A 288,358-nucleotide genomic window follows, 5' to 3' on the forward strand; every position below is an offset into this window, starting at 1 on the left:
CAGCTCTGTCTCAAAATATATATATTTTTTGTGTAAAAAAAAATTATTTTCAATCATTTGTAAAGACATCAGACTATCAATATAGGTCATGAACTGGAAGTCTGATGGAACTCAGGTTTCTGTGCTTAAGTCCTAAGGCCAGTATGCAAAACCCATGAAAAAGGAAAACTTAAGTAGTGAAATATTCCAGCTTGATTTACAGCCTTACCCAGATTACTTCTCAACTAGATACAACATGTGATCTACCATAACTGGGAAGATGGGTAATTAACTGCCACATATTATGTATTTGCAAGGGATACCATGGATACATTTGCAAAGTATTATCATTTCGTTTTATTTATTAGCTGGCTTTAATTGTAATCCTGAAGGAAGCTGAATTACCATCCAACTGCAACGCAGCCTGACAGTGGAGTAAGTTATAGCTGCCACCTTCATGGGACTGTAGGCAACACAGCAAAATAAAGCGATCAGTTTCCTTCTTCAAATCTTCCAGACATGATTAGATGAGAGACTAGTCAGAGATGGAAAGGTCTTTAGACACAGAGCTGCTGTTTTTTAATTCTGTCAGCTAGGTTTGACAGCTAAATACAATCTTCTGTGATGGAATCATAATGATTAATTAGGTAAAGTAGGTGCACCCAGGCTCATGCAGTTATGACTTATGTTATCCTCTCTGACTATAACCTCCATCAGCTCTGCTCAATTAACTGAGGTTAAGCATTATAGATTATTGAGGAATTGGGTGATGGTAAATCAGAATGACTTTCCCATTTTAAAAATAAAGAATGGTCAGGTGTTTCAAAGACAAGATTCAAAGCCAAGCATTTACAGCACCATTCTTTACCATAGATATTGGGTGGAAAAATCATTAAAGGTGGGGTTTATCATATCTGAATTTAGCCATCAAAATGTTAGGTTTCGAGACCAAGCTGGTCTTTATGGAGTGACATATAGTGACCAGAAAGAGGCAGCCATTTCAGAGGGTGAGTCATCCTGTGCTAACCATCCAAGGTAGATGGAACAAATCACAAACCAGAGGAACCTCTCTTTCCTTGTTAAACAAAGTAGGAATCTTAATGACTAGATGCCATGTTCATTTTTATGTGATTAAAGTGGAGTGATATAAATATTTATTCAGAAGCCTGAAATTGCTCATGGAAGATGTAGCAAATGATCCTCAGAGGCTCTGATGCCTCATTCTTCTTGAAGAGATTAACCTAGTAATAACCGTCTTTCAAAATGTTGCATGTATGGACTGGTTGTGGAGAAATTCAGAACCTGGAGAGTTCATGGGGTTGTACACCTAAAAATATGGCTATGTAAGCTATGTCTCTGCTAGTAATTTGAACATATGCAGGGAGGCACCCAAGCACATCTATGCTGTTAATTTGTTAAAATGATCCCTGGTTTGTTTTCAGATCATGTCAGGCTAGCACTTTTGTAACCAGGTGCTGAGCATCCTGCAGAACCTAGCATAGTCCAGGGACCATTTCCAACAGCAGCTTGTGTGTGGTAGTCCTGCTGTGAAGGCTAAGAGAGTTTAATAGTATGGAAAGATGTTGCTCCATGCCAGATGACCTTAATGTCAGAGAATGAGCATGTTTAATTCATGAATCCATTTAAGACTTAATCTTAGACTGTATCTATGCTTTCTTCTGCAACCTTTTCTGTATTGTAAACAGACCAGAAGCAAGGTACCCCTAAAACTATGAAGCCACACCAGTGTTGATACAATATGTCCCTCAGTAGGGTGAGTGAAATGACATTATAACCAAGACTAAATGGTTTTCAATTGACTTCTGCCTGAAAAAGACCGATAAGCATCCCTCAAGGTTTCTCGGAATAGTAATTTCTATGGTCTCTTATGTATGGAATGACTACTTCATCCTCCTCTATGCGGTGTGCAGTATTGGAACAGTCACAGATGTTTCCCCTTGTTATTTATTGTCTCATAGCTGCCATCTGTTCAGTGCAGCCTCCTGTTGTCTCTCCACCAATACTTAGCTCATAAAGTCTTTGGACAAGTAAACCTTTTTGTCTCTAGGATGCTTGACCTAAAATCTCTGTGGCAATACAGGTAAAAATAATAACAGTAATTACAATAGTATAAATGCAGACTTCAGCAACTGGAGGCAGCAAACAGAAAATTCACCTTAAATGCATGTATGTGCTTATATTCCTCTGAAATAATCTTTCCAAAATAGAAATATAGCCACATACTATCTAACTATATACAGTAAAGTAGTACTCTTGATGGGGAATTTTTGACAAGTCAAAAAGTTTCACTGGATTTTCTTGAAAGGAGGGGGAAGTGGAGAACAAACTACCAGATTTTAATGAACTGAAATTCTGCATAAAACCATAACCTTTTCAAATTTAACAAACCAAAACAAATCAACTGCCCCCAAGACTATCCAAAATACAATTAGTTTAAACCCTGCAAAATAGTCAAAGAAAAGTGAAAAAAAATGAACATTTACTAAAGAACTTACATATTTTTCTAATTATATCACTTCAACACAGACACAGATGACACTGACTACTGGTATATTTTCATGGAAATCACAATCTTTATTTTTTGGCAAAATGTATGCATGTTTTAATTGTAAATTTTATAAATAAAGGCATTAGTAAAAGAAGTCTGGGGGAAAAGAGTCAATGAGACTATACGCTACCATGCGAGCTTTAAAAAGGTATATTTAAAAGACCTGTCCAACTGATCGGTCAAATGATTCACTTGGATGTTCAAGGACTGTGAAAAGTGGTGACCGACCTGATGCAATTCTCTAGTAAGTCGAGGACTGAATGCTACATCACAGATGTTATTACAGAGTGGGACAGAGCTGCACCACCCTGGGGAGGGCTCTGGGAAGCATCAGACAGACAGTGCCTTTGTGGGCTCCTTAGTGGGGTGCAGGAGTGTGGCCAATGCATTGCATGTTTGTAGGACACTGCACCTCTGCGAGCCAGTCCTGGTGAGTAATGAGCAGAGGACACAGAGCAGAAGCCTTGAGCCTCTGGATGGCAGGTGCGTGACTCGTGCTACGCTTGCCAACTCTTCCTGCTAAATGGAAAGGACACCATGAGGATGGGGCTCCGCAGGGTCAAAATCGAGAGCCTCCAAGCCTTCCCTTTGGGCCTGGTTCACACACACACATTCGCATACAGACAAGCGTGCACAGGCTGAGCACAGTCTAACCCTAAACTACATGTGACTGCAAAGCTGATGGTCAAATCCTAACATCCTTATACAGTCAAAATATCAACTGAAATCAATGTTATTCATTCCTAGGATGGTGAAATGATCCATGCATGTAGAGAAGAGGCAGTAAGTGCATCTCTTGTCCCAGACGTGGTGGAAAATGCTTCTGCCTTGGATGCTGGCTTAAGTCTTAGTGTCTGAAGACCAGCAGGGACCATAGGGAAAAAACCACAGTATTTTCTCTACTCAGATTTGCAGAGAAGGGATGAGAGGGTATGCTAAATGACTTTATCTATAATACAGAGGAGCCACAGGGCAAATATGAATTGGACCTTCAAGGAGCTACTTCTGCATGAGGACTGAAGGGAAGGAACTCCAGGACCTGGTCTGGAAGATGCTGTGTCAATGCTGCTTTTTTGAACTGTTACAGGTTACTGTGGTCAGCTCCTGATGGGTGGCTCATGGGGAATTACCATCAGGTTGTACTTTCCTTTTTCTTCTTCAGCGATCCTTTCAGCTTTCGCCACAGACTATCCTTCCTCTTCATCTTCTTCTCTACCATGGGCAGTGAGGACTCTTTCCTTCGGATTTCCCTCACTAGTCCATGAAAGACATCATCAATGTAGAAGCGGAGAGCAGCTGAAGTCTCAAAAAAAGCGCAGGAGTATTCCCTGGCTAAGCTCAGCCCTTCTTCAGTTGAGACCTAGAAGGATAAGAAAAGTCTATAAATATTGCCTAATGCATGAGTCAACATAAGAACATTACAGTATATGTAGTCTGAATTTTTGGATATTGCAAATCACCAACCTTTAATTTTACAGGAAAGTATTCTAATAGTACACCACAGATTCAAGAGTGAAAGGATCAGACTGAATCCATGAAATGTTTGAAGAGAATATACTGGCAATATTCATATGCTCAGGTATATTATTTCCCTCATTCTCTTGCATCAATTTTTCCATGAATTTCCTCTCTTTAATGCAGTAATTCTGTACAGTTTGATAGTGCTTGTACCTTTATTCCACAGACTGGAACAGATGGTCAAAAAGACTTACATGGAATTAAGGTCCTAGAAAATCCCTGTTCAGCATTAACCTAATCCTGGAGGAAACTTGACTCTTTAAGCACACTAGCTTTCGTACCTTAAGATTTTTTCAGTCACATTAATTTCTGAGCACGCCTTTAAGTGTTTTGGTCTTGGCAGGCTGGTAATCCTATCACTTAGCTCATGCCTGAGCTGTACAAAGATCCAAATATATTTGTTTTTCAGCTCATGTTCCCTAAGTGGTTTCATGTGCTTACTATTCTCAGAGAACATAGAGGAAATGTGACTTTGTATTTTGAGGAACTGTAAGGGGAGGAATCACCATGAATTGTGTGATTGGGAATGAGGGAACTCTATAAATTTCCCTGAATTTTGAAACAGAGATCTTATTCCTAAAATTTCCATATTGGCTACCTCTTGGCATTTGACTTGCCAGGCTGCTAAATTGAAGGGTGCACAGCATGCTGATTAATGTGTGGTTTAGATAGAGTATATATGCTTATCATAAGGAGTACCACTGCCTACCACTTAAGGTATACTTTGCACTTTGGGAGCTCATCCAGTAACATGCAGAGAGTCTGCAGCAAAACAAGGAACAAACCCTATGAGCTTTTAAATGTTAAGCCAGCTTTCCAGTCAGTAGACTATCTTTCCTTTTCAGTATTTGAACATAAAACTGAACAAATGAACTGTATGAATGAAATGTATGATGTATATTCAAATTCTAGGTCAGAAATACCAGGTTTTGTTTTTATTTGTATTTGGATATCATGATTTATTCAAGCAAATTTCCAACTATCTGGATAATAAGGCAAAAAACTTCTTTGAGACAGCCGTGAGAAAGGCGACATAATCGGCTATGAAAAGTCTCAATTGCTACTGTCTACCACAAGACGGATGTTGGGGTTTCTTTCTTATTTCTATCTTCATGAACACACAGATGCAATTTATACTTATTAGGGAAATAAACCCTGATGTTTCAAGATACAGACAAACTCTCTCCCACTCTCTCATGAGGAAAATGCTCTTTATTATAAAGTTATGACATCACCTTGCATTTTTTGTTCCTATCTGTAAAGCTGGACACAGTGTGAAACAGGATGTTGGGTGAAACAGAAAAGGAGAAGAGGAGAAGCAGGAGCAGATCTCTCCTCTCTGGTGACCAACGCCAGGACCTGAGGGAATGGCAGGGAGATGTGCCAGGGGAGGGTTAGGCTGGGTATTAGGAAAAGGTTCTTCCCCCCGAGGGTGGTGGAGCCCTGGAACAGGCTCCCCAGGGAGGCATCACGGCGCCAGCCTGGCGATATTCCAGAAGCACTTGGACAAGGCCCTCAGGGACACGGTGTGAATTTGGGGTGTCCTGTGCAGGAACAGGAGTTGGACTTGATGATCCTTGTGGGTCCCTTCCAGCTCACGATACTCTATGATCCTATGATTCTATGTTCAGCTCATTCCAACCTGGAGGTAAATCTGCCCTGAGCACGTACCCATGTAACACAGATCACAGAATTCTTCCCCACTACCTTTGCATTGAGTCACGAACTTTGTAACATTAGTAAAATCATTGCCCTATGTTACACGTAAAATCTTAATTTAATTAAGAATATTGTAAGGGTAAGCAGGGAGGTTGTATGCCAACCTGAATAATACTCACTGACACAATGAAAGATTGTTAGCACTTTCCAACTGCTATAATTGCCAACCTTTAGCAAAAGGAGATGGGTAGCAATATGGTCCTTGTTTTTCTCTGGGCAGCTGTGTAAGCAAAATGTGTGATTGAATATGTCTATTGGGCACCATTGAGAAATTGATTGTCTGGATATAAGACTATTTTGGTCTATTTTGGACTTCATAATCATTTTTTTCCTTCCTATGCATTGCTTAAGCTGTAGGAGGATTTTTTATTTTATTTTGTTAAAGAGACAGAGGTTCTGAGCAAATGATTACACAGAGCTGCAGTTTCAGTGAAGTTTTTATATATTCACTACCTAAAAGGAAAAAAAAAATGTACATAATCTGAAACATCCTTATTTAAAGAATGGTAAGGCTGTAAATATAATTATGATACAAGCACAGCAATACTCAAATATAAAAAATTGCCCTTTCTTTTGCTCTGTGGTTTTCTAGTCTTTGCCTAATTCCTCCTTCATTCAGCTCTTGTGCTTTTTTTTTTTTTTAATTTTATTTTCTAGGATCAAAACTATGTTTTCCCCCACCTGCAAGGAAGAACAACTGCAGGGAAGACATGCTATGCTCTGTAATGAAACAAGACTGCTAAAAGCTGTAAGAATTGGAGAATACTCAGGAGAAATAAATTGTGCAGAAAACTTCCTCACAGTCTTTATGTGGCTGGAGGCTTGTATCTTTGCCAAATTTGGCTGGATTTCTATAAAAAGCAGCAAAAGTTTGGTTTTGGACGCCAATCTCCTACCAAATTATAGAGACTACATTAAAGTTATTAATGGCAATAGTTCATTTCAAAGCGTGGTATTTTTCTTAAATCTTGCCCTTAAGAACTGATTAACTGCTTTGGTGAAATTTTGTGAACTAGTTCAGCATGAGGAGGACACCTAGCACAAACAATTTCAGGACGTTTAGTTGAGGTTTTTCAGCATCAAGGCTGAAAACAAATTTCTCTGAAATCTAATGCTGCATAATTACCACTACTGCTTCTAGCACCAATGAAAATATAGATAGAGTAATTTAATTAATCTGATAGCTGAAAAAAAACTGTAAATACGGAGATACGTCTAGAGGAAAAATAGACATTTTTCTTTTGGTTCATAATTCAGTCAAGAAGCTAGACACCTATGGAATGAGAAACAAGAGATAAAGCCCTTGATGAGATCACTGACACCCACATAATTCCAGGGATTTACCTTGTTCCCATTTTATTGCCAGAAGAGAAACTATGTCATAGAAATCCGTCCCAGATCTGCACAGCTCAGGGACTTGTTGACAAATTGCAGCTTCCGCGGGTCTGTATCAGCGGAAGATATGATCTGTTAGCATGACACAGACAGGTCAGGGAGCGAGGTCATTCTATTTAATATATATCTGGGAAGCAGAGCTTTATATCTCAACTTTAGAGTAACCCTCCATGATTGAATCTGGCATTGTTTCCCAGAGTATAATTTGGGTTATATTGATTCCAATTTAGCTCGTTCCTTTGCTGGTAAACCTTAAGAAGCGAATGAAGGAGGAAAACCGATGTAGTGAAGATAATGAAAAATGAAAATTTAAAAGCTGGCAGAACCTTCCTGAGATCGATCCAAACTTTAAAAACTGTGGTTGTCTGGACAGGGTTTGGATCAGGACTTACAGAAGCAGCGCATGAAGCTCACAGTATAACCTAAAAACAAGACGCCCCAGAAGGACGGGTCCAAAAATAGGCAAAGCCCCAGGAAAAGAGGTTTTCATGCCTTCCTTGCAAAGTGCATGGTTCTGAGTGCCCATGTGGGGACAAGTGAATTGAGAGGGAAGATATACCAGTTACAACAGCATGTGGATTGTGAGTAGCACATGGGACCGTAGATGAATTTGGGAGCTTTTTGTCTGTGGATAGTTCAGGGCAGCTGGAATTCAACACATCTTAATACAGACAGGAAGTACTTACTAGCTACAAACCACATTTTATAGCATTAAGATTCTGTTTGTGGCTTTTGCAAACCTCCCTTGGAAAATTACAAGTGAGATTAAATGTAACGCTGACAGCCTGTGAAAGCCATGATGGATGAGCTGCCATGTTTAAGACAGCTATTTCCCCACTAAGGTCAGCTCCTGCACAACCGAAAGGAGAGCACAAAGCCACCCAGGCTGGATGGTGGGTGGGGAGGCACTGGCAATCATTGCACCCCATAAGCAGAACACAGAAATAGCTGGATCTGAGAAGGAAAGTGCAAAGAAACTGAACAGATCAATAATCTACCTCTGCCCTTGGACTGTCATTAGCTGGCAAATTTCCATCAAGACGAGATTATTATGTGTTCAGCTTTGTCTCTCCTTTGGCCAAGGCAGCAACAAAAACATCCCAAAGTAGATTTTATTGACAGAGATCGTATTGGGAGAGTCAACAGCATCATCTTGGGAGAGCCAGTGGTGGCCTTCCTGCAGGAAAGCAATGCATTTCCTCTTGTGCATCTCATCCCTGCAACAACATGGTCTACTTGGATGGCTTTTGCAGTTTCCCCCCTGTAATTTGGATGTCCAGGTTACTATGTAGAAGTCTGGAGGCTGCAGGTGGAGTCCTAAGGGTTGCAAGGACTCCACTAAATTTTTATTACAGACTTCCACCCTGGCAGTCTTCATTAACTCTGAAATGGGAAATAGAGTGATAATTATAGATACAAAAACTTCGTTCTGTGATTATTTTCTTTTTTTTTTTTTTGCTGAAGACATGAGGTCTTTATCACTAATCAGAGACAGAAGGGGGCACATGTTGCTCAACAGAGTGCTCATCTAAATCCCACTGAGTCTAATAGAAGGAATTCCAGTGGGTTTTGATCAAGCTCTGTATTTTTTTTGACAGACAATAATTTATGTGAGCTGTAAACAAATGATAACTGCTTAAGGACATAGTGGGAGGGATGCAGCATCTTAAGCAGCCTTGTATGTACCACAGCAAATAATAAAAGCAGTAGGGAAAAGCCACGAGTATTCTGAATGATGTCTAGGAAAGATCCACATCTCTTCCCTTAATTTCTGGTGGATTTTTTCTCTTTCATGACGGGCCCCATTGCAGAAAACAAGCAACCAAATGCCAGGTTGTGTATTAGCACCTGGATATCAGTTTAGAGACAGGTAGGCAATCCAGAAGAATCCACACAAATGTTCACGTCGCTTCCCATCACAGTCCATTCCTTCAGCACATCAGAACAAGCATCATAAACTTTTGGTGTAGGTGCAAACCTGTAATATTCCACATAAAAAATGCTGGAGAGATCAAAGGTATTGATGATTTCCTAGGTCTCCAATATGCAAATTTGCCAAGAGAAAAAGAGAAAAATAATCTCATGGGTCTAGAAAGTAAATGCCGTCTTGGACAACAAAAAGCAAAAAATGGGTCTCGCCTATCTGACACAAATGATAATTTTATTAATCCCAGCACTGACCACTGAGTTTGTGCTGAAGGCACTCCCGCACAACACCTGAGAGATTTCTCAGTAATGGTAAACAACCAGGACTGACCAATTTTCACTAGTGCCAGTTCATCACTCTATGTCTAAGGTACCAGGAAGAAATTAGGTGGTCCCCAGCCACCCGGCACTGACACACATGAGGAACCTACCCAATAATCTGGACAGGGACAAGATCTATATTTTGATAGATGGGAATGGGTCCAGTGAAGGCTGAGCTGAGCATTCCTACATTTCCACTTGTCTTTCCTAGACTCAAACGTTTTCACTGTAAGCATTTAATCCCTGCTTTGAGAAACATGCAACCCAATCCACTAACCCAAAAGCAGATCTATTATACCTATGTCATTTTTGACAGTTATTCGTTTTTTCCTTGGACAAGTGCTGTATCAACAGGCATAGTGGCAGAGACTTTCTATGGGCAGGTGTAAGGATCTTTCCAAGTGTGAAATGCTATTGTTCAGGTCAAAGCTCAAATACTTGGATATTACAGCAGTGGCTGGGGTTGAAAACCTGAGCAGAACCAGATAAAACAGAAAAATCAATCTTTCTGTCTTTTTAAGACAAGCAGTACTGTTATTTGTTCACATAATATTGGTCAGGGACTACTTTTTAAAAAGAAGAAAAAAAGCATTCAAAGCTCTTTCACCCTTCTTCTCATTCTTCATATATTTACATTTATACTCTGCCTATCATATTCTTGCCACTAAGCAATGACATCCCTGAAAAGAGGGGAAAAAACAAGATCAAGTGGAAATCAATTCAGGCTCAGAAAATTGTTGAACGCTAGGGTCTGTGATTAACCAGTGTTTCCTTTCTGTGGCCAGACATTCAATATAACTATGTTTCAGGTCTAAACAAATCCACAGTAAATGCAAAGTAAATTTAAAAAAAAGAGAACAAAAACAAAAAAAAAACCCAACCAAAGAAACAAAACACAAACCAGAACAAAACAGAAACCAAAACCGTGGTGTTAAAATCCCATTTTCATCTCCCTCAACGTAAACACTCTGCCTTGTTTCAGAATTTTAAATGAATTTTGAAGTGAAACATTGTTTAAAAATATAATGTTGAAATTTTTCTTCTGCAAAGATAAATATTTTAACCTTTATGTATGATCACTTTTGCAAATGTATGCACTGCAGTTACCAATTTGGTTTGCCCAAGATTCCACTAGAATTCATAGCTAGATTCTGTTGACACAAACCAGCATTTTTTATTCAACCAAACATGTGTGCCTTATTTTTTTCCTCAGTTCATGGGGAAGCAGGGACCTCTATTCAGCAGCCTGAGCAGTAAATGAGTAACATGCTGCAGGAACGCGAGAGGAGAATTTCATGTCAACACCATTACTCTTAAATCCATTTGGAAGTCTTCAGAAATAATTAGTTGGACAAACCTCACTCTGACTTCATGGCAGGCAATTCTGCAGGCTCAGCTTTGCTGGATTTTTAGATTACAAAGCTAGATGAGATAAAAGCTCCCATACATTAATTGCTATTGTGAGGGTATTGCAATTAGTTCTTTTCCTCTTTCTCCCTCCCCAGAATTATGTGAAAGCTAGTGTCTTATAAGAGTCCTCCATGTTTTCTTCCTGCCTTGCCACTCTGTGTTACTTTTTACTGGTTTCACGCTGAAGAATTATTGATGACCAGAATGGGGTCTAGCATGAATGGCCATGGAGTAGACAGGATTAGCAGACTCAGCCAAGGACAAGGTGTGGTCTTGCTGTGTGAATTTATGCCCCGACAGACTGAATGCCATGGGAACAGCACATGGCACAGTGCTACACATCTCACGTCCTCAGCTGTTCCGACCTCTGAAGGCACTTGCATTACAGAGGCATGGATATTCTTTCCCTTCCCTTGTAACCTGGACTTTGCATTTGGACAGGAAGGAAAACTAATTTTTAGCAATGCAGAATGTAACAGGATTGTCTGGATCTTCTGTGATGAGCTTTGTGTCTTATATTTTAGGGGATGGAGAATGCAGAGTATGGGATTGTAAAACAAATTTCCTCATTTTTTAAAGGAAAAATATATAATAATATTGAGAAAAATTAAATTTCTAGACAAAACTGAAGAGATTAATCTGTCCCAAATTATGCATTTCTCACCAGTTAGTCACTAAGGTCGGCATGAAACACAGCTTAAGCTCTCTGTTCTGAGTCAGGAAGAATCATACCCTCATTTGATCCAAGGGAACTGCAAATTTTTGGGGGCTGGGCAAGTAATCTTATGAAGCATCACGGAACACTTGTTCTTATGCTCTCCACTATTGACCACTGTTAGATGACAGTGACATTTTCTCCAACCTGCTATGGTCATTGCTACAGTCTTGTATGAAAACTCGAAGCTATTACTCGAAGCTATTACTAGCTATTTCATTAAATACCCATCTCACACTTTTTCATATATAAGAGCAAGCGAAGGATTTTACACCTGGGACACGGTAACCCTGGCTGTACAGACAGGCTGGGGAACGAGGGGCTGGAGAGCAGCTCTGCAGAGGGACCTGGGGCTTCTGGTTGACGGCAAGTTGAACATGAGCCAACAGCGTGCCCTGGCAGCCAAGAGGGCCCACCGTGCTCTGGGGGGCATCGAGCCCTGCATCGCAGCCGGGCGAGGGAGGGGATTGTCCCACTCTGCCCCACGCTGGGGCGGCCTCACCCCGAGTGCTGCGGGCAGTGTTGGGCGCCGCAGGACATTGAGGGTATAAAGCTAGTGGAGAGTGTCCAGAGGAGGGCCATGAAGCTGGTGAAGGGTTTAGAGCGGAAACCATACAAGGAGCAGCTAAAGTATGAGGAACAGGGGAGGCTGAGGGCAGCCCTCATGGCGCTCTGCAGCTCCCTCCCGAGGGGAGGAGGAGGGGCAGGCACTGATCTCTTCTGTCTAACAGCCAACAACAGGACCCGAGGGAATGGCAGGGAGATGTTCCAGGGGAGGTTTAGGCTGGGCATTAAGAGAAGGTTCTTCCCCCAGAGGGTGGTGGAGCCCTGGAACAGGATCCCCAGGGAGGCAGTCATGGTGCCAAGCCTGGCGATACTCAAGAAGTATTTGGACAAGGCCGTCAGAGACCTGGTGTGAATTTGGAATTTTCCTGTGCAGGGACAGGAGTTGGACTCAATGATTCTTGCAGGTCCCTCCAGCTCAGGACATTCTATGATTCTATGATTCTGTGTTATGAAAAAATTCTAGATCCAATGCTAATTCTCACTTGAATAATCTCTGGAGTTTTTTAGCATCTATTGTGATGAAGATTATTACCCAGCACTGATTTCTCTGTAGTCTTTCTCTCCCTTTTTTGATTTCTTTTTTCCCATACTTCGGATCCACTATGTCCTTGTAACACAGGATCTATTACTCCAGGTAATTTCATTCCTGCTTTAGGCAAATGTTCCAAGTAAAAAGAACCATTGTTCATGCAGTTTCCTAGTTGCACAGCAAGTAAAATACACAAGGCTCCTAGGTCTATTGTTTCCAACTTGTGATAATATTACTTCATTATTTCACAGATGTAATGTTAAATAATTAAATCAACATCTCATTTCACGTCAAAATCACTATGTAATCAGGGTGCTGTCTGCAGGTTATTCTCTGAAGTTATTTTTCTCTGTTACAGACTGTACTCTTTTGGCTTTATCTTGTCAAAAGCAAGACTGATGAGTGGGTTAAAGCTTCTTTATACCAGGAAATGTTTCTAGAGAGATGGCCTCAGGATCTGACTGAATTGGATACTCAAAGCCACATGATCTTGCATCACTCTGCAATAGCTCTGGGTCTAATCTGAAGAGAATGTGGAAGACTTAAATCCTTAGCATCAGTCTTCAAGATGAACAAGTGCAGGTCAATTGCTCAAAGCATTTTTCAGAGATCTGACAATTTTCTAAATTGTCCGTCATCTTTAAAGGTACTTTGATTGCAATACTCAGCTGAGGACGTAGATGGCCATAAGATGGTTGAAAAAAGCAGACATTTCTACATCAGTTCAACTTGGAACATCCGCAGGAGGAGATGAGGTTTTTGTAGGGAAAAAAACAAGGAATTGCAGTTTAAGTTCACAAGAAAGGAAAATCTTTTCAATTTTTTGTAAACAACAACAAAAAAATCAATGATCATCTGCTAACAACAGATGGTTATTAAAAATTTACATGTAAAAGAAGCTGCAAATGTACCTTTCAGACTTTTTTCTTTTTTAGGCAAATAAAAAGTTAGTAGCATTGAACTCTTGTTTTAACATTGCAAGTGATTTCTATTTCTTTGGGAGCACAAGTTAACTATCAGACTGGTACAGCCAGCCCTCATATCTTTTATCTATCTATAGACTGGTGTAGGCTGTTTTCATTCATGTATTGGACATTAAAATTCCACTAGTCACTTGAATTCAGTTCTTCATTAGGTCTCAGGCACTAAGCAGACTCAGTAAATCCACTTAATACCTGGTAACCTATGGAAACCTCTCCATTGCTATGTTACTTTGAGGATGGGAGTAACAGTCTCTAACAGCAATATTTTGTCCTGAAAACACTCCAGTGACATAAGGAGATAAGAAAACAGAGTAAGAGTCAGTGAGGAAGACAGACCAGGATGCTGCTTTCAGTGTGCTATTTTCCACAGTTGTCTGCTGAAGATCGGGAAATGTAATTCAAGAAATTTGAAGGAAATCAGAAAGAAGTCTGGAGAGCTAAATAGAAAACAAAGAAGAGGCAGAAACAGCTGTAGATTTTTGTGTATGTGTTTGCACATATAAATACAAACAAGAACAGTAAATAAAGTAAAAAACCCCCACATAACCAAACAAAATTATTGGTGATCCACAGAACTGAAGTAATCTTTTGAGCCAAAGTATCCAAAGATTGTGCTCAGTTAAATGTGTCAGTTTTAGACATATGAACAGACTACTGGAATTGAACTCCAAAAGTTTCCTTTATGCTTAAGCTAAATATGAGTTTCCAACTCTGGAAAAAAGGTCACAAAAAATATCTGTTCCAAATTCAATAAATATTATTGTGTCTCCTGACACCGCATATTGCTTCACGCTACATGGAGTGCAATGCACTTAGATTCTGGTGTACAGTTTTCATATCTGAACATAGTCCCAGACACAGCTTGCAGGCAGGCAGAGAGCACCACGCTAAGTTCCTGGCAGTGAAAAGAAAATTGCAACAAATCTCTCCCTTCTCCGTTCATCTCCATGCAATTGTCATCTGCTGGGATTCAGGGATTCTGTCCAGGCTGCTGAAGTGGGTATTCAACAGAAGGGAAGCAGAGAATGAATTTGTAATAGATATATAGAGATTTTGACTGCAATAGAATATTTTTTTTTCAGAAGTATTTTGCTAAAGTAAGCAATTATTGAAATGTATGAGGTATCAAATTGCCTTATGCACAATTTACAGAACAATGTTTTACCTTTCCATCTATTATTTGGGTTTCTTTTCAAAGAAAAAGTTACTCAATGCAATGAGAGGGGGATGTTATATCAGAAAATGGGGTTCGTGTGCTGTTGTTTTTGTTTTTTGTTTTTTTACTGGAACATGTAATTAATTTTAAGGGTTTAGTAATTTTGAAGTTTATTGGGAAGGTTTGTCAAACAATCTCATTATGGGAAATACTTGCACGGTACCTTTATTAAACTAATGACATTGATCTTCCTCATGTCAATATTAGTTCAGGGTAAATATTATACTTATGCAGAATATGAATTGACTGAAAAAATTCATGTGAGCTTTAATAGAGTCTTGCTTTTCAGCTCCTTTCTAATGTGCTGAAAGAAGAGCTCATGGATGAGCAAAGGGTCTTTTCTTGGTCATGGGAATATTGTAAGAGAGAGGCCTATGACATAGGAACCTTAAAACGGAAATGACAGCTGCATAAGGAGCATCTACTCAGCTCCATCATGTGATGTGATCCGCCAGCGTGGACAACACATAATGAAATATTGAGTCGGGAGAACTGCATAAGAAGGGGATAACAATGAGAAACGAATGTGCTGAGGGAGAAATATTAAAAATCTGAAATGGCCAGTGGGTAGGAAGAGCTGTAAGAATACGTTTAGCTAATTAGACATAACAAGCTCTCTTATTGCCCACTAAGCTCGCTAAATTACCTCACTTTTCCTACAGGCTAAGGACATGCAATCTTATAGTTTCCGTGGTAACTTGTTCGTACATCTGCAGCTAGCTTGTCCTGTTGGCAAGATCCCCGCTCGGCAGGCAGTTTCTTTGAATAACCCTTTGTATTTGCTGCCTGTTGGCTTTGATTTTTACTCAAAAGACAGAGCACCTTAAAGTAAGCAGAGTAACAGCTAGCAGCTGGAATATCAATTTTGTTGAATATAGCCCCAAACTATCTTGCATATATCCCCAAAAAATCTTAGATACTTTACTAACAGAAACATAAGCAATAATGATGCTCAAGGATTAGTCAGGAGGGATTTTTCTAGAATCTTAATTTTTTACTGAAGCGAAACAGGTTGTCTGGGATGCTAGTTCTTTTTTATTGCCACAATGGAAAGGATATAGAGGAGAAGAAAGAAGCAGAAGAGTGAAGGTGGAAGGATGGTGGAGGGGAGGAAGACAGATTATATTACTATTATGCTAGCTCGGGGGTAAAACGATAAAACAGACTCTTAACAAACAGAATGGTGGAAACTCCTTGCTAGGAGCATCTGTTTAACCTCCTCTATCCATGATGTATCCATCAAATTATGCAGATATTCTTTTGATGTGTAAAAGATGCTGTATTAATACACCCTGGGAGCCCAAATTGTGATTACAGCGGATAAACTCATATTCTTATCCAGAGTTATAGACTTTCCAGTCCACCACTGATAAAGCTGTAGCTCAGTTTACCTAGCGGCATGTGTGAATTGTATCTACGCACATAGACACGCACACACAACAAATGCTGCTGGGATTAGATTGAGCCTCTCCAATATACCTGGCAGAAAAGGTTGGCCTTACAGCAAAACTTGGATGTGGATGCTGACAAAACACTGCTCTAAAGAGTCCCTTCGGTACTGGGAGGCATTCAGCATCAGCTCCTCTGCAGATTAGAGCTGTTTTCTGACATTTATTTCTCATGTTTCAGTCAGCTAAATAGTTCAAACCTGCAGCTTGGCCAGACTCTGGAAGCAGCACTGAAAAGGTGAAAAGACAGCATGTGTAGTGCGGATGCCACAAGCCAGGCTGACCTCTTGCCTCTTCTCAAGGTTTTCCAGAAATTCTTAGAGGAAAAATGGTCAGCGGTGGGAACCAATGCTTCTCCATCCTCCCAGACAGAAAAGATTGATGATGAAAGACAGGAAACAGATAACACATAGGTTATGATAAATACATAAATAATATGTATTATTTATGGGAAATAAATAATACCTTAAAATATAGAAAGTACTAAGGGCTGGAGGGAAGAAAGATACAGTTTTTCAGGAGTAACCTAAGCTGGCAAATGAAAGAATAACAGTGTTTTATCACTGATAATCAGGGTGGCTGGTAGGTAAATCTGGAACTGGTGCAGATCACCATGCAGGCCTGGATGAGCAACACCATGGTTCAGACCATGGAGTGGAATGTAACTTCTTTATCCAGTTATGCAGATATAGCAATGACAAAGGCAGACAATAACTCATTTGATTTCTCTCAGAAAGCTTGCTCACAATTGCCTGATGGCTGGGTTTTTTTCGTTAAAAACATAAATAGGCCTAGGTTTGGGGGAATAAAATTGCTGGTACTAAAAGCAACAGCTGGTGAAAAACAGTAAGTGCTTGAAGCCTTAACAGTTACTGCCAGTAGCAATTCAGGACATGTTATCACCCCATTATTTTTTTTACCCTTTGAAATAAAATGAGTGTTATTAAATGGTTTAGAAAACAACAACTGCCTGTGGTAAAGTTTTGTTGTACTTGACGGAAGGAATATTGATAAGAAGATAGGTATGATATCTTTGAGAAAAAAGATGTGGAAAAAAAACTGTAGATCCCATTTCAGAAATAAGAGGCAGTTGCTGAGGCCGGCACAAATGATCCAAGCAGGAATTAATGTATGCTGCTAAAAGATGTACCAAAATCAGAGAATCATAGCCTGATTTAGGATGGAAGATATCTCTGTAATTCATCTAGTCCAAACTACTGTTCATAGTGAGTCCACCCAGAGCAGATAACTCATGTCATAGTCAAGTTTTGAATGCCTCCAAGGAAGGACATCTCACAGCCTCTCTAGGAACTTGTTCCACTGTTTAATCACTCTCACAGTGAAGAAAACTTCATAATTAATTAGATTTTCTTGTGTTGCAAAACTTTTCAAATTTATTCTCATCCTTTCACTATGCAACTCCAAGAAAAATCTGGCTTTGTCTTCATTTCAATGGTTATTAGGTGGCTGAAGACAGCAAGAGGGTTCCCCTTTGGTTTGTTAGGCTGAACAAAACCAGAAGGTCAGATTTCTCAGCCTCTCTTGTTACTTTTTGTGCTCTACCCACAAGACGATCTTGGGGATTTCTGCTGAACTCACTTCAGTATGTCAAGATATTTCTTGTCCTGGAGGGCCCAAACCAGACACAATACTCCAGATATATTCCCACAAGTGCTGAATAAAGGTCCAAGGATCACTTCCTTTGACCTGCTGGCTACTATTTTACTAATAAAACCAAGGTTGCATCTGGCCACCTTCACTGTAAGGGCCCATTGTTTTTTCATGGTCAACTCATCCACCAGGACTTCCATGTCCTCTTCTGCAAAGCTATTTTCTCTGCAGTGGTGCCCGGCTGGTACTGCTGCATGATGTTGTCCATCCCAGGTGCATTGCTTTTGCTCAACCTCATGCAGTTTCTGTCAGACCATTTCTCCAGTCTGTATGTACACCCCACCTGCCAGTGTATCAAGCATACCACTCAATTAGGTACCATTCATGAAGGTACGTTTTGTCCTAGCATTCAGCTGTTAGTAAAGATATTCAAAATACCGTCTCACAGTTGACCTCTGAGGAATGCTACTAGCAATTCGCTGTAAGATGGACTTTGTACTGCTCATCACAACCCTTTGAGCTTGGTGGTCCACCTAATTCCATCCACCTCGTAGTCTATCCATCCAAACTATGTCTCACTTGTTTGGCTACAAGGACACTGTTAAAGACTGCATTGAAAGTTTTGTTAGAGGCAAGGTAAACTTAATCTGTTTTTCTCATACACAGAGTGAGTCACCTGAAGACAATCACAGGAGTCAGTCAGTTTGTCAGGCATGATTTGCCCTTGGCAAACCCATGCTAACTATTCCCAGGCACTTACTTAACTTTCATGTGTCTGGATGTGGCTTTTTAGGACAATTTGCTTCACAAACGAATCAACCGTACTTTTCCAAGACAACAAGATTGAAAAAAATGTACAGACTTAATTATTTAGCTTTAAACTACTTAGCTTGGGTATTGATATTTAAAAATACAGACATCAGGACAGCCTGTACAGTCCTACCCAGGAACCCGAATGTACACCTATCACCTATCACTTCAGCCTCATTGAAGCTTCTTCCAAGATTGCTCAAAGAATGTACATGCAGATTAACTGCTCAGTTGAGATAAACATAACAAGAGACAACAGAAACATAACACCCTGTCTAATGTAAGTAAAGACAGATGGAAGTTTTTGATAATTAAGGATTTTGGGTCATAATTTGAATTTTTCTACCTGATGGATTTCTGCCTCGCCTCTTTTAATTTTTGTTTTGGTTTTTTTCTAACCCTTTTTCATGTTTTAAAATCTTGATTAGATACTTCTGACCTTTTTTCTTTTTCTTTCTAGCATTTTATTGAATAAAACAGAAGCATACCACATATTATCAAGGAGAGCAGAATACAGCCTCACAGCCTGAGACAAAAAGAGAGTAGAAGTACTCAATTCTCATGCCATATGGGCAAGAAGGTTCAGCAAATACAGCAAAATTACTCAAGTAAATGGGAAAATTCCTATTACACCTTGGTTCAGGCTCTAAAGAAAACAGTCTAGTAACAAGGAGTCATCCATCTCTGAACAGGTGGTGTACTTGAGTATACAAAAAAAAAAGTGGGGGGAGGAAGGGAATGGTGAAGGACGGGAACAGCTTAGATGAAAGATGGCTTAAAATGATCCAAAAGAATATATATTTTTAATCCAGAATGACTGCATATTTTCATATACAGCTCTGGACACTGAGGCCTACCCTTGAAAAAGTGGTTTGTTGTTGCTTTCCTATGTAGATTTGACATTTACGGCAATGGTTACTTTTCTTTGATGTCCCTAGTGAAAGATGAACTATTTTGATCTATATCAACTATTCAATACTGTTTTCATTTTGGAACATATGCCAAACTTTGCACTCCATAATCTGATGGTGGAGCACACTGCAGACCGCAGAACAGCTGTACCTGTGGGAAGAGTAAATAGCTTAAATGAAAATTACACTGAAGCTTGTCCACAGTAGGATTTAAGAGTTTTCCATTTCTTTGGTCTTCCAGGGATTAAGTGTTTGATGTTGACTGACTTTCTTTTCCTCTACTAGTGTTCTGAGCATTTGTAAGTCATGTAGTCCTGTGAAATCAATAGGGTTACTCATAGAAAATACAAATGTTTAACTTTGCCCATCAGATGTAATAGTTCTTTTGTCTTGATCCCCCTCAGTCTTCCCCAAGCTGAACAAACCCAAGCCTTTCAGCCTTTACTTATAAAGGAGATGCTCCTGTCCCCTGATAATCTTCATAGCTCTCTGCTGGACTCTCTTCAGTAGTTCCCTCCCTTTTTTGAACTGGGAGACCCAGAAATGGACACAGTACTCCAGATATGTTCTCATTAGGGCAGAGCAGAGGCAAAGGACCTGCTGGCCACACTCCTCTTAATGCACCCCAGGACACCATTGGCCTTCTTGGCCACAAGGGCACGGTGCTGGCTCAGGGTCACCTCGCTGCCCACCAGCACTCCCAGGGCCTTCTCTGCAGAGATGCTTTCCAGCAGATCAGCCCCCAGTTGGTGCCTGGGGTTGTTCCTGCCCAGGTGCAGGACCTTGCACTTGCTCTTGTTGAATTTCATTTAGATCCCATTGGCCCAGCTCTCCAGCCTGCCCAGGTCTCACTGGATGGCAGCACAGCCTCTGGCGTATCAGCCACTCCTCCCAGCTTGGTATTGTCAGCAAATTTACTGAGGTTACACTGGGTTCCTTCATCCAGGTCACTGATGAATATGTTGAACAGGACTGGACCCAGCACAGACCCCTGGGGAACACCACTAGTGACAGGCCTCCAGCCAGACTCGGCCCTGTTGATCACAACCCTGCCAGCTCTGTTGTTAAGCCAGTTCTCAGTCCACCCCACTGTCTACTCATCCAACCCACACTTCCTTAGCTTGTCTATGAGGATGTTATGGGACACAGTGTCAAATGCCTTACTGAATTCAAGGTAAAATACATCCACTGCTCTCCCTTCATCTACTCAGCCAGTCACATCATAATCAAAGACTATCAGGTCGGTCAAACATAATTTACTCTTGATGAATCCATGTTGACTACTTCTGATGACCTTCTTGTCCTCTATATGCCTGGACATGACCTCCAGGATGAACTGTTCCATCACCTCTCCAGGGATGGAGGTGAGGCTGACTGGCCACTGGTTTCCCATGTCCTCCTTCTTGCCCTTTTTGAAGATCAGAGTGACATTTACTTTCCTCCAGTCCTTGGGCACCTCTCCTGTCCTCCATGACCTTTCAAAGACGATGGAGAGTGGCTCAGCAAGAAGGTCCACCAGCTCCTTCTGCAGTCTTGGGTGCATCCCATTGAGGCCCATGGATTTGTGAGGATCCAGTTTGCCTAGGTGATCTCTGACCCAATCCTTCTCAACCAAGGGGCAGTCTTCCTTTCTCCAGATTGTCTCTCTCCTCTGGGGGCTGGGGTGCCTGAGGGCCAGCTTTAGCAGTAAAGACTGAAGCAAAGAAGATATTCAGTAACTCTGCTTTCTCTGCATCCTGTGTCACCAGGGCACCCACCTCATTCAGCAGTGGGCCCACTGTATCCCCAGTCTTTCTTTTACTGCTGATGTATTTGAAGAAGCCCTTCTTGTTATCCTTGACATCCCTTGCCAGATTTAGTTCCAAGTGGGCCTTGGCCTTCCTTGTTGCATCTCTGCATACCCTGACAATGTTCCTATGTTCCTCCCAAGTGGTCAGTCCCCTTTTCCACATGCTGTGAACCTCCCTCTTCTATCTGAGTTTTTATTGAAGCGCTTTGCTCATCCGTGCATGTGTCCTGGCTCCTTTGCTTGACTTCTTCCTCACAGGGATGCACCAATCTTGAGCTCAGAGGAAGTGGTACCTGAATATTGACCAGCTCTTTTGGATCCCCCTACCTTCTAGAGCCTTAATCCATGGGATTCCCCCAAGCAGGTCTTTGAAGAGGCCAAAGTTAGCTCTCGTGAGGTCCAAGGTTGTAACCCAATATGTTGCCCTGCTTCTACCACACAGTATCCTGAACTCCACCATCTCATGGTCACTGCATCCAAGGCTACCCCCAACCCTCACAACCTCAGCTAGACTTTCCTTGTTCATTAGGATAAGGTCAAGCAGCACATCTCACCTCATTGGCTCCACCACCACCTTTGTAAAAAATTTATAGTCAATGCTCTCCAGTAACCTCTTGGATTGTGTGCGCCTTGCAATGTTGCTTTTCCAGCAAGTATCAGGGTGGTTGAAGTCCCCCATGAGAACCAGGGCTTGCAATTGTGAGGTTACTTGCAGCTGTCTGTAGGAGGCCTTGTTGATGAGTAAAGAATAAAAAATAATAATTGAAAGGAAGCCTTTTGAAGGTAATCCTGTTGTTTGTTGAACTTAAATTCTTTTTTTTTTTTTTTTGACTTACTAGGGCAGATGCTCATGGGTATATGAAAAGCTGTATTTAGTACTCTATATTAATACTCATTGATACAGTCCAGAAAGCACTGGAGATGCAGTATTTTATCTGTCAAACCAAGTGATATAACTGAAAAAAAAAAACAACGCAGACAAATTTTAGCTATAAAATCTGGTTTTTAAGTCTGAACTGGAAGCTGCAAACTTCAAGTTAAAGTCGATTAGGGGCAATTGCTCTGAGTTTAACTTGATGGAATCAGTTATTCACACACTTTAGAGAAATAGGTACCCTAGCACCTGTGGAAGATGCTCAGAAGAATGACATAGACCTTTAAGGTCTCCTTGTCATTATTTCAATCTTTCAATGTTCTGGCAATGACACTATATACCCCATTCAAAAACAGAGGAGAAGAGATGTTTGTGGCCCATTTCATTCCCACTCAATGGCTGTCCTGAAACCTCTGTACTGTCCTGAGGTGACCAGTAGATATCACCTAACTTCGAGGCAGAACATGTTCCTTGTTAATTAATACCCATTAGCTGTTATCCCATCATTGTTCTTTATTTTAAATGGTTCTTCCTCATAATTCTTTATGTCCCTTCACTTCTTATCAAAGAATATACACAGTACTTTTATCACCTCTCTAATTCTGTTTACCTAGGCTGAAGAAATTAAGCTGTCTCTAATTTCCACTGGTAGGACCAGCCTCATGTGCTCTGTCTGCACCTCTTCCAATGAGAATTTGCCATCATCATTCACAAGCAACAACAGCAAATCTTAGCTGAGATTTCTATTGTATCTTCTGTATAACTGTCAATGCTTCCATGCCACTGATAAACACACCACTCCAAATACCTCTCGAAGTGACATTTATTTTATGCACAATTGCACGAGGTTTGTGGTTTATAACCACCCTGTAAGTGGCTGATATATCCAAGACTTTCTCTCCTGCCTTCCAGCTGATGTGTTATAGCAAACAGTCTGTCTACTAGTCCTTAAGGGCATGGCCTTGCACTCTTTACAATTACATTTAATTCCACTTCTATCACTCCTCTGGGTCACACAGCTTTTACTCAGAATAATCCTGTCTCTTCTAGATAGAAAATGCCTCCAATCTGTGTTATCAGCAAATTGTGTCAGTACACTCCTGCATTTTTATGTCTAGGTCATTAATGAAAATGTTAAAGATCAGCAAATTGAAGGGTAATACCTAATATTCTTAGGAGTAGATCCTGTTCCAACTGGTGGAGTCAGAACCAAACCCTGCCTTTCTAAAATGTGACTTAAATTTAAGACTCTGTGTAGTTGTATATGTGTGCAATCCAGCTGTCATAATTTTTTTGCCAGTAAATCACCCATCTCCGTTGGCCCATCTCAACTAACCCATCTGTTATGGTTATACAGAAAATAGTGGAGAAAAGGCTGATTTATGAAATGCTGGATGACTGTCCCTATTTTTATTAATGTGTGATTATGACTTTCAAGCTACACTGGGTGAAAATAGTCTAGTGGCATCATTTTCCATGTAGAAATAGCGAGTTGACGGACGCTAAACACTCCATGGCAAGAAGCCATGAAGCTGCACTACTCCAGACACCCCACTCTGTGAACAGCCCATAGTGTGGCTCCTAACACAAAGTGGGGCCCTGGTTCATGACCCACACTGGTCGGTGGTGCAATTTTAATTCCAATTATCCAACGCCTTGAGGGTTCTATATGAGTTAACTGCACAGGCTTGATTCTAAGTGCCATTTATTTTGGAGACAGGGATAGAGCAGATGGGGATTTGTGCAGGCCAAACTGTTGGAAGCCAGTGATAAGGAGGGGAAAAAAAAAGGGAAAAGAAAAAAAGAAAAGCTGTGAAAGACAACCCTTTCGTTTGTGTGCTTTGCATTGCCACCTGCCAACCTCAGGCCTTCTGATCTCCTCTCAGTGAACCGTAGAGGCAGCAGTTGGAAAGATCAGATATACGCTCAGGGCAATCTGTCAGAAACTACTTTGTCACATTCCCCAACACTAACACCCGCAGAAATAAAATCTCTGTTTTTAAAACTGTAACTGCCCCATATATGGAAGAAGTACTCTTTTAACACAGAAAAAAGCACTGAACACGCTCCTGCCCTGACATTTTTTTTTTTTTAACAATGCTAAAATATTAGCAGGTTTTTTTATCTCCCTTAAGCATCTGTACCTTGTTTGTTTGCCTCTGGCAGCACAGTTGTAATGTCATTCTCAAGAGAGTACACCGAATATCATTATACAACAAATGAAATAGAAAATAGCAAAAAAAACAGATAAATCCAACAATTATTGAAGTAATTTACAGATATTATTTGTCTAAGTTTTGTGACAATATCAGCCCTATTTGGGCCACTACTTGGCTACACTTTGGTTTTGCTAAGAGATGAGACAGATAAGTGATGTATATTTTTTAAACTAAGTGCTGAAGTTTAAAATAAAAAAGGTATATTTAAGCATGCATAGACTGTCCCTGAAGGGACAAGAATTTGTGAGTAAATTTTTAACTTTTTTATTCTACATTACTTTGATATACCACATAGATTATTCTGTATAGCATATCTCCTTTCAAGCTCAAAATACTCTGCAGATATCCAAATAAGTATTATATCAACCTGTTATATGGTGTAGTCTTATAATACCTGTCAAATCCAGTGATAGGTATCCAAACTATATTTGGATAATGAGGACTAGATAGAAGGAAATAAAATATTTTTCACATATACTCTCATCCTTAAAATAATAATAAGCTGTATTAAATGGTATATTCCAGCTTCAGTTGTAACCACCACACAAAAATATAGTATAATGTCACACTTGTTTACCTGTAGAGTTAAGAACAGACTCCCCATTTCTTTATTTAGCCCATGGGGTGAATATCCTGTCTACCCTACTATGTACTAAAGGGCTGTTGGAGTATTTTCTTTTCATTTGAACATCATTTCATACACATCACACATGGGAATAAGCTTGGAATCTCATCTGAGTCTGTACAATGAAACCACCACGTAGTGGCAGAATTTGGCAGAGTTGGGTAGTTTTTGCTGGAAAGAAGCTAGGTATTATAATGAGGTCAGGACTAAATTGCACTGGCAGGGCTCTATGTTGTGATGTTTTCACAGCATTTCTCCAAACTGCTCTTGAGTACAGAAGTTTTGGTGAGTTTCAGTACTTCCATGAGGCCTAATTATACTCACATCTTTCGAAAGACAAGTTTAGAAATGATTTATTAGTTATCCAGGCACTCTTCCATGGTGCTCAGAGATTCATAAATGTACTGACTGACCGATCTACCTAATATAGTCTCAGGAATAAAATTTCTTTCATTTTGTGCTAGAAAGTAGCATGTTGTTAAAATAATTATCAAGTCTAGCCATCCTTCAGAACACCATGGCCTCTAAATAATGTAGTTTCACTCAAATTTATGCAAGGTGAATTCAGTGCTGCAAGCAATTCCTGCTCATTACTGAAGTAAGATTTAACATACATTTTGAGCATGTTATCTTCCTTTTACTTTCATCTCTATGTCTTGCTGATACTTTCAGAATTGTCTATCTATTTTGAGTATCTACATTGTTTGGCTTATGGTTGGAGAACGGCTGACTGGTCCTTATTTTCAAAGGTAGGGTTCTACAGTCTTTTGCAAATCAGAGATGCTTTCTAAATATTCCCTGAAAAAATATGCCAAAATCTACTGTACATTGATTTTTTTGTCTCATTTACTCATCAGTGACTTAACTTTACTCTCACTATAATTGTATTACTGACCTGTAATATTTAGAGCGAGGCCAATAAGAAGTTCTTTTGAAAATCAAGCCACATATCACAAATACATCATCATCAGAGCCACTTTAAAATCAATGACAGTCATCAGTCACCCAAAGAAAACCTAATCAACCAAACAAAGGTCAAAAAGACACTCACTTGTATCTGGCCAGATCCATGTGGTGTCATGCATGTTGCTAAAAAAAAAGTAAAATTAAAATGATAGAGGCAATTAGGCAGCAGTATTAAGCCTTTTATCAGAAAAGACTTAATCTGCACAACATTTTCTTTTCACTTCGTGCAGTCTTCGTGATGCATTCTGCAGAAGAGTGCTTTCACTTGCATATTTCCTCTCCCCCCCCCCCATCTTTTCAGATATTTAGATGCATGGAGCACAAGGAAAGAAAGAAAAGTAGAGTATTTTAGAGGTAATATAGACCATCTCTGGATCTGGTATGTTCTCTTAACATAGAATCATGTAGCCCTCCGTTTCGCATTGTAAGTAATTGTGGTTATCAGATAAAGCAGCCATCAGAAGGTGTTTTATGAACCATTGTGCTTATATAAAGCAAGCTGCTGCTTTGTCACTGAAAGAAAGATACAATCATCCATTTTATATAAGTAGTTTCTTCATAGTCTGTAGATATGCTTTCTAAGACTTGCAGATATCTCCCTCAAAGCAAAGCCTCTGTCCCACAAAGGCAAATATGGCGAATTTTCACCTCTGGGACTGTGCTTGCAGCAGTACCAATAATGATACCAATAAGTACTTCTTTCCACTACACACCTTGCACAGTTTTGGACTCATTAGCCAATTAGGTATTATGGATGCATCTATTCAAAGATTAAAAAAATAGAGGTGTGAATAGACATATAATCTGGTTCAGTGTTTTTGTCATTACCACAGTTTCAAATTCACAAAATATGTAGACATAATAACCTATAATATTTTTATACTTTAAGATACAATTAGCTAATCGGACGTCCTCCAGAGCAACACAGGCTATAGAGTTTCATTTGTCTCAGTACCTTGTGTTAAAAATCATCTGCAAAGGAAAGTATCCAACCTTGGCAGGAAGGAGACAAGAGAAGGGGAAGCTTCTGTCATGGCATGCTGCAGTGGTCAAGCACAGCTAAAATGCTGAGCCTCCTTTCAAATATGAATGGGCTTTAATTGTAATTGAATTTAGCTCCCAGCCATTGCTGCCTATTTCAATGCTGGCTACAGTAAACATTAGCATGGATTATGTCCCCATCTCTATTCCTTCTGGGGTATTTAAACTCTGCAATCAAGTCACCTCTCAACCTTCTGTTTAATAAAGCAAACGGACTGAGCTCTTTAAGTCTCTCATACCAATGTGTGTCCTGTAGGCCTCATCCCTGGGATGATATATATTTTATGAAATGAAAAAGGAATTATTTTTTCTTGACCAGTTCTAGTTCAATAACAGATGATACAGAAGCTTCTTCTAGCAGTCAAGAAAAAGGGACATAGCAGTACTGGAAAATTAGATGAAGATAACTTGATTCCAAAACAAAGCACAGTGTGAAAATGGGTAGATCTTTTATTACACTGGTGTCTAGAGACAGTAGCCAGTAGGTAGGTTTCATAGTCTGTAACCAGGCACAGCCTAGAGATCAGTGGCCTTAGTCTACAGAGGCCAAATAAAAGAGAGGTGAGCTAGAAAAAGCAAAAAAGAATTAAAATGTCTTGCTTACCTCACAGAAAAGGTCTCAGAGAGGTCTGAGAATAAAAACAAGCTCTAAGATTCCTCATGGATTTCCCCTTCTGTTTCCCTTTTGCTTTAAATTAATTTATTAATGTGCTCTATTAACACTGATGCCTGAGATCAAGATCTCTTTTGCTCAGTAACTGGTGCTGGTGTATAGCCCTTTGGATTCTTCTAGTGGGTATGTCTGATTTTCCCCTGAGAGCTGCAGCATTTTACTGGTCTTGGACATATTCCCTATATGCCTCTGCAGCACAAATAAGGACATCACAGAAAGAGCAGTGGTGATTGAGTCTCCTTCCTCACCAAGGCCAGCATCTTCTTTGCTGTAGTAGCCAGCTATTATCAGAAGAGGACCTGGAAAACCCATATTAAACAGTCTGTATGCATTAAATCACATGTTGTGGGGGTTTTTTGTTCTTTTTTCTATATAATAGGTAACACAGTTTGCTCCTGATGCCTACACTGGGGCTTTACTGCCTTTTGTCTCCTCCCCAAATTGTGCCCTACTATATGGGTGTGGAAAAAACAGCTAGAAAGTAAGAGAGTAATTCATTTTTTCCCACTAAGCATACTTAGAGTAATTTTTGTTTTGTAAACTACCTGTCAACACACTTTCTCTAAGGTTATTTAGCAAGTTGTGGAGAGGAGTTCATGGAATGGCGTGTTCTGGAGAGTATCCCCATTATCAAAAACTTTCAAGGGACAAGAATGACAAACTTTTTGTTGTTGCATGACTACAAAAGCTACCTCCTATGACATTCTACAACAATGTCACGCAATGCCCAAGGCAGGGGACGAACTATCTACCATTTATTTACTTATGTAAACTGTCATCTAGGTAAGTTTTTTTCTTTAAGAAATTACTTATCCTGTCTAGATCTACCCCAGTAAATAAAATAAATAAAATAAACCAGAGGTCGTTCTCTAATCCTAAATTTATATAGCTAAACTTTCTTTGTACCCCAAAGAAAGGTCCCCTTGCCCATACTGCCTAGCAAATATAGCCTGGGGCCTTACATGTCTCCAAATCACCTGTGGACATCATAAAGGAAGCTGCTACTTCCAATACATCAATATTTCCAAGCAAACATGCTGACTATTAAACAGCACAAACAACAATGGATCAGTGCTTTAGCCCACTCCTTAGCCCTAACCATAAATGTCAGAATAGATTTTGGACCAATCTCTCTATCATTATGCTTATCTGAGATAAATGGTGTCTAACAAAGTGAGGTCACACAGACTTGGCTCCAGAGATACCTATGGTATGGACCCACTCACTCTAGGACCTTGCTGTAATTAGTCTTAAACCACCCTCGGGAGATGACTTCCCCAACTGTGAAGAGGCTGAGAGACAGGCTTCCTCCCAGCCTCAATTATCTCATTACAAATAGCATGAATTGCTGCCCAAGTGTGCCATGTGCCGTGGAAAAACTTGGATTGTTGCAGCAGATATTTGGGTGAATTTTCTTTAATCTGTTACTGTACTTGTGGCTCAGGACTGCTGTCGGGGGAGGGAGGGCAAAGGAGAGCTGCAGACACTGGATAGTATGTGGTGATGTGCAAACTCACTCATTAGTTCAGGCAGAGGTCTCTGAGCAGTTCCCATGAGTGTCTTCACTGAGGAGACCTAATAGCAGTATGATTGTTGCTACCATTATTACCATTATCACTGTGATTATTATTACTCATCTATTCTAGTTAAAAGCAGAGAGGCAGTCACTTTTGTGGACTCAGCTGTAGACACTGCCATGGACTTTGTTTCTGCCAAGGAGGTGTTTGTTTGTGGTATTTGCAATAATAAAGCATACCCTTGTTCTAAAGCGTACAACATTTTTCCTCACTCCTCCTGTACACTGTACCAGCTGTTTCCTGTTTGATATAGCCTTCTTACTACATATTTCTGTCTTATCCTTACCTTCTCATATAAAAACAGCTGCCGAAGGCTTAAAGATGTGTATTTTACAGCTATACGAAGTTTGAAGGGTGCTCTAAGAGATCCATTTAACATATGAGTCTGAGCAATTCTAGTAACAACCAATATCCAATAAAGCTCATAGAATTATTATTTGTTGCACTTTTACTACAGGAAAATGTTTCACAATGCGCGATATACCCTGATTCATATCCTGCCATTTATCAAGAGACACCTTCTTATTAGACCTTGTTAACCAGAAAATAAACCTTTTTTTTTTCCACTTTATAAGGAGTAAAACATGATAAATAATAATGGGAGAAATAACTGTCATGCAATTTACAAATGATAGGTTGTGAAAATGTGGGATCTTGACGGTTTCTTCTAGGAAGACATATGCTGCAGCAATCCTGTGATACAAAAGGTGCTTTGCTTATTAAGGATAAAATGAATGTGGTGGACAAACATCAGCTTAAAGCTCAAGTTCAAGTTGAATGAGTCTAATGTCAAACATAGCTTTGAAACCTTGTGCTAGGTAGCTAAGAAAGGTTATGCAGAGATGAGCCAGGAGATGGCTATTGCCATCGTTGAGGTGAATAAAGCAGGCACCTTTGTAGCCTAATGCTACAACATGCAGAAGCCACCCCAGACTCCTCTGTGTGCCACAAAACTGCATCCCATCTCTGTGCGTTCTCAGTGGATAAGTCACGTTTACCCAGTCCCAATGTTTGGGAAGCAGTATCAAAACATTTCTTCAACATCAAAAAAACCCCTATTTGCTTCACCCAAGATTACAGGAATTTTAACATGTCCATCCCTACTTTTATCTCTAGGAGATATAGTGAGCCAAAGTGAGAACCTTTTTCTGGACACTTAATCACATCATACAAGATATTTTATTAGCTAAATAATGAGAAATAGTGAAGAAAATAATTAAAATAAATGAAATATATGAAGAATGTAAAGAAAGATATACATTTAGGCTTTATTTTGGATTATCTGGATAATGATTCAGGTACTGGAAATCTTAAACAAGTCATTTGAATATAACCTGTGACATTCTCTAAGAACTCTTCAAACCTCTCTTTAGTACAAAAATGCAATCTGCTGGCATCTGTCAGAGATGCCTACGTACACACACGCACTTTCATAAGCATTTCCATTTCGTTTTGGAGAAAAGAGAGAGAGGGAGAGAAAAAAGTTGGAAAGCAAGGCAATGTAAAAGTAAATTTGTGAATAACAAAACAGAAAGCAATTTGGAGCTTGCTGAAATGTTGGAGGTTGTGTTCTGTATCCACATAGAATACAAAGAATAGCTTTTCTTCGATATTGTTTAGTGGTGGTTTTCAAACCACACTAAAGATAACTTGAGTTCCCCAAAGTATGACATGATCTTGACAATTTATCCTTACAAGAAAGCTCTATGACCTGAAAGCACAATAACAAAATTAGAATCTCATTATAGACTTGGGACCAGTTTGGGGTGTAATGCTATTATACCAATTCTCCTCTCTGCAGGAGAACAGTGAACTAAGAAAATATTATCTATTATCTTCAAGACTGCAGTACAGCAGAAAGGAGAAAAAAATCAGCAATGATATGGTTATAGCTTTGTTAGAACGTAGGAGTTCACGTAGCTTTAATTGCCCGTAATTTAATATACCTAGTAAAAAATACTTAGATGGTAAAGAAAAAAATAATTCCAATTTCTGAAACGTTAACCTGGTATTTAAGTGTTTTAATCTTAATTAGTGCCATTACTTTGTTCTTCTCTGCCATTCTGAAGATCTCTTTTTTATTTTACATTTGAATTTCCATATTTGCCATATGTGTGAGAGGTTTTTCCTGTGCTTTAGAATTGGCCACAAATTGAACCTCAGAGATCTTCTGAGATATGGAATATTTTGATTAAATCTCAGCTAGAGACCTGAAACTGAGAATATACTTGATTCAGCATACATACTGAATACAAAGGTCTGTTTTCGTCCCATGATCTTTAAGAACTTAACTAATTTAATGACATAATTACCTCTTGCTGCTTGTACAGATAACAGCCAGTTCACCTGACATTTTAATTACTCTTTGAAGGACCTAGGCTTCCACTCTAGTAGTAAGGAAACCACGACGACTCCATCCTTAAATACATATAATATTTTAATGATCTAAAAAATTATCTGATCTAGGCTGAAGCTCATTTTTATTTATACCTTTATGAACACTCATGAAAATAGCTACTGTCATGAGGTTATATTATGAAATTTGGACACACATCTTATTCATAACTTGAATTGTTATCATAAATACTGAATGTCAGATGGTATATACTGATGGTTTTCTATGGACTTCAGGGAACAAGTAAAGAAATAGAGGACAGGTCACGTGCATCAGACACTTAAATTGCACTGAATAATGTGACTGGCTGTAGTCTATGATTCTATAGAAAATACAAGTACAGAACCTAAACTTGATTGATTTTCCACTTAGTTGTTACAATAAGGATTTGACATGGGGTTTATATCTAGAAATATTTTTTTTTTGTCCTATCACATTTGCAATATCATTCTAAAATAGATTGGAATTACAGCATCATCTGGAGTGACGGAGGAAAGTTATGAATATTGTTCCCTCAAAAAATGTATTGACCATTGAAAAATTAGATTTCTCCCACCTTTATCTGCATCTGAACTTACTACTAATTTATTTGAGTCTGAATCAACTTAGGGATAGGATGAAAGTTCTTACTGTGAGGGTGGTCAGATGCTGGAACAAGTTGCCCAGAGAAGCTGTGGGGTCTCCATCTTTGGAGACATTCAAAACTGGAGACAGCCCTGAGCAAACTGCTCTAGTCGACTGCTGTGAACAGGGATGTTGGACTTGATGATTTCCAGAGGTCCCTCCAAACCTCAGGTAGTCTGTGTCTGTGTTTCTATGATTCTATGAATAAAATAGAATTTCTTTTTATTAAATTAGTCACCTGTTCATAAAAGAACATAATTTATAGTAACTCGTTGTACTGCTCTGTTTAGAACAATAAATTCTACATACCTAAAGTAGTAAGTCTTTGCAAGGCTAATTTGCCAAAGGACAAACTTCTGCATAATATTACCTTTACTCCAGCTGAGGACAACTTGCTTCAGTTGTATTTGGACCCGGAGAATTCAAATGTTTTTTCCACAATGGCAACAAGATTCAAGCTTCCTGCACTACAGTGGTTCCCTTGTTCTGAGTTTGATTTGTGTGGGGATTTTTTGCACTATGTAGATCTGCTTTGAATCTGAAGGAAAAGGATAAGTCTATGCAGAACCAGAGACCAGTGCATATGTGGATGAAGATAGGTCTTCAAGTCTCAAGCTAGGCTTGAAAATAAAATCCTAGAGGTGCATCCCACTGAAGTACTGCATCGGAAATTTACAGGCTGGTATTATTCATAATCTCTGAAGAATGTAAAATTAGGAATGGGCCACTTGCAAAGAGTAAAATTAATCTAGTGTGAACAAAGAGATGGATTTTTTTGGTTAACAAGGTGAGAAATCAAGAAATCTCCCATTAATCTTGTTAATTTACCACAGTAGTAAGTGTCATGCATCTTGGTTCATTTCTAAAGAGATTACAGGGATGTATGGCTTTGACATATCCAGTTTAATTTGCCTGTATAAAACAAACAGTGGTTCAGATATAAACAGTACGTTAAACATGGTAGTCACACCAATACACAAATTACAGTAGGTAACAAGAGCTGAAGAGCTATATCCTGGTTTTGTGCAACATGTCAGGGAAAATCCTAACGACCTCAATATCTCAAGATATTGAATATCTCAGGAGTATCTCAAAAATGTTGTCTCTGAAATGAAAAGGTTTCTTTTTCAAAGTTTTCACATAGCTATGATTATTGACTATGCATAGCATAACAGTTAACAGGGTTGTCCAGCTACACAATTTGCCTGAGTTTTCTACCCTGTGCAGGCCACTGTACACACAAAGTAAATGAAAGGCCCTTTCCTTTGAGAATTCACACAAAGTGGTACCTGAAGGAATAAAACTGAAAGTGAAGAAATGAGAGTAAGAAAATGCTGTACACAAGTAAGTACACAAGACACTGACATTTTCAAAGGTCTACTGCATAAGCTTTCCTTTTCTTTTTGTTATAATCACTGATTGGAAAAATACTGAGATGAACACAGAAAGTTTATTCAATAAGAATATCTTTGTTATTGCTTTTCTCTTAGATTATCCATTTCCTCTGTGCATTTTGTGAGTAATGCCACAATTTATCCTGTTCAGGTCAATTCTGAAACCTGTTTTCTCGTATGTATGACTTTCGAGTTCACTCACTAAGTCTTTCTTCACCCTTCATTTTACATAAATGAGGAGTTTACACTAGCTCAGCACTGTGCATCACTGTTCACTAGCAACACTGCTTTTCTTGACATTTGTTTTCCACGAAGCAAAACAAAACTGTCAGGATATTAGAAGAACGGTCTCAAGTCTCGTTTGGTAACATTACCATTGTTTAATGTTTTTAAGTACTTACAAAGTACCTGGTGCTGTATGAGCCAGCTTTAGAGAAAAAAGATAAGTAAAGTTCTGTCAACTGTTTTTAGAAATCCCCGAAAAGTACTTTTAGTTGTCAAATAGAATAAATGAAAAGAGAAAATCCTTTTATTAAAAAAGGTCAAAGTATATTTTGGTCAATAAAGCATGCATCCAAAGATTTCAAGATTTAGCTGCTGAAACTATGTTTTCTTGTGTTTTCCCTCCCTGTATATTTTCTGTTCACCTAAGTGTTTCAAATTGCTGATATCACTGGTCAACCTGGCACTATGGTAGCATTTGAGGTTGTATACCCTTGGGTGGAGATGCTTGGTGACGGAGGGTACTAACATAAATGATCTGGTTCCAAGAGTGGATTTCAAGTCCAAACATGTACTTGCACTTCCTTTTGTAGCAAGATTTAATTTGCTGACACCATATCTCTGCTAATAAGCCCCACTTACTGAACTAAGACTTTTGGGCCTACGCTATTGCAGTGACCACAGCTTTCATACCCTGAAGATCTAGCCCAGGTAACTTCTCATTAAAATTAATTGTTGTTACAGTCCTCCCATCACCTATGTTGTATCTTTCCTGCTGTTCTTTTTGTTCTTCTGCAAATGCTTCAAATTTTTATTTCTCCATGTACAGTCCCAAGCCTTACAGCCCTCCTATGCCTTATACTGCGCCATTCTTTTCACTCTGTGAAACCACCGACTCCTTTTTCTAATGTTTTCTACTTACTGTTGACTATAACCAGTCTCATTATTCAGAGCAGTTTAAGTGTTTGATGCACGTGGCCCGTCCTCTATTCCTCTACTTGCAAACACATCCCAAGCAGAGTCACCCTTTGTCATTGTACACCAGCAATCTGCAGCCATCCATTTGCAAGGAAAGGTTTATCCCTGAATTGTTTATCTCAGCAGTTACATACTTTGAATTCAAGAAGTGTTGTAATTTCTAACTCAGGAAAGAAACTGAGTTACAGGAAGGAAAGTTTTGGGGCCGTTAGGATAAGAATCTGGTTCCCAGGTAACTCTCTGGGAAAAAGAGGGTTTTTGCTGTTGCTATTAATATTTCTCCTTAGTCAAAGCAACTTGACTGAATTAATATTTTTTATACTGAATCTTGTTTGAGACAAGGTATAGATAATTTTTGTTTGTGAAGCATCAGGATAATTAACAGTACCTGTTTTTCTAAGTTTCTATTGACTACCTGTTAGAAAACAAAACTAAATTTTCTCAGTTTTAAAAATTCTTTTTTTATTTTTGGTGTTAAAAGCATAGCCACCATTAACAATCAACACCTTAAAAGCTTTTAAAACCTAACGCTGGAATATAAATTCTTAAACCAGGAATATTTCCACCTGAAATGTAATATTTAATATGGGCAACTCACATGACTGAAATTATGTTAAATTCTGACCACATTGTGGTCAAGTAATTTGTTGTAAAGAAACTCTGTTTGGAAAACATATAGACCTGATAGAGGAAAAACTATTTCCAAATAATAGTATCAACTTTAATCTGTTTTATCCCACTTTTTATAGGACCCATTGTGAGAGGAAAAGATATAACAAAACAAACAAATCAGTAAATTAATAAATCATCTGGCAAAAATAGAAAAACTTATCCAAATGATTGAAATTGTTTTTAAATTTTATTCCAGTAAAACAATCCACAGTATTATTTTGTTGCATGACTAAAGGTCAGCCTTCAGCAGTTGAAGTCATGAGGTTGCTGCACGCTCAAAGGAAACACTAATTGCCCTAAAAAGAAACTTTTGTCTCACAGCTTAAATTAAGACTTGCTACCACAAAATATTTTAGTTACATCATTCATTAACTATTGTTCGTGGTGGTTTTTTTTCCTGAACAAATGTTAATCTCTTTAATGGGGGCCTCAACATCAGAATTAGTTGTACAAGGCTTCCTGTCTATTCAGAGAGAGAAATAAACCCTTCTAGGATTGGTTTAATCCCATCACAAGATAAATGTCTAAAACAGTTAAAGAAAAAGATGTGTGGTACTGTCCATTTTTGCCAGTAAATTACTTTAAAAAATTCACCCTAGCTTTTTATCCCCCTAAGCTATATGGTACGTGATTTGCAACACTTGGCTGTACAGAAATTTTGATATGTAGTCCAATGAGTCAGGACTGTTGCTCATATCTATTGCAAGCAGAGGTAAATCATCACCCCATTTTTTTTTTTCTTTGTTGTGCAATGCCAGTCCTTTTGGCACTGCATTGAACTGAAGATCATAGCCTTGTTTAGGTCCTCTAATTATTTATTTTTTTTCTCCCAGATACATTAAATACTAAAAAACTCCTTCCTGTACAGAGGGGAGATACAGGTCAACATGAAACTTGTGGTGAAAACATATTGATGCACAATTTGGATCAGACTGTATGCAGAAACAAGCTTAAATTTTTATTCTACATCACGCTATAATAAAAAGAGTTTAAATAAAAATAACATATATTTCATGTTCACAGACATACACACCCACACCCATACCCTAAATATATTTATCTCTCAATTACTCATGTAGAAAACACTTAGTGGAACAATAAGATGTGTCTTGACAGGAAAAAAAAAGCAGATTTTAGTTTTACAATGCTATCAGGCTTCTCTGATGAACTTCTAAAGTAATCTAGGAAAGACATGATCATTAGAGTCTCATTACTTGGCTGGGTAATTGCTGTTCGTATCAGAAACACAAATCACAAGAAAGGCTTATTAAAACAACCTATTAAAAATCTCAGACAGACAGACTGCTCTGCAGTACCTGCCACTAAGTCTTGTAAACAGTACCAAGGAAATCACAGAATTGGAAAGCCTTGTTAGGTTATTTTGTTGTCTTTCTGCTTGTAAACACAGGATTTTTTTTCCCCTACTATTGTATTAATACTTTATCCCATCTAGTGTGCAGCGAGTAAAAAAATAGAATATCTATCATTTCCTACAACAGATAATTTCATATACCAGTAGTCTTCAGTGCTAGGAACCTTATTCTTGCTGTAGAGTCTGTCTCGGTTTCATCCTGTCACTTATTAACTCTTTTTATTCTTACCCATCTGCCTGCTTTAAGCTGATCATTCATCGCCACAGCTGATCATGCCCATCACCTGTCCTTCTGCTGACCTAACCAGTTGTCCTTCCTTATCCTGCTAATAGGTGCATAGGTAACAGCTATGGTTGATTCAGCAAAGCAGATTAAGGTGATACTCCCTAATATTCCTTATTATTAAGGCGACATTAACTATTGTGATTTTTGACTCAATAGTAAGGAGATACTTTTGGTTGCCCCTCATCACTAAAGCAAGTGTCAGTAATCCTACAATGCAACCGTCCCTCCCATCCAGTATTCCCCAGTACCACCTCAATACTTTAGCAGGTGAAGAGGAGACCTGGCACTTGTGAGGTCAAATTTGTAATTCAACAGCCCTGAATAACTCTCCAGAAAACATCAGAAGAACCTTCTCTCCTTTTCTTCCTGCATAGGAATGGTTTAGTGCACATTGGTGACATTTATAGGAAATGTAATGATTTTGCAGTCAAGCTTATAAATATACCACTGTTGATAGCTTTTTAATGTTTCATCAGTTACATACTAAGATGATGTGGAAGGACACATTTGGTAAATATTTGATGAATGTCATCAAGACAAGGGCAGAGTTACATTTCTATGAACTTCAAAATTAATAAAAGAGAGTTGTACGATTATTTTTTATTAAGCACCGATCTTCTATTTCCTAAAAGGTCCTAAGGGGTATCCTAGGGAATGTTTACAAAGACAGTCATATAGAACTAAATTCCTGATGTTAATTTAGGAAGAGAAACACTGTTATTTTATTCTCACCGGACACTTTAATGCAATTTAAAATGACTGAGATAATATATTAACTTCATAATTTCAGGATAAAATGTTTGCATGGCATTATGTTTATCATAAGCCTAGAGGCAGAATTTTACTAATACACTGTCACTGTCTGGATAAGAAATAGTAAAAGAGAAAAATTTAGGATTTTCCTTGTCATTTAAAATTAAAATTAAATTTTTTCCTCTTTAGCAAACAAAGTATGGTTCTGATGTTTAAATAATGGACCTTTTCACTTGCTAACAGCAGTGATTATTTGTAGGTAAATATATTTTTAAAAATAACTATAGCAGATTGTAAACCCATCAGTAAAAATAAAAATAAAATAAAAATAAAATAAAAATAAAAAATAAGACTGGATGCAGTTACTGCAGAATAAGACTAAGGATCTCAACATGAGATCAATAAAACAAATTAAAAGATACAAATTGTTATCCTTAAGTTATAGCTCATATATTGTTATCCTTAAGTTATAGCTCATATTCATGTATCCCTCTAGGCTTACAGTCCCCTTTCCCACAGTGTCTGACCATCAGTTATGCTTGATTTTATATATATATATAATGTAAATAATTTTACAAATAATATCCTTATGTAAAAAATTACCACTAATAAAATTATTATTTCTCATACGTTCATTTTTGTGTATAATTATATATATCTCATATTTTCCATGTAATTTTAATTCTGCCCATAGATCTGTGCAATCTTGTTATAGAAATCAGTAATAGTTTCTTAGCTAGACCTTCTAAGCGTTTATTAGGCATACTTGACTTAATTTTAATATTGCCTACACTGGTGTACACTCTTCTTGTAGCATCACACTGCTATCACTCATGCGGATGCACAGAATGGAGTTCTCCAGATAACTGTCAAAAAAGATAATCTCTTCTGTCATTCCTACTTGTCTAATCCTCTCTCCCATCATCCATAAAAAGCAGAGAGAGTGGTACTGACAATGATTCTTACTTTGTATGGAGAAAGCAAACCAACCAGGAAAATGTTGCTCCATCCATTTTGACTCCTCTGCTTGCCCTCCTTCAACACTGAGGGAGCTAAAAAAGGAAATGTCTCCTGCAGATTCACCAACACCATTGACTGAGGTATGGTTTCTGCTTTTGAGGACAGGCAGACTGGACTCAAGGGTTGAGGAAAACAGGGCTCAGGCTTTGGGAAGTTAGGATGTTGGAGGGAGACATACATTTCCTAGAGCATCATCTCTAATGATGAGGAGATATGACACCAGCTCCGAAATCTACTTCCTCAGTCCCAGCCTCAGACAAGGATCTAAGCATGTCTGCATTGCCAGTTGGGATCATGGCTAATATGGGAAGGCAGCTGAAAGGTATCACAGCAAAATAGACCCAAAATGTTAGGAAGCATGAACGCTCTGTGACACTGCATGGATCTGCCTTGGGTAGCGTATGAAGAAAGTTCATTTGAATTGTCTCTGTGTCAACTGCAGAAGAAAAAAATGTTATCTGCAAATTGTTGTTCAGTAGGTAGACATTAAATTTCACCACAAGTTGTATTTTGTTATAATTATTTGACTAACTTGAGCAGTTACTGTATATAGTGCCCATGGTTGAAATTAAAAAGAGACAAATTGAAATGAAAAGCTGACTCTTAGCCAAAGCTGAAGGGATGCTGCAGATACCATCTGCTAGTACAGCCCACAGGAACCAGGAAACCACAGAATTAGCTTTATGTGAGGAATTATGTTTCATGTGCTTTTTAGGGAAGATTAACAGGAACCCGTTGTCCAATTGCAATATTAGTACCCATTTAATATTGTTTCTGATTTTGCTAGGAGTGATTTTAAATCTCTGTTGAGAAGTATAAATGCTTTATCCAAATGACACAACTTGTGCTGCATTGAAAAACTATGTGAAATCATAGTCACAACTGGTTTTCTTGTGCATTTTCCAGACGTGCCACTAATCATCCAGTCCTAGGGCACCAAAAATGATTTTTAAAAATTTTTCTTTAGCAGTTCTAAAGGCTGCTCTTTCTCTAGTGGGGAGAAATCCTGAATACCTTGAAGATTGTTACATGTGAAAATTGAATGAATGTTTTGAGGGTTTTTTTCTGTCCTGGTCAAAATATATTTTAAATGTAAGAATCATTGTTACATTAAAACATTCAAAAGATTAATTTAAATTTTTGTGATAGATTACAGTGAAGTAAGCAAAAAAAAACCCAAAAGACTTGCAGTATATATGAAAATCATAGAGTCATAGAATCATTTAGATTGAAAAAGACCCTTAAGATTACCAAATCCAACTGTTAACCTAACACTGCCAGGTCCACCACTAAACCATGTCCCTAAGCGCCACACCTACATGCCTTTTAAATACCTCCAGGGATGGTGACTCAACCACCTCTCTTGGCAGCCTGTCCCAGTGCTTGACAACACTTTCAGTAAAGAAATGTTTTCTAATATCCAATCTAAACCTCCCCAATGCAGCTTGAGGTCATTTCTTCTCGTCCTGTCACTGGTGACTTGGGAGCAGAGACCAGCCCCCCCCTCACTCCAGCCCCTCTCAGGCAGCTGCAGAGAGCGAGAAGGGCTCCCCTCAGCCTCCCCTTCTCCAGGCTAAACCCCCGCAGCTCCCCCAGCCGCCCCCCAGCACACTTGTGCTCCAGACCCTGCCCCAGCCCCGCTGCCCTTCTCTGGACACGCTCCAGCCCCTCAAGGCCCTCCTTGTCCTGAGGGGCCCAAACCTGAGCCCAGCACTCGAGGTGGGGCCTCCCCAGGGCCGAGCACAGGGGCCCCATCCCTGCCCGGCTCCTGCTGGCCACACCAATGCTGACACAAGCCCGGGGGCTGGTGGCCTCCTTGGGCACCTGGGCACTGCTGGCTCATGCCCAGCTGGCTGTTAACCACCATACGGGGTTGTTGTGACCTAAGTGCAGGACCCAGTACTTGGCCTTGTTAAACCTCATACAACTGACCTCAGCCTATCAATCCAGCCTGTCCAGGTCCCTCTGCAGGGCCTTCCTGCCCTCAAGTAGATCAACACTCCCGCCCAATTTGGTTTCATCTGCAGACTTACTGAGGGTGCATTCGATCCCCTCATCCAGATCATTGATAAAGATATTAAACAGGAACAGCCCCAACACTGAGCCCTGGGGAACACCACTCATGACTGGCCACCCACTGGATTTAACTGCATTCACCACAAATCTTTGGGTCTGGCCACCCAGCCAATTTTTCATGGCACAGCTCTGAGACTTGGGGGTGCAGATGTGGCACGCTGTGTCTGCTGCAGAGTAACGATATTATGAGAGTCAATAGAAAACATCCTCCAGTGATCTTGAATCCAGCAGAACATTAATATGAAAAGGAGATGATATAAATAGACCCAAAGTAGCTCTAGCCATATCTGTGAAACGAGTGGGAGAAGTTATCAGGAGAGAGTTTTTCATTTTTTACTGAAGATATAAAATGAATTGTGCATGGGCAGAATGTTTCCAACTCTATACCTGATGCTGAGCCTGGACCCCAAACTGATAGTCTTATGGCTCAGTGCTCCAAAATGGAGCCTAAATTAGGAGCAAAGTTACCTATTGTCCTTGGACTTAACAGCTACAGAAAAGCTTCTACATAGGCTGACTCTGGAGATGCTTAGGGAGTGAGGGAGGTTTATAACATTCAGTGCTGAGATTTATATTTTCCTAACTGCGCTAATATCATGCAGTTACCAAAAAAAAAAACCCAGACCAAAAAAAAACCCCAACAGACACAAGGTAAAGTAAGAATTAGGCTTTTTATATCAGTCATTGCCAGATGCTGGCTAAATGTGAGTTCCTGCTAGCTCCACAGCTGATTTTGCTAACTGCAATAGCAGTATGTATGCACTTTTCTTCCAGAGATAGGCCCTAAAGCTCATTTTGTTATTTCCTGTGTTATACTTTTTCTGTTGCTTTTTCTTCTGCTTTTCCTTCAAAATTAAAATCCTTACTTAAATGTAACTTTATTTCTTTGTGTGTATGTGGGGTGTGAAGTGTTTTAAAAACCATATTTTGAGGTGTTTTACATCAGGGAATGTCCTGAGTCTTTATGGACTATGGGATAGAGGAGCTACATACCCTCTGTGTTATTCGTCTTGAACTGGATGTAGCAACTCCAGTGGTGTTGGTATGGGAGAAAAGTGTTTTCAGCAAAGAACACAGTCATGGTCTGCAGAATCACTTTCTGCTTATCTAATAAGTTTGCAGATAGAAATCCCATTGGGAATTAATGCATTTTCTACACAAGGGCTGTATTCCCAGTGCACTGTATTTTAGAGCAAAGCAGAACCGGTACTGAATGAGAATATTTTCACTAAAGGAACTGGGGTCTAAAAGAAAAGGTTATGTCAAGAATAAGATAAATTAAGGGCTCCAGTGAAGTCAGTTCCCGATTTTTGTAAATTATGAATTAACCAGCACAGCAGAGTTGTTTTATGCTCACTCTCGGTGTCAAAGGATCTCTAGCAATAAGAAGCAGGCTCCTGATTTTCATGCTGTATGAAGAAGGCTGCATCTCCAGTAATTACTAGCCCCATGATCCATCACTAATAAAAAAATGCGTTGCCAGTGATTTTGTTCTCACTGCCCAGCATCAGGTCAAGATTTCTTTGTTACCCACAAAACATTTTTACTTAATGTACAACCTTTAGGATTAGAATCTTTGTGTTCTTTTATGGACAATAGGTTGTTTTCAGAGTATATATTAACAGAATTTACACCACAATACCTAAGACTCCTGCTGAAACAAAGTCTTTGTATTGTAAATTATTTCCAATGTATCCAGTTCCTGGGTTTCCATTAAGCAAGAAATGACTCTTGTAAATGAAACTATTTACCATACCAATTACTAACACTATGATATCTTATTTCAGATTATGTTAATCAGAGAAAATGTAACCTTGAGTGTTATCCTCTGGTCTCAAAATCTAATTGAAATGGTGGCCAGAAAATTCTTATTTCTCTTCCTTTTGAATCTATTCTAGAAGCTGCATAAAATTATATAAGAATCTAAGCATTAAGCAGGAAGATGATAACTGACATTTCAGATGTACTAATACATAGTTATAAATCAGATAATTTTATATCTCAGCAGATTTATTAATCTGAAAAAAATATTTGAAGCAGTGGAATTTTAATAATGATATTCATATTAAATTACTTTCTGAGGCTAACCTCTTGCTAACTCTAAATCTTTTTTTTCTTTTTTTGAGACAGCTACACATGAAAACTTTTGTTTTAGAAATCCTTAAAAACATCACATAACTACAAAGTTGCCAGTTTTATGAATAAAGTATACCCTTGTTTTGCTACGCTGTCTGTGCTATTCTAAGCCCATTAAATATTTGGAACAGACACTTCCCATCACACTGTGTAGATGCCAGGTGTAAAATATAGGTTCAATTTAGTCCACTGGGACTCTTTCCACTGACTTCAGTGGGGCTAGGATTTTTCCCCATGAAGTCAGCTTTCAGTATCTTGTTGTTTTAACTTCATATACAGCCAAAAGCGAGGGTTGATGTACGAGTAGCATTTAGCCAGTAGTAGCCTTAGGAAGAACCATAACACATCTAAATCATAACATCTTTCCTACTTCTTTGCCTTCAGGGGTTGTAACTTCCTGATCATCTACAACAATATTAAATTGCTTTGCCCCTCCTACATATGCACTTAGTAACCCAAGTTCTCTACATTGCATAGTGGAGTCATAGACTAGTTTGAAACTTATTCCCAGCCTATTCCTCATATGAGCCTTTTGGCTATCTGGGAAAGGAATACTTGCTTTATGCTATAGAGACATAAAAGAAATCCCTACCATTTTTCAGTGAATGTTATGATAGGAGACGTAGCCTGATCAGTCTCCTCCAAGAAGGCTAGGAGTGTGAAGTATCCTTTACCATCAAACAAGTATTATGCGTGACTTAAAAGTGAAAATATTTTGCAAAAACTTTTCAGTGTTTCACCCAGGCCTCCCTCCTCCTCCTCCACACTTTTTCTTTTCTCCAGATATGTAGAGAAAGGATAGGAGAGAATAGTAATTCTAATAAAACTTTGGGCTTAAGGGATCATACTAAATTTCTTAGTTTGTATTTTCTTTAAATGTTATTGCTGAAAGCATCCTGACTGACATCCCTAGAACTGAAACTATAGAACCAGTAAAATACGCTGGCTGGTTTTCAAGCTTTGCTGTATTTTCTTCCTTATATGCTTCTTGGTCAAATGTTCAGAATGAATAATGAAGAAAAATGAAGAATTGGGCCAAAATATCCAAGGAACTTTCTCCTTTTCTCCTACTGTTAAACAATTTCCAGAATTTAAGAAAACAATGTTTTCTTAGCAGTTTAGCTAACCTGATGCCATTTTCTAAAGGAACGCAAACAACACTAACCTTTCACTGGATTTAGAAAAATTGATCAAGAGTGAAAGAAAAGTACACAGAAATTTTGAAATTTATGGAAATTTTGGAATTATTAAACTGCTTTTATTTTTGTGGATCTGGTAGTGACTCTTGCTTCTATGGCAAATTAATACAGATGCTTAATATTGTATGGAAAGTGCTTCAGAGGGAGTTGGAATTCTCCCCAAAAGGATTTCTTTTCCTCTGTATATTGTCTAACATGAAAAATTACTGGTTTCAGAATATAAGGTTTCTAATTTAGTGTCTGAATCTAAAGTAGGCAATTAGGATCAATAATACCTATCAAGGCTCGCAAGCACATGATAATGTCTGTCTCATTTTAATTCTTTTGCATCTGAAACCTTTCCAACCTCAAGAAGTCATGACAACACGTAATACGTAATCTACATTCATGTGTTGTGTTCAATATTGTAACAACCAAAGCCACACAGAAGAGAAATATTTTATTCAATTCTGAAGAGACGTAGCTTATTTTAATGTCATATTTATTGAATACAGTGACCTAAAGAGAAAAGTAGCAAAGGTATAATTTGAAGCCAGTGTTGAAGTTACCCAATTTGTGCTCAACAGAGAAGTAGTGAGAAGAGCAGATGATTTTGGAGAATGATATGGTACTTCAAACATCAGGAAGTCTCAGAGGAACTGCACTACAAACTGACCTAGTATTCCTCAGACTGTTTTCAATTGCATGGTTTTATTACATGTTTTTGTGGCTAGAACTACACTGACAATGACGTCCTCCAGTATTTTATGAAGGCATTGGAATAGCCAAAAAAGGAATAAACTTTCTTCCTCTTCATCCCCTCTGTCTGTTCCCTGGGTGCAATGGAAATGATCCTTCCACTGTGGATGAGGGGCAGAAAGGCATCTCAGCGTGAGTTAAGCACTTAACATGATCAGATATTTTTAAAAATATCTTTGAGCTTTCATATGCATTTTTTGAATATTTTTAAATACCTACTATCCTTTGGAAAAAAACTCTCAGCTGAGAGCCCTAATCTTGTTGTACAACAATTTTTTACAAATGATGCTGAACATTTAGATGAATTCAGTGTTCTTGAAAATAACAACCATGGCCAAAAACCCAGCCACAGTCCAAGCAAAATAATTCACAGCTGAGTCATAACACCTTTCAAAATGGCTGGAGTGCTCTCTGAGTGTGTTTATCTCTTATCACATGATGAATCATATGCAAATGAGGTCAGCAGTTAGTAACTTCTCTTAGGATTAGGACTGGGCTACAAAGAGGAATGTGTCTCAATGCTCTAAGTGGTTTTGAAAAAAAATCAGCCTGGCAGCCAACTCTTTGGACATTTGCAAAATGCAGTATTGTCTTTGATTAGTTAAATTATCTTACACTTCTGTCATATCAAGGAAGCAATTTTAGAATGCGAGAAGCTGGATTCATCCCACCACACTTAAGAAGGTTAAAAAGAATTTTCTAAGCAAATAGATTGTTTTCAGAACCTTTCTGTAATCAATAGTCCTTATTGGCATACGACACTGGACTTCATTACAATGATCACAACGTTATAAATGCCATATGACAGTTATCTTATGTATTGACACACATTCTTTTGATGATACATTACAAATTCTCACTAGGTTTTGTCTTGTCCTTACCAGAATGGGACAAAAATTACAAGTTATGTTATTGTACCTTAAAATAATATTGCAGTTGGGGGTGCTGAAAGACAGGAAATTACAGCACATTATCAAGAAAATCCACTTTGCACATTGCTATGTCTTTCCTTCTAGTAGATTTTCTTAGTAGCAATGCCTCAGGCCAGATACATATGTTGAATACTTTGCTCACTTACATATGCAGCTGTGTTTTGAATGGCAGCTAGCTGATGCCATACTGGATGCAGTACATCTGAAAAAACACTCTTGACATGTTTGACAGAAATTAGTCATATAAAAGGCATCATTGCTAAACTGTCTGAACATAAAACAAAGTTCATTTAATATTGCTGAATGAGCTGGTCAGGTAAGAGTCCTCTAGCTGTCCTTATTCCATCAGTAAATGCAACTAGAAGAATTATAGGGAGAGACCAAGCAAAATGCAGTATACCTTTCAGCTGAGCAGAGCTTAGTGGACCCAATATAGAATCTGATGCTTCATTTTTGAAAGTGCTTGAAATCAATGGCATTTTGGGCTAAACAGGAGTTACCAGGCTCTTTAGAACTTAACTATATGAAACTCACAGTTAAGGCTGAGTAGATATATTTACTAATTAAAAATTAGATTTTTGGAAGTGTGATCATAATAGTCTGATAGAAAATCTGAAAGGAACAATGCTCCATTTCACACCTGCAATAACAGACAGAGTAAGAGGGTGGTTAAATTGGTTCAGCTGGGAAAAAAGGGAGTGGAATGTATTTAAAAATACATTACATATTGAATGATGTCTCTTAAGTTTAGCCACCTGGAAATTAGGAACCAATTCTCAACCTGTTCTTTAGCTTCCTTATATACTCATGAGAAGAGGTATACATCCCTGGGCCATGTGCACACCCTACCTTGAATTTCTACTTCTTCCTCCAGATTTATATGCTGGGTATGATGTCATAGGGTATGGAATATCCCTTGGGTCAGTTGGGGTCAGCTGTCCCAGCTGTGCCCCCTCCCAGCTCCTTGTGCACCGCCAGGCCACTCACGGGGTAGGGGTGTGAGAAGCAGAAAAGGCCTTGACTCTGTGTAAGCCCTGCTCAGCCATAACAAAAACATCTGTGTAACATCAACAGTGTTTCCAGCACAAATCCAAGACAAAACCCCATACTAGCTACTATGAAGAAAATTAACTCTATCCCAGCCAAAACCAGCACATTCTCCACCCTTTATTCCATACCATTTACATCATGCTCAGGTCCCACACTATCCAATATGTCCTCATTAACTACCACCCCCCTTCCCATCCTTTGATACAGTACACAGCTATCATTCTCTTAATCTATGGACTGCCTCTGTGAAATGTCTGTAAAATGTCAATAAATGTCCACAAATGTCCATTGAGTTCATTCAGTCCATGACTTTGGACTCCATCTGTTATGACGGTCACTCAGGACAGGAGAGGTGGTGTGTTCCATGGAGTTACTGGACACCAAAGCCAGCTCAGCTTGGGTCACTGCTGCACTTCCACTGCTTCTTGTAAGTCTTGTCCTCCATCGGTTCAGGTGGTTAGTTGGCTGTTTCTCAGCTCCTTTCAAATCTTATTACAGCCAGGATGTCGACTGAAGATATTTTCAGTGTAATAAAAAAATTTTACCTTATAGAAGACATTTTCTTCTCTTGAGTAGCTCTGTTAACATTCACTTATTCATCTATGCCCTCTTTTTTAACCTAAGTTTCTAAAGTTTCTGTTTTTCTTTCTTCTTCTGGGACTAATACTATCACTTTCATCAGAGCTCATCAACTTCTGAAACTAATTATACCAAATCTGACAATTAGGCCAAATAGAAAAGTCTGATTCTACCATGCCACACTGAACAACGTATTACCTCTGACCCGTGTATTTAACACCAGAAATCATTTTATGTTCTGCAAAATATCCCATAGGCAGGGTTGGCTTGTTTTCACAGGAGACTGTTAGGTAACAGCAGACAAGGTGTATTCAGATAGCTAACGAAAAGTCATACACTAATTCTGTTATTTCTTTGAAATAGCAAGGCTAACACCAGTTCTGATCTAGAAAACATGTAGCTGTGGACAAAATTTCAGATAATGTGCTCTTTAGAGAGGAGTTTTGTTGTTCTTTAATAGCTAAAGTTGTCTGCCTATGTCTGCTTCTATAGCTGCCCTCCCAGGGCATCAGGAAGTTAGTTCCTCATGCATAGCTGTTTTGTGGTAAAACTATCTGAAGATAAATTTATAGGGCAAATCAAATGGTAGAGTTCAATCTTAGGGCTAGAAAAACTGACCTATATGAATCTCTAATCAATCCCAGTTTGTTTTCCTTTGTTTTGTACATAGCAGCAGCAGTAAATACCTGAAGTGATTTTTCACAGCTTCTGTAAGAGAATACAACATTTTGGCCTTCCTCAAGAAATGCATTCTTGTATGATTTGTCATGTCCAAAAGATTCACAAAAGGCATGACATGGCATTAAAGGACAAATTAAAAAGAACTCAGTTTGACTGACAAGAGAAAAGCAGCTTTTGTCTGCCTGACCTATGTCAAGTATGGACAATGAACCAATGTAAAGGTCAGTGTGAACAACAGCCATGGGGAATTTCAGACTTCCAAGGACAAAGCAATACGGCCAGTAGTTGTGAATTCTGTAAAGCCTGAAATGAAAGAAATGCCTTCTGAAACTCATTTTACACTTAGCAGAGACCCAAGTGTCTAACATGTTTCAACATATTTTCTGCAGATTTTTTCACTTTGCATCACTAATGACATTTTAGATCAAATTATTTGCTTCATTTTCTGCTATGTGACAGGCAGATACCTCTTACAGTGGATAATTTTAGAAGTGTGCCTATTAATTTACAGAGATGTATTCAATGTTCCCACAAACATGCCCTAACTGCTTAGCCACTCATTAAGCCAACAATATGATTGCTATGAACAGCCTGGAGAAGGAGACAATTAGAATTCCATTTGCTTCAGAAGTTATGTGAACATATTTGTAACATAGAGTTAGATAAAAGGCAATCCATAGAAGAAAAAAAGTAGTTTAGGGGGATTCAAGCAGTTTTGTGTGGTGTTTCAGATATGCATGTGCCATGAAATGCAATGTCCTTTGTATGTGTGGGCATAAAAATTGACTTGAACACAGAAGTCTATAGAAAAGCAAAATGTTAGCTGACTAGCTTTGCTGCCTCCAAAATTGTCTGCTTGAATGTAACCCACGTTTGTTGCAATTTGATGAGTGAATAAACTCTATTACTGCTTATCATAACTTCTGTGGCTGTGTCATCTCAAAGACAAACTCAGTGAGGATCAGACCCTTGATGTGCCGGGTTCTGTGAAACTGAATTGGAAGATATGACCTCTCCCTGGAACAACTCAAGATTCAATTTCAGACATAGCAGACAAGTGTAAGAAACAATACCCCATCTCACAGTTTCATCTCTAATTATTTGCTTGCAGAGTGCAATAATTCATTGTGGATCCACACTTCAGTAGTAAATTAATACTCCCACTCCTTGTGCTGGCTCAGCTATTGTGCCTGTAAGACCAGAATTAAGTTCTGACCCATGTTTTCAAATATACTTCCACCCTACTCACACTTCAGTAGCTTCTATGAGAAAGTAAATTCATCGTGCATTCTGTAAAGGAGATGCAATCTGAGTTACATTTTACCAGTGTCCCAAAGGGAAACAAATAAAAACGATCTTTCTGAATACGTTGCATTTTTTACACTAATTATTTCCACTTTAGATTTTACCCAGAAAAATGTGTATTGTATTCTTGAAGACTAGCAGACAGTAACAGTGGAAATAAATATTCCTTAGACAACTGATAAAGTTGAAGGTTCTTTGCAGCTTGTAAACAACTTAAATATTGCATGGCATGTAAAAAGGCACAAAAAAAGGAAATTGATTCCAAAACTGAAAATGAGAAAAACAAAATCCCGATAAACTAAATTAAGAAAAATCAAGAAGGGCAGGTTTGTACTGGTGACCTTAGATGACCTCCATTAGAGGGTAATTACTACCCAATCAATAGTCCTTATGCATAACTACAGACACAAATGGTCAATGGAAACTGATAAAAAAATGGTGATCAATAAACATTACAGTCTGGCATACAATTGTTGAAGAAGTGAGGGAAAATATATTTCTTTTTGACTTTGGAAAGCCAATATACAAACCAGGATTCATCAAAGTTTGGGATTTGAGCAGTTTCCATTATGTAATATATCACCATTCTTTTTAAAATCTGTCCTATACAACTGAGTTAAATGATCTGTTTACAATGTGGCTGCTTAATGACCAGCTTCAGTGCAATTCCATTTTGTTGTTATATGGATTGCCAACGTGCCTAAAGAACCCCTACAAACCTTGCATGGTGCTTGTGAAAATAAACATGCTCTGCTTAGCTGATTGAGATCAGAATCAAATCAAAATATTGTTTCTTTGCCAGAACAACAGAAAAGAAAGAAGCAAGGCCCTAAGCCTGAGAGCTCTTGTTGAGATGCTGAACCTCCCGTTGACGGTATATATACAATTTCAGGGGCCTAAACCAAAGTGCAGTGAAATACTTGATGAAGGGGAGAAAGAAACTCTTTTATTGAAACCAAGCAATCTTGAATCTGGCTCTGATGAAGGCCTAACTGCAAAAACTAATTTAGTATTTTCCTGATCACTGCTAGAAAATCAGTCATGAGCAGTCCTTCAGAGTTGTACTTTATATTTCAGAAAATGTTCCTGATTTGTAATTTTTGCAGTCTAATTTACATTCACTGAGAGACAGCAGTCAGTCAGCTATAAAACACATTTACTGCAGCTTCACACATATATACTCCTCCTGCAGTCAAAGAACATTGACGAAAATTATCCCTGGGACATGGTTTCCACAGACAGCATGTGAATTTTTATGCAGGCAGTGTTCAACTATTCCATGTGATCCTGGCCAGGATTCACTCCTAAGTGTGTGGTCAGTCAGAATAAAAAATAGAATCACATTATTCTTAGATATATTTTTCACATAAAAAGACTACGATTTTGGTAATTCAAAGTTGGATTAGAAAGCACTTCTCCAAAAAGAGAAAGACAACTTACTATGGCAATTGGTCTGACAGATGTTCCTCAAACAAGTTCATGTACACTGTCTTTAAAGGCGCTTAGATGATTTCAAAGTAGATACACTGCTTTAAATTAAGAGAATGAGTAACCTCTTCATTCCTTCAAAAATTCATTTTCAGAAGAATATTAGTCACAAATAGTAGTATAAATCTAATTACAGTTCTATACTAATGCTGCTTTTACATCTCATCCCTCTGGATGCCCAGAGCATATCACCCTGATTTTTAGTGATACCAATAGCATATTCCTTGTTCAAGTTGGTAAGTGCTGACCCACCAGTGTCGTTCCAAGAACTTCATCAGTATTAGGTGCCTGAATAAGTGCTATGGGATGAGATTTACAATGTTACAACATAAACAAAGCAAATTAATATTACCTTCTTCCTCCCATCTTTTTCTACACATTTTTCTACTAATTTTTCACTAAGCAGTAAGATTGTTTAAGGTTGTTTGGTCAGAATGGATGAATTTTGATTTCAGAATACGACAACACCTTTGATTGCCATCCCCCACCCTTTTGCCTTACAGTGATTAATTTGCTATTATGAATAGTCAGTTTACATCTGTAGATGAAGCTCAGAGTGACACCAGTTTCTGAATCATTTTACCCTCGGGTAGTGATATCGTCTGTTCCACCATTATCCACATTATCTAAATGGCTTGAACATGTTTATGCACAGTTAATGGATTGTATTGTACGGAATAATGTTTTAGATAGACATAAATCTGGTTTTAGACCTCATTCCATTGTAAATATGTTAATAGCCTTTACGCATGATTTGTCTGTGCCTCCACACAGTGCACAATTGGCAGACAGTATTGTCGGTGACCGATAGTATCTTTATAACATTAGATATAGATGATTATGGCCTTTGATTAAAACACATTAAACTCTCTGTCTGTGCTCTTCTCTTGTTTGGGATTGATTAAAGAGATTATGATGTGCTTTCTTGGGTAGGCCTGCCTGACTAATTACTGGCGGTTCTCCTTGGGACAACCGTATTCATGAAACTTTATGGACTTCAGTTTTGTGACTTTTACTCAGTAAAACAGAACTTAGTCCTGCAAATCCAATGGAACCACTCCCATGCGCAGCTTCAGGTAGCTTATCCATTCAGTTTACTCTCTCCAGTTAAAAACCGACAAAGGTTTGTGCAAGAGCAACGGACACATCTGATGTCCTTTAACTAGCTCATCAAAGGTTCTGCAACTCTTTAAGGAAATAGCCCTCTTTTTTTTCTACACATCCCAAAGGTGAACAGTACTTCTAGTGCTTGCAAGGTTTCTCCAGTACATTAGCTCACTTCTGCTGATGGAGAGGATCAGTTCATTCTTCAGTTAAAGCCCTTCTTGATTAAGAGGAACAGATTTGCATGAACCATGGCAGTTGACCTCAGAGCCAGAGAACAGACCATGTAGCCTGTTCTTTCCTGATGTAGCTTTATCCCTCACTGTGAAAGTTCACGCTTCCAGACTGAAGTCTCCTGTTCATTCCCTGGTATTAGATTAGAGCATAGCCTATGCTATATCTATTAATTAAAATTAAATTATATGTGTATATACATATGTACATACATATATTTTATATATATATTACACTATATATTTGCTTCAGCCTGTACCTAATATTCAAGTAACAGCTGAGGCTCCTTGCAGTTCCTCAGAGAGACAAGGATGTTATGCATATCTTTCATGTGGACTTGCAAAGCAGGGTTAATATGATGTTACCTACCATCCTCCAAACATTGGTAGACTGCATAAACAGTAAAGCTCCAGATGTGGGTTTACTAGGGAGACAATATGGCTTTGATCTCCTCTGTTAGCACTGGCTGGTGTACTGCGTTCCCATTATGCTTCTGTGACTCTGCACATTCACCGTGTCTTCATTTATATTGGGACAGAAATTCTCCCATGTGTCCTGTAACTTGGCTATTAGCAACATGCGGTAGAATTTATGACTTATTTGTAAATTAAGTTGGGAGACTTAATGTAATGGCCGTTATTATCATTACTAGTAGTATCATATTGAAGGGATTATCTGTAATATGGCAATATCTGTAATGTGTGACATAAGAAATGTGTGCCTCTTAAACATCTAAAAAGTAAGATCAGTCCTTCCTACCACACTCCTCACATATTAAATATAATAAGCCTAGCTGCAGAAGAATGGTAGGGGAAGCTTTCTGCTTTAGCAGCTTTCTGCTGTCCCTCCTTTCTAGCTATTGTAATGAGATAATGTTCTAGAAAGTACCCTGGTAATAGTAGAAAAGTAGAAGGTGATGGTCTTCTTGACATATGACCTTACCAGAAAATCACCAAATGACAATGTCCTCCCCAGGGATAATGCCCCATGTACTTGTTAACATTTTCAACACGGAGGACCAAATGCATCACAGAGAAACAACATCCTGGAGGTCAGAACTCAGGCAAGGTAAAAGCAATAGATTTTACAGGCCAAATGTTTTAACTATGCTAAGCACTTCTTCAACCACAGCTTGCAGTGTTAGTTTTTCTTTCCTTTAATTTTGCAAGATTGCTGTACAGGGATAACATTGCCTGATCACGATGTGCACTTAAAGGGAATCCAACTTTGTTCCTTGCTCTACTGAAAGGAGTCATCTTTGGCTTTGTATGCAAAGAAATAATGCACTGAATTCCTGTGTACCACCTTCCATGCCCAGGAACAGTCAGTCAATCAAGCCACACAATATTGAAAGAGGTTAAATGTCCTCTGCACACTGTCATAATTCACCAAATATATCAGGCAATAAAATCCCATGATAACTCACTTTTCATGACAAACCTTGTAATGAGAAGTGAAAATGGGACAAATTCATCTATTCACTTGACATAGATTGTAACTAGAAGGAGAAAACCTAGCCCAGAATTAACCCGTTCTTGTAATGATCACACAGCTGAAAACAGATGTTTCTCCTTGGCTGTAGACTTGAATCATGGTTCTCGACTTTATTTACTTTATTTTCTCTCAGGTACCTCTCTAGCAGCATGACTAGAGTGCGGCAACTACAAATGAATGGAAAACATTTGGAAATGTCTCGCTATCTTGTGCCTATTTCATGGAATAGTAGAGCAATGCAGACTTCCGCTGAATTTAGATGCATAATTGAATCGCTGCCTAATAGCTATTCCCCCTTTAAAGAAACCTGACTACTTCTTTTGGAATTTTTAACATGCTAAATTCCTATATGCTCAGCTGTCACAAACAGTTAAGTTCTCCCCATTTTGTGGAAACACTATAGGTACAGAACACATGATGCATTTAATGATGAACTGCAAGGTAACAAGAAAATGAAGGGCATTTATTAGCCCCATTTTCAAAAAGATGGTGCCATGATCCAAGGGCCTATAGCCAGATCCTAACATTAATGCAGTTTTACTACTTGGGTAGAACATGGGACTAAAAAAGCTGGAAATCAACAGATATGAGTAATACAAATTCTCTATATATTTGCAAGAAGCTGTACAAGATACTGTGGAAACAAGGTCAATTCTGAAACCCTTCCTGTACCCAGTATTTAAAGACTCTCATGAGGGGTCTTAAATGACTAGAGGGGCCTTTGCATCTTGATCTTTACAAATGAGAAGCCTAGTTATCTTAGGCGTCTCAGGACAATAGAGCAAAATGGTAACAGCATATCACAAAAATATGGGGGTGGAGAGGCCGCTCAACTACATAAAATTATATGAAAGCAGAAAGCTTAAAAATATTAAGACTATGGCATTGCTGACACATTCTGGAAAAGTACATCATGTAGTATCAAAATGACCTCTGCCCATCTTGTCACACCACATCAGCTTGTCTTTTGTTACTATGTCTGTTGACAGCACATTATGTGATGAAGCATGACATAATATGGAGGACAATATGAAATGAAAAAGTAACCTTTGTGACATGTATTGCATTAAAACACCAACAATACAAGTAACTGATAACATTTCGATCTCCTCGGAGCATTAGCATGAATGCTTCCCATTGTTATACAGGAACATGTGTTTACAGATTCGAGTTAAAATAAGTTTTCAAGTAAATGGACAAGTATCCTGTTATTTTGAATGAAAGTGAGATTTTTTGTAATATTTTTTTCTACGAAGATTCAATTTCAGGTGATGGTTTTTTTCATGTGATAGGTTTGGGTTTTTTCCTTTATTGAATGATTTATTTTTATTAATTAATTAGTATTTATTTAATAGTTAATATGACCTAGGCAGGCATGAGCATCATCTCTCCTCCATTTAAGGAATTAGTTATGATTTGGAAATATATTCACCTTTACTTCATGGTTTCTTTAATTCTTCATAAAGAAAACAAAGACAAGCTGTTAAAGTATAATAAACCTGACAATGTCTATTGGCAACCTTTAACTGTAGCTCTATAGTTTTATTTTTTTTGTGAATCAATCTTCTCTAGATGAACAAGAACTGAGACTGACAAAAGTATAAAATCAGTCTCTGAAAAAAATGTGCTATTGAGAAGTAGAGCACACTTTTGCTGCAACTTTTCCTTAGAGCAAGGCTCCTTTATTTTGCATTTCAGAGTAAGATGATGTGGACTATTATAACTTCTTACTCTGAAGAAAAAAATTAGTTCCAAACGGAAGAGAAAAAACCATATATATTCTGTGTGAATTCTACTCCTCTACCACCATAATTTTTTAAAAGTATCCTGAGCTCTGTGGTAGATCTCCACTCCTCATTTCCTTTAGAAGTCAGACTTTTCTTGCAGCTGTGGTTTTCGAACTAAAGAATTGGTAGTTCTTTCTTAGTGTGCACAAATCCACTCTGATGACTGAGAATTATGTTTTTACAAAATACACTGAGTTAAAAGCATCCAGAAGGAAATAAGCCCACACCGAATGAAAGAACTGGAGAACAGCCAACCTACCCAACTTTTAATAATGCAACAGCACTGCAATGCTGGCCCCAACCCAAATGCAGAGTTTTTATTACCCTAGGCCCTTAATGCACATGTAATATGCTGTGTATGCTATTTCAGTCTTTATTAAGCTGTTTAACATTCAGTGAAATAAAAAAAATTATACATACTTCTGAAGTTATGAGAGAAGGAAGGGGAAAAAATAAATTGCCTATGGCTGCTGAGCAGATGAGGTGGTAGAAATTAGAGCATACCATCCCTAAATATTTAATCAAAATATCACAAGACCTCCAAACAGGTTTTTTGCATTAATATTTTTCTCTACTGCATTTCTTCACCAAAGTCATTTACTCTACAGTCATTTCCTCTAAATACATCAGGAATAGTTCCCTCTGTTTTTCTCTCCCTTCTTTCCTCCATATTACAATAGTGAAGCAACACCCCTTTTCTGGCCTCAGGGTGCAAACAACAGAACTGGCAGGGTAGGGATACACAAATCTCATAAGCACAGCAATTTTTGAAAACATGGTTTAGTTCTGCAGCTCCATCATTAAGAACTGGTGCTTCAGTGGCATTACCTAAACAACGTTCCTCTCCAAATTGTAATTAGTGGCATAACTGAAAAAAACAAACTCAATGTGTCATAAAACTCAATCATCCTAGCTCTCATTTTTGCAAATATACAAAATAGATGGTTGTTTTCTTCTCTATGAAATCTTCAGATGAAACTTTGGTAAGAGACTTTAGGCACTTTCAGCACCTTATTTTATTCTTTTTAAAAGAGCCATTAGGGTTTGTACTTTTTAAAAATGAAGTGATGATGAAAGCTGTTAGGTAGAGAAGCCTGGAATCTGATTTTCCTCTTTCCTTAATTGTCCCCCATCAACAGTCATCCTGCCAAAGTCAGCGGAAGTGATCCCAAGACTTTCTGAAGGAAGAATCAAGCCCCTCTTTTGCTTTTGCTATAGTTCAGCACAGGCACAGATATTGTACCTATTATGCATGTTATAAATATTATATACCTATTATGTATGGATTATGCCTATTAGGTATGTTATGTACAGCTATCAGCATACCGAAACGTGTGACATCTCACCTGATGTCCACAGTACGCAGAGGAAATGTTACCAGTTACTGCAGCAGTTGATGTACAAAAATGTGTTGATCAGAAAAACGTACATATATTAAAGAAAGGATGCTATAGATTTCAATCTAAAGCTGGGATGGTAGAAAAAGCAACTAATCAAAACAGGTTTCATCGATCAGCTAGACATGGAAATGGCAAACATGAACATGGTGTAATTAACTGATTGTTGTAACATATTTGAGCTTGGCTGTGAAGTTGTTTACTACAAGGCACAGGGTATGATGAAAGTCAGTGGAATTCCTTTCATTTACTTTGATGAGCTTACTGTCAAGTTCATAATATTTACAGTGCTTGAAATTACATGACTCAGTCACAACTATAGCTGGTCAGAATATATGACTTTGTTTCCAAATAAATTTCAGAAGCAATGGTTTTGGAAAAAGCTGTTCACAGAAATTCCAATTTATCAAAGTACTATAAATGAAATTATTTTTACTTTTTGGGTACAATTTTGGAAGTATCAATATTATGAAAGGATAGGAACAGTTTTAAAAAGTTAGTTGAAACCTCAGTTAATTTAAAAAAAATCCAGCTCAGGCAGAAATATTCCAACCATACCTGCTCATTGTAACGGGTAGCAAACTATCAAATAAACGTATTGGCAGGACGTGGTCCCAGATGAACTATTAACAGCCAAGGGAACATTTGTTATAGGGTTAGATAGCTTTTAAATTGATCTCTGAGCTTTTCACTAATTCCCTGGCCTAAACCACATGAATAGACAATGCTTCTTCCCAACCCAACTGTGTTTTTCTGGCAGTCATTCTCTACAGATGTCCTTTGTCTTGAAACATCTGTGGTTGCAAAGGGAACCAGCCACGTGCCCGTGTAGGTGTATGGCTAGCAGGAGCAGTTATTGGGATTTTCAATTTGCTTTTCAATTTTCGCTTTTCCACCTTAGGAATCTAAATAGTTGAAAAAGTTTTGTGAATTACAAAGCCCGTTGAAACCCGTGTACACAATAATCATTTAGTTATTCAAGTCTTTATATTGTTATTGTTGATGCAGTAATTGGAATTTCTTTTGCACTGGTGTGCTGATCATATTCCTAAGAGAAGGAAAATCTCTATTTCACTTTTTTTCTGTTCTTTTCCATTATTCTTTTTTTCAAATGGAATAATAGTTGGAATCTTTTGGAAGTTTTCAGAACAGCTAACCCATACCATTATCTAGAAGGCTGAATCTCCAGCGTATTCATCTGAAGAGCAGTTATTCAGAAATGTGGCAGTAGAAATGCTGTTACTGCCTGCTTTCTGAGGATCAGAGAACGCACTGTCACAGGGTGGGGTTTTTGCACTAATATGTCTTCTTCAGTTGCCGAAGATTGTCCATGTATAGTAAAGAGTGAGAATGAGCAAAATGGTATCCTTGGGATCAGAAGACAGACGATTGTCAGTAAATGCTGGTACTTCTTAGGATGGTGTGCTTTCACATCTTTCCAAAGATGCATTTCCCCTTACACTTGACTCCACAGGAGGACTGAAAAATGTAAACAACTCCAGACAAAAAGGTCCTCAAAAAGCACATTTTCATACCACACTATTGAGCTCCCTGAGTTGGCATCTTAATTAGCTATTTATATTTATGCATAGACATCTTCCATTATTATAGGAGTCCTGTAAACAGTGATCAATGAAGCAAAAGTTGATTGTGAGCAAGACATGGAAAAGGGTATACACCAGAGATAGATGGTAACGTACAAATTTGATTGCTGTTACACAGTAATACTAGCAACACTGACTGATAATGGAATGGCATGGAAACATCTGCCCCATGCAATGGACCCCAGAATGTTACCTTTTTAGCACAAAACCAATGAACAGTGGAGTTGTGTCCCCATGGTCTCTGATTTAGTCATCTCATTCACTGCTAACTGAGCAACGCACCTTGCAAAACCCAGGTGACTATCTGGGTCCAGTGTTGTACCAAGCCTGAATCCACGCACTCCTAGAGGGCTCTGCCTGGTGTTTCAGTGTAAAGTGCACATAGCCAGTGTATGCGGGAAGGATCATTCTATAACTAGAACAAATAATTTGCACAGTGGCCACACAAAGCAGATAATCTTATTAAGACTAGCTAACTGAACACGAGGGGGTTTTTTTAATTTAAATTTGTTCCTTTGTGAAAAATATTAACTTCATGACCTGATCAAGGGGATAAAAAATATTTAAAGTGAATTCCTATCTATAGGTTTGATTAATAAGAAATGAAATTATACTTGACATTAAGAATAGAAGTAGTATCCAACTGAGGGCTGAATATATTAAAAACACTTAAAACATCATGAGTTTCTATTAATTTGTGAAAATTAAAACCTTATTGAAAGAATAAGGAAATCACTTTGCCAGAACTATATGACATGGTCTTGATCTCCCAATGGTTTTGGACAAAGGCCCTTCTTGTGCAAATTATGAGCACCGCAAACAAAACATCTTTGAGATTTATATCATTAAATGTGTCATGAAAGTAATAAGAATAATGAGACAACATGGCCTGGATACTGGCACAGACCCTTTGCCTGTTGAAGATTTGATCATAACTCTATACAGCTTCTCTTTCTGTTGGTTTTTTGAATTCACAGAATTTGTCTTTTTTTCACCACAGTTGATTCAGGTTTATCAGACTCTTCTAAATTCTCCTAAAATTTGGGAACTGTTGGTAAAAACTCATGAGACTAAGGTGGACCTTAAATCCAGGTTTTCTCTTTCCCACATCTGGGTCTGCCCAACAATACTTTATACAGAAAATGAATACCAACTATTCAGTTATAAAAATTCAATTTAAAAAAACCCAAACAACTGTAACAACAACAAATTATAACAAACAAAAAATTGCTAACTATAAAATAATTTTTCATTTTGGAATGAAAGCTGTTACATAAGTTTTCAAAATTAAGGTCCTGAAACAACTGGAAGGAGGAAAAAAATACCCTTTCATTTCTCGGGTGATTTGACTGGAAAACTCAGCTGTGCTTTAGGCAGGGTCAGCTCTGGAGATGAGTTATCTTTTTTTTTTTTGAGTTCAAGTATGAAAAACACAACATGAAAGAAAGAACATAAAATGAGGCTGGATACTCTACTACAGCATTCATTGTCTGAGAAAAAATGATAGTAAAAAATTACGAATCAACATAACCCTACTCTCATGTCTGAATTATTGAGCACAAAACTAAAACCTTTGAGAGGCTTAAACAATTTATCACTTGCTAAGCTTTCATTAGAAACTTAGCTTATGATATGTAATGATCGTTCCTATACATTTTGATTCCTTTTAACTGTTTAAATAGAATATGAGTAATAACTTCTTAATGTTCACCACAGAAGGCAACTAAATCTTTAATGGACTCTTGGTACAACCAGTTTAATATTGTAATTTAGTTGACATTTATGCAAAAAAGAAAAAAAGGAAAGCAGAAAAGAGGCCTTCCTTCTTTAACATGTAAAGTAGCTACAAAATTTTGTTTTACAAAACAGCGAAAGTTTTTGAAGCCAACTGTGTTTTCTCGATCCTCAAATAGTGTATCTTTAGTCAATCATTTTAAGAATTTCTCTTTCAAAATATTTTGTTTTCTTATATACACTAATTGTAGTCAAACTATTACTCTTCAAGTGTACAGAACTTTCTCGTTTGACTCTTTCTCCTTAAGCTCAGATACCACGTTTATTATCATTTGGTCTTCCAGTAAACATTCATTTTAAGATATTTACTAAAAATCACTTCAAACCAGACCTGCAATTCCATCTTCCATTTCATTCTGAATTCTTGGGTGTATGTTGTTCAGTTCTTCTGATTTAAGGTTATTTTAAGATTTAATTCTAACCCCGACTATGACAACTTTCATTTCCACTCCATCACCTCCTGCACACATGCTGCCATTGCTCATTTTCAACACATTCTCCTCTAAAACATAAACAAGATATTAGTTTAACTTTGGGGCCACAATTCAACAGTGTATTGTGTCAGCCACAGCCTCTCTGAATGATTGATCCCTCTTCGTCCTTCCACATTCTCTTGTCATTTATCTTGGGCTAGTATTTTTTTACTGTTTACTTTGATTTCCTTTTCTTTAAGATCTAATAAAATATGACTTTTGGTGGTTTTGCCTCTATTTATTTGCTTCTTGGCCCCTTCTCACTGATTTCAGAATAAATTCTGATTTCTCAATTAGTTTTTAAATAGGAATGTCTCCTCTTCCTTCTCAGCCCCCCTCCTCTGTATTTATTTTTGAACCTGAAGAAGTCCCAAGATTTCCCTGTGTCTTTTAGCCAGCTAGGAATGTTGTTTAGCTCCCTCAGTATTGATGTAGTTCTGATAAACCTGGTAAATCCATATCTCAGCAAAGCCTCACAGACACAGTGTAGATGGGGAAGCATTATGCTTATTTAGCTTCGCACTGATGAAGGCATGCACCTAATTTATTAACACTCACTGAGCTAGATTTTCAAGATTAATTCATGCAATAGCTAAATCCTAAGGGGTTTATCTATTCAAGACTTAAGTGATGACCCACTGAGTGTACAATCACCTGTAACAGCTGCCTTTCAAGGGCTTCATGGCCCATCACATACACTAAATTTGAAAAATCAGACTACCTGTTTAACAAACCTGTGTGATTTCTGATGGGCCATGCCCAGTGTCCACTGGGGAAATCAGGGACAGGTTTTTATAGCTGAAACTCATGTTCCCGCTTCATGCTTATGATGCAGTAAACTTTGGCATGAAGTCATCAAACATCATGCTCTGATAGGTATGTGCATTTCTTGTACAAGGATTACATTAGACCTGGTTCCTAGCACATTGCATCACCTTATCAGAGATAGTAACAATCTCTGATATTATACCCAAGGTGTTTAATGACCCAGATTTATAATAACTGAAACATTATCTGAAGTGCCTGAATAAGGACTACAGTTGATAACTTTTCTTCTCAGATGCAAAAAGGATTTTTAAACCATCATTAAGCATTGCTACAGCAACAACAAAGCTTTATCCAAAGTTTTCTTAAAATCAACTCTAGGAATAACTTTCTTTTTAAGGATCTAAGATGGAAATCTCACGTTTCATTCCAAGACTGAGATTATTTTTCTTTAAACTACTTTTTCTAAGATAAATATACAGCAGAATGTATTAAAAAAAAAATAAATTGCAAAACCAAAACACTTAGCTGATCATGTATCACTCATCCTATGCTTAGAGTGAGCCACATGTGACAGATGGTGAACATTTTGTTTATTGTACTGCAAGAAACCACTCAGACAATGCATCTGTGAAAGTCATATAAATATGTACTTGGAAGGGAGTGAAATTAAATAACTTAATAAATTAATTAAATAAATTATTATTGAATAACCCATTTCCTATTATTATTGAAGAGTGTGTACAGCTTCAGATTTATAAAACAGTTATTCTGAGGCTCACCCCAAGGCTCAGAATATATCCTGGTAATAGATCACATCTTGTGGCCATTTTGCTCTTGTGAAAATGCTGAAATTTTGAGTTCTTCTGAACTGAGTAAAAAAAGAACCTGAATACAGATCAGCCATATTTCATATACTGATTCTACAAGGACTATCAGCAACAAAGGGGATGAGCAGGAGGTTGATACAACACTGATATCTCCAAAGCTTTAACTTTTTTGGAAGTGCTGTAAAACACAGTTTTCGCTTTGGTCAGAATGTCTCATTTGATATACAGGTTTGGTTGGATACAATCTTTAAAAAATGCATTTGTTTCAGGTCATTTTAGATAATTTATTAATCTTTAACTTGGGTGCTGAGTAAATAAACATAATTTTTATTTGCACAACTACATCACAAATGGTTCAGAGAAGAGCAAGTTCTTTTCCTTCGAAGGGAGATTTTCACTGGCTAAAACCTTCTAATGAAAGACATGCAAACCTCAGACAGTTCAAGGGTCACTTTAAACATTAACAGATCAACCTAACAGTTTTTTGTGCTTGTCTCACAAGACTTCCTGTTTCTGCTAAACAACTTCCTTACTGTGATTTTGAAAGTGTTCACTGTATTTATGAAGTGCTTGTAATTCCCAGATGTTAGACTTGATATAAATACACACTGTTATTACTATTATCCACATCTGTGGAACTTTTCCTAAAAACTTGTTATGTCTCCAGATGGTGATTGACTCTGCAAGAAAGTTCTGTAGGAAACAATTAGTGAATAACTTTTTCATCACTGTCCTTCTTAAATCATAGGTGAACCTGGTAGGAAATAAGCCACAAAGGTTTTCCACTTTACCATGTTATTATTTCTAATCCTGTTTAGCAAATTGTTTCTGTATACCATTCAGAGTCTCCCTAATTTATCTCTTTGTATTATGGATGCTCTTGATTAAACACCCATTGTGCTGTGTTCTTACATTTGTTTTGTTTAAACACGCCACACACATCATCCAAAAATACAAACACAAACCCACGAGGAATAATACAGCAATCTACCTGTAGACTCTGACAGATGGGCTGCTGTGAAATTCATTTTCACTGGGATTTCATATGGTCATATCCTAGCTTTTAAGAATAGTTAATATAGATGAGACTTTCAACTTCTAAGACCGTAACAATCTTACATCTGAGCTAGTCATCTTGACTCCATTTTCTCTTTCTCAGTGAAAAGAAATCAACATTCTCGCAAGTGTTTCATTCAGAGATCTTCTTTAGGATGCCACTCATTCTGCTGTAGAGCTCTATATTTCAGATTTCCAAAGCTAGGAGAGATTGGTCCCAACCCTAATAATGTTAATATATGTGAATTTTCCTGTGAGGACAATATAGGGGATATGTCTACCTGGGCAGACTTCAGCTTTCTTCACTTTGCTGCCAGATGCATGCAGTCAGGGAATAATAAAGATTCAACTGGAATCTAAATACAGGTGTTAACAGAGCAGGACATGGTATCATATAGATGAAACTATATAATTCCCAGACATGAGCTTTTGTCTGGCTATCTTTCAACTAAGCAAAGACAGATACGTTTCTTTGAAACCTCACAGTTAGATATGTTCTGGTAACTAGTTAGCCTTCAAAAAAAGGGAGGGGAAATCCTTGCTAATAAAAACTTAGTAAATGGTAGAAACCCCATAGCTTAATGCATGCATTACTCTAGCTGATTACAGCCTTACAGATTTTCACTTCTACGAACCATATATAAAACAGAGGTTGGGAGGAGAGGAGGAAACTCCCAGACCCAGACCTCTCTTGTTGAAAAACTGAAGGTCTTCTTTGTCTGTAATAAAACCAAGTGGCTCTTTGTTACCAATTTCCTGATGAAAGCTCTATGACATTAATTTCACTACCCTGAATTGAATTTTATGTAACAAACTACTAGTTTTACAGGAATGACAAGACCTTGATCTGCAATACAGACTGCAGAATTTTCTTTGTACTTTTCTTCATTTGTTTTCTTTCTTAAAGTATATGGAAAGTTACTCTCCTTCTGGAGAAAAACTTATATTCCTCTGAGCCTATGTTAAACAGGATTTACCTATAAGTCTAATGGACTCTCTCTTCTAAGGTATTTGCAAAGCAATGGAATTGTGTAGCCAGTGTTATTAGTTATTAATCCAGGTCTGTTTCTAAATTCCATTTGTATTGTCTTAGAAAAACCCAGAAGTTACATATTTTTGAGCAAGAGACACATAGATCTCAATAACTGTCTTTAAAATATAAGTATCGATGTTGCCTGTATTGTGTTAATCAACAAGACAAAACTGTGATGGAAACCTGGAAACGAAAAAGAGGGAAAAAAATCCCTTCTGAAATTTTTTTCATAGTTCCAGAGAAGTTACACTATCACTCTTGCAGTATATAATATAAAATTACAATAAAATAATCATCGTATACAACAGAAGTTACAGCTTCTCTGCAAAGATTTGGACTCAGACGGGTATTAATTGACATTAAAAATTGAAACATTCAAAAACACTACAAATGTGCAAAGCATAATCAGAAAAATAGTCTGTTTTCCACTCCCCTCCTTAGCATTCTACCCAGTGCCCCAGCACACACAATCTAGGTGACTGCTTATTATAGTTTTAATGTAATGACTTCGATCATTCATATTCCCGTGTATTAAATACGTTTGAAAACAGAGGGGAGAAATATGATCTGACTTCAGATGTCTAAGATTCTCTTCCAACTTCAGCAACCTTTACGAAGCCCAACGGCAATCCTGACAGTTACAAAGTGCTCTGAGGAGTTTCCTCACCCACACCATCTGCATATTAGAAATCTGCAAGAATTGAATGCAGATATACGAAGATGATAAGATCTACTATTAATTTTAAAATCTTCAAAGAGCTGGAGAACCTAAAGGACTGATCAGAATGTTGGGATCAGTACATTGCTCTGTGGAATCTCATTTTACCTGTAACTTACCCATAACTTGTTGTTACAAGGTTTCCTGTCAGATATTTTCACATATAAAATACCCTAATCTCTGCAGACTTGCCTGATGATCTCTGGATTCTGGCTGATGCTGGTTGCTGTCACCAAACCTGATCCTGACCCTGACATTGTGGCTTCTATTCCTGGCTTCTTCTCCTTGGATTTGCCTCTTCACCCCAGACTCGTCTAAGGCTCTGGGCTCTCAGCCAGCCCTGGTTCCCATCTCGGGATACGCTCTGCTCACCTCGCTCGGGTGCTGTGGGACTACCACATGCAGGCAAAGCCTTGTTGGGATGCCTGGTTCCTGGCTTCTGACTCCTGGCCCTGCTGCCCTCCCTTACAGAGCAGCCAGCCCATCCTTCTCCCTGGCAGTTACACCAGTAACTAGCCCAGTGCTGGTTTTTACACTGAAGTCACCGATGTACAGAATGATCATTCATTTACTTCAATAACAAGAATTTCTTAATGGATTAATACTTTCCTTCCTTGTAGAAAACTTATTACCTGGATCTTCATCAGCTTAGAAAATGAGGGGACTTGTCTGATAATCTCCACTGTGAGGCTTCTCAAAATGACACAGGAGCCTAGTAGGACAGTATCTCCCTAGGTCCCAGCAGTGGGGACAGGATTGTCTGCTTCTGCTTCGGCTCCTGCTTATAAGTCTCTTAATGGGGAAATAAACAAGGAGCAGAACCAGAAGCTTGTGAGTGATGCAATCCATTAAGCAGCATGAATTGCAAATTATGATGAGCCAGTATTCTTTGTAATAGTCTTGGAGCAAAACTGATGAATAATCTCTAAAATAAACTGCATTCTTATCTTTATGGAGATTTTGAATAATAAAGAGATTCAAGCAAAGAAAAGCTTGTTCACTGATAAATTACAATGAGAAAGAGGGATAGATTTGCTGAAAATTCCACTGTTGATAAAAACACTGTTTAAGAATGTTATTTGTCATGCAAGCTGCATATGAATATGGTGGCTTGACACTGGCTGGATGCCAGGTGCCCAGCAAAGCCGCTCTGTCACTTCCCTTCCTCAGCTGGACAGAGGAGAGGAAATATAGTGAAAGGTTCGTTGGTCATGATAAGGACAGGGAGATCACTCATCAGTTACCATCATGGGCAAAACAGACTCAACTTGGAGAAATTAGTTTATTACTGATAAAATCAGAGTAGGGTAATTGGAAAATAAAAACAAAAACACCTTCCCTCCATCCCCTGCTTCTTCATGGGCTTAACTTCACTCCCCATTTCCCTACCTCCTCCCCTGAGAGGTTCAGGGTGATGGGGAATGGGGGTTGTGGTCAGCTCATCACACATTGTCTCTGGTGTTCCTTCTTCCTCAGCAGGAAGACTCCTCACACTCTTCCCCTGCTCCAGCATGGGATGTCTCCAACAGGAGACCATCCTCCATGAACTGCTCCAACATGAGTCCTTCCCATGGGCTACAGTTCTTCACAAACCACTCCAGCAAGGGTCCCTTCCACGAGGTACAGTGCTTCAGGAACAGAGTGCTCTAGCGTGGGTCCCTCACATGGTCACAAGTCCTGCCAGCAAACCTGCTCCAGAGTGGGCTCCTCACTCCCTGAGGCTACAGGTCCTGACGGAAGCCTGCTCCAGCATGGGCTTCCCATGGGGTCACAGCCTCCTTTGGGCACCCACCTGCTCTGGTGTGGGGTCCTCCACAGGCTGCAGGTGGATATCTGCTCCACCAGGGACCTCCATGGGTGCAGGGGCACAGCCTGCCTCACCATGGTCTTCACCACGGGCTGCAGGGGAATCTCTGCTCTGGTGCCTGGAGCACCTCCTCCCCCTCCTTCTTCACTGACCTTGGTGTCAGCAGGGCTGTTCCTCTCACTTATTCTCACTCCTTTCTCCACACTTTGTTGGACTGTCTTCCCCCCCTTTGCAATATATTATCCCCAAGGTGCTAGCACCATCACTTGCGGGCTCGGATTTGGCCAGCGGCATTGCTGTATTGGACACAGGAGAAGCTTCTAGAAGCTTTTCACAGAAGCCACCCCTGTAGCTCTCCCTGCTACCAAAACCTTGCCACAGAAACCCAGTACAATGAAATAAACTTAATATACTCAGCAAGATCAACCATCAGACTACAAAGTCAGGCTCCTGGGGATGGGTCAGGGACCTCTGCAGAAGGGCCCTTTTAGGAACCATTTTTTGGAGGCAAAATTTCCACCTACTCGAACTGACTTGTTTACTAAACCTATATGATTTGCACGTACAAATATATGAAAACATATGATGCTTTCAAATACCAGAACCCCTCTACAGCATATAACCCCCAGGATATATTTGTGATCCATATATATTTTTAGTTTATTTTATTTAATTTCTGCTGCATTGCCTATGTTTGTTCTATACTCAAAATTATAAGCCAGAAAGAGAACCAAAGTCCACTATACTTTGAAGACCTGGTTCTTTATATCTGGCTGCCAAGTGTAGAGCAATTACAGCTTGGTGTAACCCAAATGTTCTCATCTAAAGAGCTTTATGAAGGAGGCTTCCTAATAACTCCTTTGAATCTTCCAACCCACGATTTTGGCATATGCCATTGATGAACCATGTGGCTTGACCTTTCTGCCTCCTCTTAACCATGTGTTATTCTTCAAGGGCAGATGTATTATATAAAGTATCTAAAAGCCTCTAAGACTAAACCAGTCATATATGTTTTATAATCATCAGGAAGAAAAAGTCAGTGTCAGATAGGTATTTGCCACATACCAAGAAGAGTTTCTGAAATGGGATAGACGATTACCTTATCACACAGAACATCTGTTTCTCCTCTTGAACACCAAGGGAATGGGTGACCAGATCAGCTTTAGGCAACTAATTGTACATACCTTAGGTTATTCCAGTGAGGTGAATCCTACCCAATGAGGTTATTCTGACCGTGCCTTTTACATTGGTCATGACATGCTAATGTGACAAAACCCAAACCTTCCGCCACCATTTTTCAGTGTGCCTGGAAATTTTCCTGAAGTTGCCAGGTGCAAATAAGCTTGCATTCAAACAGATTATGCATGAAGTAAGTTTGCACTCAAGACTGGTGTCCAGTTTGTATTCAGAATATAATTATACCCATCCATTGCTTCTCTCCAGTAATCACTAGTTTCACAGGGATCATTTTTTCAGTCATGTTCTTCCATTACGAGATACATGGAATACAAATCTGTTTAACCTTACTTACACCATAAAACCTAGAATAAAAGCAGGGATTTTGTGTCATTGCTTCTTACGATCTAAAAATATTTTTAATTTCAACTTAGAAGCATAACCTAACTTCTTCTTTGAAGGGTATGGGGTTTTTTTTACTGAAAAATTACCATATTGTTTCATGGAAGCACAGTGACAATGTAACAGCTAATATCCATCTATACTAAAACTACTCCAGCCCAAATAATTTTGGTTTCAGCCAATCGTCTCTGTACTATTAGCCATAGGATAATTAGAATACAACCAATCTTAGTATTATAATTACTTGCAGCTTAATTCTCACATTGACCTGATATTGCACACCACTATGGCTCATTACACTCGTTTTATTAACGCAGTGTACCAAAAATTATGTTAACAATCTTGCTAGCTACAACATAATCTTCTGGTTCACCCACACACAAAATAGCCTTCATTAAAGGTGAAATAATAATAATAAAAATATCACAGTAAAACTTAAATGCTTAGTTAGACTCGGCTTTCCAAGAACCTCAACAATTTACATAATTGTTTAGACATTTTTCACTGCATATTCCTAACCATTCTATTTTGTGTAGAAAATTATAGTTATATACGCTTCTGCAACATCCAAAGATACTGTGTTGTATGACAGCAGGGATTTAAATAAAATGAGTTCATAAAATCAGTGATGCCAGTGTATTAGCTGTTCACCCTCAATATTTTGCTATAATGGTTATCAAAACTAGATTAATCTTTCTTATTGAAAACTATTTATAAACCCCTAATTATCATTAAAATGTTATTTTGTCTTCAGCACAACAAATTAATCTTCTTTTCTATTAAAGAGAAATAATCTGATTTTTTTCCAGGCTTTGCCTGTTAATGATGCTTCTGTGAAGCAAACACAAGAGAAAGCTCAAAGAAAAAGAATTAAAGAAAAAAAGTAAAAGGAAGAACTAGCAACTCATTAACAGAAATTACAGGCAAGGTTTATCAGTTTCCACATGAATAGTCTGTTGTTCCTGAAGGCTTTTTTAAGTGTGTCTTTTTCAGTGAAACATCCACAGTTATTTACTGATTCTTTTTAAAATATATTAAAATGCAGGCCACAAAAACAAAATCTGGATCAGTCATGGAAAAAGCCACACAACCCACATGTCTGAGTAAAACAGGACTCAAGCAACAGCTGGGTAACAGTTTCCAACACAACTAATCTGAATGAACACATTTTATTTATTACTGACATCTTCTGATAGTTTCCAGTTCACCATTTAGGCAAGAATTAAGAGACTGCAAAAAAGAAAACCCTCCAGAAAAGCCTTGCCTAACCTGGAGTGACACCTAATACTTGGGGGAAACAGTGTCTTAGAAGACAAGGCTTTCTGGAGCTCAATGAATGGCACGTCTAGTGATTTTTGTTGAACCGAGTAGTACAGATTTCTAAGGTCTTCTAGAATGTATGGGATTCAGAAAATGGGATTACTAGGTGCAATGCTCATATGGGATCCAAAATATTAGTGCATTCATAGGAAGACAATTCACTGCTTGAGGTGTTTGGAGGCGGAGGCACCATTACTGTTATATTATTGCTGCCAGTTCATAGGTACCTCATTTATATTGATCAGAAGACCATTATGCTAAACATACCACAGAAAACTTCATGAAAGAGAGACTCTGATCTCAGACTACACAGTCTCAGAAACAGTGTTAAATTCACAGGTCATTAAAATTCCAGGGCACTAGATTAGACTTCGTTTTTAAGGCCCAAGTCATCAATCTTGATCCAGATTTCCAACCTTTATTTTGAAAGGCTAAAGCAAAAAATAGTGAGATATAATACATTATAGCATATGACATAACATTTTGTGAATACCTACAATTATTTATTATGACTAGCAACCTCAGAAATTCATTCTGAATTGGAATAAGCAAATAGATGCTGCAATATATATATATGGAGTTTATCTGATAAAAAGTTTACAGAATGGTAGATATTAGGAAAAGAAACTGCATAAAGAAGTTGGTAGTCAGAGCAGAAAAAGCATCTCAACTTTGCCTCAAATATTAACATTTTTTTTTAGCAAAAGTGGCCTGATTTTAAAGACACAGCATTTAACACTGGGATAATGACTCAAAACATACAGACTCTTTCTGAACAACCAAATGCAGTGGTTTGCATCTTTGGGAAATGAGGAGAAAATGGCAATTGCTAGCCATCATTAACATGTCTCTATAATCAAAGGTGCAGCTCAAATGCAATAAAACATTTGTATCCTTTAATTTTGTAACTACGTACAGCCCATTATGCATTATGATGAGCTCAGAGTGTCATGATCAACAGTGCAGAGCTGGCTAGAGGCCTGTCACTAGTGGTGCTCCCCAGGGGTCTGTGCTGGGTCCTCTCCTGTTCAACATGTTCATCAGTGACCTGGATGAAGGCACAGAGCGTACCCGCAGCAAGTTCACTGATGACCCCAAGCTGGGAGGAGTGGCTGATACACCAGAGGCTGTGCTGCCATCCAGCGAGACCTGGGCAGGCTGGAGAGCTGGGCCAAAGGGAACCTTAGGAAATTCAACAAAAGCAAGTGTAGGGTCCTGCCCCTGGGAAGGAACAACCCCAGGCACCAGCTGGGGGTGACCTGCTGGAGAGCGGCTCTGCTGAGAAGGCCCTGGGGGTGCTGGTGGGCAGCGAGGTGACCCTGAGCCAGCACCAGGCCCTTGGGGCCAAGGGGGCCAGCGGTGTCCTGGGGTGTATGGAAAGGAGCGTGGCCAGCAGGACGAGGGAGGTTCTCCTCCCCCTCTGCTCTGCCCCAGGGAGGCCACATCTGGGGTGCTGCAGCCAGTTCTGGGCCCCCCAGTCCCAGACTGACAGGGAACTGCTGGAGAGAGTCCAGCGGAGAGCTACCAAAGTGATCCGGGGCCTGGAGCATCTCCCTTGTGAGGAAAGGCTGAGAGACCTGGGTTTGTCCTGCCTGGAGAAGAGGAGTCTGAGGGGGGATCTTATCAATACTTATAAATATCGAAAGGGTGGGTGTCAGGAGGATGGGGCCAGACTCATTTCAGTGGTGCCCAACGCCAGGCCAAGGGGCCACGGGCACAAGCTGGAACACGGGAAGTTCCACCTGAACATGAGGAGAAACCCCTTTGCTGTGCGGGTGCCAGAGCAGGGGCACAGGCTGCCCAGAGAGGCTGTGGGGTCCCTTCCCTGGAGACATTCACCCACCGCCTGGACGCGGCCCTGTGCCCCTGCTCTGGGGGTGCCTGCTCCAGCAGGGGGTGGGATGGGGTGAGATCCAGAGGTCCCTTCCAACCCCCACCATTCTGGGATTCTGGGATTCTGTGATACCATGTGATACTGAAGACTCAGTTCTGCTGACTTTATTAATTATTCTTCCTGACTGACAAAACAGCAGTGTAGCAAACAAGTTGAATGACTTCTGACTTGCTGAGGCTCTAGCTCTAAGTATATTGAAGCTAAAGAAAAGCCTTACGTGACCATTCTCCTTTCTTTGGAGAAGGATGGATCTCTAGAAAGTTGCAATATTATAGATAAAGACTATACAGTTTAACAAAAGAAAAAACAAGGTATAGCAAGACATTGCCCTTCATTTACTTCTAGCTGTGCATGGTGGCCAAGTACTTCAAATTATGGGGAGTGTAAGCTTGAACCTGCAAGGTTTTCAGTTAATTAGTTTTGTCTCTGAGAGTCCAGATCACCACTTGATATGTAACTGAAATCTTGGATTTTTACTCAAAGTAAAACCAAGACTAATCTTTTAAGAGTCCCCATCACTAAACATCCAGCCTCAAAGTCAGTCTTATTCAGAATCCTTTTCTTGGGAGAAAGGTAAATGTAAATTTGAGAGTACAGGATGTATGCTTGATTCTTCCTTCCTGGCATGACAGATAATTGGGCTAATAGCTCTGCTATGCATCTAGGGTTTTCCCCACATTGCTATAAACATCTCAGCTCTGTGCTACAGAAAACAAACAGTTTTTATGTTTCCCTGTATTAGCCCTTAGATTCCAATTTGTCCCTCACTATCTTAGACAAATGGGGTCACGTAGGTCCTTTCCCTTCATTCAGGTTTATGGCTATGCAATAAAAGACAGGTTTAATGGGCCAGTAGTCCAGAATGGGAAATCATCCAGCTAGTGAAGCATTGAGGACATCAAATTAGTGGCACTGCTGATCAGTTTTTTCCCTAGCTTGACATCTGTTTGCAAACACTCACAGCCAAAATTGTTTTGAAAGGCAATGCCAGCCTTAGGCTTTGGAGCTTGCCTCCTCAGATGCATCAGTGAATCTCTCCACCCCTTACTACTTGTTATTTTCTGCTGTGAAATGACACAAAGCATATAATCATGCACAAGGGAGACAACATTATCTGGTGTTTTGATATGATGAGTAGAAGTCAGGATTCCTGGAATCCATCTCTGACTCCATTCCTGATTGTCTTGTGACTCTGTATTATGTGCATATTCAATATGTACATTAAATTAGGGAACAAAACCACACATGTAAGAAAATTTTCTGGAAACCTTTAGTTTTAATTGAATTAGCTGTCAGAATGTGGTGTTCTTTGATTTTCCTTTCTAGAAACAATTCTAATAAATGTGACTTCTATTAAGAATCTTCTTGCACTTAAAGAGAAAATAAAAGAATATTGAAAGATGAATATATTTTTGAAAAGAAAAGACACTTAGGACCACTGTTCTGGACTGCTTTATAGTACAGACTGAACATCTTTATCCAGTGATTTCTGCTTCAAGCTAATATTTCCTGGGAAAGTAGAATACTTTAGGGGAAAAATAAAAAACCAAACCCAAAGAAGAAAGTATAAAGCCTCCCAGCGGAAACCAAGTACCAACTAGTAGTAACTGTCGTATGATAGAAACTCTTATATTATTATAATAATAATATGATCATAGCATATGTACAGTTGTTAATCTAAATTAACACTACATTAATACTGCTGAAAACATTAATGTATAACATATGAGTGTAAGTAAATGTAAATATCTATGTAAATTAATGTTTTATGAAACCTCTGTGTGTTTGCCCTATCAAAATTAGTTATTGTTCAATTTTCATATGTGTCACAGCAGAAAAGCAGTGACATTAAATAAAACAGCCCACTGTTCTCTTTTGTCTTCAATGCTATCATCAACAGCGGCAACTTGCTTAGGGACAGGACACATTAATACTCCTTGGCTGGTTGAATTACTTTTTTAATCTCTCAAAAAATCTTTTAAATTTATATTTCCTGCAGCAATGAGTTCCATAGTTCAGTTATGCACTCTGTAGGAAAGTATTTTAATTTGTTTACCATAAACCTGATTAATCAGATTATAATTTAATTCTGCCCAATTCTTCTACTGTGAGGAACAATTAATATTCTTTATTTATTCATGTTTTGATGACGTTTTCTCCCTATGCCAAAATTCTCCTGACTGAAACACCAAAATTTTTTTGACATAGCTGCATATGGAAGCTGTTCACCACCTCTAATATCTTTGCCTACCTACTTTTATATTTTCAAATTCTACTATACTTGCTTTGTTCTCCTCTGTTGTTTATTTCCTTGATAATATTTCAGTTTGCTTTCTGTCTCCTATACAGCATTGAGCTGACAGAAATCAGTCAACACTAATTCTAAGGTGACTTTTTTCAGTGGTGATAGCTTGTTTACAGACTTTTGCCATGTATTTATTGGCATGGCCATCCCTTTACTCCTTTCCAGTGTTCAGCATTGAATTTCAACTTATCATTCAGGCTTTAAAAATATTAAGGATTACTTTTAAACCTCATCATGGTCAACTGTCATTTTTACTACCCAATATAGTTAAATATCATTTAAAATATTTCACCTTATTGTCCCGTTACTGATGGATATATTTACAACAGAAATATCTATATCTATATCTACATTGAATTACATTGACAGTCTCTATTTATTGTTGACCATTTATTCCTGCCTTTTGACTCTTATTAACATGTGACTTGTCTTCCTTCAATATTATTTTTGTTATTAACACAAAGCTCTTTGGAAATTTAAGGGAAATATAAAAACTGGAACTCTGTTCTATATATGTTTGTTCATTTAATCAACGAACTCTAAAAGATTTGTTAGGCATGAGTAACCTCTGTGAAAACCAGGATTACTTCTGCCTGTAAAAAAGTATTTATTCATGTACCTGTTATTTCTGTTCTTTCTTATAGTAGTTCTCAATTTGCTCAGCACAACTCAGATTTGCGGGTCTGTAGTTCCTTGGACCCTTCTGAACTTGCCTTCTTCCATTTCCCTGGTGCTGATTCCATTTTAAGCACAATTAATAGTTCAGCAATTTTATACTTGAATTCTTTTAGAACTCTTGGGTGAATACCATCTGTTCCTGATGGTTTGTTACCATTTGTATTATCAGTTACATTTAAATTTCTCATTTCCAGCATTTTTATAAGCTGCCCAAGTACTGAATTTGGACAGTCTACAAGAGAAACCCTCAGATCTGAAGTCCTAATGCTACATTTTGGGAATCTTATGTTCAGGCTGCAGATCTTCTATAACCACCACTTTTATTCTGAAATAAACAGTGAACTAAACTTAATGTCATAAGCCCATTTCTCAGTTTTAGGTACCCATGTTTCTGCCATTCAAATTCACCTCAGCATTCTCTGTCTTTCCTGTGATTATTCAGAATATAAATATCACAAAATCCTTTCATTTAGGTACATTATTCATCAAGATAAAACCACAGATATAGAGGCAGGTGAAGGCAGAACATTACTGACTTTGTTCAGATCTTAGATAGAATTTCAATGAGAATAACAAACAAGAAAAAAATATATGATGTAGGCACAGTTGATACCTTCATCAATATAGAAAACTGGAGGTGTCCTAAATTATCAAGCTATTTTAAATCACCATCTAGACGAATAAAACCATACATTGAAGAAATAGAAGGCTTAATACATTTTAACGGACAGGAGCATTACAGTGTTTCATTGTAATAGCTTACTACTGAATTTCAGGTATCACTGGGGTAGGTTTTTTTAATACTCCATTGTGTTAATTTTCTCTCTAAATATATGGGTTTTTTTCACAGCTATATTCTGCCAGAGATTTCAATACTATGAAACTTTCTGCTGCTTCTTTGTGGTTTTGCATTTTGAAGGAAAATAGACATTCCAACCCTATTTTGTTTTAACAAAACATACTTCTGAAGAACAGCAGACTTTCTAGTTACAAGGTTAAGGAACTTGCTAATTAAAAAATAGAGAAGATTTCTATACTACTGTGTAACTGTGGCATAACAATAAGCCTTTAACTTAAGTGAACAAGGGGAATAAAAAAAAATCCCATTGGAAATATTCTATAGTTTTTTATTACTTTTTTTTATTAATTATCTTCTCATTCACTTATGGCCTTTTTACCTGTGTTCCATAAAAGCAATTTCTTTTTTACAGGCATTCTATATTGAAAATGTCAGGCAATCAAGACAACTATAAAATTATTTTTATGTGCTAAGGTTCCAAAATTAGTAAAAGCAGGTTTTTGGTTTTTATTTCGTTGTTTTCTCTTTTTTATTTTTTATTTAAATGACATACATGATGTTAATTTGACAGCCCTGGAGAACAGAGCATTCTTTCTGACCACAGAACAGTGGTACAAACAGTGGGAGTTTCTCCAGCATGTTCTGAAAAACTAATTGTACTTCAGATACACAGAGCATTGGTATGGCCAAAAATTCAGTTCTTATTACCTTTAGATTTTTCACCCCATTACTAAGAATGTCAGGAAAATTTTGCAGAATAGAGTACAAGGGCACTTTCACCATTGTCCCTTCTGGCCATGGCTTCATACTCCAGATTCCACAGATTTGAAGGAAAAATTATACTGGGTTTTCTGGATATTTTATAAATTATACTAATACTTTTTGTCTTGGAATTATCCTTACACACAATTCTCTGGTACTGGTTCCCTCCCAGTAAAATGCAAAGGACTGAAGCATATATTTTCAGCAAGGAAAAGCAGTAACTAATAATCTGAGACCTATGAGCCCCACCACCTTCCACTTATCATAGAATCATAGGATCATAGAATTGTTAAGGTTAGAAAAGACCCTTAAGATCATCGAGTCCAACCGCCAACCTATCACTGCCAAGTCCACCACTAAACCATATCCTCAAACACCACGTCTACCCTTCTTTTAAATACCTCCAGGGATGGAAACTCAACCACCTCCCTGGGCAGCCTGTTCCAATGCCTGACAACCCTTTTGGTGAAAAAGTTTTTCCTAATGTCCAACCTAAACTTCCCCTGGTGCAGCTTGAGGCCATTTCCTCTCGTCCTAGCGCTTGTTACTAGGGGGAAGAAACCGACCCCCACCTCACTACAACCTCCTTTCAAGTAGTTGCAGAGAGCAAGGAGGTCTCTCCTCAGCCTCATCTTCTCCAGGCTGAACAACCCCAATTCCCTCAGCCGTGCCTCATAAGACTTGTTCTCTAGACCCTTCACCAACTTTGTTGCCCTTCTCTGGACACGCTCCAGCACCTCGATGTCCTTCTTGTAGTGAGGGGCCCAAACCTGAGCCCAGTAGTTGCGGTACGGCCTCACCAGTGCCGAGCACAGGGGCACAATCACCTCCCTGCCTCTGCTGGCCACACTATTCCTGATACAAGCCAGGATGCTGTTGGCCTCCTTGGCCGCCTGAGCACACTGCTGGCTCATGTTCAGCCGGCTGTCGACCAACACCCCCAGGGCCTTTTCCTCCAGGCAGCTCTCCAGCCACTCTTCCCCAAGCCTGTAACGTTGCCTGGGGTTGTTGTTGCCCAAGTGCAGGACCTGGCACTTGGCCTTGTTAAACCTCATACAATTGGCCCCAACCCAACAATCCAGCCTGCCCAGGTCCCTCTGTAGGGCCTTCCTGCCCTCCAGCAGATCGACACTTCCACCCAGCTTGGTGTCGTCTGCGAACTTACTGAGGGTGCACTCAATCCCCTCATCTAGATCATCAATGAAGATATTGAACAGGACTGGCCTTCTTCCTCCTCACAAAACTTAGCAAGAGTGAAAACTTCAAATGAAACAGTGAAATACTCTTTGTCTCAAAATTCAGGAGTATGTCAACATTAAATATTTTTAAAGTCTTATACAGTAGTTATTCAGGGGCTCAGTAAAGATTTTCTTTGCAGCCACCACCATGTCTGAAATCCTGCCTAGTGTTTCCCAAAGGACTTTCAGGCTTCAGTCTCACTGATCAGAAAGCATTGTTGACCCATCTATGATCTCTATAACTCTCCTGTTCCTTTTTTTCTGACAGATCTCAGGGATTCTTACAAATGCAGATCCTCAAAATGAAATCAAACTCTTCTCCAGCACTAAGTCTCTTGGTTTTGGGAACATTATAACCCTGAAGAGTTTAATCGGCATCTCTAGTCATCTTTCAGGCAATATTCAGTGAAAACATCTCGTTCACTTCAGATGGGAAATAAAATGGGATCAAAAGGGAATACGACTTCTCCATAAGTAACATTTCTTCAGAGAGGTGTGCTGCAAATGTAGCTACATAAGCCTGTAGCCCAAATCAAGTCAGATGCCACTAGTTCGGATGAATGTTCAATTAATATTTCACTCCAGCGACCTCATAGATCATCTTTACTCCCTCTTCCAACCTTCTGCTCTTCCACCTTCTCTCCTGACTGCACCGAACACACAACAACCTGCAATCCCTTCCCAGCCTATAACAAGTAACCTATTAAAAAAGAATATTTAAAAAATTCTCCATTTTTAATTAAATAGAGAAAATCTACAAAATTTTCTTCGTATGATATGTTAAGAAACAAAGCAAAGAGATTAGGAATGCCACCTGAAGCCCACATTCCTGCATCAGTTCAGAATTCATTAAGTGAAAATGCCCAGATAATTCTGCAAATCTGGTCATACCTCCCAGCATGGATCACCTGCAGTCAGTGTATGTCTTGTGTTTGGCCTCAGTGGAGAATAAACTAGGACTTCACGGTAATAGTTTGTGTGTGGTTTGAAGAAATCGCTAGGTAGGTTTGACACAATGATAGGAAGGTGACTAGGTATGGTCTGTAATTTCAGTGGACTAGGACTAATCATATCTGGGGTAATATCACTCAGATTTCAGAGGGAGGAAAGAACCCAAAAGATCATATCTGACACATGCATTCCTCAGGTTTAAAAATCTGAGAAATCATGAGCTGTAGAAATGAATGGATTCTCAGAAACAAAGGTGGATTTTACTTTTTTAATAATAATGAAGTAAGAGACTGTATGAGTCACAGCCAGGAAAGAATGGAAGAATTGTCCTATGGTTTGGTAATGACAAATATCGTTACATGTGAAGACATTGTCTTCCCCACCACCTCAGAGGAGATATAAAGCAAATCCAAAATTTCAGTGACTGACTGTGTATGACAGAAATACCCAAAGGGTGGCCTGTGGTGCTGGTGAATGTCCTATACTGAGCACACTGTTGGTGTTAAAGCATGCAGATACACACAAGCACACACAAAACCTCATGCATTTGTGTTAGTGCTTGTACCATACAACATAAAAAAATTGACGAGACATTTTTTCTCTCCTTGCTAAGCTATTTTGATTGTAGTAGGTGGTAAAAATGACATAGATGGAAACAGAGGGAAAGAACATCCCCTGAGCATCAGAGGAAATAAATGCAGCAATGACAGAAGTGATGCCCATTCTTTTTTCTTTTTGAAATAACACCCATCAGGAGAACGTGGATGGAGATGTTACACTGTATCAACTCCAATATCAATTAATTTTAAATAAACAACATACCATGCCCTGACTCCCAGGCTGGGTTTGGAGTTCTGATCAGTAAAACTGTGTGATTAATACTGTTAATGACTGTAACAACAAAATCTGAGTTCTGACACTCTATAGATATTTAATGTCTTGAGTTTCAGCTACAGTAATAAGTTTTAATGTCATTTTATCACAGGTAATTTCCTGGACCTTCTTGAATTAACTATGTTATATCAAACAATTTGCTCAGCGATTTAGAAATATTATACACAGACTTTATGGTGTAAAATTTGGACACTATGGTTGAGAGATTGGAAGATTCCAGAATGGATATAATTATATCTATCTATGTATTAATATATATAAGTTTATATTATATATAACAGATATAAGAGATCTTTTCCCTTTCATTTTGTTTTCAGTTTGGCTTGTTTGGGTAAGATTTCTTTGCCTTTTCTTTTTTTCTGCTTGTCATGACTACACAGCTTAAACAACATCACAGTGTGTGAAGCTAACATGCTGCTATTCTTAGCCAAGTTGTTAGATCTGGATAAAAAAAAATCTCTCTAACTTCCTAATTCATCTGGGATAAAAAAAAAAAGAGTCCTCAGAGAATACAAGCAAATCTTCAGAAAACAAAGATGATTAAACTGATTAATCTTTTCTTTAAATGCTAGGTCATGTTGTTATTATTTGTGACACCATGATAAGCTGTAATTAAATTCCGGCAAAATTTCTTCTTTAAAGTAATTTGAGCTACTACTGCAAAAATATACAGGAAACTATCCTTGCTACCAGGAATTCACATTTTTATATAAACAATGTATTCAGTATATGTTGCCTCCTTTATTAATCTGCTACTTTGCCAAGGGACTTTCATTTTTACAGAGTTGCTCATTACTGTCTTACTTTCAGGACAGCATCTTCACTCAAGTGCAGATTAACATGAAGAACGTCCATTCATTCCACTCTAATTAAGCATATGCTTAAATAGTTTCCTGAACTGGATTGGTAGTAAATAATGTATAAGAGTTAGGCTGACACCTTGATTTTGCTGAAGTAAAAATAACAGCATGTATATGAAAAGATGCCTTCTCACTGCATGCCGTTCTCTTGCATGTGCATGTGCCCCTGTGGACAAACTGAGAGCATAAATCTTGAGAGATGAGAGGTCATATTACTCCAGGCATGGATGGTGGAAAGGGAAAACTGTGCCCCAGTTAATACTGCCTGATGTGGTATGTTCCTGCCTCTCCTTTTTCTGCATTAAGACTAGGTTGATGCTGGACTTGTGTACAGTGTACAAGAGGAATAGTCACATAAGGGACAAGAAGATTCCACATTAAGCTGAAAATTAATAAAACTGATTTTGCAACCAGACTTCTGGAGCACTTCCCCTGGAGCAGGGCAAAAACTGGAGTGAGACCATACACAGCTCCTTCTCAGCCTTTCTCTGCTGGCAAAAAATGAACTATGGAAGCCCTTCAGGGATAATTAGCTTCCTCACAAATTTTGCTTTCATGCACAGGAATCTGTACAGGCTACTAAATACACCCTAGTCACCCAACAAATGATACCATTGTGGTTTTATCTGCAAGATGTACCTCTTTGTGTGGTCACTGTGTAACCATTGGGTTTCCTGTTGAGAGGCTCTGAGGAACACGGCAGCATCCTGAACTTACAAATAAACCCTACACAAGGCTGTTTTGCAGAAGGCTTGTGAGGGTAGTTTTCCAACAATACTTGCTGTAGTTAAGAAGAAAGTTCCTGCTGGCCTGGCTACCAAATTAAAAGTGCATTTAAGTCTTCATAACAGCTAACCTCTCAAATTACAGACCAAACAGGCAAATTTCATAGTCTAAGTTCACCTCAAGGAGCAATCTGGATCAAAAATATAAGAGGTGAGAGAGTATCTCTGTAGCTTCACACCTCTTGTCCAAGCATTCTGCCACTAGAGTCAACATGGACACACCAAGTTGGGATTTGGTATATGGGGAGGACAAAATGTCTGAAGTGGAGCGTGAATGTAAATCAGGTGGAGGTAACAAGCACTGGGAACCTTTTAAAACAATACAAAGTGTGCTGCTGTTTAAGGTCCCTAGCTGTGAAGTGACCTTGCAGCACCATCCCTAGTGTGTACCCCTTGCCACATGTCCTATGTTGTCCTGCTTTGGCAGGACATTGCCTCTGTTTTTATCTCTGAATAGCCAGGTTTTCTGTTATAAACATTTTTTATCTCAGTTCAGCTATTGTTTCTCTGTTGTTTCTTCTCTTATAGAGCAGCTTGTTCTCTGCACCTTAGTCCCCTTCAAATGTCTTCTACTCTGTGTTGAAGGGATTACAGGGCTTACAGGATGGTTCACTAGAGGCTAACACAATCATGAATTGAGAAATGAGCCAACAGTTTCATTACAATTGTCTGTGTGTCTGATTGCATTTACTGCAGCCTGGTAATACGAAGCAGTTTGGGAGTTTTTGTGGAAATATAAAGGCATTGTAATGACAAAGAGGTAAACTGTGTATAAATGAACATTTGCTAGAGACAGTTAAGTTAATAATAATAGAATTTCCTCCCAAGAGACTACAGCTGCCAATTTGACTTCTACAATCGCAATGCCATAGAAAAGCACACACTTTTGGGGGGGGGGGGGGCGTAGTGGGGTGGGGGAGGGCAGGGTGGGCTAACACTAAAAGATTTTATTCAAACAATGTAATGAAGACTTAGGACAGGGAATGATGTGAAAGAAATACTGAAAAATCAAAATAAATTAAAAAAGTAGAAATTAGAAGTGTAGAGGAACATGACAGAATTCAGATACATATTTTGGTAATGTAAGAAAGTTATTATCAAAGGTTTGACAGTTTTCTAAGATAATAAAACATCATGACAACTTCAGTGGTTTTAGTTCCAAATATTCAGACAACTGTCATAGCCCCATCAAAACAGCAAAAATGGTTTATATTATTCAGAGTTTGAAGAGCAAACTAAGAATATGATGTGACTTCAAGTGGGAGAGGTAATACATAGGCACACAAATGTAAGTGATAATAGTACCTCCGTGCAAATGAAATTCATTTTGAGCAGGAATTCATGTTAGCAAAATGGAACTGCATGGATGCCCATTGAAAATGAACAGCCAAGATGACATCAAGATGGAGGAATGAATTAATCTAAAAATTAATTACAACATTCAAATAAATATCTTTGAAGAATTTGCTCTTCTCTGCCATATACTCCTCTGGCTTTTTATGTTAAGAATACCACTATGTTTTTTGTAGCCATTATTTAAGGTAAGCCTGCCTGAAAACATCTGAGATATTTTAAGATTACAGCTCACACCGATCTTTAGAAGGGAACATCACCTAAAAATGACTATTTATTAGATTTTATTCATTCAAAACCCAAAGGCAAGGTGAGCATGCTTCAGAAGTCTAGTCTTAATTTAGCAGCAACAATAACAACAGAATGAATCAGTAAGTTTATATTCTCAACTGAAACGTTGTCATAAACAATTTTGTTAGTCTTCATCTCACCCAAATATTGCTATGGAAAGGCTAGGAAGCTAGTTGTCCATGCCTCCCTCTACAGTCAACAGAAAGACAGATGTCATCATGGGCAGAGAAATCTCATTTTATGATATGCTTCCCTGATACATGATAAATCCTGGTTTTCTGCATGAATTTTATAGACAATCTCGCCAACTCAGTCTAATCACTTTACCATGTCTATATTTAACTCAAATGTGTACTATTCTTTTTCAGTAAATAGCAGAAAATTAATTTCCCTTGACTGAAGTTAGAAAGTTCAGAAAAAAACAATGAAACCTTTCACTCTTTGTGTAGGGCACTGGCCTTCTAAGTGAGAAACAAGAGTCTTCAGTAGACAGACGCTTCCACCCAAATGTCTTTAAGAGGAAATGAAACTGCTGGTGGTAAAGGACATTTACAAATTTGAGAGCAGTTTTAATCACCAAAACATAAGCATTCAGCCTGATGCCTAGGTAAGAAGTTCAGAGTACTGCAATTTCATTACTATTGTGAATAAGAGAGCATTTAGTAAATAGTGCTTCATAGTCACATACTGGAAAATGAAATTAAAATAAAATATGTCATATTCTGTATTTTCAGTGTCTCAGACAGGCACCAGAAGGTATAGACTGACAATGTTTGAAATATACTGGAAAGTTATTCATACAAAAGAAACCAAACCAAAACAAGAAAGAACATTAGTTGTCTCAGACTCAAAAGCTATTTCTCCATTTTAGAAGCCAGGATGGAAATAGAGCAACTGTCATAATAAGAAATCTAAAATTTGGTGCTTGCAGTATCTGATAACTGGTCAGTTCATCTTGAGCAAATTCCAGAATGTTCTGCGGGCGGCTGGTTCAGATCTCGAGACTGTACCGAGCCACTGTAATCCTGGTTTGAGAATTATCTTACAGTATAAAACCTTAGAAATAAAATATAATTAAGACCCTGTAATCAATCTGCACTCTAGTGAAGATGTTGTTACATGTTAAAGACAGATTTCACATTGATTTTGTATTTCCTACTGAAGGAGGAAGGCTGTAGGGGGAGAAAAAAGGAAGAAAATTATTTCAAAAGCACTGCTCCTGCTCATATTTGTGCTTGAAGCCAATAAAACAGCTCATGTGTGGAAGGGTAAACAACTGCATAATTCTTTTCAGGACCAAGACTGTACTGGCAAAACTAACTAACTAACTAACTAAAACTTTCCTAGAAAGGCCAAGAGCTGAATGAAGCATGAGCTGCCCTCATAACCTATGACTCAAAGGATATCAACATGTTACCCGTGGACTCAACTGAGACTGCAGCATATTCCTTTTGGTGAAACAAAAGCATATAGGAAAAACTGCTCCATGAAGTCTATGCAATTTCTATATAGGTAAAATTTCCAGAGGAGATCTCAGATCTATGTTAAAAGTTTGAAAAAAACCTTCCAGAAAGTGCCTATTCTTTCCAGCTTAGAGCTACAGCACATTGTTTGAAGGACATTATGTAGTTTGTTCCCCTCTGCTTTGTTGAATGTAATATATTGTAATGGTCAGTAGGCAAAGTCTTATCAATAATTTTTTTCAAACATCCTTTCACCAGTGCCACATGTCTTTGTTATAAAATATTTTAATTAAAAGCTGCAAGTTAGCTTTTGTGTGACATGAGCTCAAATAGGATCAGTTGTTTATTATAGTTTTTAAAGATGAATATGTTTTAATTAAATATTTATCCATTATACAGATTTTAAACTTCAGTAAGAACCAGATGTTGTTCTGAGATAAAGTGGCAAAGCTTACCTGAAGTAAAAGTATCTATCTACATAGCAGCTGGTCCTAAATGTTTCTGAAAGTCTAATGACTCTAATGACATTAAAAGACAAACAGCCTATCTTTATTAATCTAATGACTTTAACGTTGGAAAGCACTGTAATTAAAATGGTACCTAATCAAGCACTTAGTGCTCTGATTTTTATACCAATAATCTATGGGATAAAATACATATAATAGTTAAATATTTCCTAGAGCAATGGCTAAAAATCAAGGAATGAACACACATAAATTCCTTAACCATTCATGTTCATTCACTTTCCTCATGAATCTCTGAACACAAAATGGAACAAGGTCAGAAAGGACCAGACGCAGCTGCAGTACGAATGGATGGAAGGGAATGGAGGCTGGAGGGAGCCTTGCCACCAGATTGAATATGCACATCAAGATAATGGGTTGTATTTTCCTCCCCACTGTTGTCTCACAGTTGTTCCTCCACATTGTTTCTGAGAAAATGGAAAATGTTTATTCTTTAGGCTGATGGATGTAATTAAAACTTGTTTTAAGTACAGACAAGCCCATTTCTTAAGACATTAAAAATGACAGGCATACTTAAAGACAACAATAATTTCACTGAAGCCATTAGAAAATAAAATCATTATTTAAAAATAATAAGCTTGTTGGTTTTGTTTTCCAGTAGTGTTTCTCCTAACAAAAAATTTTAATTGCAGATTAGTTTTATTCTTGTAGTCCTGTTGATAGATTTGAGGCAAGCAACATACATCATTAATTGTATTGTGTAGGGGTTTGCATTTCAGACAAAAGTGTTGTCTGACCAAGCTACTACAGCCTGCCTGAATTGTCATTAAATGGAAATGATGCCTGGGAACGTTGAACTTAATGTTATGTTTCCAAATACCATGAATAACATTACAGTAGCTTTAATGGATTTCATAGGAGAAAAATGTCATTAAACAAAGCAACAATATTAGTACCTTTGCCCTGGCCAAATTCCAGTCTGGCTAATTGCATTCGGACACCTACTATTTGTGAGGTTTTTGAATTTGGTATGTTTGTGTACCTCACTGTTTGTTCATTGATATGTTAATGCCATACATTGTCAGGCCATTGCTGTCTGTCACCCCAGAGTTAGCTGGCTACAACTGTTGACCATCCAAGCAAGTTTAATGAAGCCATAACTACAGTACATGACCTTGAAAAGATTCCTTTCAACCTACACTCCTACAGTTCATCAATTTACTTAGGTATTGCTTAACCTAACAGGTAAGCATAGATATAACTTATTTCAGTGTTTGTTAAACATACTATCAGCACAACCTCACGTCCCAGTTCTGAAATAACGAGCTGCAGAAGTTCATTAACATGCGCCTAAAGCTGGGCACAGACATGACCTCCCACACGTTGGTCTTTAGTTGAGGTCAGAGAGGCACTCTGAGCAGTGTGTCCTAAAAAAACTCCACTTAACCGTGCTTTGCTTTGAATTGTGGATTGGTCTCTGAGAACATTACCTGAACCATGGATGAAATTTAAGTGAAGATATGCTCCAGGAACACAACTTATACGCCTCAGCACCAGCTAATCATGGAGATAATAGCCCTGGAGTAGAGCTAGTCCAAAGTTAAAAATAAATTCCCCAAATGTGGGCTTCAGAATAAATTCTTTTGTTCTACGGTTCTGTTGGCTCATGCTACTTTCTCATGTAGATGTACTCACAGAGTGATTTATTCAAAAAAACATATCTGCATTGTATTATCTTCCTAGTCTTTGATATAATGGTGACCCATGACTCAAAGTTTGCATTGCAGTTTTGAGAAAGCTTTTCTGGCATTGCCGTGTTTGTTGACAGTTTTAGAGAGGTTGTGGAGGAAAAGATTATGAGGATCTGAATCCTGGCTTATTGAAAGTATTTTAAAAAAATAAGACCATGATTTGGAACTGCCTTGATACACATTCAGGCAGGATCTTCAGTGACAACCTTGTATAACAGCTTTTTGTGTGTCTGACATATCTCAGAGAAATAATTTCTAATAACATTCCCAAGATCCTCCCTATGCCCTTTAATCTCGAGCACTGCTTGTGACATCCAGTTCAGACAAAAACGCACATTGATTTTCTTTTTTTGGGGACCAAACATGGTCACCAATGAGCATGTAAAACATTTAAATCAGACATATATTTTTATATGCATTGACAGTGATTAAAAGATAAATGCCCAACAGAACATATAAACAGAAAGAAGTAGTACCAAATATAACTCTCTTCTGGCAGTCTTCATTTCACTTAGTGAATACAGCATTCCTGAAAACCTCATCTACAGGTAACTGTAGGTAATGAATCATATCCCATTTCGGTTGGGATCAGGTGCAATGTCCTGTTCACTCAGCAGAACAACTGGATCCACATTCCTCCCCCATCTGGTATATAAGTAGTCCAGAAGCTGCACAGATTGTACCCCATGTTGCACATGGCACTGTTGTTTGAAGTTTCAAGCAGTGTGTTAAACTGCAGCTGGATTGTCACCATTAACGTTTTGTCACAGTATGATTTAGGGAGAAAATCAATGATCTGGAAACAGATGTGAAGTTTTAAATGTACATCATTAGATCTTCAGGACTAATTTCAGGCTTAGCACTGCCTTGGATTTTCTTCAGGTAGAAGAAAGACAGAAAAATGGGGAGAAGAGTGACAAGATAAGTGGAAAAGAGTAGAGGGGATCATGTGAGCACAGATGCTAATGAACCGAAAAACACCATTTTATTTAACTGTTACGTATGTCTGCACAGAAGTCAGTCATGTGAAAGCAATTGTAGTGTGTTTAAAGAGCCTATTAAGATTTCCATATAGGAAAATGGGTTTTTTCCCCTTTTCAAAGTATCTGCTTAGGATTAAAGATATTTTCCATTCAGTACCAGGTCATAACCAAGCCATCTGTCTAACTCGCTCCCTTGCACACACACATATCAACACAGAGAGCAAAGAGGGAGTGGAGAGGAAGCAAAAGGATAAGAGTGAGAAAAGATTACTAAAGAGTTTAAAAGAGCCACAGTGAATGCCCTCGTAGTCAAAGAAATCTACTGCTCTAAGGGTGATGGTGGCTCAAATCTTGCCCCATCTTACCAGGACACTCTAATAACACAGCCACTGGCTTTTCAGGCAAAGATAATCTTATATGCATTTATCTATTCTAACCAGAAGTATTTTCAGTCTGATTTGAGAAACCTTTAACTAAATCTAGGACTTTTATGAAAAAATCTGTTTTTAATGGTTGGTAACTTCCAAAGAAAACAAGTTTTTTGCCACAAAGATCCTGACTGAATTTATTTCCATGTTGAATATAGATATCTAACTTTCAATTAAAACGGTGGGATTCCTTTTCAAGTAAAATTGAAGAACATTTGGATATGATGACTACTTTAAGATCCGTAACGTAGGAATGACAAGTACTGCTGAGTCCTAATCCTAGTGTGTAGCTTTTTGATTAAACCCCATTTTGTGCTAATAATTCACAGTAGTATTGTACAATCTAAACTACAGAAATCCCTGAGGTAGCTGAGGAAAACCAAGCCAAAAACAGCAGAGAAGTTGCTTACCTGTCTGAATTCTTCGAGATCTATTTTGTTTCCCACCAGCACTAAGGGGATGTCATAGGTGTGCCGGACACGATAAATGAGCTCCTTAAACTCAGCAGCTTCTTGAAAGGATTGGCGGTCTGTGATAGAATAGCAGATAATGAAGCCTTCTCCGCCTCGCATGTATTGGTCCCGCATGGCTGTGAATTCTGCCTGTGGAATAGAAAGAACATGATCAATAATTTGGCCCCCCAAATTATCTATCTTTAAATAATGAACTTGCTGAAAATTTCCCCCATTCCCTACGTAATTCCACATGGTTTGTTTTCTGTTTTAAATACGGCTTGCTGAAACTTGTGCATCCTTCTGGGGCCATCCTACTGGGTAATACACCATCAGGACCTTTTTATTTTTCCCTTTTCCCATCAAAGGAACTCTGTCCTCTAAGAATATGAACTTGTTATGCCACTGCCTGCATGCAGAAAATACTGTCTCATGTATTTCTAGAACTTTCTGCAGCACTTTCAATAAACATAGATGACTTGCAATTGGATGAATACTAATATATATAAAAGAAGAGCTATATTACTACCTAGGGATGGGAGACAAACTCCTTATTATGCACTCACTTCAAAAGCTAGGTAATTTACTTATCAAAAAGACATTCATTGACTCCCACCAGCTTTGAGTAGTACCTAGTAAAAAAAAATGGTGCCTAGGAATATAATCTGCAAAAAGTTCTACTCTTTCAAATGCTCTTAGAGAAGCGGGAGGTTTTAGTTCAGTGTGAGATAATACTATTAAATGAAAATGAACAATTTCAAATAGTGTGAGAATTGGCACAATTTTCTCCTCCTGCATTTTCCTCTATTTATGTGTGTATTTATTGTCACAGCAACATTTCTGGTTATTGGTATGGTTTTGCAGAAGTACTTAACAACTGCCACAGTGTACAAAAATTAGGGTTTACTTTTCAAAAACTAGTCTCAGGCACTGCGTCTTGATAGTATGTTTTAAATCCAGTTTCTTTTTCAAGTTTGTTTGCTTTTCTTGATCACAGCCCAGAATAACCCAATACCATGGCAACAGTCGGTCAGGATCAGAATCCTCCTGACAGAATCAGTTCTCCAGAGATATTAAGATGCTGGAAGGTCTGATAAAGCAAGGAATACACATATCAACATTGGGCCATTTTTATGAGAAGCAGAATACAATATCAAGCCCTGTATTTTTACTCTGTTGAGAATTTAGGCTAGGATTTTTAAAACAGTTTATGTATATATATCTATATCTATATATATATATATATCTCCTCAGTTCTTGCTGAAAATTGAAGGGAAATGGATTGCTTATGCTCTTTTAAAAGTCTCAGCCTTAAATCTCTCTCAATAGTCACTCATGTTGATTGATAATACTTCCTGTGAATAGACTTTCGTGTTGACCATTATCATTTATTCATGATGTATCTTTTACCCAAGGGTTTTCTTATATATCATTCAAAATATTTCACCTGCCACACGAAAAAGTTCATAGACTAAGCTCCAAAATAGCAGACTAATAGGCAATTTAAGGGTAGGATTCTGCTCTGAGACTTACTCAGAATTTCAAAATGTCTAAACTATCACCACTGGCATCCCAGGAGAATTTATTAACTACCAAGATACAGCATAGAATGGATCAGGCTATATTCTATCCCATCTTTTTGAAACTGGATGGTAAAAAGTAGGGCAGCAGTGGGGGGAAACACAGAAGATGTCAGACATAAGGGATTCTACTCTCTGCAGGTTCTGGTGAGACAAAGAATGGAGGTCTGTCTCCATTCCCAGGTGTTTGCCTGCCATCTGCATTAGATAGTCACTGTATTAATAAACAATGCAATACAAACTGGAGACCGTACTCAGGGTTTTCAAATTGTGGGTAGGGACTGATAAAGACTAAACACAGAGACATACTCCCTCTCCCTTAATCCTCCTCAGATCCCAGGCTTTTCTGCCAGAACAAGGGTCTCTCCGCGCAGCTCCGTGTCCTGATTTTCTTCTCTGTGCACCAATCGCCTAGAACTGTTCTGCAACATGATGAGTAGGGTAGTCTCCTTTGTAGGAGGAGCTGAACAAGGCCAGGATCCCTTCAGGCTGAGCAGACAATGAAAACCTTACATGGAGTAAACCTGAGGATTAAGGCTCCTCAATTTAGCTATTTGTAGCTGCAGGCTACTGTCTAAGATCCCATTGTAGATAATGGTAAGGTAGATAACACAATCAATGGATTATAGATTGCTTCTGCTGATGAAAAATTATTATCTTTTTAGTAATCTAATTATCTATTTTTTGTTTATTTTTGTTATAGAGCAGAACATTAATAGAGCTGAATGGAGCCACTAGCTCCCACATAGACACCTAAAAGTATATGTTTTGGTATGGAACCTAAATCCCAGCCCAGATGACTTGTCTTCCTGGGTTAAAGATTTCATAAATCAACTACTGTAACACTGTATGGTTGTTATACACAGCCTTTGACAGAGGATGAGCTCTGCTTAGTGAGGTCTTTCTCTAGGAAGTGCTCAGAACTTTGTGTACTCATTTATAGCCATTTATGGCCAACTGTGAAGGAATTAGGTCACATACCCCTGTTTAAGTTACTCACAATAAGTGACTTCCTGCAGCTTCCAAGATCACTCCTCAGGAATACTTAATAACTTTTCTTGACTGCCAGGAGACTCTGGGTTCCTAATTTTACACACTGTGAATCATTCCAAAGGGACAAAGTGCTCAGCTTTTAGGCACTTTTAGGCACTTCCATTCTTGAGTTGGAGTCATTTACCTACACATTCTGGTTCATGCCTGGGCATAGTTATGACTTTAAGGATATGAATTAATTTACTTCTGTAATTTTTTATTATGACATGTTATTGCTGCTGATGTATTAAACTAAACAGCCAAAATACTTCAGTGTCATACTTGCAGTGATCCATTTTCAGAGGCATTAATTATTCTATGCAAACTAGGTTGGGGATATCCGCTTGGTTTTCTGTTGTTAATTCAGTTAGTAATTTCCTTTCCTATTTTTTGATGTTGACTTTCACTTCTCAACTTTTTCCCCTTGGCATGATTGCTCATTACAGAGTCAAGGACTCCAAGGTCAAACATAAATAAGCCTTGAACTCCAACATAATAATATATATTAAGAAAAAAATGAAATATAAATTCCAATAAACCTATTATAACCCTTGCAATAATGTATGCATATTATATATACAAGACAAAGGTCTAATATGTAATTAAATCTCTTTGTTCATTTTTTAGTTCAAGTGCTACTCCAGATTTCACAGTCTACATGTATCTCTGCACTGAGCAGAATCAAAGTCCAAGTTCACCTGGGTCTTGTGGATGTTCAGAGGCAGGTGGAGGTAGACCTAATGGTTTTACAGATTTTTCAGTGGTTTTCTTTTTATATTTTGCTTGGTTCTCATACAAGATAAACAACAATTTATCTGTGCAGCTGGCACACTAATATCTTCTTTAATTTTTTCCTGCTGTAAAAGTAGCTTTTTAAAAAATTTTTCAGGAATAGTAGTAAATGCCATTTGCTACTCAATAGGGGGAAAATAAGAAACATTTGCAAGTCACTAAATGCCAAAGGGAAGAGACAGAAAGAAATCACACCTCCTCAAAAGAAAATCAATTCTGAGAATTAAATAGAAAATTTGTCATGCTTATAGCACTTTGCAGCTTGACATCAGTCTCTAAAACTCTCTTGTGTATTATTCTTAAGACTTAACTGAAAAGTGTGGTAAGAAATTTTTTGAAACAAAATCACCATTCTTCTTGGGAGAGATGTTATACTTGAGAACAAGCATCGAGTCTGGATAGAAACAAACCAAAACTTTTCTAAAAGTTGAAAGAAGGCAGCATAACTTTTTTGTTTTCTTTTTCCATTATAATTGGATACAGAAAAAACCTGATACTAATTCTCATAAGATTATATATGTCTACCTGTTGCTGAAGAAAGTTAGTAAGAAAATCTTGCTCCTATATGGAAGTGACATTTGCCTTTTACCAGTCATTGGGCATCTCATGTTTTTTCAAAGATGACAGAATGGCCTCACAATGACATAGAGCAGCTCCCTCAACATGCTCTGATGTGACCCATCCTGTTGTATCAAACTGCATACACCCACCTTAACTAACATGTCCCATGTTGATCCCCCCTCCACTAAGTGTAGTATATCTCTTCCTCAAAGTTTCCTGGAAGGCATAAAGACCTGGAAGGCATAAGGGCACACCTGGCCTGTAAAGGTTGGGGTAGAGAAAGTCCTAAGTTAGTGTTAGTCCTTTCTGTGTCCCTTATCATCAGGCCACTCACTCCTTTCAGCAGCAGTCCCACATTTTTCTTGGCCTTTGTTTAGTTGACAATGTACATGTAGAAACCTATCTTTGTTGCCTTTTATATATCTCAAATACTTCGACTCCAGCAACACTATGGTTTTCATAATCCAATCCATTCATGCGCAAGAAATACTTCCATGTTGATCCTTGGCAGTGTGTCCCTGATTCCACATTTCGTCATTCTGTATATGCTTGCTTTTCCTGTTATCTTTTAGGAGAACAACTTAGCAAAGAAGAAAACTTATCATCTGTTTTCTCTCTGTCACCTTGATTTATTCTCTTTTATCCCACTTTTCATAGCAAGAGAAAGCTTTCCATAAAGACAAATATTTTAATGAGTTTTAAAATTTATATAGTTTCATATAAATATAAATAGGACTTCTATGTTTTTTTTTTTCTTCATTAGAGATTAGAATCCTTTCCAAATAAGACCAGTACCTTAATGTCTCCAGAAAAGGAAACAAGGGCATTGAGCAGCAAAAGCAGATAGACTACCCTTAGTTACACAGATCCTTATGAAGTATTATTTTATGGGTTGCTATCAAACTTAGCAGTCTGGATCTAACGTTCAGGTCAGGACAACCCTACCTTGGTGACTGAAAAAATGTAGGAAGGTGTACCACAAAGTTCACTGAAGCCAAGCCTGGTTCTTTACTGTTTCCTAAGTATCTCCTCCTGAAAAATGCTGGAGAAAGAGTGCTGCACTAGAAAAGCTTTTATCCAACTCAGAATAGAAATTGTTAAGAAGCAATCTCTTCCACATCACCATTTTACACCAGCTGAACTCAAAATTGAAACCAATTCTCTTGGACTCACGTGTTACATACTGCTAATAGATAGCCTTGTCAGCTCCAAAAGGATAAGCGAAAAAGGGGTGGGGGAAGGGGGAGCCAGGGTGGAAGGGGGAAGATAAGAAGTACCAAAAAAAAAGACATAAGGCAATGAACAGGGGGTCGCCATGTGTCCCATCTTTTTTATTGTGTGGTGATGTGTTTGAGGAGGAAACATGTTGCAATGCTTAGAAGTGCAGTTCTTTTCCCCACTCCTCAGAAGTGTAGTGCTTAGAAATTTAAAGATGCAGCATCTCAGAAACAAAAGTGTCATGTTTTTCAAACCACACAAACACACTCCGCACATTTTGATGTCTGTTCTTTTTTTGTGATTTTTGGCTTGTATCTCTGGAAGAGGTCAGAGTCTCCCCAGGGAGGCCAGCCTCACAGTTTGAGAAATGCCATTTTCTATATCTTCTCATCTTATGTTCTCCTTGACTTTAGAACCGGGAATCTGCTAACAGATGTTCTTAATCAAAGCTGTCTCCCTGATTACCACAGGGGTCATTCTTATTATGAAGGGTTTTCTTTTATATTTCTAGTGAACATGAGGGAGGGAGGGCTATAGTCTTGGAAACAGGCAGAATATTGTTCATCTATGACAATGAACAAACAAGGGTAAAAAGAACAAAAAGGACCAAGAAACTCCATGGGGGAGCGGGTGGGAAATCTTTCAAATAGTGAGAGAATCAAAAGTAAAGACTATACAACATAAAAGAAATATGTGAAAACACATTGATCACTTAAAAAAAACAAACAAACAGAATTTTTGTTTATAAAAAAGGTGAGAATATCTTTTATCTCAGGAAAGTTTTTGCAAATATGGTCAAAGATTATTTTTAGGAGCAAAAGTTTTTTTAAAGCTAAAGTAAACCCTCCCATATATCTCTGTTAGTAAATTCTCTTACACACATAAACGTCACAGTTGACTTCATTAGGATTACATATTGTTCACCTGGCACTGCTTGTCATAAAGTTTGCTTTGCTTTTCTTTTACATCCTGAAATAGATTTACCTAAGGAAAGTACAATAGCGAGAAGTGCTGTGATAATTATTTGGTCTTCACTAATTTTTTAGTCTTTTTGGTGGGGTAGGGGAGCAAGTAGCTTTAAAAAGCTTATTTTTAAAAGCAAGCAGCAAGAAACCTGCAGCAGTTAGATTTTAAATGAGAAAGCATCCAGATAGGAAGTTGGGTGAATATTATGCCCTATAACCACCATAATACTGCTACTAATCTAGATGCAAAGGATGAGACCTGTTTCATCTGCTTCCTGCTACTGAGGAAGGAGTCACCTATTCTGCATTAGTCTTTAAGTCTCTCTCTACAGTCAGGAGAGACGATCAACTCTAGAGATTACTTCAACCCGTCCTCAGAGAAGTGTTTACCACCAGTCATCACCAGGGATGACTTTCATTTGTATCTCTCTCGCTACCTCAACAGAGACTTAATACTGATCCCAGCCTCTGAGGTCCACAATATCAGCCACAGCCCCTGCCCTGTCATATCCTTCATACATTTGGACGATGCGGCTTGTCCTTCTCTTCAGTTTAAACTCTTCATTTAGTTTCTACAATGTTGTTTTATTGCCAACAGAGTTTGAAAGGTCAAGAGGAACTAACTTCTAGTGCATAAAACCAATGGGTAATTTTTGCCTTCACAGCACTTAGCAATGGGAAACACTACCATCAGCATGGATTAAGTTACACTAGGACATAATATCTTTCCATCACAGAAGTCAAAGTTTCAAACCTGCTGCCTTTGCTCACAGGACTCCTGCATGCACCGTCTTTTAGATTCCCAACAACAACAGAACAGAAAACAAGCAAACACTGAACAACATCCACATCACTTCACACTCTCTTCTTGCTTCCCTCCTGTTTCCAATCATCCTTTGCAAACAGCAACAACAAAAGGAGTTACATAGCAAAAGATATGGAAAAGTCTGCAGCAGGTGGCACTCAGTCACTTGTGCCAGCCTAAACCATCTGCCACATCACTGGGAGGAAGGGAGCTCAATAACGGCTCAGGCACAGGCCAAAGAAAATGCAGGAACTCTGGTTTAAATCCTGGAGGACAGAGATTGATTCTTCTCTGTGTAAAGTCTTTGCACTGTTCTGATTATACATCAAACCCCTCTCTCACGACCCTTTTTGCCTGCTCTAGTAATGATCCAGGAGCGGTTCAAAATGGGATTAGTATAAACGAGAATTAGTCCATAAGCTTGCAGTGGAAGTGGATTATTATTATAATCAGTCCCTTGATTAATGATCAGTCAGTGTCTCATGCCTTATAATTACAGGAAGGAATCCTTGCTTCTGTTATGAAACAGTAATATCCCTTTCCTTCTGTGAATTTGTACTGGGGACAAAATGCACATCACCAATGATGGGAACAGTATAAAGATTACATAAAAGACGCAGTCCATGTTCCTAGAAGACTAATGTCTTTCTGAAATTAACCTGACAGCCTTCCAAGGCAATATTATAAAGTCCACATTGTACAAAATCAGTATCCTTTCCTTAACTCTGGGAATGTACAAGTAAAAAGCTGAGACAGATACCAAAATTCAACCGTAATTTAGAAGGCAACCAGCAGCAACAATATCAACCCTGCTGAAATCAGTACCTATTTATCTGGCTACTCCTCCCCATTTAACTTATTTACCTGGAAGGGGAAAGAGGTAGGAAGAAGAACAATATTCAAAACAGGTAATCTTTGTTGTTTTGTGAGAAATAGCAACATTACTTCTTAGCTGCTAATTTCTGGGGCTTTCTGGTAGTCAGTGTACACTCTGAAAATGGAGAGGCAAGCTCACCCAGGCAGACTGAATGAGAGGGAGCACCTCAAGACCTTGCCTATGCACAAGACGATGGTCCAAGCTGAGTGATTGATAGCTGGCAATTTAAGAAACACAATTAGACTCACACTGAACATGAAATGCAAGCACAGTCTTACATCCCTAATTTTTGAAAAATTTTGGCTAAAAACCTTATGAAATGGTTTTGGTCTCCTGCCCTTCCCCCACACTTATGTTCTTCAGCATCAACCTTTTCCCTCTAAAAACAGGTCTTCAGTCCCAGACAGGAGCTGGTATTACCCTAGACCTCAGTTCAGGGTTCTTTCTGAATGCTAACGTATTTGCATGGAAAGAGATGGATTCCTTCACAGCGGTTAATCCATCTTTATCTCTGACGAGTCGAGAGACTTTATGAACCTGAATATAAAGACTGGATTAATTAAAATTAAAGACTTTCATTTCTTAATCTGAGTTACTATTTCAGGTTAATTCACGAGGGCATTAGTCTCAGCTTCATTCAGATGGGTTGGAGACTTCGCATTGGCACATCTAAATTTTCACCCTTTCCGAAAATCCCCAGTTTGTGCAGTTAGTTTGATTATTGACTCCTTAACTCACTGTGGGACACAATCTGTTCCATCACTTGTGAATTCTTGTTGTTTCCCACATGTGAGCTTAAAGATTGAAGTTCCCCTTCTTTTTTCAGCTGTGATACTTCTTCCCGTCATATCTGATATTGCTCACAGTCACAGATCATGCAGGATTAAGTCTCGTGAAAGGCAGGTGTAGGTGTCCCTTCACACCTTGAGCGCTGATGGATCGCTATTGCACTGCCCCGTTTGGTAACAGCACATTTTGCATGCACTTGCTATTCTGTATTCACATACTGTTCAGCATCATGGCTGGCTTATAAATAGACTGTACCACATCAGTGTGGTAGAAAAAAATAAGTAAAGAAAAATAAATAAGGGGAAAAAGAAAAGACAAATGAGAACAACTTCCAATAGCGCAGGACTTCAAAAAATAGCATCACACAGTGACCCTTCTTTATCACTAAGCAACTACTAAATAACCTGCACTGGCACTCAGACCCTGCCTCCAGAAGTAGCTCCTCTGCATTGAAATGCCCCATGTTCCTGCTCTAATTGCCCTCCTGCCTTCAGGGGATAATATATTTGCCAGTTTGCTGCAACTATGCTTTTGTTAACTTTATTAATCCTGCTCTTCCAAAGATGGTTTGTCATAGGCAGTAATGAAAATATGCAGTCCATTACCTGGGAAATGACATCTATTCTTCATTCACCCCAAAATATGGATGAAATCACCATATTGGTTCTCCACAATACCAGTAAAAATGCCTCAGTGCTACACTCCTTAATTCAGAGAACTGTCTTTTTCTTTCATATTAATGCTAATGGTTTCTCTCTTAGGGATAAACACCTCAGTAATTTTCTCTTAAATGCAGGCACTGAAGCAATCTTCACTGTTAACTACCTCTAAAACCCCCAACTGCATTTGGTTTATCATGCACCATATAATACTTTTCCCCCCTCCTCATTGGTATGCAAGAAAGAATAAAGCTAATTTTCACCTTTTATCACAAATGCATCATAAATGGTAAAGGGAAAGAATTAATAGCTTGCTAATTACATTTCAGTAAACAGCAGAGGAAAAAAAAAAGACAACAACCCACTAGTGAAGAGGTAATGACTGCAGCTGCAAGCAAGGGCTCGCCAGGGATTCAAACACACTCTTGTCAGCTTACATGGGGATTGCAGACTTGCCATGTTCCCCAATGAGGCTTGTAGAGCCTAGCAGAAGTGAAACAGGAGGCTATGGAATCAGACACCTCATTGCTCTGATAAATGACTGCAAATGATATTCTGGCTTGCATATATATATTCTCTCATGATGACTTCCATAACAAGTATGCTTACCTTAAAAATTCCACAACATAGGTATTTCTTTCCCCTCCCTTATGCCCTACTCATCACTAGAGATATAATTTGAACTAATATTCTGAAGAAGGGAGAAAAAAAGAAGCAAATAACCTGCAGAGTGGCTTTTTTTGACTTTTGTAGCATTTAATCAATTGTGTGCTCGTTTCTGCCACTGAAATTTAGCTCAGTGTTTATCTGAGGGATGTTCTTGCTGGGGACTACATAAATCATAACCAATATGAATGCAAAATAGCTATGCTATAGCTGCACCAATTTTGTGTAGCTTACAATATTCAAATCTGGTATGACTCAAACACGAAAGGACTGAGTTGTTACGTCCCTGTGACTTCCAGCCTGAAGGACATCCCATTGTTCTTTTTTTTTTGCAATTGCACTAATGTTTCTGGTGCAGGTGAGATGACTAGGTAGTGTTTTGTGCACAGAGGTAGTCACATGGATCACCATACAGTCCTGCAACACTGCTCTCAGTGACCTTCTGGGGACTTGTGGGAACAGAGCCTTAGCTGAAAGAAGAGGAACATGTGCCACTTCAACTGTGAGCAGTTCACAAAATGTCTCTACGGTACCTTCACGTGAGAGATCTTCAGTGCGACCAATGAACTATCCAAACTAATGTCCAACTTGTTATGGAGTTGATTATCACTTCATTCATTCCATATACACTGAAGTTGCATCCTGGTCTACTACTAAGGATATCTAGGCTTTAAAGTAAGTGAAGGATAGTTTAACTGAAGCTAATTCACTTCTGGTGAGATAAATGATACCCAGTGGGGTAAATGATACCAAGTTCCATTTTCAGATCCATAGAATCTGTGTCTGCCTATAAAACCGGGGTATAGTTTTAATTTCTTTAGAAATAATCTGTAAGGACAAATAGAGAGCTCCAAAACTGTAGGCATGAGGTATTTAGGGTAGATCAATAGATTCTGAAAGATGCTGAGTAGCTTCTGAGATATGCCAAGACTGTCTAACGCAAGGACACAACTCTTATGTAATTCTGAAAGTTAGTGGAGTCTGACTACTTCAGCTTCCTGCAAGGTGTTACTCAGGTACTCTGCTGTAAGTAAGAGAACGTCTGATTTCTTACACAGGTACAGCTGATGCAGCTACTGCTAAGCTTTTGAGTTTTGACTTTTTAAAAGAGAAGATTACTCCCTGGCATGGTTTGTTTCACATCTTCCCGCTGCTCTGATAATTGTATGGAACACCCATGGCAAAAATTTATTCTCCTTAGCAATTAGGCAAAAAAAAAAAACCCAAACCAGGCACAAAAATCTATGCAAGTTATGCAAGCTTGCTCCAATGGAAGCAAGAAAAAGATATATCTGAAATATAACCAGTTTAAAAAGAAAATGGAAACTGTCCCATATTTTCACTAATTATTGTATTGAATTTCTGCTTTGCTTTTCATTTCCTCTTTTAACAATTTGGATAGATGCAATAACATTCCTCAGATCATAAAGGAGAGGTGACAAGCAATAGAGTTCAAAATTTATTGAGGTTTACTTTTTCCTTCCTTTTTTTTGTTATTGGTGGGGGACAGATGTCAATTCCATATTCTGGGGCAAAACTATTGGAACATCAGCTGTGAAAGATTGTCTTTATATTTTTCCAGCCCCTTCCTGCTAGTGTGAAATGAAAATAACATCTTTAGAAAACCTCTTCTAGCCAAATATCGCATGCAGTTTTACAATTCAACAGTTTGGATGATATAGATAAAACTATGTAACTTTTTGCTCTCTTGCTTTTGTCTGGAGACACCAACATTCAGTGTATTGGTAGTGTATCCAGTAGATACCGAATAGCATAAAAGATTTCTTAAATTACCGTTCTTTGGGACAACCCACTTTGACCTAGAAAATTAACACCCTGCTCTGCAAAAGACTCTTCTTTTGGTCATTTATTGTTGTCAGGTCAAATGGCACCAGGGAGTGCTGTTACACATGCTAGTTTTCTCAGCATGCAAGCCAAGTTTTTAGTTCTAGAAATATATATTTTTATATGAATTTTGTGAAAACTGATACAGGCAAGAAGCAGTTTTCTGTCCACTGAGTCCCTGGTCTGTGTGGGGCTGCTTGGTAACAAGATAGACAAAATTCCATAAAAAAGAATTCCTGGTAAGATTATCTAGGACAGTTGCATATATATAAAGAAATCAGGACACACTTAAAGCATGCCCAATGTCTGCTGGAAGTAACTTCAAAGAGCTTCAGTGACATTCAACAATGAGAAAAAATGTATAATGTACAGTTTGTAATGTTAGAAGAACCAGAAAATTTACAAAACCAGTCTTGTGAAGGACCTGGATGAAGTTTAATATATATGGGATGTGCTTATGTAAGTGTTTTCCACAAAATGTACACCAGGCCACCCCCCCCAAAAAAAAAACCAAACCAAAACCAAAAACAAACCAACTGGAAAAAACAAAACAAAACAGAAAAACCAAACCAGGAAATACTACGAGGAAAGAACTGGAAAGAAGAAAAAAGGATTTTGCTAATTTTATCAGAATTTGTAATAAAAAATTTTCTTGTTTTAAACATTCTGATTTCATTAAAAATTTCAAAAAGTAAATATTCAGAAGTATCATTGGATATTTATCTATTTTTGGAAGTTATTAGTTAAAGAAAGACAACAGTGAGAGAAAAAGCATTCCAAGAGGAAAAAAATAATTTCTTGGAAAAGAACAGACAGCTCTGGAAAGTGTTCTTCCACCTGTAATATGGAACAACTAGCACTGACTTTACTGGAGTGGAATGCTAGTGAGGGGCAGGAAATCAGTATCGCTAGACTCAGTAAACCCTGGTGTTGACCCTAAATGCCTGCTCCCTGCAACATGTTATTGCACCTGCTTGTCAGAAAGATAAACACAGACCTAGAAATACAAACTGATTCATCCTCTATTGCACCATGATTCATTCATTGACAGGGATGGGAAGGAAGTTGGGAATCTTGGTTGCTCGTTGCCTGTTCTTTCTAAAACAATATACTCTTTTCTTGACAGTATATTCCTAGATCTTTTCCCACTGAAGCCAGAGAATATTTTGCCCACGATTTGAAGGAAATCGGAGTCAGGTCTGCAATTTCATCTATGATTTACTGGAACATTTTTTTCACTCAATATCTGTGCCAAATATTTTTTTCTTCAAAATCTGTCCACTCCCAAATAAAATGACTTGGTCATTGAAGAGATTTTAGTTCTCCCTGGAAAGTACAGAACAGCTTCCCTTGAGAATCCACTAAATTTTCAGTGGTATGGTTTGAGTTTCTAAGTATGTCATCATCAGCCTGTGAAACAACAACATAAAAGAAAATGAAATTAATGTTCTTCACCTAATACACTGTGTTAATGGTTGCTACTTAGTTCACTACCACTATGCTTTAAAAATAAAATGGATTTCATTTACTCACTAAAGTACCTAGCAGAAAGTGCACTAAAATTATTTTCCCTTTAAAAGAACACGCTATAAAGGCCCATTAAAATATAATTACTGCCAAAAAAGCATTTTACATTTCCTTCAGATAAGCTGCAGTAGTGTAGCTTGAAATTCGACTTCCATTGATTTAGGATTAGAGCAGCATGTTTAGATAATAAGCAGAAGGATCTCAGATAACAGCCTGAGTGAGTCATCGGACTATAGCGTTTAGTCTGAGAAAGTGTGTTTATCTGAAGGGCTCTTGGGACTAATATGGTTCCTCTTCAAAGCTTGAAGCAGGGGACAAAAATCATAGTCCTGGAGGTTGGCAGGATAAACATGTCCTGTGATTTGCTAGCAATTTGAGAGATGGATTTCACTACAGAGAACACTGTTGTTGTCAGGTTGAAAAGTGTTGGCCTGGAAATGAATTCATGTGCACACAGCCCCAGACAAAGGAAAATCTCCCTGAAATGGCATGTCATCACATTTTAAGGCCAATTTTTCAAGTGTCTGACTCACACCTGGGAAATATACTGGTGCACTAAGTTTATCATAAAAAACTCACATTTTAACAAGCAAAAAATAGTGCAATAATCTTGCAATGTGCTGTCTCACCGGCAGGTACAGAAATCCATTTTCCTGCATATTTGCCTGCTTTGTGTCTGAAAACAAGTTTGCCTTTTCTACATAGGGTCATCTCAGATTGCTTTTCAGTGAGCAGAATGCTGTCTGATGCTCTTTTAATGTTCAGTGTGAGGTCTAAACCGGAAGGTTGGGTAATGTGTCATCAGGAGGAAAGCCGTGGCAAGAATAAAATCTCCTGTGTCAGCCAAGAGTTTATAAATACAGAAGGAGAGATAGCTGCTGTGGATGCTCCACAAGGAGGAATTCAAACTGGGCTCTAGAAGTAGCAACATATTTTTAAGTTAGAAGAGAGATTGAGAAAGCGCAAATGAGTGAACAGGATGTTTTTATAACTCTGTGTGGAGGCTTTTTGTGCATGGCTGGAGCAGCTGGGGGTTGTCAGTCTCTGAGAATAATTGTGAAGGAAACTGAACACAGAATAAAGGACTTGAGGTCTGAATGTCCTTTCATTTGCACCCACAAGCTTCCTGGAAGTCAAAGAGTTTACACCAGTTTAAATCAAATATATGTAAAAGCAGATGAGGTTTATTACACATTGGCTAAGAAAAGGGAAACCACAGAACTACATACTCCCCAACACATCTCCCAAAATTAAGGGACAGAGAGAGGTACATGGGTGAATTTCAAGGGCCAGTTACTCAAAAAATGTCCCATGAACATAGTTCAACAAGGAAGCTCAAGTTATCTGTATGGATAATACTCTGCATTTGCAGATTTCCTTTAAGGTTTTATTATTTACTCAACATGCCAAATTGTAGCTAGCCAACAGGGTTAAAAGATAACTGAATAAAATTCCTTCTAAAACTCAGTCTCACATTTGCTCTCTGCTTGTTTTCATTTGCTTTTTTGGTTTTCTTTTAGTTGAAATGTAAATGCAAAAGGAAAAATTTTGGCTTAAGAAAAGAACTTCTAGTTAAAGAAGAACTAAAGGCATCCTTGATAGCTTCTTCTAGGAGCAAATGAGAGGCTAAGGATACATGCCTTCTAGATTCAGCTGTGCCACATTTTTTTGTTCCTGTACTTCTTGCTGTACACCAAGTTTTCAAGCTTTATAATATGAACTGCTCAAGTAAGTGCTGTTTATGACAACTTGGTTACAAGTACATGAGCAATACCTGCTCTTGAAACTCTCTGAGGTAAACGTAACCTTATTCCATCTGGAACTGGTTGTGGTGAGCAAGGACAGGTTACTCTGTTGGCAGATGTAGCGTGTGGTGAAAAGCAGGGCTAGTGAGTTCAGTGAAGCATAACTGCTTACACTAGCCCTGCGTACATTAAGAATGTGCTTCTTACTGTATCTTCAGTGGAAAAAATTATATTGGAAGAGCATTAGAGGATAATTGATGATGTAAAAGTATGTATCCAGAGTTCAAAGAACATCAGCCTGCATCCTGAGAGGAGCAATTTGTCATATTTTAAAATGTCTATGTATACACATGAGAAGAGGAAGACCAATGACTAGATGAGCAATAATAACAGTTAATTCATGTTTCTGGTTTTCATCTTGTTTGAAAGTTTTTTAACATCAGAAAGCTGAGAACCGGAAATGTATTACTGAAGCACCATCTATGTTTTTGGTGCTCCAAACTGTATCAGTTAAATTATGAAAGATCTTTACCTGGTTTCAGGTATGAAATAAGATTTTGTTTTGAAGGCTTTTGAATTTGCCTTTTGAAAGGCTTTGATTTTGACAATAAAGAACTGTATTAATTATTAATAAATCACAATACTTGGTCAGTGTTGAAGTGTTCAGTTAGTGCGTAGCTATGGCAGGGAAAGGAGAAGTGTATCTGGTGAAACATATTTTCTATAACAACAGTAAAATACATTAACTATGGTAGGTTTCTCTGTTGAATTCTTGTATTTCCCAAATAGGGTAGAATTACAATTTTAGCTCCTTGATCTTCTGAAGTGATTAAAGTCATGATTCAAAGTCAGTGATGAAGTATTTATGACTGTGAGGACACCCAGAGAGAAATGAGATTTCCACTACATGATTTAGAAGCGGTAACGCCATCTCTACTTTAACATGAAACCCAGCAACATACCATCAGAGAACACCATCGTTAGCATAACTGGGAGCTTTGGATATTTACCCTGAGTCACCAAAGGCACAGCAGGATTTCAGTTTGAACTTCAGTGAAAGTAACATTAAGCCTTCTGTGAGGAAAGAAGCTATTTTAGCTGTTGACTTCAATGGGAGTTGGATTAGGTCTTGATTTATTCTGGAGCTGTGTAGTGCAGATAGAGAGGCAACAAATTTGAAGACATCTGCAAAGACAGGCAGCTAAATCCAGGATGTTTGGAATGGACAGTTCCTGAAAAATAGGGGCCTAGGAAAGTGGGAAGAGCTTCCTAGCGCAGATACAGTAAGACATATTTCAGTGACAGTCTCTGCTGAAAGAACAGGGAAATTTAAAGCAGATTTGCTCTTACCAATGCAACTTGGATCATGAGGTAGAATAGATATGCCCAGGCTGTACAATGTCCTGGGCTGATGTATCTGCAGAGTGTGGTGTTACAGCCATGGGTCTTGACTAGCTCCAAAATCTCCACATCATGTTTTCTTTCATGGTCATTACATGCCATGGGCCTCTAATATTACGGATATTTCGGTCCCTTCTTGAAACAAAACTTAAACCTCTCCAGCCTCTCTGTACTATTGTTCCCACCAGCTTTCACTGTTTGTGTTATTCTGATTTCTTTTCTTACCTTACAACTGTCAGTTCTAGGAAAAATCATAATATTGGCAATAAATCCCCCCCAGTTTATAATGAGGGCTTGTTCTAACTTGTAGGGAATTTTTCCTACAAAATGAATATGACTGACAAAAGGTGAGATTTGTTTTAATTGGAAAATATAATATTTTCTTCTACTTAAAATGCTGTTGCATAGGGATGTTTTTCCCTCTTTCCTGAATCTAAAAACAAAATTTAAAAGGGATTGAAGATTGGACTCCATTTGTTTTTTCATTTTAAAAGGTGACAGAAAATTAAATAACTTTTTAAAAAATAATTATTCTAATAAAGAAAATAGAGGCTTTGATTTTGGTGGGGGCTTTAGGAAGAGGAGGAAATGCTCAATATCTCTTTCTATCATTTTTTATCAACAATGCAAACTTTTATGTTTCTAGTAACAAAAACAAGTAGAAAAAATCATAGTAGAAGAAATTATTCCTCTCAGGTTTTACAGCATATTACACCCAGCTCAAAATAAAAGCACATTATCCATTTTTGTTTCATTCATCATCCATTCTTTGCTTTGATTTTAAGCTGCTTTATTTCGTTTGTATAAATATTTGCATTTCTGATGCAAATTTAGGAGCAGGGGGTTCATCTTCTCTACACAGGTCTGTAAGCAGAAGCACAGTGCAAGGAGCTCTGTACCTACTGTACCCTCTTCCGTGGTTTGCAGAGTTTAAATCCTGCACTCTCTCAGACTCTCTGCAGCAAATGAGGAACACACCTGTGAAGATTAATAAATCCTGCATAACTTGCTCCTCTTTCCATTAGCAAAAAAAGCTGGACAGATAAACTCTCATCATTTCTCTTCAGCTCTCTATAAAGTATTTTACTTTTGGCATTTTAATTCTATAACATTGGACTAAAGGGAATTTAGGAGTAGAATGAAGTAGATGTAGACGGTGAACTATATTAAAGGGTAACACAGGAGGTCCCTGACAGACAAAGCCTTACAAGACTAAACAGCTGGAGATATAATTTCCCTAATGACTCTGTACTAATGATGATATAAGGCTGAAGTGACTAGTCTCAGACCTCTATAGTGAGAAAGAAGATGTTGCTTCCTCTTCTTCAACAGAAGTACAGATATTTTCAGACATATTGAGGAAAAGCTATGATGTTCCTTCTTTTCCCCAGCCAAGTCATTGCCAGAGCTATGCCAGGACTACTATGTATAAGAAACAACTTGGGCCTGTTATAATAATAAATTCTAGGTCAATTAAATTCACAGCTTTGGACACATGCCTTGAAATACAGTTTAAATTTTCTGGAGAATCAAACACTGTGACAGGAGACTCAGCAGCAAGTCACTGGTTAACTGCTGAGACTGTATAATTTTGGGTCAAGGAAGAATAATTCAGGGCAGCTTTTGATTCCTGAAACTGGGTTGAGTTCACTTTGAAATTGGCCTATATTTCACTCAAATGTAAAACTCACACCACAGTCTCCCTGAACTACATTCAATTTATATAACTTGAAGACATTCCAATTCCTGGCAGGAGGCTGCATTTCCCACCATTTGCGGTGCCCAGCTAAGGTGTATTCAGACATTTGGGAAGCTGAGATCAAGGTTTCCAGGTTTATACTTCATAATTTTTTTTAAGGATCTACTGTCCTTGTTGACTGACTCATTTCTGTACAAGGCCCACACACACTACGGAAACTCATGAAACTGTATCAAAACCTTCAGAGACAACCTGACGCTTACCTTAGGAAAAGATCAACAAGCTGCAACACTTTGATTAAACAATAGAAATGTTTTGAGATGGAAAGGGGATTAATTGAGTCAGGTAGAAAGAGTTCTTACATTTAACCCCTTCTTTTGCCTTGTATGTTAAACTCAATTTCCTGACTGATGCTCAGACATGCATATGCACATTATACATACACTGTGTGTTACTTTTAGCATTAAGATATTTTCCTTATGGATAAGCATGCAATGTTTAAATATAATGTTAGAAGAGAAATGGTAAAAAAATACTTGATTGACAAGTAGACCAGAAGATTCCTGTAGTATATAGAACAGCAGGAATGATAAACACATAAGACAAATGAGCAACAGAATTTGTTCATTCTATGATTGTGACAGATGTTTCTGCATCCGAGAGAAAAAGAAAAAAACAGCTTTTTATCTTCTACTTGATTAAATTTGTCTGTCTCTTCTAGTCGGTTTTTGAAGTTATACTGTACCACTGAAGCACTCCTTTAATCTTCTCCTTTGTTAATTCCTCAATGTTTTTCTGCCACTGCTCCCTTTATGTTTGAATAGGAAAGCTTGTTTCTAGCTCTGTGACCCATATATCTGAGGTTAAAATCTCTGGTTTTATCTCCAATTGAATGGTTCACATTGGGAAACTACTTACCTGTCCAGCAGTGTCTAGAATGTCCAAATAGGCTGGTTCGTCATCAATTCGGACTTGAGTTTTATAGGCATCCTCTGAAAAACACAGTGCAGTACGACTAAGCATAGAAGTGGCTCAGAGAACGGAAAATGAAATAGCTTTGCTAGTCTGGAAGAGGTTTTTCAAAAGCTCTCTATTCTGACCTAACTTTGCTTTCTTTCAAGTCAAAAGACACTTTCTGAAATCCTACCATCACTGCAAAGTATTAGCAAAAGGGAGTGATCTAGTCTTTTCTACTACACTACCTCAAAATATTAAAGAAGTAAATTTGCCTCTCTTCAAAAGGATAGCACATACCATAGGTGTTGTTTAAGTCACAAAGCTTCAGAGCTGTTGTGCTGATGTTAGGCAGAAGAGTGGTTTTACTTACCACAATCACACCTCCACAGATCTTTTCCAGCAAATAGTTTCAAGCTAAAGATTGTCTAAATTACTGGGATAGTCTCCCTGTGGCTGAAGGGGGCTTCTGGCTCAGATATATCATAGCAATTACTCAGATATCTATATATCTCTGGAGAGGATAAAAAAGGATTTTTTTAAAAATTAATTCTGTAATTAGTGTCCTTACACTCATCATGGCTGGGCGTGGAAGATGGAAAAACTGTGCCTTGTGGACATGATTTTGTCAATCTAAATTTAGAAGGTGAAAAACAACAAAAGGTGAAATAATATTTGAATAAGCTGCTTCCCTCATATTTAAATTTCATTCTCCTCTCAACATTAGTACTTCCTTCCTGAGGTTAAATACAGTGTGTGTACCAGGCTAAGTTTAGACTTGAAATAGTCTTGGAAATTATCTGTCTTGTTTAATTAAACAATAATGCATAGCAGCATGAGTGGTTTTGGTGACTGATGCTATGCTTTGGCTGTGCATCAAGGTGTTGTCATGGTTTTAGCTGCGATAGTGTTAATTTTCATCACCGTAGCTGGCACAGTGCTGTGCTTTGGACTTAGTGTGAGAATAATGTTGATAACACACCGATGGTTAGTTGTTGCTGGGCAGTGCCTGTACTAGTCAGGGACTTTCCCAGCTTCCCACGCTCTGCCGGGGGCACAAGAAGCCGAGAGGGGAGGGGGCACAGCTAAGGCAGCTGATCCAAACTGGCCAAAGGGATATTCCATATCATGTAATGTCATGCCCAGTGTGTTACCTGGGGGGAGCTGGTCGGGGGAGGGAGGCAGCAATCGTGGCTCGGGGACCGGCAGCGTCAGTTGGAGGGTGGTGAGCAGTTGTATCGCTTGTGGTTTTGATTTTTTTCCCTTTTCCCCTTTTCCTTTTAGTTATATTATTATTATTGTTATTATTATCATAATCAATATTATTATCATTATTATTTTATTTTACTTATTAAACTGTTCTTATCTAAACCCCTGAGTTTTCTTACTTTGGCCCTTCCGATTCTGTCCCCCATTCCTCAGGGGTGGGGGCAGTGAGCGAGCGGTTGCCTGGTGTTTAGTTGCCAACCGGGGCTGAACCATGACAGGTGTAAGGACAAGACAAGTGCATTTAATGCATCTGAGAAGTGCCGTTAATCACCACAAACATATGGCTGGCCCTGTACCGAGACTCAGCCCTGCAAACCCTGGCTGCCAGAGACCCTCAGGACTAGGCTTTCAATGATTATTGAAATGATATTGGGATTATAATATGGGATTATAAAATGGAATTCTCAGGACAGTCCAATTTGTACCCTTTGTATCTTGCATCATATGGCACTTTATGAAAGTGTGTAAAAACCTTGTTTCCACCTACACAAAGGAAGCACTAAAGCATTCAGGTATGAAGGATTCTGTATGGCCTTAACTGAGCCCACTCCTGCGCAGTCAGTGGCAAGTTATCTTTAATGACATAATTATTTCCATGACTCTCCTTTTTCTTTGAGGTCTCAGTTCAGCAGATTACTTAGGCACGTGCCTTGCTTTAAAAAAATACCTAATCCTACGGATATTAGGAGGACCCGGAGTGCTGAGAAAGCCAGAACACTCCAACCAGTATGTTTCAGTCATTAGATCTCTTTCTAGGCATTGCTGAATAAGAAACTCCGTGCCAAAGTGGTACCATATAGACTGAAATAGGCTATTTACTGTCTAAGTAATCTATTATGGCACAACAATGGTATGTGCAGTAGAATTTTTATGTTTTAACTACAAATTAAAAAAACAAGATATGAAAATATGTAAAATCAAATATGGTATTTCCTTCACAAGTATTCTATTAATATTCTAAAGTATTATTAATATATTGTCATGCAGGTGGGCATCCACTTGCATTACATTCATGTATGCACAATTAAAATATTACTTGTATAAATTTAGCTTGTACTCTTGGCTCCGCAGCTGGATACTCTAAACCCAATATACCATGGTCCTATTTATCTCTTCGCTTATACCAACCTGAGTTTTAACACAGTAGCTTTAAAACAGTTAATGCAGAAAGACGTCTGCACACTTAAATTCACCTTGGATGAAAATGAAGTTGGAATCTAGATAAATCCTGCTAAGGAAATTAATTAGGAGCTCAGAACTACTAACTAAAAAACCCACTGGCCTCTGAATATAAGACATAGCTTTCAGTAAGTAAATGTAAGATATCCACATCTAATTCCCTGCCAACCTACCCCAGGTATACCCCAAAATCATTATATCAACCCAATATCATTTTTAATCAGTAAAGTTTCAACTGCTAAAAGCTGGAGCAAGATTGTGTTTATAGCCCTTTTACTTTGCAAAGATAACACTGAATGTACAAACCTACTGTGTTATTTTAATATGTTTTTTTTCTCTCTAACTACTGACACTTCACAAAGTTGTGCCAGAATCACTGTCCCGTGTTCATTTTTAATACATTCTAACATTTTCTGTTGGTGGTAGTGAAACATATTCTGTTAAGCATTGACCAAGCACATGAATCTAAATGGTTTCTAGGCAATTGTATTTGGAAGATGTTTTTTACTTGTAGGATTTGCCTTTGCCCCAAGAAATGTGGAGATGAAACGGGAAGGAGATATGACTTTCCTTTGCAATATTCTCTCTCTGCATGGGGGCGAAAACCAGGATGGTACAGGTAATTTAGAAAAGCTTAAAAATATTCTCAATTGGAGTGTGATAAGCAGGGGTATCCGCAACCTGTATTTGAATGGAAAATAGAGGAGATGCATAACACCTACTTTTCTTATGGCACTCATTTAAAAGGAAGTCCTAAACCACACACTTATGAAGGGAATTGCTACCTTAAACTGACACCCTCATACCACAGATCAGATCATAGCACACACTTAGGACCTAACAGCTTCTTAATGCTCAAACACAACCAGCCTTTTGAGAGACACAACCTTTCTATTTACTGCATATTCACTGATGTCCTGGGCTACTAGGACAATTAATTCTTCCAGAGCAAGAGGTAGAAGGAAGATGCATAAATAGAAAGCCATGTTTCCCACCTCATGTCTTACGGACCAAGAAAACAGACTAGGAGTTGAAAAGCTGTACCTTTTAGTCCTCGTCTAAGATTAGTACTTTTAAACAGGGATTTAATCTCAGGAAGTAATGGAAATAGAGCTGAGTGGGGGTTTACATAGCCAAAAATCTTCATTTTACTCAGTAAAATACTATAGGGCACAGGCATTTACCTGGAAAGAAACAACCTCCCAGAGATCAAGAGTTGGTTATGTATGTGTGTTGGACCCAGTTAACATATTTTTATTAGTAGCTATAATGCCAAAGAGAAACCCTGGAGTCTTTGCATTCTTCCTAAAGGATTTCAAAAGGGAGTAGTATGTGGCTAGTCTTTTTAGTCCAGGCAATACTGCACACATGGTCACATAAAGAAAACAGAAACTGAGATCTGAGAGGGACATGCTGTTTACATGTGGACAAAGAAGAACGGAGTGAAGATGTTTCACTGAAATAATATCTGAGAGTATACAAAACATAGCAGGAAAGTATTCATCAGGAGCAGTAGAAAACTCACTGTCTTATCTCCTCTCTTTAAAAATTATTCAGATTATTACAAATGCTGTCTGGTATATTTACACTATTTAGAATGTTTAAGTACATTATATTTTCTTTCACCTAATTAATTTAGAATAGTAATACAATGTTCTCTTTAAAGTTAATTGGGAGCCGCTAAACCACATGTATCTGGATTTTACATCCTATGGCTCTAAGGACTGATATTTATTAAAAGGCCAAACTCCACCTGCCATTTCAGTAAAGCATTAAGATAGTTACAAAAAAAGAGATGAGAGTAATAATCAGACATCAGGGAATAAATCAGACAATAACTATATTTCTTATATTAAATCGGTATTAGTCTTTTTCTGTGAGGTTAACCGTAAGGTCCCAGCTTTTAGTTTAGGTAAAATGCAGCAGAAATATAGGGTATTATAAGAAAAAAATCTGGATGGAGTTTATTGATATTGCTGTGAGGTATAACCATGATTCAAACACAGACTGCAAGAATGAGCATTCTGCAGGTACAAAGGAGAAAAAGTAAATAAAATCTCCTGCATCCTCACTATCTGTAAGACACATGAATATATGACTATATGAACTGGATAGTTAAAATATCTGGTAAAATTTAATTTTTAAAGGGAATTATTTTTTTTTCCATATAGAATATGGGCCACTTTAAGAATCTTATTTACTACAAATGTTAAAAATAAAATAAAAAAAATAAAAATTTCAGCTTAAAAATTATACTACTTGGCTTGAATATTACTGACTGTTTATTGTTTTCCGTGGTGGGAAAAAAGCAAATAGGGCTCCAATTTTTTTCTGAATTGTTTTCCTTTGCTGACTATCTCATTTAAACAAAGAAAAAAAGTTTTTCAAAGGGCACTATTTAATTTTTCTTTCCTTAATTGAGTGTTCTTTAATGAAAAGAAAAGGTTCTTCCTTAAGCCTTTTGTTAGCTGGCTTTTTTTTTTTTTTCTTTTATTTTTTCTAAAAAGAACACATCTTTTTTTTCAGCTTTACTTTTTTATAGGATGTCATTCTGGAGACAGAGGTACAATTATTAATGCAAGGTTGTGTTGCGATCAGTTATCTTAGTGCTGAAGAAGCTAGATTCATAAAAAATATATCAAAGTGCTTTTTCAGCTATGAGCAGGTACCTGCTTCATGACAAATAGATTTGGATGGTGTACAGTTTAAAGGGGAGTTGGAATGGGCTTTTCATCTGCATTACAGACATGTTCCAGTCCCTGAAATGTAGGTCAGCTGCTTCTTTCTTCCATTTGTTAATTCTGCTTCCGTTCTTTCTAAATAAATATTCTCTCTTCTTCTCTGTCTTATACACTATCATTTGCAGTTAAAACCAATCAGATTCCCACATATATAGATGAGCCAAAATATATTTTATTTGGCCAAAGAGGTACCAAACCAGCAGAAGGAAGTCCAAGCTCAGTCAGCCACACCTGGAGTTCTGCATCTTGTTCTCCCTGCGTGCCAAAAAGACAGCAGGAGACCCAGCTCCTGGTGTGCTTAAATTATCTGCTACAGACACATTTTAATCCAGAGATGCTCCTGAATGTAGAACAATCATGAGTTTTTGACTGGATGAGTGCCACATCTATTTACAACAAGGAATTTTTAAATAAAAAGAGAGTGGATGAACAGAGACTTAAACCACTGTACCAACAACTACACAGAAACTCCTTCTATTTGAGATAAAAATATGCATGTCATAGGAATTGCCCATCAAAATACATTGGTCTTACAATTTCCCTCAGCATATAATTATTTTCCTGGAGTATGAGTGTTTTGTAATTTGGGTGAGCATTGCTATCAGTGTTTTGCAGACAAGGACACCAAGTCACAGAGGTTGCCTTCCTATGAGCTATGCACACATGATAAGCAATGAATGGCTTGGAATAGTAGAAATGACAGATTTGATTGCCTTGTATTCTGTAAATACTCATGTAGATAGCAGTATCCTTTAAAATAAGGCAAGTAGGAAAATTAGTACTAGACTAGTACCTAGGATAATTAAACGTCCCATTTCCAGTTCTGCCTGGTGTTACATAATTTAGTGTTTTACCAGCAATTAAAAATACTTCAGATTACTTTTTCCAGTGCTATTGTTTTTTCTCTCTCAGCATTGAACTGCATTTGCCATTATGCTGTCATTTGTTTAGCTTTGTCAGGTCTTTGTCAGATCTTTCAGGTTTTGCTCAGTTTTGTGTTAAGAGCACAGGTTGCCTGCTCCTGCCTGTACAAGTGGTGTTAACAGACAACATCATTCTAGGCAGAAGAATCTTGCTAATGGTTTGTGGAACAGAGGAAAAATGACTGCTGCTTTTCCAAACCCACAGACAGAAACGCTTTCTTCAGTAGCCACACACTTCAAACATATTTTCTGTTTCTATGAGAGAGAAGCAAGTAACACAGCATTTAATGCAGATAATACCTCTCTGCTAGCCTTATTCTTATTAAAAGACTATAGTGTAGGCCTTGAGAAAATTAAAATAATCTGAGAAAAAACAATGCATTAGTCATGTTAAATGCTTATCGTAAAAGGAATTCATATATTTATTCATTACACATTCACTTGCCTGATGAGAAACACAACACTTTCTATCTTTCTGTTTTCATTTTAACATTCAAATTACCATAAACATACTTTCAGATAAGATATTAAACCAAGGTCTTGGCCACATACGTCTTCAGAAAAGATTCTGTAATGCTGTATTCAAATAGCCTTGCTAAATTCAAATGCATATTACTGTTGTACATTCCAACTCTCCTTATTAATTTCAATTGAAGATGCGATTCTTCGTTTCCTTTATTTAGCTATCATTCAGCGTTATGACATGCTCTTAAATAACTACTGTGTTCTGTTTTAGAGGTTCCTGTATCTTCAGTGGCACATAAAAACAAATCCTGGAGGGATCATAAGATAATTCATGTTTTCAAAGAGTAAAGATGCAAAGAGAAGGTACTTCTATTCTCAAAGTCTGAAAACAAAAGACCATAACAACTCATAATTTTTAGCTGATTTTGTCCTCCTGAAATAAGCAGTGCTTATATCTTCAGTAGAAAACAGAAGCATAACTATACTATGCCCAGATCCTCAAATAAACCTCTGCACTTAATCCTGCTACCATCAGTGAAAAGAGGTGAATAAATACCTAGAGGGGGACAGGGACTAAATTACCTGTTGAGCACCCAGAATCATTGCAGCATAATAAAGATTTGAGCTGAGGCCCAGTAAGTCCCATGCAATCTGACTATCTGTTATTAGTAGTTTTTAACTGAGCCATCTTCATTGTCATACTCTCATCTCACTCCTTTAACTTGGGCTCTGGCTGCCATTGACCGTCCTCTGTCTGCATCTGGTTACAACACCAAAAATAAAAGCTTCCTCAGACTAACGGGTATTTGCTTGTTTCTCACCTCACTGCAGTGCTCCTCTTTTAATGCCATTATGTATCCGTCTTAAAACAGCTGCTCTCAAATTAAGTTTCTCCCTCTTGGGCTGCCTAATGTTTCAGATCTGTGCTCTGCAGGGCAAGACTGACAACACACAGATGCTGAAGGAGCCTGATTGATTTTCAGCTGTGGGTTCTTACATGGCAGCTTTCTCGGTGACCTGAAATGCACTCAGCACCTTCCAAATTGGGAAACGGGTTATCCATTGCACTTTCTGTCTTCTTTTTATTTTTTTCAGTTGTACCTATAGATATGTACAAGAACCTCTCCTTCAATGTCAGCTTGCTGTTTCATTACTGTGGCACCCTTTCATTCTCTGCTCAAAAGCAGGAGAAGCAAAAGCAACTTAATCTCACTTAGTCTGTGGTAGACACAAAAAAGAAGCATTATCTGTGCTCTGAAAGGTTTTGTGTGAAGAGAAATCTGAGTGAATTGAAATTTGAATCAGTTAAATCTGGTTTGTCTTCTCCCTTTGAGTCCTCATTATCACGATCTTTACTAACAAAACAGTTGGAAAAGGAGACAATGGCCTGGGTGACTTTCAAGAACTGAAATTAAGAGTGCTCTTGTTGTAAAAAGTGTTGCATGAGAGAGGTTTTCATCTACATATAGTCATCAAGAAGGAGACAAAGCACAATGTACAACAGAAAATTCAAGGTTAGATATCCACTTTCAGGCAAAGAAGGTAAAAACATAAGACCTAAGTGACCAGCAAGGCAAACTCATCGGTACATTCTCCAGTTGTACAGGTCCTTGCACACAGTCTGATCTCTGTCATCAGAGGTCAAAGTTTTTATATGGTGCAAATAAATTATAACAGTATATGTGAAAATAACACCTTCGTTCTCCATTTATGGTAGCAAATGCTCTACAGAAATCAGTCAAAGACCGGCAGGGTAGAAGAGGTGGAGAAGTCACACTCTACATTAAGGAAAACCTCGGATGTCTCGAAGCCATCTATGGTGATTGGGACTGCTCTATCGAATGCCTCTGGGTTAAAGTCAAAGGGGTCATCTCCAAGCAGGACCTCACAGTGGGCATCTGCTACCGACCTCCTAACCATGATGAAGATGCCGATGAAGCAATACTTGGGGCACTAAAGCAAGATTCTGGCCAAGAGAACCTGGTCCTTATGGGTGATTTCAAGTACCCAGACATCTGCTGGAAGAACAATATGGCAGCTCACATGTCATCCACCAAGTTTCTGGAATGTATAGAGGACTGTTTCCTGATACAAATGTTAGATGTGCCAACCAGGAATGAGGCACTGCCGGACTTTTCTTTTTCAAAGAGGCAGCCTGTCACTAGTGGAGTCCCCCAGGGATCAATACTGGGCCCAATGTTATTCAACATCTTTATAAGTGATCTGGATAATGGGATCAAGTGTAGCCTGATGAAGTTTGCAGATGACACCAAATTGAGTGGGGAAGTAGACACTCCAGAAGGGAGAGCTGCTCTGCAGGGAGATCTGGAGAGGCTGGAAGAGCGGGCCAACAGGAACCTTATGAAGTTCATCAAGGACAAGTGTAAGGTCATGCAGCTGGGAAAACATAATCCAGGAGTGCAGCACAGACTGGGATGCACCTGGCTGGAGAGCAGCTCTGCGGAGAGGGACCTGGGGGTCCTGGTGGGCAGGAAGCTCAACATGAGCGAACAGTGGCTGCTGTGGCCAAGAAGGCCAACAGGATGCTGGGTTGCATCAAAAAGGGCATCACCAGCAGAGAGAAAGAAGTCATTATCCCACTCTACTCAGCACTTGTCAGGCCACACCTGGAGTGCTGTGTGCAGTTCTGGTCCCCGCTGTACAAAAAGGATGTGACCAGGCTGGAAGGGGTCCAGAGAAGGGCCACCAGGATGATCAGAGGACTGGGAAGCTGCCATACAAGGATAGGCTGGGAGAGATGGGTTTGTTCAGCCTTGAGAAAAGGAGGCTCAGAGGGGATCTCATCACCACGTACCAGTACTTAAGGGGTAGCTACAAAGAAGATGGAGACTCCCTTTTTACACGGAGTCACATGGAGAGGACAAGGGGGAATGGACACAAGTTGCTCTTGGGGAGATTCCGATTGGACACGAGAGGGAAATTTTTCACAGTGAGGACAGTCACCATTGGAATAATCTCCCCAGGGAAGGGGTTGACTCGGCCACATTGGACACCTTCAAGAGTCGTCTGGACAGGGTGATGGGCCATCTTGTCTAGACTGTGCTCTTCCTAGAAGGTTGGACTAGATGGTCCCTGAGGTCCCTTCCAACCTGGGATTCTGTGATTATTTATAACAGTACTGACTACAAGAAACACCTTCTCCCCTACTACTTGCCCTCCGTAGAGTGAACACTTTCACAGTCTTAACTTGGGTATATCATAGTTCTTTTACTTCAGTTCCAAATCAATATTCTGATGCAACAAGTCAACAGATCCTTCTAAACCAAGTACTGATATTTATCCATCCCCATGACGTTCTTCATTATTAGGAGATTAGACATCTACACACATATATTTGGTTTTATATTTTTGTACATTGGTATGTATGTACCCAAGTATGGAAACACAGAGACATGTAAAACTGAGAGTATCTGAATGTGCAAGAAGAGAGTATCATAAATTAGTCGCTATGTGGAGCACCTGCAATATATAAAACTACTTACCTAGTCCTGAAAAAACTCAGGACCAGGACCAGATTGAAAAATACAAAAAATCCAATACAAATGTCTTCTGCTATAGAAACATAGATTATTTTTGTACTAGTACACTATATATTAATTTTTACTATTTACATTTTAATTTCTACTTGCAGTTATGCATTTTCCCCCTTAAAATGTAATTATTTATAAAAGCAAGATGCATGTTCACATGAGCCCATGAAAAACAGAATCATTAGAATTCTGATCAAGTTCTAACTACAATTCATATAACCAAGACAAAGTCTAGAAAATAATGTGCCCCTCTTCCTTCTTTCCCATAGAGATGTGGATGGAGAAGATTACATTCTTGCGCTACAACATATTATGAAATGTAGGACTGCCCTGGATGTAGAATAATCATAAATGGTGGGCTTCTGCAGAGAGGTTGGTACTCAGCAGAGATTTGGATAAAAGACTGACAAAGTCTATCTGAATAATTTGGCCTAGTGCAGTAACTATTATTCATGATGCAAATGTTATTTTCAACAAAGCCATCATGATTTTAGTCTGCAAGCATGCACAGATGTGAGTAAATTTTTATAAACAATTATAAAGGATATGAATTGCTGCCCAGAAAATTCACTCAGTTCTTCTCCAGACCTTGTACTATAACCCCACAAATAGGAAGAATTTTGCCTAAAAAGTGTTCCACCAATGTGAATAAGACTGTTCGAGTGACAAATATTTTTCTCAGAACTGGCTCTAAAAAAGAAAATAAGATTTATTACAAATTTTAGCATTCTTGTAAATCTAAAGGGCTAAAGATAACTCAGGTAAACCTTTGCTGTAGCACTTGCTTTGCTGTCAGAAACCACTTGCAATATAGATAATGCTACTAATATTTAATAAAGGCATGTCATTACTTTCTCTGCTTCCAGAAAAATGTAATTTACTTCAAAGATGTACATGAACAAAGTGAACAAAGTACTCCTGTTTAATCAAGACATGATAATTAACAGGAGTCCAAGTACCCTTATCTTGGGGAAGAAGAATAGCAGGTAACAATTTCACTACTCTTTCAAGTCCAGGATTGTGCTACTGAGTAGGAGGATCTGACAGCTACAAATTCAGTTCTTGTCATTTTAGGGGGAGTAATTAAAAAGTTAACTACATCTGCACAGCTATTAGCATGAATGGTGCCTTGGATTTAGTAAGGTGTAGATGGCTGCCGGCTTCTATGAAAGAAAGGTTAATGGAGACATTTGTCCTGTGATGAAGAATTTTGAATTGAGTGTGATAAATCACTGACCTCTAGGAAACCATAGCATGAGTGTCACTTCCAATTTCAAAAATCATTTAAGGAATTTTTTTACAAATCACAATATACAGGGAATAGGTAAGCAAGTTTTCCACTGGTGACCATATTTATCTGTTGCAAGTCCCATTTCAGCTAAGTTCTAAGTTCATGGTCCTAATCACAGTTATCATCACTGTATGTGGGTTGTGATACCTATAACAGAACCACTGGGCTGAAGCCACAGAATGACTTACATGTTCACTCCAACTTCAGTCACCTAATTCCCAGGACCTTTGAATTGCCTAGTTGTCAAATAACATGACATTCCACCCTGCTTTAACCCTATGAACCTAGGATTTCTTCTATAGTATTTCACATTTATAATCATAGAATGTCCTGAGTTGAAAGGGACCCACAAGGATCATCAAGTCCAACTCCTGCCGCTGCACAGGAAAACCCCAAATTCACACCACTTCTCTAGGGGTGTTGTCCAAGTGCTTCTGGAATATCCCCAGGCTGGTGCCGTGATGCCTCTCCCTGGGGAGCCTGTTCCAGGGCTCCACCACCTTCTGGGGCAAGAACCTTCTCTTAATGCCCAGCCTAACCCTCCCCTGGCACATCTCCCTGCCATTCCCTCGGGTCCTGGCATTGGTCACCAGAGAGCAGAGATCAGCTTGCCCCTCCTCCTTCCCTTGGGACAAGCTGCAAAGCACCATGAGGGCTGCCCTCAGCCTCCTCTGCTCCAGGCTGAACAAACTAAGGGACTTTACTTGTTCCTTGTACAGTTTATCCCCTAAACCCTTCACCAACTTCATGGCCCTCCTCTGGACACTCTCCACTAGCTTTATACCCTTCACGTCCTGCGGCACCCAACACTGCCCGCAGCACTCGGGGTGAGGCAGCCCCAGTGCGGAGCAGAGCGGGACAATCCCCCTCCCTCGCCCGGCTGCGATGCAGGGCTCGATGCCCCCCAGAGCATGGTGGGCCCTCTTGGCTGCCAGGGCACGCTATTGGCTCATGTTTAACTTGCCGTCAGCCAGAACCCCCAGGTCCCTCTGCAGAGCTGCTCTCCAGCCTCTTGTTCCCCAGCCTGTCTGCACAACCAGGGTTGCCCTGCCCCAGGGGCAAAACCTGGCACTTGCCCTTGTTAAACTTCATATGGTTGGAGATTGCCCAGCTCTCCAGTCTGTCCAGGTCCCTCTGCAGGGCCTCTCTGCCCTCGAGAGTGCCAACAGCTCCTCCCAGTTTTGTGTCATCGGCAAACCTAGCTAGTATTCCTTCCAGTTCTGCATCAAAGTAATTTATGAAGAGATTAGAGTACTGGTTCTAAGGTGAATCCCTGCAGAACCCCACTAGTGACTGGGCACCAGCCCAGTGTAACCCCATTTACTGTGACCCTTTGAGCCCGACCCATCAGCCATTTGCTCACCCACTGCATTACATATTTACCCAGCTGTGTGCTGGCAGGTGACATAGGGTATCGAAAGCTTTACTGAAATCCAAAAAGATCACATCAACTGGCTTTCCTTGGTTAACTAGGTGGATAACTTTGTCATAGAAAGAAATTAAGTTTGTTAAGGAGGAGTTTCCCCTCATGAACCTGTGCTGGCTGGGACCAATGACTGCATTGTCTTTCAGACATTTTTCAGTAACTCCCAGAATAACCTTTTCCATAATTTCTCCAGGCACAGAAGTGAGACTGATGGTCCTGTAGATACCAGAATCATCCCTGTTACCCTTTTTGAAGATTGGGACAAAGTTTGCCAGGTTCCTGTACATTTGAGAGTATTCTTCATCTGGCTAACTTGAGATGCAGGTGTTAGGGTGAGATGAATCATGCTCTAGAACTTCGGTACATTTATGTTGTGAGTTAGAAACCACAACCTGCATGTGACGTCACTGTCAGTACAGTTCTTGACAATCAACCATTTAAACTTTCCTGCCTTAATATCATGAGCCAGGTGGACACTTTGCTCACACTTAAACCTAGTCAGGGTCTACAGTGCAGGAGCTGAATTCCCCAGGTTATTGGAGTGGCTCATTGCAATGAAAGTGTGTATATGAAATGCAGCTAAAAACCCTACGGCAGCTAAGAACCTAAGAAGGAGATGTTGCCCCAGTCTGATAGGTCAGTGTTTGGACTATCACTGTAGGCCTGAAGGGAGGCCTAAAGGGCACGGCTTTGAGAATCAGCTCTTCTGTGATAAGAAGCACTCTTCACCTTCATCTGCCACCTCAGTTTATTGGACTGAGTAAAATAAAAAACACCAGCTGCTGAGATACAGCTCTTCTGCCTGTATGAAGATGTTGTTAAAAAAAAAAAATAGCCTATTTTGTGTAGAACAGATAAAAATGTTTTAACAATGGTTTCTGGTTTTGGCTGAGTCTCCTAGATTCTGCATATTTAAATATCATTATGAAAGAAATCTAATACATATATTTTCACTATTATAATTATTACTATCATTACCATTATTAAAAATATACCACAAAAATGTTTTGACATTGTCACTCTTTTGAGAAAAGGTATTTTTCCTTCCTAAATTTTAATCTGGCAAATCAGTGCTTAAGAATAGCAACCACAAGGTCACACTTCTACACAGGTTTTGGTTATTTTTCTTCTGTCTATGTTTAGCAGATATATGATTAAACTCAGAGGTTTCTAGGAGGAATAGAAGGATTATATACGGTGCTTTGATCCTCTATTTATTCAGTGGAGACGAGAAGATGACCAAGGCAGGAATATATTTTCTTTTTAACACAAAGAGAATTAATGGAGGTAGAAAGTATTAAGTTTGAACCAATAACACTTAAGGGGTATTGGTGCTTTTTTGCATGTGATTATGCAGCATAGTTCTTTCATGGCAACACACAGGAGAAACACTTTTCTTTCCTGTTCCAGCCACGGTAGGCAGATGTTGGGCAGAGATGTTTGAGAAATAGTTATTCTTCTCTTTGTTTGCTTTCCAAAACAAAGGAGGAGGGAAAGTCAAATCACTGGCCATACTATCAGTTAAGATCATTCAGATTAGGTAAATGCTCCAATTAAGAATATGAAAAGTCAAACCATAGAACATCATCAGGCCATTTAATCCGTTTTCCTCTTTTGGAGTGTCACCAATAGCCCAGGGAATCCCACAATGATTTTTGCTTGGCATATTCTCTCAGCTTCCAGTTATTTGCACTTCAAGAGCCCTTCTAAGCTGGAAGCAGAATCTTTGTTTTTAATGGCCTTGATGGATTTTTTTTCCCCTCCAATAGTTTACCTAAATGGTTTTCTAATCCATCTGGATTTTTGGCAGAGGTAAATATCCTTGTTGTCTTTGAGAACAGAGATCGATTTAGGAAGGAATTTTTGCTGATGGGCTGGTGTTTAAGAGTGACTCTACATGAGAAGATTGACCCAGTTTTCACATCTTACCTGTCCCAGAAACAAAAAAAAAATCTCTTTTCTCCTTTTTCGTCCCCACTTATACTTGCATTTCCCCATAGGTGGTTCTACACTATTCCTTTTGTCACTTTTTCAGCTTGCTGAATTGTTTTTACTAAAGTGATTAAACTTACTAACATGGTAGACAACAATTCTGAGTTAGGGTGGCTTAGTTTTCTTCTGGAATACTGTCGAATCAGCCTGCAAAATTGTCTGATGAATGCCAGAGAGCTAATAAGGCTGGGAGAAGGGCAGAGATGAAGAGTAGGACTTCCTCCTTTTCCACGCAAAGGAGTTCTTAGATTTGGTTCATCCCATCTCACAGAACTACAATCTATTGCAGAGCCTCTGAGGTCTGTTCCTAGCCGGTGACTGTTACCAGGTTCATGCATCATTCCTTGTTTGTGATTCAGGGTAAAGAAATTAGATAGCTCTACCCTTGGGTCTCCTCTATATACTATTTCCTTCCCTGAGACTTCACGGCGTGCTGCAGCGACTCACAAGTGCAGTTGCTGTCTGGTACCACTGTGGCTGAAGTGAATCTGCTAGCATAGCTGCTGTGTTGTGTTTTCTAAGACATGACTGATGGACACAGACAGGCATATGCATTTCCAAGACTGAACTGCAAGCCTAGATGCTTGTCATGGTGTTCTGATTAACTTCCAACCTTCGAGAAGGTGTTTGGTGAGAAGACAGGGAGAAAATGACAACTGTAGGAGCAGTAGGGCCACCTACTCCCTAGAAAGACAGACTGCATTTGTTTGTCTGTTATTTTTTATATCAGATATTAGCAAAGGAAAATTACTAGGTTAAGCACTGTTTCCCAAGTGTCTGAAAATGCCAAGTGACAGTGAGCTGTCACCTGGTACAAACAGCCCTCAAATAATTTCATGATGAGTTGCACTTTTAAGAAAATATGAATGTGACAAAGCAGTAACAGCCATTGAGTGTATGTCCAGGAATTTAGATGTGACTTAAGTACGGACAAGGAAATGTAATACGTTGCTTTGGTTATTCCTTACATGAAGTCTGCAGACTGTTTAGGACTGAATAACTGGCTTATCAAAGCAAAGTCCCAATAAAGAAAGTTTAAGAGCAGAGCTAGAAATCATGTTTCGAGTAACACAGCATATTTAGAATGGGGCCAGACTATTTCATTAACAAGGAAAATACTGAAGTTCTTAACAGGGGAAGGAGTAAAGAATCAAATCTCATCTTGAGCTGAGAATGCATATAAGTTAGAGTATGTAGACTGAAATGTTGAGACATGATCCAACTATCATTGATCTGCTTTTGAGAGGGAAACTGCCAACTTTACAAATACTACTTCTCAAGAGAAATATTTGGGTTTGGGTTGTGTTTTTTTTTTTTCTTTTTAATTACATTATTTTCAACATACAGAGAAATATCTGCAATGATTTTCCAGACTCATTTTTGCATGGCTTCAAATAATTTATTTCCCTTAGTGGCAGGATATAATAACAACACTAAGCAGAAGGTATTTTGTTGCCTCATTGAAATCTAAACTAGCTGATCAGCTTAGGAATTTTTTGCATTCTTACTTTCTTAATACTAGTCCCTCCTTTTCTATTCATGGGGATTTTTTTAAACTTACAGTGGGAGCACCTATGCTACCAGACATATGACAGTATTCTCCTTTCTTTTGCCACCTTATAAAGGATTCTTCATGGCAAGTCCCACTCTGCATTTTCCTGCTTTCACTGCAGGACATCCAACCAGACACTCATCATGATCTGTGAAGGCCCTTGTTCTGACAAGCTGTCAGGGAAGGCACCGTGATTCATATTCAGGCACATACATTTAGACAGCTACAAGGTAGAAAGGTAGGTTTCTAAAGTCTCTTTACACTTAATGGGAGTATAGACTCTATTCACTTGCCCACACATTACTCTTGCTATTTGGTACACTTTCAGGAGTCTTGTCTGGCTTTCCTTTACTGGACTAGAAGGGCTCTGGTGCCCCATAGGTCCTGTGTCACAGCCACAGGGTGCCAGATGATGATGACACACAACTTGTGGGAGATCCGCAGCATTCTGGATCAGGAACCTGAACCCAAGCAGGACACCGCAGGATGTCTTGAATGACTCCTGAAGCCTGTGATAAGGGAAATGAGTAAAGACCTAAATCTCTAATCCTACATCTCCCTGAATCCCACAAAACAAGAACCTAGATACACATGCTCATGTATAGACATTTAATTTATGTTTCTGAATGTAAGGCTTAGTCCTAACATGGTAGGCATAATCTCTGTTTGCTCTTCTTCATGTACCTAAGTCAAATGCTTTATATCAAAAGGTACTAACTGTTTAACATGATGTATGATACAGATGACACCAACAGATAATAAAATGAAACTAATAATGAAACACAGGTTTAGGATTATTGTTCAAACACTTACACCACTATTCTTATATATTTTCCATGTTTCATTTTAAATGATGATGAATATGGAACACAAACATAGGCAATTCAGCTATGTGTATACAATTAGTCTTAAAACCCTTGAAGACAGTCTTTGGAAACAAATTGTATTGGTTCCGGATCATTTTGTATGAGTTGTTTATCCAGTTTCAGATAAGGCTACTAAGTGTATGGAGAATGATGAATAAAAGACAGTGGTGATTATTTAGCTATCAATCGTATTAATTCCCAAAAAAAAAATTGTAGCTCAAATCCAGTTGTGGCTTGTTCAGTCCAATCCAAATATTTTACTTTCTATGGAAAACTGAGAATGACAATGAAATTAGGGATGGAGTATACAAATATATACATCCTAGTTAATAGTAGAAATAATCTAGAAACATTTTGTACCCTAAAAATTAATGTGCATAGTGCTCTTGTGACAAGACATCCCTCTCCTGATCTAGTAGATGTGTCCCATCTTTCTTTGTCATTACTAACGAGTTTGTATTTCCCTTGCTTTATCCTTCTTTCAATTTTGTGCCTTGAAAATAGACATATTATTCTTTATTACACAGGTATTTTTTTGGTATGCATTCTATAACCTTAGAATATTTTCAGTCACATGTTATCTTTTTTCTCAAATTCACTTATGCATTTCCACCATCTTATTAAAGATGAGTTTAAATGTGTTCGATCTGATGCATTGGTGAATGTATTACTTCGTTAGGAAACCTCATGGAAATTCATGTGCTTAATGCTAAAGTGCCTCCCACCCCACACCCATTTCAATTAAAGTGTGACATTGACGCAGCCTTAATGCCCTCAGCTGCTCATTTGACACAATCTCATGCAGTGATATCTCACCAAAACAGGAAGCTGCTTTCGCATCTTGTTTGCATTATGTATTCATTTTAAGATTAGTCACATGGCTAATGAGCATCTTGGAGGCTGTCCAGTTTGCTAGACTATGTCATGCTTCCTTTCCTGCCACTCTACTTGCATTAACTGTCTGTGATATTGCCAAAGACTGTACCGAGTGTAAATTGCTCTTATCCACTTGTTCCAGAAAATGATCACATTCACTGCCACTTGGAAATTATTCCCATTGTTGACTACAATTAAATATTAAATGTGTGCTGAAACAATTTCACTTTCATGAAGTGCTAACCTCTGAAATTTTGCCCGTGTACAGTCTAATACTAAAAGAATTTCCTCCTTCCCCTCCCCACTTACTTAAAAAAATAATAGATTTCTCTCTCAAAATTCTGAACTGCAATGTTTGCACCAAGCCCAAAATACAGTCATTATTCCTGCTTTATCTTGAAGTGGCATTAAACTCAAAGTGACAGCATGGAAATTAGCACTTCAGGTAGCATTTAACTTTTTAATCGATGTTTACTCTGTATTTTAAACAAATGCTGACACATTTATTTTCGTATTTATGTGTATGCACATTTATATCTGTACTATCTTATATGCATTAGTCTGCAGCCTGAGTTTCTCAAGATCTTATCAGCTTTTCCAAACTAAGGCAACCAGCTAAAATAAAAGAGTTTCATATGTCAGAAGGGACCATTTATTGTGATCATTAATTTTGACACCATATGTCTGATCCACACTGTACAGAGGACTTCTATGAATAAATTCCTATTGGAACAAAAATGCACCACTTATCAAAAACAAACAAACAAAAAAGAGCAAAAAAATCCACCACAGAACAAAAAGCAGCCTCTTCCCTCAAATAAATGCATACCAGTCTTTAAAAATGTCTTGGGCTTAAGGAAGTGTTGGACTATCCATCACAACTTCCAGTAAATTCTTCAAAAGTATAGGTACTCCTGCTATAAATGACAAACACAGAAGGGAAAACATGAAAATAATTCTAAATCTATTTGCATAGCTCTTTTAGGATAAAAATTGACACATTTGAAATATATGTATGTATTTGACATAAAAATCTATGAGCACATATATAATGTAGCAACTGAAATATCCTTTTAACAAAAATTCTGCATCATCTCTCACTAGCAGCAGCTTTCTGTAATCAACAAGATCATCCACAATATTTCAAAAACATCAGTGGGTAAGAGAAAAAAAGTTTTTAGTACAAAGCACCATTATATTCAAATTGTATATTTCTACTATATTGCTAGAGATATGAGTCACTGGAGAAAAAGAAAACTCTAATGCATTTATAACATAATCTTGAACCACAATGAAAAGGATGATATGGAAAAACCGTGTTCCAAGAGACTCTCATAAAAAAGGGAAAAATGATGCCTCTGGATTTTTAAAGCTACTTGATTATTGCTGCACAATGTTTAGCACAAATTCCTAACCGTGTTTTTGGAGGGAAGCAGACGTGGAAAGGGGAAGAATATTTGGCAATATATTAAAGTGAAAGGACTCCTCTGTATTCTCTGGTCAGTACTAGTAAGTAGTTTTCACCATAGTCTCATGTTGGACTAAACAGAAATATATCCTCATCTTCAGACTCCCTTTAAAGCTCATTGTATTATGAGTTTACAGATGAAGTGTAAAATAAAAATAAAATAAGGAGATAAAAAAAAAATCTTCGAAAGTCAATTGCCCATGGGTATACTTCCATGGAGCAAGGACTAGGTTTGAATGTGAAACATGTTCTTTATACCAGGAGAATCAAACTTAAGAGCATTTCTTAGAATTGAAAATATTTGGGCTTTTATGAAATAAAATATGAAAACCCATTGGCAGCCATTTTAAGTCAAATAAAAAACTATTGTAGATTCCTTGTTCCAGGTTTTTATATATTCCCAACTGATCTTACTGGATGGTTTTGTGGATCCTTTGGATGGACTGAAAGCAGTTTGGTTCTGCTTTTCAACTAGAATATCAATCAGATTATATCAGTCCTAAACTCATGTACTTTGGAATGGTTTATTGTACTGTCTTCTTTACTGAGATGCAAATATATTTTACAAGAACCTATAGAAATGAAAAACAGCTGAAATTATTATTTCACTCCCATGTCAACATTTAAGGTAGACAATGAAATCTTAAAATGGTCAAAGTTATTACAAACATTTCATAGCTCCAGGGGTCACTGAAGTCTTTCCCATAAAACTGAAAGTGATGGATTTCTGCGATTTAAAAAACAATGATGTTATTTACAAAAGCCCCTCCATTTAACACTCGTCCACTTCCCATTTCTGATAGGACAGCTCTTAGAAAAAAACCCATGACATACAAGGAAGTACAGTATCAATTCTGTCAGCACTACTTACTTAAATCATGGCTAAAATTGCACACTGAAGTATCATGGTCACTACAGCCACAGTTTCACACCATAGAAAACACAGAGGATGGAGCTGTTAGTGCAAGAACATTAGGTAAAACATGTAGGTATTTATAAGATTTTTACATCAATGTAAATCAAAAGAAACAAAGACCTTATCTTAAAGCTCAGCTGGAGAATAGTAGACTCAGTAGGTTGGTTAATACTGAAAAATCCATGGATTATCATTCAAAACCATTATAGAAATGTTTTTGTTACTTTCAGAGAATATCACCCTCTCAGTGACACTTATAGAAACTGCCATTCCTATAAAAGCCCAAAGACAGATAAAACCATGAGTAGGCAGAATATGTTATTTCCAAAGAGGTACACTGAAATTTGAAGTCAGTATGCCCAGAGAAGCTCAGGTCAGCTCCTAAATTCCATTAACAGGATCAAATTGCTGAGGAATGGAGGTAGCCTAAAATGTATGACACAAAGGAAAGGCAATATATTGATATCCAGAGAGATAAGTGTTCTCAGACACAGATGAAAAGCTATGTTCAATTTTCTGCTTTGCTGCTCTGCCAGAGTGAAGGTACTTTTCATATGTGGTTTGTGGTTTTCTCGTTCCTCATCATCTGCTCCTGGGTTACTGTGAGGAAAAAAAACCCTGACTAGACAGACCTCTGTTCTGCCCCAACGTGATAACTTCCCCACGACACAAAGCATCTGTTTGAGGCTAGGTCCTTGCAACCTTTAAGGAATAACCTGTCCTCTAGCAACTCCTAGAATCAGCATAGTCTTGGTCTTGAATATGCTCATTCTGGATCATCCACCATTTTTTAGACTGATGGAAAATAGGTAAAATAAGCCTACCAGTATAAAAAAACCATGAGACAAATTCTGTGATTTGATACCAGGGGCTCAAAAGTAGTAAAAGCAATCTCAATAGTACAAAGTTTTTCAGTGCACTGAGATTTTTAAATGCATTTGTTGGTTATTACCGGTCAGATAACAAACGATTCCTTCTATTTGCTTTTTGGTTTTATGTCCAATTTTGAGTGGTCATGCCACATATCCAAGAGGAAACATACATACTTGGCCCGAAATTATACTCCGCTGTTCAGCACATGTGTTAGGGCATGAATAGGAATAAACCCGTCTCAGGATGTCCTCAACATGTTCTGAGAGACAGAAATGCTGAACAGATAAAACTGAGAGTCGTACTTCCAGTTCTGCCTCTGGCCAGCTGTGTGAGTTTGAATTAAATATTTCATTTCTCTGTTTGCTATCTCCCTCTCTCTTCTCCTGTTTAGAGTGTTGGTTTTACTGAGCAGAAGCTGTCTCTTACTCAAGGAGACCTTCATCCTGATTAGGTCCTCTAGGCATTCCTCCAGTATGTACTTAGAATGCATCATAAGCTTTCCTTCTCTTTATGATTATCTATTATTCATATTGTGGTAGTGTCTAGAGACCAATAAGTTAAGATTATGACAAGATACAATATATGGATAAATACAGATGGCAGGTGGATAGTTAATAATAAAGATGGGTGTATGTACATAACTTAATGGTGTCAGTAACTACTAATACTCCTCTTTTCCAATTAGATCTAATGATATTTTTTGCTGAGTACAGCAAATTAATTTGTAGCAATTTCACAGTAGTTTTGCCTTCTTTAGAGTGGATACTTCTCAATTTTATTTTGTAATATTTTTAATGGCATGAAAAGGTGATAGATACTTTTTGTCATCATTAAAATACCACAATTTATAGGAGTTAATATCCTAGAAATGTGGAATATCACAGAAATAACAAAAGAAATAGTACTATTAGCTGCTCTACATAGCAAAGCAGTAATTTTCTACAGGTTAAACCTGAGTTTGAAATATTTGAATATTTCAAAGATAACAAAAAATTGTTTTGGCTGAGGGGGGTGGAAGAAAATATTTTTTTAATGTTAATATTTTATGTTAATATTAATATTAGCATTTTAATGTTAATATTTTTAGTGCCTCCCACTTATCAGGCCCCGATTCTGCCATCCTCTAGGTATAACTGAATATTACACATGGGTAGTCCCTATAAATTTAAGTGCTTCTTAGTATAAGTAAAACTATCTAGTAAAGCCACTCTTAAATCAATAAACATTCAGTTCTCAATGTGACGTAAATTTTTTACTACATTCATTAGTATTAATTATTATAGTAGTGCCCAAAAGATGCTCAACAACAAGAAAAAAACCAGTCTTTTGACAACCATTCCTGAAATCATAGAGTCAAGAATGGTTGAGGTTGTCAGCAACCTCTGGAGGTCATCTGATCCAAACCCCTGCTCAAGCTACCTAGAGCAGGCTGCCCAGGACTATGCCTATACAGTTTTTAGTTGCTCCAAGAATGGAGACTCCACAATCTCTCTGGACAATCTATGCCAATCTTCTCCTGTTCTAGTAAGCCAAGAATCAGACATGGTACTCCAGGTGTGGCCTCAACAGCACTGAGGGAAGGATCACCTGGCTCAGCCTGCTGTCAACACTCTTCTTAACGCAGACCAGGTTAACATGAGCTGTCTTCACTGCAAGGACACTTTGTTGATTCATGCTCAACTCGTTGTCCACCTGGTGTCCAGCACAATGTGAACAGGTGATACCCAATACAACGGGAATATGGGGCTGCTCAAGGCATTAAATTACTTGGGATTATACTCTGTAAATATCTTCCAAACTGTACCCAACTTAGAAGGGGGAAAAGACATTTGAAATGTTTTAACAAGACACGTTTTTTTTTACCACAAACATTATGAATTAACTGATTTAGAAATAGAAATTCAGTTCAGTCACCCAGAATTCACCCCAGATGTCTCCTTCAGCTTAGACTGTTTCCTGTACTCCATCCATATAGTTACGCAATGGTCAGCATCTAAAGATGATGACTTTCAGTGTGTTGCAGATCCAGGCGAATAGTTATTACTTAAGGTTACAATGCAGGCGAGCCCAATGGAGTCAGCAGATCATGTAATCCCAGAGCACAACTCCAGTATATTAAATTCAGTAAGCGCTTGATTTTTCTAAAGAAGGTCAACGAACAGTTTGGAAGTGGAGAAAAAGTACTAAAATAATGAAACTTTTAAAAACACACTCCAAAATGGAGTTTTATATTGTTTTATTATTTTGAAAGATTGCTTTCTAACCTGTAAGATTTTTAGTTTCTGTGATTATAATTGTACAGCCATTAGTAGTTATAGAGCATGAAGCCACAATTCTGTTGTTGAAAGAGATTTTGTACAAAGCATTTCAGGAAGAAATAACTATGGTACGGTCATGACACAAATCTAATTGTCACCACAAAATTAAGGTTTAATCTAAAGTTTACAAATCTTGCTTCTATCTAAGTGCCTTTAAAGAGCAGATTCTCACTGTATATCAGTCCTGAATAGGCAGAGAAGTTAAATGGGATGAAGAAAAGAGTAATCTCTACTTACCTATAGTTGGATCATGATAGTCAGGGAACTGATGGCTTATGAACTGCATTGTCATTGCTGGAGAACAGAAAGACAAAGGGAAGAAAAAATAATTATATTACCATATTTAACAGGATAAAAACACACAGAGAATTCACTCATCCAAGTATCAGCTTAGAAAGTGAGTGAAAAGTTGGTCTTATGTCTACAGCTACAAGAATGCCTTCGCTTCACAGCAACAACTAAGAACTGATAAATGGGAAAAAAAAAAGAAGTAAGCTTCTTTATTTCTCTTAATTTCTTCCTTTTTAAACTGCATTTTATCAATTGCTGTAGTAAAATGTTGCATCTTTTTAACACTTATTAGTTAACCCGATATTTTCTACAGATTAAAATTGCCATGAACAAAACATAAAATATAGCTTACAAGACTGATTCATATAAGTTTTCATGATGTTACAAAATGCCACTAACTGCAGTACCTGATCTGATTTCTGATGCATTTTAGGAATGCCTAACTCATTAATTTTGATGCAGCATATGCTTCTCTTAGCCACCTAGAGCTTGGTTTCTTCTGAGCAGATTGTTTTATGGCTGAATATTACCTGCTTTCAGAAATTTTAGGAAAGTTACATGAGTCTTCACGAAAATTGCTTTGCATCATTTGGAACAGGTGGCACTCTAGAAGTGAAATTCAAATTTATGCAGAAAGCCAGAAGCATTCATATCCTGTCCAACTCTGAGTTTCCAAAATGCCATCTAAAGTTCGTGGACTTTGAATAACTGCAGAAGTAGGCTTGGGTATTCAATGGTCACAGTAATACCATCAGTTATCAGACCTACATGGGAAGTTACTTTATCTTTGATGTCTTTCCTCAGGAGTTTGAATCTCAGAAACTTAAAGCAATCTACCTAACACTAAGAGTTGTGATAAAACACCTTCAAAAGTGAAATAGAAGAATTCCAATTGAACAGAAGGAGGTGGGGGGTGGGGAGAACCTAACAGATTTTTTAAAAATATTGTTTGATTTTTAAGTCAATTTCATTATTTTAATTTTTTATGTTTTTTTAATGCCTGCATTAAAATTCCACTATAGTTGTTATGTGGCCATTGGTTTAAAAAAAAGTACCCACCTGAATGATAACTATCTTTCACAACACTGTAAATCAAACATGAGATTTTGCTTTATGTCTTGAACATTGTAGCTACCTTCAGTAGCAGAGGTTATGATCAAAAATTTCTGCATGTAACTACACCCATTTTTAAAACAGCGTTGTCTTAGTTTAATGTTTGTCCTCCTTATATTTTCAGGAATCAAGAGTTAAGGAGATAGTTTTACAAAATTATGCAGACAAGTAGTATTAAACATTTATTACCATGTTAATAAATTATTGCATCTTTAGAGTAGACAAATATAAATGTTAAGAAGCAGCATTATAAATTCATAGTGACTCAGAGAGGGTAACTGGGTAAAAAAAGCTCATTCAGTCTATACATATTATGGGGGAATAAATCTACGTGCAGTGACATTCAGGTCTTCTATATTATCTGTTGTCAGATGCATTACTTTTAAGTAGTCTGTATGTTTGGACACTTTCATTTCCAGGACACCTGGTTTCTTAATCACGACAGATTTTCAGGCACCTCCATCTGATAACTGTTAGTGGTTTATGAAGAATAAATTGGTGCCTAATGTGATCTGCCTAGTTTGCTCTGAGAAGCAGAAGCAGCTAGCAGAGATGTTGTTCATATGGTTTATGCCTACACATTTGGAGCTTTCTGAGGGCCTGTACCACAAATGAACTAAATTTTTTTCACTACCTGCTGCTTTTCCTTGCGAAGTTGGGTTTTTGTTTTTTGTTTGTTGTTTTTTTTGTTTTGTTTTGTTTTTGTTGTTGTTTTTGGTGTGCTTTTTGTTTGTTTGTTTGTTTGTTAAAGCAAACTACTCTGTATCTGATCTCATTCTGTTTCCTTCTGGAGCTATGCCTGTGTCACAAAATCTGTTGTTATAATTGAAATGGAATTTCTCAGAGGACACCCAGAGCTAATGGTAAACATTTTTCCTCTCTCCTAAGACAGCCCCAAATCAAAACATCATTTATATCCTCATTAAACCCACAGGATCTAAGAAGATTGAAATAATTTGGAAGCATCATACTGATTTTCAGCTGTAACATGCAAAATATTAGCTGCTGGGATGTGTAAAATTTATATCTCCCAGACCACCCTGTGTGTGTGCACATGCATCACCATAACTTTCACAGGACCTTAGACTGCACACAGAGATTTAGAGGCAAATCTGAGGCAGAACTTATGTCTTGTAATGTCAGATGCAACAACATTGACTTGTATAGGCCTATCTTAGTCTCAACCCAGAAAGCTACATGAGCTGATTTGGCTATATATAAAATGAATCTGAAGAGGTGCAGAATTTGAGGAAGGTGTTCACAGAAGCACTCTGCATAATGAAATGAAAATATCTTACAGTTATCTGGCTAGGGAAATGATGAATAAAAGTTTTCTTTTACATGCATTTTGTCGCACAATGCTTCCATGACAGCCCCTTGTCAAGGGATCTTGCTAATACCAGGGTAAGGAACTTCTTTTGCCTCTTTAGTGCTTGTCACCTCTTGCATGGAGATTAGCACCCTCTCCCAGAAAAAGGTTACATGGTTTTGTTTTCTCAGACAGAATTGAGGTACACTGTCTGATCTTTTTTAATCACTGAATTGCAATGTAAAATAAGGAAACTGGAAACCAGGGTATAAGAGTTGGGAATTGCAACCCACCTTCCTCTGTGTGTTCTTTAAAATAAGAATTAGCATTTTCTGTTAAACCCTGCTGAATATTAGTGCAGCAAGCATTTTCAGAGGAGGCATGACAGGATATTTCCCCTAAGGGAAAGGAACAAGTGGCTTTTGAGACAACAAACCTCTTACTCCATGAGGATGGAGGACAAGGAAGTCTTAAAACATCAGGTCTGATGTACAAAAATAGTTGTGCCCAGATTTACCAGGCATTCGGCAGGCTTGGCTGCTGGACACACAGACATTAGTTCTGAATGATGGTCAGAAGTTGGTGGAATGCTTCCCAGGGCAAAAGAAGGCTCAGTCACCACTGGTGTGAAACCAAACCACTCGGAGCTTAGGGAATTAGACCTGCTTATAACCAGCTCTGTGCTCCCCAGAAGGACAGCTGCCTCAGCTGGAATACACTGGCTTCTTCACTGATACTAGCATCAGCTCCAAAGGCATTTCCAGAGCAAATTAATTTTGAAAACTAATACCACAATGGTATGGGTATTCCATGCTGCTTTATAAAAATATTTTCCTTGGTCCCTCCTTTCTTTCTTATCCATATTTCATAGAGATTAATGTTCACACCTAACAAATCTAAACCAACATCAGATATTGTTGTGACCGTTTTCCTTTGGAAATTCAAATAATACTGTTCCACATTTTTACAGATCTATAAATTAGGCTCCTTTAATTTATGCCGCACAGAAAGCACTGTATTGAAACATGGCTTTAAAGCAGGATATTAAAATGGAATAAATGGATAAGAACAACATTTGAATAAATACATATACTTATAAAAGCAGAGTCAGTTAAAAAATGGTAAAAAAAAACCAAAACACCTTTTAATCAATAGCAGATATTGTGAAACATTTTGAATTGCAAGTTGCCTGAAAATTTTTAATGAATATTTTATAACACTGCGAAGATCATTCCATTTAAATGGGATATGTCCATCACATGGCAACTAGTATAAGTAAAAGGATCATTGTTTCAGATGAATAATATCATCTTTATATCCATCTGTGGCTAAGCAAGTGCAGATTGCCTCAACTGAATAAATGTAAGGCTGATATGCATGGGTAAGTATGTAACTATAAAGTTCTCTTGTGTTTTTAAAATAAAAAAGGGGTTCAGATCCTGCATATCATTTTTAGTTGCTTCCAGTTACACTTATCCAATGTTCATTAACTGTCTAGAATGGTATACATGATATCTATGTTGGCACTGAAATACATATGTTTTTTATGGATAATAAACTTAGTCTTGTCTGCTACTTTCAATATAATTCCTACTCTGTTCCTACTGATAACTTATTTACCTCCCAGTGGGAAATGTTGTGCTTAGAAGAAGGGTGAGGTTATAGTATTTACTCTAAAACATTCTTTTGATCAGTGCAGCAATATTAAATATCATGTAAAGGAAGGTGTAAACTTTTAAAAACATGTGTTTGTGTAGGCCCACAGGCTAATAGAATAAAATGCTTCAATATCCATGCAGTTGTGTGAGCAAGTAGAGTAAAATCCCACTGTCCTAATTTGTTCTAAATTTGAATTGCACAGACAACTTTGAAAGTAGACCTATACTATTTTTCAAGGCTGGAGAGTACGTTACGATCTTACACAATATTCTTTGTGGTAATAGTATCCCTGATCTGAATATCTCATCCTGAGCCTCCTATCCCTCCTTATTCACTCAAGAATTTTCACATATTAATATTCTTCTGGGTCTGTGTATGATTGTATATCAATCCATTTTCAAAAGAATCTTTACCCTCATCACAAAATCTTATACGTTAAGTAGACTAACAAATCATAGAATCATAGAAAAGGTTGAAAAAGACCTCTAGGCTCATCAAGTCCAACCATCAACCCAACACTATCATGTCTCATAAACCATGTCCTGAAGTGCCAAGTCTACATGTCTTTTAAATAGCTCCAGGGATGGTGACTCCACCACTTCTCTGGGCAGCCTGTGCCAATTCCTGAGCACTCTTTCAATGAAAAAAATTTTCCTAATATCTAATCTAAACCTCCCCTGATGCAGCTTGAAGGCCATTTCCTCTCATCCTGTCACTAGTGACTTGGGAGAAGAGACCAGCACCCGCCTTACTACAACATCCTTTCAGCCTCCTCTTCTCCAGGCTAACCCCCCCCAGCCCCCTCAGCCGCCCCCCAGCACACTTGTGCTCCAGACCCTGCCCCAGCCCCGCTGCCCTTCCCTGGACACGCTCCAGCACCTCAAGGACCTTCTTGTCCCGAGGGGCCCAAACCTGAGCCCAGCATTCGAGGTGGGGCCTCCCCAGGGCCCAGCACAGGGGCCCCATCCCTGCCCGGCTCCTGCTGGCCACACCAGTGCTGACACAAGCCCGGGGGCTGGTGGCCTCCTTGGGCACCTGGGCACTGCTGGCTCATGCCCAGCCGGCTGTCAGCCAGCACCCCCAGGGCCTTCTCCGCCGGGCACTTTCCAGCCACTCCTTCCCAAGCCTGGAGCGTTGCCTGGGGTTGGTGTGACCCATGGACAGGACCTGGCACTTGTCCTTGTTAAATCTCATACAGCTGGCCTTGGCCCATCCATCCAGCCTGTCCACATCCCTCTGCAAAGCCTCCATATCCTCGAGCAGGTCAACCTTCCTGCCCAATTTGGTGTTGTCTGCAGACTTACTGAGGGTGCGCTCAATGCCCTCATCCAGATCATTGATAAAGGTATTAAACAAGACTGGTCCCAACACTGAGCTCTGGGGAACACCGCTTGTGACTGGCCACCAACTGGATTTGGCTCAATTCATCACAACTCTCTGGGCTCGGCCATCCAGTCAGTTTTTCACTCAGCAAAGAGTACACCCGTCCAAGCCATGAGCTGCCAGCTTCTCTAGGAGGATGCTGTGGGAGACAGCGTCCAGGTAGACAACATCCACAGCCTTTCCCTTACCCACTAGGTGGGTCACCTTGTCATATGATTCCATATGGCTGATGCCCTTTAGTGTGATCCACTGTTCCAGTGGATCTTTACCTTGTTTTTTTATCATCACTGAGGTTTCAAAGATACTGGCATAGAAGATGGGCCTAAAAATAATCTAATATGCTAATGTCAGTGGACTTACAGAGCAGTTCATGAAGTTCATGAGAAAAGAAGAAAGCATATAGTTGTTATTAACACAGAGAAGGTAGCAAAGAAGCTACAGAATCTAAAAACAGAACAGTAGATCATTTTAACAAAGTATGAACCATAGGAAGAGACTTTGTTATGGAACAGAAAAAGTGGTAAATATGTTAAAATTTTAAGACATATCCTTACCCCTATCAATGTGTAAAACAACTTTCTAAAAACATGGCCAGGATATGTTGAACATTCCTCATTTTATTCTTTTGGTAAGGTGTTTGTATAAAACTAAATATATAAAAATGTGACAATATCAAAGTTAAACTATTTCAGGAACTAGACAAGTGTTTTCTTACTACTATTTATCTCTGAAATACTGGATAGTTTGGACAGTTCTGTCCTTCTGATGGTTTCAAACCCACAAGACCCTAGGTATCACCTTCTTTTCAAATGGTCATGCCTGGAAGATGGAATCACAGAATCCCAGGTTGGAAGGGACCTCAGGGATTACCTAGTCCAACCTTCTAGGAAGAGCACAGTCTAGACAAGATGGCCCATCACCCTGTCCAGACAACTCTTGAAGGTGTCCAATGTGGCCGAGTCAACCCCTTCCCTGGGGAGATTATTCCAATGGTGACTGTCCTCACTGTGAAAAATTTCCCTCTCATGTCCAACCGGAATCTCCCCAAGAGCAACTTGTGTCCATTCCCCTGTGTCCTCTCCATGTGACTCTGTGTAAAAAGGGAGTCTCCATCTTCTTTGCAGCTACCCCTTAAGCACTGGTAAATATTGAATTCTGTTTCATTGTCTTGGAAAAAAGGCAAACAACCTCTAACAACTATTTTGGAGTTTATACCCGAATTTTTAGATTGACTTGTCAAGTAAAGAGTCATTTGCAATCATTCTTCTGCCCATTGAGTCTTATCAAATAGATTTTGTGATAACAATGTGCAAGCATATGCAGGATGAACAGTAAGAGGTGGAGCGAGTAGTTTTTCCAAAATACTATCTGCTCTCGGAATTGCATTAACAGTTACACCAGCCTTGAATGACTAAAGACACCTATAATGCTAGAATATATTAGAAATAAAAGAAAAAAAAAGAAAAGGAAAAAGAAAAAGAAAACCTTTAATTACAAACTGAAGAAGACTTCATGTATGTTCAGTTTCTGTAAGTTTAATCAATCAAGGTAGAAGGCAACCAAGAAAAAGAAAAGGTATTAGAACTAAAGTTAAATTGTTTGCAGTGAAACAAATGGGAGACACTAGCTATGAATAAATTTAAGCTACAAATTAGAAAAAATTCTAGCCACCAGGTGAGAGATTTTCTGAAACAGAATTCAAACATGGATGGAAGAAGAAAGAAGCCCTTCAATTTTAAGTTGCTTCCTAAGTGACAGAGTTGCCTTGAATCAGTGACACAGAAGGTCCCTTTGGAATATTTTCCCCTGTATTCTCAATTTCAGATGGGGAAAACATTAACTCATTGTATATTTTAATATAGATAACATCTATAATCAGGTCTTCAATTAATATCAGTGACGGTAATGAATGTTTGCTTTCCTGAAATACAATGTGCTTTTAATCTCAAACAGTTTACAAAGAGCCTCTTGCTTTCCAGGGAGAAATTTCCATATGGAAAGTATTGTTTTGTAATAACCAGGGATAACTTAAGTGGCCCTATGTTTATGATATACCTGGGGTGGGGGGGAAACACCATAAAAAAATCCCACCAAACCAAGAATCTGAGCTTCTTACACAATCCATGCAGTCAAAGCCAGCTCATATGCAGCCTTTGCTGTTTTGAACAAAATGTATTACACTTCTGAGGTACTGCACTGTTATATTTTTTTCCTGTCCTTTACTAAGAAATCTTACACTATAGCAGACATCTCTATCAGATGACAGCTGTCCAGGTCACAAAGGACTATGTGATTTGAGTATACAGTATATTTCTTCTGTTTTATTTTTGTGTATCTATGCATGCTGCATTTAGATCTCTGTACACTTTAGAATAAATAACTGACAGGAGTAGTCACCTGAACCAAAACAAAAGGAGTCAGAATGATGAAATAATGTTGTTACATTCAAGTGCTTCACTTCACTGTGAACCAAAATCACCAAACAACAGCTACAATGTCAAAAGTGAGAAAGCTTCATCCAAACCAGAAGTCTTCCATGATAACAGGCAGATAACTTAATTAGATGGAGACCAAAATCCTTATTTAGAAAAGCATGCGAATGACCTCCCTGAAACTGAAATCAGTGGGATTACCCCTTTTACCATTGTTGAGATGCGTGTTGTATTAGATCTGAGCACTGAACATCCATAGTGGCTGAAGGTTAGGCCTACCAGAAGGTATATGACAAGAGTCTTGAGGAGTATCTATTTCAGTCAAAAAGACAGATGAGAAGGGGCATGTCTAATGCAGGGTATTACAGAGTTTAAGGAAATTTTAAGAGTACAGGGAAGGTAAATAGAGAATTATTATTTATTCTCTCGCCATACATGGCAATATTATCTAGCAATAAAATATTTTTGCACAGTAAGTATAGTGAACTGCATTATTGTCCCATGACATGGTAAATGGCAAAGTGTATTGTTGGATTAAACTGGTTCTTATAAACTCAGAGATAAACTCAATGATAAGGCATGCTTATCTTCATACTGCTGGAGGATTTGGAGATTTTCAAGGAGAAGTTTTAACACCTTTTATTTTGTTCATATATTCTTCCCAAAACAACCACTACAGGCTAGACTCACTGATAGGATGCCAGCTTAAAGGTACCTTTGTTCTGACCCAGTACAGCCATTTTTACGTTGTTATACCCTGTTAAGAAACAGGATAAGAGCTTTACTATACCATTTCAGGAGTGAATGCTGCAAAGTCTGTGAACTGTGATTATTAATTTTTTAGGTGTTATGATGTATTATTTATTGAGCATTGGCTGTGAAATGAAGGCAAGCTAAATTTTATTTCCCTCTATTAAATTCATTCTGATGTACTAAAAAAATATAGAAGCTTGCTGTACAACAGTCTATTGCATACGCTAAGCTGCTGATACAGCATTGCTTTTTACCATTTTTTTGCTGAAGTGATGTTTTGTTCACCCATCTACACTGAAGTCTGCAGCAAAAAGCAGCAAGCATCAGAAAGGCAGAGTTTTAAGCCAAAACTCTTTTAAGTTAAAGGTCTTATTAGAATGAAAATCAAACACACAAAGCCCCAAAACATGTAAATTTTAAACAGAGAAAACACAAGTTTCTAGGACAGCCAGAACAGAACCAGGAAACTCCTCTTTGTCCATTGAATTGTTACAGATGGATCCTTCTGTTAACTTGTGTTGACTTGGTCTTGGTTAAAGGCTGAGCTGCAGAAAGCACTGCACAGGCTTCTGTGGTCCCCTTAAATTATTTCCATAACCTTTAAGGATGGTCAATCTTCTATTTGCTCCTGTCAGTTCTGACTCTCCCTGTCCTGCATCCCATTTCCTCTCTGGGGATCCACACTTTCTTGCCAGGAAGGTCATGGTCTTTCCAGAGGATCTCAGCTAGAGGCCTCATTTCCATTAACAAAGAGTATCACACAAAACTACTAGGGAAACATGTAAAAATAAGTCTCAAGAGAAAAACAAAACAAAACAACACAAAGATGAACATTTATAGTGATGGAAATAGGAGAGCCAGGTTTTTTGTTTGGATGGCAGAACAAGAGGAAGGCTGCTCATATGGTTTTGTACCCTCTACCATTGTAAAGTAAGAGCTGACCATAATCAAAGTACACTGAGGTGGAGTTGGTGGTCATAGAGCAAGGCAGAAAACATCTTTCTTCATAGAATATTCACAGTTTTGTAATTTGTTCTCTTGCATCAGAAGTAAAAAAAAGGACTTGATGCAGGAATCTATGTGGCAATATGTGCCCCCAGGGCAAAGCAAAGAAATAGGAAGCAGATGAGGAGAACTGCTCCTCAGAAAGAAAAGATGGAAAAAAAGTCTTCGTTTTGTATTGGGACCCACCTTGAATAAATAAATAAAAATCACTAATCTCAGAGTATTTCTCAAGCTGCTCTTTCTCGTAAGTATTAGGTGTAAAGACATGAGTTCTCACAATTTCTCTTCAAGCATGATCAGTGGAACAAAGACGTATACCATGTACTGGTTACAGATTTCCAGCAGGAACTGAAGGACAAAAAGAGAAATTGTGCAAAAATTCATCCCAGGCTTGAGAAACTTCCAGGAAACCTTCAGCAAAAGTGCTCTTACTGCAGAAAAGTTCCATGTCTTCTGAATCAGCACATTCTAGTGAAAAACGGTTGTAGTAAAAATTTCTGACTCACATTAATATCTACATCCAGACTCAGTTTCTGGTGCAATATAGGAAGGCACAATGCACTGCATTGTAAAATTCATGTTTAAAATTCTGTTCAGTGTTTAAGGAAACAGGGAGCAGATGAGACTTGTATATATTCCCCACATAAGACACATCATTGTAATGTGATACAAATTAACAATAATGACAAGGTAGATTGCTGCCACTAATGCACCATTTACTCCGTTGCATATCCTGACCCCTATCAGAAAGGTCTCCCACAAAAATACCGAACATTCCCTATCCTGCTTAGCTTATGCAACTTGACAAGATGCATTAATAAACAGAAATTACTTCTGGCAAATGCTGCTATTGGCACCTTTTCCCACTGTGTTTCTTCCATCAAATTAAAATCGGTGAGAAAACTTAATGTGTCTTCCATCTACTGTACTTCAGCTAGAAAATCCAAAGGCAACTTAAGCCTTCCATTAGTGAGCAATCCAAAACATAATGACATAAAAAGGTTTTAAACCAGACTCGGGTATAATGTGATTTTAAAAACAGAATATATTGAATAAAACTAGAAAGACTAAATTTTCACATATCATTTCAGAGAACAATAGATCTGATCTTGAACAAATAGACATGTTTCAATTAAAGTCAAAGGATAAATCTCCTAATTTTACAAAGGAACTACAGCAAACAAGATAAAAATATAGGGTAGTTCTTTGTACAAGTAGGCCCTGGCTTGCAGCTATCAGTCTCAAGTATGATTAGCTCACTGTGAAAAAGACTTTCAAGGAAGGATAAAGTCATTTCATTCCATGGAAAGAAACCTCTCAGCAACTGCATTTATTTCTCTCCCTTTTTTTAACTGCTGACATGTTTCCACGTAATGATAACTTGAGATGCTCTGACTTGGTTTACTGCTGTTTCAGGTAGTGGTAAATTGACATTGTTTGCAGGTTTCCTAACATAAACTAGTGGTTAGCTCCTGTGATACCTTCCATGTGAAATTATACCCCATACATCAAGAAGTGATGAATTGGCAGTGACAACAGCTGTATTTTCTTGTGAGTGGGAGAACAGTTGCTGTTCTGTAATGTGGTACCAACTTCTCTGTACTTCAAACCTATGGTCTGGAAAATTGATGACACATCAAAGAGGAAGATACGACTCTTCTATTTAACCCCTCACAGAAGTCTTATTCAGGTTAAAACACAGCCCAGCTTTTATTTTGTTGTTCTTTTTATTATATTTTTTTCTTACCAATGCTAACATTTCTCACTATATCAGTTAAAATCTTGTAGAAGATAACATCCAGATTAGCAAATGTTGTTGGTACCCAATTCCCTTTCACTTAACAGGTTTCGGGTGTTTGTCCTTGCTGATCTGAACCATAACCTGCACCTCTGAAAAATTCAGTTCTATTTTTTTAAAGTGTTGGTGATTAGAATGATGAACTTGTTTCTTGCTGCTGAATGAACTTTCATTGCAATTAAAATACTTCATAGAGAGAAAATTGACTTGGATGAAATTCAGGAGAGGAAACTAAACTAAATAATGGTAAATTTACTGCATGGATTGATTGTATCAAAATTATTCAAAGTGCAGAACTGATTTATTAATTTTACTGTTAAATATTTTATAATATATTACATATATTTACAGTTCTACTATAAATTACATGATTTATAGGTAATTTTTCATCACTTTCATTATCTTTTTCAAAATTTCTCTTTACCAGGGTAGCTTAATATGCTGGTTTTCCCTTTCAATGTAAAATGTAAACAAAATTTAAAATACAGTATTTTGCTCAGAAACTCTCTGACCCATTCTTTTAAAACCTGACACAATTTTTCCAGTGATAACAATGCCATTCAAATTATATTTAAAGGAAATAGACTAAGAAAGAAGGAAGCATTTCTGAAGATAGATCTAAAGCCAGAAAACTGACACCAGGACATTGATAAAATCCCAATAAAGTTTTGAATTAATCAAATACATTTGGTTATTCTGAGAACGCTGTCCTCAGCAATGTATTTCCTACTCATATACTTAAATTTATATTTATCTCAGTGGAGTTATTTATCTCAGTGGAGATAAATATCACATAATTTGCATTATATGAGTTTAAAAGTGTTCTTCACTACAGACATGGCTTTGAACTGAATGTATTTTCCTTGTCAGATCTCAGAGATGTTTCTCACTCAGCTAATTGGGCAGCACTTCACAATGAAGTCAAATCTGACACATTATCACTTATACCAACATTAGTTTTCGATGTCTTTTCTAGTATATTAGAAGATTTTCTGTAAGATTAGGGAAGGTTCTTCTGCTGGTGAGGCCCTTCAGTTATTTACTCCCCTGTGCATACATACATGCACACACACAAATCTAAAACCTGATAATTTTGAACTGTTACCCAAAAAGCTGATCAAACAGTGGAGAAAGCCTGGAATTGAGGATAACAAGGTCTTCTGGATGGGGAAGAAGTAGTTCCGTTTTGTTACCAGCACCACTCAGAACATGGTTATGCAGGGAAAATGACAATCACAAAGGTAAGAATATTGAAAAGAAATTGTTGAAATTAGACTCAAGTTCTGGGGAAATCCTTTTGCATTATAAATCAACTCCTAGATTTATCACCCCTATTCAATACTCTTGCAGTATTAAAATACGCATTTCAGATGCAATACCATAAATACATACAAGAGGGAAGCTATGGGTTTGCACTGGCAGGCTCTAAATGGCTGGAGGTTCTGTGTGCTGCATTTAGGCAGCTCCCAGCCATGAGTGCTGCCTTTCTAATTCCTCTGTGAGACCCCAGACTCTTCCTGGTGACAGCTGATGTGTGTGTTTCATGGAGGATGCTTGGTAGTGCTCAGAGACAAGACACCTGCGAGGCCCTGAACATTCAGCTGTTAGAATCTGACCTCGGCAAATTTCAGAGACCCTGGAACAGACATGGGACTGTTCTGAACATCTTCTTTAACATTTTAAGGATATGGAAAAGAATATATTAATTAAACACCTAGACACTTCAGAGGCTGAGTTGACTGGGAAGAAGAGAGCTTCTAGATCTAGAAAACAACATGTACTTTGGAAACAAAATAACAGGAAGTAATGAGCGATCTCAGAGAACAGTACTGGCCCTAGGCTTCCTATTTTACTTTACAAAGAATTAATAACCACTGTAAAACTACTGAAGAAGGTTATGTGATTATGTGAATCGGGGGAGAGGTGTTTGTAGCTTTTGGTTCTGTTATCAGCTTTTTATCCTTTGATTATCCTTTTATTATCTTTTTTACCTCTATTTCCACACCTGCAAAAAAACCAAAGCAACAGCAATATGGACAGTGATTTCTGAGATTTACAGGATTGTTGCGTAAGATCTGGCTGTGAATGCATTCCTTAACTCTTTGTCTAAAATAAAATTAATAAAACCATGAAATTTTTAAGAACAAACTTAATCAGTCCCTTCATCATGAAGTTATCTGGATGAAAGGAGGGAGAAAGCATGAGATCAAACACCTTACACAACAAATAGGAGTTACTAGTACAGTGGAGATGAAGAGACTACAAAATACAAGGATGATAAAGTAAAATAACTACGTATCCTCTCATTCTCTTCCCCCTCTCACCATACAAACCCAACTGGAAGCTTACATTTGCCAAAAGCGTGTTCATATTGCTTGACACATATACATGCTATCTTATGATGATATATTGACAGCGGGCACAGTTGCAAGACATGTTTGGGGGTGAAAGGTAGCACTTCAGGCACTAGAAGAGGTAATTTATTATAGCATTAGCATTACACTGAAAAGGTCAGAAAGCTACAAAACACATACAAAAGTTCTTGAGGGCTGATTCTATTTTCACAGAGAAAATCTGCATTAGCTTATTCAGGTTTGTACCCTCAGTGTGAAAAAGAAATGTTAAAGCTATCAATACTAGCAACATGGAAAGAGTTTACAATGGGTTTTTTTTCCTGCAGCTGGAAGGGGATGGCTCATGACCCAAGAATAAGCTTCAGAATACTTAGGCCCCTAGAATAGGTTGAGTCTCACTCTTTCATCCTTCTGGGGTAAACTTATTTTCGTGTATTTCATAATACACTTTTTGCCCTTGATGCACTTGTTTTTAATGGTGTGAACCTAGCAGTCTCAGGGGTATGCGGTGTTATGTATCACCTTAACTTGATGGGTGATAGAAGCCATACTTGGTGACCTTGCCATGCAAAACTAGAAGCAGGTAGAACAAAACAAAAGGCAAAACTCCCCCTTTACTCCAAAAAAAAAAACAAAAAACCACACACCACAAGCTGGACTTACAGGAGTTTCAAAGATTTTCCTCATATTAGAGGCAAAATTCTTCTCAGGATTTCTGCCGTTTAATTGGGAACACAATATATTGGAACAGGACTGATGAGTAAGAGTCCTTTGAACTGTGAAAAAAATCCTAAAAATCAAAATGATCTTATTCATATAAAGCCACAAAAGACATGAATACATTTAGACATTTTAGGATTTTTTTCTAATTATTCTGAAGTTGTTCCATAAACAAACCTCTTTAACAAAAATAATTTGGACCAGGGCTAGAAGCTGTACTTCATCTGTAACATCACAGGCCTGGATTATATGTTTTCCCAATCCCTGCAAAAATTATAACACTGAAATTTTGTCTTGGTGGTGCAGTGGCATCATAACTCAGTTCTCTGAAGACAAGGATTTGGGAGCTGACTGGGATACAGTAGAGGAACTTTTTCAAGACCCCAGTAAGTTTATGACTACCTAAACCACAGAGCAACACAGAGCTTCATGTTATAATAACTGGAAGTGTTTCCTCATGTCTGCTAAAAAGGATCTGGGAGGACTTTTAGTGGCTCAGTGAACGAGATGATATTGAAGTACTCCATATCCCAACAGTGTGATGATACTGTGCTGTGCTGACTCAGAAATGAGTCAGCTCAATTACCCGAAAAAAGGAGAATCAGCTCTTTTTTGAAGGTACTTGCAGTGATATAGATGTGACAGAATGACTCATCTGTCATCAGTGGTTTAGTCAGCAAGGCCTTTGCCTCAATGGCAAGTATTTATAACTGGAGAATGAAAGGAAGCAATCAAAATGAAGTAAGCAAAAAAGACCTGGATGTTAGGCCTGCTCTATAAAATGCAACTATGAGCTCATTACATCCGTAGCCCTGAACAGCACTGTAATGCTAGGGTCTGCCCAAGTCCAACCCACTGTAAAATGTGCTTTATGCATTTCTGTCTGTTCCTGATTCAGAGGGTATAAGGTTGCTGCAGCACTCACCTAAGCACAGTGATAAATCTCTGTGCATCATCTGTGAAAATAATTTTTTTCATCTGTAGTATTTCCTTCAGCACAGGTTTTTACTTCAGTTTTTGATGGCATACATAACCGGGCTTGGGACCTTTTCCTTTGAGAGATCCTTCCATAAAGCCTTTGAGAGGCATGAACCAAGATCTGCAGAAATCAATGGGAGCTTTTCCATTAATATTACTAGGTGTTTCATTAATTTTTTACTTCTACAATGTTCTTTCCACAATATTCTGGAGCAGCAGTAATGAAGTATCTTTCAAAAGAAATTATAAAGGGTGAAATTGTGACTCATTTGAAATTGACTAACAAATCTTTCTTTGATATGATTGGGGCTGGAATTTCTCTGGCATCAATGTATGACTGCAGTTATTTGCCTTTACATTGTATAAGTGACTACATTCACTACCTGTAATTTTGCTTTGGTGCACATATATTTTCACGCCTCAAAATGTTGATGATTTTCTGTATGGAAAAGAATAGAAGAAATACCTACAACACACAACATTCTTTTTGTAGTTTTTGGTAAAAAAATTAATCAGTTAATGATCTTCGTTATTATTTTTAACTGAGAAATGTCTTTTCTTGCAGAAAAATAAGGTTTTATGAACACTCAGGTCTAGAACACAGCTATCTCTAGGAAGATGTGTATTGAATGGATCGAAAATTTGGATGAACAGTGGAAAGAGTACAAAGTCTAAACAAAATGACATCTTTTGTTATAGGTTTTAAAATCCTTTTAGAACATCGCCATCCACCTACATCTCAAATACATTCATAAAAGCTTCTCTGTGGGTTCAGTCCAAAGGTCTGTCTAGTGCAGCACCTTATCTCCAGCAGTAGGTAGGCAGGAAGGTATAAGAAACTCAGCAGGTATAAAGTGATTTTTCCTAGTACATACTTTTCTACTGCTAGTATTCAGTGGTTTAGGCACTCAGATTTCACAGATGAGATGCAGAGTTGCATCTGGAAGTTTCTTTGGCCCAACTGTTTATTATCCATGAGAATAATTCTAAATTAGGCTATGATAGATACATTCAGCTAAGACAACAAAGAGTTACAATTATACAGAATCTTCAAAACTGTGCAGAGGTGGAACCAAAACAAATATAGAGTATGTATGTCATGTTAAAATTATTTGCTGGCAACCGCAGATTGACTGATTTCACTTAATGACGAAATCAGAGCAAGAACTGTTAATGACATTCAGGAGGCCTTTGTTCTCAGCTAGGTTTTTTATTCAATAGATCACACTATTTCTCAGAAGTTTTCTAAAAATAAGGGAATAATTATTTGATATAAAGGCCGATTTTGGAAGGGGGGGTAAGGAGGAAAGTAAAAAATACAAACAAAATCACTTCACCCTCCAGTTTCTCATCAGAGTGATCTAATTTGTTAGATCCTTCATTAGGTAAGAGCTGAGGCAACTGGTGCTCTTATGAGTGACTCTAGGTTTATCACTTCCACTCTGTAGGCTGTATTTTTCTCAAGTGTAAAATGGACGCGGTGACACCATTCTTCTTTGCAACCTGAGTATTGTGTTGTACTATAGAAACAGCTACATGAAAACTAAATCTTACAAGCAAAACCCCTCTATTGTATATTTTATTTCATACAGCTAGTCTGCATTTATTTTTATGGAAATTATGATGCATGAAATCCTGACTACACTAAGTCTAGTGGGTGTGCACATGAATTTATCTATTTTCTATGTGATAGCATTCCCTTTTCAAGAGCATTTGGTAACAGATTTCTCTTTACTCTGGTACAACATTTGAACAATAAATTCATCTAATATCTTAGTACTTCTAATGTTGACAAAGACATCTGAAAAGAGATAGAAAAATTCAAGAAAGCAGAAATAATGCAAAAATAGTACATAGTAGAAGCACATTAAACAAAATTCTAGTATCATCTGTAGATGTATATCAAAATGTATATATTTGATAATGCATGTTCAGTGCTACCTCTAATTACATATGCTTTTGAAGTCAAAACTAGAGCACTTGCTTTACTTTAAAGGTAATTAGGCTATTTGTATGCTTAAAGATAAAATTATGCTCATGTGATTGTGAAAATTGGTTATAATCTGCTAATCTGCAAAATTCAGCAATCCTCAGTGAGTTCTGTTATTATAAATTTGAATTAGCAAAAATGAATGCTGTTGAAAATTAAATCAAATCAAAGCAGAACCTATTCTTGATAGGGTAAGATATTTAGAGAAGCTGTTATAAACATATGTGTTTAGAAACTAAAGAGTAAAATCTATTTTATATACTCTGTGTTGTTAAATATTTATATATTCAATATATTTCTATTTAGAGAAACTAAACTTTTAAAGAAACTAAATATTGGGATACACTACCAGCCTTGTGTATCATCTTGATAAACAGTTAATATGGCGGCACAACTAAAACTGTCAGGTTCTTTACTTATTTTCTTGTAGCTGGAACAAATTGTATAAAATAGATCATGAAACAAAACGGAATTTTGTAAAATCCCCAATAGAGATGAGAATTTACCTCTTGGGAAGACTGCTATATAATGGTCTCTGAGTGCATGGAGGCCAGTGGTCCTTCAGAGCACTGGTTGAAGAGCTAAATCCAATATTGTAAAAGGAAAAAAAAAAAGTGTCTCCCCACATATAGGGTTCCTTTTCATCTATGTCAAAACCACATGCCTGCACAGCTGCATGGAGGGTAGTTTTGCCTTCTTGGCAGTTTGAGCACTCTGCACAAAACAACTTTTTTTTTTTTTTTTTTTTTTTTACCTTAAACAGAGGTCAGACAAACATAAGGTCTGACTAACCAAAGAAAGATAAATAACCCAGGGAGTGGGATGAGGAGGAAAGCTTTATTATTAGTTTAAAGACTTCTGGAGCAGAGTTTATAGGGAAGCCAAGTAACAAGTAGCAAACAACATGAAATGTTTATGCATGTCAATGGAATCCAGTTATTCTTCTCTGTCTTTCTGTCTTCCCCTAATTTACTGTTCTAATCAACAGTCCTATTTTCTGCCCTCTTGGATACTACCATCCCCCTTATGGATTGACGTAAATAACAAACAGCTCTAGCCCTTGGCTTCACCAATAAGAAACACTATATACAAAATGAGTTACTGCAAATAAGGCAGGGGCTAATGTCGTAAAGCTGTCACCTTCACCTCCAGGATTTTCCTTCCTAATAGACCTACACACTTTCTTGTTATCATCTGCAGTAATTTTTTCTAAAACGTTGAAGCTGCTCTTAGTCAGGTACAAAATCATTTAGGGGTAGCAAGAAAAGGTATGTTTCCTTAATAAACATCAGGGTAGACATTAACTGTTTGGAATTTTGGAGTTATTTCTGCCTAAAAAAGAATCTGATTCCAACCTGTGATTCTGTGATTCTGTGTGATTCTGTGTTAATGATAAAACTCCTGAATTCTGGGGAGCTGGGGAGGATCTGATTAAACTCTTTATTAAATAGTGTTAGGTCATTGGGTTGCTGAAGCAACTGTATTCCAAGCTACAGCTAGGGATTTATCTAGATGGGTGTATCTCTGCTGCCACCCTACCTGTTTTTTAAATTACAGATTGAGTAAAATTTATCAGCTATAAATAACAGCAAAATTAACCAAACCATGTATGCACTATAGTCTAATATATAAAGCATAGCAGTTTGAAGCTGACATTTGATTTAGTAAGGCGGAAATCTCATTATTTTTGAGGTCTGATTGCATAACACGGAAGTTCAAAGACATTATGATGAAGTGTGGCATTAAGAATCTATCACACACAAATGCAAACATTCAGGCCTTGTTTCAGTGGATGAGTTGGTTCAGCTCTATGAGGTCTTTACAGTTCTTTCTCTGGTATTTTTTTAAATATTTATGGTCACTCTGAAATACATGTTTATACCAGGGAGAGACTCTGCAATTCTAGACTTTCTCTTTACATAGACAGCTGTGTTCAGTCCTAGAGCTGGATGACTCTCAACTTTGGTTTCTATCTTCTAGTCTGTTGTTCACTGAAGTCAACAGATCAACTTAAAATAATCATGGGTTATACCGTAGCCCTAAAAGTGAACATTTATTTCAGCAGCTTGGGTGCATATGCTTGAGAATGCATGTTTGTTCCTCAGATAAACAAAATAAGTATCCTAAATGTCATAGCTGCCTGGAACTGCCAGGTTGTGATTGAAGACTCTGCAACAGATAACATCACCTTTAGAATAAATGCAGCAGCTTATACCCAATACTTAAAATTTAGTTGCTTGAGCCCTCTGAGTGCAAACAGACATTATAGCAACCTGTTGAAGCTCAGAACACTGCCAATAATTGAGAATCACCATCTGGCCCAGCACCAATGGCTGGACTGTTTCTGGGAAGAAGCAATTTACAAACTGAGCTCAACTAATAAACGTCATGACTCTCATTATAGGTCATCTATGGTGAAGGTGCACTGACTCATGGGTTACAAAAACAATGAAGAAATGCTAACCTTTTGTGTCTCCTACACTAATCCTCACCTTAACCCAAATTGCTCAAAATTCTGTTCAAGCTTCTTCTATGGATGAAATAAATTCAGAATTTTGTAACTAATTTTATTCAACAATTTTAGCACAATTCCCTTTCAGTTCAACAACATTCCTTTGTGCAAGCATTACGTAAGTCTTCTTTAATGCCTTGAGGAAGGCACAAATGAACTGTGTCCTGGACAACTACAAGGAGCTGAATTTCAACAACTTACCTAGGAATAAATACTATCTCACAATTCTTCAGAAGAGTTATTTTTATTCCCATTTTACCAATGTAATGCTCAAGCAACATGAAATAAATATCTAGACACATGAGGAAGACTATTAGCAAGAGACAGCTCTGATTTCTTACCCCTTACCACAATTCCACACTTCCTAGAAACTGTCATGGATCTTTGTGGTGACAAGGGTCTGAGTTTCTCATGGTATCAGATAAAGAAATGTCACGTTTTGTCTATGGTTAGAATAACTATGTGAATGGAACATTACATAGCTCATGTTATATAATGTTAACATAACTCATACAGAAGAAGAACTGCTTATCTTGGGACTACCCTTTTTATATATTTGTGAAATGTGGACAAAACTAAGCATTCTGTTTGTTATCTGAAGTCCTTCTTTAGCATTAATCATATGGCTGAGTTTGCACTCAATGTTGCAAAAATCTAAAATGATGAATACTGAAAAAGTAGCTAGCGGCATCATCCAACAATAAACCATACTCCTACCTGCCCAGTTCTGCATTGCATACAGAAATGTTAGCCACAGAGTGAAAAGCAGTCCTTATCATAAATGACAGTTTAATTCTATGCTCTGGTCACTTTGGAAAAGTAGCTCCGAAAAAAAGTATATGGTACAAATGGTAATTGGATACACAAATGCATATATGTATGTATGTATGTGCGTATGTATGTATGTAGTTCTACCTGCACATACAGACATGTACTTACACATTTCTTTTTGCTCTAGAGTTGACAACACTCCATGGCATGTCAACCTCAGCATGTGAACTACATGGTGGATTTAACGCAATTAGAATGGTCGTGGTCTTTCATTTAATGTTTTAGATTTTCCACCTTATGTGTTTGTTTTGTGTACATATTCATGCACACATTTGTACATAAAGACGCACATGTACATACAGACATACACATGTGCATGTATAAGTTTCTATTCCAGAGCTACAGTTTATTTCTGCACTGTCATAATGCCCCATCTGAACCACTAGCTATTGAAAAGCTAGTGTAACCTGCGGTATTCCGGTTAGCTCCAGGGGACAGAATGAGAGTCCATTACTGTACAACTGAAAAAAGCAAAACTTGCCTTTCTTCAACTCCAGTATGACAAAAATCCATATTTTGTGCCTAAGGGGAATATCAAACTACGGTTTATGAGACACCATAGGTAAACAAACATGTCTTCCTTTAGGATTCTGTAGAACATAGGCAAATTGTACACTAAGATCAACCACAGTAACCCCGTTGTAGTTTGCACAATCCAACCTTTTTCTCTTAAAAAGACAGTATGCATCTCATATGCTATCACTTTAATCTACTACTTATATTTCCTGAGAAAGGCAGGCATGATTTTAGGGAAAGTATTAGGAAAAAAAACAAAAAATCATGAAGTTTCATTTTGTGATAAATGAAATTGAAATTTGTTACTTTATCTGATCAGCTGGGAAAGCATAAAATTTACATTTAACTTATGGCAGTATTTATATGGGAAATACATTGACTGCTGTAAAGTAGAATATATAACTTGCAGGATAATGAAAATACGGTGAACTAGATCAACATTAAGCTTCCCAGGGAATTGTGTAATTTTGGGTAGAATATATGGATTAAAGCCAAAATTTAATTCAATACGTGAGAAAACAAATCTGGAGTTAAAATACCATCTACTGACACAAAATATCCTCTGCATAGTCCACAGGATGGCATTCGTTCATTTAAGGGATGCTTTGAAATCATACTTCATGAGTCCTTCATGAAACAAATTTAAAAATAAATAACAAAAACCTCAAGATAACTGCATTTTGTATTTTATTTAGACATATTTTTAACACTTTACTAGCCTTGAAACTGTGTTGTACCACTTATATTTCAGCCCCAGCCACAGTACAGGTAGGCTGTCTCCAATTCTGTCTTGTTTTGATGGTGGTTACTGTCATACCAACATAGCTATGTACATCAACAACTAAGGAATAAGGTACATTTTTGCAGTCTGAAATTACACACCTTGCCAGAGTAGCTTGTAACCAGTTAATAATACAGGCCCTCTAAGTCAACATGATTTATTTTCTTGGAGTGCTGTGTCAAGGTAGTAACTGCTATAAACAATGATGGATGTGTAGTGATTTCATAGTTTGTGTGCCATTAAGTTTTATAGAATCATAGCATCATAGAACGGTTTGGGTTGGAAGGGACTTTTACAGATCATCTAGTCCAACTCTCCTGCCATGGGCAGGGATATCTTTCTCTAGGTCAGGTTGCTCAAAGGCTGATCCAACCTGACCCTGAACACTTCTGGTAATGGAGCATCCATGGCTTCTCTGGGCAACCTGTTCTAGTGTCTCACCACCCTGATTATAAAAAAAAAAATCTTCCTTAAATCTAATCTAAATTTACCTTTTCAGTTGACAACTGTTACTCCTTGTCCTACCACTACAGGCCCTGGTAAAAAAGTCTCTCAACATCTTTCTGATACACTCTCTTTAAGTATTGAAAGACCGCCATAAGGTCTCCCCACAGCCTTCTCTTCTCCAGGCTGAAGAAACCCAACTGTCAACCTTTCTTCACAGGAGAGGTGCTCCAGCCCTTGGATCATTTTTGTGGTTTATTCATCACCAACTATTTTGTTTTTTAGGAAGCATTCTAGCAGCGTCTGGTGAGTTTATAATGCAAGACTGAAAAGCACAAGGGTCTTTCTCAAACTTAGAAGAGACAAAAAACTTTCTGATTTGCCATATACAGCAGATTATCCGAACATTACCTGGAAAAGGGTATACTAGCTGTAAGCTTTTGTTGCATGCTTTTCAGAATATAATATCCAGTTTTGTTCACGTTCATTTTCTCACACTGCTTTCTTGGCGAACAAAGATTAATGCTGGAGATGATAGCTATAAACTGCTTGTTACTAAATATACTTATTTTATGCTTTTAATGGACCCAGAATGACCGTGAATGTTTATGAAATACTGCTGTAGTGATATATAAGAAAAAAATTATTATTATCTTTCTGTATGTCACAAAGTAGATGATACCATAGTTAGATTCTCATGTAAAAGCAAGGCTGAAGTCATAGTTCTCCAGTAGGAGGCTGCCAATCTGCAACAAAACAGCACAAACCTAAAATGTTACCTTTCCTTTTAAAGGAGGCATAGGTATAGACATTGGACAATTTTCTCCCCTTAAGGAAAAATGTAAAGGAAACATTACTAAAGAATGTTTGTACGGGAACTTACCGCACAGGAGCTGTAATTGTCACTTTATGTTTTCAATATCTATTGGGCATTTTTCCTGTACTTGGGTTGTCCCATTAAAGCCAGCAACAATTTAGAGCATTTCCCTCACCTCCGTGATTCATTTTCCTAAGTCTGACTTTTCTGAGTATCTTTTGTTTGAATTCACTACCAACTCCTCAGGCTGAGTTTTGAGCACACGTAAGTCATATATGCTTGTGAAGCAATCCAAGAGTAAAAACCTTGCTGCACAAGGAGATGCTGCATTTCTGACCTCTGCTTTCTGAGCTTCTCCCAGCTGTGATGTAAGAAGGAGGGGATTTAATGGACTAATCCTAGACAGCACCCAATATTTGCCACACGGACTCTGCATACAATCAAGTGAAACAAGCAATTCTTATTTATGATACCATTTGGTTTCACTGCACGAGTGATAAAACAGGCCTGCTGGATGATGTCCTTATATTCCTACTCTCTCCATTGGGTGTAAAGGCTATTAGATTAGACTAGCTGTAAAGAGCTACATTTTACATGTTTAAAGTTAAGTAAATTCTACATGGGTAAAATCCTGTGCAAAGAGCCACATCTCCTTTTTTTCAATTCTTAACATTTTAAATATTTCCGTAACATCAGCCGAAACTACCTGAGAGCAACAGTCAAACAGCTGCTGGAGTATCACCGCTGCTTATTATGCTTAGCCTTAGAGTCTCCTTGTTGACCTTTTCCCTCCTTCATCTTCTTGTTATACCTTGTCTATTATTTAGGTAAGATTTATTTTATTTTTTTTGCAGACAGTGTTTCTTGCACAATACAGCCCTAATCTTTCCTAGGAATTACTCTAATGCAAAATAATCAGCAACAGCTATGATAAAAACAGTGATATTAAGTAAAGGACAAATAAATTCCCTGGGACTAAAGGTTCAGATGAACCTGCAAGAACTACAGTGACTGATTTCTACACTGTAGGCTGACTACAGAAGGCCTGTCCTGGCTACAATTTCTTATAAACACAATGTGGATATATAGCTTTAGAGATATTTTTTTCTTGTCAGAGGAAATTGGAAAAGGAGAAACAAAATCTATATATATGCAACAACAAATATATATTTAGAAGAATTATAAGGTTCCTATACTAAAACGGAGGCTATAGTGTTAAGAGGACTTTAATGAGGTGACAAACAGTTCCTTTTATTTCTATCACATTCTCTTCTGCAAAACAGAGATACAGCTGTTGCCAGTACTGATGGAGTTATTTAAACTGGAAAGGACAAAAAGAGTTAAAACTGAAAAGAACATTGGTGGAGCAAAAAAGTTAAAAGCTGCCAACAGAAAACAGAAACTTTTAAAAAAAAATGTTAGGTGATTTTTTGCCAGGCTGCCATTGAAAGATTTAAACGATTTGTCCTCCAGACATCAGACCTCAGCAACACTGGCATAAGCCTGTGGTGCAAATTTAAAATTGGCTGAATTATGGACCAATCCTGGATCTTGGCAAGGCCTAATGCTAAAAAGACTCTTTACTGCAGAGATTATTCTGCAAAACTGCTGAAGAATTTAACTATGTAAGTATTCAAGCATGTATTTAAGAAATTATTTCCAGTAGGATTTAGACATACACATATAGTTGACTGTGTTTTTAAGTGTTTTAGAGAATATGCACTGAAGCATGGAGAATTCATCCCATAAGAAAGTTTAGAAGACAGTTTTGAATCACTGGAAACAGGGTCATAACAGACTTCATTTAAGGTCATTATTTTCAAACTTTAAACACTGGACTGGACAAAATTTGAAGAGGTTTATACTAAAAATTAGAATCCATACTTTTCAGTGTGAATTTGGTCTTTCTAGTAAACATTATTCCTTTTTCCATTGCTGCAGTATTTCCAGCTAATGTGCACTTATTTTGTAGGTAACAAATCTTTTCTTACCTCCCATTACTAAATGATGACATTTTACTCAGCATAACATGAATTAAATAACAAGATATAATTCCAGAAAGAATACTTGGCATCATCAGATCTGATAGTACTCAAGCGTTTATGGAAGATGTACGTGATCCTCAGAGTGATCATTTTTCCTACTTCAGTTTATTTATGCTCACTTCAATGCTGAAACGCATTTCAAAATACTCACTGAATTAAGAAAATTCTATTTCTGCATAATATTTTGTTTTTATTTCTAGCATAATCCTATCATGATTGTTCATAAGACTAGTAGTTCACATCTATATAACAATTTCCATACTAAAACATCTTTAGAATTATTAGACACCATGATGTACAAACTCACAGGTAAAGAAAAATCCAGGCATGTTTTTGGTTTGTTGGCCACTTAATCAGACAGTACACTTGGGGCGTTAGCCTCATCTTAGTAGGAAATACCTTCCAGAGTACACCGATTTCTGCAGATCTGATGATTTATCTATTTAATAACATCCAGCAGCTTAGCATTTCAGTGGAATGGCTGGACTGGTGCTTGCTGACAATTTAAGAAACATATGGAGATCTTCTAATGCTGTGAGATAGATGAATCAGGTTATGCACAGAATATATATATATAATTATATGTATATAATTATGTTCATACAGATACCAGTAATAGCTTTCCAGTGGGCTCCATGAACACTACAGTAAGATAAGTATTTTTCTCTGCCTGTTACTTTCATGACTGTGTATACGTGAATATGTGTGTGTTCTTCATATAATCTTTCCTTCTTAATATTTTCTGTACAGGAAAGAAGGAGGATGACTCCTAATGTGTAAGATGACTGCTTTTGAATAGAGTTTCAAAAACAAAGAACAAAAATCCTACTGTCTTCTTCAGGGGGCTTACTACCTAAGAATAGGATGACACTGAGTGCATAGTAGGATATAAGTTGGATTTCAGGTGGAAACAATGAGGAAATAACAGACTTTTAATGCTAACAGTATTATATCATACATCAGGAACCAAGTATGTCTGTGTTTTATATATCAGACTTCATGCAAGATCCTGTGCCCATAAACCTCATTGTGAAAATTATGGTCCAATCTCAACTTTGTCTTTAAGAACATCAGTGATAAATAAATGACAAAATATGTGACAACATGGCAAGTCTTTTGATGAATATCCTCAATATTTAAAATAGCAATACAAGATGACATATGCCAATGCTGATTCATTTTATCCTGCATCATTAGTCTGCCATGATGTAGCACATCAGTCAATGGAAATAAGATATATAGGACTGTTTTACAGGTGATCAGATTGATCCGATTGATTGGCATATATTGAATCTTTGGCCATGTTATGTCTGATGGGTCAGCATTTGTCTGACTGTCAGTTTTATTGTGTGTGCTATCGATGTGATTGAATCCCTGGGCTAACTGAATTATAGTGAACGTAGCATGCTGTACTTTGAGGAGAAGACAAAACAGAAAAACAAAGTAATGAAAAGACAAAATAAGAAAAGATTTTTCCTGTACTAGAACCTCAGCTTATGCACAGATAGATGGCATATGCCTTGGTTAAGTGCCCAAGCTGAAAATACGCCACTTTGGAGTTCTTGCAGTAAAAGCAGTGAAGTACAAGTAGTAAATTAATAAATAAGAGTTATGTAGTCCAAATGCACACCAACATATACAATGGTTACTGTTTCTTAAGGGTCAGCTATCTGTTTGGGAAAGGTTACAAGAAAGAAGGTTGTTGCTGTTAGACTGGGCAGGGAGCATCTGCACTGTGCTTAGGAATAGCTGAGCTGATCTATGTGCTATACATAGCTGGGATTTCTTCCCTCCCTCTCCCCCCAAGAATGGATTAATTTCCCCTTTCTGAGTGAACAAAACAAACACATTCTTGCTGTGCTCAGAGAAGAACTTAACTCTCTGAAAGCTGATCTACCTTATATTTTCTGCTCAGCTGTGCCTCACGGTGTAATTATAGTTTGTCCCTGTCTTGGCACATTATTAGTCTGGGTTAGTGATGCTCCTTCAGAATATTTCAGAAAGAAGAAAATGGTGTGAAAGATTCACAAGCCTACAGAACAAGAAAAAATTTACTAAATTATTCCTGTCTGATCCTTCTAGGTTTTGATCTTTTCATTAAAAACTACATGAACATTTTCTAAGCTATGCAACAACAAAAATGTAAAATCTTCAGGCTCACATCAGGCCTGTGGAGCTACGCAAGCTGAGGATAATTGCAGAGTTGTAGATGGCCAAGACCTCTGTTCTGGGATACACATCACAAGATAGCTAAAAACATCATAAGATACTTAAGAAAGGACAGTTTCTGGAATATAAAGAAATTGCTGTTTATGAGGATGACAGGTTAAATGCTTGAAAACAGAGAAATTTTCACTCATCTGCAATATCAGGAAATTTTAACCATGAACACATCTTCCAAAAATGAGCCAGATAAGACAATTTATATAAGCTACATTTTAAGAAATTTATATATTTGTTGTTTAGCACAGTTGTGAGTTTTAAAAGATCATTTTAATATCATTGTAACAGATTTTCCAGTTCCTTCCTAAACATCTCCTACAAAGATATGCAACACATTTTTGAGAGCTGTAAAATCCACAGGCAAGTTTTCACACATTTATTTTACTTTCCCTCCCACAAGGTAACTTAATAGCATTTGTAAGAGATATATCCAAAGAGAAGATAGAGATGATTGTCCAACAACAAAACATACTGGCTAGGACAAGCTAGATTCCTGAAGTTTCATTACCAGTCTTTAGACATGGTAAATTTAGACATGTGGCCCTGCTATCCCTACCCAGGGAATGTTTAGAATTATAAAATCATATAAACATTCTGTTTGGAAGACGTCTCAGGAAGAAGTCCAGTTCAACATCCTACTCAAAATAGTAGCATTGTATAATCATACTAATTTTATAGACAACTGATTACAAATCATGCAGTCTAGTTCCCAAGCATTATTCCTGAGTCTTATAGATGTGTCCCTTTAACAATTATTGTGATAATTCCTGTTATAATTAATTTGTAGCTATACAGAGTTTAGATGAAAACAAAGTTAGAGAAATAATGAGACTGGAAAATTAAAAACAACACTTAAGTGTTGACAGTTAAAGACAGTCACTGCTGTATATCTTCACCCCAATACATGAAGTTAAGACATTTCAAAATAAAAGAGTAATTAAAGTGACATATAAATAATTTAGGCACCTGAAGACAACAGAAGTTGCTCAGGCACTGTTTCAATGGATCTGTGTACCGAAAGAATATCTCTGAAGTCTTCAGCGCCAAACAACACAGTCTGTAAAGCTGCTTTCAAACACCAGGAGCTTACAGATGTCCACGTTTATGCTCTGGGCCACAAGGTCCCGGATACTAGTCACAAGGTTAATGAGCTCTGTGCTGGTTATTCATGCCAGAAGCTAACACATCCCTGTCAGCAAGCTAAATTATCAATGAGAAGATAAAATAACAAGTGGAAAAAGCAATATCCCCCTCTTGCCTCAAAAAAAAAAAAAAAAAGAAAAAAAGAAAAAAAGTTTTCACTTCCATAATGAAAAATCTAAGTTTTAAAGTGAGACCAAGAGATGGTCTAGAGCTTCTGCCACACTATTAAAGTGCTTGCCAGAAAGAGAAATGCTTTGTGGAAAAACAATTAGCAAATCCATGATTTCTACAGGAGTCATTTTCATCTCTGATAAACCTCAATCGAAAGAATAGAATGGGACCATGGCATGTCTGTCTAGGAAGAAAAGCATGAGTAAGTCATAAGAAAGGAAATTATTGCTTTTCCTTGGTTTCAAGGGTTGGTCACTGTCAATTAATGCAGTTTCACTTTAGCTGTAGGTTTGCTTGTTAATCAAAGCCTTCTCTTCTGCTAACTCTCTATGGAGTGTTAAACAGGCTTTCTCTCCAACAGGGGCTTGAAATCAGCTGAAAATAACGATTGCTCCTGACTCACACAGAGCAGATTTATTTTTAAGAAGGATGGACTGATACTGAGAGCACAGTAATAGCTATCACTGACCATTTTATTTATAGAAACATGATTCCATCTTTTAAAGATTATTTATTAAAAATAACAGCAAATAGCTAATGTGTCCCTTGTAACATAAAGACAATGTATTCATGTCAAAATCAGCTGTCAAATACTCCTTCATACAATACTCTGAAAAACACAGGTAATCAGCTAGCAAAGCAAGAGTTTATCTTGTTTGATTTTATTTCCATTTATTGTGCTGAATACCTTAAAGTAGGTACCTTTTTGTTTTCTGTCATCTGTACTTGGACAGCTATAATTGTCTTCAAACACAGAGTTGCATTTTTTCTAAGTGTTGAGCTGATTTAACAAGGAAGGTTTCAACCATCCCATTATTTTACCTGATGGGCTCTCTGTCCAAAGCCTTTCCCTAATTTAGGATCTGCTCCATATTCATTGAAGTCTATGGAAATCCTCTATTTATTCCATTGAGCAGTGTATCAAAAGTGCTATGAATTATTTCTTATTTTAGCTGTTGGATTTTTTGAGTTCTTGGTCTGATGCTTAGTTGTCAGTAGATGTACAAGGTGTGTATGAACATGCATTCATATACACAGCACACAGCATATGTCTAAAAGAGTATGAAGGCTCATATGTTTATTCCCATAAAACATGCATTAAGTACAAACTTAAGTAGGAAACATCACCTTGATTTTCAGAGAATTTAGACCTGAATGTCACTTTAAATGGTTATGCCCAAAATTACAGCTTTCCAAACCCTATCTGTTGCTGGGAGAAACATGCTTTCCCAATAGCTGAAGTTTCTCATTCAATTTCCATTTTAACATATGATTTTAACATATGAGGCATGTGTGTTCAAAAAATATGTGTTTCTGGACCTTCACAGAAGTAACTGGATCTGAAATTTGTTCTCATCTACGTTCTTTGGTGATTCATAAGCTCAGGACTACCTCAATAAAGGAGATACTTCAGGGAAGATTTTAGAAGTCATACTTTACCAAATCTGAATGCTGAGATGTTCATGACACAGACGACACATCATCACTATGCTGAGTCATACTTCACATTGCTTTTTTAACCATTTAGTTATGAAGTCTACTGAAATCAAAGGAATCTTTCAGCTGATTTCAAATTTCTTGAATCAGACCTCTGAAGTAAAAGAATCAAAAGTAGATACTGTTTCTGTCTGAGAAAACTCTCTTTTCAGATACTTCATTTAAGTGCACCTCCATTATTTCAAAATGGGACAGAGGCACAATTTACACTTGTATACTGAAGAACCATTCAGGTAACATTCAGGGAATGAAATGCATAAAATCTTGTTAGCTGAATTCTTTTCACCTAGGACACTCTTAATATTCCTAATAACTCTGGTACATCACAGAGAAATATCTTCAGGTATTTGCATTGTAACTTCATATATTTTATATGTCAGAACCTAATCATTTGCAACTGTCTCCTGGAGAATGCTCCCATACCGAGAGGACTAGACCTGGACACAGGAGATAGAGTAACAGAATCATTGAATCATTAAGGCTGGAAAAGAATTCTGAGATCATCAAGGCCAACTGTCAACCCAACACTACCATGTCTCATAAACCATGCTCTGAAGTGCCAGATCTATGTGTTTTTTTGAAGGCCTCCAGGGGTGGTGACTCCACCACCTCTCTTGGCAGCCTGTTCCAGTGCTTGACCACTCTTTCAGGAAAGACATTTTTCCTAATATCCAATCTAAACCTCCCCTGATGCAGCTTGAGGCCATTTCCTCTCATCCTATTGATAGTGACTTGGGAGAAGAGACCAACCCCCCCCTCACTCCAGCCCCTCTCAGGCAGCTGCAGAGAGCGAGAAGGGCTCCCCTCAGCCTCCTCTTCTCCAGGCTAAACCCCCCCAGCTCCCTCAGCCGCCCCCCAGCACACTTGTGCTCCAGACCCTGCCCCAGCCCCGCTGCCCTTCTCTGGACACGCTCCAGCACCTCAAGGCCCTTCTTGTCCCGAGGAGCCCAAACCTGAGCCCAGCATTCGAGGTGGGGCCTCCCCAGTGCCGAGCACAGGGGCCCCATCCCTGCCCGGCTCCTGCTGGCCACACCAGTACTGACACAAGCCCGGGGGCTGGTGGCCTCCTTGGCCACCTGGGCACTGCTGGCTCATGCCCAGCCGGCTGTCAGCCAGCACCCCCAGGGCCTTCTCCGCTGGGCACTTCCCAGCCCCTCTGCCCCAGGCCTGGAGCGCTGCCTGGGGTTGGTGTGACCCAAGGGCAGGACCCAGCACTTGGCTTTGTTAAACCTCACACAACTGGCCTCAACCCATTGATCCAGCCTGTCCACAACCCTCTGCAAAACCTTCCTACCCTCAAGCAGATCGACACTCCTGCCCAATTCTGTGTCATCTGCAAACTTAGTGAGGGTGCACTCAAACCCCTCATCCAGATCATTGATAAAGATATTAAACAAGACTGGCCCACACACTAAGCCTTGGGGAACAATGCTCATGATCAGCCACCAGCTAGATTTGGCTCCATTCTCCACAACTCTCTGGGCTTGGTTGTCCAGCCAGTGTTTTTACTCAGCAAAGAATATACCCATCCAAGCCATGAGCTGCCACCTTCTCTAGGAGGATGCTGTGGGAGACAGTGTCAAAGGCTTTGCTAAGGTCCAGGCAGGCAATGTCCACAGCCTTTCCCTCATCCACCAGGTGGGTCACCTGGTCACAGAAGGAGACCAGGTTGGCCAGGCAGGACCTGCCTTTCATGAAGCTGGCTGGGCCTGATCCCCTGGTTGTCCTGCACTTGCCTGGTGAGCTCACTCAAGACCTATCAGTACATGACCTTCACCAGCACTGAGGTCAGGCTGACAGGCCTGTAGTTCCCCGGATCCTCCTTCTGGCCCCTCTTGTAGGTGGGCATCACATTTGCTAACCTCCAGTCATCTGGGACCTCCCCTGTTGACCTGGAGTGCTGGTAAATGATGGAGAGTGTCTTGGTGACCTCCTTTGCCAGCTCCCTCAGTACTCTCATGTGGATCCCATGCAGTCCCAGAGACTAGTGTGTGTCCAGCTGTCTCAGGAGGTTGTAAACTCCTCCCTCCTGGGTTACATGGGGTGGTTTATTCTGCTCCCCATCTCTTCCTTCCAGCTCAGGGGGCTGAATATCCTGGGGATAACTCATCTGGTCTGTCTCCAGGGTTTTCCACTCTCTGAACTGGAAGATCTCTTTTAAGTTACTTCTTTTGAGCAGAAATCTTAGGTAAATTGATTTGGCCCTTTTCTTCCTCACTCCTTTCTATGTATACCTACAGATGGAGAGTATAGGGATCATTTACTAAACATTGCAAATAAATAAGTGTAAATATTCCTTAAATAAAGAAGGAAGTGAATCCTCTATGAGCTATTCTCTACCGCTGTTATTTTTGTTCAGTCTCCTCTCTCTGCCCCTCTTTTTTAATACAAATTATTAGAATATGTTCTTATGAAAGAAGAACACGGCTTTCAGGAAAATGGTCTGGGTTTCTTCTTTCAAGTAATCTGCACAATTTTTTCAGCTTTTTCTTTTTAATAGTCACTCATTTAATTTTTATTATTTTATAATAATTAATAGAATGTCAAAATCAGAGTCAACGTAGATGATATCATATATGATCTGTTATATCTATACGCTAAGGTGAAATATTTTCCCAGCACTTTGGTAAATATCTCTGTTCTTCATTAAACAAAAGAGAAATAGTACTTACTATTAAACAGCCTTTTCAGGGGAATGTAGTAACTCATCAGACTATTCTGTAGCTGAAATCTTTAAATGCTGCTATGACCACATGAGGCTAGTCAGTCTTTAGAAAGACTAAAAAAGAGCAAATATTAGAATTTAATTCAATTTATCAATTGAATTATTCTTTAAATACCTATTAAATTTTTTTCTCCATGTAATTGCTGGTTTTTCTTTGTTATGCTAGGAATTGAGATGGCTCTCCAGGGCTTTGTTCAGATACAGGGATAACCATTGATTTAAGTATTGGACATGGGTCTTCTCTTCCCCCCAAGACAATACCTACACAGAAGCCTCTTAAGTGCTTAATTCAAGTGGACTGTATATTGTTTTACCTAAAACCAAAGGAAGGATTTTCTGTTTCTAATTGACACATGGCAGTAATTTCTCCCTCCTTCTTACCCCCTGGTATGACAAGTGATATATTTTTTTGTTGTGTGAATACTAAGAAATACTAGGTTTTCTATTTTTAATCTATTATTACTTTCAACATTCAATCGGTCCCACCCTGACATTTCCATTTTTCACTGCCATTCTCCTACCATTACATACCTTGGAAAGGGAAAAGTGAGTCAATTTTTCACAAAGTCTAAGATTGCAGTATGACCATCTCTTTTAAACTGCAGAGAACTGAAAGTGGTCGCTTTAGTATAGAAACTACATATTAAAGTGGTGGCAGCTGATTTAAAACATTTGCATTTCATGACTGAAAGCTGTTTTCTTATATGATATCCAATTTAATAGAAGGTAATATCTCACAGTAACATTTTGTCCAAAGCTTATTGGAATCTACTGGGATTTTTCCTCTGATTCATTAGATTTTGAATAAGGACACAACAGGCCACTTAAATAAACACCAAATCCCACTCTCTAGACAGCATAAAAAATGCCTAAATAGAGACCAGTCCTTTTCTAAATAGGGGCAGACTTCTGAATCTGAACCTACAGCCTTTTGATAGCATTAAGCGGCCTTCACCACGTTACCCTTCAAAGTGATTTCTCAGTGACTGATCATTCTGCTGTGTTGTTGTATTCTCAGACTGGACATATTTTACTCCTTTTGCTTCCAAGTACTGAGATTCTTCAACATTTTTGTACAACTCATAAAGAAAGAAAAGAGAAATGAGTCTTTAGAAGATCACTGAGTTTCACATAAACCTGAAACTCGTTTCCTATGTGGTGTCAAGGTACAAAAGACAGTAGCAAAATCCCATATTATTTCTGCTGTATATTTACCGCTCCATGGGAAAAACTCTTGAGAATGGAGGAAAGATTAAGAGTAATTATACATACAAAGAGATCAGTAAAGCTTCTGGTTCAGTTAGATACAGAGAAGGTGAGCATTAGACCTTCCTTTTCAGACCAGAGAAGTTGACATAAATCTTGTCACTATCTTCAGCTGGTTCTGGAAGACCAACAGTTAACAAAAAGTTTATGTATTGGAAAGGAAAACCAACGAAATATCTTCTCAGACGTTCAGTCAGACTGATCTAGCCACCTACAGAATATTCAGAAGAGCACAATCAGCTTTTTAATTTATTTTTTAACATGGACGGTCAAATTATTGCTTCTTTATATTATCATTTTAAAAGAATTACCCTCAGAGTTTCTTTCTTTTTGGCTTCTGTCATGGTTTAACCCCAGCCAGCAACTAAGCCCCACACAGACATTAATTTACTCCCTCCGCACAGTGGGATGGGGGAGAGATTTGGAAGAGAAGTGAGAAAACTAGTAGGTTGAGAGAAAGAGAGTTTAATAGGGAAAGCAAAAGCCATGTGCACAATCAAAGTAAAACAAGGAGTTCATTCGCTCCTTCCCAGGGGCAGGCAGGTGCTCAGCCATCTCCAGGAAAGCAGGGCTCCATAACTCATAACAGAAACTTGGGAAGAAAAAGGCCATTACTCGGAACATCTCCCCTTCCTTCTTCTTCCCCCAGTTTTATATGTTGAACATGACATCATATGGTGTGGAATATCTCTTTGGTGAGTTGGGGTCAGCTGTCCCAGCTGTGCCCTCTCCCAGCTTTGTGTGCACGCCCAGGACACTCGCTGGTAGGGGGTGTGAGAAGCAGACAGGCCTTGACTCTGCGTAAGCCCTGCTCAGCCATAACAAAAACATCTCTGTAATATCAACACTGCTTCCAGCACAGATCCAAAACATAACGCCATAACAACTATTATGCAGAAAATTAACTCTACTCCAGTCAAAACCAACATACCTTCCTTCGAAAGTCTGATATTCTCAAGTGGATAATGTTAAGACAGGTATAGAGTGTATTTTTACGCATTTTGTAATTACTGAGTTGATTTTTATAAAAATCTGTGCATCTGTGCAACTGTGCATCAGTTTTGAAATGTACAATATTTATTAGAGATTGGGCTTTAATTTGTTTTTATGTATTTCGAGAGACTTGACAGTAGTAATCTCATAAATCTCATAAAGGGACCTCCTTGCCGCTAATGTTCTCCACAGATTTTGTAGCTGTATCAAAGTGTTATCAAATGGAATTTGGAGCAAGCTTTGTCTGGTTTGAATCTGGAGGCCTGAAAAAGTAGAGGGGTTCGCATTTCTCTTCTCTGGAGCCTTCTGAAAACTCATGTAGTCACTCTGTTTAACAGCATGCACACTTGATCTCATTCAGGCTATCTTTTTCCTAAGTAGCTTTATCCAGTGACAAGGGTCAAGAAGAAACAGTGATCCTGTTCTCAGTGCTACTCCCATTTTAGAGCTTTTCCATGTTTCTATCTGAGCTCTGGCTATGCACTGAATATCAGTGTCTGATATGGGTGGCGAGGAATAGGTATAGAAAACAAGTTGGGAAAGTCCCTATAATTGGTCCAATAGCTGCTGTAGAGGAAGAAATTCAGCAAATTGTTACATAAATCCATTTAATTTTTATTATTTATTTTTATTATTTATTTTTAAGGTGGAGTCTAGTGGAGGAATAGAGACTGAATTCCTGACACTATAAGGAGTTCCCTCTTGGTTGAATCTCTCAAGGGGTGAGTGGCCTTGCAGAGGGATCTAGATAGACTAGAGCATGGGGCAATCATCAATAGTATGAAATTTAACAAGAATAAATGCCAGATTCTGCACAGAGTAATGCTGGGCAGAAGTGTAAACTGGGAGAGGAGTGGCTGGCGAGCAGCCCTGCAGAAAGGGATCTGGGGGTGCTAGATGGCAGCAGGCTCAACATGAGGCAGCAGTGTGCCCTGGCAGCCCAGAGGGCAAACGGCATCCTGGGGTGCATCAAACACAATCAAGAAATTCATTGAATGTACTGATCTACCTTTGAGAATTCAAACAGAGAAAACGTATCTTCAGATACAGGCAGACCTTCAAATATAGGTCATCGTATAGAAACCTGAGCCTATATGACCCATTTTACTGGGATGGCTAAGGATATTCCTTTTTGGAGGCTAGCATGTGTAGGAAAGTGACAGGGTGACATCATATCATTCTGCTTTTTAAAATCTAGCCACCTAGTGAATTATCCATTTACTTCAGACTAATTATGGCTTCCTGAACAAGTCTGTCAAAGTCGGTGAAATTTTAATGGAATACCACTCATGCTAATCACAGCATTGGTCAGTGGGGACTGGAATTGACATGTAGTCTCACTAATGGAACTGCATAAATTCATGCCAGCTCCAGAGCTGCCACATTAAGAACATTGTTTCCTCCTCCCTAAACACATGCAAAACACATGTAAAGGTCAATTACCTTCTGATAAATGATTCTCATAAGACTTACAGGAACTTTGGTGGTTGTGAATAGAAAACATGAGCAGTTCTGCACAAACATATACATGAAGAAAATAAGCAGGTGGTGTTACTTTTAGAAAGCATTAGAGATACAACATGAAGCAAAAAATATGAGAAAAAAAAAACATGAAGAGGGCTGTATATGCTGCAGTGACACAAGCATCGTAATACGACATAGCATTGGAAATGTGAAGAGAAAATGCCTCTTCTTTGCACAAAAGAAAAGACCTGACAAGATTTATCTGTTTATCTGGGTATAGTGAGACAGAGAAAAACATGGACAAAGAGATGAAGCAATGAGAAAGTCTAGGAACATGCAGGTGCATTATTTGGCCTCCCTTACCTCAGTTATGCACCACGTGTTCAGCTCTGACACATGTGCACCAGCTATTTACTCATATTGCACCAGATGACTCTACCACTTGTTTTCAGGAAAGTAATTTGTTCAACTCAATTACTGTCGTCAGCCACTAGACAGTTTAAATTACATATCATCTGTCTCTTATGCAAAGTTCTCACTTCATTTGTCTCTTTGATTGTTTCAGATGCCACTTTGTCTTACAGGAGTTAACGTAAAAGGCATCAGACAGCATTTATCAAATATCACAATTTCTAGGCCTGATGATGTGCAAATTGGACTCCCATTCTGAGAGAGAAAAGGTGATCTTGGGGATAAGATGTTGTCCTGCAACTTGGGAGCTCTATATTCATTTATTTGACCTAATAATGGCTGGTTGCATAGTTTTCGTTTGAGAATCTCCAAAGTATTTACACTCATAACACTACTCCAGTTCTCTTAGTTGAAAACTCTGGTGAAAACCTGGGTCTCAATTGCAAGTTTAGAAAGAAGTACATATTACAGAGCCTTTCTGCTTGTGGGAGATCAAATTTTAATTTAGATGAGTAGGTACCACAATAAATAAAAGTAGAGTGTCACAAAGACAGGCTGGAATTTATTTATCTAAGTAAGATAAATAGTCTAAAACAGGAATTTTCCTTAAAAATAAAATTGTTGTTGATATTGGTCTGTACATCTTTCTGGAAATTTAGTACATAGTATTAAGTGGTACTTACCATCAGGGCAGAAATAAATTCCTTTGAAAATATCTTAGATGTATTACATTTTGTCCTTATTTAGATAATTCAGCTCTGTAACACATTATCTTTTTTCCTGCATGAGAGATTGGAGACACAAAATTGTACTTGCTCTCTCCACAGAAATGCCAGAATTGCTATACTCCATAACTTTTCTTCTTTCTGGAGGACTTAATTGGCTTGAATCCAAAGGGAAAGAAATATTATAAACTACAAAGTATTTGTTGTCTTGGGATGAATCTTTAATGCCCTTGGATCACTGACCGTGATGAATCAAGTAGCACAAAACAAGGGATCAATCAAGAAGTGCCAGTGAAAGTGGGAAGCGCAGCAGACAAAGTGATGTCAATGTCAGAAGATATGTCTGCTCCATGAAGTACTGACTCATCTTTCACCAAACTCTCTAAATATTGTGATACCATATTGAAACTGTTGACTTAACTTGCTTCAATGAAACTATGAGTATCGGGTTTCTATCAGGTAAGAATTCTCTGCCTGAATGCAAGCAAAGCCAAGCCTTGCATCCTGCCAGCTTCCTTTAATCCTACAATTCTGGAAAACTTAGCTACCATGTAATTAAAAAATATTTCTTACAGAGATGTAGTCTGTGATGATGCTTCTCCCTTACGAGATTCTTAAAGGAATTTGCAGCAACATATATTTTGTAAAATATTCTACACAAATCTAGGGTACTTACTGCAGGCAAAATTAACAGTTGCTAAATAACTAATTCACAGTTTTGTCATGTGTGGAAGCTACATTGTTAGAAAATGAATGAAAAGAAGATTGCAGGACAACAATTGCTTACTGTTTGCCTCCCTGAAAATAGAAAGGTCATAAATCTAACTTGCTTTAATAAACGTGAAATGTAACTGGAAGCATGTCGAAGGCTACTGAAGCATTGATATTGGAACACAGAACTCCAAAGTTAAATTAATCAGTCTGCATAAGCTCAATGAAACAAGCTTTTTAGTCTGGGGACTGAAAAAGTCTCACATACCTAGTGGATTAATATCTGAGGAGGACACACACAACACTGACCACCAGAAAATACATTTTCAATATAAAGGGGAGCATTATATTCAGTGAAATTATAGATGGTTTTAACAGAGGAAAAATAACTTCAAAACAAATTTAAGTGAAGCTATCATATATATCTTATATAAAGAAGAGGAAACATCGACAAATTCTACAATAATAGGAACTGGTACTACATGTAATAATTTATTATGTTAAAAACTCTATACATCAATTGCTGCCACCCCTACCAACATTTGAATCGTGGTTATTACCACCTATTCTTTGTCAACTTGTCATCCTAGTTGCCTAGTCACCTAGGCTTCTCAAACCATGAAAGCATTAAGTATCTCTAGGATTTTCCACCTTGCTCCATTGACTCTAGAAACAGCCTACATATCTACACTCAGATAATATTTTCAGAAACTGAAATTAGGCAAGATAAATTTTAGCACTGTTACCTAAATTTCTCCCCATAGTGTCTTGTGGATGCTTCTTTCTGGGAAGTCCCAGAGCTTCCTGAATCTGGAACACCTAATTAGGTGTTTCACATTTAAGTCAATCAAGGTTTAAAATAAACTATTATTTGTCTTTTGGCGTTTCAATTTGCGAGGAATTCTCAGAGAAAAGGAATAATATTGGCCCCTGCTGAAAACATGGCCAAGAAGAAACTGTCTGTGCCTCCCCATGTGCTTAGAAATACAGTAGTTGTAGCAAGTAGGCATTCTCAGCCCCTCTTCTGTTTGAGGAGATATACACGGATTTAACTGACTGCAAACTTTACAAAAATGTATTATAGACCTTATTCCCTTGAATCATTATATCTAGTTGTGACATCTTTACAGAAGTTACCTTAGTGTTTATCACATTTATCTTAATTTTCTTATCGAGGTGACATGGACTCTGAAGCAATTGTTCTATGAAGTTCAAAGAACTTGTCACCCAGTGTCAGTCTCAGACTATGTTGCACATGATGACCCTGGGTGGCTTAAGTATCTACTAAGGTGTATCATTTAATAGCTTTTAAAAAGTTCTGCATTTGAATGTTAGAAATCTTATTGCATATAAAGGAAAACAAATATCTATGGTATCATTTTACAGAGAGATGGGGTGTACAGTAGACTACAAAACACAGTATAAACTATGGAAGTTAGGTAAAAGGCTAAGATTCTGTGTTCCAATGAAGGTTTTTGCTATTAGCCAGTAGCAACATGGCCTCAGTTAGCAACTAAGCACCACGCAGCCACTCACTAACTCCCCCTACCCCAGCAGGATGGGGGAGAGAATCGGAAGAGCAAAAGTAAGAAAACTCATGCGTTGAGATAAGAACAGTTTAATAATTAAAACAAAATAGTAGTAATAATAATAATAATGAATTATAATAAAAAGGAAAACAATGAGAAAGAGGCAAAACCAGGGCGGGGGAGTGGGGAGCCAAACAACCAACAAGTGATGCAACCGCTCACCACCCGCTGACTGAGGCTGCCAGTCCCTGAGTCACGATTGCTGCTTCCCCCAGCCAACTGGCCCCAGGTAACATACTGGGCATGACGTTACATGAAATGGAGTATCCCTCTGGCCAGTTTGGATCAGCTGCCTTAGCTGTGCCCCCTCCCCTCCCGGCTTCTTGTGCCCCCGGCAGAGCGTGGGAAGCTGGAAAAGTCCCTGACTAGTACAGGCACTGCCCAGCAACAACTAACCATCGGTGTGTTATCAACATTATTCTCTGTTAAATCCAAAACACAGCACTGTGCCAGCTATAGTGAAGAAAATTAACTCTATCCCAGCCAAAGCCATGACACTCCATGTTCCAGTGTCAGGGGATCAGGAAGCTTAGACCAGACAGATATTTACATTTAGTCATGCATTATGCTTGCAATATCTTTCTGTCTTCCACTGGCATATGCATCAGCTGCCACAACAGCAATACCAGTGATTTGATTGCTACATATCATGCAGCTTAAATTTCTTTTTATTTATAAGTAAATGATGAGATCATTAATCATATAGACTTATGTATTCAAAAACTGAGAATTAAAATCCAGCCACAGTTTATGGCTGTCTGGGGACTACTAGTTCACTCAAACTTTTTGTGTCTTTTTAATGCTTACAAACTAACAAATAGATATACAGTTTTTAAAAAATATATGTGAACCAAGATGGCAACAGGGGAAATAACACAGAAATACACAGCCTTAAGCTATAGTCATAAACAGTACATTAGATCAGATGAAACAGTGAAGGAAATAATTTTATGTTTTATTTTTATATTTTTATTGCATTTATATCTGTCAAATTAATTTATCTGAAAGAAAGAGGGACAAAACCCCATCTGCCTTTAATAACTGGCACTTCAGTCAGTCTTGTCCAGTGCATGCTTCAATACTGGTAAGAACATGCTAAAACTTTGGGAATCACCATTCAGAACTGACCATTCCCTGCCACAGAGCAAATATCAATGTTTGCCAAGAATCCTGATGAGGCCAAGAAACTACCACACTTTGAAAAATACCACCTAGGCATTGAGAACTGCAGACAGTCTCACAGGGATGATGAAAGCTGCAGTGTGAAGGCAGCACCGCTGTGTTGCTCTAGTCTCTATCCTGCATACACCAAAATTGCCTGGAAGACTGTTACTGACCCATTTGCTGTCTCAGCTGTGCTGTAGTGTGTCTGATTTCTGCAGGTGGTTGATATTGGCTCACAGTTACTGAGCTGTAGTAGAACAGATGAATTGAATAGTCTTAGACTTCAAAGCAGTTTAGCTTCCCAGACTGACTTCCAGATATTGTGCTGTAGGGAGAATCCTGAGACTGAGAACTGAAGACCTGGTGTGGAAGACGACTGCAATACTGACCAGTGCTGACGTGCAGTATGGGCTTCAACAGATTCCTCCAGGAAAGACAGTTCAAAGTAATTTAAGTCTCTGGAACTAGAGGTACTTTAGCAGTGACATCAAATGCTAGGGATACTGACCAACATTTTGTCATTGATGATTTAATGATGCTATAAATACGGCAGTCCTCATCTCAACTGCAAAATAAAGTAGCATGCCATAAACTTCCTCTTGTGTGAAAAAGCTACAAGAACTCTGTAAGTACCTTAGCACCTGACCATAAGGCTCAGCGGGTGCTGACTCAATAAGACTCAATGCTGGTGCTCCCCAGGAACGTGTGAGGCAGCTTGACTGCAAATATTGCTAAACCACCATGTGTGCACTGCAAAGTGGCCATACATGTGCAAGGTGTACAGCAGAAATACCTCCATGCCACCGAGATGTCCATCTCTAGTTAGATTTTAACTAAGAACTTTCTTTAAGTGATGAAATAAAGAAACAACAGATACTTTTTCAACATCCAAATGATAAACAACAAGAAAAGAGAAGGAAATTAATGGTGGCCCCCATTGGCTTTGTGGCCTCCAATAACAACAAAACACAAGAGCATGGTGGTACCACCTTGTGGTTAATATGATATAAACATGATGTCACAGACACAAATTACAAAGAACAATTAAAACTCCTTCAGTCATTTTCAGACTATAAATGGCTGTACTGGCTCTGGCCAGGATGGAGTTAATTTTCTTCACAGTAGCATGTATGGTGCTATGTTTTGGACCTCTGAATAAATCAGTGTTGGTGGCACACAATTGTTTTGGCTACTGCTGAACAGTGCATGCACAGTATCAAGGCTTTTTCTTTTCCCCACTCTGCCCCCTTCAGAAGGGGTAGGCCAGAAACTGGGAGGAGACACAGCTGAGGCAGCTCATCCCAACTGACCAGACAGATATTCTGTGTCATATGACATCATGCTCTGAAATAAAAGCTCAAGGAAAGTAGGAGGAAGCAGGGTCATTCGTGGTTATGACACTTGTCTTCCCAAGTAACCATTATGTGTGCTGAGGGCCTGCTTTCCAGGAAGTGGCTAAAAATCTGCCTGCCAATGGGAAACCATGAATAAATTCCTCATTTTCCTTTGCTCGTGCATGCAGCTTTTGCTTCAGCTATTAAACTGCTATCATGATCCACAAGTGTTCTCACCTTTGACTTCCTTGCTTTCCTGCGGGAGGGGAGAGTGAGAAGTGGCTGGGTGGGTACTTGGCTGGTGGCTAGGGTCAACCCACTATAATTGCTTGCTGAGAGACTTATGTCTTAAGCTTTAGAAACTTTGTTGTAACCCAGGAACGATTATCCTGTTAGCTATTCTCTTCCATGATGTATCAAAATCCAAACACACTCAAGGTTCTTTGTCCTTCAAAATTGGTTGAAAACTCTGTTATAACATCTGCTGGATACAAGATTATCTGTTACTTCTCCCCAGACCTACAAAAATTACTGGAGTAATTCCCACATCTTCCCCTCTCTCTGCTCCATCCTTTTTAGCCATGCACTCTTATAACCCTTTTAATACAGATATTTGAGTGGGTAGGGTAGGAAACAGGGGTCAAGACATTCTGTGGTAATTTCAGAGAGACAGTCAGGAACTAATGCAGATTTCTTTCTTCAAGTGCATAAATTTTCCCTATTTCTGTCCCCTCCCCACCCTATTCTTCTGTGAATGGCTTCCCCATTAATGTGCATTTATTTGGCTGGAACTCTCAGTGTAACAAAAAAGAGCTGTTTTCTTTCTGCTCTACTGCTAAGGTCAAGCAAAGAGTCTGCGTTAAGCTGCCAGTTTTCTCTGTGATACGTGTGGCAGCATGGAGCACAAATTGCATTTCCACTCTCTCTTCAGCTCTTCTTTTAAATGTCACAATACTGACAGTAATCACTGAGCTGAACAGATATGTCACAGAAGACACTGACGGAACAAATAAGTCCCATACTATCTTAGTTTTCCAGGGATAAAGTAAGCAAACATGTATTTGGTTATCAGTTTAGCTAGAAATGGTTCTGAAGATAGGTAGGTTTTTAACACTGTGCCATTGTGGGAAACTTGTCATATGTTAAACATTCTGAAATTAATTAAAATATAGAAAAAATTAGAAATACAAATTAATTAAAATGGAAACAGAAAAACTATTTCAAAACAGATTATCAATCTAAGCCCTTCAACACTGCCATATTCCTGGTAAAATATTTTATTAACAGGAATTACACTTAAAATAATTTTATGAGAAAGTTAAGAATTTTGAAAGGTAGCACGGGCTCCACACACTGTACTAACATAAACAGGTGGTATTCTACATTTTCCACATCTCTCATAAATTCTACCATATGGTTGAAGGGAGAGCCTGTAAGAAAAAAGAGAGAAAAGTGGTAGGAAAGAATTAGAACTCAGAAGCAAGTAATTCTATCACCAACCTCTTAATGATTTTTTAGCAACCCGTTATGCTCTTAACCTGAAAAGAATTATTCATGGTATTTTTCTATTGCATTGAACTTGAACTGTGAGCCAGGGATACCTTTGATACCCTGAGGGAGTTTCGTCATAGTGCAAGCTGGTATTCTGTCTACTTAGGTCATTTCCTGAGCAATCATGTCTACTACAGTTTATCTAATATGTTCCCAATCCACATCCTGCTATTTGTTGTGACTAAATTAACATCAGTGGTGCCAAAGATATCCCCATGAGTTCCAGCCATGTAAAGTATTCACTGCTAACAATTTTTTTCAACTTTATTTGAGATATTCAGAGTCAGGAAGGGAACAGTTAAAAATTTATTGGAAAAAAAATTTTCTTCATTTTTCCTGCTTATAGACAAGGAGAAATATACTTAATTCACAAGCTTATTAATGTCTTTGAATTACACCACTCTAAAGTATGCCAACATACAAAACTGGTTTAACTAACCTGAAAGTTTAATGTATTAGTACTCAACCAGCAGGTACAGTGATGCTTTAGAAACATAGGATGCAGTTTCACAAACCAGTTTGATCCATAGTTCTTTTTATGTGAATGGCATTGTGGAACAATGGCTTTCAATCACCAAAAAGTTCTGTTCTTCAAATATACTGTCACTGTCAGTCAGTAGAAGTGGTTATCTCACTGGATTTTGCAAAGCTTTCTATAATTGTTTAAATAACACATTGGCACTAACAACTATTTTCCTTAAAAAGTGAAAATGTGTGTTACTTTACACTTAAATAAATCTGACATGAGTATGTTTCAATAATATGTGTATTTCAATTTGTTTATAGTCACTGGCATTTTGTTTTGATTTTTACTCCTACTGCCATTTGTCCACATTTGATTATAGGGCGGTAGCTGTTTGCTCATAGGCAAGTGTGACGAGCAGTGAAAGCTAGGGAATGAGAGCAAAGGTAACAGCTAGGTCACAAAGAATAAAAGAAAACAAACAGACATACATATATTTTTGCTTTGCATCTTGACATTTTTCCCAGGCTGGGGAAGGGCAGAACTTAATTTTATATCCTGATACTGAGAGAAATACGTCTCTGCTACAACTGTGATTCATCATTTTATTGATATTTTGGTGTATGGACGGATCTAATTCTTCAAAGACCAGAGAAGAGTCTGACAAATGCTGGCCTCCCACTGATTTCACTAGCTGCTAATTACTGCTAAGGCTGGGGCCCACAGACTGCTCTCACTTCTGGATGATTGTAAGAACACCACAATGGAGAAGCACCACTTTGCCTAGCAGCCCATAAATTTATATTAAAGTTAGATTTACACAGCGTTGTCCATGGCTGAGGCAATCTTCTACAGCACCTAAAGAGCTGGGAAGAAAAAGACTTGTGTCAATAAGATTTGTGCTGCTGCATCTTCAGTATCCCATTCTAGAAAGCCAGTGGGTAAGAAACACGTGATAAGATGTCACAGAGGCAGGAGAAAGAGGCACTAATGCGACCTTTGTGTTCTTTTTGGCCACCAGTACCCACAGATGATATTGGTATATAATTATGGGCCAGTAGCATCTAGTAGGATAACGCAATGAAAAGACAGCATCTGAAACCAATGCTCTTTGAAGTATGAACTACTGCCCTTTCCTTCTATACGCCTTTACTCCCTTACCATTGCTTTTATTTGCCTTTGTCTAGTTTTCTGTTTTCTCAGTCTTTTTCCTGTGCCTCTGTTTTTTATAATTTCTTGTTCTCTATTCTTTCATGTTCACCTCTGTTACATTTCCCCCTCCCACTGCTCAGTTTCTTTCTTTTGTATCTTCTGTTTTCTTTTTTTCTAACCACTTCTTCACCCTCAAATGTCACAGCCAATTGTCATTTTAAGCATGATATCTGAAAAAAAGTGGAAGCTTATGTGTTTTGTTACTTTTGTTATGTCAGACATTTAATAACTTCTAAGTATCTTCATCAATTTTAATGGAGGAAAGATTTAAAAAATGGGTCTTTTTACTTCCACTTTTATAAAAACAGATCAGTAAAGAGAGTACCCACTGAGAGAGACTATGATGCAATTTCACAGCTATTATTAGACACTGGAAAATCCACTGAAACTGCTGTAAGTGAAAGACAGACATAAAAAAACAGGTTTTTGGAGCTCATGGGGGGCTACTTGATTACTGTGATAGGTGGCTCTTTCTTTTCCTCTATTCCCAGTAGAGAAATAAAGTGTCTCTAGAGTATATCTACCAATATAAGGAGATCTCTTAAGGCCCAGGAATACCATCTTTGGCTGTACGGAGTGGCAGATATTGTACAAAGCAGACCTCTGATACACTGTGTGTGATGAATAAACAGACGACCCTGTCACCAGGCAACCCAAGTAAGATTATTCACTATGTAGAAAATGTCTAACGATTACTTTTTATTCAAAATGAGAAAGGAACATAATTTCTATCTAAGAAAGTTCCAGACAAAGTTTTGGAGAAGGGGAAACTTTACAGCCTGTCTGGCATCCTGCATGATGTAAGAAGCTATACTTCTGCTGATTTGAAACAATCAAGAATTTGAACATATTTGGATTTGAACATTCTGAGTAAAAATCTGAAACAATGGTACATATTTTGCAAGCTGCTAAAGAGATATTTCTGAGAAGGCAATGCAGATGCTGTTCGGAAGCAACAGTTCAGTATAACACAACAAGCCATCATGCAGGCAGTAACTAGTAAAGTTACTAAAGGGATCACAGGATCTGACAGAGATTATGAATTTCATTTAGGGTTCCTTTATGCATGTGAAAATGGACAAGAATTACAGAATTACAAAGCTGCATAGCACTTCAATGTGTCTGCAAGGAAAGAAATTAAACAGCAGCTCTTCTCATAACTGTAGTCAGTGGAAGCTAAAGAGCTATATACTTCAGACTCTCAACTGATTACAGCTTTTACTTTGCAAAAGCTTATGAAATTAATTTTTAAAACTTATAACCATTTGTGGGTCCACCTTTGGGTCCCCTGAAATAACTAGTTTAGTTCTTGGTTTTTATCCAAATGGAAAGATAAAACAGTGCTTTACAACAGGTAACTGAGTTGAAAACAATACTCTTTTGGAGACCAGAATCAAAATAGCCCAACTTGGCAACTCCTGAGATAGTCTTTTATACACACAGACACACAGACACACAGACACACACTCTGACTCTTCTTTTGGATATTCTCCACACAACTTGAAACAAAGTTATTTTAGCCAATGTCTCCACAGGGATCTGGTTAGTGCATGGGTAATGCATTGACAAATCACTTTAGCTTGCAGCGAAGTGTCTTCCCAAGACTGCAAAAACTCTAAAACTGGGACCCTGCACAATGCTTTGGTAATGTTTGATACCTGTCAGAGGAGCTGTGTGAGCATGATGAGTCTTCTGGCTTCTAGGAAAAAAAAAATCTAAAGGTTTGCAGGAATAAAGGGAGACTAATTAGAGTCAATAAACAGATTAAAATTGAAAAAGGATTACCAGAGTAATGGAAGGAAATAAAATGGAAAGCATGGAAGGGAAAGAGATGAAAACAGCAACAAACAGAAAAGAAAAAACCTTCCTGATTGTGCTTTCAAGAGTGTCCCTAATGGACTTAATCTCATCCAAATTCTAGCAGACAGCATGTGCCGAAAATGTTGCAGATGGCTCAGCTCAGCAGCAGGGATGGTTTGGAAGGGAAGCAGTTCCTGTGGCTGCCTCAACAGATTGTTTACAGCAAAGATACTGAGAGTGCCCAGCCATTGTCATGAAACAGTGCTTGTTCCCTTATTTGAGACTTCAGTCTGGCCATTTAAAATGTCAGATTTGTGTGTGGCTGAAACCAGGAGGACTCTTGGTAGTTCAATTTCTGTGTTTGAGGAAAAATGCAAAAGGTTTCCTATCTCTTAACAGCAAGCAGTATAAATGGGAAAAGCTGAGCAGTATACGTCTCAGTGAAATCTTCACGGTGGAAGTGAAACCCTCTTTCAATAAATCACACTACAAAACTCAGATTCATTAATATAACCTTCCATAAGTTCTAATCATTTCACATCAATTTTCACATAGAAGATGTTTAGATGAAGGATCCGGAATCAGTAAATCCCATTTCCACCAGCAGAACATAGGGTTTTTTGCAAGTGGAGACACACAACATACACGTACATGTGTATGTATCCAACATATACACTAGGTGGCCATCACTGTTAGGGTGCCACCTGAATGTGCTTCCAGTTATACAGGAGCCCTTATACTCTAAAGGATACACTTTATCTCAATGTGAGGCAACATAAATTACTTTTTTGGTACACAAGTCTACTCTTGAGACCAGCCTTAGAATCTCTCTTAAGCAGTCTGAACATAAAGGACGTTGGTCGTACACACCAGTAATGCCACATCAGCAACAAGTCCTGATGACTTTTAACAGATTTCATAATTTTGAGGATAACAAGATTCCTTCTCCTCGGAGTCTGAAGACTGTAAATGATTTTTCTATTCAGGTATATTTGCTCATTAATGCCTAATCTTTACAATGTAGTCTTCTATCTTAAATTAGTGTGAAATACTTAGACTAATACAACTTTCACCAACATGTTCCTTTCAAAGACTGTTCCACAATCTGCTCCATCTTGCTTTTAAGCAAGTGGTTAAGAACATACACTGCTCTTATTGGCCAAAAGAAGTGAGGCCGCCTGAAGATCTCATACATCTCTAATTGCACATATTTTAATTCTAATTTTGCCACTTAATTGATTACTCTCCACTAAGTAATTCAGGTCCTTTTCCTCCTCAAACTTTGGAAAATGTTTATTCTTTTCTTGATATTTATTACCTTCAAATATTGTAATTTCACCATCCCCTGTGCTAAAGTGGCACCAACAGTGACCAGTCCACTTGCTAGTCTTATCCACCTGGGTATTCATGATCTGGACATTATGATGGGAGAAGTTGGATAGATCAACCTCTTCACTTTACAGCTGCATCCAGTCCCATTTACATTAAATCACTTTTTACATAAGCAAGTTGCACACTAAAGAATCATGGACTACTGGTTGACAGAGCTATTTGAATGTAGTCACAGTCATTTGTCATCATAAATCATACTTTGTCAGCCCTTTTATAATCTTTTTTGCTCTTCTCTGAACTCTCTCCTATTTATCAGATGACTTCTGGTATTTAAGAAACCAGAACTCCAGGCACCATTGTCAGTAATCAATTGGTATCTCACATGCAGAAACCATCATATTAAATGCAGGAGCCATAATTGAATCCTCCACCCCTCCAGCCATTGATTTATGCGAACTGGCAAAATAATGAAAACATCTCTAACTCATTTCCCCAAGGCAAATAATTCTGGCCACAAGGTCTGCCCATAGTCAAGAAAATGAATGAATATGCAATATGTTTAATCCTTTCAAGTGGATAGCAAACACGCTAAAGATAAATGATGAATAACATAAATAAGCCCAAAATCATTTAAACCATAGAATCATAGAAAACAACTATAGAATCATTTAGATTGGAAAAGACCTGTAGGATGATCAACTCCAACCATCAACCTAAAATTACCGTTTCTCCTAAACCATGCCCTGAAGTGCCACATCTACATGTCTTTTAAATAGCTCCAGGGATGGTGACTCCACCAGCTCTCCGGGAAGCCTGTGCCAGTTCCTGACCACTCTTTCAATTAAAATATTTTTCCTAATATCTAATCTAAACCTCCCCTGATGCAGCTTGAAGGCCATTTCCTCTCATCCTGTCACTAGTGACTTGGGAGAAGAGACCAGCACCCGCCTTACTACAACATCCTTTCAGCCTCCTCCAGGCTAAACCCCCCCAGCCCCCTCAGCCGCCCCCCAGCACACTTGTGCTCCAGACCCTGCCCCAGCCCCGCTGCCCTTCTCTGGACACGCTCCAGCCCCTCAAGGCCCTTCTTGTCCCGAGGGGCCCAAACCTGAGCCCAGCGTTCGAGGTGGGGCCTCCCCAGGGCCCAGCACAGGGGCCCCATCCCTGCCCGGCTCCTGCTGGCCACACCAGTGCTGACACAAGCCCGGGGGCTGGTGGCCTCCTTGGGCACCCGGGCACTGCTGGCTCATGCCCAGCCGGCTGTCAGCCAGCACCCCCAGGGCCTTCTCCGCCGGGCACTTCCCAGCCCCTCTGCCCCAGGCCTGGGGCGTTGCCTGGGGTTGGTGTGACCCAAGGGCAGGACCCAGCACTTGGCTTTGTTAAACCTCACACAACTGGCCTCAACCCATTGATCCAGCCTGTCCACAACCCTCTGCAAAACCTTCCTACCCTCAAGCAGATCGACACTCCTGCCCAATTCTGTGTCATCTGCAAACTTAGTGAGGGTGCACTCAAACCCCTCATCCAGATCATTGATAAAGATATTAAACAAGACTGGCCCACACACTAAGCCTTGGGGAACAATGCTCATGATCAGCCACCAGCTAGATTTGGCTCCATTCTCCACAACTCTCTGGGCTTGGTTGTCCAGCCAGTGTTTTTACTCAGCAAAGAATATACCCATCCAAGCCATGAGCTGCCACCTTCTCTAGGAGGATGCTGTGGGAGACAGTGTCAAAAGCTTTGCTAAGGTCCAGGCAGACAATGTCCACAGCCTTTCCCTCATCCACCAGGTGGGTCACCTGGTCACAGAAGGAGACCAGGTTGGCCAGGCAGGACCTGCCTTTCATGAAGCTGGCTGGGCCTGATCCCCTGGTTGTCCTGCACTTGCCTGGTGAGCTCACTCAAGACCTATCAGTACATGACCTTCACCAGCACTGAGGTCAGGCTGACAGGCCTGTAGTTCCCCGGATCCTCCTTCTGGCCCCTCTTGTAGGTGGGCATCACATTTGCTAACCTCCAGTCATCTGGGACCTCCCCTGTTGACCTGGAGTGCTGGTAAATGATGGAGAGTGTCTTGGTGACCTCCTTTGCCAGCTCCCTCAGTACTCTCATGTGGATCCCATGCAGTCCCAGAGACTAGTGAGTGTCCATGTGGAGCAGCAGAACTTTGTAAACTGCTTCCTCCTGGATTATGTGGGGTTTGTTCAGCGATCCATCCCTGCCTTCCAGCTCAGGGTCTGAATACCCCAGGGACAACTGGTCTGATGGTTAATGACTGAGGCAAAGAAGGTATTTATTACCTCCGCCTTTTCCTCCTCCTCAGTGCCAACGTTCTCTTCCACATCCGATAGAGGCTGGAGATTCTCTTTGGTTCTCTTTTTGTTGTTAATACATTTGTAAAAACATTTTGTGTTATCCTTTACAACAGTGGCCAGGTTGAGTCCTCAGCCTCAGTGATCACAAGCCAGCAAAATATTTCCAAAATAGGGTAATTTAGGGAAATGCAGAATTCAGTTCATCACTAGGCATGTGACAGCACAGGTGACTGTGTTGGGGGGAAGAGGAAGTAACTTAAGGGTTAGTGCAGATATTTCTCTATATGTGATCTCTCCAAACTATACTTGAACAAAAGAATTCATTATTCTCAGAGGAACAAAAAAGGACTGTCAGAGGAAAACAGTAAGCAATCTTGTTCCTAGTAAGACCACTATTAGAACAGCATGTGAATTTTTTTAATTCCTATTCAGAAAATTATGTGCAAATAGTAGGGCACTCGAATTAAGGATACAAAATGCTCTGAGCAGGAATATAAGGTCTGACACGTGAGTTTTCAGATGCTCAATGTATTGAAGAGTAAGAAGTTCAAGGTGTGAACTGATAATTATCTATAGGTATTAACAGCTGGGAAAGTAAGGGAATAAGGAATTTCTCAAAGTTGTTAACAAAGAAGTGGTAAGATAAAACGGCTGAAAGTTGGAATTACACAAAATCAAGCTCGAAACAAATTCAATATCCTGTGAAGGTAATTAAAACATCATAACAGTTTTGTTATCAAAGATCACAAATATATCAGACCTCTGTATTTTTAAATTCTCAAGTGCTTAATCTTGTTTATGGGAAAAACTGGAAGTTGCCCATACCCAGGGATGTGGTTGTCTGCTTTGGTGGGCCTTTTCTGCATAACCTTTCTCCATGGAGAAAATATAACCTACACCACCATCAATCTGCATGTAACATTTATAATTTTTCATTAGAACTATGACTGTAATTCAGCCTATGTCATCCCAGACAAGACAAACCTAACTGGTGGTTTACAGTGTTCAGTTAGGATTTTTGATCCATGGATACATAATTGTCAAGAAATATTACTATGTCTTTTGGGACAGTACTGTTGAGCATTCTGTTGTCTCCTCCCTTCCTTTCCCAACCTTGCACTGACACTTCCACATCAGGTCATAGATGATCACAGGTTACAGTCAGTACTATGAAGAGAGCAAGGGAATTTATATATGTCATTTTGACTGATTAATACACTTATGCTTTCAGAATTATTACTAAGCAAGGAAGTTTTTCTCTGGTCAACAGATTTCCTTCCTTCCTCCCTTCCTCCCTTCCTTCCTTCCTTCCTTCCTTCCTTCCTTCCTTCCTTCCTTCCTTCCTTCCTTCCTTCCTTCCTTCCTTCCTTCCTTCCTTCCTTCCTTCCTTCCTTGTCTTCCTTTTTTAAATTATTCTTCTTCATTTGAGTGAGTATAGTTATTTCCTTGAAAATGCCAGGATCCCATATTTGGCCTTAAAAATCCAAATTACTTTTTTTTTCTTCTGACAAAGAATGATGAGAGAACAGACATTTATTTTTCAGAGGGAGGCAGATTAATTGAGTGTCTCAATTTCTACTTCTTTTAAAAAAAAACATAGTTATTTGTATTGTCATGGGAGAAACAGCACCTAGTAAGACACCAAAAACTATACTTATATGGACTTTGGGGGGAAAAAGCAATTTGGCTTGCCTTAACTTCAATCTGCAGCATGCCCAGACACTCAAAACAATACTTTTTTTCACCTTGACTCATACTGAGCAGTATCTTGATCCCCCAGCTTCCATCTGGCTTTCAGTTTGGCTCGGAAGACAATAGAAGGTACAACTTTTTCCCTTGATCCATTTACAAGGCGCTTAGGGAAGCATAGCTGTACCTAACTGAGAGCATACTGAGGACTGGATTGTGGTAATATTTTCCTTGCTCTCTATTGCACTGCCTGGCAAGAGCTTTGTGAGTCCCACAAATTCTCCCCCACACTGTTAAGTCAAAGTTAAGTGTTTGCCCAGATATCAACTCTTTATACAAGAAGCAGAGAAATATCCTCTAAGTAGTTCTCTGTTTCCATTCCTTCAGTAGCTCACTAGGAAGACTACACAGTCATAGCTGACAATGATTAAACTGCAGCTTCAGAAACAGAAAAGGTGGTCCTAGAATTTCAGGGCTACTAAATGACAGAAATCTTCCTCAATCTCCCTTCTTATCTTGCTGCCAGTCATTCACTGGTGTGTGCTGGTCTGATGAGCTTCATATTCTTAGAATGGAACTCAAAAGAAAACTTTTTGCCTTCTTTTTCTTTAGGGGAGAGGAAGGAACTTTGTGCCGGGATGTAGAGTTGAGTTAGCTCATGGAAGATGTCACAGGTGTTTGAGAACATTGAACATTAGCAAAATCGCTGTGCTTGTGATCATGGCAAACAGAATTCTCCACATTTATACTAAAGCTTGAAAGAATTGCTTTAATCTGAAGCTGGCAGAGCCACAGTCAGTTGCAGTCTAAGCTCAGGTTATTTGACACTTAGTGACTACAATGCCAGTAAGGTCTCCCAGCAGGTAAGGTAAAACAGAACATGCAAAATGGGAAAAAGATAAAGGAATTTTATCATCTGCAGAACCTTGTGTGTTTTCAACAAAAGCACTCACAGGCAGTTGCTTTCCACTTAGAGAAGTCAGTCCCTGACAAAGTTGATACATTTGGATGCAAAACTGGTTAAAAAGCACATGGGACCTTGCATGCTGGTCTGTGGAAGAAGAAGCTGTTTCATATTTATCCTACAGAAGGATTTATCACACCTATAATATTATTTGGGTACACTGCATATCATACATACTTTCAATAACATCCACCTAAAGCTTCTTAACTTACACCAAAGATAATTTCCTGCCAGCATACTTGAAAAATGGTGTTAATTTAATATGAAAGTTACTGTGTTATGTCCTATCAGTCATGAAGCATGTGACCAGAAAACCAGAATAGTTTATGCTTATGTGAAAGGATAAAACCAATACAAGCACAATATATTACCTATGTTGGGTAAGAGCTGGACAAAAGGATTTCGCTATTGTAGTGAAATTGTTACGTATTCCTCTGGCAGTAGTGGAGGGAGGGGAATAAAAAACTACAAAATCAACCTGCCCCCCGCAAAATACTAGTAAGAGGTGTTTGATCAATGTATGATGTCTTTTCTAGGATACTGAGCCCTGTAATCATGCAAAACGAGCATCAACAGACCCAAATGGTACTTTTCAGCCTCAGCTCTTTGATGCCAGTGGAATCTCTCCTGTGCTCTTCATCCATTTCCTGTGTCGCCTGCATCATATGCTAATTTATCATCAAGGGATTAGCAAACTGCTGGAGCGGGCCAGTTCTCCAGTACACACTTCATGGAGTTATCTCTATTTAATGGGGACTCTCGTTATGAGGACATGCTTGAAATGATTAGGCACAGACTATTTTTAACGTATATAGAATAAGAGGTCAATGTCAAAAAAAGACAGTTGATCACATAGACAAAAGAAAATTGAGGATTTAATCTAATTCCTGGTACAGAAGTTCCCACATCACAAACAACATTGCTGTTTTCACGCTTTTTGGAACTTATTTTGTACACAAGACCTTGAAATTAATCGGATGAGTCACCTCTGTCTGTGGAAATACAATATTTGTGCAACACTGGCAAAAGAAAAGGCGGCAATCAGAGGGGTAAGCATGCCTCCCCTAATCAGATCAGGCTGAGGAATACTTTTCTTCACACTCTTCCATCAACATTCCCCCCCCCAAATTTTCTTACTTCCTTCTCTTCCCCTTTATTGTTTTGGGTTTTCTTAATAAGATTGAAGCTGAGAAATATAAATCTAAGTGTTTTCCAAACCTCTATAATAAAACTAAAAGTATATTAGTTTTACAAAACTCTTGGGGTAACTATTTGACAATCCCCCCCCTTTTTTTTTTAAGGTAGCAACAAACAAACTGGCAATCAGTCAGAGAAACAAATCTTGAAAAATGCACGTTTTCTCTAAGACAAAAAAAATGGCAACAAATACTTATTAATTTTTGAATTTTTTAAGAAATCCTTTCTCATCTGAAATGAGCTTTCACAGGACAGATAGCATGAAATTCACTTGGAATGTATGATAGACCCATTCCATGCATAAACATGTAATTCCAATTACTAGGAATAACCATAAATCATCTTCAGTCCTAAATAAATCCAGTTTACTAACATTAGGGGAAAAAAAATCCAAACCAGAATAACATTCTCATTTAGCCCAGAAGATGCACGTAAAGTTAGATCATGGCGCAATATTATCAGCATTTGAAGAATGCCTAGGTAATAACAATTTTTCATTGGACAGGGGTTTTCTATTTTATTCAGTTTCACAGGCACATGGATTTGTTTGTTCTTTTTAACAGTCACTTTACAACCCCCCAGTTAATTATTGCTAATGTTTTGCAGAATGTGCTGCAGTTAATTATTGTTATGAATGTAATCAGTTTTCTAAATATAAGCCAGCAATGCATGGTCTCAGAATTTAGAGGCTCTTTTGTGTATACTTTTAGTAACATTGAAAAATAGAGCTAAACCCAGAGGTCTGAGCAGCGTCACACTGGGGACCATGAGAGTACTAGGTCCACTGTCCACATGGAGATCTCTGAAGGTATTTGTAAGCAAAATCTGTTTCAAAACCACTAAGATTCTTTGGGTTTAAACCCTACATCAGGCAACTTTAGGTAGGTTTCAACAGTACTGACCTGATCTGAGATTTGTCATCAAACCAGAGAACACTGAGTGTCAAAATCCTTTCTTTTTTAATTGAAATTTAATTATCATAAGAAATATGTCATATCACCATGGACTATAATAAACAAAAGTCTGTAGAAAATTTATTTAATTTCAGTTTAGTTCCTGGTTCTAGCCTAATTTTGGTCTGAACTTGCAGCAGAGTGTGTAGCTGTGCTTGATGTCAGACACAACCTACACATAATAATAAATTAGCATATTGTTTTGAAAACAAAAATAGTTCTATTTTCAGAAGTCTTAGAAGGGATAAATCATTCTAGGGAATCTATAATCTATAATTACAGTACAGAAATCACTTCCCAGGAAAATTTGCGTATAGAATCAGAGAATCATTTAGGTTGGAAACGACTCTTCAGATCACTGAGTCCAGCCATAAACCTAACACTGCCAAGTTGTACCTTTGTACATTTTAATTAAAAGCCACTGTTACCTGTTTGTTCTGAACTCTGTGGATTGGGGTCGGGTTTTTCCCTCCTATAAAATACTGGCATAGATTTTTTAATTTTTTTCCTTCTGGCACTGATTTGGAAATGTGATGACCCATCAGTGAAAATTCTTAAACTATCTGCAGTTTACACATCATTACTCTGAATGTGGTGGGTATCAGATTTGGATGTGTTAAGTTTATTTTCTATTACCAGTTTTTGTAAAATGTCTACTATACTGTATAGCCCAAATAATAGGAGGCTGGCTATCTTCCTGGATTTTCTGCCATCCTGGAACATAGAACTGAAGAGACAAACCTGATATTCTATAAACACCACCATCAAAAGAACATCCATTGTTGGCATCCTCTTCCTCATTTCTCCCTGCCACACATAAAATTGCCACCTTCAGCCCCTTTTAATGAGCATGCATTTTTCATTGCAAAGACCTCCATACATACAGTATGAAATGGCACAACAAGAGAGCAGAAGAGGGTGGGAAGCAGAAGATACAAATGCCTAGAGGATCCCTAGAAGTGAACTACATCCAGGGCAGAAAGAAATCTTCTAACAGTTCTGTGGTTTGGTTCTTAAAGAAAATTCTTTCCAAACCTGAATTATTTAATATTGAACAAAACAAGGAACTGAAAGGCTTTATTCCAAAAAAATGTTTCCCACTCAGCAACTTAACCCCAGCTGTTACTGCTTTTTATCATGACTTTAAAAAAAGAGGAAGGAGAAGGGGAAAGAAGCCAGGTTGTTATCAATACCTTATCCCATATATCACTTACTTGACAAAATCTAAGTTGGAAATTGAACTTTTTTTTTTTTTAATCTCTTATCTGTATTCTACCTTGACCTTTTTTTATGGTTAAAGTCATAATTTCACAGAGTGAGCTTAGGTCATTAGGGTAAAGCAGAGCTCACCTTGGAGAATGATAGTCATTCAGGCGTTTTTCTGCTTTTAATCTGCTGTTAATTAATCCTACCTATGCAACAGTCAGAATGAATTCATAATTTATGGAAGGACATCAGTTTTTCCTTATCTCTATGAGAATTTTACCAATTAGATTATCTTAGGATTCTACTGAAATATTTCACACCCATCCTTCATTGGAAGTTCATAGCCAGTAAATGATGAACTTTCCACTTCCTCTCCTCTAAACTCTTAGTTCTCATTTGCTGTTTTTCCCCCAAGGAAGTTTCACTTTTGTGACAACAACAGGTTTTCATTAATCCCATTGAATGTCATAACTGTCCATTCACCTTATTTTTATTTCTCTAGACCACACAGACACCTAGTTTTTCCTGAGTAATTATTTGGTCCTCAGTTTTGGAGATATATCATTACCTTGTGTAATCAACAGGTTTGAAGGCTTTATTCTCATGAAATCAACAGCTAATTTTTTCTGAACAAGGAGATTTGAATCAACTTCCTTTATGCTTTAAAACTCTTATCTAATAGTAAATGGGAACTCTATAATTTCCTCAATGTGTATATAAAATCTGGTTGTTGTGATTCAGTTAATCTGTGATTATGGCATAGTTTGCAAAATATTTTGTATTAGTGAATGAGTCTTCAAAATTACATTGTTCTTACAATAATGTTTGGGAAAAATTGCTGCCATCTTTTGGATGCACTCAGGAAAAAAAAGGGAAAAAAAAAACCAACAACACAAAAACAGAAGTGACATTTAGCTGAAAGTTCCAGATGACACATTCTGGATATCTGTTTGACTATGGAAAAGATAATTTCAAATTGCAGAAAGTTACTTTGAGTTAACCAATATTTTCTTCTTTCCCATTTTATATAGTGATGATAGTATAACATCTGTGCAAGAACTGTTTGTTTGGTTAAGCAATACTCATGGGAAATAGCTTTCACTGAAAGATGTGTCACTGACATTGAAGCCAAACAGAACAAGAAAACAGAGATTACGGAAATAGAGAGGAAATTATATCCACTCCCAATATTTAATTTTTTGCATCTATACCTTGTCTTCTTGTTTGAATAGGAAATAAAACTTATTTGATCTACAAAATTATTAGAGTTTAGTGTCTCAGCTTATTTACCCTGAAATTTGTTTGGAATCTAGCCTGGTTATATTATATTGTCCTTTTTTTTTTTTTTCTTCTTCTTTCTTTTTCTTTTGAATTTCCAGAAGATGTAATCAGATGCTTGTTGTGTGGTCAGCTCAATATGCTGGCTTCTGAGACAAACACTGCACGTTCAGCAAAGTCTTTTTAAGAACACAGAATGCTAGTGTCAGTGAGAATAAATCAAAGGTGATAATATCTATGAAAAAGAAAACATTGTCCAGAGAAAATAATGACTCCTCTGAAGAGATACCATTGTCAGAGACTAGCATATCTTGCCAGCACTGGACAGTGATATTAAAATGTGCTGCAAATCTACCTTATCACCTGGAGTGAGACTCAGACATGCATTCTGTAACTGTCCGGGCAGGAGAGGAGACTAACAGCAGCTGAGCCATAATGACACTCAGCAAAAAAGTCAAAAGAAGATGTGGGAAAGAAAGCAGAGTCACAGTAGGCATCCTCCACACTTTCACTGTACAGCTGACCCTGCAGCTAGTTTCATTTCTGCCTGGGCACAAGGACCGGCAGGCCAACAAGTTACATCCACACTAACCAGCAAGCCATCACCCCTCACCAAGTGTTGGAGTGATGTGACCACTTGTTCTGACGGTAACAGCAGCAAGCTAACCACTCTCTCCTCACACACAATGGAGCCAAGGTTAGTTTCACAAAAATATCCAATTAAAAAAGCTTATAACATTTCAGTTTGTAACAAATTAAGCTGACTCATTGTCCCAAGCATGGATTATAGTCTTTTATCCAAGCCATGTGCAAGAGAGAGAGGAATGAAACCCTGCATTAAACAACATTCCTGTTCAGTAAACTTGACACTCCCAATTCACCCCTTCTCCCCAAAAATGGTGTTGCTCAAACTTACCGCTTTTGCCAACTCCCCCTGCTCCTAGCATCACCACCTTGTACTCTCTGGAGCCTGCTGAAGAATTGCTGGAGGAGCTGATCATTTCATTTTCTAGCTCCATCTTGCACGAGACAGAAGAGGGGAGCAAAAGGGAAGGAGCAGCAATTGGCAGGTGCTTTCTCTGATCTTAAACAACTATAAAAGCTGTGTTAGGAAAAAAAAAAAAAGCAGAAATGAAAGGTATAATACAAGAGGTACGATTTGTCAGCCTCACACTCGCTGCTGTGTCTGTGCTAGCTGGAGAAGGTCTCATAGCAACCACTTTAACAGCTTCCAATAAAAATCTCTCTCTGCCCCCTCCCATCTCTGTATCATTCTCTGTATTTCTCTTCCTGGACAGAAGCAGTTTTGTAAGGCTCAAGAGCCCTGGTACCTCTGGGTATTGCTGTGTCACTGGAATCAAATAAAGCAGAGCCTCCAGAAAAGGAAAATGGATCAGATTTCTTAATTATGATGCTTATTATTCTATGTAGCACTTGCTTGAATCTTAAACAATAATAAAACAGATCAGACAACTTCCTTGCAACCTTGGAGTTAAATATTCATCCTATGTTCATCAAGGTTGCTAGATTTACATAATACTATTAGAAGTGAAAAACGCAACAACTTTTAAGAGTCTTTGTTCTTCATGAAGCTTACTGAAAAGCAGAGAAGTTTTCTAAGGTTAGGTTTGGCCTTGGATCAATTCTCTTTTAGTTCAGTTTGCAGCAATTATTTGCAGAAATAAACCAGGTATTTTGAAAAATGTTGGTTTGTTTGTTTGTTTTCCCCACAAAGAATTTTGGAAGGGGACTGGGACTGAAGAGAGTGGGAACAAATCATTCATCCAGAAAATATCCATGTAAGCAAAAAAGCAAAAAAAATTGTTATAAGTATTTCATACTTATGTCAAGTGATTTACCTAACCAATGTGGTCAGTACAAATAAATAAGAAAATAATAAAGCACAAAGTCTGTAGATGACATTCAGTCTGAAAATCTCCTATTAGAATTATTCAGTGAAAACTTACAAGAAAAGCCTGCAGCCCTTCATTGATTTCTGATGATGTCCCTAACAGATCTAGCATATTTAAAGAATGTGATAAGTAATACAATATCTGCCCAGCTTTAACTGTTATGCAATATTTTTGAGGACCAAAAAGCATTGACTGAAAAAGGGGTGGAAAGCAAAACTTTCGCTCTTTTGAAAAGTGCTGGGTTTTCATGACACTTGCAACCATTAAGGAGACAGGGAGATGGAAGCAGGAGAGGCAACTAGTAAAGTAATCAGTCTTGGAAGTCAGACACCTGCTCCTGTCCACTCCTCCAATTATTTCACAGAGAGTAAACATATGACGTTGCTCAGGAATACAGAATTAAAAATTGGAAAGAAAAAAAAATCATCACTTTTTAAGGACATGATTTAAAGAAAATTAGGAAGGCAATTAAAAGATATAGAAGAGCACATGTATGAAAGCTAGTTTAATGGACTGAGAAAACACATGATTAAATAAAAGAGATACATAGGTATGATGATAGAATTAGAACTGGAATGGAGAAGGTGAACAGAACTTAAATATTCATTTTCCCTCCTAATAAAAGAATTAGGAAACATCAGATGGAACAGGTAACAGCTGGGTTCAAAACCAAAGTACTTTAAGAGTCATGCTGACTTGAGGAACTTCTTGCCCCATGATGTTTCGAGCCCTACAAATGAACTTGTAATGAAAAAGAATTTACATGCAGAGTAATACAAAATCCACCGTGGACTGTTAAAGTCACCAGTTCTTGCTTAAGAAGTACTCAAGCAACAGACCCTGGGAAAACACTGAAGAATGGAAGTATGATGGTCTGTTTACAGCTACACCAAAAAAGTTGCTCTTGGGGAGATTCCAGTTGGACACCACAGGAAAAATTTTCACAGTGAGGACAGTCACCATTGGAATAATCTCCCCAGGGAAGTGGTTGACTCGGCCACGTTGGACACCTTCAAGAGTCATCTGGACGGGGTGCTGGGCCATCTTGTCTAGACTGGGCTCTTCCTAGAAAGGCTGGACTAGATGATCCCTGAGGTCCCTTCCAACCTGGGATTCTGTGATTCTGTAAAGTCCTCCAGAATCAGGATCTGCTAGTGCTGTCCTACAGGATTTCGGTAATAACCATGCTGTGAGTAGCTTTGTACTACCACAGCTGGGTGGCTGTGTTGATGTTTGGATGCAAAGCTCAGAGTTCAGAAGGATTTGGTCTTCAGAGCATAAAATAGAACTTAACAAGGAAATTCTGAATGTAAAAATGTGACATCTAAATATTGAGTTTCAGCAGAAAGAGACAGGTAGGTCAGTAAATCCCCATTGTGATTAGAATTCCATTTTCACTAAAATCATCCTCAAATATTCAATATTGACATATTAGATAAAAGTAATAAGGATTCCAAAATCACTGCTTAGAACATCTTGGTTTTCCTGGTAATCTCCCACCAACACAGCAATCTCCTTCTCAGGAGCTTTTAACCCCACAATTGGCAGTAACATTTGGCTGACGTTAAAATGTCAGGAAAGTGAGTGGTTGTGGGCATGAGTCAAAAGACAAGCTAAGGAAAATATTCCAAAAAATCTTAGTGAAGATTATGTACATGTAATAGATAAGTCAAATTTTTTTTCTGCTCTTGGTGTTTGCCAGAGTGAAGTGGAAGTTGTGGTCTTGTTTTTTTTGGAGCTGGAAAGCGGGTAAGGAATATAAAAAATGGAAGAGGCTACGAAAGGGAATTATGTTAGTGCAGCACGCAGAATAATACAGAAACAAACTGAAAGTCAGTTCTTAATCTTTTATAAGAAAGTCTGGAAAAATGAAGACAGCATTTTAATGTGTGAAACAGTGGAATAAAATATTTTTACCTATTGATGCACCTTACCAGGTGCAAGGTCCTGCCCCTGGGGAGGAACAACCCCAGGCACCGGTACAGGCTGAGGACTGAACTACTGGAAAGCAGCTCTGCTGAGAAGGCCCTGGGGGTGCTGGGGGGCAGCGAGGTGACCCTGAACCGGGCCCTTGTGGCCAAGAGGCCAGCAGTGTCGTGGCCTGCATTAAAAGGTGTGTGGCCAGCAGGTCGAGGGAGGTTACCCTCCCCTCTGCTCTGCTCTAGTGAGACCACATTTGGAGTGGTGTGTCCAGTTCTGGGCCCCCCAGTTCAAGAAGGATGTGGAACTGCTTGAGCAAGTCCAGGGGAGATCTACGAAGATGATCATAGGGCTGGAGCATTTCCCTTGTGAGGAAAGGCTGAGAGACCTGGGTTTGTTCAGCCTGGAGAAGAGAAGGCTGAGGGGGGATCTCATCAATGCCTATATCTGAAGGGCAGGTGTCAGGAGGGTGGGACTAGACTCATTTCAATAGTGTCCAAGGGGCAATGGGCACAAGTTGGAACACAGGAATGTGTTCGTGATTATGAGGACAAACCCCTTCCCTGTGTGGTTGCCAGAGCAGTGGCACAGGCTGCCCAGAGAGGCTGTGGGGTCCCTTCCCTGGAGACATTCACCCCCCGCCTGGACGCGGCCCTGTGCCCCTGCTCTGGGGGTGCCTGCTCAAGCAGGGGTGGGACGGGGTGAGCTCCAGAGGTCCCTTCCAACCCCCACCAGTCTGGGGTTCTGGGATTCTGTGATTCTGTGATTCTGTGATTGACAATTAACCATTTAAAATATCTGCTTTAAAGACAAAGGTTCAAGTTTATTAAACTTCAACAGTTTATAAGTATTATTACATTATATAAATGCCTGGACAAACATATCTTCCTAACTTTCACAGAGACTTCTCCAGAGCCTAAAAAGGTGATACTGCATTCTTATTTATAATGCAATACTTGTTCTAATTGTTTTTCCTCATAACTTCCTCTTGACAAACACTCTAGTCTGCCCTAATTTCATGCAGTTCAGCAGTAGAGAAAAAGTATTTAGCTTCATTCCCATCTATGATAACATCAATTAGCCTTTCTTCTTCCACCTGAGCAGAAAAGTACAAGGCTTTGCTTTTAGTCTCCTGCCAACAAAATTAATACTGAGATGACTTGAAATGACTAAGCTTGAAACACTTAATAGTATAGGGAAAAAATCGCCGGTGTACAGACAACAGAAAAAAACAGTATAAAGTACAACTGTTGAACCTGAGATACTAAAGTTTTTATAATGGGTGACTTATTCCACAAGAAATTCCAACCCTCTATATTACCTCTTTGTTGCTTTGCATTAAGGACACGTTTATCATGACGTAAATACATAGAAAACTGTCCGCAGGCACACAAAAGCAACAGCAAAGGTAGGAAAATGCTTTGGGTACTAACCTAGAATGAATCATTTATTTAACAAATTCAGACTCTATTGCTGTTTAATATTGCTTATGACCATACAGCAAATCTGCTGATTTTTTTTCTATATTTTTAATTTGCTATTCAAACTCTCTCTAAAATACAGCAATCAACTGAAAGCATTAGGTATTCAAAATCTAGCAACTGCTTTGTTTGAATTCATATTTTGACAGTTAGTATTGAAATGGCTGGATACTTAGATCTTTAAGGATGCTTAGGTCTTAAGCATAAGACAACATACCTATAGGTATGTTAGAAGAGAAGCAGGTGAGCTTTTTCTAGAGAAAATGACATTATAAAACATATTCCATTCATCCTACATCCCCACTTGCTCTGGGGGTGTTGAATAAAATAATGAGATGTTAATACAACATGTAAATGTTCTAAATTTTTTTTCCTAGAGCACTTTATGTTGAGCAGATTCTATCAATTAACTTGGATAAATATTCTTGTCATTAGGCAGAGAGCTTATGAGTTTAAAAACTTGAAGAGCAAGCAAGCAAAATGCAAATTTTGACTGATTTGTGATCCAGTAAGTGATGGGTTTAAAGGTACGTGAACCATTTAATAATAGTGAATATGCATGATCTCACTGGGGGTATGCCATTATGGAAACACTGACCACTCTTCTGTCCCTCATGTTTACATGTTAAGCACAACAGAGAGAGGAAATGTAGAAAGCATCCTTCATAAAAAGGCATACAAGTGCACCTTGTTGAATTGCTGAAGTGCTGCTATGACAAGAAAGAGCGCTAATGCAGAAATCATTGCACAGCAATGGAGAACTGCTCCAATCTGCTCCTGAGAAAAAATGCATTTGACACACTAGCTTAACTTGATCAATTCTGAGTAAAGCTAGCATAACAACGTAATTGCTAGGGGACTTCAAAAATGTTAAACTTAAATTTTATGTTAACAGATTTAACATATTAATTCTTAAATATGCTGAGCACCTCTGAATCATATTGCTAAGGGACCTTGAAGAAACTACAGAAGCAGCTCTGCATTTTTGGAATTCAGATTCCTACTACAAATATCCAGTGGTTCAATCACGCATCTGTCACAGGCACGCAGACTTCCTTAAGTAATGCCCATCCCTTTTTCTATTCTCCAAATTATTCATTTGTAAGATGACTCAGTGTGTCACACATAGTATACTCGATGGGACACTTGACAACACCCCACCTTGAAGCTGGCTCTTCAGTTCAAGCTGTTAAGATGTACGACTTTTGTTCTGAAGTTCTTATTTCTGTCCCTAGTGTCAGAAAACATACTGTCCCCTGCCTTTGCTGTAATGCATTTTAATCTAAACCTTACTGGCAAAAGCAACTGAAAGGTGAAAAGATGTGAGACTATTAACAGAAAACATGAAACATCTTCAGAGTCCATAGAGTAAAGGGACATTGTGGGTTTGGTCTTGTCGAAGAGGGGAGGTTTGCCATGAGCAGTATCTTCTTTTTGTTTATCTAGCAGGTCAAACAATGCCACTAATATTGTACTTGCTGTACAAAGGTTTGAGAAACAAGGGCAGTTTATCACATTCTTGAGAACACTCAAGTAATGTTAACTTTAGAAGTTCTTACAAGTGACTACTAACTTCATACAGATCAGAAACATTGAAGGTCATGTCCTAGAGTATGTCAAAGGGAAAAGCTATTTTCTCTGGGTTTCCAATAAGGTTTCACAAATGATTTATGATCTCCCTGTCAAGAAGTTCTAATGATTGCAGGTTATTTATAGATTTCTGTTGAATTTTAATTACATTTATCGATAAGACTTTTATGCTTTCAAATGCAACACTAATATTCAGAATGTGCAAATCTTAAACATCTCAAAGCCTTAAGTCCACATAAACACGTTCTCTGTGAGCATGAATACATGTTTATTCTAAATTCATTCACCTTCGAGTGCTTTTGCTAGGATGGAAAATTACAAGCACGATATAATATGAAATACTATAAAAATAGGGTTAGAAAATCTCTGAAGTGGCCACCTTTTTCATCCCTGCCACGCTTCACATTTCCGTTTAAGTAATTTGAACAATATTTGCTTAACCTTACTTTAAAGTCTTCCAGAGAGAGAAATTACCTAGTTTCTCAAAAGCTGAGATAAATTGCCTCACTATCCTTAGAAATGTCTTTGAAACCCAAAAGTCCTTTATTGCACAATAAGATTATCACTTTGCATCCAACCTGTTACAGTTATTATGAAAAGGCATAGTGAACGTACCAAACACATATTTAAATAGTGAGCTAGTGAATCAAATAAACAAGATAAATATAGTGAATGTTGTTCTCCTCAGCCTTCCTGTCTCTTCTCATTCTTTCATGCCTCTATCAATCTTCCTTCACAAGTAATTTATTAAACTTTTAAGCTTCTTGTGTTCCCAAAGACTCTCCACTGCCTGCTTTGAAGTGTGCTTCCCAAATCTGGCCACATTATTTTTTCAAGACTTCATATAATGTGGATTTACACCTACTACCAGTGCATTTCAAGCTTAGAATAGCTACAGTAAACACAGGCAATGAACGGTAACAGATGTAAAACTTTTAGTATTTTCCAGTCTGTATTTGAATTCTTTCAATAACAAATCATAGTCTTCTGGGTTTGTGTCAGTTTCTGACTTCTAGCTTTTCACTACTCTCTCCTTTTTCAAGTGGTCTTTGTCGTATTGGTGCTGGAAAAAGAAGATTCTTTTAATTTTGCTTGTTACAAAATAGAATAGTCTCTCATTTTGACTGTTACCTTGAAGGTGTTTATGATGAAGATAATGTCTTCATTCCAAAAGTCCTGCACTTGAAAACAGTTTCCTGAACTTCACTTCAGGCATGTGAATTTTAACAGTGAACCATGTCAAATAAAGTATCAGTAATTAAAGAAAAAGAAAAAAGCAGTAGAGAGTCTCTTGAGTTTGGTCTGTTACCAGTCATTCAGATGCTTTCCACTTCACTATCCATAAGTAAACCCACAGAGACTAGCTTCAGCTTCGTCAGGTAAACATCAAACAGGATAAATCTGGATTTTTTCACCTAGACTTTCCTGGCATCATGGATTATTTTCCACGTTGAGATAGCTTTATTCTAGAAATCAAATTGTTTATTGGTATTCTGTTGGTTGAGCTGAAGTGAGTACTTTTGCAGTTCTTAAACCATTATTGTTGCAATTAACAATAATATTCTAAGTGCATAATTAAGCTGAACAACTGTACCAACAATAAGAATGAACAAGTCAGTTCCTTTAAACTCATCAGTGAAAGCTTTCTTCAAGAGAATTCAGACTTTTGGTTAGCTGAATCTCCCATTGGACGTACTGCTTCTTATGTTGAATAGAGGAATATTTATCAAATTTAGAGTAACGGAGGCTTGGACTCAGCTACCTAATGAGCTGAATAATTAATTACAAGAAACAACACAAAAATGAATATATATACGGTTGTTTTCAGAAGTAGTAGTGCAATCTCTTATTGACTACAAGTTTCCGTTGTCATTCTGTTGATACCTGTGCCTTAACTCTGATGAACTTACATATTTTAACAGCTTCCAACCAGTTTAAATGGACCAGTTTCATACATAAAAGTAATAAAAATAATACTGAAAACACTAAGAATCCTGCATGAAAGATATGTCTGTATTTTATAAATCTGAGGTAAACTCTTGCATTTAAGTTCTAACAAATGGCTTATGAACTAGATAAGTGTGTAAATTCATTTATTTGGAAAGTTCTTACAGAGTTTGTTGTAGAAGATTACAAATATTCCACTTGTGGCTTCCACTACATTTCAAGATCTGCTCTACCAAAGACACTAGACACAGCAGTCTGTCACTGGTTAGTGTGTTAATCAGTTTAAAGATGTTCTTCTTACAAAATATTGTAAGATCAATAGGCTTACATGTTAGGAAAACAGCTAAACTAACCTCTGTATGGCATGAAAAGCAAAGCAGCACTGTAATTTTATAATGTTGTTAATTAACCATGAGTGAAAAAATCTGTCACTGTAGGCTTCATTGTATCACTAACTGTTCAACTTTTAAAAGATCACCTTTTGGAAAAAGAAATAATTCAGAAAACTCGTGCAAAATCAGAACCCCAGTTCTTTGTATTGGAAATACTTAATAACTCTTTCTGGAGTCAGATTTGTTAAAGAATTGTCCAAGAAAATATAGTATGTTAGATGACCTATTAATCTTCTATTTCCAAGCTTTAATGTCAGTTTTCATATCAGGTATGGCTTTCATTGCTCTATAAAGAAAATTCTTTGCAATTTGGAGAAAGAAGGATAAAGACATGAGATGGCTCTGAAAATTAAAATACTGAATTGATTGAGAGGCTACATTCACTGGGTGATGACTTTCTTGAGCAGCCCACTGAGATCACCAAAAGTAGCCTTTTCAGGTACCCACAAAGAAAGCCTTCTGTCTGCTTATCAAAGACAATATTTCAATTAAGTATTCACTGGTATTCCTATTAAATTAGTAAAAATATAATCCAAAGGGAGGCAAAAAAACCACCCAAACTAGCCCTGCTTCAGTGACATGTCATCATTATCAAAGCTTTGGGAAATGACAAAGAAAATCCTAAATCTGTTATCTGTGACTACATTACTACCAATAAAAAAAATTAATTGGAGACATAGTAAAGAATGGATACCTAGATAAAATCTTTCATACTTCTGAGAAGTGCTTTCAGCAAAGACTGCATAAACAAATATTTTCTTCTCTTAGGAGGGCAGATTTGTCTTGACAAGCAAAACATATTTTTCAAATTCTATATTGAGGATCACGTCAAAAAGCCACAGCTGATAAAGCCTGGAGAGAGGACTTACAGGTTTTAATGAAAGCTGAATCCCCTTATGTTTGTCTTACTTCAACTTAGAAAGCTCATAAATGGGCCAAGTCCTATGAAGTTTAAGAAGTTGACTAAATTGTTTACTGGAACCATATCATCAACAAATATCCATGTAGACACACTGCTGACACAACCTAATTTTACATTCAAATTAAGTCCCACTGTTTCTCTGTGTTTACCAAAGTTAATTTACTTTTCTTTTCCAGAAATACCCAGTCTGACTCTAGACAGTCTGGAACTTCACAGAAGCTGTTAGTACTTTCACCTATAGCTATCTGGAAATACAATCACTTTATGAAAAAAAAAAAATCTTGGTGGTAGCGCTTTCCCTGATTCATCTTTACTCAGTGATGGAGAAGTGTCTCATGACTAGGGCCATAACCAAATTCCTTTAAGCAACTGAGCTCAGAGTTTTGAGACAAAGAACCATATGTCTCTGTCCAAAATAAATATGGCTTATGTATTAATTGTTATGACAAGTGAAATTCAAATGTTAACAAATACATCCACCCACCAAATTCCACCCTATTATGTCCACAAATCTCTAAGAGGTTTTCCTTCCGATGTTTTTTTTAAATTTGGAATCAAATGTGTACATACATGTATGTACAAACTCATACATAACAACGTGTATGGACAATATAACTTAAACAGAGTATTTTAGAACAAGACTTAAAAAACTACTCTACAACGTTATTTCCAAGCATGCATTCAACCAATGTAGTTTTACCATTTTCTTCCTGGCAATGTTGTTCCAGGACTCCGAGAGGTGAGAAAGGTATTACTGAGAAGCCATTTAATGTGCTGCCTGTGAGAACAGAATAGTAAAAACAAATGTCCTGCCCAGTTTTCTTATGAAAAAAACTTGATTTTAAGCCTCATCTGGTCAGATCTCAAGTCCCAGATACTTTTTCCTTCCATAAGATCAGGTTCAGAGTTCTGACACAAAAGCCCTGAGGATCAGAACACCTGTGCTAGAATGAAGTTTGGACAGAAACTGAGAATTTTGTATGTGTGAGACTGTTTCTGGTACTTTTTGCTGTCTGTGGATACTAATGTGCCTGGAAGACATACCCACAGTTATTCATGAAGAGGACCAGACTGAAAAATTTATCCTTCTTCATTTTTCTGTAGCTGTTTGCTGTAGAGGGTCCTTGACAATACAACAAAAGGAAAAGGCTAAGACAATAATGGATCTTTAATAGGAAGGAGTACTCAAATACCATGTTAGACAGAGGCCAACAAAGAGATCAGAGGAATTTGTGTTCTTCCTAGTAACTAAAGACTATAAAGAATTCTTGAATGAATACTGGCAACCAGCCAAGCCCCTTATACACACCAGAAGAAAAAAGCAGCTCTTCCAGGACCTTGACTGGGTTTCAGGAATCCTTTATTAGCTGAGAACCAACTCAGGACAGTCCTTACAACATCATCATTTTATAAACATTGAGTTGGCTACGCTGTGTTGCATTTCTATTTTGCATGCATATACTTAAACCTTTGGGACAAAATTACAAACTTTAATTTAAAAACCAAACCCTAACTCTTACTTAGGCTGTTTTTCAAGACATCCTTTACTTCCTTGTGGTTTTAATTAGAATTTAAGGTTTATTTTAAATCAATCCAAATGTTTTTTTTTTCCTGTGGAAATATCTTTCAACTCCTTAAGTTGTATTTTCACTGTAAATACTTGCATATTCTAATGGTACCAGAATGAATTGCCTCCTCTCTCCTGCCATATTTGGAAAGGTTTTTCTCATTCTGTGTTGTAATATGCCTTCCATTTTTCTGTTACTTTCTTAAAAATATACCAATACTTTCTTCTTCCTTGAGCAACAACTCTTTCTATAATCACATTTTTTAAGGCTTTAGTAAAGCATATACGTCTCAATAATAGTACAAGCCCACTCTTAGGACAGTATTGCCAAAAAACCTCTCTCAGCATCTTAACCACCAGATGAGAAAGACTATGGCTTTGATGTAACCCCCTGCCCATCAGCTGCCAATATTCTCTACAGCATTTAAGGCCCTCATCTCCAGAAAGTTTATGGGATACATTGCCTTTAATAGGAGAATCTGTAAAATTATGTAAATTTAAAATGGAAGGTTTACTTCTCTTTCTCTCTTTTTTTTTTCTCTTTTTTTATGTCTTCTTTTAATAGAGAAGTGGAAAAGGCAACCTCTTTCATGACACATCACTGCTTTTGATTACCCCAAAACCAGATTATCCTCTACCCTGAAGAGAACATTCTTACACTCTTTATTAAATCAGCTTCTCTTTTAAGATAAAGACCATAGCTATGTCTTACTTTTTTTGCATAAAGGAATAGATGTTCTGCTCTTTTAGAAGGCAGTCTAGTTCCAAGTTGGCCTGAAGTAAATGGTGCCTAGATTTATCATGCACCTCATTAAATACAGTTAAATTCTTCCATGAATTAAGTGGTAGGTCTTTGTGAAACACTGACTCAGAAAAAACGTTACAAGTTAGCAAAAAAGAAATAGGGAAAGCAAAATACCATAATAAGAATTCATTGACTGTAAGGGTGGATTTGAGGTACTGGAAATACACTTATAGGTAAGTAAGAAATATATTATTCCTTTGCGGTTATGGTAATTGCTACATAACTAGTGACAAAGCTTAGTAATTCCTTAATTATCTTTGACATCTTTTTCGTTTGGCTATTAGCAACATAAATTTATTTGATCATGCAGAAAGTGTAACTGACAATAGCTGTGTAACACAAACACAGTAATGAGTCAAAATAGTTTGATTAAAATTTTTATGCTGTATACATCTCTACTCACAGTAATGCAGAAACATCACTAACATTTTCTCACCAAACGCTTTGTCTTTTTATTTTACAAAATAATCACCACAATTTTGGCCTTATTTTTTAACAGTCTTCCCTCTCTTGGCTTTTTCACATTTCTCAATGATTTCTAAAAAATTACTTCTCTGACCCATTTCTTTAGAATCTGTAGCTACCTCCAGTGGATATTTGTCTAACACTACTACTGCAGCATGTCACACCTGCTGAATGTTCACATTTCTAGCTATTTTTTTCTATTTGTCCTCAATGTCAGCATTCATTTCTATGAAAAAAATGACAGGATTATCTCATTTAAATCTTCCTATAGATTTTACTCATACGATCAGGTGCTACATGTTCTAATTCTAAATAGAGGAAGTTTTAAGGGCCAAGCCTGCATACAGACAGAGTTGAGAAAGCCCTCCGGAGAAAGTTCTTTCCCTGAGCACTCAGAATCCTGAAGAAAACATTCCCAAAGCAAAACTGGAATACTGAATTTGCCAGCCTGCATTTCTTTTTCCTCTCATGTATATGTAATAGTGATTCATCTGGCAGGTATGGGCCATGAACCATGCTAAAGAATCTTCCAATTGCAGCAGAAATGCACTATAATGAGTCCCATAAAAATCACTAAGTCTGACATTGGAAGGACATTGGGAATATTAAAACTGAGATTCAGGTGTCTTGAGAGCATGGGTGCACATTACCATACATTTCCCTAAGCCTGTAAACTACTCTTCTCCTCCTGCAATTTGCACAGTATAACAATTAATTTTGGATTATCTTTATAGGATAACTGTGAGTGTAATCAGTCAAATTTAATTGACAGCCCACTGGAACTTAAGGAGATTTGATTTTCTAGAGTTCTGAATCTTTGGAAACCTCAAATTAAAGGCAAGCAATTAAGACTGATACTATCAAAGACTGTCCAATTAATCACAATTTGTTTACCAATGCACTTTACAAGATGGTGATTGCCTTACATCCTGTTTTACCTAAGACAATAATGTCAAATTGAGGGTTTTTTACCACATATTTTTGAGGTGAGTTTTCATTTTCTTTCCTAAGCCACTGCCAATGTGAGTAGTTCCTTATGACTTGCTGTTATTTTTCATTCATGTGTAAAGGTTTTTTAATATAATCTTATTTTATGTGGATATCATATATAATCATTATAAATTTTCTTTCACAAATCTTTCTAATGTTATATCCACATAATCTTATCCGGTTCATGACTGAAATTACATCTTTATTTCATCTAGTACCCTGTTATTTGTTTGCACAGAATTCACTGAATCGTGTAGTAGAAGGATATCTAATTTGCCTGTTGCTTGTTATTTCCTCCAATCGCTGGGCAGGATTAGCCAGTCACACAAACTTCTATAGTAAAAAACAAGGTTTTCCTACTTTTTCCTGGACTTTGTATTGTATGAGGTAAGAATAATCGTAAACTGGGAAAACTGGAAGTGGAGTCTCAGTCTTGCAGTTCTTCAAACAGTCTGGGCTTCTCCTGTCTACCTACTTTTCTTCAAATTGATTAATAGTAATGGGGATCTGTCTGATGAATTAATATCCTCAAGAACAATCACTGACATCACATTTCTTCCTCAAAATCAATCATAATCACAGGAGACTTTTTTTCACTGGTGGTGTCTCAATGTACTCTTCAACAGAATTATTATGTGAGACGTACGTGTGCTTGCACGTGTGTGCACAAGTACATATCCCTAATGAGGCAGAATATGACTGTGGGCCCTCAAGGTATTTGGTGAAGATAGAGGTTTTCTGAGAAGGCACTGTGCATGTGACAGTGATAATTTCTTAGAATGTTTATTTTTATTTTTATTCAAACTGAAGTAACTGTATATACAATGGTCAGGTTTGAATGAGACCTCATTAAGAGAAACACACTGCTCTGGATTTCTGTTATTTTTCCCTTTGGTGCTCTTACTGAAATGAGGAGAAGTGTAAAGAGGCTCAAAGGCTCAACCCAAAAAACACTTTTCAGTCTACAAAAGTAATTTATAAGACCAAGAATCCTTCCACTTGAGCCCCCAATCTACTCACCCACTTTGCTGTCAAATAGGGCACAAACTTTATTCACTTTGAAGTTTCACATCATCCTGACTACTTGCGGGTGCAGTGTATCACTACACCCCTAGACTTTCAGAATCCCAGATTTTGGAGCAGTCTGAAAGGTGATGAAGTGATGTGCTTCGGATCAGTATTCAGGGCTTCAGTAACCCAAGGCAAAAGTATCTCTTTATTTCATATTCCAATAAAATGCTTAGAGAAAACTTCACAGGAGAAAAAGGAAAAAACTATTTTCCTTGCTAAGTTGAAATGGTTGGGGAAATGAAGCACCAGGCCTCCAGCTGGTATGATTCTGTACACCTACATCAGCATGATTCATTTATTAATGGTGAGATATAATGCTAATTTTTTGTGTAGATGTTTCTATGATCAGGGACTTAAAAATTTCCTTATTAAAAAAGTATTTGTTTCATAAGTCACTCTAAGTGATAGAAGGCAGAAGACATAGAGGCAGGCTGATCCTCTGTAGACTAGTAAGGTCACAGATATGTGCAATTTATTGTGCAGAACAAACAACAGCTGAGACCTCCCCAAAAGACAAGATTTGATGAGAGCCAATCCCTAACCTAAATACAGATATTATGCTTTCATAAACATTGCACTGTCTAGTTTTGACAACAAAACACCATGAAGTTGACAGTTTTTCCATTGGCAAATGTTCAAAAAATGGACACGATACCCATCTGAATTCACCACAGATCACTTGCATAACTTCTATTTTAGCTTACGTTTTTCAGCATTATGAAGTGTTTGCCTGACGCTTTTATGCTTCTCTTATGATCAGTTCCTCTGTATTTTATAATTTTGTCTTCTGCTCTTGTCCTTATCACCGAAATGTGTTTTTTCTATCTTATTCACCATACCAGAACACAGCAGACAGACTAGGAAGAAACATTTAAGATCTTTATAGTCTGGTCTTACCTTGCTTACCATGAAGTTCATGATAAAAATGATACCGTGTTGATCTGAACTGGATCAGTGTTTTGCTTTGTTTTTTTTGTCATAGATTTAATGGTGTCCAACGATAACAGTCTTTAAAGGTGAATTCAGACTAGCATGTTAGCTTGGACTAGAAGTGTGCTTTTGAAGAAAATCTGTTGACTGCCCTCAGTTAGGTGTTTAGTGAGGATGTTTGGTCTGTAGTACCAGGGGACTCACTCTACAGATCCACTCCTTTGGGCTACATAGTCAATAGTAATGTTGCTGTCTAGTGTCACTTCTAAGAGCTAAGAAACAAAAAGAGTGGGGAAGGACAGGACAAATGTAATGAGTTTCCTAGAGGTAATAATTGGTTGGGTCATTTTTCCTCTCACCACAACCTTTGGATTATCAAATTTTATAAATTTCAAAGCACTATCAGATAGAAATGTTCAACAAAGATTAAAAAAGTGATAAAATAAAACTGGATCTATGTGTAGGGATGGCAGTTTTGGGTACAACAGCTTCACCAGTGCTTTATGAAGTGTTGATAATGGTATAATTCCATCTCCAGAAAAATAAGTTTTTAACATGCTTCAGAAAAAGGAAGAATACAGTAATTACAAAATCCTTTATGTAATGTTGGCTTAAAACATGGAGTTTTAAGAAAAAGATTCTTCCTGGAAGAAGAGGGGCAGAGAGCTGCAATGTGTCTGGTACTACCAAATGCAGAATAAAAACCAAATTCATTTACATCTTGGATCCAGTTAAAGATTTAGCACCAGGTTTCCCATATTCCTTGTTGACTGCAAAGGGAAAGAACCTTTCCACTTCACAAAAATATCACATGGCCTATTTCAGTAACAGCATTTGTGATGTGCTTTAAGGCTAAACCTGTTATGCAGCTTTTAGGTCTGGATAGCTCATCCAAAGCTGCCCAAACCCCAGTAAATCAACCCTGTGGAAAATATTTTGCCAATGGGAAGAAACTGGTAGCAAGTCCTGTAGTAATACCTGCAGTACCTTGGTCTTCAGGACAGGAAAAATCACCTAGGTTTTTCTTAACTCTCCTTGATTCACAGCTGCCTGATCATTGTGTCAGGAGCCTTTGAGCAGTGTTATATTTTAGTAAAACACCCAGACTGGAGAAATCTACTCCAGGAAGCCCGTCAGAAAAGCTCTGAGAAATCTGGATGGCTTTTAAGGTCACGTGAAACCATTTTTACCCTCATTTTTTAAAAATCTTGTTCTGGGATAAGATCAGCCAAACAAATACAAGCCACAGATTATTGCAAGAGGCAAGTATTAATGCTTCACAGTCACGGCCTTCTTAAAAAAACACATCTCCGTGTCCACAAACTGTTAGTTCCAAATTTACAACATGTTTACTTCAAGTACTTAAAAATTCCTAATAAAGACAAGATTCAGACACATCTATAAATCATAAGCCTATATAGTTCTTTCAAAGTCTGAAATTGTTTTTAAGGATTTCTAGGAAACAGGTGTCTCTGGAATTACGTGAAGTGCTCAGGGACCCAAAAACATGAGAACATGACAGGTATAGATTTCAAATTGGAGTTTCATTTTACATCTGACACTGGAGGCTATGCACCAGTGCTGAACAGTATCCACAGAGCAGTCAGAGCATATGGCCCTACATAATGTATGACAAGCCCTGATTTTAAATAACATCCCTCAAGGGTTGAGCAGAGTGCCCTATAGCAACACTCTTAATGTTTCCCTGTCACTCTGGTTGGACGCACAAGTCTATGTTTATGTCTATTAATCAACACAATAGTAGTAGCAATAATAACTAGAATTTGCAAAGGAATTCGGGGGATACTTGCCAAAGAAACACTATGGTAAAGTAATATTAGCGTTACTACTGTGTTTCTTAGCTTGCTGCAGTGTGAATGACAACAATCCTTCCAAATACTATTTCAAAAATATCACAATTCCAACTTTAGCTGGAGGAAGAGGCAGTTTGCCTTATTAAGGGAAAAACATAGATGGAGACAGAAGAAAGTAAGAGAGAGAGAGAGAAAGAAGGCAAAGCAGAAATGAAGAAAAAGACAAAGAGGGACAGGAAGACAGAAAAACAGAAAAATACAGGGAGAAGAAGGAGGAGAGGGCTGATTTAGATCCTTCATAGCTAAAAATCCAGATTGTCTAAATGCCATAATTGCATATATGCCAGAAAATTGGTACCTGACGCTACCTATTCCCAGGGCAACAGAAAAGTAATGGCTCTATTGCCTGCTCAGAATTTTCCCATGGTGCTTATCATGCCCAGAAACACTGTGTTCTGGACAACAAGGCAATTTGAAAACTCCACATTTTTATTTCATTCCAGGTATTTCTCTTCAGTTTCTCCATCCAATCAGCATGTTTAAAGTGGGCCTATAACGCACCAGAAAAAGTGATTTATTTTTAAAATGCCATTATAGCTGCAACTCATTTTGTTCAAAGAGGCTTTTTTCCATTACAGTCTGAACCTTTCTGAAATCACATTTCCTGTACCATGGAAGAAGCCCTTTACTTTCAGTCTGTAAGCTATTCAGGGAAAAGAGAGATACAGGACACTTCTACTTATGGTGCTAGCACTCTACACCATCAAAAATGCAAGAGAAAAAGAACCAGAAGGGTCATTCCAGCTCCACAGCTCTCTTCAAACAGTTTAAGAACTTAATCACTTGACTCACATCTTACAGGGGAACATATTAAACCACTGAATGTTGGCTGCTAGGACAGCTTCCTTTTGCCCTACTGCAACTTTGCCATTATGCAGACAAATAGGATTGGTAGGACAGTACTGTAAGAACACAGCTCCAACCAAGTTGTTGGGTCGGTCAGCTAAGGATGAGCCCTGGATTCCAGCCGATGGTTTCTGAAAAATTCATGTATTGTTACCAATACTAGAAGAAGTACTATCTTGCTGTGGACTGGCAGAGCCAGAGAGAGAAGGTGTCTGCTTTCAGAATGGGATAATACTTCAGCCAGCTGCTACCTAACCTTGGCAACATGTAAATTCATCCTCATTTCAGCAAACCTCCAAAATTTCAGCCAGCAATTATACTCCATGGACACAGGATATGTGCTTAACTTCTGTAGAAATAATCATTACTCCTGACAAAATATTCTGCTGGGTTTACATAGCTCGAGCTACAGGCTTATGCCTTTCCACCTGCATTGCATCAAAAAGCAGATTTACACTCACTATAACAATTTCAGATAATCATAATGATACTGCACTTCTCAAATCCTCTGTGTACTAGGCTCCCTCTCCTCGTTCCCCCTTTTCCTGAAATAGCATAAGGTTGTCAGGAAGTCTAGATTTTTATTATTACTGGTGACGTGGATATGAATGATACTGATGTGATAAGCTGGACATCTCATTCAGCATCATTTCCTTGTGTAGAGAGCATACATTAAGTAACATAATTATAGAAGGTGCAAAATGCAATGTACTCTTGTAACAGAAATCCTTTGGTGATTGGCATTCAAGCAGAATAAATGTATATCACTTAACCAGCTGAAAGCAAGCATTCCATCCCACCACAAGGGAAACAGGCATCAAATGACTCTTGAATCTCTGTAGTCATATAAGAAAATGAGTTCCCAGAAACTTACACTTCTTCCTTCCTTTCATTAAGCATAATGACAAATATAAAGTTAATATTCAGTGGCTAGATATTCCTCATCTAACAGTTTGTGGTTTTGGTACAGCCAGCTTTTCAGAAACTCAGGTCTCAGCACAGGCTAAAAACATCAAAAATCGTGACATCCCAAATCATTAGTAGCCACTGACGTCTGGGTCAGCGTTCGCCCTTGTGCCTCTCAGTTCTCCCTATGTATCATTTTTAGTAGTGTGGAGCAACAGCAACAAGACAACAAGACAACATGCAGCTCAGCAGATACTTAGGCAGTAAATTCTTACTACAGCTCTGAGCAAATAACAGAATCAGTAACATGGTGTGCTTTGTTCCCATCTCCTACTCGGATGCAAATTCAGTCTGCTGGTGAATTAGTATTTCAGTATATCAGGTTCTTGCCTCCGTGTCCACACAACACAGTCATCACAATCTAAACTAGAACATGCAGAAAGGTTTACAGGACAGATAACTCCCATCTTTGTCTTCCCAGTTCCACCTGAATGCTCTTACCATGCTCTTTTACATTTATTCCACGCGTGTTCTTTCCATTGTGACATTAAAAAAGATGCAAATAGCCTATAAAACTCTACTAAGGTTTGTCATGGTTTTAACTGGGATAGAGTTAGATTTTTTCACTGCAGCTGGCACAGTGCTGTGCTTTGGACTTAGTGTGAGAATAATGTTGATAACACACCGATGGTTAGTTGTTGCTGGGCAGTGCCTGTACTAGTCAGGGACTTTCACAGCTTCCCACGCTCTGCCGGGAGCACAAGAAGCCGGGAGGGGAGGGGGCACAGCCAAGGCAGCTGATCCAAACTGGCCAAAGGGATATTCCGTATCATGTAACGTCATGCCCAGAATGTTACCTGGGGGGAGCTGGCCTGGGGATGGAGGAAGCGATTGCGGCTCAGGGACGGGCAGCATCAGTCGGCAGGTGGTGAGCGGTTGCATCGCTTGTGGTTTTGTTTTCTTTTCCTTTTTCCCTTTTCTTTTTATTATATTATCATTATTGTTATTATTATCATAATCAATATTATTATCATTATTATTTTATTTTACTTGTTAAACTGTTCTTACCTCGACCCACAAGTTTTTTTTTTTCTTTTAGTCTTCCGGTTCTCTCCCCCATCCCTCAGGGGTGGGGGCAGTGAGCGAGTGGCTGCCTGGTGTTTAGTTCCCCACTGAGGCTGAACCACGACAGGTTGCAGGTATATATACTGCCCCCCATCCTTCAAAGTGCAAATCTTCTTTTAGCTGTGACATTATGTTCAAAGAATTGCAAAGGGTAAAGAATGCACATAGGGAAATGATCGCTACAAAATAGTCATTTCAGTGCCACACAAGGTATTGCAGTATCTTCAGATTATCCCCCAAAAAAAGTCTAAATAACAGAAATGGATGACAAAATGCTGTGCAGGATCTATAAGAGGGTACTCACTATTATTGTTACTTCTAATACACACTTGACTAATTTCCTTGGAGAAGTACGTCTACAGGGAATGTGGAATGTAAAGAGAATACAGCCACTTAGAAGATAAGAATAAAATACTGTTCTGTGTATAGGTGGAAAGCTGAGAGTTTACTATGGGAATTGCGGAGACAATTAGATTCAAAAAGTACAAGTGAAGAAAAATGTTACATAACAAAAAGGAACAATATGTACATAAAGGAAGTAATGGCTGTTATCAGCCAAGAGATGTGGCTGGTACTAAATGTTAGTGGGAATGGATCTTCACTTTCTTCTGTAAATCTGTATCCCTAACTAATGCAAACTAAAAGCCTAGCAGAATCTTGAGTTTGCACCATTTTGGCATCTTTCAGTCCCTGACAAGCAAGCTTATTTTCTTTACGGCAGCTTCCATTATAAACAATAACTGCATAGATTTAGAGGCCTAATTTCATTTGGAGGTGAGACAGTTTTATGGCCTTTCCTTCCAGAAGAGAAGAAGCAGATGAAGGGAGGGTGAGAAGTAACAGAGAATACCACAGCTACGTACAATACTTACATTTTCATACTGGACTCTGCAACAGAACCCAGAAGTCCTGTAGGAACTGGGAAACTGCAGTTTAAATCCAATCCCCTGAACTATAAACTAGTACAGAAGATTTGGGAAGAAAGAGCACCCTCTGCCATACACACATGCAATTCTGCAATATACGTGGTGGGTGGAGAGAGAAGGCAGTTGGTTAAGACACATAAAGAGGAAGAGGCTGTGCTTTCTTCCAGTCCCAGAGCTGGTTTTAAGGTGGTATGTAGTGTTTGCTGTTGTTGCATGGTCGGTTGCCACATGGACGGTAGTGTTCTGAAACAGTTTTAGAAGCAAGAACATAAGACAGGATCCCTCTTACCTAATTCCAGATTATAAAAGGAGATCAGGAGAGTAACTCACATGTAGATGTTTACAGTTAATAAAAGAAAACTTGTCCCTATGCCTTAAGAATCTCAGTCATTTTTGCTTTCCCAGTGACTGTGAATGCAGATTTTCCCAATACATGTGTAGTAGTTAATTCTTAATCTCAACTGAGAAGTCATTCAAGGTTAACCACAAGCACTCACTGGGAATGCCACCAACTTTCACATTACTTTTGCTATTTCAGTTGAGGCTGTAGCTGTTTTAATCAGAAGGAATACATCTGCAAGGGTTACAGATGCTGGGGACAAAACTATAAACTGTGTAGTGATGACTTTACATTCAGTTTGTCAAACAAACATGGTGTCATTTAGCAGGGCAATAGCTGATCAATGAAAAATATAGCAGATGTGCTAAATTACAGGTTCAGGTGTTTGATGATGGGACAGCTGATATTTTTGACCACTGACATACAAGTTACAAACCTACAGAATTTGGGTTGGATGCAATCAAGATATACTTAAGACAAGCACAGAAGCATGGCAAGCCTTTCATCACGCGAGCTTCTTTCAACAATGTTTATGAGAATATCTTTCCCAGTAGCTTCTTATTAACTCTTCCAAGGAATCCTCCCACGAACTGTGAAAGAACCGGCATACTTTAATAAAAATCAAAACGCATTAAAGATCTGCAAGATAGTATTTCCATGCAAGTTTGTTTGTTTGTTTGTTTTTTACAGAAAACTCAAGTTTAAAAAAAAAAAAAGGAAAGGATTCCCTCTACCCCGGAATAACAGCAATAATAAAAAACTCTGGCAGGATATAAATTGTCAGAACAGAGAGCAGAATTCCTCTTTTTCATAAAGGAATTCTGCTTCCTCATAAATGGGTATCATTAGTTCCCTTTCTTGTCTAATGGAAAACAGAAACGTTTCTTGCAACCTAGTAATTAATCTGTATGATTTAGTTGCCAAATGTACTGTACATTTTACTCTTTAAAACTCATTACAACTTTTGCACTGGCCTAGGAAACACCCTTTTGTTAACAAACCCCTTCCTCACATGTGAAGGAAAAGCACCTGTCATTTTGCTTTTGAACTCCTTAATCTTTTCTTCCCTACTAAAATATCTGTGTGGCTCTCCTATAATGGATTTTTTAGGGATGCTGCCTGAAAAAGATATGCTTTCCATAAGTGGCCTACTCACTGCACAGGGAAATCAAGAGGAATATTTTTTTTCTCCATCAACTTTAGACAGCTCTGGATAAGAAGTGTATTTTCAAAGCATGGTTTGGGAATATATGGAAATCCTATTGACTGTTAGGATTCATATGATTAAGACCCATATACACTGATTTGAACACTTAGGGCTAAGTCATCGATTTTTTTTGCAGGCTTGGTTTATAAACCGCTGTAGGGTTTCAGCACCCCATGCCAAGACTTATGCCCTCATATTAGCATATTTTTCTGTCCTTTGTTAAATCAAATAGACTTTTCAGGTTACCCAGCTACTTCAAATTAAAGCTGAGATGCCCTCATGGACTTTAGCTTGCTATAGATTTTCTTAAAAATGTTGACAACCTCCTTTGCTCTGAAGAGATGAGCCTAGGCGAGACAACGTTTGCACAGACAAAGCACCTGTATTTGCTGAACTTCAGCCCAACATCATCTGTAAACTGTGCTTAGGAAACACCTATTGTTTTATTTTGTTCCAGACAGCAGACGGAAAGAAAACATTCTAGTTCCTCTGAACTTTGTAAGAATTATTATAATTTGAAATCAACGATATTTCTATTTCTTTTTTTTTCTGTTTCCCTAGATAATTTATGGTATGACAAAAAAAAGCCCCAGTTTCATCTATGTTCAGTTCATTAAAAACTCTGAAATCTGGGAGGTTTTTAATTAAGAATGATTGTCATATTTGAGTGTGATATTCTGGGTAAGGATCCTTATTGCACGGGTATGTTCTTCACAGAGATGCTAATAATGATGTAAACTGACAGGAGAGAAATCCTATATGTGGATAACAAAGAAATAACTTAGTCTAACAGCAGTGAATACTGCAAAGGAAACATAGTCCGTCCATCCCAAACATTACAGCACTGAAACCCATGCCACCAAGGGAAAGTTGTGTTCAACCACAGGCTAATTTATATTAAATACAAAGCTACCGGTAACTGAAAAACAAATTTGGAAGACTATACAGGATTCCAGTGCTTCTTTAGGTTGACAAGTCTACCTCTTAGCAATGCCAAAAAATAGGCCTGCATGAATAACTGATTTGCCAAATCAACAGCCCACAGGAAAAGTACCACTTTTTTAAAAAAAATACATATATAAGAATAGTTGAATTTTGTTTCAAACTGTAAATATCTTCAGACTGTCTGAAACTAACATTTTCTGTAATAAATGACACAGCCATGAACATTATTAGCCAACCAGAAGCAAAATATGTCCCAAAGCCATGCATTCAGCCTTAGTTAACACCTTTATGATAACCTTGTATGACTTTATCCTATAATCAGTGTAGGTGGTATTATGGATTTGATTTTGTTATTTTTGGCTGTTACAGATGTCATCATTTAGTTTGCTTTAAAATACACATTTGGCAAAGCTTAAATATGGATTGCTTTTGGTATCTACTGGAGATGGAAGCAAAATCCTAACAAAAAGCTGAAGTATATCGCTGATATTATTAACAAGCCTAATTTATGTATAAAGATGTTCTAAGCATAACAGGGTGGACAAATCACAGGTCATGTATTGTTTTCAGTTTCTTAAAAAAAAAAAAGAAGGAAGATTATGAAGAGAATAAGTGCCAAAACCAATTATTTTAACCTGCTATTCCCTTCCTTGCTTTCATGCATTTTTCATCAAGCCAATATAGATAATGTAAATTCTAACAAGTATATGTTTATTCCAAATTTTTTGTGGTTTTTTTTTCATGTTTCACTGAGATTTGGAAAAAAGGTCTTAAAGCATCAATTCAAATTGAATTGGGTATCAAAATCTGAATGATACCACTGGTACTAATTGGGGGAAAAAGGGTCCCATTTTACTTCAGGGGATCACTAATGAAATATGTAACTGTATGAGCTTTTATAACATTGATGCAAGCACCTAGGACTTTTGTGTTATACTTCACAATTGGAAAATAGGTTATAGTGATTGAACACAAATAACCAAACCTCTCCTTAAAAAAAAAAATAGTTCTTGTTCAGAAGCCAGCTAATATTTGCAATCTGTTCTTAAGACTTACATAAAAAGATACTATTTTGACAAGTCAAATATTTACAGAACATAGATTTTTAATATCCTATATGAAATTAGTACTTTAAGAATTTTTTAATATCCAAAATATTTAAATTTGGAGGGGAAAACAATCTCTGCATCTAGACCTTGAAAATAAGAGCCCTAACCATAAAATAATTCTGTCCTACACTCAAAATCCACTCATACTGAAATGTTCAAAAGCCACTGGCAGTAACTGAACTCAAAATACAATTATCAACATTTGGCTAAAAATAAAAATAGATAAATAATTTGGATGCTGAACTAATTTACAATATTTTACACTCCAGCTGGAAAATGGCGTGATGAGTTCTGGCATAGCATCACTGGAATAACATCAAAAGATGAATTCTGGGGAAAACAAGTCTAACACGGTAGCTATAGAGCAGAAAGCTGGAGTTCTACGACTTATGAAAATGGTTGCCTTCCAGTCTTTAAAGCCCTTGTTCTTCCAAGGATTATGTAAAGTTGGCCCCCAGAAACAGGGAAAGACAGCCATAAACTTTGACCAACATTTCTATAAAGGCATTTCATTCAGATGATCCTATAATCTTTCTACCTAGGAAAACAGATGAGGTTAAGGGAAATCTTTTACTGACTTCAGTGGTTCATGATCATGCAGCTGTCAAAACCAGATTTAGCTACATCTTATAAACTAATAGGCCAATGACAAAAACACAAATCCAAATTTTTGTTGTAACAAAAATATTGTTATACCAGTTTGAATATAATAACAAGAAGAAGCAAGACTTGATTTTTTTAAAAGTTTTTTTATTTTCATTTTTCTGTTTAACTTTTGCAACCATTTAGAAATCATCTCTCTGATAAGCATTTTTTTTTCCACATTTGTATTTGCCAGCAGGAGGAGTTGACTGTTACCAAATTAGCAAATTAAAGTTAATTCTGGAAGAAGCTCATGCTCCCAGTCTATTTCTATGAGTTAGAAGTATCCCCAGTAGGCATTGATAGCTATTAATTTGTAATTTTAAGGTAGAATGACCACTACTTCTAGTAACAGAAGCAGAATTGGCAAATTATTATCTATCATAAATACAGTAACCTTGGAAAGTTGCAGAGCCATAAAATGCGCATCACAAAGACAACTCTCTGGATGAAAAAGGACCTGGTATTAACGAGCAGCAGAGCACCATCAGTCTTCCTGAAAGATGGACATAGATTAATCTGCTGTTCAGTGGTTCATAGCAAATCATGGAATGTCTACCTTTCTTTACACTGAAAATGCTACTCCCTTTACTTGTCAGGCTTTTCTCTTAAACACAGATTAATATCTTCCTTCCTGTGGTGGTAAACTCAGTCTATCTTCACTGAACTCTAGTAACTACCTCCTAAATTTATTCTACTGTATTTTGCACTAAAAAAAAAATCACCAAATAGGATACTGGTGGATTGTATTTATTTTAAATAGAATAAGTTAAGAAAGCAGAGGTCTTACTGTGTTTTGATAAGAAGTAATGACAACTGTATATCTGAAATAATTCTCATACAGCCTTTTTTAAAAAATACCTTCTGTATATTTAACTATTCAACTTACGTCTTCTATGTGTCACATCAATCACATTCTGAACACAAGGTTTAAAAGTAACCACAAAAAAGCTTATACCTTACATTTAAGTCCTGGAATACAACTGAAGCTTTCAAATTGCCCATCAGTTTTATCTTGAGTTCTGTACAATACTGCCAATTTGGAGTTGAATCTGAATTTGAATTTCTCCAGGGGATTCATTGATCTTCCACTGGCAATTAAGCCTGGAGCCCTGAGATTCTTCCATGTTATATCATTGTCATATAACTTTTCTAAAAATTACATTTGAATTAGCCAAATTTGATCTGGTTATTTATTGTTATGTTTATTTCCACCTACTTAGCTCTCCACTTTCACTGGCCATTCTAAATTATATGCACACACACCACTATATTGAATAGTTTTTTTCATAAAACTGTAAACATTAATGAACTACCCTTGCCAAGATGCAAGATGAAATTAAACTCATGTTTTATTGCAGCTGTTGCTGTCTACTGACACCCAGCATGGTTCCTTCCCTACTGTAAGCTTAATTCTGAGAATGTTCTCTATATATTAAGCAAGTTTTATATATCTATTTAATTCAACACTGATCTGTCTGCATCTTAAAAACCATTTGTGCCTAAGCAATACGATTGGGAAGTTTTATATTTTCATACCTAAAAAAAGAAGTAACACCTTAGCAAAAAATGACATATATTGCAACTTACAGCCTGGGTGAAAAACACAGGGTCCAAATTGAGGATTAACTTCCTTTCAAAACTTGCAGAGATTTTGCTTTGTTGTTTGTTCCCCCCCTCCCAAATAAAAACTGTCCTTTAAATAAGTGATTTTTTTTTTTTAACAGGGAAAGATATCTGCCTTCCAAATAGACTTTAATATTTAAATAAAGTAGTTCAAAAAATAAACAGTCTTAAATCTGAGGTGACAAATCCATTCAAAAAACTAGAAAAGGAAGGTGGAGAGGACAATTATTAAAATATTGCAGAAATCAATTTTCTATACTGGCTTCCCAGTTTGCTAATCAACATAATGAAGGATTTTCCTGTTTCTCCTATTTTCCCTTTACTCTCCAAGGTAGAGTTTCCATGACAATATGTATGTTGAGTAATCATCTTGTGTCGTTGCTCTTCCACTGTTATTTTTTTCTGACTTAGTTAGACATTTCTGAGAAAGATCATCTCTGTATAAAGTTCTACTGTGCCTGATAACTGCGGGGTTTTTATAATTTTACCCTTCAATTTTGTATCACCCCTTAAGGACAACTATGCTAACAATACTACTATATAATCTAAACATAAAACACAATCAATTTACATCAAAAGAAAATAAAGTGTTTTGTACTATAACAGTCCTTGTGAATATTTAAAATCAGAAATTTCCAACTAAAGTTAAAAAACCTGTGAATCTTCAATATCAGGACAACTGAGCACTATTTATGGCACTTACTTAAGAATGTTTAAAGTACTGATCTGACTCTCAAAATCTGTCGTTCTGTCAGACTTCATGCATAGCATCTTAGTATCACTGCTTCTTCTCTCCAACAGTAAATGTAGCACTACTAGATGTCGCATTCACAAAACAAAAATTATGCCCTTTATCAAACGTTTATTTGACTTTAATCAAAGCCTGGAATCATTTGGTGTTTGTTATATGACTACATGAGTTGTCATATATTGAGGTGATACTGTAACTATGCTTACTTAAGTCATTTAATGCTGTGAATTGTCAAAATGACAAATGTAGGCCCCCTTCAGGTACTGGAAGGCTGTTATAAGGTCTCCCCACAGCCTTCTCTTCTGAACAACCCCAAGTCTCTCAGGCTGTCTTCACAGGAAAGGTGTTCCAGCTCTCGGATCTTTTTTCTTTTTTTTTTTTGACCTCCTCTGGACTCACTCTAATAGGTCCATGTCCTCCTTATGTTGGGGATCCCAGAGCTGGATACAGCACTGCAGGGGGATCTCACCAGAGCGGAGCAGAGGCGCAGAATCACCTCCCTCAACCTGCTGGCCGCGGTGCTTTGGATGCAGCCCAGGATATGGTTGGCCTTCTGGGCTGCAAGCACACATTCCCAGGTATTGTTGAACTTGAATCAACCAACACCCCCTAGTCCTTCTTGGCAGGGCTGCTCTCAATCCATTTTCACCCCAGCCTGTGTCTGCACTTGGGGTTGTCCCAACCCATGTGCAGGACCTTGACTTGGCTGAACCAACTCAGGTTTGCATGAGCCCAGTTCTTGAGCTTGTCCAGGTCCCTCTGGATGACATCCTTTCCCTCCAGCATGTTGACTGCACCACACAGAGCTTGGTGTTGTCAGCAGACTTGCTAAGGGTGCACTCAATCCCACTCTCCATGTCTCTGACAAAGATGTTAAGCAGTGCCAGACCCAATATGGACCCTGAGGAACACAACTCATCACTAGTCTCCACTTGGATATCAAGCCATTCACTGCAACTGTTTGAGTGTGACCATCCAGCCAATTCCTTATCCACCAAGGCGGACCATCCATCGAATCCATGTCTTTCCAATTTAGAGACACAGACACTGTGCAGGCACTGTCAAATGCTTTTCACAAGTCCAGGCAGATGACGTCAGTTGCTCTTCCCTTATCTACCAACACCATCGTAGAAGGCCACCAGATTTTTCAGACATGGTTTGTGCTTAGTGAAGCCATGTTGGCTGTCACAAACCACCTCCATATTTTCCATGTGCCTTAGCATAGTTTCCAGGAGGATCTGCTCTGTGATCTTGCTGGGCACGGAGATGAGACCGACTGGCCTGTAGTCCCAGGGTCTTCCTTTTTTCCCTTTTAAAAAATGGGGGTTATGTTTCCCCTTTTCCAGTCAGTGGGAACATCTTCCCTAGTCTTCCTTTTACCACCAACATATTTATAGAATCTTTTCTTGTTGCCTGTGATGTCCCTGACCAGATTTAATCCTATCAGTGCTTTATCATTCCTAACCTAACCGCTGGCTGATTACACAATTTCTCTGTATTTCTCCCAGGCTACCTGTCCGTGCCTCCACCGTCAGTAGGCCCCTTTTGTGTTTGAGTTTGTCCAGAAACTCCATGTAGGCCTCCTGGTGTTTTTGCCTGACTTCCTCTTTGTTGAGATGCATGAGCTTCAAAGAGGTGATCCTTGAATATTAACCAGATTTCTTGGGCCCCCCTTCCCTCAAGGGTTTATCCCATGCTACTCTACTAAGCATATCCCTGAAGAGGCCAATGTCTGCTCTCCTGTACATATATATGAATGTATTTTTTACACTCAGTTTGATGGACTCCCCACATGTTCATTTTAAGGATTTCAGTGAGTAATTTCTGCAAGCACCACAACAGAAATACCTGTTAAAATATTTGTATACCTTTACTGTCTTAGCGATAGAGGCAGATTCCTACTGTAACTGTCAGTACAACAGCAGATTTAACAGACCAGGGTTTCACTTCCATGGAGCCTTGTAATGCTTTCTTGCAATAGGTTAGAACATCTTTCTGTTTTATTTACAATCTGAAGCAAAATATGCTTCACTCTGATAGCACAATTAGAGTTCTAACAGCAGAGGTTCGTGACATTAATTTAAACCCTAGAAACAATCCTTTTCTAGGCTTTATTGCCAAAGCTCGTGAATGGACTATTCTTTGCTCTCATGAGTAACGATCCTGCTAAGGATCACAAAGTTCTGGTTGTTGTACTAAAGCACTCTTGACATCAACCACTGGGGCAGCAAATAACCTCAAATTTGCCAAACCTTCTAGACCTGCAAACATTTTCAGGAATCGCTTTGTCACCTATATGCTTGTGGAGGACAGCTAGTAATTAGGAAATGTATTGTATTTTTGCTTAGAATAGCAGTAACCGAGAGTCAAGGATTCAGATCTCCCTTCTATCCTATACTCTGCAGCCTTATAAACATAGGTGAATGTAAGAGTAATCAGCCTGTCTTTTTCTCTAAAAAAAAGTCTCAAATATTGATCCTCTGCTTTGCTTTTTACATTTTTTTAATATTACAGAAAGATTAGCTGTCTCTTCTTCCTTCCTCCACACCCCTCTTAACAAGAACCACTTGTCAAAACCTTCATTGAGATACAAGTTGATATGAGGCTACCTTCAAGCCAGTAAGTCCCCCGGATGTCTTAAAGCATGGGGCTATTTCTATCCCCAGCACAGGACTTCACATTTGACTGCTGAAATTCCTAAGTTTTCTATCAGCCCATTCTTCCAGTCTATTGAAGTCCCCCTGACCTGCAGCCCTGAGGAACATCACTCACACCTGCCAGCCAGTTAGACTTTCAGTCAGTGTCAGCAGCCCTTCAAGCCCAACAGTCCTGCCGGTTTTTCACCCACCTCTTAATTCACCAATGCAGTCCTTATCTCCTCACTCTGACTGGAAAGATACTGTGTCAGACTGTCAGAAGCCTTACTAGTGTCAAGGTAAACCACTTTGCTTTCATCTTGTCCACAGAGCTAGTTACTTCAAAATAAAAGGCAATTAGGCTGGTCTAGTATAATTTACCTTGGCAAATCCATGCTGGCTCTTCTCAGTCACTTTTCTCTCCTTCATGTGTCTGGAAACTTGCTCCCAGGGACAGAGATGAGACTGACCAACCTCTAGTTCCCTGGACTATTCTTTCTCTTTTTGGGATACAGCTGAAATGTTTGCCCTTTTCTGTCACCAGAGTTACATTAACTCTTCAAATGACACAGAGGAGCCCCAAAATGCAGCTCCTTCAACCCATTCTATCTAGTCTCAAGGACTTCTGAATATCCAGGTTAGCTAAGTCATCCCTTACTTGATTCTTCTCTACCATGGGTACTATGTTTTTCCCCAAAAATTTGCAACTCTAGAGATACCAGGGAAACCCAGAAGCAGATCTGGTATAATAAAGACTTACCCAAAGAAGTCACTGGATACCTCAACCATGTCATTTACACAGAGAACACCTTTAATTTTTGTCCTCCATACCCTTCTCCCATATCAGCTCCCATATAGCTTTGATCTGCCTTAATTCCATCCCAGCATGGGTTGTGGTTTAACCCGGCAGACAGCTAAACACCGCACAGTGGTTCACTCACCCACCCCCCAGTGGGATAGGGGAGAGAATCGGGGAAAAAAAGTAAAATTCTTGTGTTGAGGTAAAGGCAGTTTAATATCAGAGAAAATAAAGGCAAAATAATTATAATAATGATAAAAGAGCATACAAAATATGTGATGTACAATGCAGTTCCTCACCACCTGCCGACCAATGCCCAACCTGTTCCCAAGCAGCAGTCCCTCCCCCCAGCCAACTCCCACCAGCTTACATACTGAGCATGATGTCATACGGTATGGAACATCCCTTTGGCCAGTTGAGGTCAGCTGTCCTGGCTGTGCCCCCTCCCAAGTTCTTGTGCATCTCCAGCCTTCTCAGCTGGTACAGCATGAGAAGCTGAAAAGTCCTTGACTAGTGTAAGCACTGCTAGGCAACAATTAAAACATCACTGTGTTATCAACATTATTCTCATATTATATAGAAAACACAGCACTGTACCAGCTACTAGGAAGAAAATTAACTCCATCCCAGCCAAAATCAGGACAAGTCTGCTTTCCCCTTTGGTTGTCTTTCCCTACTTCCACTTCATATACGCTTCATTTTTTGTGTTTCACATCAGTCTAGAATTCCCTGTTCAAATGAGCCAGCTTCTTGTCATGCCTGTTTGCCTGCAGATCCAAATAGGTAGTTCTTGGGCTTTAAAGTGGTTCTCTCTGAAAATCAGGACTGTTCCCTAAGGAACCTGTCTACCCATTCATTTAGAAAGTGGAAGTTTGCTTCCCTCAATTCCTGTGTCTTTAGTCAAGTACCTGTCTTCCTTACCTCCCTCAGTCCTTAAACCCTTCTCTTCCTTGGTCACTTGGTCCTTATTTATAAATAGCAAACTTTTCTGTGTTCTTTGTTCTCCATCCTCCAATGAACCTGGTTTTAAACTTTCCTCACTAACTTAATAAGCCTATCAGAAAATATGGTCTTAGAATCATAGAATAATAGAATCAATCAATCACAGAATCATTCAATCATAGAAAAGTTTAGGTTTGAAGGGACCTTTAGAGTCCATCTAGTTCAACCTCCCTGCAGTGAGCAGGGACATCTTCAACTAGATCAGGTTACTCAGAGGCCCGTCCAACCTGACCTTGGATATTTCCAGGTATGGGACATCTACAGCATCTCTGGGCAACCTGTTCCAGCGTTTCAACACCCCTTCTAGTGGAAAACCATTACACCTTGTACTATTGCAACAGGCCCTACTGAAAATTTTGTCCCTGTCTTTCTTATAAGCCTCCTATAAGTATTGAAAGGCCACAATAAGGTCTCCCCACAGCCTTCTCTTCTCCAGGCCAAACAAGCCCAACTCTCTCAAACTTTCCTCATAGGAAAAGTGCTGCAGTCCTCTGATCATTTTTGTGGCCCTCCTCTTGACCTGCTCTAACAGGTCCATGTCTTCCTCATACTGGGGTCTCCAGAGCTGGACACAGCACTCCAGGTGGGGTCTCATGACAGCAGAGCAGAATTACCTCCCTTGCCCTGCTGGCCATGCTGCTTTTGATGCAGCCCAGGATATGGTTGGCTTTCTGGGGTGTGAGTGCTCATTGCCAGCTCACGTCCGGCTTTTCATCCACCAGCACCCCCAAGCCCTTCTCTGCAGGGCTTCTCTCAATCCCTTCATCCCCCAGCCTGTATTGATACCAGGGGTTGCCCCAACACGTGCAGAACCTTGCGCTTGGCCTTGTTGAACCACATGAGGTTCACACAGGCCCAGTTCTTGAGTTTGTCCAGGTCCCTCTGGATGGCATCCTGTCCTTCAGGCATGTCAACTGCACTGCTCAGCTTGGTGTTGTCTGCAAGCTTGCTGAGGGTGCACTGGATCCCACTGTCTGTGTTGTTGATGACAATATCGAACAGTACTGGTCCCAACATTGACCCTTGAGATTAACTCATCACTGATTTCCATATGGACATTGAGATGTTGACCACCACCCTCTGGATACCACCATCCAGATAATTCATCTTCCACCAAAGAGTCCACCCATCAAATCCGTATCTCTCCTGTTTAGAGAAAAGGATGCTGTGGTGGGCCATGTCAAAGGTGTTACAGAATTCCAGATAAACAACATCTGTAGCTCTTCTGTTGTCCACTGATGTAGTCACTCCATCACAGAAGGCCACTAAGCTGGTCAGGCAAGACCTGCCTTTGTTGAAGCCATGCTAGCTGTCTTGAATCACCTCCCTTGTCCTGCTTTGTCAGGTCAATAGAAAAGTGTTGACATCTCATCCTTTCTACCTCAAGATTGAATGACTTGGATGAGATACCCACCTGTCCTCACTGGTCATAGGGGAGCAAGATGATTACTATTTGTACAGCTCAATTTAGGCAAGCTGAATTCCAGCTATTACACTGGAATCTCAGCCTCTGAGGCACACTTTCTACTAGTCATCTCAGCTTTGACATATATTGTACATGCTTGACACATATTCTACAAACAGGCTAGAACCTGACTTTCAGTGGACTTCCATTCTTCTGGAAAACAGTGAGAATTTAGGCAAACATGATTTTACCCTGATTAAAATTTCTTGAATACCTTTATCAGTCCTCAGTATTTTATCCATGTCTACAGATTGATGATATCAGTGTCATCACACAATTTTTATACATTTTTCCCCACAGTCTATTAAAACTTTTTTTCTATCTCATACAAACCCACCCATGATGTAATCCAGATGATTTTGGCCTGCAGTTTAAAATATCTACAAATCCTCTTGGACATACTCAGTTTTATAGAATTTTATAAAACTGAAGGTGGTCACTTATAAGAACAGTTGCTGCTACTGCCATGATTAACATCTTGGCTAACTCTATAGCAATCTCAAAGAAATATTTTCAAAGTCTACAAGACCCTTCAAGATTTTTTTCTTGTCATCAATTTTGCTCTGTGTTGTGGTTCTATTCAGGTACAAAAGCCTCCATAATTATTATTTTTTTACCTGTTTCATTGTTATGTCCTTTACTATCATTTAAACTGCATCAGGAACTCAATGAATTTAAATTCTTTTCTGTTGTTTTTTTCTGTGTTATCTTTAAATTCTGTGTCCAAAGAAGCATTTTTGAAACTCTAACCTTATTGGTAAGATAAACAAAAGCTCACTTTCTGCACTCTTGACACTCTGAATGCTTTATACAACTAACTCTAGTCTTTCCTACCATGAAGCTGTTACTCATTGTCAGAGGACACAGATATGAATCCTGATGTGGCATTACTGTACTAGAAACCAGATGTCAAAACAGAAAACTATGCCATATATTGTTGACAGGAGAAGCTTATTAGCCTGTGATAATATACAAATAATTCCTTGGAACTTATCCATAATAACTAGTGCAAGATATAAAAATTTCTGAAAAGACAAGCTGTAATCTGAATTGTTGCAATCCAGGGGATGGGTTAAAGATTTTGGGGGATATATTCTGGAAATGTTTCTTCTGACACATCATGTGACGATATTACACATCTTTTGGCATTAGTCACATCATCATTTCTCACATGGAGAAAAATGTTTGATAAAACACAACGTGACTTGTCCAAAGTAATATATCATCTCTAAAATAAGACTTGTAGGTGCTTTCTGATCTCAGAAGCACAGTTTCTTCTGATAGTTTCCTCTCTGACATTGCCTTCTTAAGTGAAATATGGTTCCCCATATGTCTCCCAGATTACTCTTACCTGAACAAGGTAGGATGAAAATATTCATTGCATCAGTGGCAATAGAGAAGACAATTTTGTGAGAGGGTCAGAAAGTGGGCTTTGTTTTCCTGATTATTTCGTATGGCAGCAGTATTTTTTAGTTTTTGGATGTTCTCAGTATGAACATAGTCTTCCACCTTCTGACTTTAAGTAACTTTAAATACAGTTGAAGACTGGAAACATTTCATAGTTTTGTTTTCTCCACTGAATAGAAGGGCCTAAGGACAATATTTTCAACCCTCTGATCTTGCATGGCACAATGAGCGTGATTAATTCATGACACTTCTTTCAGTGACAGAGGCAATTAGAAAGCAAATTTACAACACGGCAACATGTTTCTATTTTGCTCCGGCTTTATTCTGGACTTGCTCCAGTTTTACCATAATACACATGAGAATCATACCCAAGAGCCTGATTTTGAAGTGGAATGCTTAAAACAGCCTCATCCATACCTCTTTGTGCCCCAAGGCTTGTAGGTGGCTGTGTGGGTATAAGTGGACCTAAGAGGCACTGAGATTTCAGAAAACATGTTTCTGTATTGCAAAGGGTGATTAATTCTTATTGAGTAGAGACTAGTTTACTTAACCTGATAATATTGTGTTCCTTGGTTGCTAGGAAGAGGGAGGAAAAAAGCTATTGTAAGCAGGCAAGCACCCAGCTTGGTAACTCAAGATATTGTCTCACTTTATGAAATTACACTGACATCCTCTTCTGCAATAACGAAAAAAACAATGTCTTTTCCAATCCATGTAACAATATTGATTTTTCCCTTTTTTATGGGGACCTGGCTCTTCAGAAATGTAGCAACATAGAATACCACTCATCTCAACCAGCTACAGAGCTTAATCATTTGGAATAGACCCAAGTCATATGAAACAAATCCAGTTTATTCACCTAAACCAACAAGCAGTTCTGAAACGTCTTGAGAAGAAAAAAAACCAACGGATACATAGTCACACCAAATAAATCCTTGAACAATTACCTGTATTACGCAATCTGCATAGCTTCTAGCCTATCCTCCAAATTGTACCACTGGGAGTGTTATGTTTTTCTTCCTCTTTACTTCTGTCTTTAGGAGAGCTACTCAAAAGCTTCATGCTCCAGCTCACACCCAGACACTTCTAACTGCCCTGATACCTACCATCACCTTTTAATTCCTGTGAAACAAGTTGCTTACACGCAGAGATGTGACTTCAAAATGCTTCTTTAAGATCCTTTTTTTCATCCAGGCACACTCACATAGAGTTTATCCATGAACCTCATAACAAAAAGTTCTGTTACTGGAAAGTGTTTGCCAAATCTAGAGTGGCCCTGCAGAGCTTTGCCTCAGGTGCTTTGATTGCCTCAGATTTGCAACATTTTCTCTGCTGCAAGACCATGAAAAGTCATTCTTGACTTTTTTTGAAGTACAAGCCAGGATCACAGTTTTCTTTTCTAAGGTCATCATATTCTCTTGGTCTCTGACACGCTAGCTGGTCTTCTAGGCAATCCACTGAGGTCATTCTGATGATTTAATGCCCTCTATACAGAGGACAATTTTAACAGGCCAGTTCAACAATGCAGTCCAATTTCCACCAAATAATGTATCTGCCCTGCCAGACTTGGCAGATCTCAGCTGTACCCCTGTTTCTACATCTTGGTCAAACATTCAGCAGCCAAGGGTCGCAGCTAGCAGGACTGGTAGTTTCACAGCCGTTCCTCAGGGAACAGAACCATACAACACTGACTAACAGGAGAGTCTGACTTTTTGACAAACTATAGTTGCCTGAACAGCAAACTATAGAGTGATTCCTGGTAATTATTTAAGAGTTGAAAGTGCTTCCCTGTTCCAAGGACTGGCTGTACAGCTCAGATCCCTGTGAACTATGACTATCCCTATCCTTTTTTTCCCCACCTCCATAATTTTTCTTGTTCACAAACCACAGTGTGTCATGTCCTTAACAGGAGGTTGCTGGGGTGATTAGGGAACCAGAATCTTTCCCAGGTACCTTGCACTTTGCATCAAAAGGTTAAAAGAAATTTTGATCTATTGTTTAATAAAAGCCACTCTGCATGGAAGGAAAATACTTCCACATGGTACGAAGATACAGAGCAATATTATGAATAAGTGCTTCAGTATTCCCAGCTCTTGCTGAGTGAGAAGAGAAAGAAATCCGAAATCATCAGTGACTCAACCCTTTATGTGATACACTCACTCTGATAGATACAGCACACAGTGGTCTGCTAACCCTCCCAATAAGGTCTATGTGTGATAATGGCTGACTACAAGGGAATGGGCTTCTAATTCTGCAAGGGGTTTTGCCTCAAGGCTTGTTTCCACCAAATGATCACAGAATCAGCAATCAGCGAGAAACTGACCAATAATTTCTAAGTGTCTCAGTAGAAAAATTAAAAAAAAAAAAGAAAAAACCCATAAACCTGATTTTTCAGGTTGTCTATAACTCATTGTATTTCCCAGGGTGTTCCTACCATTGGACGGTGAGATCTGTTAACCATCTGTAAGCTGTCCTGTGACTTTCCAGTCTCACTCTGTGAGGGATGGCTATTTCAAACCAAGAAATCCCACAAGATGGGTTTGCAGCGTGCAGCAGTTTCTAATATAATTGCTGCTGCTGAACAGGTCACACAATATTTGCTCACCAACAGATCTGAGTTTTATTTATTCAGTTTCATGGAGAACCTGAAAAAAGCTGTCTGTACTCCTTCAAAGAAAATTACACAAATCTTTTCGTTGGAATAATACAATTTAACATGTAAAGAACAACAGGACACTCAAAAATCAAATCTTCCTGATATTCCAGGAGACACCCACCAATCCATTCTAGTCTTTAAGATTTTTATCTAGTATTGACAGATGAAGGATGTAAAGGCTGTAATTCCAGCCTATTTAAAATCCTGAGATAATTGAAATTATGTTTAATTTTTTTTCTCCCATTGGGTGTTAATCACAAGAGAGCACATTTATGATGTCTTACAAATTTTTCTCTACAAAATGAGAGTTTATAAATTCTTCTTGAAGCAATAATTCAAAAGAGAATGTTGTGATCCTCAAGAAAACCTTTATCCTCAAGTATGGAACTTCAGGAAGAAAATACCAAGTAGCACAAGATTATAATTATTTTAAATAATTTCCTATGATTAACACATTTGAGTTGTTGATGTACCTGCTAAAACAGAAGACAGATATAGAGATATATGAGAAATAGGTATTTCTCATCATTTTTTGACACTTTCTGGGCCAGTTTGGTACATGATAAACAGAGAAAAGACAAACTTGCAAAGAAAATAACAAACTTCAGTTGAAATCCTTCACGGTTAATGGATTTTTCCCCTCTGGTTTTGGTAGGCTTTAATTTGGATGTCCTAAAACAACTGTAATTTAACAAAGCACTACAAAAAAATATGTTTCAAAATAATATTAGCTCTTATCCTGGACATGCAAGTAAATTTGCAATCTAGTCTTTTTTTTTTTTTTTTGTGGTGGTGGTGGTTTTTCTATTTCTTTTTTGCAAAACAGTAAAGAACTTTTTACAAGATTACATCTTCATTAGCATACCAGATTTGGCATTTCATATTAATATGTTTTGAATCTTCATATTATGAAAATCAAACTAATTTTAAGTTTCAGTAGAACTTTCTGTTCCAGTATTTATATCAAAATCTTTTACTCAGGTGAACAGAATTATACTATCACTGCATAAGGGTGTTATAATTTTACATCTTAAGGGTGCCTTTGAAACTTCAGTGCCAATATGTTGATGGGGATTTGTGCAGTATAGCTGCCAGGTAAAGGAGATACAGGTAATGTAGACGTGAATTACAAACTCTAACTGATTTGCCATATATTTTAGCAAGTCATAAAAAATTGTGAGAAATGCATGAAGGGACAAAATGCATTATTCAACAACTGTTGTCATTTACACTTCTATCCAACAATGAGGTTTAGAAAATAAGAGTTTCACATTTAAATCCTGACAAGCAAAGTAAGGGATTTTATACTGCTTAAATGATTTTTAAATAACTTTAAAAATTAATAATTTAGTCTCTGAAGCTAGTAAAAACAGCAGCAGATCTCTTTTGCAAGAATGACCACCCTCCCCTTTTTCCCCCGGTTTCCTGAAATGAGTTTCAGAGGTAAAGAATTAGTTTCCAATGTTCTGAGGAGAGTTCCACTGAGAATATACAACATTACAATTCAAAATAATCCACCTCTCAGGGAAGGTAGATTTAAGGCACGCTCCTATCCCCATTGTTTCCTTACTATACGTTCAGTGTCCATTATTCCATGTTCCACTCTGATTCACAGAAATTTCCCCATGTAGTGCCTAAAATGATTAAATATTACTTCAGGCCTGTAATTCAACTTAAAAAATATTAATCTAGTTGTACATGAAAATATTTATATGGCTCAAGTTGAAATGGAAAACAGAACTTGCTGATTTTTTGGGGCAAAGAAAACCACATTCTTCTTTTCTTTCAGCAAGGCTTTAGTCTCTTCCTTTGCCCCAGCATTTCGTGCTTCCCTTTCCAAAGGGTAATGAAATTCACAAGCAATAATTCATTAGAAGCATATATGTGAATCTAAGTATTCAAACTTACCAGCAGTATCAGAACTAAGGGTCCAGTGGATCTTTATCACTTTATAGCATTCTGACAAATCTGTCTGAGCTATATGAGCAGATGTGAGCAGTTTTAGCATGAGAGTGCCAGGTACCTGAACAACCTAAAATCTGTGTAGGGAAATGAGTTGAAATATGGATATCACCTCAAAATGGGAAAAGCTCTTATCATTGTCTCAGCTCTTCGAGAATCTATTACAATAATTCCCACAGACTTCAGAGATGCCTACCTGATTAAGGAAGATCTGATGAGTTGAAGGCTCCCCAGCTGCTAAGCTCAGCCACAAAGTCACTGATGACTTCAACAGATGGTCCTGCTTTTAGGCCATTGAGAACTTTATGAGCCATTTATCCTCCTTCAGGCAACTCATCATCTGAAATAAGGAACTGAATGATGTACTAATGTGTTTTGTAACCAAATGCTCTGGGACATGTCTTTCCTGAGTGGCATCCAAATATCCTCAACTTGAATAAAATTGCTATAGAAAAAAATTTAGCAGTTAAATTATTATTTTTTTTAAATCAGTGAAATAGTTTGAACAGAATTACTGATTCAGTAACAGTAATTGTGTTCTTATCTGAAATAAAGTTAGGTTTGAATAGTTTTTATGAAAGAGACTTTATAGATGTTGTTAGGGAGCCAGCTTTCTTCTTTCACTCTCTTTTTGTTTAATTTCATAACCACAACATGGCTATTTGGTAAACATCATCTTACTTCAAAAGCAGTACTTGAATTTGAGCATAACTACAATTGTTCTTGTCTGCAGTCAAGTGACCAAACAGCATCATGACAAAACTTTCCCATAGAGTTTTTCATAGCACAGGTTTTTTTGCTGACATAAGGCACAGTTAATGAGATAAAGAATAAACTCTTAAATAGCATGTACTGTAATAAAAGCTTCTCTGTGAAGGATTTGCTTTCTTTCTCAATAAATCAATTAAAGCCACTGTATCTTTAGTCCAATAATACTAGCATATATATTCACACATGTGCCATATGAATATAGTATAAGCTCTAGAAATATCTCTTGGACCACATACAGTCCCAGTTCTACCAAAAAGCTTTTTCCAAAATGTATCTTAGTGTTTATGAGTGGTAAGTCTCTTCAGTGCACAGAAAGGAGGCCTCCATGTGTTCTGGGACCATAATACTTAGGAAGCTGTGCCTAAATTAACACTTTTAAAGGGTTACTGAAAGAGAACTGAAAGAAGGCAGGAAAAATCTTATTTTTAATTAATTGATTCATTATTTGCCGCTGTTGTTAACCCAGTCACAGTATGAAATAACAGTAAGGAATGTAATCAGTTTATCTCTACACGCTCGCTTTTGCCATGCTAGCTACTTGGGCAAATGGACAACAAAAAATACTCTACATCCCATATGAGATATTAATTTAATTATCACTTTTAGAGCAGGTCTTAATGCATTATTTCTAGTTGTTAAAGGTTATTCATCTAAGAAGATGTTTCAAGCTCACATAGCACTACCACAGAATCTAACTTCTTTTCTGTGTTTTTGTCAGGCACTTAAAAGGCATTATTATTATGATTTTAATTTGGGATGACTATCCTGTAATCCTGATGCAAAACCATGTGTTGTAAATGTCAAATTCTATATCATCAGTTGTTTTGCTGTGCTCATTATTACGGTCTCTGCTGAACCCGCCACGGTAAGTAAGGGTTGATATAGAGGCATCAACAACTCTCAGTAGCAAAACTCTGTGACTTTCATTGAAATAACAAAGAGTTTGTTAGTTGTGGGTGGTAAAAATGCTGATTTTTAACATTATATTGAAGTTGCAGGTCAGCATTTCAAGTCTGTATTTTCATAAATAATTCATTTCCTATTATCGAGTATTTATGAAAAACCGAAAGAAAAATTAAACCAACATGGATAAAAACATGCTCCAGTCCTAGATGAAAAAAATCCCAAATACTATTCTCTGTCTCTAGAGTATGTTTGTAATAGTGTAACCCTAATCAAACTTGCTATGGGATTTCTGACAAGCTATTTATTGCTTAATTCTTTTTCTTTTCTGCACCAATAGAATTTTTATTCTAAACATTTGCTGTTGAATAATAGAAGCCTGCTGTGAGATCATTCCCACTGACTGAAGGCTGATTATTTTCATATAGTAGCTGTCACTAGGTATTTCACATTCTTAAGCTCTATCATTAGAGAGGAATCACAGATCCATTTCTGACCGTAGATCATGGCATTCGGGTGACTGTGAGCCTGGCTGAGCTAATTTTCTACAGAAGGGAAGTGGGAGCTCAGCTTAACAAATATAAAATTTGTTCAAGTTCTAGCCATATTTAAGTGAATAGATGAAGGTTATACTTCCTATAGTTGTAGGGATGTTACAGTCCAGACTTCCTTGTGGGATCAGACCCTTGGAAAGACAGGAATAGAGCTTTCAAGTCATTACTTCAGTGAAAGGCCAGTGTCATTCCATTAGATCATTTTGTTGAACAACATTTATTAGGTCTTGCATTCTGTACTTACACTTTCTTGGCTTGGATTATCCTTCCTGTACTTGATTAGCCTTGTAAACATTCTAGTATAATAATTATCATTAATAATAATCTACTAATTAAATTTATTATTTCTGACTACTGTACATTAATACACTAATATATATCTTGACAGGTCACAAGGTGTGTCAGCAGATTATAGGTTGTTATAGCTTCTACAGTAAAGAATTTCTGGTTCAGTATAAGTGCACAACTTATAAGTCCTCATGTAGGTGGGAAAAAAGTGTTTCTTTTCTGAAATTATTCTGTTTCAGTTCTGTAGGATAGTGTCAATATACCTCTTTGAAGTGGTAATGACCTCATATAATCCATTTTAATGATGATAAATAGGTGTATACACACTGGAAAAAATCTGAGAATTAACAAAGTGTATACTAAGTTGTTCCTGAGACAAAAGTTTTGTAAGCTTTAGGTTTACACTAACTTAATCTTTTTAGTTGCAATTATATGTTTAAAACTTCTGGCACTAAAATCCTTACAGAGAGAAAGTTATCTGCAAGCCTCAGAAGAAGCAGCAAAGAAATATAATTTTTTGTGAAGTGATTAGTTCAATTTATTTTGTCAGGGCCAGTGAAGTTTAGATAATATGGCAACTGCCTCAGATCTGCCCAGAAATCTTGACCCTGTGTGGCTGCTAAAAACAGAGACAAAGTCACCCACAAGAAGCCTCCATATTTTCTGCTTTAATCAATACTGCCATCACAATACCCGCTATGTCCTTTTCTACACCTCCCTTTCCACTTCCACCTCATTCCAGAGCAAACTGGATAAAAAGCAGGGATACAAGTAGTGTAAAGTGGTGTCCACCCTAGACAGCTCATGATAGCACAGTGTATCCTCTGATTCGAAGCTCTACTTTCAGATTCATAAACTCAGATTTGGAAATGAACCATCAAGGGAGCTGCAATGGAAAAGTGTTAGATGTTCATAAGAAAATGTTTTATCCATGGGGTGACTTTTGTCACAATTCCACTCTGACAAGTCGTGTAACAGTCCTGCGTATTGATAGCTCCATGTTTTGAATGATGGTACTAAAGCATGCAGGAACAGGGAGTTCTCAGGGAAAGACACCAGCTGAAAGAAATAATCCACTGTTGTGGAACAAAAGTATCTGCTCCTGTTGCGTGAAGCTATTTTCTGTAGCTGTGTGGCTGTATCTGACATGTGATGCATATGTGCAGGTGCAACAACAGATACCTGTTATTGGAGGACAAGGTATGATGTAGATGACTTATGCGATCCATTAACACAACTCTCCTTCTAGCCATGAATATGTTCACAATGTGCTGGTGCTCTGCTTAATGTTGAAGTATGGAAAGTAGGAAAAGATTTAGTTTGTTATGTTTAGCTTCAGGAAAAAGGAAAAAAAAATATTAGTGTCATGCCAAGACGATAAAATTGTAGCCTGAAGCCTGAAAGTTTCTTAAAGTTATGAACAACTGAGTAGACAAAGGTGCAATGGAAATGTATGCAGCCTGTCAGTGTAGCTCTAGCTACATAGGAGCTCCGGCTCCAATGCTTATGTGGAACAGTATGATTTGTATTTCTTCCTTTTTAAGAGGTGTTGCAGATACTAAGAAGACATAAGTAGCAGATGTAAAAGTACACACAGAAACCCAAAACGAGATCAGAACCACAACATCAAAATATGAATAGACTTGAATTATAACTAATGTTATATTATTATCAATGGTATACTTGCAATTGATACTTTTATGTAACCTTAATAGCAAATGAATTTTATGTCAGGATACTATTGAATTACTGTTTATTTACTATTTTATTCCAGAAAAAGCTCGAAGGCTGGGTGGGTATTTTCTCCCCTTCTACATCATAAAGCTTATCCTGAAAACCCCACTGGGAAACCAAGAGCAAAGTCATAGAGTTTAGTAAAATTCTCTTCCCACATACTTAGCTATCTTTCTTTCTCTGAGGAAAAAAATAATGTTATGGTTGGGATTTATATCAAACCTCACTGTTCAGTGTATGACATTGTGTTTTACTTCCTTCAGAGTCAAAAATAAGATAGACATCAAGGGAGTCTTATGTGATCTTAAAGTTCATTTCTAAGATAAACCCACCATGTTTCTCTGTTGCTTAAGAAGAAAAACTGGCTGACTAATTTCAGCTGGACAGATAAGTCATCTTTCTAAGTGCTCAGTGTGTTGATGGATGCAATCACTGTAAGTGTGAAGATCAATACAATGGCGTCAGATAAACCCAAGGTCAATGAAATTGAGAAACTGTACCTGAACTATATTCTTATAGTTCAACGTAACAACGTAACAACGTAACTTAGCTTAGGCCCAGACTATCCAGTACCATCAGCTCCAGAGTCCTCCAGACATATTCCACTCTGCTTCAGCTCATTCTGAAGCAACTGCTACCTCCAAGAAACCCTCTAGCTTCACAGACTCAGCTAACCACCCTCAGCAGATTTCATGAGAGCTTAGTCCATTGGAATACATGAAGACCTCTATGTGGATTCTGAGGAGGATCCCACACTCTGTATTGAAAATTGGCACCGGAATAATCTATCACACTATGCCTAACAAGTGCACAACTCTATTGAAAGAGCTTAAAATGAAAGGCTACAATCAAAATATTTGCTCTTTTTTGAATTGTAGAGTTCAAAAACTGTGCATTTCTTTCCTTTGACTTCTAAACAAGAAGCTTGCCAAAACGGTCTTTGCTTCTACTTTTTATACAGTCTAGACAATGGAAAACTTTGAGGTTATATGATGCTTCAATATTATTTCCCGACCACCACCACTGACTCTTAAGTGGATTCAAAACTAAAAAGAAGATAGGAAATATCTGGACTTGATATATTTAAATGCTTTTTTCAGTGTATTTCAGAATGCACTGAAACCCAGTACCAAATAAAACAATTAGGTTTGCAGAACAATAACTGTTCTGTAGGGAACTTCATTAGCCAACCAGATGATCTCCAAGACAATAAAGACTTATTAATTTATGGTATATGTAGTATTGGTTTTGCTCTGTCTAGGATGCTCTTCCTGAGCAGTGGGGGAAAAAAACCACCAAAAAAACCCAAAAACAACCAACAAACAACAAATGGTTTAAAATTTTTGTATTAATTCTTGTCCATTAGGAAGAGAGTTGAGTTTGGTGAACTGGATATTGTAGACAGGTAGGGAATAACACAGAAAGCAAGAGCATTTAAGACAGTGAAGGGTTATTGTTGGGCGCAGAATGCAAATGGACATGTTTTCTCTGCATGAGTGTCTCTGCTAGAGCGGATGTGAGGCAAAGAGGAAAAAGGAAGACTATGACACTCTTCCTTGTACAGAATAATTCTGTAGCCACTTTTTGAAGACCAATTGTTTTTGTGGTAAACAAAAAAAAATTATTTCAGTGACATAGACAAGGCTACAGTGAGATCCCCCTTAAGAGAGATACATAGTGAATATTCAACCTTCTTTTACTGTCTCAAAATAAAAACTGGAAAAAATCAGACTACACTTAGGGGACTATTGAATTAGAGAGAATAGAAGGTCACTGAGAAATAATCAGATGTACTTTCTTTCTAGTTAAAGATTATCTAAGTATGACTAAATTGAATGAACTTGAACTATTGATCAACTCTATAGGGAAGACAAAGATTTTACTAGGAAACTACTGGAAGCTCTGATTCACTGGTTCCTCCAAAGATTTATTTATACTGTGCAATTCAACTCACAATTAGCCACAACATCATACACTTTAATGAAGCTGCACTAAAGCAGGAAAATACTACCTTACTTAGCCAATATCTGAGCCAGGGCATTGAGAGAACCTCTGTACAACTTCCTGAGAACTTTGTTGAGACAGCAAAAAGTCCAGCTAGAAGAGCAATAAAGAAAAAACATCTCAGCCACAACACTGGGTTTGTGGCTATTTACTTATTCAGAGAGTTACAGTGGAATTGTTGAGAACTCGCACAGTAACAGCGCAGTGTCTACCTACAAGGGACATACTTGCTTATCCCTTTTCCCAACCAGTTATGTAGCACTGTAGCTTTCAGAGTTCTTTATCTACAAACACTAAAACTATGCAAAAATGTCCTTTACTGAAACTCTTATTGTGTTTGTTCATCTATCCAAGTAGAGAGGATGGCATTAGGCCAAACACATTATCCATAATGTGTTAGTTTAATGCCAGGCACAATTTAAGCCATTTTACAGTTTGGTTCCATTTGAATTTAATGCAAACATAGCTGCTCTTTGCCATTCCAATGATTTGCCTGGCTGTTATGCAGAGGAACATTATAGCTTCGTGAGTGTTAAAATCAAAATTTTTAATCTTAATGCAGTTAATTAAAAGAGAAAATATTTCTCTTTATACCCTTTGCAACTTTGAGACTCAACTCACCTCGTAAGGTACAGAATTATTATGTTTGGTTTAGGTAGAAAACCAGAACAGAATTTTTGTTATTGGTGGGGCTTTTCAACCTTGGAATATAAAATAATGGGATGCTATTAAAATCACTAAAAATTAAGGCCAATGCATAGAGTTATGGCAGTGCTTTCTCTCTGCGGGTTAGAATGGGTTTCTGAACAATACAGATTTTCCGGTTCTGTATTGTCCTTTTCTACACTGCCAGCTTTTTGTTTTTACTAATAATTCTTAGTATTGGCATGGTTGAATAAAACAGATCACCTGCCTGAACATAAATATGATTCTCTGATCTTGCAGTAAAATCAGATTATACAGCCTTCCATATTCTCTGCTAGAGGTCATCCTAGTACCATTTTTTTTTTCTCCCTAGAGACCACTGAGCTTTTTCTCGGATTACCCTCATGTCTTTTGTTGCCGTCTAGTAATTACAGGTAAAAGGATGAGGTTTTTTGGGGGGAAGTGGTAGTAAACTAGGCCTGTAGGTAGTGTCAAGACTTAGAATCCTGATTTAGTTACAGAAATCCATCTTGGCTGTCACCTTCTGTTATAAGTTTTTCGCATATCAAATTGTTGCTACAATAATGTCACTATGAATCTATTGTTTTTAATGAACCTATATAAGCTCAGTAATTTCAAATTTCATTATTTTATTACTGACATATCTTTTTAGTGCCAATACATTGGCAAAATTAACAGAAATTTCAAGCACTAATAACTTTTCTGTGTCATTTTTGAGAATAAATTTTCCAGCCAAATTATACTTTAATTACATCTCCTTTGATCTCCTCTGGAACTAAGGGCTGGAAGGTCCTTCTTGGACCATTGAAAGTCACTTCCCATCAAAGGCATCCCATACTGGTTATAGTTCTCCTGCTTCTTTAGCCTGTTATGTTTTATTTTGTTTGTCACAACTAAATACAGTGTGCAAGTTGGAAGTTCAATGACTGTTTGTAGCAGAGAAGTCTAATATAACTTTATATTAGGTTATCACATTTACACGATTTACTTCTTCTGTCTGACTCCTCATTGTCTGTCAGAACACTGGGAGAAGTCTTTAGAAAACTTTTCTTCTTGTTATGTAGTTTCTAAATACCCTCCTTATAAGCTTGAAAACCTTCAACCTCTGCTGAATTCTTCACTGTTATTTCATCTATTTATGCAATGTGAGAGGGGAGCAGCACAAGGCTAGAGGTAGAGACCTGTCCTGTCCAGTGGAAAACATGACAGACACTCATGTTAGCGGAAGGTTTGAACTACATCTTGTCCTTTGTGATCCCAATTATAGTCATCAAAAGAGGATCTACTCATCCTTAGAACAGTGCAGATCATTCTACACCAACTTGCTTTTTAGTTAATAGAAGGCAGACAGCTTCACACCTCTTGCAGTCGTTGCTGCAGTATCCTGTTTCTTTGTGGGTATAACCAGAGTGCAAAATGAGGTGCTTTTTAACATTGTTTCTCTCAGGTCATCCAAGCAATGACAGAAATGTTGGACACATCTGACCTGAGAAGGCAGCACCCTGACTACTCCACAAGAAGTCATAAAAATCATGCCTCTCCCATTAAAAGATTAGTTAGTATCATCCCAATAAAAGCTTTCTTTATTAGATTATCCTTGCTACTTTTGTCTCCAGTATTAGACATTTGTTTGTTCCACAATCTCACTGAAAGAAAAAGCCCAATTAAATCAAAGTCTCTATTTCAGTCATGACTGTAATGTCACTTCCCCAGTATGAAGATTCTGGTTAAGCATGACCTTTTAAATCTACATGACTCTTCTATAAAAAAGGAGATCTAGATAAAGGAGATTCCTAAAGGAGATCCAGATGACACACTCATTAAAGGAAGAAGAAAAACCTCTAAATAAGCTCTTTAACAATGTTTTGCAACAGTTTTGATCAAATTATATTTCCATCTGTACACAGCTGTTGCAATGAAATATTTAATGCTTTTAATATCATTAATCCAGTATAACGATTTTAAGATACAAATTATCACTCTATATTATTCTATAAACATTCTATAATATTCCTGTATTGTAATTATTATATCTTTTTCAAAAAATAACTGCTATGGTTCCTGTATTTCCACTGAATTAACTGTTATTTGGTTTGGTCATCTTCATGAAAGATTCAGGTAGCCATGATGACAATCATTTCAAATGTCATTTTTATCTTTTCAGCCATGTCTTCAGTCAAAATTCCACTCTAAATGGGGATTATTTTTTAGGTTATCAATCTGTGAGGTGAAGAAATGGAACTGTTCTTAAAAATAATTATAACTTGCAATATCATTGTTCTATTTCTTTTCCAAGTGTCTTTTTTACTGTCCTTAATTCTCTTTCAGATACATAATTCCAGAAAATAAATGCAGTATATTTGTCAGTTATTATTGACAGATATTTTATAAAGCCAGGAAAATATATTTTTCTATTCGATTAAAGTATTGTGTTCTCACACTGAATGACACCCAGCATAACTGTTATCTGTCTAGCAAATGAGGAATAAGATTCAGCCAAGATGCAAGAGAAAAAGATTTTGTCTTACTTTTCTAAAACATTATGTAGACAACTACCCTAACTATCCTGATGATGGTGACTGGATTATAGCCAAATTCCTTCCCTGAGCAGGGGGTAAAGAATGAATGAGCTGCTAAAGAGAACTTCATTTCCAAACTGGAATTGGCTTAGTACCCTGTGATTACCAGGAACACTTCAAATGTACAGACACTCCTACAAATTCAGGCAGAAAGCCAGCAGAGAAAGTTGAGAAGTTGGTAAGTTAATATTAATATCCTACTTGTGTTTAAGTGATAATTAGCTACAGATAGTGAATAAGTGTATTAGGATCATGAATGCATTCACTTTTAAATTTGTAAAAATAGGAGGTTCCCTACACTCTTTACTGTAACGTCCAATAACTTTCAGGCTCTCAGTTGCCTAATATATTATCCCTTCTAAGGGTCTGTTCTGATGATATTAAGGGAGAGAAACGTCCATGTATTTGTGGTAAACTTCAGTGATGTTGCCTTTTAATACATGAGGGCTAATAAAGTTTTAAATTGACAGACAGAAAGACCATGAAAGGCCATTGTTTAAGTTACTTATTTTGCTCTGCAGTGCATTTCCTTTCTTCTATTCAGCTCATGTTATCAAATCCATAACTGTGGCAATCAAGAACATCTGCATTTTCCTCCTTGTATAAAGTTTTGTATATTGTATCAAAATCAAAAACATTGATGTAGTGATTTGGGAGACCAGTGTTTTATATGAAGTGTCAGTATAACCCCATGTAAGCAATGTTTCTTACTGGTAATGTGTTGACAGCATACAATATATTGTTAAAGTGCAATGCCTAAGAAAACAGACAGTTGCCCTTCATTTTGAGCTCTAAAATGTAGGACGCTCCTGACAGTCCAAAAGCAGCACCTGAAAAGTTTGTAGTTTTGTTTTCAGATACCCATCTGACATAGCTCTGCTGGCTTCTATTCATCTACTTCATGATATAGTGCTAGAAATGTATCTGTATTTCTGCTCTATTATATGGATGCAAGTTGCGCAACAATTTCATGTTAACTCCTATCTTGCATCCCCTGAGGCTCCTAGTCCTATTTCATTGCAGTGTTTCAGGACTGAACACAAGGACAGTATAACACCTCTTTGTTAGACCACCAGGCTTCAAAACTTCAGGAAGCCCTGACAATTTTGTGGAATGCATTGTGCCCTAGTCCTCTCTGCCCTTAAGTGGAAGGTAAGAGAACAATTAGGTTTCTTAACCACAACAGCAAACTAAGCTTGAGTTCAAAGGAACAAATAAATAACAGTGTTCCAGCCCTGAACTCTGCAAGAGATCTCCACGTTGGCCCTAGGAAACACACCCATCAGAAGTGTGGTCTACAAAGGATAGGGCAGTAATCACCTTAAAAACTTGAGCTTACCCAAAAATTCTCTAGTCCTTTTTTTACTATATACAGGACAACAGGTAAGAAGGCTTTTAATTTGGGTGCTTTTCTCTTCCCGTCTAGGTCACGGTGAACTAATATGGAAAAACGCTCTTGGAAAGGCCCTGGAAAATAAGTAGTTTCCTGAGGCTCATTCACATCTACAGGGTGGGGTTAATCTGTCTTAAAGTTGCAGAATTGAATTCTTAGCAACAAAGATGTTCAGGAAATGTAACTTCTTTTTTACAAGAAAAACCAGTATTCTAACGCTGTTATCATTTGAAACTAGAAAACAATCCAAATTTTCAAATCTTTGCACCTGCACCATTTTTAAGCCATATAAATAGAAAAGTAATTTTATTCAGAAACATTGAAAAAATTTGTTTATACAGTGCTAACAAAGTATATTTCCTACTTGCTGTGGTGTACAAATACAATACTGAAAATGTTGTAAAACCTTACCAAATGAATCAAAACAATGAAGATGGAGTCAAACATTAATACTTCCACAAACAGATGATTCTCTTCTTGGCATATCAAATAGTCTCAACTTTATTTTAAAGAGAAAAAAAATAATGCCACTTCAGAAAATGTCAGTAGAATGATTATGGTTCCTAAAATCTGTTTTTTGGGGGTTTTTCTTCCTGACAGAATTTTATCACTATTTGTTTTGACTAGGTTTACATATGGATTCTGATCTAATTCAGCTTTCCAAACAAAACCCTTTTAGGGGGGTTCCTACTTCCCACTCTCTCACACAGTACAATGCTAAGTACAGATCTCTTCCCTTCTCTGGCCTTACTCAGAGCTGTTCAGCAAATCTCTGAATACAGATCACCTCCGAAGCACTGCAGAACTGGGCTGTGCATCCCAGGACCTCCTCCGGTATGTGTGCTGGACGTGTTCCCTGTTACTTGTATTACTGTCCCTTCTATCAGAGAACATAATCTTCTTCATCACAGTGACACCCCGGTTTGTGCCTTCTAGTTCTTACTGGTGAAGTCATGCAGTTGTCTGATACTTAGGTGAGAACCATGTGTTACGAATTTTCTTAATGAAAATTTCCTGGTAGCTGGAAGTAAATCCACTTCATCAATAGCATGTGTCTATACCGCTGAAAGTGTTTGCTCTCAAAACCCATACCTCATTTTTTTCCTTAATCACCCACTTCCTTCTGCCGTGTATGAAACTAGCTGACTCCGTGGTCTGACTGAGCACGTTCAGGAAATGAACCCTAGTGGCAGCACATCTGCCCAGCCAGGCAAGATGCCAGATCAGGTGCTGTAGCGGGCTGGTTGCAATGGGCAGAAGTTACAGTCTGACACTCACATGGCTGCTTTGGAGGGAATTGCCTTCCAGCAAGTTTTCTTGGGTTTAGGGCAATTGCTGTACACCAACACAATCATAGAATCATAGAATCATTAAGGTTGGAAAGGCCTCTAGGATCAAGTCCAACCATCAACCAACACTATAATGTCTCCTAAACCATGCCCTGAAGTGCCAAATTCCTAGTCAGGAATTAGGAATTCTGGCTGATCAATGTGGTTCCAGAAAAGACTGTGCAAGATCCAATTTTTAGATGCTTTTAATCACAAAGGAGGAAAACATGACAAGTATGAAGGAAAATTGGGGTAATATAGCATGAAGATTATAGGAGAACGTGTTTGTTTTCAGCTCAGATAGCAAATACCAGTTCAGATAATGTGTATTTCATTTAAAATTATTGCACAGAGTAAAAGTGACATGAACACTATATACCATATCATAATTCTTACATTCATTCACTACTGTAGGCCAGTTTTGGCATTTAACACAAAAGCACAGGGGAAAACATGATAGGAAATTGGTATTATAGGCCTAAATGACTTACTGTAAGTATTTTAGTTACACTGACTTTGTTCTGTTCCTGGTTTGAATCAATTTTATGGACCATATTTCAGAAAGGATTCACATCAAGCATTGTCTGCTTCATATAGGTACCGTATATTGTAGATTTAGGCAAAGTATAAATTCAGTTAAATGCCTCTGGATGAATGATATTTTGCAGTGCCACGTGTATATATAACAAAAATATCAGTAAGGGGATTCTAGGACAGGCATTATTTTTGCATCAAGTTTTAATCACAGTAATTGGTGCTGGCTGACAGTATAGCCTTTTGGCAGATGTTTCTTACCTCTGGGTATCATAACTCTCTTACATTTCTATGTCACAAATTACCATAGAGAGGGAAAAAAATGCCAAGAAAGTGCAAGTTCCAACCTGATCATTTTCATAGAACCATAGAGTTTCATAACAATTCTTAGCAATACTCATCTACATAAGGTTTGCAAGTGTTCTTTCATTGAGCTTTACAACCACTCTGAGAAATACATAGCATTGACACCTACTTCCCACTGAGAGCAGATTGACCTATCATCCTTTATGAAAACAGTCAGTTATTGTCAGAATGAAACAAAGACCATCAGATGCATGCATACTGCTGGGGTTAGGTCCCCACCATTTCTTTGTGCTCTTTGCCCTGCGGATTCTGCACACACTTAGATGTAACCAAGAACAAAATACTAGAGGACTTGGGGTCAATACAGTTCTCAACCTGGAGACATATCACTTGTTAATTCACACTTAGACATTTATAACAATGCCTTTATGCCACCTTTAATGTTAGAAGATCAGGTATTCAACTTTCTAACAGCAAAGCTTTGGCAGTTCTTCAGCAGATTTCATGCATATAAAGAAATGCAATACTCAACCCTTCCAGCCCTTGTTCAAAACAAATTGAAGACTGATCACACATAGTGAACTTCAAGTTAGAAAAAATGTCTGTTAACTGATGTGAATTAAAGCAGGCTAAAATAAGGGTGTATTGCTTTCATTGAGGGAATAAGGGGGTAAACAACCAACACAAATGCATATTAGAGACCAACTACATTTGTTTTTTGCTTGTTCTGCAGAAGTGTCAGACTTTTATATCCTTTCCTCTGCTGACATTTTACTCATGCACTTTCTTAACACTGATTTACGTATCAATAACTTTATATTGTTGCTTAATATCACTTCTGATTTTAGCCTGGTATAATTCTCTACTGTTATATGCCTATTTGTAGTTCACAGCTATTTTCTTTTCCATAAATATCCATTGCGTCATATAGCTCTGAGGGATTTATCTCAAGAAAATGCAGTCCCCGGAGCAGCATTACAGCCCTGGAGAACTGTGAAAATAATAATTCATAACAGAAGTTAGTAGCTACTGTTGATGTTGTTAAGCTTTATCCCATGGTACTGAAAGGAAAATTGAGGCTAGAATACTGTTTATTTGCCCTACAAATCAGTGTACATAGACACCTCAGATGCAGACGTACAGAGGTTTCCCTGTCTGTCTCTTAGTGCCCAACTAGAAACTTTCATTCACACAGTCCTAAAGGCAATCTCATTTGGAGGGTATTCCTGAAATGTAATCAATATTGCTAGTGATACTGTGCAATACTTCTTAGTTGTTTCCATAAAATCTGTTGTGTTTTCAGAGCCACGTAAAATATTTACAGCATCTGTCAGAGAAAATTCATGGTTATACCTGTGATTGTCTTCAAGACTAAATTAAATCTTGCAGTCACCCTACAGCACCCGTGGCTGCTTAGAAAAAAGAACTGTAACAGCAATGAATTTGTTCTAAAATGATGCTTCTTCTCCAGTGATTTCAAAATCAAATAGTCGCAAGATGCTTCTTTGTGCATTTTGACATTCTGCTTCTTGGATTTTCTGCTTTTTTCTGTATGTTATTTTTTGTTAGAACTAGGGCCTTTCATAACGCAATATTTCTTATGTGGAGGAAAGACAGGGATCTTTTTGCAACATTAACTTATATTGCAAATACTCTATTCTATTTGCCAATTAACTCATAATCCAGAACCCTATGACTCAGAACAGCCCTAGTGAAGCTGCTTGCAATAAAACAACACTTACCTGTCACCCAGTGGGACCTTAAATTCATGCACATTTCACTTAAACCCAAACTGCATGCCACATCGTCCACTTACAAAAGTGCAAAACCACATGTCTTCTTACAGCTCAGTCACCTCAATAAAAGCCCTTGAGAGACTGACCGAAGAGGAAGAATAAAATTCAATAATGAATTAAACCTCCTTCATCAGGATATGAGGAAACCAAACATTTTCCAGTCAGGCTCAACTTGTTCTTTAATGGTCTAAGAGCCAGTATAACAATACAAACAGGAAAATAACATAGCAAAGAAATTAACTCCTCCCTTTTCTCTTTTAATTGGCTTTGATTTTTTCTTCTGAAGTAAAATGTGCTGCCGTGCTGCAACAGTAATCTGTGCTCCAAAGCTGCCTCAAAGCCTCTAGACCCAAAGCCATGTTGCAACAGCTCTTTAGTGATGGAAAGTAAAAGATGTTATGGAGAAGCCTGTGAGAACTGGGTAGAAATTTTTGAAGGAAGGTAATTACTCAGGAGTCATCATCAGAGCAAAGCAAGTAATTGCCAGTACCAGTCATAGCAGTTTTAAGACTGCCATGAGTTTTTCAACAGCTCATGAGACCTTGTGAAGCAGAGAGCACAGATAGGAGGGTAGAAGCTTACATGGAACATACTTGAATCTTGCTTGAGGAAAATAAATATTGTTCACAATCATCTGTAGTTAGATGTTATCGCTTTGCCCTCAGCATGTTGCTATCTGTGGTGTTGTATGAATAGAAGGCACTTACAGAATAATGTTACACCTCAGGAATTACATCTCCTGCAAGCAGAAGGGCATCTGTAAGGGCTTCCTTGAGTCCTCACAGGACTTGTCTGTTGCAGCAATTTGGGATACAAATAGTAGTCAAGACTCCCCTTGAGACTCAGCTCCTTTACAGTTGGAAAACCTACACATATTCTTGATCTCTGTCTTGAAGAAGATGGTCTGAAATATGACCCATGTGAATCACCATTGTTTGAGGAGAACTATAGAATGCAGGGAAGAAAACAGAAGTGACTGCATAGGATGGAAAAGATCAGTCTTTCACACTTAATACCTGTATCTTGGGGACAGAGTTACCAGGAAGAGTAGACCAGTTATATCTATGGAAGATGTTCCATGTCATTCATTTGGTTAGTGGATCCTCCATAGTTTTTATACATTAATTTCTGTGGCAAGGTAGGCTCACAGTGGGAGTCATTAAATGTCAATGTGTATCCCAGCTGTAACTGCCTTCTTCCTTGTCTAGCTTTAGGTTCTTTGCTGGTAAAACAGTTTAATAACCTTAGAGACCACAGCAACAAAGTGTGTATTTGTGTATAGAGTTTGAAGAAATCCTTTTTTTACCTTAACTTCCGTACTCACCTGACTAGCTGGTGCCTGACAACGCTTCCTTACATCAAAGAATGTAAGAGTGGCACAGTGTAATTGTCCAAGGGATAATCTTTTTCTTCTGGAAAACCAGTGGAATGTCACCAGGATCCCAATAGTAAGGTGACTTGCATTTTACTTCTTCCACTTTATATGCTAGAATTCATTCTTGTTTACATGTAATATCAGTCCCTGTAGGGCCTATGTAGGGCTCAGATTTTCTGTGTTGGGCCATGTCTCAGGTCCTACCCTGAGTGTACAGTACAATTCAAGACAAATGTCAGTATGCAACAGGAAGCTACAAATAAAGAACATGTGATATGCCTAGGTAGTATTTGGCAGAACAAGTCTAATCCACCTCTGTGAGAAAAGGAAGACTTTGCAAGACAAATACTTTCTGATAGAAGCATGGGAGAGTAGACCATGAATACAAAAAATAGCAGAAATCTCTGGAAAAGATACATTGGTGGGAAAACTGTTTTGGGATGGGATGAACGAAAGCAGCGGTTTATTCTTGTCTTACACACATGGCACAACATACAGAACTGGCACAAATAACTTACAAAATCTCATACACCATGCTTCCTCTCAAATAGCTTCTATTAAGTTACAACACCATAACAAATCAGGTATTTAGTTACGACAGATCTCCAGACATGGATAGTCTTCCATTCAAGGAGTTATTATTTTTGTAAGCTACTTCGACAAACATCATTTTTTACATGTTTAATACAGTACAGTGTCTTTAACAGAGTTCAAGATATTCACAATGAGAACTGGATACTTTATAAAACAGCAGAATTTCTCATCTCGATACAGGTCTACATTCGCTCCTGCCTTGTCTAGATGTGTTACAAGTCATCTTTACTCAACTTTCCAAGCCAAACATTGCTTTAAATGAAAAAAAAAAAATTCTATTTACAGGGGGTTTTTTAGATTTAATAAAAATGCCTTTCCTTCCCTTTCCCATTCCTACACCCTACCCCCAGCAACAACTGGCATTTAGCTGGTAGAAATATTAACCCTCAAGATTCTATAGAAACTTAAAAAAAAAAATCGATGATGACTTGTTGGGTACAAAATGAAAGATGGTCACAGCCCATCATCTGTTCAAAAAGGTGGGGTTTTTGTCTTCTAATATCAGGATTTGTGTCCAATGAAGAAAGATTACTCCTGACATCTGATTTTTAGAGATAATATACTACTTATGGGCCAATATACAAAAACCTCATTTTTTTTTTAATTACAAGGTGTCCCACTCTCTTTCATGCAATCACCTTCAGTATAAGGTTCTTTACTTACTAGAAATTGTAACAACTCTGGCTGTGTGGTACTAACTTAAATTCTCCCAGGCTCTGTCAGATCAAACAGTGTCTCCCCTTATCCTTGTCCCACTGATATTTCTGGGTTGACTCACAACAAGAGTTTTGATCCGTGATTGCACTTCAAACCCCACTGAAGCTTGTGGGCATCTTTCTTTTGAACTGATGGCTTTGGATTAGCTCTGCTTGAACATGGCTGGCAAACTCTAGCCCTTAAGCAGTTAATCATCTTTCTAAAGAAATAAGCAAAAAGGATTCCTCTCCTTTATACATACAATACGCAGTATTTTTACATTAAGCATTATCATAAAAAGCATGTTTATGTTATTTTGAAAATGTATTTTTACAGAACTTTATAAACACTATTATATCAAACACATTCTCAAAAACTGGAGAAAATACCGACACAAAACCTGGAAGAGCCTCAATAGAATTCTTCCAGTACTATTTTTCTACTTGCATATTTCATATTTCAGTGTCCTTTACTGCAATTTGGCCATATGAGAACAGGTAAAGTTGACAACAAATCTCCAACAGTTTTGAATAAGACCAGGATCTGTTGTTTAATGAAAGAAATTTGACATCAAAGTATGCTTTTACCTGGCATGCCCATTTTGCTACCTTTACCTGCAATACCATAATCCCCAAATAATCTCACTCACTACAGTGGGATTACACATGACAAAATGACAGATGCAAAAATACTGAAAACGATGATTTTCTACTTTTAAAATCCTTCTTATGTCAACAACTAACATCATTATATTCTTCTTTATTTATATTGTAATTGAAAATTAGGTAAAAGCAATATTTGCAAAGAGTTCCGTGTCAGAAATCAGTGTACAAACTTTAGGAAATACTCTGCTCATAGTTGTGCTATTATTTTGAAAGCCTAAAATTCTAACTGGTGTGACCAAGAGTAAATTTCACCAGTCTAAATGTTACACTTGATACTCCCCCAGCCTGGCACAGTTTAAGTTCAAACATACATATGTCACACTAACATTAAATCAGGATGTTATTTTCCCTTACCACCACCAATTTTCAGTACAATCAGTAATGGACATTAATACATATAATCTAAGTGAGATGCAGTTTTCAAGTAGTTTGACTAACATAATGGTGGATAAATTATAATGTGAGCTTGGTTTCCTATAATGCAAAAGTTTAAAAATTCATTAAACTTAGTATTTTGGGAGCAGTCTTATGGACTGTAATGACATTACTTACAGTTCAGGAAGTTAAACAGCAGAATAAGCTTTTGATCTCTGTCTCACGATTTTGTTCTTTAATGAAACAATAGAACAACTCTTCAGTAAGTATTATTTAATGGCTTGAAATATAATTGGTGAAAAGTCATTACTGTAATGTCCTGTATGTTACCTCATCTCAACAGAAAAGCTTTCCTATGGCTTGAAATGCTTAGAGTGTAATCCTTGCTAGAGGTAAAAAATTCAAGCCATATCTAATCCCAACTTCTAGCTATACTATAACATGTGCAGTCACCCATAAAGGAGCCCTTTTAACAAGACAATGTATGTTAACTTGCACAACAATTTGTAGATTTTATCTATCTCCATCACTGTAATAAAACAAGTTATATATATACATATTAAAAAAATCCAAGTGTAAATACAGTATTTCCACACATAAAACAACTACTTGCACATGATGTGATATGTAAAGCAAAATTGCTGAAATTGCTGAAAATCTTTTCAGTCTTTGGGATGATCAACGTGTAAGTAACCAAAACTTACAAATAATGATTGAATTTTCATAAAAGAAGGTTTTTGGTGGAGGGGCAGGACGAATTCTGCTCCTACACACCCTCATTCCCCATGGCTTTTACAGATTTATCCCCTTCCTTAAATAAGCCACAGGTGGTTTTTTTTTTTTTAGGTCTAGTGGTATATTTTAATGAGGTTATCTTCTGTGTAACACTATTATTAAGGTTTCCAGTGACTTTTTCATAAAACATAGTCTGTTCTTATTAAAGTCTATAGTATTTCAGAAGTTTCAGGCTATCTGAACTTCAGAAGAATATGAATCTGATCCAATTATGTTAAAGTCTAATGAAACAGACATTCCTTTATTTACTGTGAAAATTTAATTACCTTCTGTTCTGATAATTCAATCCAGTTTTTATTCCCCCAACTCCTAAAAAAAAGTCTTGTAGTTACAAGCCTGTAATTATACATAGCAAAGAAAGAAAACTGCTCCTTGCCTATGGAAATATATATAGTTTTTCAAGTTCCAACTCCTCCCTAAGCTGCTAACCATCACACAACATATGCCATTTGGCAATTTGTCTCCTAGGATATTCACAAATTTCTTTCCAGTGCTCTCCAGCTGTTCCTTCTGCTGAAGATCCTAAGGTTAACCGGCCAATGACCTCATTCCTTGACCCCCTATCTGAATCTAAAACCAAAAATTCAATGCTGATATCATCAAGGCCCTCACAAGGAATGTCAAAGACAAACAATTCATTGAACACTGCATTCGGGGTGCATTTCTTCACATGGGTTTTCTTTTTAGAAATTCTCTTCTTAGCATGGTACAGGTTCACTTTGACGTAAGGATCTGCAATGAAAAGAAAGCACAGATCAGCTGTTGAACAGTGTTGTTTAGAAATTCCTTGATCTAGTTAATGGTAAATTTCATAACTTAGCAACATAATTACACCAAAATGAAGAGATATTTCAAGTTATTAAAGATGATTCATCTCATCCATTTTTTGTGTTTACATCTGAATTAGTTCCTTTAAGCTCCCTTTATGGTCACCAAAGATGTAATCAAGATAGTAAAGTTTAGGGCATGATTCATATGATCAAATACAAGGGTCTTCATGAGATAAATCCTGCCCTGTAGTCATTAACCTTAATAATATCTCTACTACATGCAAAGGTGGTCTGAAAGTACACAAAATTCTAATGGATTCTGACAAATATGTATCTTTACATATTTGCTTGTAACAGAAATCTGTTTTTCACACATTCTACCAGTAGGGGATAATCATTAGTGCTAATAAGACTCATGCAAAGAAAAACCTCAGAAAAGAAAGAATAAGCTCATGCTGAGCAAATGGATGAATGGATGTGATTAATTTCTGTTGTGGTTCTACCAAAGTCAATTAACATATTAAATTGGGCCCACTAGTTTTTATTGAACAAATTTAACACTAAACTTTCGATGTAGGGGTGTGTTTGTTGTTAGAATATGTATTTGTCTTTATGTCTGTGCTGTACTACTATTGAAGAAGGGAAGGGAAAATGTCCATATTTTTACCTGTCAATCAACTTTGAGTGTTTGCATTCCTTATAATTATTCAATTGTTGTAAGATTCCTCTGCTATTTTCTTCAACAATGGCTATATTTCTTTCTTCAGAAGAATTATAGAAAATGCTTTAAAAATCACTCCTTTAAAGTACCGTGGCATTCATTTTGGTGCAAATGTGGGCCTGTTTCCAAATTTTCATGGTGCAAAGATGCAGTACAAAATCCTTTCTACTGAACCCAGTTAAAAAAAGACAATCTATGTAAACTAACAGCTAATAAACATCAAGAATAGTTGAATATTTTTTCAAAAAGTAAATTTAAACTGAACCATATTTAGAAATGTTATGCCAAAGTTATCAGACTGAAATAGTCAGATGATAAAAAGGTTTTAGTTTCCTTGAACTGGCAATAGTTTAACAGGAGTATGGTATGATAGAATACATCTTTGCTTTCATATACTATCACCAAAATAAACATTTTAAATATCAGGTTTAATGTAATTAAAGTGTTCATTGGCTTTAGAATGAATATATGACACACAAGCATTAAAAGTATCAGAACCAATATCCATTGGTGGATTCATGCTGTGGTTCATGTCTGTTTAAAGAAATTATTTTCCGACTCTTATTTCTGACCAGCTGCTAGATAAGGCTAGAAAGTTCCTCTTGATTTTATGAGGTCTATTAGGAGACATCAACACCAGTGATCAAGGAAACAAAGGAGGTTGTTGGAATGGAACAGCTTCTGATTAAAAAAGTTCCCATCTTCCTAAGGAGATGGGGTTATGTGATCGTTTAGCTGACCCCATAGAAACACCGTTTCACACTCCTCCTCATCCAAGATTTATATTGGGCTGAGGGAAAGTCACAGAAAAAATAAGGACCGTCATGTGTGCAGTATGTTACTGACACCCAAACTTCTATTGAATTGGCCTTGCTGATGAACAGCAAATAGGGAAGAACTGTCTAAATGAACTAGGTATACAGATGTAGTATGGCTGCCTGTATCTCTTAGAAATATTATGTTCCATTTATAGTTAGCAAAGTTATACTAAGGGAAGCAGAGTGTGCAAACAAAATCTATAGCTTTACTCATAAGAGGTACCGTTAGCAAATGTGTACTTTGGATGTGCTGTAGGGTCCAGGTGGCTGCTGAGACTAGGAGGGCTTTTGTTTTCAAGTTATTTTCTCACCAGGGTGAACCTCACCCAGACTTGGTCTGCTGAGATCAGCTGCTGTCATGCTGTCTTCATGAAACCTCCACAATTTGCTGTGACTTTGGGGCTGATTATTAAAAGTAGGCATGCTCTCTTACAGGGGAGTAAACTGTTGGATTCCGTTTATATCCTTTCTCTTTATGATATGTGAATAAAACTGAGATCAGATCTCAGTGGAACACAACTACATAAATGGGAGTTATCTATAGCCTTGTTGCATTGGATCAAGGATAATTCACTTTCTAGGTATGTTACAGTATTTTGTGGTATGTGAAGTAGAAAGACTGTATTATTGGCTGTAGTAATTATGATTCAGTGGTTCCCAAAACTACTTCTTTTCAAAAAATTCCTGTGAAACGAGAGAGTATCAGTCCCATACAGAATCAACAGCAGTTGTGCTACTGTTTGCATAGTCCTTTCTTGTATATTGCTCTTTTTGTATGGTTCTTATCCTTAGTATATTGAACATTAAATTTTATTCAGTTATTATGTTATCTAGCATTTATGTGCATCTAAGTGCAGTTCTAATATTGACTTCCACTGAATGCAAAATGGCACAAGACCAGGAGATGGGAGTGCAAAAACTGCTCCTTCTTAGTGCACCACAGGTACAGCTTATGATAAAGCATGTGTTACATTACAACCTGCTTCCAGCACTGGCATAGTTCACCTTTTCACCTTGCCAAATAAATGTTAGTGCTCAGTGGGCCAAATTCAGCACTGATGTAACTCGTTGCTTTTCTCGGTGCTAAGCTGAAATAAACCATATGATGATCTCACTCAGTACTGATCTTCTACAAATACCTGAGTTTTTGTCATAAATAAAAGCTTTTAGTATCTACAAACAACATCGCATACCTATGGCAGATGGGTTCTGTTCAAGACAATCACAAAACTCATTGGTTTCCACTGCTACCAGATGTTATGTTTTTTAACATGTGATTGAAGAATAAATTTGTAAAATACATACACTGGAAAATAAAACATTGACCTAGATATGAATAAAATGCATAAGCTGCAAATAATAGAGACACCATTTCTGCATTTATGGGCTATTTTTAGTCTTTGAAACGCCACATTTCAGCTGTCTTCTCTCTGTTTGTTTTATATTCTTAGGGCATATTCATTAGTAAAACCATTACCTGATAATCCTGACACATCAGATTTAGGTAGATGCCTGGCTTTTAAAACAACCACAGTGAGTGTGTTTGTTGTAGACTGATAACAGAGAGAGATCAGTAATTCTCCACGCCCAGATGATTTCTGAGGAAATGAATGAAAAAAGAATTAAGACTATTTATAAGCAATTACATTGACCAAGCTTTAAACAAGAATTAAGAAGATTTATGAAATGCCACATAACTATATGTTCTGAAATGGTGTAAAAGGATATAACTTACGGAGCTGTGCTGCTTTACATAGCAAATATATTTTCCCTCTGCTGTAGTTATATAACTCTTGTCTATTAGACTGAACAAAAAATAAATAATAAATAATTGAAAATACAGGTTGACATGCCATCACTAGCTTCAGAAATTAGAAACAAAATCCTACATCCTGAGGAAAAAAAAATCCACAGTGAATGAAAAAGATCTTAAGCAAAACAAAATTCTGTAAAGTTATTTTGAAAACAAAGCAAAACAAATAGAATAAAAGTAAATTTAAAAATCTTCAGTGGAATGTCTTTAAACAGGAAGGATCAAACAGTTATTGAAATATCATCCCTGACACTTTCTAAAGTAGTATAATACACATGAAATAAAGATGAGATCAAAGATCTTCTCTATGATTATTAGACTTGGATTTGCTGGATTAGATTATTTCACAGAAAGGAGGAAGGCAAGGGAAACAAGGGAAAAATAATACCTTATATACCAGAAAAGCCAATAAGTTATCAAGAAAATATCAATGACATAGTTATAGTTGTTGTAATATAGTGATAGAATTACAAAATAACAGTATTAGTTATAGGTATGTTGTCTGGTAGACATTTATTTGATTTGGCAGCATGCTTGCTCTTTGAAAACAATCAAATCGAAAGTCAATACACGTTCCACTTCCTTAGCAGAGATTGAGACGTGTGTGTGATACATGTGCATTTCTGTAGTTCACCTGTGATGGTTGTAAATGATCTTTACGTTCAGAAATCAGACAAAATAGTATGAAATATTTTTAGCCCAGTGAAGTCAGTATGTTTTGCCGTTGACTTCAGTAAGGCTTTGGCTTCTCCCTCGTGTCTTACTATCCTCAGTAGATCTGCAACCTGTGTCACAATTCTTGAGTAGTAGAAGGTAGTAGCAACACTGAAGTGCAAGAACATACTACTGCCTCAGCAATAGGGTCTACAACAGGTTCCAATTCCTTAACTAAAACTACCTGCACTCTTTAAGAATCTGCTATAAAACGTATGTAGTTGAAGTAAAAGGTTTACATTTGCTTCAATAAGCTTTAAGATAGAATGACTTCAAACAGAAAAGGGGAGGAAGGAGAATGGGAATAATATATAAATATTTAATTCTTTCCTTTTAAAGCAAACTAATGTAGATTGAGACCACTTGGTGTAAATGTAAATGGGTCCACTCAAAACTGATGGACCAGCTGAATAAGCAAGTAGAGTTTAGGACAAATCAATTTCTTGCAACTTGCTTATTGTAATGTTCTATTATTACATTTGTATAATTGCTTCCTCATATGCCATTATGAAAGCATCTCAATGACGTGCACGATGAGCTTGTTTCCTTTTCTTTCCAAGATGCTAGCAGCATTAAACAAGAAACATAGCTAACACTAGCACAACACTTTTAAAATTTAAATAAAAAACATGTTACCCTAACATTTCTTTTGATGATCTCTCTGTCCATTAGCAGCCTTCCTTCTGACAGTTCAATTCCTGCGAGGGGAATGAGAACTTCTCCAATGACATCATCTCTGGAAAACCTGTCAAAGCTCAAGATCATAAAGTGAAGTGTTAAGTCTTGAATTTGGCTATAGGGGATCCCATAAAATGTGAAGGTCTCATCGAAAGCTGGATCTAAGGTTTTTCTCAGCACTCTGGTTTTCACCTTGTGCTTTTTCTCAGGCAAGATTGTCATTTTGATGTAGGGATCAGAAGTCATTGACTGTTCATCCATTGCTGGCAGCCCACGTGCTTCTTTGATGTTCACTACAAATGCCTTTTTCTCAAAATTGTACTCTAAGGAGAAAAAGAGAGTTCCTAGCTTGTCTTGTTTATCTTCAGATGACAGAGAAGTGATGGATTTTAAACTATCAGGGGATACTGAATCTTTCTTCCTTTCTGCAAAGTGCTTAGGAGACAGATTTTCAAGATCTGGAGAGCTCTGGATTTTAGGGGTTGTTTTGGGGAAGTTGCCATTTAGATCTCTCTTCTCCAGGTCAAGATGGAGAGAATTCTTTGGCATCGCTGATTTGTTCTTTGCTTCACTTTTATCATCTGCTCCAAACTTCTTCTTACTGTTGAGATTCTCAGGGTAAATATCAACCCCCTTCAGAACATGGACAAACTTATATGGAGGGGTCTTATTGGATTTAGAAGATTTACGCTGGCAGCAGATCCAAGCAAAAAGGGAGACAGAGAAGACAAGGCCAAATGCACTAAAGATCCCAACCACTGTAGGAATTTCATCTGCAAATCAAATAAATAGCAACAAGCACATAAACAGCAATGCCTTGGACTCTGTGTGATATTTAATAAAGTAATAATTTAGTAAACCAAACTGATAGGAGATCATAATAGCAGCAGGATCGACAGACTGAAAGTGCTTTGCATTGTACATATTGCTCGCCACCTGCAGGCAAGAATGTGTAGTCCCATACTGAGGCACGCTCGTTATGTTAGTATTTTTCCATACACATAGTGTTTGGGAGGAAAATACTATTCCCATCCTAATAGTAATAACCACTAGTAATTGCTCGACTATCTCACCCTTCTGTGTGTAGTTTCTGAGATATACGTCTGTGAGTAATACCAGCTCTCGGAAGGTTTCAGCTTTGAGCTACAGAGCTTTGTTAGTTAGAGAACACAGAGTCTGAAACATGCATTACTTATAGATACACTGTCTGCTCTTCACACTGTTTCCTAGAATACTTTGTACACTCAACTAACTCATTTTTTGTGTTCTGATCCCATAATTGCCTGTAGGTATCTCTTGAAAGAACTGAGTTTAATTGGAGGTTATAACACCCAGCTGTTTCAATGGGATTTTCAATACTTTGCAGGAGGAAGTCTATAATGAAAATTTAGAATAATTATATACCAAGTGTCTTTTCCAGATGGATGTGACATTGAGCAGTCACAAAGCCGTGTGTTCAAAGCTGAAAAAACTGTTAAGTGTATCACTGATAACCACTAAGCTTTACATTTAGGACAATATGAATCAAAGCTATGGGGAGTTTACAGGAAGGTTCACTACTTTTTAGGAGTATATAAGAAAAACATTAAACCATAATTCTCTTCTACCTTAATATGAATCCTGTACTTAAACTGACTAAAGAGAAAACTGAGCAAGTGTTACAACCTCAATTGTCATGTGGATACATTAGTTACATACAGAGTATCATTAGCCCTTCAGAGCATGCATCGAAGGGGTAAATGAGCACAACTAATTGGAAATCCAATTATGCCCATAAGTAACATTACTAAGGGAGTTTAAACCTTCCACAATGTAACAATCAGCTTAATCTTTATTCCCTGCAACAGTAGAAGACCAGTAGAATATTAATGGAATGACATTGTTTATGCATAAAGGCAATTGTGTAACAATCCTAGTTCTCTCGCAAATGATTAGCAGATCGTTCTGGATGAGAAAAGGAAAACTACCCCCTCTATATATTAGTAAATCAGCTTCATCCAGGTAAAAGCTGGGCAGATAGATGTGCTGCCACTATACCTTTTTCTTTTTAGTGGGATGTTTCAAAAAAATCCACAACAATACTATCAAAGTAGGACATAATGTTCCAGCACAGAAAAGATCAGGCCTGGCTATTAATTTCTTCTGACGATATTCATGTCACTTTCCCTTTGCCCACAAGCTGTATTAGTCTACATACTTAACTGTAAGAACTTAATGAAATGGCTGAAAATTATATACATGACCAAAAAGTGTTTTTCTAAGTTAGGCACGTGGCTCTGAGTTTCAAAAATTCCCCAGGCTGCATAAATTTAAATAAATATGGTATACGGGTAGAAAGCAAGACATATCTGAAAACTAATCAGAATACTTTAACAGCTTTTTAGAATGATTTGCACATTTAGCATACTTTTTCATGAGATGATACACTTTTTATAGGAATCGATATTGGGCTATATTTTAATTCTACAACTACTGAAAGCAGTGGTAGAGTCAATCTGGTGTTTAAAATATTAATTATCTTTCTTAAATAAGTAATTACATAAGCATGATGTCACAAATGTAGTTAGAAACATCGAGTGGGTGGGGTAGGAAAGAAGATGAAATGGTAACTAAAATGGGTTTATATTTACAACTAATTATGTTTCAGCCTGAATTTCTTGCTGTTGTCATAATGTAAATCAATTGGTTAACATTCAAGGCAGTGTATTAGTAGGAAACATCACCAACTGATTCTGAGAGAAGTTATTATTTCAGACACATGATAAAAAACAGGACTCACTTAAGTCTGTGGAATGATCCTTGAATTATACCACTGCTAAAGCAAATGTAACCTAGGCTAGAGTCAATATTTGCAAAGCAGAGGTCAGAAACATTTCTACTTACTGTTTTTCTGAGTAAAGCTATTTATGTATCTGTTTTATAAGTGCACATATATGACTGTTTCTGAAACTTTTAGTGTCACAGTTCAGCACTCGACATCCAGTCTATAGAAACGTCAAGACTGAAAAGTTCATTGTTACCATTACTATTCTCAATGAATGCAAACTGATCAAGAAGCAGCAATTTAGCAAAAAACACTGGGATCCTGTATTTTCACCTTCCTAGCAATGTCCTTTACATGGATAGCTTTCATTTTAAGTAACGGTTGGCAAGTCTTTCTCTACAACGAGAAAAAATGAATGACAATTATTCCAAGAATGGCTTGAACAAAGATTTTGTCTGTGGCACAGGATGCATTTACATCATTTAACTCTGAAGCCACGCTACTTTAACCAAGACAGAGAAAACAATCCCAAACCTCTCGTATCTGAAAACGCACCTACCTCTTCGTCTCTCCCGGTGCTTTACCGGGGGGAACTGGTTGGGGAGGGGTGGCGGGGTGTGAAGAGAGAGAGAGAAAAGGAAAAGAAAGCAAATTCACAGCAACTTCTGAGATCGGGGAGAACTGGGGGAAACCAGGTTCCTCCCAGCTGGCTGCGTGCTGGGGGGCGCGGGGTGGCTCAGCAAGGGCTGCCTGCCTGCGCCTCTCCCGGGGAGGGGAGCAGCCCCCAGCGCCGCGGGCGGGGGGTCGGGGCCGGGACGCGCTTACCGAACTGCTGCCGGCCGGCCGCGATCGGAGCCATGTTGGCGGCGTGCGCTGGCCGCGGTGCTGGAGCCGCCGGCCGGGATGCGGGAGCGGCCGTCCGGGGTGCGGGAGCCGCGGTCCGGGCTGCGGGAGCGGCCGTCCGGGGTGCGGGAGCCGCGGTCCGGGATGCGGGAGCCGCGGTCCGGGATGCGGGAGCAGCGGTCTGGGATGCGGGAGCCGCTGGCCGAGGTGCGGGAGCGGCCGGCCGGGATGCGGGAGCCGCTGGCCGGGGTGCGGGTGCCGCCGCCCCGCGGATCGAGCCGCCTGCCCGGGACGCCGAAGGCTCTGCCCTGATGTCTCCCGGCTCTCCGCCCTCAAGGCTCCTGGGCAACCGTCTTTTCCAGCGTGTTTTTTTTTTTAAAAAAAGGAAAACAACAACAACAAAAAAACAAAACCCGGAGACGCGAGCGGTGGGGAATGTGGAGGAGGAGGCTGCGAGGGGGCTGGAGGAGAAGGGGGAGGGGAAGATTCGGTCCTCCCCTTTGCACACCGATTTGCAACCCCCTTCCTGTTTTGGCTCTTCTGAGTAGCTCCGCTCCCAGACTGAAGACGTGGTTGAAACCCAAATTGACGCAATCCTGACGCTACAGGGCTGAAATCAGCACCTTTCCCACCTCCCATCCCCCCTCCCCAACCACCACACCCTTCCTCCCGCTCCCCCCACCCCACCCACCGGGGGATTGAACACGCACTCATCGATTATTTTAACTGCCCTGAAGCAGGATATGATCTCCCACCCTCCATCGGACAGACAGTGAAATGTTAATGACTCTGATTCAGTGCACCTTGTGTAATACACGGGTGTGCCTATTCTGCTGGGGTAAGATTTATTTATTTGCTTATTAATCTATCAGCTGGACAGGCTACAACAACGTGAAGGAGACGTCAACTCAGAAAGCCCAGCTCCAACTGCAAGGCACGCATTTCTCCTGTGACTGACGTGATACACTTACAGGGCTTGAATCATGAATACTCCTGATATGCCTTCTCCCTCTCCCTCCTCTCTGAGTCTTCCCACCATCCACCCTCACAAAAACACTCAGCCCCCACTTTGGGCATCCTCTTGACCTTCCTGTAGGTCTAGGAAAGAGCTGGATCTACCTTGATGCTTCTGGATTTTACTAGGTTTAGATGTCTGTCTCCCCAACTGGACTGAGAACATGGGGACAAGGCAGGGGGATGCTGGCACATGGGGAGGAATAAGGGGAATCAGAACAAGAAAGCAGGGCTGCCTGCAACTAGAACTGATACAGCATATAATAACCCAAGCTAAATTTGGTGCAACAGAGCTGCAAAAGCCAGCACCTGGCATCTGACTCCTGGATTCAGAAGGAATCATAGCAGCCAAGTTTGGAGCCCAACTGCTAATTCTCCCTATAAATGGGAAACAGGTGTTGTTGTTCTTCTAAATAACAAAATCCAGATGCAGGCATAGTCTGGCATGACCCTTCTCCACGATGGGTGACTTGGAAACTAGTGTGTCTTGGCCCACATTAAAGCATGTTCTTGCTTCACAGTGAAGCCGGAAAAGCTCCTTGGATTTCAGAAAAATTAAAATAGGAAGGCCATGGAATCAGGGCAAGCTAGTGTCACAACACAGCTGAATGAAATGCCTGGCTTACCCTGAGAGTTGAAAACCTATTAGTTAATATGGTTTATGCTTATCTGCTTCCGTTACACCTTCAGCAACTTGGCCTTGGCATGCACCTGCACAGCTTTTCCAAGAACAGCCATATCCACTACCCTAATCTTCATTACATCCTATCCCATATAATAAAATACAGAGAATAGCTTGCCACCACTGTTCCTCTTACAAACACCTGGACTACAATGAACTCAGGTATTAGAAGACTGCAGAAACTGTTGTTTAGCTCTTGTTTGTGTTTTGGCAGCACAATCTGAATGGGATGTTTGGGTTCACATGCTGGCACCAATCCAAGCAAATCTGGCTCAACTTCTCTCTTCTTTCTGGCAGTCTTCCTTTCCCCCAGGCCTGCTATTCACTTCCCTTTCTCTGTCCAAAACCCAGCCTTTCTCAAAATATGCATCCATTGAAAGTAATCGCATTCAATTTTAGACCACATTCCAGGTACACAAGCCTCCATACATGACAGAAATAAGCAAGATCCTTAAATAAATTTAGAGTCAAACATGTTTAACTGGGATCTTAAATTATTGTGAGCTGTTACTGTGTCTGGACTTTAAAAACAACGGACCAAGAATCAATATATGGTATAACTTGGTAGTGTGTTTATCCTATTTGGGCTGGGATATGAAAACCACAAATATTATGTTGACACTTGAATTATTGTAAATAATTTTTGATCCTTTATATTTTTATTTTTGAATTAAATCCAAGACATCCTTTGTTGATTATAAAAAATTTATGGAGCACACGGAAATATAAAAATGATGGATTCAGGTACTTTTCCCTTTAGTTTCTCAGACATCCCAAGGATCTATAAAAAGCTTTTACACAATTTATATGTCTTTATACAGTGCACAGAGATAATTTTCTTCAGCATCAGTATTTTCTTTTTTCTTTTCTATGACAGTGCTGCTGAAATGGGGAAGATATATGTCTTCTTTTTTTTTTTTTTTTCTAGATTTTAGACACTAGTTAAGACCTGTATGGTGCTGGGTGCTGCACAAACACACTTCTGTGCATGTGCAGCTGTTTAAAGCAGTATAGAAAAGGTTTCATGATACCAGCGCTCTGTCTTTAGAAACTTGGAGCTGTCAGGACTGTGTATATACAAAAGCATATGTAAACATACATATGGATATGGAAATGAATGCTTTTATCTCTTTATTGCATTGGTCAGTAAAATAGCAGATCATTGTTTTACATCTCCCATGAAACTTCTATATTTAATTACATGACTCCACTTAATGGATTAGAGTGCACATCACTGAAAATACTCTAGAAGGAGGTGGAGCATTGAGTTGCTGACACATCTTGAGACAGACGCACTTTTTGCTCCCTGTGTTGTGCAAGCACCATCTAGTGTACGTCTTAGACCCACTAGCACCGGATGACTAGCATACACCCATGTAGGTAGTACAGACACAAAGATACATAACCAACTCACTGCTGATTCATTATACTTCTCACAAGTGGCTAGAGGGAAAAAATCATCGTGTGAATCCTGTGTGTTTCTTAACCAGTTAAGTGACTATCCTTCAGTGCAGTCCCATGCAATAGTAATGACTCAAATTTTGTGACTATATGTCCTTTACATTTCCCTCTGCTCTCAGAAAACCTCCTAGATACTTTAGCAGAAATTCACACAGTTTGCAACAGACTCTTCAGTAAAAACTTGGTCTAAGAACTCACTGCCCAGGTAATGTTCCCTTAATTTTCCCAGCAAACAATATAGAATGATCTCAAATACTTCCAGGTCAGAGACAGAACATTAAAAGGAGCTGGTTCAGATTTTGCTGGCACTAAGCTGAAAGGGACTGATCATCTGCAAAATATCTCTGTATATGATCTGGCTGACTATCACAACAAGGCCTTCTGTGGTCTGAAAACCAGATTACGGGTGCACATGCATGTGCAGGGCATCCTCTTGCCACTTCCAGAAGAGGGAGGGTGGTTGCTAAGCGACAGAGTCCATGCACTTCCCAAAGCAGATATTCCTCAAATAAGCATATTGGGCTGGAAAGGGTGGTCCCCCACCTGCAAATGAACTGTCACACTTCTTCAGATCCCGAAGTCTCTGTATGAAGAAAACTTAATCCTCTCCCTTTAAAAAAGGAAAAGGAAAGTTGTTCTAAACAAGATCCCTCCTACCCCAAATGCCAGTCAACAATTAAAAAAAAAAAACCTCAGTGGTTTATGTGTATCAGGTGAAGCTGGTAAAACAGCCCTTTTCCATCTCTGTGGAATGTTTCCCTGGAGCTTAAAGATAGTTTCAAATCTTCAAAAATAACATCTCATTTTAACTTCTGCAGTTATCAGGTGTCAAACTACAGATATTAATTAATATTATTCAGCACCTATGAAAATCAAGCCCTCCAGCCATGCTTACAAAATAAAACTTCAGCACAAAAACAGGTATAGGTCCCTGATATTGGGAAGTGCAGAGCATTAAATGCTTCTGAAAGTCAAAAAACTTCAAAGGGATCTACAAAGGATTTAGGTAGTTGCATTCTGTTTAGTTTCCACTTCTGATAGCTCTGCAATTAGACAGTGGAAAGGGGCTAGCATCCTTCCCTGTCTCGTGTCTCAGCCTTTGACACTTCTCAGCTGCCTTCAGGCATGTCTTTGGCTGCCACACACACCCACAAGCCTGGACTGAAGACTCAGCCTGCTACCTATTTGGCCTTACAGACTTATTGTTCCTCCTTGGGTTGAGACTGAATTCAGCTGCATGCATTTTAACACCCAGTGCTACATGAAATACTTTAGCATGCCCTCTAGTTTATGCTGCAGAGTGGTGTACGTCTTCTGGACTATCTTTACCAGACCCATGTGGATACATTAGACACCACAGAGTTCCTGAAAGGCACAAGACATATAGATTTTAGATAACTGAACATCCTTTAGTTCATGCACCACATCTAGGCATCTAATTTCAGGCCAACAAATCTAAAGATTAATTACTCTTGCTCTGAGGCTTGGCTGAATTGCCTCTGGACATGTGTCTAGCGTCACTGAAAAGCCCTACACTTCCATACAGAACTAGTAGATTCAGGACAAGATGAACAGGAGACCTGTACAAACCTAGAGCAGCAGCTGAAGGTGAGGTGGAGGCGCCTGTTAGAGTGGTTGGTCTAGGCAAGCTGCCTGAAATGTGATTGTGCAACCTGATTTAAACAAGTGAATAAATTCCCTAGCTCACCTACAGGTGTGTAGTAGTCTAAATTAATGTTTTAAATATTAAATTCAGTCATGCCCAATGGATCAACTTTGAGCTGAGGAGAACCTTTCTCTTGACTCCATTGGCTGTATTGACCAGACGCATTCTACAGTGGAAATTTAGGACACCTATTGCCTATATGGAGAATAAGTTTGGTATGCTAGTTTTAGAGCTGACCCGTTCCTAAGGCTAGGTGAGGTGTCTAAAGTTACTGTTGTATTTACTTATTAAAAAAAAAAAAAAAGTATTTTTCTCCTCTATACTGACACCATGTAGATCAGTGTCTTGATGTGGTTGTAAGACGGGGTGAAGGATATAATTTCAGTAGTTTAGTGGTGATGCTTTTTTTAAGAAACGATCACTGTTTGTTTGACTGATGACAAGGTTCTTCCAAAAATGAGAAATATTTCTGTCCCCTCAGAATCCGGGGTGGCTTACACAACATTTTGCTGAGTATAGAGACATGTATTTTGTTTTCCTTTTTTTCATTGTAAGACCTTCCTGCAATTTCACATGGTGGATGAAGAGAGGGAAAAAGAAAAGCCTTCACTGTTGCAATTAAATTTTTGCAGCAAAGGCTCCAGGGTGATTTCTGTCTATGTACTGGTACACAAGGTCCTTCCAAAGTGTATGCCGACCAGCGCTCTGGGGGTTACAGGTACATTTGTGTAATAAGGTATCAAGAACCTACTTTGGTTTTGGAGGCAGCAGCTACTAATAATTCCTATGACATTTCTTACCTTTTTCTTCATTTTTAAAATCATTTTTTTCCAGGCAATATATCTCTTCAGGTCACAGTTTTATCTCAATAACAGCTGGATTCTCCTGACTTTAATGTGCTAAGGTTCATGAACGGTAGTGTGTGTGAGCTGGTAAAATTGTTATGTCTGTATATGTTTTACAGGCTTTTCAATCCAGGTGAGTCAGAACAACTCTTAAAATTTCAGCCAGCACTACAGATAGTGCAGGAGGCAGAATACTCTTTCGTCTTGTTAATGTCTGCCTATTGAGGAAAAAGCAATTTTATTTCCTCATCAAGTATAGGTTTTGATACCAACAATTATGAAAATAGGAAATAAAATCAGAATATTATTTATGTCAGGAATCTCTTTTGCCATTTACTTAGCATTAGCAGTTAAAGTATAACTCAAATGAAGTTAAAAGGTACCATTGGGGAATTAGGCTGAGATTTTAGAGCAGTATTATGGTATCAGAAGGCTCAAATTAATTTAGGTTTCTTACCTAATTCATTCAGACTTCTTTAGAAATCTCAGCTTTAATTATCAGACTGGCCTTTTATGTATTTTGTTTAATATGTATAAGGACTGAGGACTGTGTCAAAAGAGGGATTTAGGTGTGCTTAAGCCAGTTAACTCCAGTTTTATGAGTTTCAATCTAAAATTCATACCTTTAAATGCTGAAGACTGGGAACATCTTAAGAAACCTTAGAACAATAAGATGAACTTCCTCTAAAATGTTTTCTTTTTTGGCAATACTCAAAAAATCTTGCCCTTGTGTGTGAAGATGTCAAATACCTAATTTTCTTCACCCTTCTCACCTGTTTTGTATCCATTCTCCAGGCATGCCCGTTGGAGCAAGCACCAGATAAAAGCATCTAGAAAGTCTGATTTCCTTCTAGGACAACAGAGATTAGAGCATTCCACCAGAAAGCTCATAACCAGATTCTAGTCTTCCCTGCACTCTTATTTCTTGCAAGAATACCTTAGGCATCATTCTTTAAAGAAAGAAATGGATTTATTGACATTTTTCCAATGTAATGATGTACTGAATCAGAAAACAAATATGCAACCTGAGTGCAGCAGTGCTTAGAATAATCCACTAAGGACAGAAGTCTACTTTCTGCAGTGTTTCAGTATAGTATCTATGGCAGCTGAATATTGCATGTATAAGTGCTTCACTCCAGCAGGAGGTTCAATATTTGTGGAGAAATTCTCTGAAGCTCAGACTAAAGACTCTGTACTATAGAGGGGTTTTATATAGAGGGGTTTACCACAGCAGCTAATGCGTTATATACCACATATTTTCTTAAGACTGCTCCTTGGACTTCAAGGATTACATGGTACAATTAAGCAAAGGTATTACTGTTAACATTTGTAGAGTTTAGTTGTAGAAATGCTGCAACATTTACTGTTATGATTGTACATGCACTGAGACTCACATGAGATTTAGGAGACTGGAATCACAGTAAATAAGAGAGGAAGGGAAGGAGAGATATTCTAAAGAAGAATTTTTAAGTAAAAAAAAAAAACACTGTAAAAATCCAGATATAGAGGTGACTACTTGATCACAAATATTCTGCAATTTGTGGGTGTCTTCATCATATGTGAAATCTCTGACTGAAGTTCTTAAGACTAACATGCCTTAATTTAAACTTGCAAATTAATATTACAAATGTGCAGAGCTTAGTTTTTAAAGATCAAGTACTCTCAAAATTCATTGAAAATCTGATATCATACTGTTACATATTGCGCTCTATTCTGAGAGATATTTCCCCAACACAGCATGTGCTCTTTGGGGAAGAAAAACACCAAGTAAGAACTTGAAATACAGCGTCAGTAAAATCTAAATTTTTTAAGGTGGGGTGGGACTTCTGGAGCCACCAGAGAAGTAAATGGAAACTGTAGATGAGAAACTAACGGTCCATCCAGATAAAAGCAGTTATGAGAAGTGCTTTTATTTAACTAAATATAGCTTTACGAATACTGAGTCAAATTATTTCTAGACCAGTACTATGAAGAGTAAAGTAGATGTCTTTAAGAGATCAGTCTGGAACCCTTTTTTTATTCCATATGAATTTACCCAATGGTGAAGAGTTCCATTCTCCAGTGTTGTCAGAAAATGGGTAGTTTTTCTCCCTTATTTCTATGACTATTTCTTCCCTCTGTAATGTGTTAATGAACCTCCTGTACATTGATGCATCCAAATGATTCACATACTAACCAGCAATACGTGGAAATGAAGATTTACTCTTCATTACATCTCTACAATTTTCTGAAATATGGTTTGTATATAATCCGAAGCCTGAATCTGGACAAATTTTATTGCAACCTAATTCAAAAGCAGAGCACAAGGAGGGAGAGAGAATGAAAGGAGGGAGGAAAAGAGAATGCTCTGCTCTGTAGGACAGCAGGACGAAAAAATTAATAACGCCACGATGCAAGCAGTGGCTGACAATCCCAAAGGGGAAACTACAACTACAATTCTGCTTCACTGAATTTCTGCTTAATATGGTATGCATCAGTTCTCAGGAGGTGGTTTTGTTAGAGATTCTTCAGCACATGAAGAAAGCTTGATACAGCTTTCCCTTCATGCAGATAAATTTAAAGGAGCAAACTTCTTTAATATTTTAAAAAGAGAAACATTTTCAATATTCCTCTAAAATAGACATCTTTGGACTTTCAGGGGCAAAGGAGGTGCATAGAGCGACTTAGCAAAGGGGTTACATGTTAAGACGCTCTGTGTTATGATACTCAACATTTCATTGGGTTCATCACAGATGTGACGGTAAAACAAAATCTGTCAATACCCAAAATGTGCAAGATTTCAGATTGTCACATATATAGGTGCTGATCGTGTCTTTATGAAACCAGCATTCAGATCTGAGTTTAAATAGCTGGATCATTTGTTTTTAAGCTGTAGTGGATGTCCATACCCTAGAAAAGTAAGCAGGTTTTGCCTAACAACAGTGCCTAGCATTATCTGATCGATGTTGTAAGGCGTCCCACAAACCTACTCTGAAAAAAAGTGTAGTCTTTCAGTAGAATGACTTATTTGAGAAAGCACAACAGACATTTTGATTACAGGCACACAATATGATGACACATAACACAGTCATCGAAAGCTGTAGTACGTACATTACACATGTAGTGAGGATTATGCATCAGTACAGATATATCTTGGCCTTCCAGCCTCTTCTTATTTGCTTACCTCTTTTACAGATAGCTTCACTTTCAAATTAATGTTAAGTATGTTCTCTGTCTAATTGGCCATATGTGCATGACTTTAGTTTGGCATTGGATTTCCTTAAGGAAATGCAATAGAAACTGGATTGTCTCTATCTTTCTGGAAAACAAGGTGGCACAAAACATGTATTTCTTGCTGCTAATAATTGCTGCCTTTCCCTTAGCTATCTTCTCTCCTCTTTCCACTGACAGTCAAGAAAAGTTAAATAAATGAAAAATATGGATGAATATAATAAGATTCTCAAGACCTAAAATTGTCTAATGTACATTTTGCTTTCAAACGTGGATGGGACAACGCATGTGCTGTATGAGCATCTACAGGAAACATGTAAAAAGAAGTATTCCTAGAATAATTTCAGTGTAAGCATGTGCCTGGGGACTATTACCCCTAGTCAGCTGATGAATAGTAACAGGACAGAATGAACTCCATATAGCTCATGGGAGTGAAAGTATGAGAGCAGCACAAGGAAGACAGAGGACTGGGGCTTTAGGCTGTGGTAAGAACCAGGAGGATATAGTTTTAGACCAGCAGATAGCCATGACCTCCCGCTGCTACTGTTGTGACTGACCTTGACACTACTGCCACCAGCTCCAGTCCCACCACCAAACTATGCCGGATAGCTCTTGTTCTGGGGAATGCTTTTTTCAAGGACTGAACACGTTTTGCCTTGAGACATCACTGGAAATGGAAAAGAAAAAAAAAAAAAGATCAGAATCCCCAAATTGTTAATATCTTAGTAAAGACCCCAGTTTCACTCAGGTAACAAGAGGTAAAAAGTAAGTGTAGTTTTTCAGAACTGATTCTAAACTCCAGCTTCTAAATTTCACCTAAATGTCACTTCAGGAACCCAAATGTTTTCTTAAATGCCTGCCAGAAAAAAATGAGGCCATGAGTCTGCCCTCATTCAGTGTTCTGCTACAGTCCCACAGGACCCATGTTTTCAGAGTTGTTGGAATTATATAGTAGTTTATGTGTTTTTAAAGCACAGCCCCCAAGTTACTGCAGCTCTAGTTGCCATAGCTCAACTCCACTGCATTTTATATTTGAAGTCATACTTAGATGACTGAAGTGATGTGCCCAACATCATGTAAGAAAGCTGTGGCAGATTCAGCGAGGAAATTCTCCAGGGCAGCAATCAAATTTCTTAATACTGAAAGCGTTCCACATTTTAGTCTGATTTCCTAAGGGGACAAACCTGATGTGATGGCATCACTTCTATCTCTGTGACTGAGTCTCTCTGTCAGCCTTCTTTCTCACAATAACTTTTGATCCCTTTGGCTAATATCATCCAAACTGGACAGAGGAGTAGAAATCTTAAAGATATTAAAGTACTCACAACTGAGCTGTACAAAAATACAGCCTAAGGGTTACATGTAGCTGCTAAAAAGTGACATGTTCTGCCTGGCCAATTCGGCTGCTGAGAGGCAGATGACCAGTCACCACTTCACAGCACTACCTGTGGTGCCTCTCACATAACAGGCGGGCCAAAAAGGAATAGGAAGATGGGAAATTTTAGGGAAGGTTGTAGGGAGGAAGTAGATGGTCTCTGGTGGGTAGGCAGCAAGAGGCCAGAAGGAGGAAGGTCTTGCGGGGGAGGTGACTTTCTGGCTTTGCCTTGGTAAGGTCTTTAGTAGCAGGTCTGACCTTTTAACTCATAAGAACATATTTCTAGAATGAGCAGCCAGACAGAAAAAAGCTGGATGCTAAACTCATCTCTCTTCAGCAATTAAAAGATTCACCTGTCTACTACCACTATGTATGTCCTAAACATGGGACAAGGAAGGAAAGAGATTTTGTGCTTCATTACACATCAGGGAATTCACACCTCAAACAGTATTTGTCTCGCAAATAGATTTTTGTCAGCTAAGAGTATGTTCAATATGCTTGAAATCTGGTGATTGAAGCCTATACAGCATCTCTTCCGTCTGTGATCTCCTGAGGTCTACAAAGGGCTGAACTCATTTTCCAACCTTCAATTACTTCTGTTTAAGAGGTTATTAATCACCAATCCACTGCAAACAGGACTTCATTAAATTCTCAGATTATATTTTTTCTTTTTTTCAGTCTCCAATTTTTTTTACTATTCACCTTTCAACTTTTTCAATAAATATGATGGATTCCTACAAATAGCGGTATGCATTATTCCATGAGCCTGATCCCTAGGATACATCAGTTTTCTGAAACAGATAGAGAACCCATGGTACATAATCCCATCGCTCAGTAATTCCCAGGGAGGGACTGAATTAAGGTGACTCAGGCAGTTTGCTAAGGCCACATCCCTGCCAAATGTACTGTCTGTATTAGAACACACAGCTGTGAAAAGAAGATGTTTGTATTTTTATGGTTTTAACTATGAGGTATCTGCAAACAAAACAGCATATCTGTATCTCTAGCTTGCCTAATAGTTGAGTTGTTTTGGCCAGAAAGTTTCAACAATATTTTGGTATCATCTGGCTACATGCATGTCCACTCACAAAGCACTATATGTACACAATGTTTTTCAGTCCACAGAGTTATGGGCTTGTAAACCTGTGAGCAGCTGTAAATAAGGTCTTAAAATGAGTAATGTCAGTTGACTTTTAGAGCAGGTAACTAAGATGCTCTGATGAATAATATCAGCTTGTCAGAAAATCTGGCAGGGTTTTTTGCCAATTTTTTTTGTATGGCAGAACTATTGCAACATAAGAGAGTACCGCATTGGGTTTGTCATTAGGAAACATTTCAGCATTTAATAAATCTTAGTTTTAAAAGAATATATAGTGCTTTAAGTTGGCAACTTTAAAGCCATTCAGAGAGGTTCTTGTGACTGTGTTTTTAACCATCTTTAACCATATTTTGCTTGTTCCTCTTCTTAAAGTGGATGGCAAAGGTGTCTAACTACAATGCAAAAATGCACAACAGATAATTGAAGACTTGTAGTTTTATTAACTAGGTCATGACAGATGCTACACCTTGGGCACGTTATTATTATTCCAAATATTTCATGAACATTAAAATTTATGGAACTCTACTAACAACAGACAAACTAGAAATAACATGTGACAATGAGTCAGCTTGCTTAAACATAAATGCCATTTGCAACATCCTAGAAATCTGAGACATTCAGTTGGGCTTGCCAGTATGACACAAGACCTACGAGAGACCTATACCCTTTTGGAGTGCAGCTGGAGGCAGGTACATAAAACCCTAGTGCATCTAAAATGACAAATGATATTAGACAATTATGTTTAAGTACCCATATCATGTTAAGCAATAAAGTTAAATTATCTCATATCCTGAGCAACAACAGCTTCTTTCAGAACTGTAGAAACAAATGCTGATTTGTATTTGTCATCCTAGGTTGGGAACTAATTTTTCAGAAGATGGGATTTTCCGTTTGATTACAAAACCTATGGAAAAGAGCCTAAATGATTGGGAGTGCAAGTTAAAGAAAAGAACTTTAAATAATATCATCTTTATAACAATTTTTTTGCCAGTGCCTCAGAATGAAATTCACCTACTGATCTCCATCCCACAGTACACAATGGTGAAACCTCTATAAAATCAGGAACTTTTTTACAAAAAGAATGGGGCCTTTCAAAGTCTAACTGAACTTACTGTCTTTCAGTAGCCTTTGTCCAACAGGCTCTCTGTTCCCCTGATTTGTACCTTCCCAGAGTTCTTCAGCGGCAACTTATCAAAGGAAACATAGGGAGTGAATACAACTTTGAATAAGACTCCGTTTTAGCTGCAGACTGCAAATGAGAATTTGCTTTGGATAGCAACTTGTACCTCCAGTCCACCCTAGCCAAACAGTACCTGAGTGGTTTGAACCTCTGTCATATCGAGCAGAAGTCACAGGAAACAATTCATAGGATTCTGGAAACAGAGGACAACTGTCCCAACCATCTGGGATGAGCAAATGAAGAATGTCTGCACAGTGCATCAGACTGCAGAGAATCTGTACTTTGCAAACCTGATATTAGGGGTCATGCTGCACTGACCTCTCTGGCTATAGTGGAAAGAGTGAGTCACCAGAAATGGCTCACCATCATACCTCTGTTTGAAAGTCTGCAAAACCTCTGTGCACGACTGTAGTATGACTAATAGCAATCATCATAAGAAAAGTATGTCATCAATTGTACAGCCTGCCAAAGGGTAAACACGGGCGGTTTCAGAGAGTATTAATTTTTTTTCTCCAGACATACTGCAGACTCTATTCTATTAAAAGAGAGTGAAAATCACCTTGGGAAGATAGTTTTGGAAAAGATCATGCCTGTCACAGACTGATTAACAAGTGCAAGCTTCACTTGCATTCAAACTTGACTTTTCAAGTGGCTGTCACACAAACTTGGGTGTACCACATTGTCAGTGCTTGTTGTTTTCCAAACGGATGGAAATTATTTTCTGTTTTCTGCAAGTCAACTGGGAGATGCCATCTCTTTGCACAACGTGCAATGTAATGTAACATATATAAATAAATATAAGCTGTTTTCTGTTAGTCATCTGAAATTAAAATGTTCCTTCTGTTTACCAGGAATCTGCTTATTTGTTCTGGGTATCCGTTGATATTTATGGAACCAATATGTAATTTAGTATCAGTATATTTAATCTTAATCAGCCTGAGTGCAGCGTTTAGCTGAACATATAAAATGTACTATAATGACTTTAAAATGTTTAATTTAAGAATCTCTGCCTCTGTGCATATGAATCAGAGACCTGTGTTTAATTATTGATAGCAATTAGAGCACAGAAGCAGACAAACAGCATCTGGTGGCAGGAATAATTTCATAGCCTAGCCCTTATTCAGAGTCTCCTCTGGAACCAAAGCAATGCTTCACTGATTGATTCTTTGCAATGAATGAATTCAAATTTTGGTTTCTAAACAACCCTTTGGAAGCTGTCAGTCATTTTATAAGTCCTGCTAGGTTTATCCATCTATGTGTGGAACAGATGCTGCACAGGGGTATAGCTGGTCAGCTGTTTTCTTAATGTAATCACAATCAGAAAATTATTCCTAAGTACTTCTTTGTTTTCATGTATGCTCTGTCCTGTGAATGCTAACAATTGAATTAGATACTGGTATTCAAGTCTCAAAGACAGAAGGTTAAGGTAGGAAGTTGTACTAGTAAATACTGAATACTAACTTTTAAGTGAAAATTGCCATATAATACAAAATAAGAATTGTAAACATTTTTAAGAGACAAAGGTTTGATCCTGCACTTACTGAAACCAAAGAGAACCTCTGAAATGAAGCACTTGCATCATAGTTAAATTTCCTCTGATTCACAGGATTTCATTACCTCTCACCAGTGAATATCCTGGAAAAAAACCTACGTTTTTTGAAAACGTCAGGGAAGTGGAAAGCTTCAAATCCTTATATGTAATATAATAGAATTCATCTATATTGGCTAGAAACTAACTTATTAAAGAAGTGGCTGTCATTTTTTTGTGAGGGTTTGTCAATCCTCAAAATATTTTTAGGGGGGCACAGACCCCTTGACAGTACATAGCTTCTTGACAAAAAGTTGGCTGTTCTTGCTATCTTTTGAGCAGCTTTTAGAAGGAGACCTCGAGGATTCATGAACCATAGGTCAAAATAACATTAGAACCAAGATAAATGATGTGTTTTTCTACAAACGTTAAATACTTCATAAAAATCTGGTCTGTCTTTCAAGGTCAGTCTAGTTTCCAACCATTATGAGTCTGCCTTATACAGAAACACTCATCATATAAGAATTTTCAACAAGAATTATCCTGAGAGTTTAGGCAAGGGTTTGAAGTGGGTGTTAAAACTAGGCAAAACCCAGGGTTAAGGCTTAGACATGGGTATTTCTTCTCTCCCATATATATTTAGACATGCTGCCACCTATGGTGGTTTCACTAATCATTCTCCTTAATCTCCCTTAACGCTGGCTCAGAGGTCAGGCTTTGAGAAGGTGATATTCTGTATTACTTTGCTTTCTAGGCAAGCAGGTAGAAAGGGAAAGCAGAAATTTATGATTAATTTGTGTAGGAGTGCAGAGAAAGCAAGGAGCAGCATAGGATTACTTCCACCAGTAAACAAGATGGAAACAAGATGACTCACAGACTGGCACTGACTTGCAGAGCTAAGGAAAAATATTAGTCTGACTTGAAATATGTATTGTTCTTGATGAAACCAAAGATCTTGGTTTTTATTATTGTTCTCCTTTTCCAAAGGAAGTATAAATAAAACTATTCTCATTGTGAGGGTTATGTTTTCCTCTTCTATGGGGAAATGAAGAGAGAAGCTCAAGTGACCCTTGCAACAACACTCAGAGAAAAATCACATAACCTCAAGCACCCGTCTATGTGGTGGTATCCACATCAGCAGTGGGGTTCTTCTTCCTGTAGGAGGGAGGCAATTCTCGGTCTCACTGTGCATTGAGTGGCCACTGCAAAGATGAGGTCTCCTGAGCCTCCATATAGGGTATAAACCAGAACAAGTCTCATATTTTAAAGACTCACAGGAGGAGGCAAGAAAGCAAAAGACCATGATTCATTCAAGATGCAGCTCTGCTGATTTTGGTGGTAAAGTAGTGCTGTGACAGATCGTAGTCATTTAACCCAGCAGGCAGCTAAACACCACACAGCTGTTTGCTCCCAACCCCCCGCAGTGGAATGGGGGAGAGAATTGAGGGGGGAAAAAAAGTACGGTCTGTGAGTTGAGCTAAAGACAGTTTAATAGCACAGAAAAGCAAGGGGAGATGATGATGATGATAATTATTATTATTGTTATTATTTTTGTTGTTATTATTTTTATTGCTGTTATTGTTTTTATGATAAAAGAATGCACAAAAAAAGTGATGCACAATGCAGTTGCTCACCATCTGTCAACCCATGCCCAGCTGGTCCCCAAGCAGCAGCCCCCTGGCCACCTTTCCCCCAGTTTATATACTGAGTGTGACATCACATGGTATAGAATATCCCTTTGGCTGCTTGGGGTCAGCTGTCCTGGCTGTGCCCCCTCCCAAGTTCTTGAACACCTTCAGCTTTCTCAGTAGAGGAGCATGAGAATCTGGAAATCCTCGACTAGTGGAAGCACTGCCTGGCAACAGTTAAAACATCACTGTGTTATCAATTTTATTCTCATACTAAATCCAAAACACAGCATTGTATCAGCTACTAGGAGGAAAATTAACACTATCCCAGCTGAAACCAGGACACAGATGAAAAATTGACAAGCGGGTGTCTTCAAGATGTTAAAGGTGCATAGATTTTGGAGACAATTTAAGAAATGATGGACAGACAGAAAAACGTATGGGAAAACATACTTTTCTTCAAAACAAAAAACTGTGTACCCTAAACTCATAACTACCAAAGAATGCCACTTCTCTAAAATGTAAGACAACTTTCTAATTGAGCATTCCTGTGTGTTGCACCGCTCTTTGTTTTGTTTGTGTGTGAGGGCTGGCGGGAGCAGAGAAGGGTTATTCTATGTAAATAGCTTAGGGATGAATGAAAGGACAAAAGTGCTGATATTTTTGGTTTGAGGGGAAAGAAAAAAGTTATGCCTGACAGTGCATAAAGGATGGAGAAATGCACACTGGGAAATGTACTTTGCGTTACTCTTTTTTTTAGATTAAAAGTGTAGCACAATGGAGTTTCCCATATTCTGCGCATTTTACAACTTATACCATTTTAAAAGAAATATACCAATGTCTAAGACATTAAAAATACCCCAACCCTCTTAGTCAACAAGTTGATAGAACTTTAGGTTCTTTCCTGCACAAAATCATTAGTGAATGATCTCATTTTTTTGCTGTTTCCTGCAGTGGTATGAGGAAGCTATTGGATCCCTTTTGTAACATTCCCTGAACAAAGCTAATTTATTTTTTAAACACTGAATTAAAATTTGAATCTGTACTCATGCTGCTTCCATATATGAAGGTTTTGATTAAATAATTTTTTTCTAAAGTAGGCAGGTTATTTTCTGAATGCTGTTAAATACCTTGGTTTGGAAAATACACTTTCCGGAAGTAGCCCATGATAAAATTATATATATATATATATATATAATTACTATAGCACGCTTTACTGGAAGCATTGTTTTATTTAATAATCCTTCTGGTCAGATAATAATTTTCACTGTATCCCATTTAGACTGCTCTAAAACCATGTCCTTCTGTTATTAGGATATAAGAAAATAGTGCACCTGAGGTAAAAAACATTCCCAGACAGCCAGCGTCCATGTCTCCATGGTTGAGCTGTGACACAGCAGATATAAATTACATGTACTTAATTTTTGATTCTCTGCTTCGTATTTTCTTACTTTCTGTACCTGCATGTTCAACAGCTGTAGTTCTTGGGACCTTCACCCTGCACTTGAAATTCATCCTTGGCCCAAGACCTTGCTCTTCTTAGCTTGAAGAGTCTAAATATCTGGGATGGAGTTTTGGAACTCCCTTATGAAGTTCTAGATATTCTCCCCATCTAGCTGTACCTCATTCTTGCATTGCTGAAGATCCCCAAAAAATGAAAGGGAAGTGGTGCTCAGATGTCCTGATTTTCTATGACCAGTGACATGTAATCTATTATCTCTCTTCCATGACAACTACTTTTACCAATTCCACTTCCTTTTATTTGACACCTTTACAGTCTCTCTCCTTCACAGCCATTTCTACTAACTGCCATTCCTGTAAACCACAAATACATTAGCGTAGCCTTAACTGCCTCTCTTCCACCTTGTCCAATCAATCTTTTGTACACATGTTGTTTTCTTTCCTTAATCTATACTTCCAGAAATAAAATGCAGAATGGATTTTAGCAAGACAAAATCAGTTGTTCTTTGATAATTTTTTTCTTTCTCCTCAAAGATTTGTGAAATACAGAGTTGAAACATGCGCTGCCTGCATGCAGGAAACCCCAAACCACATATTTAATTTCTTGGATCACAGAAGAACTGACTGATTAGGCTTCCTTATTCCCCCCACCCAAAGTAATAATAAACCATTGGCCAAAATGGTTTTTAAAATATGTTTCCAAACTATCTGTCTGAAGGACTGTACAAATTGGGGTGCACTGGGAAAGAGGCAGACAGAGACACTGGGCTGTGAAAAAGAGTAAAAAAATCAGAATTAATTAACTGCTTTATATACACACAGTTACACATATTAAAACCCTATATGCACATATCCATATGTATAAATATATAGAAAACAAATATGCATATACTATGCAGTATATAATTTTCACTTTTGGGATGATACTGCTTCAGGAGTCCTTATCCTAAATTCTTAACTTTGCTTGCATCGCTGTCAAAGGAAGCAAGTTTTAAGACAATCCCTACAGTCACCCAGACTGTAAAATCCCTCAGAAGGTTCCCAGAAGACAGAAATCCTTCTTCAGCCTAACTATAGGAAGTCTAGTTCTCCACTGTACTACTATACAAAATTAATCACAAAACACTGCTTTTGCCACAGTGACATTGCCAGTATTGAAAAAGGGACTTTTAAAAGGAAGGATGAAAGCAAAGGGCTCTCCACATCCATCTGTAGTTTAAGAGGTTCACAGAAGTGTGAAGTGGCCAATTCGTCTCCATGAAATGTTCCCAGCTGAATGAGAAAACTGCATGGAGATGAATTTAGTCTGAAGCAGCAGCTTTTAAATGTGTGAACTGCTTCAGTCACCTGAACTGGTTCTATTATTGCTGCCTCAGAAGCATCAATGTTTCTGTTCCTATCATGTGCCCCTTGCATATGCCCTCTTCACTCTGTCCTGGTCTGAACGCAGGATCCTTGATGGATCAAGTTTCAGTTCAAAGGAGTGGGTTTTCTCCTCTACCTGGGAGACAGTATGTGGAGAAAACAGGAGAGGTCAGACACCTTTCAGAGATGAGAGATGCCCCAACAGCAGTTGGAATTTGGTACTGCTGGGGAGTGGGAAAACTAGGCAAACTAGATGCCTTCGGAGAAAGAGGAATTCCCAAACCCATGGTTCATGCAAGAGTTTAAACTAACGAGGATCACATGTACAGTGACAGATTCATATTAATGCCTCTAAAATGCTTAATTTGGAGCTCACTATCACAATTCCCTGCTTTACCTTTTCCTATACCTGCTCCTTCCTCCAAGCTGAGACTGCAAACCTTTTGTTTCTCCCAGATACTTCTCTTATACTCCTGCTCACCCAGCACACTTCTATTACAATGTGCTGAGTTTCTGCACAACTATCTGCAATATTGCTAATATATTCTCACCAGAGACATACACTACCCAGAAACAGTCACCCAAATAAATAATTCTTAGATTTATGCTGGAAGTAGACACTGAAATTATCACATATGGAGCATACTGCAATCACAAATGTCCAAACCAGGTCCTCTTAAGCCAGAAATGTCAAATTGAAACTGAGTGACTCCTAGCCAGAAATTCTGCTTTTGTGAACTTCATTCTATTCAGTATATTGAATATCTAAGACAAACCTACCAAAAAGCCTAGCTTTTCTTTTAAACAACATTCCCAAGGTTCCCTCCAGAATTGAAAGCTTGCTTCTGCACTCTGGCTTGGTTAAAAGATGAGTACGTAAAACAATCAGAGCATAGTTTTAAACTCCAAGGTAATTAGAAAAGAATCTTACCATTTGCTAAAATAAGAAATGCTCTATTCATAGCGGGGAGAGCTATGTTATGAACTTCTTGCTGAAATAACTGCAAATCTGAACCACAGGTCATCCTTTACCACCATAAAGGAATGCAAAATTTCAAAAGTGTATGAGCAGTCTTTTCTGCTGTAAAGATCAGAGAATAGACAACCTTTAAAAGAAGCTTCTCAGCTTCAGCGCCAGCAGGGTTAGTTTACCTCAACGTCATCTCTTGTTTGGAGATATCCAACATGGGGATCAAAGGCAGAGAAGTTTAGAAGGGAGGGCAAACACATCCACTTTGGGACATTGAATTTCAAAAGAAATATCTGAAGGGAGTCAGAAGGAAAACAAGCACAATTTCAGAAAACATTTGCTATGAGAAAAGACTGAACAGTTTGCAGTTGTTTTGCTGGAAGAGGAACAGCAGACAGAGCTGAAAACAGCCTTCGACTATGTAGAGAATGCTGCAAAAATGAAAGAAATTTTTTTACTCAAGGTGCCAAAGACCATAATAAGGTAATATTTTTGACACCTTGGCAAAGATTACCTAGGAGTCAGTGATACCTTCCTCACTAGAGACCTCTGAAAATAGATTGCACAAAAAGTAATGAAGAACAACACATATATTGATAATCTTGCTTGTGTAGAAAAATGATGAGCTAGATAATAAAATAAGATCTCTTCCTTCTGTCCTGGAAGTACATAATGCAAAGATGGAAAAGCAAACGTCACAGTGAAAGGCTGCAGAAAATTAGAAAGGAAAAGGATGTTCAAAATATTTATAGTTCATCCATTTCCAGACTTAAAGCCACAAAGGAGGAATAGGAATAGAGTCAAGACTCTGAAATGTGGGAGAGGAAATTTTGGGAACTGCTGTTCTATGCACTGCTGTTTGTCCCCTCAAAAAGTGAAAGAGGATAGAGTACATGCAGTTACCAGAAATACAAAAGCTTCCAGGGAAGAAGTGGTAGCTGCAGCATAATCGTGGCAGACCCAGAGATTCTCATGTGCACCTCTTGTAAAAGAAAACTGCGAGTCACTCAGCAATTTTCATGTGCTCTATGGGGCCAACACCCCTTTCTACTCCAGCTGAATTGTGTTGCCAGCCACAGTACAGCTCCAGCAACACTCTTAAGCAACAATATTAGAATGGCAAAATGTAAAAAAAAGTTGTGCTGTTCATGAGGTTCTATTTTCCATCTTGTGCTTTGAATGGCATTGCTATACATCAGTGCTATATCTCGACAAAAGAGAGGAGAGAGAAGTCAAAGTGGACTCAAGTATTCAAACAGAATATGAGAACATACTCCATGAAGATTAACCTCTAGAGAGAAAGCTGAATGTAGGAGTACACTTGAAAACAGAGCTAAGGGGGAACAGCTACTATAGACCACACACTGTAGTGGTGCTGGTCACCTTGTGATTAGATGGAGTATTCAGTGATCTTATCTACTTGGGCCAACCATAAGTTTGACATTGGCTTTGGAACACAGAGCTAAAGTAGTCCTAGTGTATTCACTGAAGGAGAACTTTCCAAATGCAAGGGAAAAAAGGGCAACCTCAATCAGCAAAGAAAGCTCAGTGGTAAAGTCAAGGGAATAAAGCAGTAACTAAACTGAGTACCAGTGTTCAACCAAAATGGAAATCTGAGAATATAGATATCTTGTATGCAAAATCAAAGCTACCCTGGGGTAGATGCATATGTCTCTCAGCACAGTAGTTGTTTTATCCTGGATTTGAGAACCTTTCCTTTTATCATTATAGAAAACTTCCCTGTGAAAACTTTTACTCCCCCTGTGGAAAAAGTTTTGTTTGTAAACATCTGGTTGGGAGCTCTGACTTGAAAGCTCCAGGTTACACCTCAATACCTAGAGACCAAGCTCAAAACTTTATTAAACGAACCTTGAGCCATCCATTTGACTAATGTGGAAGTGTGGGAACAACTCTGAGCAGCAGTAAAAGGCCAGAGGACAAAATAAGGGTAGAACATAAGGGAAAAAAAAATCTGACTAAGAAGAAGGAGGTTAAGATACCTGGTTTGAAAAAGAAGCATTTTTGGTAACTGTGGGTGTGTTTAGACATGGGTGCTAGTACCTTTTAGCCCAGAAAGGTATTAGAGTCTAAAAAAAAGCACTGAAGTTAAGGGATCATTTTACCTAACTTTGGCATCTGAAGCTAGGTGCTTAGTGCAAGCCTAGTCCCTAAAGAAATACTTCTAGAAGGTATATCATGCTGTTGGCTGTAGATCCTTGGAAGGAATATTTTGCCCTCTGTAAGAGAATCCCCTTCTGTGTCTACTATGCTAGGAGCTTCAATGATGACTAATTTACATTAAACACCTTCCTTTTAGACAGCTAAAATTAGCTGAAAGGAATCACGCATAAGAAACTTGATCATTACCAGAAAATAATTATTTGCATAATCATGGATCAACATTTAGATCCTGAAAGTCCGTAGCTCAAGTCCTCACTGTTTGCTTTGGCAGGCTAGGTGATCACCCAGTTTTAACCCCAGAAACTTTAAAAAAAAAAAATAGTTTAAAAAAAGTCCTTTAGAGTCAACATTAAATTACTTAGCTGCTTAAATAACTAGCAGACTTGAAAAGACTAACAGCGATGGCAAAGAAATAGCAGAAGAGGTGGCTGAAAGATCTAATATGGAGATCCTGGTTACAGACTCTCTCCTTTGTCACAAAAAAGTCTTTCACCATAAGAAGGAAGGCAGAAGGGTTTTCACTGGAGGAGAATGATTCAAAACTGTGGAATGGCTCTCCAAGGAGCTGTGTTAGTAGTTAGTCAGGACATAATTTCATTATACTCTTGTTTAAGTGTCAGTCATGAATTAAGGGTTAGTTCATACCCCAGACCCTTACAAGAAAAGATGAGGGTTTTCTTCCTGATAATTTCAGAATCTAGTTTATAAAGACTACGCAACAATCATTGCAGCTGGTACATCTGTGCACAACAGTGAACAGCTAAGAGACTGATGGCTGACAGGCATTGGAAAAATGATTGCCAAAATTAGTATCCATAGAATTATACCTTTGGATACTCTGGGATTTCAATTGAATGTGAGTTTAATAAGGTCATTTTTATATTTAGACACCTAAAGTGTAGCTAAAGTATTAACTCTTTTCTAGATGTACTTTCATAGCCCAAGTAGGCAACGAACATATACGGATTTTGGGTCTCATTTTGTATCTGTGTTGAACAAGAAAATTTTATGTATCTGTTTTTCAGAAGAGACCTGTAATTTTGGGTGATGGCACAGACACTCACTATCAAAAGAAATTTGCCTCCATGTAGTTTTCTGAGTGTCACATACAAGATACCTGGAGTTTGAAAAATCTTGAGTCCGACACCGTATATATTAAAAAAAATTATTGAAGTCATCTTCTCTGTAAGGGAGGAAACAAAACTCCACAAAGCTCCTAAAATATAAAAGATCCCTACCCTGCATGCACACCTTGGTGCAAGCACACCTTTAATATATGTACCTCTTATAATACACAGACATTTAGAAAAATTTTATTTAGTCCAAAAAAACAGTTGCTAAATCAGTCAGCTTGGCAACCAGGCTATGCAAGGAAAGTAGGAATAAATCACTGACAAGGGACACAGACTATCACCATTTGCAACATTGGCATTACCATTTAAATGGTCCTTGACAAGGATCTTATTTTGCTCCATTTTACATTCATGCTTAGCAAACAAATGCTGAACAATCATTAAGAAAACATGCTATAACAAATGAAAAAGCGACTTCAGGAATGTTATCACACTCTATGTTTTGAATGTGATAAATAATTAAAACCTGTTGGCACACTTGTGTGTGTTTTTATGTTTTATGTATGTATAAGACTCCATATCTGCAGCAGGCAGAGAAACTATATTTTTCTGTAAGACCCTATGACTCTTGAATTTGGAAACCAAATGCTGGAGTCTTCTTTGCAGTTAATCAGCATTATTCTATTGGAATTAGTGGGCTCCACTGATTTATACCATTGGAATAAATATTCCCAGCTATTTAATTACTAACATTTTTTCCAAAAGAAAGGGTGTGATGACTGACTTTTAATTGAACTGAATATTTTTACATATTATTGAGAAATAGACGCTTATTTAATTTTTTACTTTCAATTTATACCTCTTTTCATAAACGCGCTACAAGCTGAAAAAAACCTAACCTTCAAAAACAATTTTATTCCATTTTAAGTTAGGTAAGATTAAAGTGACATTTCTGTGACTATATATGGTTCATATAAATAGTATGAAGAGTCTAAAGGAAATAAAACACCCAGAAAAAGAGTTTTGCAATCACATAGAGGTTTTCCCACACTCCTCAGTTAGAAAGAGAATGCAAGTGCACAAACCCAAACATACACAGTAGGAAAACTATTAGAACTGCCCCAAAAAGTCCCCCTGCCCAGCGGAGAAGGCCCTGGGGGTGCTGGCTGACAGCCGGCTGGGCATGAACCAGCAGTGCCCGGGTGCCCAAGGAGGCCACCAGCCCCCCGGCTTGTGTCAGCACTGGTGTGGCCAGCAGGAGCTGGGCAGGGATGGGGCCCCTGTGCTCGGCCCTGGTGAGGCCCCACCTCGAACGCTGGGCTCAGGTTTGGGCCCCTCGGGACAAGAAGGGCCTTGAGGTGCTGGAGCGTGTCGAGAGAAGGGCAGCGGGGCTGGGGCAGGGTCTGGAGCACAAGTGTGCTGGGGGGCGGCTGAGGGGGCTGGGGGGGTTTAGCCTGGAGAAGAGGGGGCTGAGGGGAGCCCTTCTCGCTCTCTGCAGCTGCCTGAGAGGGGCTGGAGTGAGGGGGGGGCTGGTCTCTGCTCCCAAGTCACCAGTGACAGGGCGAGAGGGAACGGCCTCAAGCTGCGTCAGGGGAGGTTTAGGTTGGGTATTAGGAAAAATGTCTTTACTGCAAGAGTGGTCAGGCCCTGGCACATGCTGCCAGGAGAGGTGGTGGAGTCACCATCCCTGGGGGTATTCAAAACCATGTAGACAAGGCACTTGGGGACATGGTTTAGGAAGCATGGTGATGTTTGGTTGATGTTTGGACTTGATGATCCTAGAGGTCTTTTCGAACCTTAATGATTCTGTGATTCTATGATTCTATTCTAAAAATGTTTGGGAATTTTCTTACTTTGAGTTACATTAGCAATTATACAGCATTCTAAGTTGAAAAGATTACTGGTTTTGCTTTGGGAAATTGTCAGTGAAGAACTATTCTTTTTTTCATTTTATCCCTCCAGTTCAGATAAGTAGCTGAAATTGTCTTGAATTCACAAATTGTTTTAGTTAATCTGAATGTATAGGTTGATAAGACATGTTTCCACTGACAAATGAGACACAGCTTTACTTAGAAATTAAGTCTTATTTAAAGCCTATAGCAGCTTCAGCTCCTGTATCATTCGTGTTCTTCTGAGCCTTGTCTTCTGTCAAGCTAATAATGTGTTCTCATTTTGATTAGGTACAGAAGATAAGATTTCCTTATACTGTTGATCACTTACTCTCAGAGGCTGTGTGGTATACAGGACTTTGCACTTGCTTTCTCTAGCTGTCACTTAAAGAGAAATCTCACTTGCCAAATAATACACAACGTAATTATTGGAAGCCTGAGGGCAAGTTGTTCACAGTGGAACAATCCAGGGAACAGTTGGGTTGGTTGGATTTGTTCACTTGTCTGCTTTATCCTTTCCTCCTACTCAGTAGAGAGCTGTATAGCCTTTTCTTTGCCTGTATAGACTGTTACTTTCTGTTTTTAAATAATTTAATGATAGAGTCAAAACTGTCTTTTCAGTCTAAAAATTATATGAAGGTAAGTTCTCTTGCACTTAAAAAGCACCATATATCAAATGCATATGTATTATTCAAGTGTGTACATAGTATACAGCTATACGTATCTTTAAACAAGGTCCTTCTTTGCTTGCTTTTCAACTTGAATAGTAAAGGAATTTTAATTTTGGGGAGTCTTAAAGCTTACCTGGAGGAGCTTAAATTTAAACTGAACTGAACATAATTTACATCCCAGTATCAGGGAAAGGCATCCCTTCTGCTTTCAGATGCTATGTCTTAATTCTCCTGTGGTAGATTAGCCTTCACAAACAGCCAGAAATCCACTCAACCACTCACTCCTCCCTCTCCTCAGTGGGACAGGGGCAAAAATAAAATAAGAAAGTTCATGGGTTGAGGTAAAGGCAGGGAGACTACTTAAAAACTTACCGTCACAGGAGAAACAGACTCTACTTAGGGAAAATTAATTTAATTTATTGTCAATTAAAATAGATTTAGGTAGGGAGAAACTTCAACTTCTCACAGAGGCCACCCCTGCAATCTCCCCCTTCCAAAACCTGAACACGGACACCCAATACTGCCACTTAAACAGGAAAAAAAATAATCTGTGAGGGCACAAACTGTTGTATTATTCAAGTCACCAGAAGGCACCATTACGGTTAATCTGACAGCCTGTTGAACTGTATGAATAGGCAGTTAGATCCAGAATAAATGTCTGTTTGTTGTGTAATTCTTTTTTACAGGCAATGAATATCACCAGAAAAGTCTGTTTTGTCCAAGTCCCTCTTTGACGGAATCATTTATTAGAGGCAAAGCTGCTGCCTGCAGGTTAATATGCATGAAAAACAAATAAAATAATTGCATGTTGTCAAATAATCTGAAAATGTAAAAGCAGGCTAAGAAAAATGGATAAGTGACCGAAACTATGGGATTTGCTGCAGTTCAGCTGCTTAGGAAAATATTAACTCCCCACAACACTGAAGGTATTCAAGCAGCTTTTCAAATTACCTTTCAAGGATGTTCAAATCAAACAGGAAGAAAGAAAAACACCCTCTGTGTTGGATAAAGGGTATTTAAATGTGTAAGTCTCAGGATGACAATCTCTGTTAAGAGTGGGAAGAAGAGGGATGAGTGGTTCACCTAGGTCTGGTTAACACTGCCTGAAAATGATAAACATTGTTAAAAACTGTGAAGCCCTGCTAATAACAAGGGCGGTGCCCCTGACAGACACCTGAGTGACAGGTGAGAGACTTGCTAATTTTTCCAGCAAAATCTCTTTAATGCCTGTTTTTCCAAATTAATGTTTCTGTACCTGTACTGGTGAAAATCCCTGCATGTAGGTTTCAATGATGTAAACTAAAAATTGCTACCACACCAGCAAGGTTTTGGCCTGTGCCTGTTAGTGCTTTTGAAGCCAGTACCCAAGGACAGTTTGCAAAATAGAAAGGGACGGGGATTTTTCCCAGCAGTTTTCATGGGTGAGGCTTCTTTTGGGGGATAGGTCATTTGGAAAAAGAGAGTTTAGCCATATGAATGCAAACTGTGCCACTTTGTAAAGTCCTTGGCTTGTTTTATTTCCCAGCATTGACACAGTTAATGGACAAGGACACCAGAACAAGTGCCAGTACTAGCAGGAAGAGATGTGGGGAAAATCTTACCCATTTCTCACCTCAGCCTTATGCTTAAACACCTAACTGACACAACTGGGGAACTGTATAAGTTTATATACAATATACTGTAACTCCATTAAGTTAAACAATTCACCATTTACAGCAGCCTGCGGTAAGCAGTTAGGGGGAAGCTTACCATGCTGACTGTAACCACTCTACAACATTAGAATACTGTGTGAAAGTTGGCTAGTGATCTAATCCGTACTACAAAACCTTCAGATTTAAAAAAAAAAAATGTAGGTAATTGTTCTGACTTTGACGTATGCTGAAATAATTCCTGCCCACAAAAACTGTGATTGTCACATGTCTAGCGATCTTAGGTAGACAAAGACAATTCTAACCTTTAACAACAGTGGAGACTGAGAACTTCTTTCTACTAAATACACCAAAATTAAAATGTTTGTTTGAGTTGTTATAGAAAGAGCAACAGGGTATGGATAATGCTCCAGATCCCAAGATTTTATCCTTCCCCAGAAAATTGTCTAAAAAAGTTGGCAAATTCTAACTGCTTCTGTTTGCCCAGCTCTGAATTACACTTCCAACTGTTACACTGCACACTACTACTATTACATTTTAGGTGTGTATTTCCTGTATTTTGGGGGAAGCTAAAATAAAGGTTAAAAAAAGGAATTGGGTTGTATACAAGGAATGTGTAGGTAGAGACTTTCTGAGGATATGAATTTCTATCCAAGGCAGGCAGGAGAGGGTTTATGTAGTACCTCTCAGCCTTCAATGCTTACCTGAAGCCAGATAACATTTGTCTCTTGAAAGGTTTTATCATTTGTTTGTGGCAGACCAGAGTTCACCTCTGTCAGGGGGCTCCTATTTTAGGTAACTGTAATCTGAGCACACCAGCAAATCAACACAGTTGGAGTATTAAAACACAAAAATAAATACACATAAGAATGCTTGAGAGAAGGATGGGAGACCGAGTAGTAGAAAATGAGAGGGTGGACTGTGAAGAGACAAACACTGTCAGAGGCGAAGAGGCATCATAGTCTGTGTGGGAGAATAGGTACAAGGAAGTGAGAAGCAAGGTTGGACCCTGGGCACATCCTTTGGGTATGGATGACAGACTGAATGAAAACAGAATTTGGCAGGGCTTTCTGGATCACGTTTTTTCTCTGCTCAGTGCGCTTCGATCTAGAGTGAGGAGCACTGCTCTTTAGAGTATTTGGGTTACTGCACCTACTACTCCAGTAAGCCAGCATCCTTTTGAAATAAGATGACTCAACTTTTCTCCCTCTACTATTAAAAACCAGCAGTTTAACTCAAACTTCAAAAATACGATCTTCCAAAAATATTTTTCTAAGTGAGATGAGAAAACCAAAGAAATAAAGGTTCCTGTGTTTATTACTTTGATTGCATGATTTTTACCTTAAAAGAAGTCTTGTCTCATGCACTTGGCTTCCCTGCACTCCAGAAAAGCCACACCATGCATCAGGTGCAGATGCTGAGCCTGGTCAGTCATCCACAAAGAGAGTCTCTATGTAGAACAGAGCCGCAGAGTAAAAGAAAGACTAGAGCTGTTACTCCTTAAACTGCAAGTGCCTGAGATGGGATATTTTATGGTGGATCACAATAGTCTCCTCTAGTTAAAGCCCCTCCCCTTGCCAGGACAGATTTCTTCTCTGTGCACAAGTCAACCATCCTTTCTCTTACATATACTACCATGACTTAGGGTGATGGAAAGCAGGTTCATGAGAAGTCTGAGAGGTGAAGATGGAGACAGCAGCAACATGAAGGAGATAACATGGAGCAAGGAGAAGGATATGATCAGGATGGCCTGGGTAAAACAAAGCTCTACAGCCCAGCTGTGCAGGTGTAAAAGGAATTCAAGGTTGTTCTAGATGGTCCACGAAGAAAGCCAAAATTCATAACAAAGAACCTACTCAACCAGCTAAAGCAAGTTGTGTATGAGTGCAACAAACCAGCTGTTAAACACAGTGGAAAACACAACTTTTTTAATGGATTCTAATATGGTGAGGTATTATATCTAATGTGTTGAATTTTTAGATATGTATTTCCTCACCATAGTTTGAACAAGTTTCCTGACTAAAATTATAAAGAAATGGGAGAAACACTTGCAAGTCACACAGCATGCCCTTCCTAGGTCTGATATCATCTGGATGTCTATTATTACTTCCTGATTACTCCTACAAATAGTTTACCTCCCTACAAAGAAG

At 38.2% G+C, this 288,358-nt stretch overlaps 2 protein-coding genes across 3 annotated transcripts; both read right to left on the reverse strand.

Moving 5' to 3' along the window:
* Positions 1 to 2,601: 2,601 nt before the first annotated feature.
* Positions 2,602 to 191,818, reverse strand: RIT2 (Ras like without CAAX 2). The gene is made up of 5 exons (XM_075078513.1): positions 191,484 to 191,818; positions 131,695 to 131,751; positions 107,716 to 107,789; positions 88,595 to 88,786; positions 2,602 to 3,908 (listed from the first exon to the last, which is right to left on the reverse strand). Exons 1-5 carry the CDS (start codon positions 191,584 to 191,586, stop codon positions 3,681 to 3,683), a joined length of 654 nt encoding a protein of 217 aa, XP_074934614.1. The 5' UTR covers positions 191,587 to 191,818; the 3' UTR covers positions 2,602 to 3,680.
* A 55,630-nt stretch (positions 191,819 to 247,448) lies between these two features.
* SYT4 (synaptotagmin 4) lies at positions 247,449 to 259,788 on the reverse strand. 2 transcript variants are annotated; one of them, XM_075079034.1, is made up of 4 exons: positions 259,244 to 259,788; positions 255,619 to 256,427; positions 253,927 to 254,047; positions 247,449 to 250,872 (listed from the first exon to the last, which is right to left on the reverse strand). In XM_075079034.1, the coding sequence occupies exons 1-4, from the start codon at positions 259,275 to 259,277 to the stop codon at positions 250,565 to 250,567; spliced, it is 1,272 nt and encodes a 423-aa protein (XP_074935135.1). In that variant the 5' UTR covers positions 259,278 to 259,788; the 3' UTR covers positions 247,449 to 250,564. The 2 variants fall into 2 exon arrangements, with proteins under 2 accessions (XP_074935135.1, XP_074935134.1); XM_075079033.1 differs by having other exon boundaries at positions 255,613 to 256,427.
* Between the last annotated feature and the right edge of the window lie 28,570 nt (positions 259,789 to 288,358).

Source organism: Phalacrocorax aristotelis, chromosome Z (assembly GCF_949628215.1).
Source record: "Phalacrocorax aristotelis chromosome Z, bGulAri2.1, whole genome shotgun sequence".
NCBI classification, from domain to species: Eukaryota; Metazoa; Chordata; class Aves; order Suliformes; family Phalacrocoracidae; genus Phalacrocorax; species Phalacrocorax aristotelis.

Excerpts from the sequence above, each read along its gene's own strand:
- RIT2 (XM_075078513.1), bottom strand. The coding sequence starts at position 191,586 with ATGGAGCTAGAAAATGAAATGATCAGCTCCTCCAGCAATTCTTCAGCA. Across the intron at positions 107,790-131,694 it reads CTATCATGATCCAACTATAG|AGGATGCCTATAAAACTCAA; the intron begins GTAAGTAGAGAT and ends TGTGTTTTTCAG. Across the intron at positions 88,787-107,715 it reads TTCTAGACACTGCTGGACAG|GCAGAATTCACAGCCATGCG; the intron begins GTAAGTAGTTTC and ends TCTATTCCACAG.
- SYT4 (XM_075079033.1), bottom strand. The coding sequence starts at position 259,277 with ATGGCTCCGATCGCGGCCGGCCGGCAGCAGTTCG. Across the intron at positions 254,048-255,612 it reads TCATCAAAAGAAATGTTAGG|AAATCATCTGGGCGTGGAGA; the intron begins GTAACATGTTTT and ends TCATTTCCTCAG. Across the intron at positions 250,873-253,926 it reads TGATGTGTCAGGATTATCAG|ATCCTTACGTCAAAGTGAAC; the intron begins GTAATGGTTTTA and ends TTTTCATTGCAG.